The sequence below is a fragment of the Athene noctua genome, chromosome 2 (genome assembly GCF_965140245.1).
Source record: "Athene noctua chromosome 2, bAthNoc1.hap1.1, whole genome shotgun sequence".
Classification (NCBI taxonomy): Eukaryota; Metazoa; Chordata; class Aves; order Strigiformes; family Strigidae; genus Athene; species Athene noctua.
In genome coordinates this window covers 76133225-76421582 of record NC_134038.1, presented here as the reverse complement: position 1 = coordinate 76421582, position 288358 = coordinate 76133225, and the positions used below count along the sequence as shown (strand labels likewise).

Here is a 288358-nt window from a genome sequence, read left to right as displayed (position 1 = left end):
GCGGGAATACACTTTACTTTTAAAAAAAGGTGGTTTGCTTCATAGAATTTAATTAATGCATCAATTTGAATATATTTCATTGCTGACACTCATACCCTGACAGGGTACTCTTCAAGAAAGCAGGCTGTATTATATACAAGGATGCAGTTCTGGTCCCAGTGAGGTCAAAGTGCAAGTTCAAATCAGACTTGATTTATTTATTTCTAAACTCTGCAACACACATTGTACAGTTAAAAGTCACTTTCTAATTTAATTACCTACATACTAGTATTTTAATTGTTCTTTATTTCCACAAAACTGAAGTGAAATAGGTTGAGGTCTATATTTTTTGTCTAATTAAAACCTTCCCACATATTGAGGTAGTGAGGCAGGGCACCTTTCTATTGCCATGTGTAGACTGACCAAATGTTCAAAACCAGCAAGAAATAGAAGCATTTCTTCGGAACAGTAAAACACTACCTGATTGTGACTTTGCAGAAAACAAGCAGTAACTGACCCTAAAATTCTAGTACTGAACCTTGTGGTCAGATAGGCCTGATATTTGCAATCGAAGGATCCTTTCATTCAGAAGCAGAGAGCACTGGCTGGGGGACATGGCCCTCATCACACGTAAGTGTAGGCATCCAGTATCACATGATAATCATACATGGCTATATAATTTCAACATCATGTCATATGCACTCCTGCTGCTTAACCAAGCATGGATATCTCTGGGAAACACCAGCACCTGTATCATATGATAGGACAGAGACCAAAGGGCATGCAGGAAAGGGGAACAAGAAGGGAGCAGGCTGTGTCCTGGTTATACTGGTAAAAGCACCTGATGTGGTCAGCGTGGTACGGGATTTGCATCCTTGCTCTAGGGACTGACTAAAAGCACAACATTTTTGAGTCACACCGTGTCACAACAAAGTGAGGATCGCATTTAAAGATGGGGCTCCTTGCACAGAACAGAGCTGATGTGGAACTGGAAGGCACAGTGAAACACGTGCTTTGACAGACAAGGGACTGTTCATTTAAAAGCCTATATTATTTGCTACATCAGCATATTCAGTGTTACTTACACAAAGGAAGTAAAGTGTTTTCTATGACCGACAAAAAGTTTGAGTTTCCCTTTCTTCTTGAAAAATACAGAAGCCAGTAAAGAGTAGCCCAGCATCCTAAGTCCCATTATTTGTATTACGACAGCTCCCAGGAACTCTGATTGCACGACAAAAAGTCATTGTGCTGGTCAAACAGTGGAAAACACTTCATTAGCTGATTTCCATCTTATTAGGTGCACCCCATCACTGAATACCCCATAATTGAACTTGACCTCAAATGTAATCATAAGAAGTCAAGCTGTTCCCACTTTCTCTAACAGGAGAGTTTTGCAACATAGCAGCACTGCTGCAAACTCACAATGCAAACACTAGGTTCTGTATTTAATAGAGCCTTGAATATATGATGACGCTGGCATAGACGACATCTGTGCAATCTGCCCCTGCTCTACGTGAGTCCTAAGGACCACTGATAACACCAGAACTGGCTGGTACAACTTGGGTAATCAGGCCACTAACCCTCTAATTGCAGGTAGTTGTGGCAGACAGAAACTGAATACTTGAGGACTCCTATCATCCAGTTCAGTCTTAAGAAATTCTCCTACTTAGCATACAATCCCTTTCATGAGCTTATCAAGCTAAATGATAAAGCAATTTAAGTTACTTCTCTCCCCTTAATTCCTTCCAATTAGAAAACCGTATCAGAATTTCACTCCTCAGGTAGTCTGCAGCCATATTCTAATTTCCAGCCTAAATATATTCTCAGCCAATCTTATTTCCTTCCTGCCACCATTTGTCTGTCTGGTCTATTTGTGACTCAGTCCTTATTTATGACTCACCAGTGTGAAAGATAAGATTTGTGGCTTAGCGAGTGGCCTAATTGCCCAAGCGATGATTATATTAGAAACGCTCAAAAGGAAACATGTGAGTGCCCTTCTTAAAGTCCAATTAAGGAAATATGTTTACATCTAAACAACTCTAAATAAAAATTTTAAAATCCATTTGACCTGGAGTTTCCTTGATAAATATTTATGTTATGTTTGCTAATTACCGCAGCAATTTTCTTCCTGATCCTCTTGTTCAACACGTGTATGATGAAAAAGGCAAGGCAGCATCAATTATATGATTATGCTACCTTTCTCTGTTTCATTAGCCTCCAGTGGTGGGAGTGGCCAGCTTTCATGATGGCTGAACTAGACTGCGGTTCAGATGAGCTTGGTGGAGCCAAGGGTATGTGGGCGACTTGGCAGAACAGCTGGAACAAATGGCAAAAGTTATCTTTGCTCGCCTCTCCAAGGGAGCATGTTCTGGCTTTGGTTTGTCAGCTCTGCCCCATAAAGGTCTGGCTGGAATTTCAGCTGCTTCAGGATGTTGGGGTAACAGCAGTGGACAACAGCATTTTTTCAAAATGTGCTTAGATCTCAGTCCTGCGACACACTAATCATGCTGGAATTGAAGGCTTTGCAAGAGCAAAATTGAAAGGTCATCGCCTGTCTGGAGAAGGACATTTTAGTAATAATTATTAATTTTATTATTCTTGCAGGACTAGCTAGAGGCTTTAGCAACAGATGAGATCTCCGTTATCCTTAGCACCATGAAAGTCAGAACAAATGGCCGGTTCTTGCCCCAGAGAGGCTTACATTTGGTGGAGAAATAAAAAAAACATTTTCTTGGAAGATGCTATCTTGTTTCGTGGCAGTCTATCAAATCCCAGTTTCAGCTTTGCTATCCACCATCTATTTAATGAGTGTTATTTCGGGCTCGATCCTCAGCTGGCACAAATCAAACATCGTGATACATAAGTCAGCTGAGCTGTGCTGATTTATGCTCACTGCGTCACTTCAGTGAAGACAATGAAGTTACGCCAAGTGACATCAGCGCGGGATCTGGCCCTCAGATGCTGTCAATGCCATTTAGTGCCACTCTTCTGTTTCTGCTTCTTCCTTAGTGCAGAGGGATTATTCTGGCTGACTGCAACCAGGAGCCAAGTGCAACTCGGCTCCCCTTCCTGCACCCAGCCTCCTCCCCAGCTCATTAACTCCCGGAGGAACGAGGGGTGTGGGAGGGGAGAAGATCCGGCCCTTTAGAGGTGGTTCCATTTATAAATATTGACTTTAATGTTAATTTCATGTAGTTGCTTGTAAAAGTCTTTTAGGCTGAAGCAGAAGGCACACTGCAGATGGCAAGGATATTTTTCACAGTTTTTATGGTGGATAACAATATACTTGACATTTTGCTCATTAAATGTGAGCCTTGGTATGTGAGTAAACATGCTAGGCATCTGCGCTCTAAAATTACCAGTGTGAAAAGCAACAACTCAAATGTTTCAGTCAATAAATGTACAGCACAGAAGCAACATTCAGCAACTTTCTGAATGCTGTGTGCAACGCGAGGACTGAGTTTGCAGTATTACATGGAACACTCTAGAACCAACAAGGAAGAAATAACATATTGCTTTACAGTCCATACTTTGCAGGGAGAGGATTACATCCAAAATCTCTAAAGTCAATGTAAACACGTGGTAGACCATACCCATCAATTTGTGTTTCTAGAGGAAATAACATGCACAGTCAAGCTGCAAAACAACACTGGGAAGAAAGGAAGGTAACCAGAATGAGCTGAAAAGGTGGAAGAGATGCTCTGTGGAGGGAAAGACAGTTTGCCGTTGGGAAGAACAGTAGACCAGGACAAGAATGGGCAGTAGAACAGATATGTGGTGCGGTGTGAGCGGTTGTGATGAGTGATCAACCTGCAGGAGATCAAAGAGAACAGGTCTCACAGACCTGGTTCTTCTTTCTATCAGAAGTTTTCTGCTCCGCATCTTTGGGTTTCATACATTCTTGAAGAAATGAAAAAGAGAAAGGGTGAAAACTCAGATGGAAATAAAAGCTGCAAGGGTAAGGTAGCTATAGGATCTTAAGTTAGTACATGCTTTTTACTTGTCTTTTAAACATTCTGGAAATACTGCATTGAAATGACTGCAATTCTGAGCAGTCGGAAATAAAATGTAACCAGAGCAAAACCAAAATTTATCCTAGACATCTTGTGATATTCACAAATCCAAGGTCTTCCAGAAACCAATACCATGCAGTCAAAGATGGCAAGTTCAGATTTTAAAAAATAGAGGATATCTAGACTGAAGTAAGAGGAAAACTTGTGTCTCATAGTTTTATTCATGGATTTAGTATGTATTTTGGCACATTTCTTCCTGAGAAGACAACCAATTTGTTATTTAATTCTGTGTGATGGAAATGGGTGTGAAGAAAGTGAGACTCACCATATGAATGGTGATTTATTTACAAAAGACCAGGGGGATTAAGGTAATGCTAACTTCTTCATTATCTTCCATCTCTCACAGCAGTAATGGCCTGTACGACATGATTTTTTTATTTCCCAATACACATAGATGTCCTCTCCCTTTTCTTATTCCTTCATCTTCCCTCATGTCTTTCAGTTGAGTCTGCCTTCATCCCAGTGTAAAATTCCCATTTTCTTTGACAATTACTCTTCAAACATTGTATCTGTTCTCCATCTCCCACCAAAAAAAACTCCTTGAAATATTTTATTATCTGCAGGGAGTCAGCTCTTTGATATGCCACATCATGATTTTAGAGACACTTATAAAATGGAAAGAATTGAAAATCAAACTGAAATGGGAACTCTGGTATAAACTTCACTATACTACTCTTGATCACAGTAGAGGTTTCTGCCAACTGAAGCAGTGGATAAACTCCTGTTAATAGAAGTGGAGATGAGATCAGATCCATAATCAACCAGACTAAAAGAGATTGGATGGATTTTACTCAAAAAAAGGTAAGTGTTCAAATTCTTCACACCTTTAGACCCATCTAGCCATCCAGTCTAATAATCCTCATGCTCAAACCACATTAATGCATTTTTTTTTCCTATACTTACAGAGAAATCAGAACTTTAATGAAAACAAAACCAAATAACCAAATCCTGGATTTGTTACAGAATAATTTAAGCAACTCGCACACACCACACTTATCAAGATCCAAAGAATTACCGAAATTCCAGAATGGGTAAGTTAATCTACATAATAAACTGTACCTCAGGACATCTTCCTGATATTTGAGTTTGTCCCTAAAACATCTTCATCTCTCTTCATAATTACTTCTTTCACAGAGGTAGACCCAACTCTTTTATATACAATATCAAAGCTAACAGGGATAAGTAGTACACTGAGTTGTGAAGTATCCAGAAATTACTGTGACAGCTAGGTATATAATTTATACCAAAGAAACCAAACACATAGCAAGATCAGTCTGATCAGATTATTTCTGAAGGTTTAATATCAGATCTGATGGAGCAATGGTCACCGCATCAGGTTAGCCAGTTCTTTAGATGTCTATGTCAGGTGTACAAAGTCCTAGAAGCTGACGTCACCTCCTAAAAGGGGTGTGTGACAAACAGTAACAAACAGAAAAAAGAATGAAGTAGCAAACATGTAGTTAAATTAAACAGACCTCAACACTGAACTGAGACCCACTAAATAAATATATTAATTAGGCCATGCATTTTTCCTATGAGTCTGATGTTTCTTTATGCAGTAGTGTGAATTTGTAAGCAGTGTGAATTGAATCTCAGAAGATCCCATTGAAATCAATCACATAAAAACCATTGAAAGAAAATAATTTTGCTTCTTTGTCTCCATCAGCTTCAGGAGCCATCACGTAGGTCCCCCAAAAAGCTAAAGCAACATGTCGTAGCTCAGGTATCACACAAACTTTGTCAATTCAAACATGCTGAATTGGGATCAATATGGCTTCTGTTTTGTGTTACGTATTCAGAACCAGCGACCTGAAGCAAGAGAATTTGGGGAGTGAAAGAAAGAAATCATTGGTCCTCTGTAAATACACTACTGCTGCTCCACTGAGCAATCCCTGAGCCTGGAGCAACTCTAGAAGGCAGGAGGTGTTACAGCCACTCGCCAACGGAGGGGTTGATGTGAGAAAGGGTGACAGGATCTAGAATTTGTGTATGCTGTCCCATTTTCCTATAAATGCTCATAATCAGTTTGTTGTGATGAATGATCTGTTCACTATCAGGCCATAAATACTCATTCAGCAGGGAATTAATAAGTTCACATGTTCAGTATTAATATATTCCTTAGCTGACACCAGGGCATTCAGAGCACGAGACGTTTATTCCAGACAAATAGCAGTGAGATATTTCCAATTATTCCTAACAAGCAGACTTGACATTATGACATAGATTCTATAATTTAGAAGAAACCATGAGTACTAAGCTGTGATGTCTGCTCTGCATTTGTTAAAAAGAAGTCCCAGATACTTGTAAGGTAGAACTGCAGATGTTTTGCTGATTATCAAAAAACCAGACATGCTACTAGCATGGCCTTTAAATAGTAAATATTACTCACATCCCTAAGATCCTGGGGAGCCTGAACGGCACCATGTCAATATCACGGTGTGGTGTGCTGTAACATAACAGCTAACCCAAATAAGCAACTCCTTTGATGATAAAGCAGTTCTAACTGAGAGCCCAGAGTCTTTCTCAAGGTGCCACATTTAACATATCGCCAAATATCAGTTGATATGGGATTACCATTTACCAGCCTGCAACAAACCCAAGGTACTGCAGCAGCTTCAAATGCCTCCACAAAACAATAGACACATGTTCTGGGTTGGGATTTCTGGGGTTTGTTGTAATAATGTTGGAAGAGAGATAATACGTGGCATCAGAAGTAAACAGTGTGGTCATTCAGGGATCCATCCATTCCTGAACACAGCGAGCATGTGTCCTATGTCCATACCAACACCACCCTTCTGAATTGCTAGTGGGAAAATGTTGTCTTTGGAGTTTTGACACACAAAGTGCTTCTCTGGGTAAAAAACTGTCTGGATGGCCGGGCCCAAAGAATTGTGGTGAACAGATTTCAATCCAGTTGGAGGCTGCTCATGAGTGGTGTCCCCCAGGGCTCAGTTTTGGGGCCACTCCTGTTTAACATCTTTATTGATGATCTAGACGAGGGGATTGAGGGCACCCTCAGTCAGTTTGCAGATGACACCAGGTTGGGTGGGAGTGTTGATCTGCTCGAGGGTAGGGAGGCTCTGCAGAGAGACCTGGACAGGCTGGAGCCATGGGCTGAGGCCAACTGGAGGAGTTTCAATAAGGCCAAATGCCGGGGGCTGCCCTTGGGCCACAACAACCCCCAGCAGCGCTACAGGCTTGGGGAGGAGTGGCTGGAGAGCTGCCAGTCAGAGAGGGACCCGGGGGTGTTGATTGACAGCTGGCTGAACAGGAGCCAGCAGTGTGCCCAGGGGGCCAAGAAGGCCAATGGCATCCTGGCTTGTGTCAGCAATAGCGTGGCCAGCAGGAACAGGGGAGGGATCTGACCCCTGTACTCGGCACTGGTGAGGCCACACCTCGATTCCTGTGTTCAGTTTTGGGCCCCTCACTACAAAAAGGACATTGAATGACTCGAGCGTGTCCAGAGAAGGGCAACGAAGCTGGTGCAGGGTCTGGAGCACAGGTCGTAGGAGGAGCGGCTGAGGGAACTGGGGGTGTTTAGTCTGGAGAAGAGGAGGCTGAGGGGAGACCTCATCACCCTCTACAGCTACCTGAGAGGAGGTTGCAGAGAGCTGGGGATGAGCCTCTTTAACCAAGTAGTAAGTGATAGGACAAGAGGGAATGGCCTCAAGTTGCGCCAGGAAAGGTTTAGACTAGATATTAGGAAGCATTTCTTTACAGAACGGGTTGTTAGGCGTTAGAATGGGCTGCCCAGGGAGGAGGTGGAGTCCCCATCCCTGGAGGTGTTTAAGAGTTGGGTTGACATAGCGCTGAGGGATATGGTGTAGTTGGGAACTGTTAATGTTAGGTTAATGGTTGGACTGGATGATCTTCATGGTCTTTTCCAACCTTGATGATTCTGTGATTCTGTGATTCAGTGCTGGTTTTCAAAATTCCTTCTTTTTCTCACTTGTGATGCTTTTCCATGGCTACTGTCAGGTGAGGAATATCAGCACACCATGAGCCCAAGGAATGACTAGCCTATCTCTCTAGGACCAACAGTGTCTTACCACTGACTCAAGTATGTATAAGTACTCTCTTGTACTAAATATGCATCAACTAGATGCATTTTTGTAGATAACTACAGTCAGTATTCATCACATGCATTCAATTCCCTGTACCTGGAAGGAAAATGCCTTCAGAGTTTCTGCACAGAGTATCTGGAGTTGCCAATTCCATGGCAGTATTTGGTCTTGTTAGAAAGTTGATCTAGCCTGTTATTTTCAGAGTTCATGAAGAAAATAGTGCTGCAGGTCTGGTGGCACTTAGCACCTGGCCGACTGGGCCTTTGAATATAGCAATGGTGGTACTGGATCAGACCAAGGCCCACCAGCCCTGTGTCCTACCTGTGAAGATGGCCAGTACGTAGATACTTATGGGAGAGCCTAACATCAGGGAAAAAACAAAGTGGTATTTCCTTCAGTAGTTCCCTGTTCTCCAGGTTTTGTGCCTCAGGGATTCCCTGCATCAGTTATTTTCTTTTAAATTAATGTATTTGCCAACCACTTTTTGAACTCATACAATTCTTGGTCTTCATAAAATTCTGTGATTAAATTGGGGAACTACTTATTATGAGTTCCATAAGGTAGTATCTCTGTCTATTTTAAACCTCTTTTCTACTGTTCTTTTTTTGATATCCTCTGGTTATTATATCAGAAGAGAAATCAGGCACCATTCCCTGTCCACCTGTCCTCTGCCTTGTTGGACATCTCTTTGAATGAAGGTGGCCTTTATGACATGGATTCGGAGATGTTAACTCTGCTGCATCCCTCCCTTGTTCAGGCCTTCTTGCAATGCTTGAAACTTTTTGCATCAGGCTGCTCATGGTGAGAAAAGCCTCTTGTCTACCTCCACTTTTTCCTTACAGCTGTGTCTTAATTTCACATGCTGGGAGAATATAGTCTGTCTAACAAGACAGAGCCAGAGCAGGTATCATGGGAAAAAAAGAAGAGGACAGGAGGGAAGAAGAGAACAAATTTCAGAAAGCGTGCCAGAAATGAGAAAACCTTAGCACGGACTTCCTCTTAGGAGCTTTCGCTGTGGCACAGGGAAGATGAAGGAAATGCAGCAGCTCCTTTTCCCTAACCCAGACCCACAGCTGTGGAAGGAAGCATTGCAAACACATCAGAGTTTATCAACTCCTGACGATAATAACTCTGATGATGGGTGCCTAAAGAGGGAGTATGGAATGGGGATCCGGGGAAAATGCTGTGAGATCTGTACCCAGCAGGGAAACACAGGACATCCAGGGATGCAAACAGGGACAAGAGTATCGACATGGATTCGCCTTGAGGTCTGAACTATACAAGGATCTATGAAAGAAGGATGTGGGTTAAGCCATATCTCCGAATGAATTTGCTCTCTTTATGGAAGTTACCATCACTCAGAGCAGAAAGGAGCCTTTCACTGCAGAACCTGCTAGGTCTACACTAACCTACTTCCATGCCAAAGCAAACATTATTCCCACAGGCCCCTCTGCAGTATGTGAGGAGTACAGTTTCAAACCTCCCCTGCTCCAACCACTTTGGGCACCGAATGTGGGACTGCAGGCCAACTTCTCGGCTGGCTCAAATCCTGCAATATCAGTGGAGCTCCACTGCTGCCATCTAATTGGGGTGTTGGCCCAATATCCAGCCTTCAGCTCTTCTAAGAAAGCAAGTTGTGGCTGTGTTTACTCGTGGCTGACATCCCTTTTTTTCCCCCTTCTGTTCTCCCCCCTTTCTCTCTCCCCACTACAGCCATCTCCTGCTTGTCCCCTCAGCTAGCAGAGCTCACATAGAGGGCATTGTTAGTTACACTTTACGGGGGGTGGAAAGCACTAAATCATGGGTTAGGAAAATAGAGCTCTTATCCTGCAGCAGTCAGAAGCAAGCAGTACTTCACCACCGAAACACAGCATGTGCAATGGTGCATTTTAACTGGATTCCAGGGCACAGAAATATTTGCAGCTCTCAATCCTAAATTATATTCACATCCAATATCTTGGATTTTCATATTATTCAAACATTAAACTGTCACCATGTACATTTGGGGCTTAAATTACGTAGAGATGATATTTTATTGCATAGAATTTGTTTGCATTTCTGTGGAAACCTGGCAGCCGCCCCACTGCCAAAGTCCAAAGAAACAGTGACAATTTAGGAAAAAGCTGAGAAACAATCTAAGAAAACAAGCTACATCTTCTTTGTTATCTTTTTTTTTTTTTTTTTTTTAAATATTGGAAGGAAAAAATTGTGGCAGGAAGCATGATTAAATAAAAACTGACCTTGAGTAATTTGAATGATAAACCAAGCAGCAACATAGGATATTTTCACAGGAATTGACCTTCACCCTGATTAGGTTCCTGTTTGGGGTAGAGCTAATTTATGTATGGGATTGCATAAGCCACCTGTAAGCGGTAGCACTTCAGCCCAGAGTAAAACAACTAGTTGTTGCTCCTGTGCAGCTATGGAGTGGGTAAAGACAGGCAGGTGAACAGGGAAAGGGCTGCAGAACCTTAGGACTTGACCATGCCTTCTTCTCCTCAAACACCTCTCCCTTGACATAAGGACAGGTAGGGAATGAATTGCGACTCCCAAATGTGATCCCACGTCAGCTCCATGAGCAGCACAGCTCTTCTACTGCACATGGCAGAACCTGATCAGTGAAGATATTCCCAAGCCATCCAGGGGGCAAGCTTGCTGTCTGTGCTGGGGACCCATGTGTCAAACCAAGTGTGAGGTGTTCCAGAGCAAGTGGCGTTGACAGTCAACTCTCTCCTCTTCAATCACCCATCATCCTCGCTGAAATGCAGCCCCTAAACCATGGGGAACAAAATCCCAGGGTGAGAGTGTGTTGCTCTATGTTAAGTGCCCCAGAGGGACTCCAGAATGGGTGCAGGGAACATGCTGAAGCCTGGATAACCAAAGGACAGCAACCATGCACAGGAGCAAGGTGGTTGTAGTATGGGCTCAGCACGCAGCCTCATAACCCAGGTTGATTTCACTTCTATATTTTATCTGAGCTGGCATATCATGCTTAGTGTGAAATTGGATGGGAAATGGCTCTGCATGAAGGGTCTTGTGTTTTGTTTGTTGGGGTAAGTCTGTGTCTTAGACTCTGGGATGGGGGAAAGAATTAATGCCTTAAAAAAAAACCCCAAAACAAACAGGAATCTAATCATGACTGGACTTTGATAAAGTAAAAAAAAAAAAAGGCAAATGAGACAAATAATGTATAGACACCTCAACAACATTTCCTCCAGAGCAATAGAAAATTTTGTTAGCTGATGTTAATTTTCATGCTTCTGTGGGAGAAGTGAAAAAGGCATGCTGAAAGTGATATTTTTGAGATGCCACTAATAAAAATGCAGCATAAAAGTAGCACCTTAATTCTGTGTTCCTGCTGAAGGACACACATTTTTGGCTCAGGTTTTTCCTGTCTCTGCACTCTGTGCACACAGCTATCACCAAATATGCACTCCAATTTTCTGAGGCTAGAATAGTTAGCCTTTATCAAGACCAATTAGTTTTCCAAACTACACTTCATACAACCAAATCGAGCTAGCAGGGATCTGGTTTCCTTTTTGCACCTTCACTTTTAGTTTTGGATGGACCCTACCACAGATAAGCAACTGTCTTGACAGCATCCTCATGGGTCACAAAGGGATCCAGGAGTCCAGATTCTACAACTTGCTTGGAAACTCTGTATGTGCTGGTCTGGGGCACCCTTTGACTGGGGCACCCATTAGTCTTCACTGGAAGAGGTTGTGTGAAATAGAAGCCCATCCCAGGCAACTCTCCTCTATTCCCTCTCCTGCGCATTTGGGAGAAGCCATTTCAACAGGGCACTGACTGCCAACAATTGTCCATGTCTTGTGTGGTGCTTATCTCAGTCAGTTCCAATTTTTGCATCTGTTATGTTTGAAAAAGTATAGACAGGAAAGCATGCCCTGGGCAGTTAGGGTCAAGCACAAGGAAAGTAACTGGTGGTAATGAAATGAATGCCTCCAAAATGCAGGTGGAGTATTGTGAGCATGCGCTTACCAAGTCTGCTTCCTTCATATGCTCTGTATAACTAGTTTTCTCTGAGGGAGACTGCAGGCATTTCTCCTATTATTTGCCACCTGTACTTCTGCGTTCAGCCTTAGCCTCCTCAAATGCCCTTTCTGAAGAACTTATCTTCCTCTTCCCACTAACATCCCACCTTCCCAAGCATTCCTGCTTACTGTGTCCTTGCTCCCCACAATTTCTATTTTGAGGGTGGAAGGCTCCCTGCTCAATCCTCCCCTCTCCCATCTTGAAGTTGGGGTTTTGAGGGGACAGGAGGGTACCTGAGCTTCCCTCCATCTCTGCTGCACTCTGCAGAACCAGCCCTGGGAACGGCAGATCTGCCTGCCCCCTGGTACTAACCTGCACCTTCTCCCTGGCGGAAAACCCTATTCTCATTGCAGAACAAGAGCGTTTCCACGTCTGCTGCTCTGTGCTTCCCTTGCTTCTCCCCAGAACGAGTGTAACTGTGGAGGAGGGAGGCACAGAAAAAGCACTCCCTTCCACACAGAGGATTTGCAGACACTTTGTGCTTTTGTTATATAAAATTTTAAGAGTGGATTTGCAAATATTCAGCACCGATGTCACATCTACAAAGGCAGAAAAGCTCTGAAAGAAGAGCCCCGCACCAAACATGTATCAGGGTTAAGAGAAGAAGAGGGAAGGAACACGTGCAGATCTATCAAGCATCCTGTGTTATCTTCCACTGATCTTTGTATGTAGAGCACGTATATTTGTAAAGTGTAAAACCCAGTAAAGGAATGGACTCAGAAAGATGTCTCTAGATGCATATTTATTTTTTTAAAGAGAGTACATAAAACTCTCCAGCCAATTTTTTATTATTATTTTGTTAGACTGCCTGTGCATTTCTTTGCAAAATGAGCTAATAAAGCTAAGAAAACTGATGGCACTGGTGCTTGGACAGCTATCAGAGGAAAAGAATAAAGTATTAGTGTAGGGAGAGAACTGAAACATTTCCAGAACTCCATTAACAGAATGAGAAGTGGTTTCAGAGAAGATGAGCTTCTATATTAGGAAAGCTTTACTTATTTCCTCTGAGATTCTGCCAGTCCCATGGGAGAAAGAAAAGGCAGTGGTGGGGGTAGGAAAAGAAGAGCAGAAGAGAGGCAGGAATTGAGAGGATGATGTGGAGAAAAATACTTTGCCACTGTTTATGCAGGATAAAAAGGGGATCCTGTCTGAGCATGAGAAGAGCTTTTTCTTTAAGTAGCACCTGCCACACAGTTCTCCCTGTAGCCTCCCAGGATTGGGACCAGATGGGAGACAACAGTTTTCGTCCCTCAAGTCAACGGTGCAGCCTGAGAACGGAGGGATTACACCACCCACCTACACACACCCACGCTGCGGTACAAGCACGGCAGCAGGGATGTGAAGCTGCAAAGAAAGCACACACACACACACCCCCTGAGAGGGGGGGCAGGATAGAGAGCAGTAAGAAGTTAGTGGAGAAGTGTCCTTTTAATGACTGAGCCATAGCAGCAGGAACTGCTAGAAACTGAAGTGACAGCAGTAATTAAAGACAAGAACAGCCAACAGCTGTTGATAAGATGTGCTGTTGCAAGTGAGATGTGTTTACAATAGCTGAAGGAGATTAGAAGAAAATTTCTTCTCCTCCCCACTTACTCACTACGTTTGACAGCTCTCTTGATATTTTAAGTTTTAGTGTCTCTACTCTTTAGTTAGTCAGTTCTCCTTGTTTGTGCAAATCCTATTCATGACAGTGTTTAAAAGAAAACAAAATTTAGAAAAGCAGGCAAATATGACTGTAACCCTCTCCCCCACCCCCCACCCCCGCCCCCCAAAAAAAGGTGGGTTTGCAGGTGGTCATATTTCTAGTTCTCTCTTTGAAGAAAAAAGGGAATTTAATTTCTAGTTGATAACTTTTATGTAGGAAAGAGGATCCATGGCAAAGAAAAACATATTACAAAAATGCAAGAACCATGGTGGGGAGAGGTGGAAGCAGTTTAGTAATAGAAATGGAGATCATAATTTACTGGACAATCAAAGCATGACACCATAATTAATACCTTTACAACACTGGCCCGTGTAAGCTCTCTCCAGTCTTATTCACTGCTTTCCTCTGTCTTGGTTACCCATGCTCATCAATGTGTTCATGAGACATGGGCAAATTTATGGCAACCTGGTTTGCTGGGATTTTATGCCTCATTTACATGGATGTAAGACACAAGGCAAGGTACAATGGTAGCTTTGCAGTCAACACATCAGTTCATGGGGCAGGGGCAGGAAAGAAGTGAGATACAATCAAAATACGATATGAATTGTAGCAGCTCAGCATACAAAAAAAGCCTTCCCTTATGCTGCAAAACAACATGGGCTCCCACAAACCCAGAACAGAGAATCCCTCTGTGGTCACCATGGGGGACCAAACATCCAACAGGGAACTCCTACAGTGCTCGGAACAGCAGGACCCAAGGACGAAATCATTGTTGCCTGAAACCTGTGAGGTCCCAGGCTTCTGATGAAGCATTTCCCACCCAGTCCCTACGATACCTCACCTGAATACTTGTAATGACCCTGCTTTTCAGCTACATGTTTCTACCTTCCAGTGATAAGAATATTAATTAATTAGCTCTCCCACCTGCCTAGGAAAGAGAACAAAGACAAATGAGGGAGGATGCTGAGGAAAAATGCAAATACAATAATAAAAGAATAAGTGCAAGGAAGGTGGGATTTAATATGTGGACTTAAGTCTGTCCTTGTTATAAAGACAACTAGGAGAAATGTAGTGTTATAGATGTGTAAAGGAGCCCATCAGAGTAAAGTCAGAACTACACATCAGACAGCTCTAAAAGGGAAATTCTTGAATGGCTGCTTGAACACTGCACATTTTTCAGTTCTGCTTCATACAGATGGACTGGATTTGACATCTTCTGGAAAGGATCCATGTATCTTCCTCAGTTATGCAACTCCTGGGTGACCATGAAGCTCTGGTCTGATGTGGCCTCTGTGTTGCTCATCACAATTTCTGAAATTCTTTACAGATGTCAACAACTCTAATGTCTTCCAGGCATCAGTGAGTTGCCCCAGAATGAGAGGCTTCATCCTCCACCCAAATCTGGAGCTGGACAGCATGATTTTATACACAGGAGATGGAAGACTCCCAGCTTTCCCAGGCTCATTCACAGTTCAGTGGCAGACTACCCAAAAAAGCTAAACAGGGGAAATGGAAAACAGTTTATTCCTTGTATGACGATTAGTTCTGAGACCCTGCAGACTTTGCATATTTGTGTTGTGTTGTGGTTAAGTCCTCAAACAACCTCGGTGGATAGTCATCTAGATTCTGTTGCAATTTTTAGGAACTTCCCACTAAAGGCCTTCAGTTGGATGGGCATTCCCTCAAAAGCGTCTTCCATTTGTATCTGCTGGAGAATTTAACCTAATCTCCCCTATTAAATTTTATGTAGAAGAACAGACTTTTCCTTCTTATCTTTATAGGAGTTAGAAGGGGGAGCCAGTTGCAGGTTTTTTTTGCACATTGCATAGGAGAGAGCAAGTCTGCGATAATCTGGTTTGGGTCTGAGATATTCTGGTTCCAAACAGAAATAATTGTAGAGGCTTGCTTTCAACAGCTATTTATTTTTATCCCCAGCTCACAATTAGCTAAAAGGAGTTCATGTATAAAACCAATGGTCCAGCAGAGACACTAGCCATAGCTAGGAGGATTTCCTCCCCTGTGTCACTCAATGGCAGTTCAAATCTACCTAAGCAGAAGAGAAAATGTCCAGAATAGGAGATTCAAGATCACACTAAAACTCTGAGAATAAAACATTGCCAGTTCCTCTAGACAACTAATGGAAAACCCTTTTTCTTTATTCCTGACAGCGTACGTTTCTATCAGATAACATCTCTCCACTGGATCATAGGATTTTGGCAGTACAGTAATCAAGGGTAAGTGCAAGGCAGTGGAAAGATAATTCAGGCAAAACCAAACACATGAGTTTTTCCACTCTTCATTTACCATTACACAGGTGAACGCTACATACCCTTAAGAGAAACTTTCGTATTCAGCTCAAATAGCAAGTCCCTATGCTTCTTGTATCCTTATGCTTTTTAAAGCTACTGACCCTACTTTAATGAAAGTTCATAAGGAATTTTCCTTCACTTTCGGTGGAAGCCAGGCCAAACTCCCTGTAAATTACAGAAACAAATCTAGGCTCCCTCATGTTCAAGCACAATTTCTGAGCAGATAGCTGACCTCATTTCCCTAGGCAGTTTTCTGACAGATAGGGAGCAATGTACCCGTATGTTTCTCAAGCTTCTTTTCATTAGTGTGTCTAGCAGTTTAATATTACATGGTGCAGTGAGGTCATTGGGAACGAAAGTGTAACTAACATATAGGTGAGCTCTGTTCTATCACGTAAGCCAGGTTATGATGAATCACACATTTACGACCTAGTAAAACCCTCACACTATTGACTTTATTTTAAAGGTTGGTTTTGAGGCATATATGCTTTGCATTGTCCTTCAGAAGGCGTAAAAATCGATTGCTCTTTTTATTAGCCTTGCAAAGCTGCTCTGACACCAGGTTCCTGGACAGGGACAGGCTGAGCAGCACTCATCATGGCTGGGAGGCAGTGGTACAGAAATAACTTCAAAGTCTATTTTCCTGCCATCTCGGGGCCATTTCACAGAGGTTTCACAATAATACTATAGTGACCTACACTGGCAATGAACAACTCCGTTGGATGGTGGATTTCAGGTTTGTGGATATTGTCAGGACACAGGCAAACTTTGTGGTGTCCCAGACATACAGTGCCCAGACATAAATCATCACCATGCATAGTTGTCTCACTGCTGTCCAGCTTTCTTTAAGAAATCAATTAGGCCCAACTTTTGTTCGAGGTGCACTACATGCATCTGTTGCAACACATCCAAAAGTGCATGTGAAGTTTCCTGAAAGGACTAACAAGACAAAATATCCTACTGATTTGCAATGGAAGTATTTTTACACTGCTTTGCACACAGATGAATAGAGATGTGGGGGAGAAGAGGTGCAATGATGAAGAGGCAAGCCAAAAGAAAAGTAGATCAGCTTGTGACCTGTGATCTGAAAGACTGAAATTTATTTTTATTTCAGGAACATAATATGGTTACAATTAGACTTCTCTGGTTACTCAAACCACAAGGCAATGTATTAAATATACTTAGGGCTTCTTCAGTATAATTTCTTAGTTGTTTTTCTTGAAGATTGTTTTGAATTTCAGGAGAGAAACCATTTTTTAAAACATGGATGGTAAAAAATACAGGAAAAATGAGGAGGTTTTGAAATAAGTCACCTAAGAAGGAGTATTTAAATACTTTTTCTTTCTGAATACATTACTTACAACAGGCATACAGCTCATGGAGGTGAGGTGATTATAAGTACCAAATCATCTCCACTGAATTCAACTGAATTAGACATCCTGCTGGCTGTATTCCTGTGCTTAGACATTTACAGGGTTGGGCTGTTGCCTAGGGAATTGGCCTCATTAGGAAACTATATAATATATAACTGTGACTATGAAGTAATTTATACAAACCATGACTGGCTATTCTACATTGCAGAACAGGAGAAATCCCACTTGCACCGATTCTTATTTCTTTGGTGTTAGAACATTGGATGGGCAACAGAGAAAGATGTGTCACATCAGTTACAACCATATCAATGATAAGGAATTGTTAACATTCTGTATTTCATGGAGGAAAGCACTTTAGTCTAGAAAGGCTAGGATTATATGAGGGAGTGTCTCAGATAACTCATTATTTCATTTTATTCAGTGAAAGTGCCTCTAAGGAGATCAGGACATCTAAATAAAAGCATTAGTTATGCCAACAGAAGATGTGTGTGTGTATATATATATATGTGTGTGTGTAAGTATATTATACATGGTTTTATATACACACACACATATATATATCTCAATCACATTTTTTTAATTTAGCATTAATTTAAAATGCCTAGAGACATTTTCATTTCTTTTAAAAAAACCAAAACAAAGCACAAGCCTTCATCTGAGTCCAAGACTGGAAATTGTACAACCCAATTTCTATCCAAGTCAGAACCTGGATGGTGTTGGTTTCTGCAGAGCTTTTATACTTGCATACTTGCAATGTTTTATATAAACACATATTTTTCAAAAGTATCTATTTAAACTAGGTTGAACTAAATCACTCATAAACCAAATGACATTTTTTAAAATCAATGTAAGAACAACTTTGCTGTGTAGGCAAGCCCTTAAGAAGTGTCAAATGTGGGAAGCAGAGATTGTAGATGTATTTATCTGATAGTGTTAGCAGAGAGGTCTTCAACACTGCTATTAGTTTAGAGCAGTAATTTGTCAGCATGTCTAACTTTTGGAAGGGGTAAGCCTCTACTCAAAGTTAGTGATCCTCTGACTTGCCATCAGACAGGAAAATAAGGCTTTATACATTTTTAAACTTGTTAAGAGTCCCTTATCCTATTATGTAGGCGTAGATAAATAAGCATAACTACCACATACTTACCTTACTGCCTGGCCTTTACATCCACTGAAAACATATGTACCTGTTGCCTCAAAGAGCACAACAGTTCCATTTAAACCTACAATTACTGGCTGCTGCCCTCATTGCCAATTGCCGGATAGGAAAGCTGGTTAATGGAAACAGTACTAATACAGAAATATTATGTAAATGCATCTGTAATATAAATACCACAATACTGACAGCAGACCTGCAAGTGAACACGGAGAGATTTCCCTGTCAACATTATAAAATAAGGTCGCTGAATGAAAGCCTGCTGTATATATACTTTGTTTTGCCAGCTGTGCTACAGCACATGCATCTGGGGTCATACATCTCATGTGCAATATTCTGGGGCTTTTGGGAAGCATCTCACGTGTAGTCTGCTATGTGCACAGGGCATGGGCAGACATAACTGTTAGGGAAATGTACACTTTTATATAATCATGATTCTTCCTGTGGGCATTCAGTGTGAAGCTGTCAGAGGAGTTTTTGACACAGCAGGTGCAGAGATAAAGGACTTTCTCGTGTAGGATTACCGGTTGGTGGCTTTCTCTCCTCCATGCACAGTCATATTGTGGCCAGCCGAGGGATGGACCTCTCCTGCATTTACTCTCTGCTGTGTCCAAAATCCTGCAGCTTTACAGTTTTTGACCTGCCTTCCTCTGGATGCCTGCCATATGTGGTAGAAGTGCTTTTCCCCTCCCCAGATAGGAACTTCCAGATTACACTTTTATTTCCTATATTGTTTCATCAATCATCTTCTGCTCGGGAAAAGCCAGGCATGACACCAAGGCCTTTGCTTTGGGGCAAAGAAATCTTAAGGGAGCAGCACTTGGAAAGCCTCCACAGCAGGAGCAAGCTGCAATGTGGATTTTGTGCCCGATCCATAATTCTGCCCATAAAATCCTGAGATAATCTAATCTTTCCAGAGAAAGATAGGCTGTCAGTGAGAATATTTGAATGTTGCCTATGAAAAAAGGAGAAAGTCCATGTGCTGAACAGATTAAAGGTGTGGAGACCTTTGCAGGGGAGATAAACTGATGAGCAGTAGCTTTATAAAGGATGAAGGAAGCTAGAAGCAGGAAAAGATCTAAATGGAGTGGCAATAATAAAAAATAAAGATTTGTTTTAAGGGTTGAATGGGCTGCAGAAAGCTGACCTTAAAAATGACCTTATTTTGGGACTTAGGCATAATTCACAGCTTTAACAAATATTAAGCTAAAAAAATAACAAATTATACAGCTGTTTATCATTAATAGGATTATACTAGTTAATTTGCATTATGATGTGAATAATACTAATGTCACTAATAACAATGTCAGCACTTCCACCATCTAATTTCATCTTGTTTAACATGAAGAGGAACAAGAAGGCTCTGAGCCTCTGGTTAGTTTCTCATGCATGTCCTAACCACCTTCTAGATGCATCTTCTACATACAGGGACTGAGTGCCCTGCTCTTCTTTACTTATTTCCATGTAACTGTCACCTGTAACAGAACCACTTGGAAGAAAAAAAAAGGAAAAAAAAAAAAAAAACAAACAACAAAACCAGAAGCACAGTACTTGGACTGCCCTCTTGCTTTTTTTCCACCCTTCCAGTCAGGCATGATTTTAACAGGTTCTATCTTGAGACATACTAAATCCAGAAACCAGTATTTTATGCCATCTGGAAGCTTGATATCCTTGTTTTGCAAATGGCTTACAAAAATATATCTAATTCTAAATACTCACAAATTATGGGCTGCTAAAATCCAGTTTGGAGCAGAATAAAACAATTGAACAAGGTAAATAGAAAAGCTAATCTATTACAGTGCACTGAGTGACTGGGGGAACCAACACAAAAGAGATATCTGAGACCTGCTGATGAGCTGGAAGAAAGAAGATGTTTTCCAGACAGAAACACAACATGACAATGTAGAAATGCTTGTGTAGCACGTGGAAAGAGTAAGGAGAGCAGGGCAGGGTGTAAGACTCGGGGCAGACAGTGAGTGTATTTTGCAGCAGCACTTGGGAGCAGGCACTAGCATCTACCAGAGTGGGGGAGCCAGCAAAGAGGCTCAGGGGTGGAGATGGTAGCATTTTTATTGCGAAATGCCAAGCAGATTTAAGTAGGAGAAGAGGTGAGAGCCGTGGAGACTGGAAAGGTTCTGTAATAGTACCAGAGGAAGAGAAGTAGACAGATGAAGCAGGCTTGTGGCCAACCTCCCCTCCACCCAGGAGAGCAGCAAGTGCAGGGGATGCAAGGATGACCTGCTGCTGCTCTGCAGTCAAAGGTAGACAAAGGTCCTTTGCCTTGGGTGCTAGGAAAGACTCCACTACAAAAATCAGCTTCTTAAGGTTGGCACTGGTTTTAAAGCTTCAGTGAATATTTATCTTTAGTGTTTGTGTATATAAACTTGTGGATATATACACATACACACACTTTGTGTTCTCTTTCTTTTAAGAGTTTCAGTAAAAATAATCAATGGCAATGCCAGCTATTTTTAAGCTTACTGCCTTCTCAAAGACATGCACTGGTGGTTCCACAGCACATCCACAAGAAGTATGGAGAGCGAAAGAAAGACCAAAAAAAAAAGCACAGTAGAAATAAATAAAACCAAGTTACAAATAAAGGAAAAGCTCATCTTCTCTACCCTGTAATTCTTGGGTGTAATATAAAATCAAACTTCTGTTCCTGTATATATTTGCAATACAACTTCTGAAAAATAAATGAAAATGAAGACTATTAATGGTTACATAATGAACAAGAGAAAAAATTATTCTGGCTGCAGTTGTGAGTTTTCAAAAACTTGGCAAGGGAAGGGAATTTTCCACTGTCTGATGTCTTAGGGAGTCATTGTGAAAGTGCCGGAGATTTGGGTTGAGAACGTCTCTTGGTATCGCAACCAATTACAACTTCTAGTTAACTTAATCCAGAGAGCTGTATGCAGCCCTTTTGCAAAGTTTGAATCTGCTATACTAATTAAGTATTTTCAAAGAAATACGTTAGACACACGCAGATTGAGGGAAAGGACCCTAACTTCTATGAATGGGCTAATCTTGCTCCCTGCGAAGGAGAGGGATTTTTCCCACTGCTTCGTCTGGAAGGAGAAATCTCCACCCTTACAGCTGCAGCAGACTTTCCAGACCTGACCAAATATTATTTTAGAAAATGAATCATTGATTCGTAAATGCATCCCCAGATGTTCATATTGAATTTGCAGTATTCAGCATGCTGAGCTTAATTGTCCATTCAAATCACCCTAACTGAGGAGTGCTCTGCTTAAGCGAGTTACCATATGCCAATATAAAACCTGTGTTAAGTGACTGGAGAATCAAGCCTACGCTGTTTTACTTTACATCGCTATGCATTGCTCTAATCTGAAGGAGAAATAATTGCAAACGTTTTAACTGAAAGAATAAGGAGTCATAAAACCTTCAATCATATTTTAATATGCAGTCACACTCTACTTTCATAAATAGGAATTGGAATAATTATAAAGACATCATTTTTAATTGTCACTCATCATTCAGTTGACTCCTTAAGTAGAACACACATTTAATTAATGCCTTAGATTTTAGCGTCAATTACCACATTAGATGTTCTCCCATATTCATTCCATCTGCTGCAAGTAAATACATTACCACTGCACAGTTATACACCCATATAGGAACCTGATCACAAATTTTCATGCCTCCTCCTTGTACAGCGAGTGGAAAAAATTGCAAAACATAGGCACAAAAAATAAGTTTTGGCTTGAAATTAGAGATATTTTCTTATAAGCATATGGAATTTGCTCAACTCACAGGTATTGGTTTAGCTAAGAACTATACGTTGCGCTTAACAAAGATGCAGAGCATGTTTAGGCTCAGAGATGCCAATATAAATATCTCTGGATTTCCCAGCACACAGGGTATAGGACATTGTTTTCTTATTTCATCATTTCAAGTTCTTTTTGAGCTCTTACATTTTTGGTAGCCAGTTTGATTTAAAGACATCAAGATGTTTAGATTTGACCCTGTTCTTCGGTAAATTGCACCAAACATTAATTACATTCATTGTTAAACAGTTAGACAAATCAGCAACCTTATGTTATTTGCTAGAAAACAAAGTCTTCCTGGCCATTCTTGTTGCCCTTTCTGACCTTTTCCAACTTTTCAGTGCCCTTTTTCTACTGTAAATCCTCAGTCTTTCAGCCGCAGACTTTGTATTGCTTCAGGCAGCCACAGGAACCTTTCATCACTGCTCCAGCTCAGTGTTCCCCAGTTTGCTCATTCACCTAAGGACACTCATGTGCTTTCTTAACCGCAACACCACACTTGGACACCTGGTCCTGTTAGTTGCGTGCCAGTTTGTTCAGGTTGCTGGGCTCCCGAATGCTGCTTCCACGCCATCTGCCTGCTTTATTCCTGTGATATATGGGAGCAATCCCTTGTCAGTGGGAGCAGGCACAACTAACCAGTTCGCATACCTGGTGAGGAGCCTGATGCAGGGTCAAGGCTAAGGCAGCCCCCAGCATGCACACACATGCATCAACCCCACAGGTAATGGTCATTACATTGGTACCAGGAAATGCTTACGGCATCTCAAATGGGAAGAAAAAAATAAGGCAAAGGAAGGAGAACACACAGATGACCTGAATTTGGTCTGGTCCAAGAAAGAGGCAAGGGGAAGAGAGAAATATCTTAGGTGGAGGAGGATGCTCTGAACATGTATCATATCACTCAACAAAACTTGCTACCTGAGGAGCGTTTCAATACAGATGCTGACCATTGACCTCTCTTGCACTGGGGCCCTACATCGTGAAAAAGATCAGTTTTGCCAACTGGTCTCCTGTGGCAGGACTTGGAGGCCTTTCACTTCCAATTCCTACTTTCTCACACCCCACCAAGAGCACTGTGCTGACCTCTGAGAATTGCCAGCACAGACCAGGGGGTACCCAAAGTGTTCAGCTCCCCGGGAACCTGCCTGAAGCTAGCCTGACAGACTGCTTGTAGACATTTTCTGGGCCATTTACTGCTGCTCTGAAGTTTTTCAAGTACCCATAGGCTTTAGGTACAATGGTGCCGAAGTCCTGGGAACACCTCTGTAGGGAGCAGGTAATGATGGGCTTTACCCCAGTGATTACAGGGTGTCAGGAGGGAAAGGAATGTGAGCCCAGATGGCTTCACTAAGGTGCCAGAGGCACACTGGCAATTACCTCCCCAAACACAACACCAAATACTTGTGTTCATCGTTGTTACCTTCTCCTCTCAAATGTAGTTATTTTCTCTAGCAAAGAGTCCAGATAAGTAAAAATCCCACACTTACATGTGGTCATCTGTTGAAGTGACATTCCCAAACTGATAATCTCTATTATGACTTTCCCAGTATCTGCCCATTGGGTGAAATGACCTGAAAATCAGGAAGAACAATGTGCCCCAGGATCCCAATCAACACTGGCACTCCTAATTGCTGCCCTGCACAATGGAGTGCTGTGTTACCCCTGCTAGGGATTACCCTGGGAACACTGTTGTCTTCTGAGTAGACATCTCCGTCTTTTAAAGTCACCTTAAATAACTAAATAGTATGACTTAAGCATTTGCTCAATCACCTGACAATTTCCTACATTAAGACAGACTGCACATGTTGCAGAGATAATGTCTAGTTCTTTAAAACAGGGCTGTAACTTACTTCATTGGTCATATAAATTTAATATAATAGGACAGCTTTGGACACTCATTTAAAAAATGGATGTCCAAAACAGTTCAAATAAATTCCTACCAAGGTGATATTTTATAGTAATGATGCATTTAGAAATTTTTAATAGGGTTAAAAGAATGTTATATGCTTGACATGGTGGTCCTGTAAATGAACGTACTGTATAGAGTAAGTAAGGAGAGAGTGCTGAAAATGGGCATGAACTGTGGGTATTAGCAACATACTGACTTGATGAACTTTGTAACAATTGATTAAATATTAATTGAAATAATAAAGCTTTATAAATAACAAGTTCAGCCTTCTTTGAAAATGCAATTTACTTTAGAAGAGTTCTGTGAACAACTGAATACCACAGACCACAATTTAAGATGAACAGCTATGAAAATGAATGTCTCTTGAGGAAATCTGAAAGAGTGGTCCTCCTGAATATTTAGTTTCACCATTTTATGTTGACTTGTTCAAGTGCCAAAACCCATTCATTGAGGTTCAAGACACTGTCTCCCAAACCACTGGATATTAACAGGCACAGACCTCAGATTTTGGAGGCAATTTGATCACATTTCACATCCAATCCAAGCAAGGCCATTGAACTGACCTGACTCCACTGTGTTTAGCTTTTTTTTATTAAGTACCAGTGAAAAATATTCATTTATTTCAGATTTTCCGTATCATTTGTCAAAAATTAAAGCAACACCCTTGGCCCCAAAACACAAGAATTTACAATAGAGCTCAATTGAAGAGGTGGCAGTTCTTGTCATTCATCACTTAGCAGCTGAAGTGATATTTTTGTTGTTCCTATGTAATCAGTTCTTTCAGTTATTGAATGAACCAGTCTTATGTTCTTAGTATGTACAAATAAAAAACATACAGGTCTTGTAGGAAATAGGGGAGAAGAGCAGTAAATAGGAAGCATCCAGTGAGTATTATGTCAAGCTAGTGTCTGCTCTTGGACAGAGGAAAGGAGCTACTGAAGGAGGACAGCTGATCTTTAGGGCTAATGCTCCATTTTAGTATGCAGTCACTGCCAACATCCACTGAAAGTTCCATATTGGGACACATCGGCATCTAATGTGTCTTCATTTAAATGTTTCTAATCTGATAAAAGAAGAACAAACCCCCCAAACAGTAAGTCTGAAGTACATGGAGAGACAAAGGTGATGTTTCCCTATTGTCCTCATGTGAATTTGGAAGAGGACTTGTTCTGGTGTTCATTTTTCTCTTTTCCACATCCATCATTTCCTTTTCCTCCCAAATTATGCCTGCATTGTGATCAATCTCTGTGTGCTCATCTAACTCCTTCTTCTAGCAATTCCTGTAGCAGGCTGAGCAGAAATGGCACAGGAACAAAAGATAGAGTCGAAAAGCAGGAGATGATATCCAAAAGTCAGTAGCTGGGCATTTCTCCCCTGTTTCTTAGACTCATTATTCTTTCTGTCCACTACATTTATTGCCATGGTGTTTAGGAATTTCAGCCCTGGGTTCCCATAATGAGCTATTTCTGTGAAGTGCTGTATAAAGGCAGAACAAAGAGATGGTCCTTCCTTTAAGATCTTACCATGGACAACAGCAGATGGTGATGAACAGACAGAGGGGGAGTACAGGAAAACAACAAGACAACTGTGAAACTAATTAGGATTGTAAAACTCTGGACAAGCCTGGTCACAATAGCAATATTAGTGTTTTTGGAGGGTACATTATTTCAGCTTCAGAATCAATGAAGCAGCAATCAGAATAAATCTACAGGCAATGTTTTATATGGCTTATTTCTGAGAAGGGAAAATCTAGCAGAAAATACCTCAAATCATGATGGATGCAAAGAAAATATGGAAACTGTATAAAATCAACATTTTCACTCTTTTTGTTAGCCTTGCATTATTGCAGACAAGCCAAAATACAACTCTGTTTTATTCTATACTTAATATACTGTTTTATTCTATACTTAAGAACAGTTAACTATGCTTTTCATGTGTTCAGATGTCCTGCAAGGGCCAGATGAATGCTCTGATCTTTCCTTTTTTCCTATGTGACAGTTGTGCTTTTTTGTAGGAATGCTGCTCATACATGAAACCAATTTTTGCCACTCCTAGGAGAGTAGTTGTTTCTGAAAATCAGCAATGTCCCTGTGTTAATGATGCTTAATTAAAAAAAAAAAAAAAAAAAAAAAAAAAGACACTGCTGTCTTTCAGTTTAGATATTACAAACTCTGCTTCTCCCCCCAACACCATTTTCTTTCTGCCTGAGACTTCTGCATGCTGTCATTGTCTCCGCATTAGTCACGTCTCAGAGATGGCAGAATCAGCTGAGGATTTATAAATTACCTTTATATCTTTGATTGCTTGGGCTTCAGATTCCTCCCTGGTTCTCCTGTGTTCCGTCTTCTGCTTGTGCCATCCGTCAGTTGTGCTCCTTGCTGTTATCTTTGACAGAGAGCTGTTCATTAGAATTATCCCTTCCTACGGCTTTCTTTGCATTCCTAACTTGCTTCCAGTCATTAGTCTATATAAAGCAATGTGGCACTTCTCTCTGATTTATCTCAGTAGGCCTTGGAACTATGCTAATCGCCAAGTTATGACTGCTTGTGTATCGGGTGAAGGAATGTGTGGGTAGCATTTGTCTCTGTGAGAAGGGAGTCCAAGAGCCAGCCATAAGGATATTATTAATGTTGTGTCTTAGGTTAAAATATTAGCATGTGTCTTCAGTGCACTGAAAAACGTGCCTGAAAATTTTACCTAATATTCTAGGCTTCAACAACAAAAAAACCCACAACCCAAGCTCCAGCTTGATTCTACAGTCTCCAAGGCAGTCACTGACAAGCCAAAACAGCCATGAAATAAAAGTGCATTTCTAATGTAAAATATTCACAGAGCACATCATGACAAGTGTGTTTCCTTCCAGAAGCTCCTTCCATTCAAGCTGGGGTCCCGGCCATGGTGAGCAGAAGTTCAGGTAACACAGATGCGAAAGCAAAAGCACCATCCTGCCTGGGAAAAGTCACCTCCGCTGCACTGAGGAGAGGGAGACAGTAACCTTCCTGCCTGTGTAGCTTAGGGCTTACGTCTTTCTAGCCCTTTGAAAATCAGCATTAGTTAACATTTCATTTTATTTTATTTTATTTTATTTTATTTTATTTTATTTTATTTTATTTTATTTTATTTTATTTTATTTTATTTTGCTTTCCTTTGCTTTGCTTTGTTTATTTTTGTCTTTTAGTTCTAAGTACCTGGTAACTTCCTGTAAATCAAAAGAAGAATCAGAAAAAAAAGTGGAACACCATTAAATATGTGTTATAAGTTTTGCCAGTATTATCCATGTTTGCAGTAGTATACTACATGAGAAATAGCTCGTTATAAGGATTTCAGTATATGTAAGATATGTATAACATAAATATAATAACATAAGATACTTATATTTTCAGGTCAGCTTCACTGATCAATATTGCACTGGGAGCATCCTCACCAAAATTAGTGAAACTGTAAATGGAGTAGGGTGCTGCCTGCCATTCGGTCCACAGCATTCACACAGCGCAAGGCTCCATACTGAAGTTTTGAATACATGCTGCCACCTACATAATATATATTGTGATCCTGGCATCCCCCAGTTCTGCTGAATACCTTTGTGCACAAGCAGGTTACTCGTCAGCATGAGAAAGTCTGGCAGAACAGTCTTCAGGTGTCACGTTTACAGCAAAGAGAGAAACAGCTTTCTTAAGTAAAGGCACATCTGAGAAATGCTTTGCGTTATGGTCTATCATTGCTGTAAAAAGCTAAGGTGCTCAGGGTAGTGAGCCAGAGGCCTTTCATTGGACCTGAATATTATCTCTTCAGTGGAGTGAATCAGAGAGCTGCTCATGAATCCTCAATTTTACTACCTTTGGGTTCTTCAGAAGCCACCTTGGATTTCTATCAGGAAAGATTAAATTAGACTATGGTTCAAAGGTGTGCCAGAGGAGGTTTGGAAAGAACATTAGGAAGCATTTCTTTACCACGAGGGTGGTTAAACACTGGAACAGGCTTCCTGGAGAGGTGGTCCATGCCCCAAGCCTGTCAGTGTTTGAGGCATTTGGACAATGCCCTTAACAACACACTTTGAATGTTCACTGACTGAATTGGTCAGGCAGTCGGACTAGGTTATCATTGTAGTTCCCTTCCAACTGAAATAGTCTGTTCTATTCTATTCTAGACAGTGAAACTTAGCTTGTGAGGGTACCATTTGTCCTGCCATTTTGTCCAGCACTCTCAGTTTCCTGATGAATGATTCACTGTGAGCTAGCATTGGGTTAGCCTGTTCTGGATTTCTGAAAGGCTGCCTCCTGCTCTTGCCTTGGTTGGCTTCAATGGGAGCCAAGTAGATATTTGTCATGAATGAGCATATACCAATAGCTTTTCGCCCACCAGCCTGTAGAAATGTATTATTTTATGGTCAAAGAAGAGCTGAACAAAAGTTGTCCACAACAAAACTTACAGGAAACTACTGGGAGCATCAGCTGGAAGCATCTTCTGAACTACCTTGGACACACAAGGAGGGGTAGTAAATACAGCATTGTGTGCAATTGCCTTCCTTTTACATGGACATTTTTCATCTATATTTGCAACAGTCAGTTGCAAATTTTCATTACACTGTAGTGAATGTTGCTGTGGATTACTTCCCAAATATTTTTGGTAAATTATTTTCTGGCCTTGAAGGACCTGTAGGGGGAATGTTTTTAGTGATGACTAAAAGGAAGTACTGCACTCCTAGTTTTTTCTTCAAGGGAGGTGGATTTTCCCCTCCCTTTTTACAAGATAACTATTTTTATGGGCAATTACTTGCCTTAGTGCTGCATATAACGCTATCGTACACAAAGCATTACTGTCTGACCTCCTCATTAATTATGCTAAGCAGTACAGCTGCTTTCCACCAACTGATGAAATAAAACATAATAGCTTGCTTGCCTGAGGACGTTGTCTCTCTGAGTCAAAAAAAGGCAGGAAAAAAGTTTGACCTTTAATCTAGTCTAAAGTTTAGATACATGCCACGGGTTGTTGGAGATAGGAGTCCCACATTGCTCCGACACTGCTGACTCCAGCGTCTGCATGGCTGCGCAGCACATCAGTAACTAGGGCTGGAGATGAAGTCCTTCTTTCTCCTTCACCAAACTGTAAAGTAAGTGCATGTGATGTAAGGAAGTAAAAATATGGTTCAAGTGTTAATGACAGCTCCTGTTAAGGTTGATGAGCTGCTCTATTCTGAAAACTGCTTACCAGGCACTTTAGGAATCCTTGAAGGGGGCATACATTTACAGGTAATACCCCATGGAAGAGTATTTCACCACAGACTGAAATAAGCACTTTTGGAAGAACAGATAAGTAAAACTAAAAAAGGCACCACCTCTGTTGATGCCATCTGGTGCTGCCCATTAATCAGAAAACTCTTCTCTTTTAATTAGGGACTAGGCCTGGTACTCCTTGTTATATCAGTAGGGCCACAGACGTAGATACATGTTTGTAATTCCCACTTTTGCCTCTGCTACCCAATAATTTTAAAGAGAGTTAGTTTTCCACAGGGGTGTTGATTTCAAACCTTTGTGGCCCTTATCCTTACTCTTCAGGTAGACTTCAGTAAAATAAAATAATTCTCCACAGCAGTAAGCTCAGCACTGGACATTGCAGCTACAAAGACACATTACAAACCAGTGGGAGGATTTGCTTTCCACGTTTACATGTAATGGATCTGAGACACAGAGGAACTGCATTACCCAAATCCATAGTGATTGGAAATTGAGTGCCATGAGTTCTGCTTTTTGGCCTCTGAAAATGTGTTGCTTGAAGAACATTATTCTGGGGGGTTTACTTTGTCATTGTGGTGTCAGAGGTCTTTCAGCAGAGTGAGGGAAAGACCCCTCCTGGGTCCCGTTTTCCAGATGCCTCTCAGACGAAGAGGACAATTCTCCTTCTTGGCCCTCTGCCACTCTGTTAGCTGGGCTGCAGTGAGCCGTGTTTATAGTTCACATGGCTGAAGATAATCCTGACAATACACACAGTATGAGGAGAGTACAGCTGGACTGCTGGGAAAATAAAACATCGGAGGATGAAAAAGAAGAGGAGGTGGGGGTTTGGGAGCTCCAAGCTTTTCCCCCTTCAGCCAGGGTAATCAACACAGTCATAAATTAAAAATGTATTCTGAGACAACACATAAGTTACTCAGAAGTCATCATCGTCACAAGGCTCTTTTTCATAGAGTCCGCACATAGTTGGAGGGGAAAAAGCGAGTCTGCGAAGGGAATTGTTATTTTTATCAGTAGTTAGTCATTATTTGTGGTCTTTCCAGATAAGACGACAGAAAATATTACAGTACTTATCACCAACATTATTTGCCATTAGACACAACTGAACTGGATTATTGCTTCTATTTTTTTATTTGTTTACATTTTCAGCCTCAGAGCAGTTACATAAAACTCAGCTCCATAGTCTCCCTTGTTTGTCTTTCTAACTATGTATGAAATACTTATTAAGTAACAGCTTTTTCAGAAATTAAAGAAGTTAATTTTTGACAGTGTATGAGGTCTTTGTAGCATTAAACATGACAACGGTGTGCAGAAAGATCTTTGTAAATTTGTCTATTCAAGTATAACATTGATACATACTCCTCATTAATCCAGAATTAAACTTTATGATCTGAAACACTGTTGTATCCATTAATACTGTTTTTTATTGACAGAATATAAATTCTGTAAGGTACAGAATGTACTTGATGGGTTCTTGTTCTACTTTAAGGACAGTTTCAATAAATAATTTAATAAATAACGTATTGGAAGAAAAGTTACTAAGATCATTGAAGCCACCATTGCATAAATTTCTGTGACATTCTGTCTGTTCTCTGGACTGTATACCAGTCATGAAGTCTTTCCTACTTTTGCCTGTAAGTGTCATTTGTTGCAAAAATTTGCTAGCTGGTTTGGGTGAGTGGTATACAGTCTATAGTTACTTTGCAAACTGTTTGCTCTGGTTATTTACTGGCTTTATCATGCTGGGTTATACTGCATAACTGTAGCACCTGGACTAGATGACTGAAAAAGTTTAACAGGCTAACGTTCAAGAGCAATTAGCAAAAAAAAAAAAAAAAAAAAGCCTGTAAACCAACCACCTCTTACAATTTAATTTCAGATCACATAAATATTTTAAAGGCACAAATATTGTGACCCTACAAACGGCTCAAGTAACAAGCAGCTGTAAGGTTATTTATTCACACATACATTTGTAAATCTTCTCCTCATCATTCAGCCAGCTCCTGGGATAGTCCCAAACAGCATTTGTCAGAGCCCTATAACTGTAAAAATCTCTGAGCGTCTGTCCTGGAACTGAGTCTGACAAGCCCCTCCCTGGTCAACTTCAAACACTGAGTGCTGTTAACCTCCCCTGCCCAAAATTTCTACAAAACATGTCCTTTCTTAATGGTGGAATTCCCTCTTTCCCTCCAAATCCCACACGCTGTTTAGTGGGGGACTATACCCAGGTATAAACTCTAGCAAGGGAAGAAATAGCGACTAGTCGGTTACGTATTCCTTCTCATATTCCTTCCCTTTAAGGATTGTTATGATGTATGGAAAACCTACTACAGGCAGCGTTTTTCTTTCCAGAATTTACTCACCATAATTTTTCTTTTCCCCCTCAAGGTCTTATGGTAGATGCATAGTATGACAAAAGTCTGACTTTATTACAGAACAAGTCACATGAAAAATAGCACTACTATTAAATAAAGACTTCTCTAAATTAATTCTAAAAGTGATGCTTTTCTTGGTTTAGGAAATAACATACAGAGAATGTGTGAAGGTACTGTACAGGTAAGACTTTATTGCCAATTATTTGGGGTAATTTGTAATTTATTGACTAGGTTATGAATTTATAAATTTCAATGGAAGTCACTGTTACCCAGCTCAATTTTCACCATATTCTAGACGGCACCATTTGGATACCAATGGAGTGAGCAGAGCACATTAAGGATGGTTTAATCTGTCCCAGGATATCTATCTCTCCCTACTCCAGTCTGAAAGCTTTGCTTTCTGGATTTGTTTGAGAAACATGGAGAAACACCAAAACTTCAGTGGTTTTCTGTCTTTCATGTCTATGGCATTAATTACTAATTTGGGTCCACAAAATTAACATAAAGCATCTATTTGCTTGGGTGTTTTAAATAAATTACTGCACTAAGGACTAGAACTGGGTGAAAAGACAATGGCTGGGTTTTGAGCATAAAGTGGCTGCACCTAGGTAAGGATCCATGAGCTGGAAATTCGCAGGAGTTGTGCCAGGAACCAAATCTGACCTTTTTATATGTTCCAGGAAAATCTTATTCATCTACAACACCAAAAATGGTGCCTGTGCCTCTTTTGTTTCAGAAAGGCTGGGAAACAGGAATAAAGCAGCAGTAGGACAAAAGCTATTCTTGCAGATTTCCCAGCTCAGCTAAACCCGGGACCAACTGGAAAGCCCCCAAGTAAGCCTGGACAGTCCCAGGTTGACCTGGAGGCTTCTGGAGCCTTATCCGCTAGGAACAGGGATGTGAGGGTCAGGCTTGGAAAGCAGCAGGAATAGCCTTTGGAGTGGTATTTCTGTAGTGCCACTTCCTGCCCGGGCTGAAGTGAGGAAGTGTAAAGTATGTGGCTTTTTTTATGCAGGGTTCTCAGAGCCCCAGTTTGGTGTACCCTGCTGACAAAGGTCAGGAGCCAGGCAGCAGAGCTAATGAGATTGCATGGGATATAAATCGCTGGTAGACATGTCGTGCTGTCCCTTATATAGCAAGCACCGTTAAGTGGATAAAAGAGGGTTCCAGGGAGCAAGGCATCAGGGTGCAGGGCCTATTTCTGCCGTGCTTTTCTTGCCAGCTCCAGGCGTTGTCTGTACCTTGGTTTCCTCTGCTACAGAAGCAGTCTGTGAAGGCTTTTTGCAGTCCCAGACAAATCCTTTGATATCTACTGATAAAAAAGATACTTCAGAAATGATAAGCATTATCATTTCTATAGTGCAGCACTGAAGGAAGAAAGAGCACTCAATACCGCTACCTGTGCCAGAGAGATACAGTGGAGTCCAAATCACATCAGTCTGCAATTTTTGTATAAAATTCATGTTTTCATACTTTCTTTCTGTTTGTTGACATCCACGCTACACTGTAATAAGATTTACCCAGAACATTACTATAATAAAACCATTGCAGTTGATTTCTATGGTGCTGCTGTTAATATTTAAAGGACAATGAGACAGGTGGCCCATTTTATGAGGCAATAATATGTTTCATGACTGAATAAACTATGAATGCCAAAGGGCTGAATAGTTTTGCCCCTACATGGAAACGTGATTATTGCTAAGGGAAATAGGATGTCTATTGTATTCTCCAGTGTTATCCCAGTTTAGGAAAGGACAGAATCTCCCAAGCTGCCTGCCAATCCAGTTTGCTGTGTTCAGCTCCCAGCTTCTGTGTCTCAGAAACCATCCCATGAGACTTCAGCTGCTTAGCACAGAAGGCAAGAGTGGCAACCAGATCTAGAGCAAGAATGAAATGGTGCTATTTACTCTCGTCCACTTCAAAATTTATCTTTCCTAAAACTACAGCAGGGACAACAAGAAAAGTGCCATGCTTACTTTTGTTCAGCTCAAAGGAGGCTGCCGGACTGCAGGGTCAGCACATCATCTATGTCTGCAACAAGTCAGCAGAGCTCCAGTGCTGGTCTGTGACGGGTAAGAGTTTGCCTAATTACATGGTACACTCAGAGCCTCCTGAAATGAAGCCAAGATGAGCATCTGTGTTAGAAATCCAACCCCATGATCAGGGTCTTTTTTGTTCTGCCGCTTTCAGAATCTGAGCTTTTATTTTAGGTTTTAACTAAAAGGCTTTTGCGCTTGTTCTAGGATGTTGCAGATGGTCTAAGAGGAAATGGATAATCTTTGGACATTTTGGAGCTGAACATCTATGACGTACAAACACAAAGAAACTCAGTGACCTGTGTTGTACTGTGTACTCATATATATATATATCTGTCAAAACTATAAAAATATAATTTATGGTGATACAATCATATGTCACGTGAACATAAGACTCACAGTACGTCCTTCTGCTTTGTGCAGTCTTACAGTTTAGCCCAGACAGTATGTCATGCATGGGCAATGTTACCTTCTTGTTTCTGTCTCTCCATGTCAGATGGAGGTCATCAGCCTGACTTGATATCCTCAGGTGCTAAAGTGTTTCAGTAAATGAGTCCCTCATGGAGGAGATTCATTACAAGCCTTGCTTGTGAAATCAGTAGAAGCCACAAGAAGCTGTGCATCCTCCAAGCAAATCCAGAAGTCCAAGAGGCCAGCCATTTTTGTGGTCAGTCTTTCTTTCACCAAATTGGTTCCTATCTGCTCGTTACAACGCTGGTCATGATGAGTCCAAGACTGTTAACCTTCCAGAAAAAAAAAAAAAAAAGTGTAGCCAAACCTCAGCAAGCTCACCCGGTTCTATCTAAAATGAGGCCTAAAAAAAGAGATAAGCTAGGTGTGATGGAGACTGACATAGTCACCCTAGGGCGGGCAACGTGGCTGAGCACCAAACGATCCTTTTATTATGGGATAATAAAACGGTAGCATCTCTGCCAGAATTTTTATGTGGCAGGAAAGGAGGTGGCCAGGTCTCAGCACCTCAAGGGGTGGCAGCTCTGCATGCCAAGGATTGGCTGACTCTGCACACCCAGATCCCGTCTGGGGCTGGCAGGGGAGAAGTGTTGTGCACTAGTGGGGATGTAGGAAGGGTATGAGACTGTCAGATGAGACAGAAAATGTAGTGAGTAAATGAAAACAGGGATGAAATAAAATCCTCTGCTGAGTGCTAGCATGGCTGGACCCTGAGGTTTTTGCTTGATGCCTTTCCCTAAATATTATTATCACAGTTCTACCATTGCTTGAATGTATGCAGTGACTTAATTATTTCATATTTTCTAGCAGGCAAATTGAGGTACAGAAAGGGTAAACTCAAAGTTATTTACAATACCAAACGTAAGACAAGGTACCATAGTTTTTGAGCAGCAGTGAACTGAACAATTCCTTTACATAGTCACTTATATCCAGGAAAAATAGGCAGATGCTGCTGTTAATTTGAATGGCTCCATTTTTTCCTAATCTGCACTTGATTTCCAAATGTATAAATAACTCTACACATCACATCTCAAATGATAGAGCCCTTTGGTACATATAATACTAGGATGTGGGGCTTCCCTCTTAAAAGTATTTTAAAGTTTACTTTTGCAGTTAAAAGTAATGTTTTAATCAGACTATGTATTTAAGCATATGCAGTGAAATTAGATTCTCTCAGAATCCTCGGTTATGCTTAATGGTTCTTATGCAATTTGGAAATGGAGATTTGGTTTATTTTCTCAGGAAGTTTTTACTGGCTGCCAATTATACAGTCTAGGCAGGGGGTGTGGGTGGAAAAAGCTGTACTTTATGTTAGACAATGGGTCCAGGAGAAGTCAAGCAGAGCACACGTGAAAGGGAGCACATCATTGAATATGGCCTTTAGATTTCAGGCAGTTCATAAACTGACTAATCGTCCCTTCGATGTTCTCTGTCTATCTATCACATTTTGACCATGTCTTTTTTTCCTCAGCAGCAAGTTACTGCCTGTGTTAAGCGTTTTGCAACCTGTCCTGTCATTTTCTTTACTTTACAGGGAGACAGAGTTTCCTGTGGTCTTGTCTCTGATGCTCTCATACCCAGCTCTGAAAAGTGAATGTCTAGTGTAGTGGAGCTATTACTTTATTTATTTCACGACTGGGAGGAGGAGGGAAGCTGCTTTGTGATGTCTTACCGTAAATTCCCTGACCTCGGGTTTTTTTCGGTTTTCTCTCCAAACAAAGTTATCTTCCACCCAAAATGAAAATTAAAAACAATAACCACAAACCCTCAGCTCCAAGAATCATAGTAGTAAAGATAGGAGAAGGTACTCTGAGCAGCATCAGTTTATAATTAAACCATTTGTCTTTTACAAAAGGTGTCTAGGCTATTCTTGTAGGGTGTATTATTTTTTTATAGGCTGTATTTTATGAAGATTTCCTTTCTGTTGGAGAACCGAGTATTTAAACAGAGTCAGTCCCAGCAAATCATCTTCTTTTAGTCCATTTTTATCTGATGCATTTGGGACTATGGCAGACTGCAATGTTCTTCCAGCTAGTAGTTAAGATCATCACTACATGCAAATGTTCCTCATAAATAGCTGCAGGATCTGCCTCTGTGAGGTGCTGAGCAGCTTCAGCCCTTACTCATATGAAATGAGAGTCTGGCAATCATCCCACCTCTTGGGATCAAGGGACAGAAAGGGTTTAATACTGAGCTGTAGGCTTGATTTCTTTTTCCTGCAACTGAAATGTTCTTTGAGATACAAGGCAGTTCTTACCACATTCATAGTTCTAGCCGTGTCCATTTGAAATCACTATTCACCACTCTTTCATTTTTCCTGAGTTCCAATGACTTGGCAATCAAAGTCACTAGACCGTCCACCACATTAGAGGTGATGGGACATGCCAGTGGGCATTTTACATTATTTGGCAGTTTGTCTGGTTGCAGCAGGGTTCCACTCTCCCATTCTTCTCTCAGTTCTTGTAAGGACTAAGAGATTATCACACAAAACTTCTCAGCCAACCTGACACCATGGGTCAGAACCTCTGGGTGATGTAATTCAGTGTAGCCCCATCAAAACCACCCAGAGAAGACACGGGCCTCGGTTTGGAGATAGCTTAATGCATCAGTTCTTTTTGCACTCCAAAAGTAGTTTATTCTGTCCACCACAGCTCTTGCCATGTCTTAACTTGCATCTATTGTCTTCCTGGCTTCTCAACTCACAAGTTATGAAAAACATTTTGCCGTGTTCTCTTCCCTTCTATAGCCAGCATTTCCTAATCATCTAAGTGCCTCACATTCTCCACAGCTGGCCTCTAAGACAGTTGCAGCCCCGGGTGCAGGGCTGGGTATATCGGCTATGATCACGATTTATTTTTGGGATGCAGGAGTATGCCCACATCTCAGCAGCTGTGAATGCTGGCATGTGCTGGGGACAGGAAAGGTTTACATTGCCTGGATTCCAGGAGACTGATTTAGAGCAACTCGTTTTGAGGCAGTTGGCCATATAAAACCCATGCTGACTCCCTCTGGAAAGCTACCATCTAGAAACAATATGGTCTCATCTTCAACTTTCGGACAGTGCCCTCAAGAAAACTAGCCTTTACTCTGGGTCCTATTTCTGTGTTACCCCTAGTCCCTGGTGGGCAGAGGACCAGGGGGACACATTGGGGTCATGTGTTTATCATTTTTGACAAGCTGAAAGACTCCCCTAGTAATGTCAGTGGTTTCAGGCCCATTTCTCCTACCAACACATGGGGAATCAGAGCCATACAGCTCAGCAGCCTTGTATGTTGATGGGGAGGTGATTTGTGGTTTGTTTTCCCTAGGGTCAGCATCCCCAGACCACAGTGAGACATCAGATGATTAATATCTGACAGTTTTTGGCACAGCGACCAGCCCATAAAGCATTTTGTCCTAACACAAACAAGATATGATGCAATGATTAGGGGAACAATTAAAACTCTGACCATTTTAACGACTGTAAAAATGACAGCAACAGCAGGAGAATTTGCCCTCTTCGAGCATGCATTTCTTAGTGACATAATACATTTCAGACTTTAAAGCACCCTTGTGATTGTGATAAATTAAACAATTCAATAAAATAAACAGTGTTCGGAGAGAAAGATAGCTGTTGAGTGTTGGCTGATGCTTGTTTCATGCAAGAATAAAGCAGCAGTGATCCTGAAGCTTTGCTTCATGCAAAGCTCTGCTTTTGATTAGGCTTCGTGGTGTAGCATGAGGCACCATAACCTGTTTAAGTTCCTTGCAGAAATTGTCTCTGTCTCATCTGCTTCTGATTCACCACATGACAAATGCTACCATGTCCCCTGCACAGCTGGTAATAGAGACATGTCCCAAGATCACAGCTCAAGAAAAATCTGGGTGGGACAGCATATATTTTAGAAATGGCTGATGCAAGTAAATTGCTGAAGCAACCCCTTTTTGCATAATGGCTTAATTAATGACCACCATGTTACTGTGTTTTATATGATTCACCATGCTTACTGGAAGACTCTTTTTCCGAGGCAGGAACTGTCCCTTCCCCTCATGATTTACACAGGGTTTTTCATCACTGGTGTAAGGAGCAGAGAAAGACCCTTGCCTTGCTCCTGAGCAGGCAAACTTCTGCACCCCAGCATGCAAGAATCAGACATGAAGTTGATTACAACAAAAATCACCTTTGTCCAGTTCTGGAGTCCATTAGCAAGAGACCGAGAGTGCCTGAAGATGTCAGATAGAGTGGAAGGTAACCCCATGTAATGCTGCTGTCCACAAGAGAGACTTTGGGGAAAAGGTGCACAGTCAGCTTGCTAGCATTGAGTGAAACTTCTGTAAATCAGTGTAATCCTTAACACTTTAAAAGGCTGTTTGTGTCTTGAGCTTTTAAGCTGTGAGGGAATTGTACCATGCCTCTATCTAGACTCTAAATAATTTGCGTCGAGAGCTGTTTTTATCACTGTGCTTCAAACAACACTCAGCATATTGCTGGAACCAATTATATAAATAAATTATATAATGTGACTTTGGGTAAGTTAAATACCATGCTGAGCAGTCAGTAGTTGAAAGTTGAAAGATGCCAAAGCCAAAATTGAAAATAGCAGGAGATAAAACATTAGATAATTCAGTCATATTTATTATAGATTTTCATCTTCTGTAGCAGGCTGTTAATATAGAAAGATATTTGTGTTAAAATATCATTGTTCTACAGAACAGATGTTTTTATATTACTTTCTCTATTGTGTTTAATAACATATTATATGACATACCGTAGTCATAACACATTGTTAAAAAACTTCTGCAGATACAACATTTACTTTTGATTAAACAAGTGTGCTGGGAGTTCAGTGTATCCCAGTGTAATTAAATGTTACTATTCTGCTATTTTTGAGCAGTTAATTGAATTGCACAATGGGCTACTTTAAGAAAATGTGAAGAACATCCTTCTTTGTTTCTAAAAATTAAGGTAAACAAATTAACAGTTTAGTGCTGGATATCTCATACTGTTGAAATTCAAAATAAATCTTATTTCCCTATTTAAGCATAGTTTCTTGATAGTGTCAAAGTGCTAGTTCTCAAAATAAAGATTAGAAAGCGAGGACTGAGATGAGCAAAGTCTTTGAACACATAGCAGCTATGTTGTGCTGGAGACCCCACTAGCATAAACAGATTTAAATCCATGGAGCTAGAGAAAAAGAAGGTGAGGCTTTTTAATCCTTTGTTATTCAAGGATTCTCTCCTGAGCATAAAAGAAAAGTAAGGTGCTCTGTACTATAAGGCTGCATATACAAGAGAGGAAAAAAAAAAGAAAAGAGAGTAACAGCGAGATCAACTGATTTCAAAGGAAATTATGCCAGTGGGGGAGAGTGGGACAGAAGTGAACATGAAATTATCATGGGTAAAGAACGGAAGGCACTAGGTCTCTTGATAAAAGGTCATCAGTGCCCGGTAAAGGCACCACTTCTTTCTTACCATTGATTTTCAAACACATTGATGAAGATATCTCTCTATAGAAAAGACTACAGAAGTCAGTCTCTGCTACATTTTGGCAGGATACTGATTTTTGATGCACATGCTGTATACTTTGAATCTTGATATCCAGAAGGCATTTGACTAAGTAGTGTGGTGGGTAATGACCAAGATTGTGCCTGGGGGAGATGGAGCAAAAATAGTGATCTCTGGGTAAAGCACTGCTTTAAGATTGTTAGGAACTGGTACATGAGCACAGCTCTCTGCATCGTGTCAATGGTAAAAGGGAAGGTGTCTCTATTAAGGTTACCAGGTCAAGGTGTCCTTGACGTGGATAACTCGATCATTAGCTTCTTAGCACAAAGTTTGAACGTTAATGTGTATTACTTAGCTGCATATCATATAACCTCAGTGTAGCTGTGTGTCAGATTATCCTTATCTGAATGATTAACATTAGATCATGAGTGGTGCTAAAAAAAGGGTGCACGAAAGGTCAGAACAGTGCCCTAATTAAACAGCATCCCCTCAAAAAGATTTACAGCTTCAAGGTGACTCTTCAGTCCGTGGTCCTCAGCCCAGCGGCATGATTGTTTGCCAAAGCTTAGAGAACAATTGAAAGACAGTGATCTGCTAAGGGCCTGACTCCAGGAAGAAAGGAAATATTGTCACTTGCAAAAGCTGGCATGCAGAGAGCCTGAACCCAAAGTGTAACCAGGCTCTTCGGAGAAGGGGCTGTTTGAGTTATGCCTACCTAAAGCATGAGCTGAATTCCAGATGGAGGTCCCGTGACATGTAAAGGGCAAGCATCATGCTCAGCTGATGTGAAGTTATAGCCTGAAAATGGAAGTAAGGAGATCATTAGCTCATAACTGAGAAGGAAGTGAAGGGACTGGCCTACTTCTTGGAAAGGGTGCCCTTAGGGAGCTGGGAGAGGTCTCAGGGAGGTGAGATGGGTGACAGATGGGGCCAGGGAAATGTGAACTGCGTCTACAGCTCATTCGAGGAACATAAGGTCACATTTATAGTATTTGCTGATGAATGGCAAGATTTTACTGCACATCCCAGGCAGTCTACCCTGTGCTGTTAGAAACTGTAAAGTAATTCAATATGCGATAAGGGTGTAACTTGATCCTCATCAAGTCTGAAATCTCCGTTTCTGCAAAGAGTCACACCCTTCTGCTTAGACGAACTGTTGAATAATAAAAGCCTTTGGACTTGGCATTCCATGAAATGTGAAATCAAGGTTAAATGTCATTTCTTCAGTCCAAACAGTTGGGGCTGGTTGAGGTGAGGCAGTCAGTCACTGTGAGGGGGCAGGGCATGCCTCACAGAGCCAACTGTTTCTTCCCTGTTTGTTGAACCAACTTCAAGGGTTTTCAGGCAGACCGAAAGCTAAAAACTCCTACTTCGGTAGAAACTCCTTCTGTCCTTTTGTTTACCTCGCTCAAAAACCTTGAATTGCCCTTTAAAATAGTTGACAATGTGTAACCTTAGGAAACCACATTCCTAGTGTTCAAACATATTTTGGGGCTTTGCTAATATGATATTAAAGTATATGAGACACACTGGCTACCATTTGGTCTGAAGGAAACAACAGATGCCAGGTAAAATAAGAATCCAGTGCTGCCAGTTGCAGGGCCTGGAGGAAATACCAGAGATGTCGATGGAGTAGAGGACGGTGATAATTCTAGGCTATGTCTACACAGCTTGTCAAGCACAAATAGGGAAAGTCTGGTGCACCCCCTGAGCCCACGCTCTGCATTTGTGCCACTGACTCTACAATATTTCTTAGTCAGCCTGTTGGTATGAACATTGCATAAGAAACTCTGAGCTATAAATTGTGTTTGCTTCTAGGTGAAGCAACATCAGGAGCCATGTAAGAAGGATTGCTTAGACGTGATTTGTGGCCACAGGGGCAGATGGGATAGATGGTAGTTGCCAAGGCAGTAAAATTTCATCTGCCCTGTCTGCACGATAGTCACAAAACATCTTCCTCACACCTTCCTTCACCCAACTGCCTGCACGCCCCTCCATTCTCCCTTAGAGTTTCATCTGAGCACAAGTGTCAGAGGGTTGTTGTGAATGTGGACTGCAGTGTGCACCTGCACCACTCTAGATAGACAGTATTAGTCCCCTGATATTCAGAGAACATCTCCAGAGCATTCTTTCAGATGAGGTTTCACGTGGAGAAATTGAACATCACGTCAGCTTTCTCCCCTGGTCCTGGTAGAGAGCAAGTTCCAGTGATGTCCTTCACCAGTGGGAGAGCACACACAAGAAAGTTGTACACATTGTCGCCCATCTCTAGGACTTCCTAGTGGATGGCACCTTACAGGTAGTTGTCTGACTGCTGAGCTTTTACACCTCTGCTGCATTTTAGTTTTTGGACTTTCCTCTTTACTTTTCCACTAGTTATTTCTTGCAGAGGAGGGCTTTCACTGCTCCTTCTCCAGGGTTTCCTCACTGTCCCTTCTGTGAATTTCTAATTTCAAAGGTGTTCTTCAAACACCTTTTGTCCTCTCCTGTAACTTAGTGAAGTTTAAATGTCCTCAGATGAAGGTCCTCACCATTTCTCAAGAGATGAATGAAACACAAACTTCTGAAGTCTTAAATGCAAGATACACGTGAATAAAAAAAATGATAGGCGAACTGTTTCAGATGCTGGAACAGGAAGGCTGTTCAGAACTCCTGCTTTACAGAAAAAAATAGCCAGAACCGGGGTAGCTATAGCAACGTGCGTATTGCCACGTTTGAGGGAAATCTAGTCCTCATAATGGGTAATCCAATGAATCAAACAAAGCAGATACCTAAGTAAATCTAATAAAGTTATTAAAATTCATTTAAGATTAATATAAACATATACAAATCCTTTGTACAACATGTGACAATTTAAACTCATCAGCCTCATCAAACAGTCAGGCTTATCACATTGCCAAACTGTGTTAGAAACAAACTGTTTCTTAGAAACCAACTTCAATTGTCAGTCTGATGCTTTAAACACACGCGTGCGCACACACATGCACCCACATTCCACAGGCACACTGTATCTGCTACCTACACATGGGGTGCTTGTGCCTAAGTAAGTATTCTGTAACACTTTTTAAAAGTCACTCTTCTCCTTAGTCTCCATCATAAAAGCAGCAGTGGAATCCTCGAAGGCCACATGTCCCTCTTCTCAAGAAGCAAAGGCTCTTGGGCTCCACTGGCACCTTTCCTTGGCCTGCCAGCAGCATGGGGCTTCAGGTGCAGCCCTGTGCAGCCCAAATCTAGGGGTGAGGAGGTGTCATATGCTCGTGTTGGAGCTCCCCCTTTACAGTATTGATCATCTTCCCATCAAACTCACAACCTCCCCTTCTCCCAGAGCTGGGGACATGCTTCCCAGCCAGTGGAGGATAAGCGGTTCCTTTTGTCTGAAAAGTAGTGAACTATTCCTAAAAGCACAAATTTATATTTTATGATTTTGGCCCTTTTTCCACACTGTTTCTCATTCTTGGAACTCCTTCCCTCTTTTATGATCCAAGCAGCCGCCCATTTTTATTTAAATCATTCCTTGAAACACACTTTCCCTGCAAAGCCTCCGGCTACAGATGACTGGATATGGCAGAAACAGTGTTTGAATTCAGAACAAGGGTTTTGTTTGAGCAAATTGTTTGGGGAATAGCCACTTTTTATACTGCACCTGATATTCAACAGAGTATTAGCATGCAAACAAGGATTTATTATTCACTAGTCATTATTTCATTATTCTTCTGTTTAAAAGAGGTCCAGTCATCTAATCACAGCACCAAGGGAATAGAAACATATCATGTCATTTAGTGTATCAATTACAGGCCTTAAATGAGGATGAGCAAATAGTCGTTGTGAGCAGTTTGCCAGTTTACCTATTCTCTAGGGGGGGAACAAGGGTCTGCCTGCAAACAAACAAACAAGCAAGCATTTTTGGCTAGTCTGTTTGCAATCAATAGCTGAAGTGAGTCTTTTTCCAACAAAACTCTGCCATGGAGAAAATCTCCTTTAAAAAACAGCTAGGAAAATAAAAAGTATTCAATGGTATCATTTTAAACCAACCCCTTTAGATGATTTGTGAATGGTGTTTTGTTTCTATATGTTCTCTAAGTTAGTTTGCAGTGCCATATGGGGAGGGTTTCTTTTCACAGTAATTGTCAGCGCTACAGTATTCCTCCTAACTTTCTGCCAATGGTGAAAAAGCAGATTTTCTTGAACTGCAGTGAAAAGCAGTGTCAGAGGAGGGAAGAGATTCCAGGATGTGTTTGGGACAGAACCTCTGTACCCTCCATGCATGCCTTCTCCCATGTACCCATGCATGCTCACACACGTAAGCACACGTGCACACCACGGCTCTGCACGCTGCACCAGCACCACCGAAAGCTGAGGATCTCAGAAGAGGAGGGGTGGCCCAGGGAAATGACTGCCACAAGCCTTTTTGGCCCCACGTGGGATTCCTTGCACAGAAAACCATCAGTGGATTTATGTGCCACACACAACAGGCCAGACAATACAGTTGTGGGAGGAATGCCCAGTTGTCTGTGTGGGCACAGAGTCTTATCCCCAAGTACCATAAATTCCTCCTGTGATCCTCTGAAATTGTGTCAATTCAATACAAGACATCATTAACCTCGGTAATCGCCTTGTCCCTTTGGTCTCAAGGCTCTATTATTTTTCATCTACTTTCTCACTATCTGGAAGCCCAGAAAAAAGGCTGGATCATGCTGACTTAACTGCTCCGTCAAGGACTCAGTGGATGGGAACAGCCGTCCTTCCCTGAGAAGAACCCAGCTGAATAAAGTTAGCAGAACTATCTGACACTGAATAATCAGGTAAATGCTGATTAAGTGCCCTGTGGTGAGACAGAAACATTACTGAAAACAAACCAAAGCCTCTTGCTAAACATGTGAGTTCACAGGTAAATATTATGTGGCCACATGCTGTCCATTCATGCGGTGTCACCGGGAGGTCACTGTGCTGAGTGCAGCCACCCCCCTTTGCGTCCCCTTCCCACTGAGACCTCAGGAGCCAGCTGCTGACTTTGGCCAGGGCTGCGCTGGGAGGCTACTGCGCTGCATTGGCCTGAACTACAGAAAGTCATGAAAGGATCGTGACTCTCCCACCTTTCCAAACAGTAAATATGTGTGTGCTTGTCTGTTTGTGTATGAAAAATAGGGCAGGTATGAACATTGCTATGGAAAAAACTGAAAATCATGGCCTCAGTACAGAGCTAAGATGCAGGCTGCTTTTAGTGTAAGTACATCTTTGCTACTTTCTTTGCTAACTGAATCTAAACCCAACAGGTTGTTCACTTTTTTTCACTCTGAGAAGACAAATGTTGCCACCAGTTTTGCTTGTACAGTACGAGTGATATATGGGTTCTATTGAGCATTGCCTTATTAGCACATCCTGCAAAATGATAACCAGTGGTGTAAAGTCCTTGCTTAACATTTATAAACACTTCCTCAGAAGAAACGCCAGGCACTCCAATGCATTTAATTTTAGGAAAGCAGCTGGTCCAAAACAGTGGAGACTGTATTTTAGTCTCTCTCCCCGGGGCAGGACTGATCATGCTTTCCCATGGAGGGAATGGTCAGATGCAGTTTAGGAACAGCTTTGGTGTCATGCAAGAGTCTGGTTTTCACTGTACCAACAGTTTGGCTGTCCAGTGAAGGGAAGATGACCAAGCTTGGTTTCAGCTGGCCATGCCCTGCTCTGGTGGCAAGCTGAGCTTGAGGAAAGGGTTAGAGATACTCAGAAGGGTGAAGTGTTCCGTTTCAGGGGGTGCTGGGGTAAGAGGAAATAGAAAAATAATGCAATTGCCCTTTCTTCAAAATAAGATGAAGAGAGTAATGAAATGTGACAGAAAAAAATGTTAATTCAAAGGATTTTGGTCTATGAATGCTGAAAAGCCAAAAACCCCCTAGAGATATCCTGCAGAGCTGAGCAGTACCAGAATAGTCACTGGTCTGTACAGCTAGACCCAAGCTACAAAACCTCTGACCCAAGCACACGTTCCTCATCCCAAGGGCACCAAAGTGGTGCCATCTGAGCCCCCCTTAATTACTGAGTATGGAGAAAGCATATGGAAAGCCTCAAGCCAAGGAAGCAGCACAAAATGTCTTTGTAGAGCGCCTGTGCCAGTAACATTGCCCTGCATCCTTCTAGGAAGCAAGCCAGGGAGCAACGCTTCAGTGAGAGGAGCTCTGAAAGCCTTGATTCAATTTGTACCCAGCTCAGCTCCACGACTGTCTCTTAGCTGCTTCAAATTACTTTCTTTTTGGCAGCCCAGAAATTAAATGTTAACGCAGGGAACTGTATTAATCTCTATTAGCAGGGAGCTGGAATCTGAATAGCTCAAACCTAGGCTTTCTGGTGTGTCAAATGAAGCAACATGCATTTATCCAATCTGTAAATCAGTTTGTCTGACAGAGCAGCTAAAAGTAGGTGCCACGAAAATACAATAGTCTAAGCACAGTGCTTATCGTGAAATTGGTTTATGACTTACTTAAAAAATCCTAAAACAAATAAGCAAACAAAATTATGACAAAAGCTAAGAACTAACCAGGGAAGGCTAAAAATACTAACATAATTCAAAATTTATTTATTTTAAGCTTTTTCCCAACATTATAGGTTACAATAGCATACTGTAGGTTTTCAGCTGCTATTGTAGTGTTTCTGTAAGGGAAACTCCCTCTTAAATAGTTCTTGTCTAAGAGAAGAAGCTGAATTTCTTCACTACAATACATCATGCACAGAAAATACCTGCTTGCCATCTATTTCTCTTGTTGAGGCAGTGGCCAGCACCACATGCTCAGAGAAGAAAAAGGGCAAGAAGTGCTAAAATTAGCAATTACTAAGGAACCTGCCCCTAGCAAAAGTTGCTTTCTAATCCCTGGGCAATTTATTGCTATTTATGATCTAAAGCATGGTGATTTATATCCCTTGTAATTTGTTATTCTACCTAGTGCAATGCTTGGTGTTTTTTATTATTCATGGGCCTTTTTAAAGCTTATTTCTTTGCTGACCTCAATAATAGCAGCTGGGACAGTAAGTTCCGTAAGTTAATTATTGGTTGTGCATAAAGCACCTTCCTTAAAAGAATTGTATTTTACTTACATTTCCCTCCTAATTTGCTTGAGTCTCTCCCATTCCTGCACTCTGAGTATGGCTACTTCCTCTATAGCGTTCATTATTCTGCTTTAAATACATCTTCAGAAATCATTGTTCATTTGACTCCTTTGTCAGAGTCAAGCCTGTGCATCCCTTTGTGTGCGAACAGAGCCTTTGTGTGACCATTCAGACCGCGAATACTTTCTCCATCAGCCTTCCTCTGGCAGGTTTTTACCAGAGGTCTCCAGGTTGCAGAATTGCTTTGCCCTAGCAAGGTGAATGCCAGGGTGTTGGTAAACAACAACAAAACCTCAGAAACTCTTCCTAAATTCTCTTCCTAATTAGGAAGCAAGCCCCTGAGCAGGGCTTTGGATCAGCCATGCTTGCACTGTCTGCCAGAGCTGTCATGATGGGGAAATGTATTGTCCCTGAACAAATCCTGCCTGACAGTATGGACTGAAAATAGTGCTTCAATGGGGCTTGCCTCCCTCCTACGGTCCTTGCTGGAGACTCTGGCCTCCCACTGCTTCCCCCTGGCTCTCCTGCTGCCCTCTCAGGTCAGGGGTCCTGTCTGCCTCCTCCCAAGGCAGAACTGCCAGGCACAGAGAACCGCTGCACAGATCCAGTGCCAAAATTGCCTATCCCTTCCCTGTCCCCTCCCTGCATTTCCCCAGGGCACAAAGAGAGGCTTGCTCAGGACTGGGGTTAAGCCAGTGACTTCCCAGTCCTGTCCCAGCCAAGCATCACTTCAATCTTCCTCAGCTCACATGGGATTTTAATTTCTCACTTAACTGTCTTGGGAGGTAGAAAACCTTTTCCCTACTTAATTTAGCACCTGTGCCTGACCCTACGCCCTGTCCCATACTACATGCCTAGCCCCTACATGTGTTTCCAACCTCCTTCTGATGCAGAAACACTTCACCTATCCGAGAGCATCTCCCTGCTCTTTGTAGACTTGAAGAAGGGGCAGTAGTAGAGCAGAGCTGGCATTAAAACCAAGCAGATACAAATGCCACAGAGCACTATGTTTCTTGTGTGATGACTTTTTCCATTGCTGCTTGCAAACTGTGTAGTCCTGCCACGAGGAGTAAGTCTGGGCAGATGCTTCATGCAAGGGAACTCCAACGAAACCACCATTCCTTGTCCCTACATACAGGATACACGCAGCACCAAGGCACACTCAAAATGCTTTAGCACGGGAGTGCTGCAAAAATCTGGGCCAAGTGGTTATCTTGTCACCAAAGATTCAAGAAGTGCCAGTGAAAGATGACTGGAACAAGATTCCCTGACTTTTGACCCATTGTGTTCCCAGTGGCTTCTCTGTTGAAAGTCAACAAAGAGAAAAGGTTACCCATCCCCATCCCCACCACACAGTATGGCTGCTTGCACTTACTACTGTCTCTACCTTGCTTCACAAGTGGTGATTAAACAACCCATGAGTATATATTTATGATGGTATGCCATAAATCAAACACCCATTTGGGCTAGACATGTCCAGTCTTCTAAGTAGCTTGAAGTATTTGATGTTGACAGCTTAGGATCTCATCACGAGTTTTGCATTATGGGTTGTTGGTTGGTTTTTTTTTTTTTTTTCTTTTTCTGTTCTCAGCTCATCGCCTGGATGTAGTGATAGCATTTGAAGCCCAACATTCATTTTTGAAACAGTAGTTCTGAGTCTTCCTGGTTACGCTGAAAGGAATCCAAAACTAGAAAAGAAACAGTGAACCTAAAATACATACTTTTAAAATAACAGAGGTTTAAATTAAGCTAATTAATGTACTCCCAACATACTTTTTATTTACTTGGGCTGATGAAATGAAGTATACCTCTCAATCTTGTTTCAGAAGCTCAAGTGTGATTTAATTGTACAAGAAATACCAGTATTCATCCAGAGTCAGTGGAAACCCCATTCCAGCAATCCTGGGGAAAGTGGGACAGTAGGATTCAGGGCACACTGGAGAGATGAGAAGTGGCCCAGCCACCAGGGCCACCGTGGGCAGGAGCAGTGACATGGGTGGACTTGAGGGCAGAGCCCTGTGGCAGGCCTTGAGGTGCATATGGAGAGGGAGAGCCGTGAGCTGAGCGTGGCTGTGCAGGGGCATGACACGCGTGTTTGCATGTGCCTGTGCATGTGTGTGTGGCAGGAGTGGATTAGCAAGGGAGTGCTGAAGGTCACACAGGGGGGAAGTGTTTTTCCTTCAGTATTGGGGAAAGAAAGTGACAAAAGCCGCTTTCATTGCAGCTGAGTGCCAGACACTCCAGAAAAAAAACCAGGAGGTTTTGTTGTGCTTCTTTAAATAGGGAGGTTTTATTGATGCATGGGGTAGGCATCCCTGATGGCTTGGCTGGCAGGGGTGGACCAGTGCAAAGTGTTACAGAAGAAGCAGACACAGGCTTCTAAGGTGGGAAGGGTAGGAGGGTGGGGGACACTGTCTGAAGGAGGTGGAAGAAAAAGTCAGTATACCCGAGACCAAACAGTGGCACGACTGTAAGAAGTGATGTGGTATCTGGAGACAGGATGGAGGGATAGGAGAAGAGGGACACATTTATCCAGCTCTTCCCCACAGGGTCACATCTCCTAGGATCAACCAATGCTGAAAATTCGTGTCAGGTTGGACAAAACCCCTTCTGGACAATGTGATCTCTCCAGAGCCATGAGACTGACAGGGCATCCTGCCGTGCTGATCCAGGCTGGAAAGTGCACAGCAAGTCATGGCAATCCTGGCAGCACTGCCCAGCTAGCTGGCCCTGTCAACAGCACCTGCTGGCCTTCAGCCACCTTACAGCTTGCTTGAACAGACACCTGACAGTCATTTGGAGTACATCTGAGCTACTATGGAGGTGAGCACAAGGGCACCTGGGAGTGGGGTAGCAACCTGCACTGATTAGTGGGACTGGGGTAAAACAGCATGGTTATTGCCAGACATGGGAAGGTGCTGGTAGGAGACCTGTGTTGTATCCCTGGCCTGCATGCAGCTGGGCACACTGGGCCTCCCAGCTGTAGTGCTGGCATCTGGGATGTCACAGACAGTGACCACCCAAGGGTGGCTTAGAACACGTAAGGCCACATTGATGATTATGTCCAGAACAGTTTGGTTGATGCCACGGCTTGGTATCACAGACGCAAAGTGATCTGGTGGGGTCAAAGTGCTCATCCACTTCTGGCCCAGAATGGGCTTCCTCTCCCAGACTTGAGTATAAGCTCCTGACCAAGGTCCTTATGAGAATATGTATGGAGCAGTCATTCATGTTTCTGCCTCTTCCTCAAGCTCTCCTGAGAAATAACCCTGCTCTCTCCACCTTTCTAAACTACAGCTAGCTGTGGAGCTAACAGCTTATCCCCGTGAGGGGAGACAGCAAGGCAGCTATGGAGTCTGGGTCTTCACAGGAGGCAGTCAGTGCTCCTCGTGCAGAGCTGCTTCACAGGGTGATGGGCTGCTGCACTGCGTGGACAAGTTGTCTGAGAAAGCAATCTGTCACGGCTTTGCGGGGTGACGCAAGAGCTTGTGGAAAAAACCCCACCGTGCTCCAAGAAGTCCTGTGCTGTAACCAGCATGGCCATGGACGGGTCATGCTGAAGATATGTTAAAAAGACTGCCTTGCAAGTATGAGTTATAAAGAAGTGTAAAGGATAGCTAGAAAAAAGCCAGGAAAATTCTGGTACTACAGTGCTGCAGGGAAACAGCGAGTTTGGGGGTACCACAGTTTTCTTTCTGATACAATTCCTTGTTTAGTGTTAAAAGGAGAGAACCCAAGCTATCACACTGCTCCTTCCACCTAGAAAGAGCTCCTGCTTTAGTATAGCAAATAACATATGTATAATTGATCAAGTATATTAGAGAGAGAAGTTCAGGCCATTGTGTTCAGGCCAGGCCAGGCTACGAATGCTGACTCAGCACAGGATGCCTTTACTCTAAAAGAAGAGGATTTGTCTGCAACCAGCAATTAAGATGCTATCTCTATTTGATACAGCAATCACCTCTGCAAACGCTCTACAGAGCAATTTTCCTCTGCAAATGGACTTCAATCCTATTAATGCAACTATGAGAAGTTTTTCCAATATTCAGTGCAAAACAGAACCTGTACAACATGGAGGGTGACAGCAGCCAGCCTTTTCCCATCTAAGAAAATACCCAGAAACCTTAAAGAAATGCTGTACAATGTAAGCAAGCCTGACCTTTTTCCAGACAGCAGCAACATATTATCAAGCTGAAAAAAAAAAAAAAAAAAAGAGCAGCAGTCCTTCTAAGAAGGAAAGTGAGCTCTAGAAACTGAGTAATTTAACGCCCTTTAATGTCTGCAGCCAAGCTTCATATCACTTGGAGCAATAAGGAAAAAAAAAAAAAAAGAAAAAAAAAATCAAACCACCTTTAATTCCCATGAGGAGGTCACAGAGTTTATCATGTCCAAAGGCTTACAGTCTGGTGCGGGGTCTACAAAAACCAGCAGGGAGCATTCCCTAAGAAAAAGATATATCTTTTTCCCTTCTGTCAGGATTTTGCTTCTTTAATCGGATAATACCAGTTATTATATTCAGTATACTTAGAAAAGAAAGAAAGATATGAGATTGTGCCTTTTATTCAACTCCTTTAAGGCCTTAAAGAGAACCATGACAAAAAATTCAGTCTACCTGCCTGACCACTTCTCTCATCTCATAGAAGATAGGAAAGCTGTTTATGTATTTTCTTTAAACTTTGGCTCAGAAATTCAGGTTTTCTCTCTTTTTTCTTCTTCCAGCTCAATTTTTCAGGCATGCTTCTTGCTGTCTGACTTGATGTGAGCACTGAGGACTTGGGGAAAGCCAACCACCTGTGTCCTGTAGCAGGAAAGCCTGTGGAGTACCATGACCACTAGGAAAGCAATCATGCAGGTGAACCGAAATGTGCCCAGCTTTTTGCTTATGCACACTAAACTCGTAGCATAAAAGAGTAGCATAAACTAAACTGAAGCTTTCTTAAAAAATGTATGGCCTCCTTGCTTCTTCGGCAAATGCTAGAAAAATCTCCCAATCCACTTCATTAGTCCTCTCAGCAGGCATGAATGAGGCTATCATAAAACTACCTTACAGGTCAGAAAAATTAAGCAAACCTTTTAGGACTTCATGCACCTTTAGAATAATAACAGAGGTAAAAAACCTGTCTTGAGCAGAAGTTTCTATCAAAGAGACATCAAAGCTTTTAAGCCTGGACTATTGTAATACAAGATGATCCTAAAAATTGCTCTAAAACAACAGCTTGTTAAGCAGGCAGGTATTTACCTGTAAGGCTGAGCAGAGCCCATTTCTACCACAATAGCTACCAGCTATTCTGCTGCACAAATACACTGTTCAGCTACACGGCTGCAAGCGAGCTCAGATCTCAGCGTAAGGGAGAAAACACCCCTTCAGTCCTGCTGCAGCAGCTGCCTGCCATAGGGATAAGGTTTGAACTTGCAGAGGAGAGGCAGGGCCACACCTGGGGGCTCACTATGGTTGAAGTTGAAGTCAACGAATGTCAATGTTTAGCTCTTTTTTCCAACTCGCAAGTTTTGCAGCGTTTCTCCAACATTTCCAAAGGCTAGAAGAGATATAAACCGCCCATGAACACATGTTGACTAGGCTTAAACGAGGGAAGGAAGGACCAAACCAGCCTTTCAGCTTGCTATTAAGGCTCCAAACCTTAGCGCATGAAAAGTAATGATCTGTGAATGGATTAACAGGAAGTGTAACTTGCAGCAACAGAGCAAAAAGACCCTTTCTAACTCTACATCCCCATGGCAAATTCTGCTTTAAGAAGCTCACAAGATGATGACAAACACACAGGCAAGACCTGGCAAAAGGGAATGACACCTCATAAACCATCCGTATACAGCTGGAGCAAAATACTAGCTGTGTCACTGACAATCTCATGTCTATGATCTGAGGGCAAGATTTACACTCTCAGGGAGCTGATTTGCGAGGCAAACCAGTGGAGGTGGGGTTTTAACTAATCAGCCTGTGGTAGGTTGGAGAAGGGAGCCCCCAGGTCATAGAGAGCACTTGTGGTCGTTCTTTCACTAACCCCCAGCTACTGGGAGTCCACTTATATGAGACCAAGTATGAGCAGATCCCTGCTGTGTCCCTTTGACTTTCTGCTGCTGTCAAATGACCCCTTAGGACAATAATTACTCCAGAAACTAGCCCAGCTGGCTCTAGGACTGTGTGTGTAAAACGGGCTTAAGGCCATCACCAATGAATCCACTCACAGAGGGACAGCGAGAGCAGCTTCAAGACCATCCCAAAAGGCTCTGCCACACTCCAGGAGGCACACTGCACAGGGCTGCTCTTGAAAGGTGGCTCCCTGACCTTGCTCTGTTTGTGGCTCCTCCTTCCCTCCATAAGATTTGCTTGAGCACCAGAAAAATCCCTCTAGGAAGCCTGAGCCATCCAGGCAGCTGGGAAGACCAGCCGCCTTTGGGAGGAAGAAAGCCAGGCTCAGTCGGTTGTTTTCCAGGAGGAGCCAGGGTTATCCTGGCAGCGGGGCTGGTTGCTTGCCAGGAAGAGCAGGGGAAGCTAGGGAGGGAGTTTCTCAGGAAAACCTCAGACTTTGGCCTAAAATGTGTGGTGCAAGACTCAGGGATGAAGTTGGGCTAGAAGTCAAGATCTGAAGACAAGAAAATACTGATGCTAGAGCAGTATTCACAGATAAGAGAGGGGGAGCCATGGACTCTCAGCACTTATGGAGGGGGAGCCTGAAAGGGGTGAGGCGTAGAGAAGCAACACGCCAAGCTTTTTTAGACATTGCTAATGCTTCTGCATGAGCTTGGGGGCTCTGGGGACAGCTGACATGGGGCTGGGTGCATGTTCTGGAGATTTACAAATGAGGCTTTAATAGGTCTGTCTTGCTTATCAACACCTCCAAGAGCTCCAAGTTCAGATAAGCACTGCAGAGGATGCATATTTAAATAAATGTGATGAGGACTCTTATTTTTTCATCCATCACTTTACAGGTTTCTTTTTTAACATCTTCAAGAGGTACGACTCCTGCTTGTGTGCGTGCGTGAGTGTGTAACATCTTCCCCATTCCATCTGCGTTGTGATTAATTTAGATACAAGACAGTCAATATAACTCATTCTACGTATTTATTTAAATTTCTAGATACGTCATGTACAAAGGATTGTTCAGGAACATGTCTGTCAGCCTTCTTTCAGCAGCTTAGAGAAGAGAGAAAAAGCAGTAGAAAAGAATATGTGGTGTTTTGAATAATCATAATTCTTCACTTTGTCCTCTATGGAGCCTGCTACTTTATCTTGAACCCATGGACTTGAAAAAACATGCAATTAAAGGATTTTTGTTTCTTTTTTGCTTTCAGCAATAAAAAGATAATTGGAGAGGGAAACAACCTATTCCTCTCATGAATAATCTTCAGCGTGGGCCAGTGACTGCTCTGTGGTCACCGGTCTGTTGACCACTGTGGTCTGGCTGTGAGGAACCATGAAATTCTGAAAATCTCTGACCTCTTCCTCAGGCAGTGACGCCATGAGCTCCATCCAAGCTGCCAAGGTTTGCTCTTGCCTCCAGCATCACAGCTGGGAAATGGGGCTGCCTGCAAGATAGTGGGAGCGAAGCACATCATGCCACAGCTCAGCACTGTGCCAGTGGGTGCCCAGAGTAGCTTGACATGGTGGAAGGGACAGGCAACTTGCCCAGAAGACCACAACTAGCCCAAACTGGGCTACTGAACGAGCTTACATGAGTTGAAGCTGTCTTGCAGTTGCAGTTGGTAGTCCTCCACCACAGCCTAGTTAGCTCCCCTTAAAGGTCCTCTATTTGTGATCTCCTCCTTCCTGAAAGGTCCTGTAAAGGGGCATCACAGGAGAGGGAGAGCAGGTTTGGGCATCATAAAAGACTTAACTAGTTGGGAAAAATTTACCGGGGGTAAAACCAGGGGGTATAATCAGGTATAACCAGGTACCATCTGGGTATAAACAGGGGGCAAGACATGACATTTCTGCTAGTGTTCTACATGCTTTAATCATGCACATCTGCAGCTATTCTGTGCCTAAGCTGTCACTGATGGGGGTGACCTTGGTATTGCTGTACTGATTGCCCAGGTTACTGTGGTCCAAGGTAATATTTTTATCCATTTTTAATCTCATACAAGACCATGTGGGCTTTGGAAACCTTTTCTGTAAGCTAGCTTTAGAGTTCAGCTGTCTGGACCTATCTGGATTTATAGATGACCTTCTTTTTTGGTTAAATGGTTATATAAAGATGACATGAGAATATATTTTACTTTGCCTGCCAAATTTTTGTCTCACATTTTTCTGGATTGTGATTGAGGTCCTGCTCCTGGTTGTGTTAAGGGTAATAAGAGTTGCAGATTTACCTAGATACTCCTGTGCCCAATGCATTTATATGAGCACTTGCTGAGATCTTCTGGCAGTAGAGAAAACTTGGCACCTTTAAGCAACGAAGTGCCTCACAAACACTACCCACAACACCTTTATGAGTCAGGAACCCACCATAAATATCTGCAGTTTCACATCCAGGGAAGCTAGCACAGATGGGTTAAATTAATTGCCTTTATATTATAATAGCGGTATGTTAGGAGCATCACAACTGCAGCCCAAGACTTGGACCTCCCCAGTGCTTAATAAATGCACAGCAGTTCAGATACCTCCTCATTCTCTGCCAGGTTTCTTTTGAAACAGGCGGAACAGGGGAGGCCAGGAGAGGGGATATCCTGTACAAACAAAGGACTGGAAACCAGTGTATGCAAAAGTAAAATGACTTGCCCAGGGTCACAGAGGAAGTCTGTGAGGAGGCAAAAATGTAACCCAGGCTTGCTCAGTCTCAGGACCATCCTCTGTTCCAAAGAGGCAATCACAGCCAGAAACTGCTCAGAAACCAGGAGGTTTTAGCTCCTAGCCACTTACTGAGATTGTGACATTTTGTTTCCTTTGGGTGATTGTTCCAATTTCCCAAAAATTGCCCCATGCATTTTGGAAGTTGGACTGCTACCCTTCCAGCAAAACACATCAAAACCCAGGAAAGGGCCAACGGAGTAGCTGAGGACTCATTACTGCGGGACAGTGTACCACAGGGGAAGTGCACCTCACTGTGGTCTGAAACCACTGATTTACAGCTCCCTCGCAAATCTCTGGCAAGTCTTTACCCTCTCTGGGTCACCTATTTCCTCTTCAACATGAACCAGTTGCATTTGTTTTGCTGATAAAGTCTTTATCTTTCTTTCTTTCTTTGACCACGTTGGCCACCTCGACCTTGCAAAAAAGATGAAATACCACACAGGGATCTAATGATTTAAATATGAGACTGCACATTTCATCTTGAAATTCAGATGATCTTATTAAAGTGTGGAGGGGAAAGCAGACAGAAGTACAGCCTTTTGTGTTTGGTTGGGTACATGTATTATTTATGATGTAGAATGAATGACTGATTGCCTTGAATTTTGATATGCGAGGCAAATGAAGAAACGTTACCTCTTTATATGCAGTGCTACAGGAAAGTGGTTTCTTCAAGCCTCTGATGTGGGAAAAGCTAGATTATGCCGCATTTCATATGCCTAAACTGCAGCTGAAAGGTAAATAGGCAGAGCTGATTTAACAACGAGGACCTACAGTCATCTGTGGGGCAAATTCCATTATATTTAACAGTACGGTACCAGAGCTGTGTTTGCCCAGTATTTGCTGATTAAAACTTCATGTAACAGCAACATGGTTACTGGCAGAGCAGTGACCTTCACCCCTGCAACTCGGCTTCAAGGGCCACAGAGCTCTGCAGCTGAATAATAGACCCATGTCTGCAGAAGACTTCAGTCATAAAAATCAAGCCACTGCTCTGACTTTGTGATTTTCTCATAATGGCTATCAGGACAGCAGGTGAATTAATACCATTTTCACACTGCCAAAATGACCTCTAAATTATTAAAGGCAAAGGGAGCAAAACTGTGAATTTGTATATAGTGGGAAAGGACTTGGGTCACCAACTTGCATACTCTATCAATAACACTGTAAGTAATCACACTGGCAGCAGGTATTTAAAAACATTTCCACCCCATTCTTCAAGTTACCTTTCTTAGCACACAAATGGAGAGGCTGATTACATTTTTCAGTGCAACTAGAGGCTGTGAGACAATGTCCTTCCCTTCCTTCCCCTCCCACAGGAGTCCTGACTGCAGGAGCTCGCCTGTTTTCCAACCACTGCTATGCACTGTTAACTCATTTTCCTGTTACATATACTGACCTGCTGAGTGTTGTCTATCTTCCTTGTATGTTTATGTAGAGCATATAAAAAAGGACAGAGCACCCACACAGATAGACTCGCACATACGTACTCTAGTGATATGAGTTTAAATATAACTAGAGTTTGCAAGGCATTTTAAGGTGAAAAGCTTCACATAACTGCTGACTACCCTTAAAAGTTGTATTTCTCCTTTTTTTTTTTTTTTTTGCTTAGTATATACTGTCTGTAAGTGACAACAACTGAATAGGCTATTCTCTCAGAGGATAATGGATTTCTGCTTCTACATTGTACTGAGGCAAATTTGAGATACCCATGTGTGAACAAGGGAAGGATGCTCATTTCCAAAGCAGAGACGCTCAGTGACACCCTTCTGCTACCGAAGCTTTATTCTTCTTCTATAAAATGAATTTAGGCAGACATTGTAAGAGTAACTCTTCCTGTTGTAAATGTCGTACAAAATACTGACTCATTTTATCTGCCTGCTGCCTCTAGATACCAGCAAAACCATTGCCAGTCAATGTCCCATATACATGGACTATTTTGCCAGCCAACAAACGGAAATGAACGCACCCTTCCTCCTCCACCAGATTTTCATAGCTTGATCTAGTGGAATAACTAATACCTGAATAATCTCATTGACTTTCTGCAGCTTTTTGGCACAGTGAGACACTGGTCACCATGAGGGCTTTTCTACACAGAAGGTGTACCACTGTGAAGGGCTGGCTGCACACAAAATTGTAACTATACTGGTATAGTAAAAACGGTATAATTTCCCTAGGGTAAGAACAGTTATACCAGAATAAAGATGCTTATTTATGCTTAAATATCTATTTCCATACAAGCAGGCGAACAAGCTGTACTGGTATAAAGCACCTCTGTGCCAGTACAACAGTGTCCCCAGCTAGTGGTTATATTGGTTTATCTATTTCAGTAAAAAATATCACACCTCTAATGGAAATAGTTGTACTAGTACGAAACCTGAGTCGACCAGGCTTGAGCAAGAACTTTAAAGACAGGCTCCTTCTTACTGTGGCTCTTTTCTCTTTTAAGCAGCAATAAGAACCCTGCGTGGACATACTAGCATGAACCGGGACCGAGCGAGGACCCATGCTCGCTGTGGTTGGCTGAGCGCTGTGCTGACACAACATCCCTTCTCCTGGACCTGCTGCCTTTGGGACTGGTTTGGGTTTCCCTGCCTGACCCTGCAGCACAGCTGGAGGATGAGGCGGGAGAGGACGGCACTGACAGTCACACCCACACCCCATGGACAGACAAAGGAGCTTCAGAAATCAGGCAGACCAAACCACATGGCAGAAGCTGTTCCCTTAAAAACAGAAAAATGCAACCCTCATCATACTGGAGACCGGTCTCATGATTTTGTGGGTCTGACTCATGATTCTTCATCTCCGATAATTCTGCCTCACACACTTAAAAATAAATTCTGCTCCTAGGCACAGGTCAGGTAGAGTTGGGATGTATTTCTTATAAAACCAGGTTTACACCTTCCGTTTGATATTTTACTGGTAGACTCCAGTGCTGGACTGGTTTGCTGTTGTGGAGAATAATGTTACTTGCTCTTGGGAGAAACCTCCCCTGGAAAGTCAACCTATTTTTTCTAATGCCACCTTCGATTATCAGTGACAATTTACTGTCCTGGGCACATGACGCAAAGGCACCTTTTTCCCATTTTTGGTAACAGTGGAAAACTTTCTTCTGGTTAAAGGAAACGGTAACGTGAAGGGACCTGGCTGAAATTAGTTTTGAAATCTCATTCACATTGCATCCTCAGTAATGTGACATGAGATCAGCATCCCAAGGAAAACAAGAAATCCTCACCTTTTGTTCCCGCTTTTGGGAACATGCGGCACGTTATTACCCTGGGCTGGGCTCTGTGCGGTTTTTTAGCGCCAGGAAAAACACTCTGGAGGTGAGGTACTGCATCTTGCCGGAGACCACACAAACCTAAGAACAGCTCTTCTGATTCAATGAAAAAAAGAAAAGGGGGCGGGGGGGGGGGAAGTACAGGCTGTCCCCAAGCTCTTTCTTTGCTTGTGCAATTACTGTGCTCACCAAGTTTTGACTTGTTTTAGAATCGGGATTAAAATCCCCAGTCTTTCCACTGTGAAAAGAAGGGCAAGTTGTGAGCCTCTGCTGATGTAAGGCTTTTCCTTGAGAACAGGACTTCTCCTGTGCCGGGTCACTTGTTGGGAATTTTATTAGCCTGAAAGAGTCTCCATTGCCTCCCAAGCACAGTATGTTACACAAGATCTACTCTTCACAGATCATACCCAATGATTTAGAACGTGCAAATGATTTAAAACTATCTGCACTCCCTCCACCCGGAGCTGCCTGCCTGGGCTGCTGTCCTGTGTTTATACAGGGGCTAATAGAAAGATCCTTGTTAAAGCACTCAGGCGCTGTTCAAGCAGCAATATCAGGAACTTTTCCTCTCAGGTCTTCCCTTGGGAGTACCGAGCAGTATAGCTACAGGTGGGCAGGAAGCCCTAATGGAGATACAGGCTATTTAACAATCAGGGAACATCTACCATGCAGAAAATCTGTTTTAAATTTAGCAGCTGGATTCCAGTTCCTTCTTGTATCATGTGTTTGTTGGAGATGTGACTAGTTCTAGATACAAATACCTATGAATATTCTCTAATATTTCATAATTCATGCATTTGGTAGAACAAATAAAAACACGGGGTACATTAAGGTGTCTGGTATGAAAGCCAGCGGAACAGCTGCTTTCCCTGCCTCTCTGAAGCTTGAACTCTATCATGAGAAATTGAGTTTGTTTCTTACTTGATAGGTACTTACTGCATTTAGTATATTGGCCAGGAAGCTGCATGACTTGGAGAACAGGGCCAAAGCATGACACCGGAGTCCAGAGCTCCAGCTTTGCCTCTGCCATTAACATCTTGGGTGACCGGGAAGTCACCCGACTACTTTGCTCCCATCCTCCTTCTGACTTTTCTACTTTATAAAGGTCTTTGGGGCAGGACAGTCACTCACATTGTGTTTGCACAGTGCCAAACACAGCAGGGCTCAGGAGCTCAATTAAGGCTTGTATTTACAAATATAAGTAAATAGTAATATAAATAGAAGACATTCTGCCTGCTCAGCATACTTCTGCTGCAAAGGATTAACCCATTCCAGAAGTCCAATGTCTTCTTGACCACTTTGATGGCAGGACAAGATGAATAAAACATGCTACTCATTACTTTTAAAAAGCATTTGCATAAAATATATTGCTATATTTTACTACATTTTCCTGTTATGCAAGCCCACCTTTATGTGGTAAGATTTATTGCAAGCTAAGATTTATTGACTTATTTCAGCATGGAAATGACTATTAAGATTGACCTGTCAGCAGTTTTTAATTTAATTGCTTTTTGATCCTTCAGCCCTGAACATATTTGCATTTTCAACTAAGCATCTTTTGGCAATACTTGTAGAATATGGCAGAAGCAGTAGCTGAGATGCAGAGTCCTAAGGAAACCTGTGAGTTTCTCCATTTCTGCACATGTCCTGATGTTGAATTCCCAGTTTTTCGATCTTACTTTATCCTTACAAGCATGCTTTTGGGTGACAGTAGTACTGCTCTTTGTTTTAATTCCCTGGCCTTACAATCCTGCTGTGAACAGAGAAGATGTAGAATCTCAAAGGAACAATTTCCAACCTGAAACCAAACCAAGATGTATCTAAATCTGTCCCTGTTCTGCGCTCCCTGTCCATGTTAGTGTACAGGCTTCTACCCCAGGGTAAGGGGATGAAACCTGTGGCCACTCTGCATGGAAATGCATCTTAGGTTGCTCCCTAATAGAAAGAAAAGGTCTATGAGGATGACTTCCATGGCATCTACATGGAAAAACATAACACAGCATCCTTCTCTGTGGAGAAAACAAGCACTAATATGCAACCTAGTGCAAAACTGACTATTTGGAAAATAGGTAGGATGATCAGGAGTATAGATGAGAATGAGGAAGGGGAACAGCCCTCTCTTGGAATGTAAGACCTGCTCTGATTTCCAGTTTGAACCTGGAAAAATTCTCATGACAGATGCATAGGATAAAACTAGCAAGCTTTAACTTGTGAAACTGGGCTTAGAAGAACACTTTGTACAAACACTGGCTCCAGCAGCAGTAAAGCAGTGATTTTACTAACAGAGAATTGTTGCTAAATTATTCAACAACACTTAAAAATATAACTCTTTGCACTTCTGCAGCACTGGCTATCTGCAAATTGCCTCTGACAGTTCCTTCCATGAGCTGGAAAGTTTGGAACATTAGCAGTGAGGCTAATGAATGAGGGGACATGCACTGTGCAGGCAGCCAAACCACTGTTCTGTGTCCAGTGCCAGCTGGTTAGGGAACGCGCTGGGTTCACCCACCACCATGGCTGACTGAAGGACCAAGGGCTGGATTTTACCAGCAAAGGGCCTACAGTGGGGACAGCCAAGTCTGGTCTTGAGCACATCAACCGACCATGTAGCTCTATTAGCAGAGATACTTGCAGAGTTGGGATCAATTTTGTGACTTCCAAAATCCAGATGCATCAGGAGTTTTGTTGGAACTACAGCTTAGCGAGGTGCCTCCTGTACATCATCTGCACTGTTAGGTGTTGCTGTGGAAGGGAGGACTGCAGCCCTTTGGGTTACCTGTGTCTCACTCCTAGTTTTTGTCAGAGGGCAGACACAATCCATTTCCCTCTCCCTTTACCATTACTTCTGGTTTAAGGAGGAGATGAAACTGCATGAGCTACCTTCTACTGGGATCCAGGTGCTGAAGCTGCGCAAAAGTTGAATCACAAATCACTCTCCACCTCAACTGCCATTCACCTGCAGAGACTTTGCTCATCACTGTAACGGAAGCATTCAGTTGCCATCATGAGAACTGGCTACAACAAACCACATTTTCGTTTATTGCAAGGAAAAAAAAAAAAAATAAAAAAAAAAATTACAGAACCAAGCAGTAGTGCGACCCAAACCAGAACAGTCAAGTTGTGACCCGCTGCCCCCGTGCCAAGCACTACAAGGGACAGGTCCCAGTGCTTCTGACAGAAACTCCTCTGTTGAATGCATGAAATGAGACAAAGGAAACCCATGCATACTTGCACTGTGCTTGCTTTGTTCCTATTGCAGTAAACACAGGTTATGATGTGAAAGACAATGATGTTCCACAGTCTTGTTCTTTCATTAAGGTTTCCTTTTTCAACTCCTGAATTGCAAACTGGACAGTGGTGTTTGTGTATGAATAATGCCCTCTTTCAGTCTGGTGTTCAACTGCAACACCACTATGCTTTGTTCAGGGGGAAACCTTTGGGGCTTCGAGCACAATAATGACCTCAGAAAACAGACATGGCATGTACATGTTTTTATCACTCTACAGACAAAAATGTAACAAAGAAAAAAGCAAAAGGAATTGGCTGAAGACAGCATTATCTGGAGCTGGATTTGACATTGCCTCCAGCAGTGACTGTGTATAGCTGTTGTGACTGCATCAAAACTTAGTCTCTGACTTTCTCAAAGTTCCTATTTTACAGGACAAAAAAAGCTACTGTTAAAAATGGAAAAGGATCCTGTGGTAAAGATGCTTTTTTAACTATCCCTGACTTCCTGAAACAATGAAGGAGATTGTGTGTGTGCACTCCCATACATACGGAATGAATGATGAGAGGGAACAGGCAATGGAAGCGAGTTTGTTCTTAAACTCCTAAAGTGTGAAAAACACAATACCACTGTTAAGTAGTTCTATTTTATCTCTCTTTTTAAAGAGTCTTCAGTGTTGCAACAAATCAGAAAACTGTTTAAACAAGAACAAAAAACCCCCTCAAATTGGTAGACAAACACAGGAGCATGTGACATATCTGGTGCAGCATCATGTAGCCTGTTAGTACTTAACCAAATTATATTTGTTTAACAAATACTTAATAATATTTAGTAACAATAACAAAAAGAGAGTACCTTTTTGCTCTGAGAAAAGTTCATCCATCTTAGCATACTTTGATGAACAACCCTGGGAATTCAACTATATGGAAACTTTCTCCAGCCAAATGAAGACATCAGCAATGAATTAAACTCCACACCCTACTATGTAAGGAAAAGAAAAACAGATTGGAACAACGTTGCACCAAATCCAGGTGAACGTTACTGAAAAAGTAGGAATTTCTTTGTTTAATTTTATTTTTAAGAAAGGAACTCTGTTATTGCAAAGGTAATTTTCTGCAAGCAGGGAAATGCAACCATTATGGCAGCTATAGCCATAGCAAGGGTATAGCATATTTTATCGTTTGTGCTCAACAGCAACAAACAGAGTAAGAACAGGACTAGTCTCATAAATCTTAACAGAAGTCTCAGAGGCAAAGCATGTTGGTACACATAATGCACGTGTAACTCAACAGAGGATTAGAGATGAGAAACAGTACACACAGTTAAATACGTAAAAGTTGCTAATTGGTGTAGAAAACAACTATTTCTCATATTGCACCAGTGCAGAACAATTTCATGAACATTTAATTCAAATCAAGTTTTTTTGCAGATCTTTGCATTCACATTAAACCATGTGCTTAATGCTAAGCAGCACCAAACAACAGAACTGCTTCTTTCTTTTCTGGAAAGGTTAGAGGGAAAACATCGCAAACTATCTTGGAGTGGCATTTTTCACTATTTCATAAATGCATCTCTTGTTCTCTTCCTTTTTCCTACACACTGATGAAGTGCCAATTTTTGGCTGTGGTAAATGTAGCATAAATTGTACAAATCACTTGTATGAGCTGGGGAAGTTGAATCCTGCCATTTTCGAAACTCTGTAGATTGATGAACATGTCAAAAGGTCTTTCGGTCCAATACTCTGCACAACCAACGTTAGCAGGCTGTCTGTACAAGGAAGAAGAATCTGTAATGAAGTCCCAGAAGTCAAATAGCTCATGCAGACAGCCAATATTATTTAAAATTAAATATCTAATCAGAGCGATTTAATGCTGGCTTTATGGTTGAGTAATACTCTGAGGTCAGTAAAATAAGAAAAAGTTAATAAAAACATGTAAAAAAGTGAAGGGGAGACCTACAAATTTTATCTGAGACATGAGAAAAGATTTCTCAAAGACCTGAACATTGATTTACACCTGTACAAGGAATAAAGATACCAAATCCAAATTATCCATTCAATTTCCACGGTGATGCCTTTTTCCACCTCATTTCAATACCTTACTCAAAAAGACAATATAAAGGACCAGATGATTCGGGCATATATCAGACTCTTTCCTCTGTTTGAACTGAGGCAAGAGTATATGGGGAAAATCGAGGCTGAGAGATACACTGGGGAAAAGGGGAGCTCACTGTCCTTTCAGTCCTTCAAAAAAGAAACCAGCCTGTAGATTGTCCAGCTACAAGTGCCATGAAAGGACATGTCAGGGGCTAACCTAGGTGGCATGTATACCTGCAGACACAGGCTGTGTCTGCACTAGCAAACGGCGTGCACCAGTAAGAACAGCTATATAGATGAAAATACTTGGTGCTGAGGACACAGTATCTTTACCAGACAAATTTCAGGGTTTTTCTTTTAACTTAGGACAAGCTCCAGCATGGTTCCATGGACTGAATGCCCATTTGTGCTGGAGCACATCTCCTGAACTAATGTTATTCAGTAGGAACCCAGTTTCTGAGCCCTGAAGCAGGGTAAAAGAAGGGATGAGTGGGTGAAGAGCTTCAAAGTGCTTGTCTGATATGCACTAGAACACTGACTACTTCCCAAATAAAGACTGCTAAAAGCATTAATAGAAAGCTATTTCATGGAAGGGTCATACCTATAACTAGACTTCATTATAGTGAAATGTCCGCTCACTTAGGGTTAAATTAAGCTGCTACCAGGAATTCAACAGCACCGGGATGACAATGTAAGAGCATCCCATCAACAAGGGAAGGGAACGAACACCCAGTCTAGCTTCCTACTGTAAGCAGCTAAACTCCCCCTCCATTTTTAGCTTGAGCTGTGACTGAGCCAGCAGGATTTTTTGTAATTTTTTTGCTGTCACAGTGAAGGTAACATCTCATCTGCAGCTGTTTATAGTTTTTGACCCATGGGAATTCAATACTCAGGAGTTTATTCATGAATAACTCTTTTATAAACTTTAGTTCTATACCGTGCCAGCAACCAGAATCAGGACGTTTGCCTTGAAAAGCCTGGTGTTATCTCAAAATCCAGTTCTGGATCCCTTACATTGAAAAGTAAATACTCATACAACTTACTACACCAAAGGAGTGTTAGTAAGGAGGGGCTACAGACCCAGGCCCTTCAGGCAACACTAAGCACAAGGAGACCTGCACTGAATTTTGGTTTATGGTACCTAACCAAGGAAGCTATATTTGCTGCTGGTGGGACTACAGCATTTAACTGAATACTTCCCTGTGATAGCATTTTTAATATGTTAATATTTCTGATCTAAAGCATACTGAGAAGACTTTTAAGGCAAAAGAAGGCTAACCAGTCAACAAAGGTGATCTTATTTATCCTAGGGTGTGACAGAGCACCTTAATTCTGAATCATTAGCTCCCCTAATGAGGAAATAGATTATTATCAGTGCTGCATTACTATCAAAGTGTATATAACTCTGAAATCTTGATTCTAATTGGTGATTTCCACTGTGTTCCTAGATTATTACTTGTGAGCCCTTTCCTGGCTTGAGACATTTTATATTAGACATGAGATATCAAACACAGCATACTGGTTTGCCTAAGTCCATCTCTAATTCTAATTTCTTTCTGTAAATGGAAAACATTTGGCAAAAAGAGTCTTTCAAGCCATGTCAGGTTTTGATTTTGTTTTTATTTGTGGCACTAACAGACATCAATATTTTACAATATATAATATGCAGTCACTTTAAATGCAGATGGCTAAATATTCTCATGCTTTCAACATTACATAGCTATACATTTTAAATTTCAACTCAAAAAAAAAAAAAGAATCTGCCATCACTCCTGTCTGTGATTATAAAAATGTAAATGTACAAACCTTCTCTTCTTCAGTTTCATTATAATATAGGAAATGTGAAAAAGCATTTTCATTTGTCCTTTTAATCAATTTAACGAAACATTTTCAAAATATGTACAACAACAACTACCAAAGTAGTTAGCATTTGAAAAAGATGCTGCTATAAATACTTGTGAGACAACATACAACAGCCATACAAATTGGAAACAAAGGACCAACTTATGCATGACCTGAACAAGACACAACGAAAGTTCTGGTTGCTGATACAAACCAGCTTCACTTCATTTTGCAGTGCAGGAATGAATTCTAAATCTTGGACCTCTGTGCAGTACTCTGAATTTTATTTATAACCTTCACAGTCTGTTGCAAATAAGAGACTCTTTAAGGTGTCTCAATATTTTTAAAGTGCCATGAATGTTACTAGGATTCAGTATATCTTTGCATATTAGCATTGTATACATCATATCCCATAAGTAACTTTTCAACAGACATCGTCTCACATTCATTATTGATTGCCTGATTTTCAGAGCTCCACCAGAGATATCAAGTGCATCTAATTTTAAAAAACAGTGACTCCAGCATATGACAATTTAGGTCCTTCATAATGCACCATAACTTTTTTCTTGTGATTGTTTTTTCATAGATCTTTATTCTGTTTTTCATCCTAATTGCTTACAGCCCTTTTCCAAATCAAATAAGAAGCAAGTAAATAGTTGGAAATAGTTACATATTTTTAACAACTTGAAATAAGTATTACTTTCCAGATAGTGAGCAAAGTCTTTTAATTTTGCCCATAAACACAATTAAGTATTAACACAGGACTGCACAGTGTTTATATTCTTATTAACCTGCCAACAAGAATAGTTTATTGGCAACCTTAAATATTCAGAGGCAAAACACAATTCCTTGGCACAGAAGCTTTACAGCAGAGCAACATATTTTCCCCTCAGAACCATTATGCAGGAACACACTGAAAATTAACTACAACTTATTTTGGCTTGTAGACAAGAGAATAAACTAAACTTCTTGATGTTTTTTGCCACTTCAGACCTTGAATGATGATTATGGGTGCATACGGGGTTAGATTTTCCAATTACCTGTTCTTTATACATGATTCAAACGAGCAGAGGGACCTATAACAAAGAAAAGCACATGACCATTCAAGATATTTTTAAACTGCCAGCTGTTGACATTGTTAACCAAACATTCTCCTGTGGGGCTGTTTCCAAGCTTGGTCTCTTCATCGACTCATTGAGGCTACTTAAAGCTTATCTGCTTTTTTCTAGCTGTACCAGTTGGTCTAATGAAAGGTGTTATCCTTCCCTAAAAAACCCACACCTCACACATCCTTAGATATTATGGTTGCAATTACAGGATTCGTGGAACATAGATGATGTATTTTTGTGTGAACTTCCTTTATTTTGTGGAATGAACAGAAACCCAGGCTGGGAATATGCAATATCTGACAGTCAAAATCTGTTCAGTATCGGTTAGCTGCCACTGGTCATAAACATCAATTGATGAGTAGTTTGCTTCTTGATTGAATGAAGGAAACTCCCAAAGGCTTTGACTCAGAAAGATACTTAAACAAATGCTTATGTTCCTTCCTAGTCCTCAGGTCATCTAAGCATAAGCTTCATTTTAAATACATGTGCTAGGGTGCTCTTCCAAAATCAAAGTTACTTTGAGCTTTGATTCTATCAGAGAGATACACATTAAGGCCACCACAAAAGCTAAACAGGAATAATGTATTTGATCAAGTCTAAATCTTCCATTTTGGCCTTAGTATCCATGGCAGAAGCTTTATTCTTGAGGAAAAAAGTAGGTCACAGTATAAATTATTAGGAAGGTGAAGAGTTCAAATTAAATTTTATCTTTCAATTCAAACGGAGTAACAGCATGCAAACAACTGCCTCTTACTGTGCATGGGAACTAGAATCACTTTATAGGCTCATTTGACTACCTGTTTATCAAGCTCGGCCAACCTTTCAGTGGGGCCTCCTGCCCCACTTGAAGCATACCAAAACCAACATCAACTGTGGCTTTGAGCCTGTAATCTCTGTCATTGCACCCACAGACATTGATGATAAGAAACAGTATTTCCTCATTCACGATTATATATCTCTGATTATGTGAGAAGAATAGTCCACTGCTTGACATAAAGGTATGGAACTAGGCCATGCTTCCTCGAAGACACTCAGCATGCCATAATTCAGATCGATGCATTACTTGTTGGCAACCAGCTTCAAATTATCCCAGTGTATACCAGGGTCTCATTGTAATGGGTGCAGTAATTACCTTACCTGGCTCCTTTGATTGCCAACAGAATGATACACTGCACGTATCAAGAGTTCGTGTGAGTAAATGTCGATACCAAACACTGGCATGAATGCTTGTGGATACTGTGATGGAGCCAAATTAATTTTTAAAATCACAGTGAGCAAACAGAAAAGGCTGCTTAGGTGCAGCTCCAATCTTTATTGGAAAAGATGCGAAAACTCTCTTGCATGTACCATTAAAAAGTGGTCTCCAGCAATCATTTTACCATGAGCAAAAGCCTGTTCTTCAGACATACAACTTGCCTTCCCCACCTTGTGCAGGCGCATTCCCCTGAAATGTTTCTATCAAATCCCTCTAAATCAACTCTACCTAAAATGAGTAGATGGCATATAAGCTAAGGAAACTTTTATAGCTTCTCTTTGTTGGGTAAGATTTCTAATCCTGCATGGGCTTGTGCTGCAACTATACCTACAGCTAGACATCTAACAGGTTATTTGCATGCGTAGTTATGGTTTTTTCCACAGACAATCACGGTAAATCCCAAGGCAAGTTACACAGACACAAAAGTACACATGCAATGATATACAGAATTTCAGAAATCTAGCTAGGCTATTTTGCATTTTCTGAGATAGAAATAGAAAGTTAAAAACTAGACATAAATATCTTAAGTGTGTGAAATTGTGACAGAAGCTTCTTGACACAATTTAAAGAAAACACTAGTTCACTTTTAACACCAGAAGCTCAAATGGTACAGCTCTATGACCTGAGTTTTGCTCACCAGAATTAGCCAAAATTTGGTCTCAGATCAGCTGTTTATTTCCTAGATCAACTGATTCTCCTTTGTACTGGAGGCAGACTACACAGCTTGGAAGCAGGCTCCTTGCTAGTGAGACACGTTCACTTCTCAAGACAATTAACCCCCAAAGGTACTAGGTCAACCATCCTGGTTGGTGGCTTTACTTGATGCCATCTCCCTGACTTGCTGTTATACTTTGGATGTGTTAAACACCTGCCAGGTTCCTCCACAGACCATTCTGAAAACTGAAGAAAAAGGTTACTTCCTACACATTGTCAGGTCTTTTCCAGTTTGGTAAGTTCATTCCTTTCCAGTAACATGTCTGTTTCTCCATTCCCTTTGGGTAGGATCTATAGTCTAACCACTTTCTGCCAGGTCTCTGAACTGCACTGCACTGGGGATGAACCATTTTACTGAGCAGGCCCAAATGGGCTTGGCACCCGCAAGAATTTTCCTTCGGGAGTCTGTGGACAGCAACAGTGTATGCAATAAAACAGAAGCCATTTCTTCAAAACAAAGTATGATTTATTTGCCAAAGCAGGCACAGTACTCCAAGAGATGGATTAAAGAACAGCCAGGAGACCTATGAGCGTACTGTCTTACCTATACTTGGCATTTCCCTCAAGTACCTATTTTTGCTCTGGTTTGTTTTGGCTGACCCAATTACAGCCTATGTGGTGCAGACCCTGACTCTCAGCAAGGCAAGGTCAGCCTGCATCAATTTCTCTCCTCCCTTCCTGCACAGTGGATCTTTTAACCTTAAAGTTCATGACTTTAGCAAACAGCTGTGTAATCAGGGGTGGAGTGGAGGAGTTGCCTTTTCACAGATATTAATAGAGCTCAAATGTTTGTTGGGATGCTCCTTATCTAGGCAATTGGTTGCTTTTTACGTTTGGTTCCCCTGACAGCTTTGTTTGATCTACTTCCATTGCAAATAACCCCTCATAAATAAGCACAAACTGAGTCATACATAACTAAGCAATACAGATTCTTCCCAGTTCCCCACTATTAGCTAAATAAATGACTTCACCATCAGAAGGCTTGTCCCAGAAAACCTTGAGAAGACAATGGAAGAGAAACAGATGCAATTACTGAACTGAACTACCAACTCTGTTGTCTAGTTTCCGCAATGAAAATCTTCTAGAAAGCAAAGCCAAAAATGGCTCTGTGCTCACATCTCCAAATCATGACATAGATCTTTGACAGAGGAGGCAAGACAAAGAAAAAGGTTTGCTTCATCCCTGTCTCAAAACTACCTGCCAGTCACTGTCACAAACCACTCAGTGTTCCTTGGAGATATGTTCTTCAGCTCTAAAGGAAGAGAACCCTGATGTGCAGCTATCCTGCATTCTCTCTCTATGGATTCAACTTTTGCTGTCATAAGTTGTCCAACTGCAGGGCAGGATCAGAATGCAGCTCTCATTGAACGCAGAAAGCTAGAAGAGATATTAATACATACTGGATAGAAAGTTTTTGAGAAATCTGATAACATTTTTACTTCTATCAGTTATTAAGGGCAGGAGATCTCAGATGACAAAGTGAAACAATGTCTCTGGCATATACAAGACTTAGCTTGCATATCCAATATCTTAAAGGACAGCACAGTAATAAGAAAATCATACTCTGCCTTGGACAAAACACTGCTCTCTTCTGTTTTCATAAAAGACCCATGTAATAAGAGATGTACTCTTCTGTCATTTCAATGTCAAAACTACCAAAAACTACTCTGTCTTGAAAATGAAAGAAGACAAGCACAGTATTTAGCAGAATGCATCTGTATATCCAGCTTACGTTCATGGTCTACACCGGCTATCCAACTGTTTTGAAACTAATCCCCAAGGATATGATGAAGACATGTTTTAATGAGTAAAACTATAGGTCCCCTCAGAGACTTCTAGATCTAGAAAACAACTGTATGAAGTATTCTTGAATGTCCAAATCAATTTTTCTTTTTCTGTAAATTTGTGAAGTGGAGAAGTAAAGGCCTAATCTGGAGTATTATTTCTTCGTAATTTGTAGTCTTAGAATCATAGAATATCTCAAGTTGGAAGGGACCCATAAGAATCATCAAGTCCAACTCCCTGCTCCTTTCAGCACTACCGAAAACTAAACCACATGACTAAAAGCATTGTCCAAATGCTCCTTGAACTCTGTCAGGCTTGATGCCATGGTCACTTCCCTGGGCAGCCTGTTGCAGTGACTGACCATCCTCTCAGTGAAGAACCTTTTCCTGATGCCCCATCTGAACTTCCCCTGACACAATTTCATGCCATTTCCTCATGTCCTGTTGCTGGTTACCAGAGAGAGGGGATCAGCACCTCCCCCTCCACTGCCCCCCTTGAGGAAGGAAGGACTGCAATGAGGTCAGCCCTCAATCTTCTCTTCTAGCTGAACAAAGTGACCTCAGTCACTCCTCATAATCGTATGCATAATGTAGATGTAATTTTTCACCTGTAAAATAACTGCACATTCAGATCAGTGTTTGCATGCTGATGTAAAGTTCCCTTAAACACCAATTTGTTTGTGCCATTTGTATGATTCTGTGGAATTTCTGGTTTATCAGAAACAAGATTTTTTTTGGTTACTTACTTTTTAATGTTAAAATTTGTTCATATTTTCTGAATTACTTTAAAGAGGACAAGTAAGCAAGGTTAAAGCCTATTTACACTTTTATGGTTGGTATCAGCTAAATCATGTGTTGGGAAAACTACATCTGCTTTTGTACATTCCCTAAAGTCCTTGGATCAAAGTCTATTCTTGGATACTGCAGTGTAATATTGGGATGACTCCACTAAGGCCAACTGATTTGCTTCTCTTTACCAAGAAATACAGTGTAACTTGAGTTTAGGAAGAACAAATTTTGATAAAAGAGATAAGTGAAGTTACTCCAAAAACCCATAGCTGACCCATAGCTGACCACAGAAGTGAAACACACATCATCCCATCAATAATGTTCAGGTAGACATTAAAATGACCCCACAGTTTTACTGACAGCTCTCAACACATGTGATCAAGGTGTAAGTGTTGGGAATCAAAGTCTAGGACACACTATTGAAATCAGGAGAGAATACTTATTTCTAAATTTGCTTCAGGGTCTCATATCCGATCTTTCTTAGGTTCACCTTGTCTAAAGGACATCCAGTATTATCTCAGACTCACAAGAATGAAAAGGGCATGAAAATGCTTTCTAAAATTATATTCATGCTCTTCATGTTCTCTTTATAAAAAAAAGTATTTTGACTATTGACATGGTTGCATATATGCACAGACTGGTTTAGTCTTAATAGTATGTTTTAATAGCTGTTGAGAGATTTGAAATACACTCCTGATCTTTCATTCAGATAGAGAAAACAGTGCATATACCTTCTTCTGATGGAAGAAATATGTGGCTAGAACAGCATATAAATGGCTCTCAAAGCACAGCAAGCATAATTGTTTCAAACACAATAAAATATAAAGGTACATCTACCTTTTTCAACTTCGCTGCTCCAGCACCAGAGCGAATGGCCTCCATCAGGGCTTGTCTTGCCTCCCCAGGGTTACCTGTAGCCGTGGCAGAGGATCTAGGAGCTGCTGCTGACAGCTGAATGGGAGGAGGTGGTGGCGGCTGGGCAGGGGCAGGTGGCATACAAAGCTTCTCTTCCTGAGGGTCTTCTGCCTTCCGCAAGGATAGTTCTGCATTCCTAAAGCTCTGCAGCTCTTTGGAGGCCAATGAGGAGATCTGCTCATGGTGCAGTTGAAAGGAGGCGATTAATATCAGGCATGACTAAACTGTAATTATTTGACATTTGATGCACTTTCAGCACCCCAGTTTCACTTTGCTTGAATGATGTAAAACACAGAGCTTTTGTTTGCTTATGGGATTGAACATCTGTTACTACTCACTCACATCACTCAGCTGGGCTGATTACCAGCATCAAGGATTTGGCATTGACTCTGTCTCAGAAACTCAATCTTTATTTACTGTAAGCTCCAGCATCCTGTAACTCTTCTTGGCATGTAAGGTAAGAGAGAGAGTTGAACTTGGTATTCATTTGGGAACAACCACAAGGGTTTTGGAATCAGGAAGATGTATTAAAGCTGCAGTAGCCACCCAGGAATCTCATTACTTTTTGCACTCTGGGCTGCACAGAAATAATCTCAAATGACAGGGAGGCTCTTCTAGATCTGAGCTCTCAGACATGGCTTCACTGAAAAAAATGCTGTTAAGCTTAAAGGTTCCAGCCATGCACAAAAAAAAAAAAGGACCAGGAAGAAATATGTGTAAACACTGAGAAGAAAATTAATTGATTGCTCTTCCAAGTGTGTTCCTGTGGAATTTCTGAAACTAAAATTTCTGCACGTATTACCATCTTGGAAACTCATCCTACTTTAAATGAATGCAGGGAGAGGATGCAATCTTTCAGACTAAGCCAGCTTTTCTGTCAACTGTCTCAACAAATATTTTTGCTGTTAACAACATTACTAGTAATAACCATGATAAATTGTTAGTAATTACAATGCTTTGGCAATTATTAGGAAATTCAATATCATGTGCCAAAGGGGAGGTTTTCAAGCAGATGCATTAGCTTTCCTTTCTCAAAGAAACTGAGGCACAAAACTTCTCTAGTGAAATATGAAAGGATTCTTCTCCCATCATTCAGAGAGATCCTATATTCTATTCCTTCACAGTATGTACACACACACGTAATATATGGGAATAATGTAATGCCAGATAAAACATGAACATTTGAGATAACATGAAAGGGACAGCCCCTGTCATCATAGCACATCTATGTCTTGCCTTGTACACATACAAACATGGTACTTTAACTAGCACAGGTGAGATGGTATGAAAAAGCAGCGTACGGTTTCCAGGCAACTTCCTTTAAAATGATGGCAAAAGCTTCACTGCTGGAGGAAAGTATTCCAAAAAGTCTCATGATAATACACCACCACTTCATTGTCAGAGCCTCTTTTACACAAATTTACATTTATTCCCAATGAATGCAGAATGCAGTTAAGTACGTGTGAAGATGGCTGCTGCCTACCACATTCTGTTCTCAGGCTCAGAGGAAGCTGTACCCCTACCTGCAGCAAGGGTAGTAAGATATGTGAGGGATGAAGTAATTCCCTAACACAGGCAGGAGATTCTTTCTATCTAATGCCAGCTATCTAGATATGTGCTAATGGCCTGAGTCATTGCACAAGGGAAACGGGAACCTCCTTGCCAAATACACATCGTTGGCTGGATTAGGGAACTGAGTGAAAATTAAGGCTAGAACAATGCAGGTTTTTGGCTATTAGAAATAAGAGATGCTTTAATGATTAGGTAAATCTTTCAGACAGAAGGAATCATCCTGCTGTGGCGAAAGCTGATGTTCCATCAACATCAATTACTTGCATGCAACTTGCATGCACCAGCTCATCTTAACAGATAAACAGCGTGCATGAAAAACCTCTAGTGAGTTTTCAGGTAACTGGGATTGGATGCATGTGGTAGGTAAGGCAAAGATATTAACCTAACTGCATGCTCCTGAAGTACAAAAAACCCCCACCTAAATGTGAAAATTATGAACATTTGATGTCTTCTTACACTCCCTGTAATTCACTTGGATCTCTACATGCTTCTTTCTCAGCTAAGAACACACCATTTGAAAGATATTAAGTTTTATGGCAGAGGATAGGATTGGACCTGCTATGCTATCTGTGTAAGTCAGATCTGGGCTTGTATCATATGATTTTGTTCTTAACTTTTCTCTTTGCAGCACACCGTTTAGTTTGTGGCATATCTGGGTTTATTCAAAACACCCAGTAGGAACAGACTGCACTTAAAGGATCACTTACCATCTTGATTTCTTACCTTTTTCAGCTTTGAGGTGCCACTGTGGCCTCGAATTGCTGCTAGTAGGGCTGAGCGCTCATTCTCTGGCTCCGCATATGAGGGCTTCCTGTGACTGCCATTTAGTGCACTGTCTGAAACCTAGAATATGAAAAGAATAAACCTCACATTGTTATTAGATATTTACTTAGAGATAGCTTGGAAACGGTATTAAAAATATTTTTGGCACTTGTACCAGAATGCAAGCTATGGAGACTAATAAGTCTGTTTTCTTTTGAGTCTGCTTTTACAACCCTTACTCACACTGAACGGTGAGGATATGTGTAGACAGTAATGCTGTACTTGCAGATGCAGTCTCATATACCCTGAGCATACCCTGAGCACAGTCAGTGTCAAACTAGTATCACCCAGTAATACACATGCAGTATTCTTTCCTTGGAGGTATTTACAAGTTTTGTTCATGCTGTGTGTTCCTGTTTTTACATAGCACACTGAAATGTGGGTTCAGCTCCTGGGCTAACCTCAGTTACCTCTCCTTTATGCTGTATCTCTGCACCCTCTGCCTCTTCTAGATAGTGCAGCAGCAATGGTGTTGCATAATATACAGGATGTGCAGAATAAGCAGTGGCTTGGTGTGTATTTTACCATTATAAATTTTTCAGATGCCTTGTGTACTCCTGGTCACCAGCAGCTGTATCAGTTATAAAACCTTTGGTGTCTGACAGGGTGAATACAGGGCTCTGGAGTCTGAACAGGTTAAAAAAAGTCTCCATCTTACCTTTCTGAGTTTTTCCTTTCCCCCTCCTGTTTGAATGGCTTCCATTAGGGCACTGTGCAGTGATGTGTCTTTTGGAACTGGTTTTTGGACGACAGGTTTGAACTTCTTTTTTGGTCCAAAGATATTGGTCTGCACATTAATATCCAGTTCACTGATGGCATCAATATCTGAATTATCAGGTTTCTCCTCCTGTTCTGACTCTGCGTTTGCTGCGGCACCATTTAGTTCGGGTGAAGCTTTAAGCGAACTAACTTGTACACCGTTAGCAGGAGGCCATTTAGGGACTCGTGAAGACGAGTTGAAAGAGGATGGGACTCCTTGGAGATCAGGCGACTTGAGAGATGAGGCTGAATTAATATGGGTCAAAGTCTCACATTTCGGGTCAAACAAAAGATGCACCTTTTTCTCCGCTATACTTTGTTTGCTGTTTAAACCATGATCATCTTCTGCACTGTAGTTATCCTTTGAAGAGGATTTAGTAAGTGGGACGCTGGCATTCTTTTTATAGAAACTCAGAGGAGTTGCTTGATTTGGTGCCCTGATGTTAACTACTTTGTTTTCCACGCCAGAATTATCACCAGGTATAAACCTGTGGGATGCTTTCTGGCTGGAAGTAAAAATACCTGAAAATGTTTCTCTTGTTTCTGCTGGTTCTGTTTCCACAGGGCTACATTTGGCCATAATAATACATCTTTTTGGTGAAACTTCAGCTTCAGTTTTAACCTCTTCTGTCCCTTGCTTATTTTCATCTTTCTGAAGATGTTCCGTAGAGTCAGGCTTAAAGGTAGTTATGCTGATGTGTCTTGCAATGGCAGAGGCAACATATTGACTTGAAGTTCTCCTATGTGGCTTTACAAATGGAAGCTCCAGCTTGTCCTTAATGGTTGAGGCCACTAATGGTGTTACTTGAGACTGTGTAACTGGAAGAGGTGGTTTGGTCCTTTCATTCTCAGACTGTCTTTCAGCTACCTGGGTAGTAGCAATTTGTGGTGCTACAGGTTTTGGAGCTGCAAGACAGACAGGTTTGTGTTCATGTTTTATAGTAAAGGGTTTAGAGTTTGCGGTGACTGCTGACTTTTTAGGAAGATGCTCAGCAGAGTCATCACTTTGTTTTTCCATAGAACTTGACCTCCAGAATGCCTTCACTTTCCCAAGATGAATTTCCTCACTTTCATCAGTAGAGGTACTTGGTATGGGCTTACTGACACCAGTGTTTGGGCCTATAAGGTTGCCTAGTTCATCTATCTTAATGGCACCAGTGGAGAGTGAAACTCCTCTATCAAAATGTTTTACTTCGGGTTTGGGAGGGACAACTTTGAAGGTTGTCAAACCCATTTTAGGTTCATAGTTTGTTCCTGAATTCTGGGCACGATGACACCATGTGGGTGTTGATGGGACTTCTGCATCAATTTTTTTTGCTGGTGGCCATTTGATTTCTAATTCCGATTTACTTTTTTTCAGAGATCTTTCTCTGTTACTACAGTCATTAAGTGGATTAATCTTCTCCTTTGCTGTACCGATTTCAGCTGTGGCCTTGGAGTGAGATGGAGTCATCTTAGATTTACACTCCTCAGACTTCACAGCTTGTTTGGGGGGAGGGTCCAGTCTTAAGTTCTTTTCACTTCTTTTTTCGAAGGAGGATGTGAGATATTCAAACATATCTCTCCTCTGTTCCACAGGCAACTGACTGAATTCATTTTCAGATGGTTGCTGATATATTAGGTCCTTGGATATGCATACAGCTCCACCATCTGTGTGTCCCTTACCAAAGGAACCTGCATTGTTGTTTTTATTTGTAAAGTTTCCTGTATTAACAGAGTCAGCTGAGATATTTTGTGAAACCCTTGTCTCTGTCTCTTGATTTCCAGCTGAGTTAGAGGTGTTAAATTCTGGAATATCATCTATGACTGTTACTGGAACAGAAATGGTAACATCTTGGGCAGCCTCAACTTTTCTTATATGAGGGCTCAACACTTCATTGATGTACTTGGAGTCAGAGTTACTTATACTATCCACTGCTGCAAAATACACATACAACATTATATACAGACAGTATTTAGGCAATATGACTTCAAATTACACGAACAGCCAGTACAAACTTAAGCAGATCAGATATTTTAGTTACACGAAAACTATCAGGAATATATTTATGTCTGTATTACAAAAAAGGAGAGATCTGGGTCCTTTTTATTGTCTGGTTGCTGATTAAGATCAGCCAAATATTCCTGCAGTCCTCCTGCTTCAGCCAGTGGGAAACATACAAATGCAGCTGAAAGCAGAATTTAATCTATTGTTCATACTTTATCTTTGACTAACTTCTCTCAGTGATAAACATTTCACCACATGACTCCAAAGGAGAAACATTTCTGAGAAACAGAGAACAACTCCAAATTATGTTTCCCAGACCTGGTAAGTAATAACAGCCCAGCTGAAGGATTTCCTTGAGCAAGCAAACAAAGAAACAGTGCTTATATCTTTTCTCTATTCTTCTCACCCTTCATTACCAGTGACTCCAGAAGCCTCACTGTGCAAGAAACTTAACTCTTCTCTCAACTTTGCTGGTATAAATCAAGGGTTACAACACAGAAGCTAAGAACTTGCAGTGTTAGAGAACTCAGAAATTAAATCAGAATCAAATCCACTGCAGAAGTACTGAAATAAAGATGGGAAGTTTTAAAAAACTATTCAACATCATTTGGTGACAAACTATTAATAGAGAAATATTTTATTCACAGTAGGAAAAAGAGGAGCACAAAATGACATTTTATCTCTTCCCACTGTTTCTTTTCATGTTTTTAAATTTTTAACTTTAAAATACATCTGCTAACACAGAGAAGGCATTGGATACAAAACTGTCCCCCCCTTCTCCACTTCATTATGATAAAATATAAAACAGAGGCACTGTTCATTAAGCACAGAGCTAAATTCAAAACTGATTTAGCTTCACTGAAGTCAATGAAATTATACCAAATTTGGCCCATAAACTGCTGTTCATCTCTTTTTGGTAGCAGACACCAAAATACAAGAACAATCTGATAAGCAGCTTGAAAAATATTCAGTGTGAGACTATAAAGAGAGGCTGTCCTATGAGCAAAGGGAGAACAGCTGCTTTGGATGGACCATATTCTTCCTCAGACCTGTGAGTTGTTCCCAGAGATCTTAGTGAGAAATATGCACGTTTAAGTACAGTTTGACTCTGCGTCTCCTGCTATTCCTCTCTCTTTTGTACTTCAGAGGTAACACACTTCCCTACCTTCTAAATCTTCATCCAGGCCAGCCGAAGTCTTCTGCAGTCGTGCAGCAAGGAATATATCCTCATTCTCATGCTTAGCCGAAGCCATTTCTTCATCTCTCCCGCTACATAAAAGAGGAGAAAAAGGTTGGGTCTCCCCATTTTTTTGCTTTGCACTGTTGCTCTGAAATACACTATCATTTCAGGCCCTTTGGTTCCACTGGGGTTATGAAACTCATTCCCCAAAATATGAAAAATATGCCACCTTAGAGAGACACACCGCCATAACGACACATCCACATCTAGAAAGGATCTCTGTGGTGCCTGAGCATACTCAGTTGTAGTCATGATCAAAAGATTAGGATTAATAAAGCCTGTTGCAAAGAAACGGGCTGGCTTCACTGTGAAGTACACATTTCAGCTGGGCTGCAGAAAAGCAGCATATGCCAAAGCAAAGGTTTTGCATATCCATACAATTTTAAAGCAGACCACTAGCCATCCTATGCACTCACTGTGCCAATATATCTTCACCTTAATTAAATAAAAATTGCATGGTAATGAAAAATAAATACAGTGAAGTGCTGTTAGACAATCACTCTGTATCCTGAGGGGAGGGAGGGGAGGAGGAAAGAGAAACTAATCCCTTGAGAGCTGTTCCGAATGAAACATATCAAGGGGCCTGATTTTGCCAGAAAATAATTCTATGGGTTTTGATGAAGTCGTACAATGATCTAAACCAAGTCTGAAATCAGAATGAGTGCCAAGTATTGTCTTGGCTTATTAAAAGAAAAAAAGAAAAAAAAAAAAGAAAAAAATGTAGCTAAGAAAAATCCTAACAAAAAATAACTAAAATAAAAAAACACCACATGGCAACCTGTTACACAACAGACCTTCTGTTTCCTAGGAAGAAAAATCTTGACCAGCAGAGCTCTTCTGTCTAACTCATTGAAGTTAAGATTTCATATTGAGCAGTTCATTTTTTCCAGCTACCTGTTCCTCACCCGAATTTAAAACATTGTCGTCTGTGACACTGTATCTAAGTTTTGCCCTTGTGATTAGCCTATTGAAAAATAATTTTCCATTCTAGGCACACTTAAACTAACTCTGGTCAGGTGAAGCAAATTTGCCCTTTTCAAGATCAAACCCTTAATGGCACAAATACAGTAACAGATGACTTTTTTTTTTTTTTGGTAGTTTTCCAAATACTACCTGAAAAATGCTATTCTTCTGCTGCCATTTAAGATAGTAATCTGAATAAAAATTCAGGCATTTTCCTGACATCGATTTCATTTATGTCTAATAATGTAGCTTCCTTTTTTGCTATTTTATTGTTTGATTTTTTCCCTTGCTCATACCAGGAGCAACTGAAAGCACATGTTGAAGCACCAGGTGTTATTTTATTTTATTTTATTTTATTTTATTTTTAATTATTTATTTAGCATTCACCTCTCCTTTCTTTATATCTTCTGTAACAGTCCTGGAGCCTGATTCATATACTTGCACCTAAACTGCCTTGAACTTACAAAGCTGAGTTCACGTAGGTGGGATCGATGAAAACAGCAAAATACATCTGCAGAGAAGGCTTCCAAAACTTTCCTCACATACACATCCTTGTTGATCTGAACATACAGATGGGATAGATTCAAGATGGCAAGGCTATATATGTGCCTAAGCGATTTCCTAAAGTGAAATCTAAGACAGAAATCTGTATTGGTTGGTTAAATACAGAAAAAGAGACACAGTGCTCTGTGACTGGAATACCATTTTTTCCAACATTTGCCATTGACCTGAGCTTTGACAGACCCTGAACATCCCCAGAAGTCAGTGTGAACTGATGATGCTCAGGCTCAGCCCCCACACTGCAAGACTCATGGTAAACTGAGTTTTTTCCCTGATGGATTAAGAGAAAGGTGGCACAAATCAGTCAAAGTCTCCAGCAGAGGCAACTGGTGTTGTAAGACTGCAGTCCTACTGTACCCTGAAGCATGCGTGCACACGCACGCACACACAGACACACACATCAGTGGGATTACTCGTTTGAGCAATCTGACAGAAGAATTCAATTTACTGCAGCATTCAGACTGGAAGAGAAGACTGGCAAACAAAACTCTCAACTTGAAGGTGGCAGAAAGAATGAACTGTCTGAATCTCACAATTTTTTTGTGGTGGAAAGTTTTATAAAATTAATAAAAACCACTTGCTCTTCTTTGAGTGCATTTTAAAACAATTTATTTGCAAACTCAAAGAGAGCATTTTCAATGGGAGAATCAAACTGTGCACCAGCTAAGCAACAGGTCTATCCAGCATGGAAGGCAAATATTGCTTTCTTCTTTACAAAGCTGGTTTTGTGGGATAGTTGTACACAGCTGGAAACAAATTAGTGACACAAGTTGAGAGACTCTTCAAGCTGCTGTGTTTTGGTTTTGTTGTTTTTCAAAGCCTTGGAAGAAAAATGTGTAAACCCCTATCTATCAGAGAATGAAGGCCATGCCAGCTCACCACCTTTTTGGTACCTGATCATATCTTTCTGTCTATTGCCTGACTATTCTATAATATAGCCAAAACCTGTATTACTAAGGTTGTCTGTGCTGGGCTTTCTCCAGGAAATAATAGGAACTATTGGCTTGAAAATTTTATGGGCATTTTATCTAGGGAAACATATTTGGGACTGGAACAGGGATTTTGGGGCTCCGAACATGCAGTGTAGGTCCACTGCACTGTCCAGCTCTTCTCTCATGTCAATCATTGGGAATCTTTCAATGCCTCCTTATAGCAAAATGATCTTCTCCTTGATGGGCGCAACAGTCAGCAGAGGTCTCTTTCATTATCCTCTGTGCACTTATGCAGTGACTATACATAATTTGCCTCTCAATCTCTGCTTCAATCTCCTTATCTAGACAACTGGGATAATAATATCCAATTCACATAATTTTTCTGAAGGAAAGGGAACAATGCAGTAAAAATGAAAGAATTCTTATTTGCTCTTACAGAGGGAGCTTCAGAAAAAGCAGTTCTTTTCTTTTGCATTTCCAAATTCCTGAAAGAGCTATTGTTCAATTCATCTCCAAACTCACCTACAAAGCAAGCCAGAAGGTATAGATTAATCACAGAGCTTTTCTTAAAATTCTTAGCATTGGGAATTTAAAGTGTGATACGTGTTTTGTGAGGTGAAGGTCTGGTAGTTTCCAGTAGCTCACATGATTTATAAATATGCCTAAGAAGACTCTTTCTCACAACAGTATATGGGAAAGGAAAACAAAAGAACCTCTAATTTTTTTTTTCATAGCCTTCTTCCCTTCTATCCCTATACACTTTTCTTTTGTTGACAGCTCTGTTTTGGCCATACTCCAAGAAAAATATGACTTATTCCGATACCATGTTTTACATTCTGGATAAACATTACCAATGGTATTTTCTCACACACACTTTTTTTGACTTAGGGAAGAACTTGATAACCTTATGTTGCCTTTTTGGTGAACGTAAGGCACTAAAAATGCAGCACTGGTGCCCATTTAGTCCAAGCTCAAAATGGCAAATGTGCACGATTCCTGGAAGCCTGCACACTTATTACTTATGTAGATTACGAGAGATTTGTGCAAGAACACAGAACGGAGAAAAGTGACTACTAAACTACAGCCTTCAGTGTTCCACTGAGCTCAGGCTACAATGCATAATTACTCCTCAGCAGTCATTTGCACAGTTGGAGACAAAATGAAACTTAGAGCAGCATTTCATCAAATAAGTGCCATGGGAGACAGACATTTATGAGCAAGTTTACATTCTAAGAAAGAGAGAAAATTCTCCAATAAACCTAGCTAGAAATGCTGCATTAAAAAGAAACACAAACCCGTGATAAGACAATGCGTTTGCACTGACAAAAGCTGCCATTTTGTTATAGTTAGAGCCTCTTTACATGGCAGTCTGCACGTGATAAAACTGACCCAAGTCTCCTTAAGCACTTTGCAGAAGTTCTGGCGAGCCTCAGGTATGGTACGAGAGGTAAAGACCACAAGTCCCACCGTAACTGTTTATTTACAACACAAACCTATGTAAACTGCAGAGAAGAGACTGAGGAAGAGATTCAGTTATTTAAACTTGGGCACTTGGTGCCATTTGCAATACTGTAGGATATTCAAAACATCTATCTGGGGCTGGTAGACAATACGGAAGACAGAGAGACCCATGTCCTGCTGGAATGGCAGCAGGCAAGACGACTCAGCCATAGACATCTCTCAGGTTATTTAATATGACCTGAAAGTCTCACTCATTTTGCATTATGTTTGCTGTATCAAAAGACTTGAGAACATGTCTCCTGTGAATTCGTTACTAGCTGCGGAGGGAAGACAGAGCCATTGTGAATAACAGTCAAATCCAGACGGGCACACCATGCAGTAGCACACACAGGGATGTAGTGACTGCTACGAGGCAGCTCAATGGACAAGAGCATTCAACTTCTCACATGTGTCTTAGGCAGTTAACAGGGACTGACTGACATGGAAAGGTGATAGGTTACTCCAGACTGGGATTTGGAGCATATGGGCTCCTTTCCCAGCTGTAACAGCCTTCTCAGTCTGATACAGGGGAATTACATTAATCAGTGTGTATGTATCCAAATTTGTCCTCTTCAAAATGAATTCACAATATTATCCTCTTACACATATGCTGGCAAGAGAAGTGCTTCTACCTTAGATATATATCAAAGTGCGTGTTAAAGATGAAATTATTTTAGTTTGTAGAAAGTATGGCTGAAACTTTTTGAATACAACTTTCTATTCAACCATGCCAGAAAGATGGCATTAAACTGTGTTTATATATTTGTTTTTGTGCATGATGCAGCAACGTACTCTTCAAAAGTGGATGTTAACTATTTTCCAGATTAACTGAAAGTTTACAAAATCTTAGGGACCATTCTTCCATTCTTTGCATTTCTTAGACTAGATGACTTTTTTCTATTTCCTTCCAAGGAATTATTATAACAGCAGCAGGAAAGCAGCTAGTGTATGTGGTAGACTTTATGGTCACCTAAGATATGACCTGATCAGCAATATTTTCCATTTCTGCTGCCTCCTGTGAATCTGAGCATAAAGTTTTAATGTTCAAACGACCAAAGCCTGTTAAAACGGAAAATTTGTAGACTGAGCAACCAACTTAGGACTGATTAGACAGCAAAGTCATCACTTGTCTTTGATGCAAGATTTCTGCAAGTGGCAACTAGGAAAAGGAAAAAGCACATGGCCATATTCTGTTGAATGTCAGATAACTTTGCCTTTTATGTTCTTCAATAAACGATAGAAAATTACAGCACATACTTTTTGAGAGCAAGGTACAGGTATAATTTCCGTTCCATGTTTTTTAGTTTGTGTTCTGTTTCTAGTTCTGTGACTGCATCAAACTTACAAAGGTCTTTAAACTGCATTTACATCTGTGTTGAATAAAATTCAGCAGAGATTGAATTAAACTGTTTTCCAATTCTAGAACACACAGGTCCAGTAGTGCCTTCAGCTATAACACCACCCAATTAAAAAAAAAAAACTTGCAAGTATAGATGAAGAGGAAAATATGGTAATTCTTCAGCATCAGCTGAGTTTATGGTCCTTCTGCAGTCCTCCTCCATGTTACTGGTCAAAAATTGAAACAGAAAGCAAATGAAAATGCTTTTGTTTAGTATCATTTTGTGTTTTAATGCTAGAAATCTCTAAGCTTGTTACATACCAGAGTGATTTAAGTTTCAGAGTCCCCTGACATATATTGGTTCCAGGGTCCTGTACATAAGCAGCAGCTTGTAGTTGCTATACAGCTGGAAGCATGCCCCCGCTCCCCCTCCTCACACGGGCCTCTGGCAACAGCTTCTCAACAGGAAAGCCCACAGGCGGACAGAATTGCCAGAAATAGTCAGGAAAGTGGACTAGCATGATTTAAATCTTAATACAAGCCACATCACCTGTGCAATACAATATTGCAAGTTAAAAGATGGCACAGTGAGGTTAAATAACCTCTTGGTTTACACAGAAAAATAAGAAACAGAGAAAGGACTAGAGCTTTTCCCTCCTGGAAGCCAGCACTACACCTTTAGCAACCAAAGCAACATGTAAAACATTCTACAGCTCCAAAGTATACGGCATTTTTCCAGTGGATGAGAAAGGCTAATCTGGATTCTTGCTCTATAATGACTGTGAGTATCTATTACTTAACCATAATATCATTACTATCTTCCCTCCATGGAGATATGCCAGCAAAAAAGTGCATGAGAGTATCCAAATTTAAAGCGTCTTCTGGAACAAGGGGAAAGGGAAAGCCAGAGATAAGGAAGGAAATTAGCAAAACTATGTAAGAAGCAGAGGCTTGCAAATCTGTCAGACATCTGGGTCTTAATTAAGTAATTTTTCATCCCTGAAGTTCTCCCTGTCACTTTAACCCTTTCTCTACATTCCTGCCACTTAAAACTACATTTCTGTTTTCCAAAAAGTAAAACATGTGCCTACCCAGCTAAAATAAAACCTATCCTATAGAGAAATAACAGAATAAAACTTCCCCATATTTCTCAGAGGTAGTTACAAATGACAAGTAATTATATAGAATGTGTTTGTGCACAGAGGGTATACACTACACACATACACTGCAATTTTTCATTACAGATTTTTTCTTTCCTTCCTGCCTGTCTTCTGCCACTCACTATTATAATTTTTCATCCTCTGACCAGCTTTATTGCTGAATTGTCTCCAGCTACTAACTTCTCTTTCCCTCCTGTTCTTCTCAAGTGGAATACAAAACCTTGTAACATTTGAATTTGAATGAGCTGAAAATTAAGCAGAACAAGTTCACCCATCCCTATTCTTTCCAGCTTTTGTTTTAAAACAACTCATCAAAACCCTAACAGTTTTGTAGAAAACAGCGAGTATTTCTCAGGTTGGTAATGAAGAAGACTCTTCTCCTCACCGTAGCTCCAACTGCCCCAACCACAGTCAAAGGTAACAAATTCTTCCAAGAGAAAGAGAGGAAATGGGATTATCCCTGTCCAGACCCACAGCATGAACTGATCTCAGGAGGGTTCCCCCACCCCCACCCTATGCCCTCCACTAGCTGTACGTGAAAAAATATTCCTCTCTCATGGCTACTGAAACGAAAAATCACAGGAGGGAAAAATTCCTTTTAGACCTTTGAAAGGTATTTTATCTTTTTGTTACAGACAAGTCTGTATTTATTTAGCTTTGTAACTGCCAAGTTCCCTTTACATTTTAAAATGCTTTTATTTTATAAATATTTTAATACATTTAAAACTTTATCAAAATTATAAAAAACTTCTGTTTTTTAAAGTGTTTTTCCTGCTCTGAGAGAGGCTGGTGGAACCACTCACTCTTAAGACCCCTTTAAAAAAACCCTGATTTCAATTGCTGATAACTTTGAGAAATTATACATCTTTGTTAGGTGGCAGTCCAAACGCAACAATTTATATCATGCCCATGATCATTCTATTATTTTATTTCAGCCAAAATAGCTAAATGTCTCCCAAGAACAGAGTTTGGAGGAAAACAAAAGCTGCATTCTGATACGTGAAATGCTATTTAATGCTCAGTCCTTTGAAAAAGGAGGTCCTGTCTGGTCTAACTGGTCACTAGTCTGCCTTGACCCTGCAAATCAGGTCTCCTTCTCTAAAATAGGATAGTGCCACCTTTTCATCTCATGTGAGTGCTGTGCAGAGAAATGAATTAAAGTCTGCATGGCACATGGATACTAGTGTGATGAGTAAGATGAGAAAATGGAAATTAAATAGTCCTATCTCCAGAAGACAACTTGAACTGAGAGTGAATGGTGGTATACCTGCTTTATTAATTGAGCTCTGAAACTTAGGAAGAAAATAAAAAAAACCCACAGTATGATGACTTTAACTAGAGACTTTATCATACTGCACAAAAGGTGGAGAATTAAGGTTAAAGGGGGGAATCTAAGGTTAAACAGTCAGCCTTAGTATTAATGTTACCTGACTTTGAGCGCGTGACCTAGCATCCCTAATAATATTATTTTAACATAATTTTTAATGTATAATTATTTATAAAGCTCCAGACAGTAGGTGTGCATGATGCTTTATAGGCATATAAAATTGTCTGATCCCTGCCCCTAGGAGCTTGCGTGATGACACCACACAAGGGATGGGAAAGGAGGGGGTATGGGAGGACAGAGTTGCAACACTGTGAGATCATGAGATGTACTTACTGCTACATAAGCAACATTTCAGCTTCTCTGTGGTTTTCTTGTTACTCATTTAACACTATATATTAAAATTTGGTGAACAGATACATAGCACAAAGAAATCAACTGTAAGGAAGGATATGAAGAAAGAGAACTATGTAGTACAGTGTTGAGAGTCAGCAGTTAATATTAAAACATTCACAGCCAAACGTAGTATGTAGTCAATTATTTATATGGGGTTAGCCCTTGGCACCTCCAGCTGAGGTCTGGATTCTGCTCCACCAGGCACTGTGCAAACATATCATGAGATATGATAGCTCCGTTATGGTTTTTACCGTAAAAAAACAGTCAGTAGCTGAAGGGAGTATCAGAGGTGGAGAGACAAAGATGGTTAGAGGCAGAGCCAAGGGTAGAATCAGAGTGTTCTGACATTTGATTTGATATTCTACATGCTAATTAATATCTGTATTTGGATAAGATTGCTTGAACTAGAATCCCAAAACAAAACAAAAAACAAAACAGCGTGCACTTGCAAGTTTCTCCCATGTACTAGAAAACAAAACCATGGAGGAACAGACTGCAGCTTGGAAACCCTGGAATCCAGGGACCTTCTTTTAGAAATTTCTGTTTCTGTGCTCTGGGAGCTGAATGAGATTTGAGCTCTGCTGCGGTTGTCATTTCTGTGCATGCAAACCCATGGTACATGCCATTTCTGACCCGCAATACTATTATGCTGCTATATGCAGACAAACCTACTGCATGTTGAAGAGTGTACCCTTAAATGCTCATAACTTTCCTTGAATTCAGCAGCAGATGAGGTTCAGATCCTGCTGAGATATTCTAATGTTATCAGGCATTTCAGCTACACAGAGACCACCCAGGCCACTCAGTAAACAATTCCAGAAACTCTAAGAAAAATGAGTTTAAAACTAAACATACAATTAACCAAAGTAAGCAACATGGCAAAATACTCTTGATCTCTTAGAGCACAGGCTAAGCCTCTGGACCAAACCTCAGTAAGAACTATAGACTTGATTCTACTCTTCACTGCAGTTCTTCAGAGTGCTTATGCAAAATACCACTTGGATTTTCTTTATAGTCCTTCACACTCTAAATATAATTTGCTTCCACTTTAAGGGTACTTTTCACAGCCCACAGAGTACAAAATGATTTTAGTATACAGCATCATAAATTTTTAGGAATTAGTTATTTCACTGGGTGAAAAGCCTAAATTTTAGTCAGCTTTGCAATTTAAAATGACAAGCTAAATATTTCCATTGTTCTCATTAACCTTTTTTTCCCAAGCCTCAGCCAAATTAGTCACTAAATAAAATTTCTGGCTTCAGTGGAGCTCAGACTCAAGAAGGACTCCACTGCTGCTAACCACTGTTACTTTACAGTAGCGACATGTTCTCCCAATTTCTTTGTTCCAATCTTCCTTTTAGAATTGAGTTAGATCTTTGGACACTACTAGAAGAAGATAGAAAGGAATGAATAAACTCCATGTAAAATTTTTCTTTAAGTTTTGTAGCTTATGAAAGATATTTAAAACTCTGTATAGCTTGGTATCAATTATTCACATGAACTGCACTCTGACTTGTCTGGGAATTTAGGAGGCTGGTTTGGTCCTGAAAGTAGCCCATTCATCACAAGAACTACACACAATCTCAGAGCTCCCAACAGATTTTATTAGTGGGGTGGCAGCTGTTCTGACAGTGGAAGTTGAAACTGATGTCATCCAAATTTGGCTGTACTCAAAATTGTACTCAGAATTGATTTACATCCCACTAAAACAAGAATTTCACACAAACACGTTTTAAAAACCTCCTTAATTTTTTCCTTCCCTCTACACTTAGGAAGTGGCTTCTGAAAACTTAGCAAGTTGACCTCAAAAGGATTTAGATGAGCACAATTTTCAAAGCTGGGTTGTTTACAAACATAGGTTAGGAGGGGAATTGCATTTACCTTCAAATATTACTGGCACATTCAGGGTATAAAAGTTTAAGAGACATTACTATCAGTATGGCTGCTGTGGCAATATAAGTGGTTGCTGACATAAGATTAAAATAAATTCCAAATGTTAAGTTTTTGCTATACCCTAGAGTTGATCTGTAGCAATTTTCCTGTCCCAGACCCCTAAAAGTAAATAGAATTTATGAAAAATAATTGCACTCCCCAAACAACAATGACCATCTCCTATTTCAGTCCAAACCCACTCCATTAAAATTATGGAAATATTAGATAAATACAGAATATTTAGCATGATAAAATCACAGAAAAGATTAAGTTGGAAGTCTAGCCCAACCTCCTGCTCCAAATAGGGCTAATTTCAAAGCCTGACCAGCTGCCCAAGGATTTGCCTGGGTGACTTCTGAGAACCACCAGGCATGTAGATTCTTTCACCTTTCTGAGAAACTTCTTCCACTGCTTAACTGCTCCTGTTTAGAGGATTTTACTCCTTACATTCTATTTTTATTTCCTTTACAGCAGCTGGTGATGGTTGTCTCTTGTCCCCTTTTGTTTAAGGAAAGACTGCAATCAGGCTCCTCCTTACCCACTTTGCTTTTGCAGGGTGAACCCAGTTGCTTCCACTCCCCCTCATACCTTGTGTGCTTCAGTACCCCAGCCCTCACAGTGGCTTTGCTCTGGACTCTCTCCAGTTTGCCAATCTCTCTCTTGAATTGGGGGCCCAAGACTGGGCACAGTACTACAGCACTGGCCTCACAGCAGCTGAACAGGGGGGAGTAATCACCTCCCTGATTGCGATGGGCAGTACACCACACTATCCTTCCAGCTTCCACTCTTTTGGCTCATCAGAAAGACCCCCTGAGCAGCAGTCTTGCCAGCCAGTATGTGAAATGTCCCTGCTGTCTCTTCTACATGCATTCTTTCCAACTATGAAAAATTTTTGTGTGTTTGTGTGGCAAAGGTAAATCTCAGTGCAACATATAGAATAAATGTCTTTCTCTGAAATGAAAGATGGAAAGAATACTGACTTCCAAGAGGGAGCGTATCACTTAATAATCTTTTTGTACAACTAAAAAAGCCAGAAAAAGTCTAAAATATTTTTTTGCTTACTAGTATTGTTCTTACAGGGCTTTGCTTTGATGTCTTTGCTCAGCATTATGGTAGCTTCTTCCCCCCTGACTCAATATGCATAGGTGTTTTCCTAACCAGTTTACTTCCTGCATTTTGAGAAAAGTTGGGATTGCTTAGTTATCTTACAAGGCCAAATCTGAGTCTACTGAAATTAATGAGTTGCTCTTTTGGATCAGGTCTGGAATGTTAATCGCAGTTGCTATACTAGTCTGTCTAATCCTTCAAATAGAAACTGTATCAGGACCTAAGAAACGGTAAAAGGACAAATCACGAGAAAAATGTATTGTTGAGCAAGTATCTAAGTGAGGTTTGATCTTGTCCCCATTGATACTGATGGATAAAGAAAAGCCCTGAGATCATTCCAATAGGTTAAATACTGACTTTGGCCTAATTTATCCATAATTTATCGCTCACTGCATGATCCAAAATGAAGTTCTCCCTCAGAAATGTGTGGAAGGAAATAACTAGGTCATGATACATGCTCTTATGAAGGGACTACAGATTAGCAGCTGAATGGAGAGAGACCAGAAAGCACAGACTTTGTGTCAACTGAGAATTCAGAGGAATTTCTGGCTCCTGTCCCATGACTCTGTAGCATCACACAGAGCGGATCCCCGTCAGTATTACCAGGCCACCCTCCTTGCTGGAGGCACAGCTTCCTATTTGGCCAGTTTGTATTTGCAAAGTCCTATAAATTTTGTGTTCCCTTTGCGTGCCTACCACCAACTATGTGAGTTTTGGCAAACAAACAGTGTCAGAGTCACTTGTGCTTGAAGGCAGTTTCTAGTTAAATTCCAGGTTCTCGGATTTTCTTGCAAAAACGGCAGGAAAATGTTTGTTTATAAAAAAAAAAAAAAAAAGAAAAAAAAGGAAATATGCTGGAAAAAAAAACCCCAAGGTGTAACACCAGTGAAGGTTAGCATTAGGTGAACATATATATGCATGCACACACCCACAAACCAATCCCCAGAGTTTACTGAATACAATCCTTTTCCACCTTGCTTCCAGTGGCTTGATTTTTTCCATTTTATGGCCTGCACATCATTTTTCTAGATCAATGCATAGTCACATTTTAAGCACTTCATATGCTACCAGAACTACAAAATAAACCAAACTGTAACAAAATTATTTCAGACTTGGAGAAATCAACTCTGAAGGGCAGCGGTCTTCTGCAAGAAATGCAACTACAAGTTCAAACAGAAAAGTGACCTTTGCCTGTTGCTACAAGTATGTCACTGGAGGGGATTTGGCAGTGAGCTTTCCACTGGGAGGAGTCACTTGGCATTGGTACTGGTTTATGAAAGAGCAGAAGAAAGTAGAAGTTGGTTTTCTTAAATGATTCCCTACAAGGAGGACAAGCAAGATATTTTCCAAGAGCTGGTTGCAAATAAATTTTTACCTCTGTGGAACATTGTCAGATCCCACGCTATCGCAGTAGATGTTCTTTATGGGGCACATCTCTGTGCCATACATCGCATCCGCCTCAGCTGAGTCCATGCAGCCATTGACAAGCTTGGTGTCTCTCAACCTCATACTGTCATTTTGTGAATCCAAAGATACAATGTCAGATGGAGAGCTCACAACACCTGAGTCTTCTGTGGTGTCCTCAGATGCAAAACAGCTGCTTTCTGATGCTGTTTCTTCCACCTCTAATAGCTCCAGAACTGCATCATCCACTACATAAACGTTATCATTTGCAGGCAGCAGGCTCTCTAAATGAAATATAGCAAGGAAAGTTAGCTGAAAGTCACCAGCACATAAACGCAGACAGCTATTCCTCTGTAACTGGAAAAAACCACATGTAATACATTAGAAATAGTAGGATGAAGTTCAGTATTTGTATATAGGATGAAGATGATTTGAAAAGTGACAAAACTTTTGCCCCTCTTTGCTTTTAGAAACGTGGTTTGCTATGTCTGTCCTGCAGAGTTTGGGTTTAATAACTTTCATAGCAAATCTTTTTCCTTACTTCTAAGAAGAAACAACTTTCCAGTGACAGTTTCTTGGGGAATTAGACTTAAGTTTAAATGATGTGGTGCAAGAAATCATTCCTGTTATTGCTTCTGACAACATAATCTCATTACTCTGCTTCCATGCTGCCAAACAGTTCATGACATTTCCAAGTAAGAAGTCTAGACACAGGTAAAAATAGGCAGCATTTCCCAGTCAGGACACTGAACTGGTAAACTGGATCTACTGCTGGTCCACTGGGTGTCACTTTATTTTACCACCTTTCACCTTCCTAGGTGTTAAGTAGAATATCAATTGCCTCTTTTTCAAAGAGTACAAAATCTACTAAAAAGTGTTCAGAAAAGTAGACATTACCATGCATAAAAGCAGAACCTTTTCCAACGTTTAGACATTTACAAAGGAGATCAAGGGATATGCCCTCTGCATGTTTAATTCTACTAAAAGTTGCAAATTTTGAGATATTAGACACAGTACAATTTTTCATACTCTGTTTTAGTTTGGTTCCTATGAGATATTTGGGTTTTCTTCTTTTTTTTTTTTTTTTTTTTTTTGTGAAAAATACAGTTTTGTTATTTCCCTTAAGAAATGTGCAACTCTAGGATCCATCCTGCAATTATGCCATTAGAGAGGAACTCCCAACAAGGTCAATAATTTCAACAACTGAAATTATTGAGTGCCTAAAGACAGAATCAAGCCCAAACATACTCCTTTTGATCAAAAGGAATCAATAAAGACTAATCTAAATGTTTAATTTGGAGTTATAAGTGTGCTCCATTCTCTTCTTCAACGTCAGTAAGCAAAAGGAAGATTAAACAACAGTTTATGGTTTGCTCCTGCAGACACTTGTGGTACATGTTAATTATATGAGAAGTCGCAGGTCTCCAAGCATGACTAAGATTAAACATACACTTCACTGTTTTTAAGGGTCAGAATCTACAACTTTTTGAAGCATAGATGAAGCTACAGCTCAATAGAGCGATCAACAGAAAGAAATGCTTTTGTCTTATGTGGCATACACAGAAGTATTTAAGTCATAGAACTGAAAAAAAGTTTGTCAAAAAATTTCATAGAAATAACTTTGTAAGGGTGTATCTTAACACTGAAGCTCTAGTAAAACTCAAATAATAATCAAACCAACATTCTCCTTGACTGAGGTTACAAGATGCCATTAAGTACTGAAATTGATTTCTGACAGCAGAAGCAATAAAATTCAGAGGGTTACAAATCATGATTAAAGTTGTAAGTGCTGTCAAGCATCTATATTAATGATGGAAGATGATCCGAAGACTCTATTGAGACTTTGGAAGTAATGTTACTTGATTTCTTTGACCTTATTTTCTATAACATTAGCTCTAGGTTCCAGATTTAAACCAAGAGAGCGTTCAGTCTAAAAATGGCAATTACAGGAACTAATTATGTGTCATTGAATGGGTTAGAGTATGCTCATGACAGAACTACAGTCAGGAAAACACCAATGTCAGGGAGAAATATGAATAATTTGACATTAAATACCAAATAATAAAACCCCACAAAAACAGACAGTAAATGAATAGCTAAGAGTATATGGCCTGCTTGGCTTTCAAACAAACAAAAAACCCCAGTAACAACCCACCACCAAAGCATTAGTAAAAGCTACAGTATGTTAAAATCAGAACAAAGTAGGATGGCAAAGCAATCAATTTGAAGAGTGGAAGTTGAAGAGTGAAAGCACGAGGGAAGATTTTGCAGTAATGCACAATGCAGTATACCTTGGTGCAAAGAGACCTCTATATAACACAGGCCACACTTGTTGTCACCAAGATGCCATAAACGACCTCCACCCTATAGCTGGCACAGCAATTTATAACAAAGTACCTACTTCTAGTTTCTGACACGAGGATGGCAGGCTTTTCCTCCCTAGCTGTCTTTCTCATTTCCTCATCCTCTTCTCGCCTGCCTGCAACTATTTCCTGCATTTTACCGCTCAGGGATTTAGATCTTTTTGGTCACACAGTCCTACTTGCCTACTGTAGTAGTAAGACTCGAGTCCTTCCCTGACGTGATTCAGCAAGCTGCTCCATGGCAGGATCTCCATCCCCCAGCCCATTCTTCCCACATACTGACAAACAAAATGAAAACCAATTCTCTTATTATCAGGGTCCACATGCAAATTGATTCCTATCTGTTACGTCTGGATCTTGGCAGCTGAATCATCCAGTCCAGTGTAAGAACCCCCTCATTCAACAGCAGTTTTATTCAGAAACACAGAACTAAAGAAAGACATCTTTCTATTCAACGATTAAATTCCCTGTGCTCAAGCAAAACAAGTGTCCCTCTTTCCTCAAGACTATCAGTTTGTCAAAGAGCTTCTCTAATCTTCTATCTTCACCGAGAAGATCCATTAATTTTTAACACAGTTAATATCTGGCACTGCACAGAGTTGCTGGCTAAGGCAAACTGTTTTGATTGCCACTATTACTTGTCTGAACATGAAAGCACACACATAAAACATGACTGCTATGGTTCTGTGTCATGTTAACAACCTTATTTCAGCTAAGAGCACCACTGAAACACCCCTGTTTTAAAGCTGAGCCATCCTTGGATGAATTAAGTAGGAATCTATTCTTCCTTCTACATGCTTGATTAAGTCTCCACTGATGCAAACTGAAGATGGATGGGCATTACTGGATAATGATAGATGACATGAAAAAAGCCAACTTCAACTTTACTGACTGGTCTTGTATCCAGGAGCCAGAAACTACATTTTAAAACTTTCTAGTTCTACACAGAGTAGAGGGTAACACACAGTAGTAGATGTGATTCTGTTTTGTGATTTTTGCATATATTTTCTCAGAGGGAGTGCAGATGAAAAACACCACACACTAAGCACAGTGTGATCACAATGATGGCAGCTGCTGAGGTTATGTTTTGGTCGAATAAAGAAAAATCTCAACATTTGTTTCTCTCTTCTCTGTCATGACACTAAGAAAATTTCAATATGGACTCTGATCTTCAAGACCTCATGTAGACACATTCAGGTTAAGACTGAATATTCATCAAATACTTCAGGATCAGACACACAATAACTATTGCCACAGATAATACATTACTGACACACTGCTGTACCTCAGAAGACCGTGCATTTCCAAATATATAACAATGCTTAGATCTTTTTTAGCAATGTGTGACCCTGTTCAGTGGCTTCAGGTGGAGGTGGGGTGTGATATTGAAAGGGGTGTAGAACTTGGTCCGCGGTCTCCAAGTAATACTGTGAAATCTCCGTGGGACATCTCACCCACATGTGAAATTGGAGAGTGTCCCTCAATGCCCTGCATTGCCACTTACTTAGGTCCTGCTCCAGGTTGCAGACTGTGCAATACCCAACTAAGTGCCATACCAGGGATCTCCCCTGCTTAGCAGCAGCAGTGCTGTCGCTGAACAATTAGGTCAGCCACAAGTTACAAAGGCTTTCTTGCAGGGGGGACTTGGATGTCTATTTGCAAGAATGTTTCTCGTGATCACCAAGAGGGAAAGAGGAGAGTAGCTCATCAGTAAAGAATGTGAGCTTCTTGTTTAACACAAAAGAGATCTTGTCGCTTTAATCTCAATAGGCTGCAAGTAATTAGGAAAACACTGAACTCTGAGTTTAGAGGAGTCATATCTGCACTCGTGCAGTTTGATATCGCGTATATGTACACATTACTCATACAGAATGCCAATGATGGGGAGACAGATAAACCTCACCTGATTTAAATGCTAATCAGCACTTTCAGAAATGAAGATTTAATTCACTAGGTGAAGGCTACCATGGCTAAAATACTCACTTTGATTACTACTACGAAAATAGCCACCACTGACTTTGAATGACATTAGAATCTAAACCTAAAAAATGCATATCCTACCCAGACTTAGAAAATCCGTCACCAAATACCAAGCCATCACTTCCTCTGAGTCCAGCAGGCACAGGGCATAAGTCTTGTCAGACTATAACTGTTCACTAAGTGCTGTGACCTTCTGGTTTTACAGCATTGCCGGTGGCTTACTGTCACATCCAATAATGACAGAAACAGTATATTCAAAAGCATTTTAAAAGAGGTAAGAGTTGATTTAACCCCTACATGCTGAATAATCTGAACTTTATAATTGTTTTAGAGATGCAGAGTTCCTCTAATTCCTCTGAGTTCTTGCTAAGAGGTTGGTAATTGTTTTCCAATTTCTTTCATCACTTGTTCCACTGCCAAAAAACATTCTTTTCATGGACTAAAATTCCTTTGCTGTAGTTCAAAGGGTCTATTACAATGAAGTTGTAAAAAATATTACAAACTTCATGATGTTAAAGAATATTTTTTCTTATAACGATCCCCAAATTACAACATAATTATTTCAATGAGAGAACTTAAAACTTCTAGTGAGAGAAAGAAACACTGCTCTGATTATTTGTATTGGTGGTAAAAAGTTAGGTCATCACAAAAGACCCGTATTAAAAAAGTGTATTTTTTCATACACTGGGTAGAAGGCTTGTGGAAGAAACGGGAAAAGAGAGCATTTATTATTGCAATGTTTAACAGAGATTATGAAAATGGACCACACAGGATTGGCTTAAGAGTTTTGACACAGGTACAATGTGTTCTGGTTACATTTTACTCATTTTGCTCATCAATCAAAAACCTGTATGTAGAGATAGGTGTTAAAACCATTCAGTGAGGAGTTAAAGCACAAGACAGTATGGGCAGACTTCTCTCTATCACAATTAAGACTGTTTAATCCAATACCTATATGCTTCTTAGCATATTTAAGCCTACAGGCATATTTTCATTTTTATGAAATTAAAAGAAACAAGGAGAAAATAAATGGCCACTGTTCTACACTAACAATAGGGGGGATCTGGGTAACAGATCAAGTTCTGAGGTACTTCTCTCCCAGCTCCCGTAACTGCCTTGCAGAAACTGAAGGTGAGGCCAGGAAATGCTGAGGTGAGGAACCATGCTCTGCAGCTCCAATCCTCCTCCACAATGAGGATGTAGAGCAGCTTAATGTTGGCTCAGCTCATTTAGGTCATAGACTTACTGAACAATGTAATTTGGAAAGAACCCCTGGAAGTCACCTAATTCAATGTCCTCCTCAAAGCAACTAACTTCCAGTTTAAACAAGGTTACTCAGGACCTTGAGCAGCTGAATTTTGAAAATCTCCAAGCATGGAGACTCCACAGTCTCTCTGGGAAATCACAAATCATCCCCTGGGCAATGTTTAATGCTTCTCATAAAGAACTTTTTTTTTTTATGTCAAACTGAAAATTTTCTAGCTGCAGCTTGTCAACTGTTGCAGTCTTATCCTTTTGCAGTGAAACCCAGAGAAGAGTCTGGCTCGCCCTTCCTTTTCCTTCAGATGCAAGACAGCATTAAAATTCTCCTTACCCTTCCCTTCTGCAGGCTGGACAAGCCCTGTTGCTCCAGCATCTTCATGTATGTTTTTGATGCCTTCTACCAGACCCTGCTGCCTCTGCTCTGGTTTGTCAGTATCTTGTTCCACAGAACTCAAAACTGAACCCACTTTTGGACAATGGACACAGATGTGGATTCATTGCAGCCAAGTAAAGGGGAATAACCATTTCCCCTGATCTGCTGGCTATGTTCTTGCGAGTGCAACCTAGTCTGTGGTTAGTGCTTCATCACCATAAGGGCACACTGCTGACTCACGCTGTCCTGCATGTGACTCCCAGTTCTCACATAATGAGATATTCTCAGTCTCCTTCCTAGTCTTACGCCCCATGCTCATGTTTTCCAACAGGTTCTTTAATTGCAGTCATTCTTACTGCACAAAATCTGCAAACAGAACTAAATCCATTCCTTTACATCCTAGCCAATAAGAAAAATGAAAAGACTCACAAAGGACATGTCTCACCAGACATATAATCAGAAAGGTACATATGGAAAAATATTAGATATACCCTGTGAACCTTCAGCATTTTCACAGTCAATCCCAAGCTATTCACAGTTAACTTAGTTACCTAGATCTACTCTCCTATGGTTGAAAATAAATGCAATGTGGACTCATTTAACCTGCCTTACAAACTTGAGGTTGTTAAGCTCTTCCCCTGAGGTTAAACCTGTCTGCTGTTAGTTGATATAGCAACACAAAAGTATTGTAACTTTTACAAAAGCTTTTTTGGCAATGGTGTTTTATACACCAAAGGCAATACAAGATAGGATCAAGCCAGGGAACAGGAACTGAAGAATATTCCAGTCCTTCCATTGTTTGCCTGCCATCTACAAGCAACTGTGAGGATCTGTGCACTAATGTTTGATTTTCCTTTCAAACCTATGCTGAAAATTATTGTCAAGTCTCTCTCTCCAAACAACAGCAGGTAAGACTGTCTGCTGGCTCTTCAAAGAGTCACAGGAAACTACCACTTCAAGTAAAAGCTACCCTCTCCCATTTCAGACCTTTATTTTTAATCACCTGCCAAACAAGCAAAGAAAAATTTCTGAATTAATGCAACACAGATTTTCAGACAGGGGAAAATTAACATATTGGGACTTTATTATCCCCATTTCTTTCCCACAATTCTTTCTTCAATGACTGAAAAAGCCTCTCTGACCTCTGCAGAGCCCATCTGACCTAGAGTACTGCTGCTATGGCTAAACTGCTTTTCATCCTCTCCTTTTTGGCACTCTCTTGAACCTACCAGTCTCTCACTTTTATAAAAGCCTTGTTTGGACGCTCTGACAACTCTACACCATAGCCAGTAACCAGATTGCCTTATTTGAAGGGATCAGATGTCACAAAAGCAACATGAAGAGCAAAATGCTCTTTGACAGGAAAAGGATCATGTGTCAAAGTAGATCTTTCCTTGATTAACTGGAGAACATTGCCACTTGGCTTAAAGAAGGATAGATTTTAAAAAAACAAGTCAGTAGGGTGAGTTGTTCATTTACTTTTATACACAATGAAGTATGATGGGGAGACTTTTACAACAGTTCCTGGTGTTCACTTTCTGAGATTAACAGCAAGCTAGAATGACTCACAAGGTGCTTTTCTGGGTCTAGTTGCTTCTTAGGTGTGAGGAGAGGGGAAGTGTGCCTAATCCGCGCAGTTCAAAAAACTATGAGGAGCAGGAAAACATGGAAATATATTTAAGAGCATATAATAGATACCTTCAGATTTGCACTTTATAAATCACTATGTGTAACACTGGTAACATGCCGTGATCAATAATGGGGCTCTTTGGAGTCCTTTGTGGGAAAGAAGAATCTAAATCTAAAACCAGAGACTGCCCAATACAATGAGACTGGTGAAGAAATAAACCACTCTCCACATTTTTCTGGGAATTATCAGGTTTAAGTGATAGATTTTGGCAATCCACAGCCTTTACAGCGGTGGTCAGCTTCCATTCAAGCACACTGCAGAATCTAAACATATGGACTGTGAAGGTGATTTTCACGAGCCACCTTAGAGAACACACTATAAAATTGCCTGAAAAGTGTAAGCAGTGTGATGATTAAAACCAGAAATGATTAGTGCACCTATGCAATAAACCAGTGTTTTATTAGGTGATTTTTAAGACCACAAAAAAAAAAGGCTGTTTGCTCAACTTTTCTTTTTAAACTTCACCATCTTTCCCCCCATGCACTCTATCAACTCATTCTCTTTCTTAGTTTGTCTGTTAACAATTCCATAAAATCTCTACTAGTTTCATATTTCTAGCATAATCTAGAGGAGAAAAACATAAAACACTTCTCCATTATAATTATACTCTCCTTCCCCAGAGACTAGCTGCCAGCAAACTCAGCAAAGAGGAGACAAAAAAATCCAACCCTAAACCAAACACACATACACATACATACACACACACACACGCTCATGGGATTTAAGAGTTCTTTCCATCGTACAGAGACACCATTCCACTCACAGTTGTGTATATATTTCTGATTAAAAGTGATTTAGAAGTTGGGAAATGTGGAAGAAAACCAGGTCAATCTGTAATAAGCTATCAGTGAAACCATTAGGTATTACACACATTAAAAAAAAAAAATTTGAACAGTTGCTTTCTACTTATGGGGACAAAGGATACTTGCCTTGGTCATGTAAGCACTTCTATTGAGAACTGCTGCACAAATCAGAAAAAATATTGTTAGTATGTTCCTAGTAATGCAGACTTACTATGCAGTAATGGCCACAAATACTGGTTTTGCTTAATACCAAAAGCTAAGAGTCACCTCCAGGCTGGAGTGGTGGTTAACAAAATAGGATTTCATCACTTGCAGATTTTTTTCTTATCCATCATTACAGCACCTCAGTCCATTCAGATCTGTGATGTTGCCCTTCAGTTCCCCCATCAGTGCATCCATCATTTTCCCTTACATCACCTTCTGTCTTTGTACAGGATAGTATCTATAGTATCATCTGAAGTCAGACAGAGCCCTGAGAAAATTAAATGTTTCATGCACAAACCACCTGTCTAACTTACAATTAGGATGGCACAAAATAACTCCATTTAATTGGCCAAAACATGCTTCAGCCAAACCACCAATAACATAAATACCTTCACAGAAGATTTTCAACAGCTAGCTCCAAATTTAGACATGAAAAACATTTTCACACACTTCTATGCTATGAGGACACAAAGCTCTACTCTGACCTCTTTTGATGTACATTAACTGACTTCTCTTGGGCCTGCTGATCAATGGAATACCTGCTACCCCCTCCAAAGTTCAAGCAACAGGCTTTTCAATATACTTTGGCTGGTGGTTTATTATAACCTAGAAGAGCATGCTCCTTTTCTGAGTTTAGTTATTATACATTTTACTGCACATTCACACTCGATTACTATCATATTCTCATAGCTGTAAGATGTCCAATGATGTCATCAATAAAAGTATGTATCTGGAGAGGCACTGCATAGAGTACCTGAACACTTCTCATCCCTAAGACATTTTGCCTTCTGAAACTGCCCAGCGAAGAATGAATTATTCTTGAAGAGAACAAAACTGAGGACCAGAGAATGCTAAGTACTCCCTGAAGATCATTCCGTTTTCAAAGGACATTTCCTGGGCGCTCTGAAGACCAGACTCCCATGCTGGGAGGAGGGCAAACTGAGGGCAGTGAGCCCAGGACAGTGCATGCCAAGCACGCTCACCACCTAAACCATTGCCAGGCACCCTGGAGCTACGCTAGCAGCAAAGAGCCACAGACTTGCTGCAGAAGCCCATAAAGGCAATTGGTTTTATGGAAAGATGGTAAGAGACAGACTTCTTTTTCAGTAACATAAACATAACCAAGAAATCACTGCATGGGGCAACAATCAAATGCAGGGTATCATAAACTCCACTTCAGGCTCCGGTCATGAGATAATCTTTTTCAGCAGTGCACACTGAAGCTCTCCCTGGGAGCCTAGTAAGGAGAGGAATACTGGACAGGTAGAGAACAAAGTGCTCACAGAGGAGCTCTGCTGTCTTGCCACCACTCCTCCTTGACAGCAGATGGACTAGATCAGATTATTTCAGGCATAAGCAGAGATGGGAATACTTAAATCAGAGCTGAATTTGGCCTGCTCTTTCATAGTCCTCTTGTGAAGTCAATTATCTCATCAATCGTGCTCTGCCCTGGGGCTCTCTTTCCCTATTAACTTGAAATACCAGGAGGAAGAAATGCAAACATGCAAGAGTGGTAACTGGATGTTATGCTCTGTACTGATTTGTGGATAGTAAAATGATAATGGCAGTGTCATCTCTGGTGCTATGGTGAACAGCCTTATGCAAGAAATGGGTCATCATCTGAACACCCACCTGGAATAAATTTTCCCCTTTCATATTTTGCGCTGTAAGTATCAGATCTTACTTCCACCTCAGCAGTTGGGTTTTGCCACTGACTTCAATGGGAGTGGGATCAGACCACTCTGATTAAAATGCAAAGCTGCAGGTATCTCCTGCATGGGATGAATCCCCACAGGGAAAATTTGTCTGCATTTTTATTCATGTGAAGCATTTTAAGGCTTTCATTTACACAGTTCATTCAATAATAATGTGCATGTTGTATAATGGGGTACCTGATTAAGCATGCTTAAGTGCTTTGCTGGACCGGGGCCATTTCTAGAATTTGAAGGTTCACTATGATCATACCCTCAAAACAGTCAAGCTAGTTTGGGGAATTTTTCACCTGAGTTAATGGGCTTAATTAGGATCAGCATAAAAGGTCATTTTTCCTACGGGAAATTTGGAAATGTCTTTGAGTTTCTTTCTTTTTAGGCTTAGTTCCTACAGAAAGTAGGTTGAGAAGGTCACACTGTTGTAGGTTTATAAGTCTGTCTATGAAAGCCTCCAGTAACTTTCAAACTGGCTGCCAACTTCTCCCTGAATTAGTCAGGAAGGATAACAGTCTAAAGTTCAGTTCCAAAAGTTTCGTAAAGAGGCAGAAAGACAGTGCAAGGAGACTTTCTTCCTCTATGTGCTGACATAAAAGCTCATTCTCTATTATCTACCAGGGACACCTGAGGGAAAGATGTTATGACAATAGCAAAGCTTCAACCCAGAGTGTGGTGGGGTTTAGATGCCAGAGAGCTAAGTCATTAATGCAGAACTCCCAAAGAAATGCTTAAGGAATTACTGGATGGGGGCTGGTGGAGGAGAAGAAAACAGAAGGTAAAAAAAAAGAAAAATTCCAAAACCTAATATCCATTTTGGTTTTGAAAAGCAGGAAGTTGAACCTTCTGACATTTTCTCCTGCATCTGTTTTTTCCCTTTTTTTACCCATTATTATCCCTTTGTTATTCTCTTCCCTGCCCTCCTTCTTATCCCTAACTAAAAAAATAGTTAAAAATAATTTAAAAAAGCACCTCCTCTTCTAAACTCCAAAGAACCAGTTAATTTTTTTTTTTTTTTTTTTTTTTCCCCCTAAGAACACTACAGAAGGATAGTGTTTGGCAAATTTTTAGCAGGTGTGACTGGCCACTGTTCCACTTCATACAGTTCAGTTTGTACAGTAATGCTCAAACATTATCTTTATTCTCCTGATTGCTCACAGTTTCAGCACAAGATTATAAAACTCTCCTCTCACCTTAGTGGCCCCTATCAGACCAGACCAGAATCAAGCTGGAGGTTTGTTATTACTCTTCACATTACAGCATGTAAGTTTAAAGACTTCTGTCTCCATTGCTTTCAGTCTGCTAATTTTCTCACAGGCACTCATTTAACTCCGTGGAAAAACCGCAAGGAGTTTCCCTGTGCAATGATTTTTTGTGTAAAAAAATACAATCGATACATTGCCAAAGCCTTGTATTATGAACAGTGGCATGTATTTAATGTACCCTGAAAGTGAAGACAAATCTTTTTGGTACAATCTGTGTCCCTTGTAAGAGCAGACTGAAGACAATTATTTTATTTGAGGAACATCTGAATCCCATTGATTAGCTTGATGAATACAGAACAGGAAAGCTGCCAGGTACAGAGGAAGCTGGGCATGTTCACAAGGGAGTGGAGCAAACAAGCAAATTACAGTATATGCACGCTTTTTTTTTTTTTTTTTTACCAAATGTTTTCATTTGGAAAACTTGGACACTTAAATGTCTAAGTTTCTTTAACTGACTGGTCAGTTAATCCGCATATTGTTCTCATTTTCTGAAGGCAAGTAGAGAAGGGTTTTAAAAGTAAAAAAAATATTTAAAAATTATAAATAATCAACAAAATGCTCACATGTGTTTAAACGAAATAAGATTTCTTCTGAAAAAAATAAAATCTTTCCTCTTTTTTGGGGACAAAGCTGGATAAATTTTACCTGGTAATAAAGTATTATGTCACTTCTAAGCACTGATTTAACTTGTCTGAGAGACTGGTAGTACCCAAAAAGGCTTTCAGAATAAAACAAAAATACCAATGCATTTGTGTAATAGTCCCCAAAGTATACCACCTACTGCCAGCAACACCAGGAAGTGATACAGGCTGGCACTTTTACAGCCCTTTGCAGTCCATGGTGAGGTTTTCAGTAGAGCAAGTCAAGTATAAGAGTCGGCTTAGCCTTCAAAATGCTCCATTTCTTATGAGTAAAAGTCAAGTGAAGAAAGTTTTTATCTTGAACTTAAAGCCAATAGATTAGTTTTTCTTACAGTCTTTATAATTCTTATATAATTCTTATAAATCAAGAAGTATAAGAATTCTTACATTCAAGTCTTGACTGTTAAAACTACAGACATGCCTTATTAATAGAGTTGTTGCATGTTTTTACTTAGTTAAGAAAAGAATGTTGAAAATACTTTTTCATTAATTTTCGTGTTTGTATAAAATGAAGAAATATTTTCCTCTTTAGTTTTTAACTTCTTGTCAAGTGAAAAAATTGAGGAAAGAAACAATCATGGGAGAGAAAAGAAGAAAAATGCTAACCTACATGTTTGAAAAATCAGGTATTAGTAATAATATTCATTAGATGTTTGAAGTGAAAAAATTAGTTGTTTGTTTGCTCTAACAAGTAAGTATGTACTCCCCTACCAGTCAGTCCTTCACCTAACCTTTTAAGAAGTTACCATATATTTAACAATGTTACCTTCACCTTTTAATCACAATAGTCTTAAAACCCCCAACTTGTCTGTCATAGTCGCCCTTTCTCATTCTTTCCTTGGTCTTTTGTTTTAGGTCTTTGTCCTCCATTACACCCCACCTTTGCTTATGGTACAGTAGGTTGGAAAGTAATTCTTTTATCCATGCCAGGAACCAATTATGGAATCCACAAAAGGAGCTGACAAAAGAGACTCTGTCTCTACTCTCAGCCTTTTGCTCCCTCAGGCCCTAAAACCCAGAAGTGAATGTGCATGGCCAGAATTCTCAATTTCTTAGAAGAAAGAAGGCAGGCATTTTAGTCAGTGTTTACTGACTTAGAAGTGGTAATAGGAAAAGCTGAGTATGAGCATCTCTAAGGATGGACAAGCACTTTGGTATGGGTTTTATCACCTACCTGGAACACAGAATACAAAAATTTTCAAGTTTGCTTTCTGTAGCTTCCTATGCATTGCCTGCATTTGAATCAGTAGGATCTTACACTACAAATTTCAATGCCATTTCAAATACCAACCTTCCAGTTTGATTAGGCTCGTTTGATTTGGCCCATACACAATGTGTAAATCAAGCCTAACATCAAATTCATACCCAGGATTAAAGTTCTCTCTCTCACACACACACACACTCACACCATGTGCACATTTTGGCTGGACACAGATGTTTAGTCCCGCTTGTTACTGATAAAGTGTACGTCTCTCTATTTGTATGCGTGTGATTTCTTCATATTCCACTGTTCAAGTACAACAGAATATATTTAAGATGCCACTCACTCAAAGGTACAGCTCACACAGTTAAACTGCTCTTATTTTGACTAAGGAAGAAGAAACCAGGGAATTTGGTTTCACTTAGAATAAACATTCACAGTTTATCCACAGACCACTTGGATTGCAGAGCTGAGCTGCAAGGGAATTAGAAGAAAAATATCTTTACATTTAGTCAGGATGGGAAATGTGAAGCTAAGGTTTATTCCACAATCTGTGAGATAGGTAAATAACCAGTTAAAAACTTAAATATCAGAAAATGAGGCTAGAAAGACTATTTGATTCACTGGAGTCCCGTCCCATTTCTGTAACCAGAAAATATTTTGTTATATTCAAAGAAAATGTGCTCCCTTACATTAGGACTGATTTCTGGCTCAAAGTCTGCAAAATCACAATTATTATTTCCAATAGATGCAGGAAAAAGAGTGAACATGTAAGGGAATACAAAATTTCCCCTTTCCAACTGGTGGTACCTTTACCCAGGACTGAGTCTCCTTCTTCAGAACTCTCTTAAGGCATGAGAAAATGAAGCAGATCTGGTGACCCAAATTTACAATTTTTTAGAACTGAACAAGGAAAAAAAAATATCTTTCATGTTCAAGGAATATAAAAGACTCAGTAGTTGATACCTACTGCAGAAGTAGTTAATTCTTCCTACTGGGCTTGATTGTTTCAACAGTCATTTACCACTTGAAGTCAGAGTATCACAGAATAATATGCAATAAACAAGAAATAAAGCAGCTGATTCTTGCATAGAAAAATACAAGACCACCTTCCCCCTTCTCCACCTCCGTAAAAAACAGCAGAGTTTATTACATATAAGCTCTTCTGGATAAACAAAGAATTAATTATGTTATTTTTTGTTCTGTCAGCTTCTTATGAATTTTAACAGTGGACTTCTCAAGCCATAGAGGGGCTATACGGAAGCTTATCTGCATACTGCACATGAAATACCTGAATAAGAAGTGTATAAACAGTGGCAGCAAGTTTGTCTCACTGTCCTTGAGGGGGGAGTTCATAGTTTTGCAATGACATTAGAAAACAACATGGCTGTAATTTTCAAGGGATGGAATAAGTTACATTCTGTCTTCTAAAATAACATGTATTTTAGTATGGAAAGTTAAATGGTGCCTACTGCATGTACTAAATATATATTGAGAGTCATGGTAGTGACTGGAAGCCAAGTTTGGGAGACAGAACTGCTGTCTTGTATACTCAAACATGGCCCAACTCTCACAAAGAGGCACTTTTACATTGGGATGGAACAATAAAGAGGGCTTGAAGTGGCTGTAAACATAAATGACGAGTGTATGAGAATCATGACCACAGAGTTTATTTTACAAATGCAGAATACAGGGACAGATGATGCGCATATGATAGATTGCATGGCCATATGTTTAACAAATAAATGCATCATAGGCCTTTGGAATTCATCATACAATTTGGACTGGATGATTTCTCTACGAATCAGTCTCCCTTGGCACTCTAGATGTCATGATTTGAGCACTCTAGATGCCACAGACAGCTTTAAATAGTTGCAGTTAAAAATTAACAAAAGAAGAAATATTTCCTTTTTCCTTTTATATATTTAGAATATTTTCTCCATATTTTACCTGCCCAGAATAAGTTTCAGTTCTGGACCAGCAGGACATTTTCTGAAGATAAAAATGGAATGAGTTCAAAGTTTAGTATTCTACAGCCCTGTCACTGGAAAAGAAAAAAAATTCAGTTGCTCGGTGAGAAAGACAACATTCATTTCAGTTCTTAAAGATTTCAATCTTAAGGAAAAAAAGAAAGCATTACATGTAGAAAAGACATTTAAGGACATTTGGAGAGTCCCTGAATCCTAGATTTTAGTCTGAATGACTGAATTTCTGGTAACAAAGTCATCTGCCTGTGAAAGAGGATGGATATTAAAACAATCTGCTGGTGCTTTTAAAATGCTAAAACTCAGACTGATAAACCTTTCTAGCAGAACACATCTTTCTATAATGGCACTAAACCTGACCTACTGCTATGCACTTGTTCTTAAGCACATACACCAGCCATATGCACTAATTTCCACACCTTGGACATATCTGCCGTAAATATACAGGCAATACCTCTGCAAGGTAACAGTCAACCCAACATTCTGTGGCCCTTTGCAAGGTAAAGAGGAGTAAAAATTTGAGCATACATCTGGAAGATGCCATCACAGTGGCATCACCTACAAATATGATTTTATCTTAATTTTCCTATGTGTGATGAAAATGATTTTAAAAAATCTAGAAAAATATATTTATTACCTTTTTATACAAAACAACTCAGTAAACTAAGTTTAATTTTATGGCGTTCTTAAAGAACTGAAAATCTTTGTGTAAGTGTGGTATCCATTAGCTTAACATTAACCCTTACCATTATTCTTAACTGGTACCTACTGCAGATATGTGACAACATCGTCTCCCTCTGGTGGTCAATATAAAAAAAGTTTCATATGGCCATTCAGTAAAATATGTGCACCAGGCAGCTTAATCTGTTTCTAATTCACTGGATTTCATAGGGGTTAAGCACATTCATCAGGTATCAGAACGGGTTTAATCATATATTATACATTTGTCCTTAATTCCTAAGAGCACTGAATGTCACTGAAATCGGAGTTGTAATACTGGAATTTGTTTTGATTTATAAACTATCTATGCATTTGCTTGTCCTGAAATAGCTCAATAATATTATCCAATTTTGTTTTTTGCTTCATTTTGTTTTTTTTAAATTTGTTTTTCACCCCAGATATCTTACCATGAAAGACAGTATTTGGGAAATTTTGTTAGGTAGTGAAGAAGAACTCTGAATATATTACATGTGTTTCATATTAACTCTGATAAAAGCATTTTGGTGAAAAACTGTAGTATGGTAGCCAGCTTGTTATCAACTTCTCCATGTCATTCTCATTATGCTTCTAATGTCTCCATGGCTAAAATAAAAGGAGTAAAACCAAGACAATGTCCTTTCATATCACTGCTAACCTAGGGACTCCATCAAACTGACATAAAGTGACATTTCTTCCTCTCATTGAAAATGAGAGAAAAACTCTCATTCTCTTCTAGAAGCTGAATTGAGGCAACATTAAAAATCCTGGGTCAAAGCCTGGAACAAACAGGGATTCCCCAACTGTACCTCAGTGCTGAGCTGGTGCTCATGGACAAAACTTCCAGTGAGTTCACATTCCCATAATCACACTTAAAGTGCTTAAACACTTTAGCCCCTTGCACACACACTATTAACAGTTGTGAAACAGAGTATCTATGCAATTCCACTGAATAGATCTGGATTTAATGAATGTCACTGAAAGTTCTTTCCCACACTGTGTATAGTAATAGGAGGTTTTAAACATGCTAATATTATAGTATAATTTCTTATAATTAAGATGATTTCTTGTAAAGATGCAGCAATTCTTTTTTTTGTGTGTGTGTTTGTCTTGTTTTGTTTAATACTATATATGTACCTGGCACTTACGAAATGGTAAGAAACAAAGAATAGGAGCTAGTATAAGAAAGAAATTTTTCTTAAAATTCTGAAAGGCAGAACTGGCTTACTTAAACTGGTCATTAAAATGTTTTACATAGAAATTTCACAGAAAATGTTAATTCTCACAAACATATTTTAGAGGCAAATTCTGCATTTTAATAAAAAAAAGTAAATTAAGGACAAGTAATGAACTTTTTGAGTTTACACCTAGAGCTTTAGAGCTTGAGATGATCACCTGAAAAGAGACAGACCTTGTCAGGTATGTGGAGAGAGGTCATAGCCATACTCCTTCAAAGCAAGAAAACTTTTTCATCAAAATGTGATTTTGTTGAAAACTTGAGCCTCCTTTAAGCTAAACTGATATCAGTGCAAAGAACTGCTTTTACAATACACTGTACTTCTTCACTGTACTCAATATAAAAAAATACGCTTCACCACTTCATTATTCCATTTTTATACTAGTCTGAACTCCACAGGGCATGTAACTCTATGGAGTTACAAATAGGATGTAAATAGAGTAATGAGAATGGGTAAATCAGGTTCTTAATCTTCACATTGTGAACACCTACTAACTTTTTTTTTTAAAGAGAAGACCTACAATTAAACCATTGTCCTGTCTTAAGAAGCTATTACAAAGCACCTGGCAGTGCAGAGAGTTCAATTCTACTCCACTTTTATTAGAAGACCTTTAGGGTATTAAGTATACTTTCTGAAGCATCACTTAAAACTTATTAACTACATGTCATATTTGTATTAAAAACCGTGAAAACTCTTTTTAGTCATGTTTTACATTATCTGTAGGAATGCTTTCTTTCTTATTCTCCATTTTGCCTACCTGGAAAGGAATCAAGATGAACATGATTATTTGCTTAAGGGTAAAACAATAATTTTTCATTATTTAAATTAGAGTTATGCATTGTAACTCACTCATTTAAATAACATAAATGTCTTAAATCACAGTACATGTGAGGTCAGAACAGTTCTGGGTGTGTGCACCATTGCAACTCATAAAGCCTATGTTTATAGTTCAGAATGATTAAAAATACACGTCTTACGGATTCACACTGAGAACTTTCTTCAGAGCAAAGAAGTTTTTGGTAAGTACAATCCCATAGCTGATATTTTAATTATAACTCACTGACTATTCCTAGTACAACTGTAAAAAGGAGACTTATGGTAGTACAACTGTAAAAAGGAGACTTATGGAACAAGATTTATCTTGAGCAAACAGTGTTTGCATCTTTTGTTACAGAAATAGAACACACACCTTGATTTCCATAGGATGTCACCAGCATCAAGATAAAATTACTCATACTAAGCATCAGGATGAAAGGAGAAATAAAGCCTATGAATCAGTGCATTTGGTACTGGTTCTCAGTATTTGGTTTAGGCCCCTTATAGATCCAACAGATCTTTCTGTTTTTCTCAGCAACTTGATTGATAGCCAAGATATAGAAAGAATCTTGCCCTTCAACTTGACTAGGCCATGCCCAGTTCTAGTTTTGTTCCAGAAGAACAAAACACATGCAATGAGGGAAAAATAGAATATATTAGAGAATGTAAAAGGTTATATGCAGGCTAACAAAAAAAAAAGGAAAAATAATTTTTGGAAGTTTTCATTAAATCTTTAGACAGTATTGAAAGTAAGATACCCTGTCCCCAAAACACACTCTTTGAAACACCAAATCAAATTAAACCATGGCTCAAAATAAAGAAAATCTTTTGAAAAAGAACAGACAAATGTATGGATAATCTTTCTGAGGCTGATATATAGATTTATGTAACACAGCATTCAGTTGTGGAGCGTACATCTCACAAATGAGTAAGAACCACAGCCAAAAATAATCAATAGTTATTAAAAGAGAATGTGCAAGTTCAAAAAGAAAGGAAGCCAAAATCTCAGTCAGAAAAAAAGGTTCTTTTCCAGCAGGGGAGGAAGGAAGGCAACAGAAGAATCAGGGTAGCAGAGGCAACAGGAGTTTCAGAGGTATGAAGGTCATAGGAAGAGGCAAGGTCTGTCAGACGCGCTTGGTATATGAAGGGAATGATGCACAACAGTAAACTGTTGGGGGAAAAGAGTAAAAAGATAAAATTATAAACACTGTGCAGGTCAGACAGCAGAACGGCTAGCATGCTCAGTAACGTTAAAGAATCAGATGCCCAAAGGAGGTGTAGGTGCATGGGCACATGTATTAAAATTTGGAATCCCACAGATGGTCTAACTCCCTGGGTTCATGTATAAGCTAACTCAATCCCAGCAGCACAACACCTACTGATATGCAGCATGTCTATGAATTCTGCTTTATTTGGCCTGAATGTTAATTCTCCAGAAGGTATAAGGTAGATGATGTTAAAGATTCAAGTTAATCCTCAAGCCTTGTATCAGGCTGGATGAGTAAGAGCAGTGATGGCAGTATAAGCCTCTAAAGTCACATTTGCAAGTTTTCTTGCTTTAAAGACCATCTCTAAGAAAGAAAAGGCTGGGTCACTTGACGGGTGCTTTCTGAGGCAGTGCACTATGACAGATCAGCAAAATTACTTACTCAGTATTTCTCAATTAATTTAGAACCACATGTAAGAAAACGTAGTTTCTTCTCTGTGAGTTTCTCTACATGTTTTTGCTTCAAATTAACAAAGTCCAACTCTTAGAGACTATACTCACGACTGTGAAAGACTAGATATGTATCTAAGGTGACTGAAGAAACATTGACTGAATTGCTTGTGAAACTGTCACAGCTTTTGTCAAGTGGCTTGTATCACCTGTTAATATATCAATGATATAATGAAAAACAGTAAAAAGTAGATATGGGGATAAGGTTCTTTTCTGTTCTCTTTGTTCCTTAAAATTAACCTGGTATTATCCATCAAGTAACAGTATATGTGTCATCTATACAAAATAACTCTTTCATCCCTTTCAAACTTTCTGGTTAAGTGATGATTGATTATTTTGATCTACAGTTAAAAGCAAAGACATGTTCAAGTAATGATTTCACTTCTTTAAAGACAGAACTCTTTCTGAAATGTAAAAATCAGTCAGTTGTCAAGCCCTTACCCATTGTGAACCCTGAGTTCACTAGTATTTTGTCCAGGGTCAGAGTAAAGAATTTAACTTCAGACTCTCACTTTTTGAGAATTGTGTATTCTTTTTCAAACAGCTTTTAATTTCTCACTGTATTTCTTAATGATGGTTCATAGCAAGCCAAATAAAGGGCTAATCATGGAGGTTCACAGGAATATTGCATTTATTGTAATGAGCTAGTTGAAAACATTTAAAGGCAGCATGTTTTAGTTGCTTGTCTAGGTGCACCAGCCTTTCAACATGTGTGTTCTTTACGTCAGGTAAGTAGCACAGAGCTTACTCTTGATTCATTTACTGTGAACTTCATAAGCTATGTGACATAACCAAACACCATGCAACAGAGGTGACAATCTCCATTTCTGCATTCCCAGTCAATCACAGAATCACAGGCCATGAACAATCTGATTAGTAAGATAAGGAAGGAGAAAGGATCCCCAAAACATATCATTTTAGACATGCACACAACATGCAGCTAAGGGTCTGCCAGACCAAAAGTTAAGAAGAAAGGTCATGCAATGAGAATAAAAAGATTAAAGAGCAAAAACTGTGAGGAACAATTGTGCTCTTGTTTGTGAAAGAGATTCTTACCCTTAGAGTCAGAAAAGCCCAAGTATCTTACTAAAGGCCCTATTCATGAATGACTTACACTCCACATAGGTTTGGAAAACTCCATGAAGAGGATGCCACCATCAAGAAAGGAAAATTTCTCAACATGGGTTTCCCAGAGCACAACGGGACACCGTGTGTTTGCGGGGAAGGAATGAAGTGTGAGTCATGGTGCCCCACAGTCTGTGGCAGAACATAATGAACAAGAATTTGAACTCCACACAATCACAGAATTTTAATTTCTGAATGGGCATCTCATCTTGAGAAAGACAAACTGCTGCTGACAGTCACCCACTCAGCAAAGGAAGATCATAGTCCTCAACAGAGAAAGCTGTTTTGAGAGTGATTTCAGACAAACAGGTCTTTCATCAATAGCTGATATCAGTAGCTTCTCCTCCTTCCCACCTAGTTCTATGAGAAAACACATTTACTGAGGTTAGAGTTAGAATGATTGAAAATTTTGTGCTTTGAATCTACCGCCAAAGCCCTATTTGCACTGCTTGAGGCATTCTCAGGCAATAAAAACCATCATTGCAAAACTCTGTTCTTATACTGCTCAATCGCTACAGTATCTAAGCACTTTTCAGAATGGCATTAGGCAATATAATTAGCATCTATCATACATGCTGCTTTCTCTCATGGGTATATCTATACACATTTCTCCTGTGTAAATCTATACACATATCTTTAAGTAGAGCACAGCACAATTATAAAGCTAAACTTGTCCCTCTCACTGATGCTTTAAGTCTAAAGTAAGTACCCACTAAGCACTATTCTTTTGCTCTCAGTAAACTGAGGATAATAAAAGCTCATGTTATGTTTCCATGTACAAGCTTAATCAAACCCTTTTGGCTAGGATATTGTGTTTGTTTAAGAGCAAATGATCAGGCTGATAAAATCAGAACTGCATTGATTAAAGGGTATTTGATCACCAAGGTAGATCAGGAAAGCATTGCAAAATAACAGTGGTAGAAACTCAAATGAAGCAGAAATATTAATGCAAAGAAGGCCACAATGGATTTTTAATAACGAAAACATTGTAGGCAAGTTGATGGTATCTAGCAAAAAAAAAAAAAAAAAAATAATAATTAAATTATGATGTGATTTCTGTGCATATGCTGGTAAAAACAAGTTAGGGTTAATTCTCAGTAAGATTCAGATTTTCTGTTAGAATGTATTTCCTTATTTTCCTTCTCTGCCCCCAATAAAACATCAATCTGTATTTCCTCAGCAAGATATGAAAAATAATGCTTTACATTTAGCTGGTATCCAACAGCAAACACAGCGACATTAAAGTATCAGAGTAACTGCTACCTGCAGAATAATTTTGGTAAAGAAAACATCGTGTGAAAGACATTTTGTCAAGTTAGCAGCTAAGGGAAACATTTCTCTATCCCATGGTTAGGAGACACCCTCCTAACCTTCAAAGGAACTGTGCCCATGAGATGCCATAACGTGCAGATCTTTGTTGCCTTTACAGGATCTACATGGGTGTTCAGGGCAAGCCCACAGGGAACATAATACATGATCAAAGACTTGGATTGTGTACAAAGATTTAAAGACAGTCAGTCAATGGATAAGAATTAAAAAGTAGCATAAAACCACGCTTTTCACAAATACAAAAGTATGTGGAAAATATCATATTTCTTTGTCTGATAACTGTTTATGCCCTAGGGAGAAGGGCATACAAAGGACTACCCAGAGGTGGCAAGGAAGATGTACCCATTAGGACAGGAGGGCCTTTAACAATACGCAGCTCTTGTAAATGGCTCAGTTTTCCTAAGGGAGACACCCTGTAGTTTTCGACCTAGACTGATAGACCTGTTGACTCTCAAAGGAACTCATCTCTGGAGAGACAGAGAAAATGTTAGCACAGAAAAACAAACATGAAGAATTAATACAAGACAACAGATTTTTGCTTCCAGCTGCACAAAGTCACAAGGTCTGATGGTTGTTTTTAAATGCTTCCATACAATGGTCAGGTATCATCCACAAAACTGTCTCCAAACAAGTGTTTTGTTTACTTTATATTAATTAGTTACACTGCATTGGGCATTTTAAAAGACAACAGGCTGGAAAAAATGGAAAAAACAGACATGTATGTCTAGAGAGCAGAGAGGAAAGTCTGGAAAAGCTACCCCTGAGAGTAACCATCAAAGGACTGGAAATGCAAATACATGTATTTTCAAACATACGTTTAGGTACCAGCTCTGTTGGTCCTGTAACATCTGCTTCTTTGTAACAGACTGTTGGATCCACAATGTCTCTGTCAGGAGGAGGGTAAGGTGGGGGTGGGGGGATGACTAACTGGGGTGGACCACGAGGGGTGCCTCTAGGAGGCTTTTGTGGCACCTGACGTCCATCACCTACAGGGGGATCAATTGACTAGTTATTTCATTGCAAGATAATGATTGCTCTGTTTATTGTTATTTTTTAAACACACATTGATTTTCCCTTACCCACATCCAAAGTCTCTCTGGATCTAATTCTGCTCTTATTTACCCCCAAATAATTAAGGGAGAAGGAAAAGCTAGGTCTTTCTTAAACCAACAGCAGTGGGACCAGAATTGAGCCCAGCACATATATATACATAATGACTAACAGTTAAAATAATCAGTTTTGGTAGATACAAGGAGAAAAAAAGTTTAATAAAAAAACAAATTGGAAAAAGCTATGTAAGGAAATGTGAAAAATGTGTTTTATCTCCTTAAGTGCCAAACTGCCTGAATCTGTTGACTGCCAGGATACTTTACGTGACTATTTTCCCGAGTCTTTGAGAGAAAGAGGAAGATGCCTCAGGTCAGTATTTTGAAGTAGGTATCTTGACAGGTTTTCCTTTTCTTGTTCTGAGTAGTTTTTTTATTATTTTGACATTGTGGAAAAGCAGATGATTAAGTTGGTTTTTGCAAAACAATATTTTATACTATCAAAGGAAATGCTCATAACTTTGGCTGGGGGCTTATTTCAATTCTATGTGCAATAACTTAATAAGTACATGCATCTTTGCACTATACTTTGTTAACCATTTGCAATGTTAAAAAGCTGCTGCCAGTTCGTCGTATACAGACCTAGAATTATTGCAGCTTGGAAAGTTCTCTGAGGCTGCGAGTGCGCTGCGGAACCATGACTACCTGCTCGTTCACACCCTGCCTTAAGCATCTGCTGTGGTCATTGCTGAAGAGGGATGCTGGCAGAGACAGACCTCTGGTCTGATCCATTCTGATCGTTCCTATAGTCTTAAGCTTATGCTCTGGTGCTGCTGAGAAGAGAAGAAGCACCAAGATGTAGGAAAAAAGGTTAAACTATTATGATTTTCTGCTTAGGAGTCACCAGCTTCCAGAGATCCAAGACACAATTTAATGCTGGCAAATGTGCAGACCCTTTTTTACTGCTCTGAGAAAACTGGGCACAATACTTTGGGGTCACAATAAGTGATTCAGTATTGAATACCGAAGTGTATTTGCCAGCTTGAGAATATTTTCGACAGGACCTTTTGTGTTGATTCATGTGGTTAACGTAGGAGATGCATAGGTAGCTTTAATCCTTTTTTCCCATCATGTGGCTGCCTGTTTCTTGCAGCACGTTTTTCCCCTCACTACAGTCTTGCTTTTTTCACAGCTTTTCTCTCTTGCTTTCAGAGCCATCTGTGCTTTCTCATCGTTTTCTTGCAAGGGCCCCAAAGAGAGGCTGTTTCACCAACCTTCCCTCGATGTAACATTTTTTCTTGTTAATGAATGCATTCATTCAAGAAAGTAGCAGAAAATGAAAAACACTGAAGATTGGGCTACTGTGGGACAAGTTCTTTGAAGGTGTAAAATCATAAGGCTCCATTAAAGTAAATGATACTACAGAATCCCACCCCAGCAGTCTGGCCAGTGAGCACTTATATACACAGTACTGAACAGACTAGAAGTGGCTCTGCTCTGCTTTATTTCATCTGTAACATTCTGAGCACTGATACAAAATAAAACGAACACTTACAAAAAGTTAAAGCACCAAATGCCACATCAATAAGTGACCAACAGTAGGGCAAAGCATGAGGAATGACAGACTGTGACATCTACAATGGTTAGAAGTAAGCCAATTTGCTGAAAACTCCTGTGTTATTATGGTACAATGATAACGTTCCCCTTAGAGGGTTTAAATAAGAGATGTCAATGGAGTCATACGTGTCACAAGATAATGGACTCCTGCTGCTATATAAATGCTGAGGCATTAGATGTGAAGCATTTACTGAAAATAAATGTTGGAACAAAGCCAAGAGGTTTCTTTCTAAACTGTGAGGCATTTGTAATGTAAGCAATTATGTATGACAGGATGTCATATCTGTATGTCTTAGGCACTTTATGAAACATGAGGTCAAAGGCATGAACTGAAGTGCACAGAGTGCACTATGGCACTTGAAGAACGATTCTCTTAATGTACTGAAAAATGAGTTCCAATATGTGGGGTTATTACCTCATATCTTTACCCATCATAAAATCACTTTGTTTGCTAAAGCATAATCTCGGGGTCCTCACTCGGGCAAAGCTCCCACTGATCTGAATAAGCTAGCAGCCAGGTAACGACAGAGGTCTGGGAGAACGTTTTTCAGTCTTCCTGCAGGAGAGCAAATCACATACAGCTGAAGGCTAGAGTTTCTTTAGTTGTCTCCAGCTATGTATGGCACCCCTTTAAGAGCACCAGTTAATGTTCTACTGATTAGCTAAAGACTCAATAGAGATTGATGTACAATAAATCTGAGGACTAAATTCAAAAGAAAAACTTCACTGAATATGGTCAGTTGATGTCAAACTGTTGGAGGACTACAGGAAGAGAAAATGTCTTAAGACTTTAGGAACATGAGGAGATACTGAACCAGCTTGACTGTACTTCAGTTCCAGCAGAACCCCATGGCTTCAGATTCATTCAGTATTGTCTGGACTACCTCCATTTACTAGCATTTCCATTTACTGTTTCCATATTTCCATTTACTAGCAAAACCACTATGACCTTAAAGGCACAGAATAGGCCCAGGGCTAGTGTTTTTGGATATCCAGCTTGTACCAAACATTCAAATCACTTGATGAGTGTCATCTACCTTTTGCTACCCTATGATACTCTGAACGTTGCCATTAAAAACAAAAAGGTAATATGCCAATATTTATTTCCAGACTTTCATTCTGCAGACAAGTACTTTTTTTCCCCCAAGTTACAAAAGTTTCTGAACTCACAGCGTAGCAGAATTAAGGAAACTTTGAATAGTGAGCACTGGAAGCACATGCATAGGATTACACAGGAGGAAAGAACGCCTCTCACCCATTGTGCTCTTCCTCTTGTCTTCCCTCTCTTCTGTCCTGTTCGGCATGGCAGGAGTGGGTGGAGCAGATGCAGCTGGTGGAAGAGGGGCACGCCTCTTCTTTTTCTGTAAATCATTCAGGGATGCTCCTTGTGAAATCTAGCAAAGTTGAAAAACAGGCACAGAAAAGGATATGTTTTGTTGATGTTGTAAATTGTGAATAATAAAAAAAAAGTGATTGTCATATGACCTAATTTCTCAGCACAGTATTTTTATAATAAACATTTATAGTGACAAAAGGAGATTAAAAAGACAGATCAGAAGACATATAGTAATACTGCATTCAGAGAAGGAAAAGGACAAGAACTGCAGATGAATGTCACAGCAGAAATACCAGTCTGGTAGACCTTTGATGTTTTTGGTAAAAGGGAACTAGGGAGCCCAAGACTCAGCAATGCACAGTGTGACACTACATGTTGTTAAGCTTAAGCCATAGCATGATCTTGTTTTTCCATTGATTTCTTCAGACCTTTAATTATGGTTAAATAGTCCAATTGGTATGTGTAGGGAATAAACTGTCTCTCATTTCTTTTATTTTCCTCTCAAATTCTTCTTTAAGGACTTCTGAGAGAAGAATCAGAATTGAAAGTTTGCTTGCATGGTATGAGATCATACTGTACTCTATTTCTGTCTACTGGACTTCACAGACATACTTTTGCAGATCTGTAACACCTCAGCTTCCAATAATTGCAACATGCTGGTTGGCAAGCCAGACTTCATTACTGTTCACTCAGCTTTTAAAAATACAAAAAAATTCATTACAAGTGACTTGGGTTTCACTGGGCTGCATAATATTTTCTGTAGCTTGTTGGAACTTAGCTCTATTTCCTTTTTCTGGAAAAAAAATAATAATAAAACCAAAACCAGGTAGGAAAATCTGTTGAAGTTTTATATTTTGAAGGTACTGACAACACTAGACAGAACCAGTCTTAGCTGAGGCAGAGGGTAACGGGAGCTGCCCACACACAGCATGCTGTTGGCATTCCTCAGTCTTTACTTGCATGACTTCACTGCTCTGTCTGTCCTGATACTTCCCATAGCTGAAGATACCTAATATACAGAACTGCCTTGTGGTTTTCTAATATTTCAAAGGCCCAAACAATAATAATAATAATAATAATAATAATCATCATCTTTTATTTAATCCAGATGATTAATGAACCCTCAAAATACATTTGTTGTGGGAGATTTCACTGAACAAATAGTAGCTTCACACTGCTCAAAGCTATTATCAGATTTCAGGGGAAAGGCACTAATTTATATGCATCCTTTCTTAAACTGAGTGAAAACTCTGAGAATAAATGAATTGTACAAAGAGTAGGACATGAATAGAGCCTCCTTCACTTAGCCTTCCTTTTTAAAAGCACTTGGGAGGGTCTTAGGTTATAAACCACAAACATTCAGTTTTCACCTTTCAGGATTGTGCTTTAACCACTGTGCCACAAGACAACTGGACACTCTCCACCCCTTCTTGGTGAACCTGCATCCTGCATATGGAGAAACTTGGCAGTAACTGTTCTGGACATAAAAGCACATTAACCAGGACAAGCTGCAGCTTCATAGCAGTTTCTAAAAGGTGGGGGAGATGGAGGGTGGGAAAGAAATATGTCCTGGTCTTACTTATTACCGTGTATTATTTCTGCATTTTACATTAAATGTCCACTGGATACAGTGCACAATTGAAGCCAATGAGGCCAATCTAGGTAAAGTTAGGCATAGTAAATTGGCAAGAAAGTTAATAGCAACTAGTGATTTTGTAGTCTTCAATTTTGGTCACCAAACTTCATGGAATTTGAAAAAATAGACTTACACCCAGAAAAGAGCACCAGGTCAAATGTTCAGAAAGGGATACAGCAAAATTTTAGAGCTCCTCTGAAAAACTTTTGCCGGAAGTTATGGTGTTGCTCCATATTAAGATGGGGCACCTCTCCTGATGATGAAACTGCCTGGAACGGACTGAAGTTGAATCCTCCTCCCCATTCTTATAGAATCAGAATGTCCAATATTGAGCTGAACATTGGAAACTCTGTTTAGTGTAACAGACTCATCAGGCTTTGGTTTACAGAGGAGGAATTACATGGAGCACAGCTACCTAATGCTGCATTCTTCTCCATGTCTGTTTGGGGCAACTGGCAAACAGGCACTTGGAAAAAAAAATCACATTCTTCTGCACTGCATTTTAAATGACTAAAGACATGCAAGCATTTAATATATTGTATTTTGATCCTTCAGGATACTACCTAGAGAAAATTATCTAAACTAACGTGACTACAAAGTCTCCAAAATTCAGTAGCTATGGAGAACTTGAATCATCTGGGAGACAGGCAGCATCTGAACTTCCCCAGGCAGAAGCATCTGAACTTAAGCACAAGCCAAAACTTTTACAGTTATTTAATGGGATTTTTCAGCTTCCACATTCACTCCTGTTTCTCCTGACAGAAAGGTCATTTTATTTGAGGACAAAAAATGGATGGACTGGTGACTTAAAAGATAAGTCTAGGCAATCTTGAGAATCAAGGCAGAAAGTAAGGGAATGCGTGATTTCCACTTGAAATGATAGAGATCACTTATCACCCTTCCCCAAGGACCAGATGAGTGAAGGATGTTAGCCTGGCGTAGTCAAATTCCTCAAAGATACATTACTGTTTTACTAAGAAAGGATCCTTGCTAGAAGCCAGCTTATCTTTTTCAGCTCTATGCATTCTTATTTAGTTGAATCTTCTGAGGAAATTAGACAGATGTATGGATGAACACACTGCTACAGCTAAAGGAAAAGCTAGAAAATAGTTAGTGCACAACTGCAATAATGCAAGTTTGGTCAAATACAAAAATAAAATTGCTTTTATTATACTGTCAACTAAGTGCAGTATACTTCACAAACACCATAAAGAAGATGAAAAGCTTGTTTTAAAGCCAGCCACACCACAATGTATATAAGAAGTGTCTAGTTCAAGAACAGGTCATAAAAATTGTTAAAAGTAGTTCTTTAATGCCAATTTTGGTAAACCTATGAGGCTAAACATAAAAGAAAAAAACACAAAGAACATTCTGTTTCTTTCTTGCAATTGTATATACCAAAACAATAGAACTTGAAAATAATTTGTTATGTCTGGCTGCTTCTTTTATAGAGAAATCAAGCCCTAACAGCATTATCTGAAACAATTTTCCATCCAAACTTTGTTACAGGAGTCCCTCTTTGAATGTAACAGAATATTTCCTAGTCTTAGCACTTATGCTTCACCTGTGTAGCATTTTTAACTATAAGAAATTATTAGGTCAGCTTCTGTTATGCAACGAATACATAATTTTTAAAGATGTTAATAGTGTTCTCTAATTAATACCATCAACTGAGCTAGAAACTAATAAAGAGGGTCAAAAGGACCTAAGTCTGACTAACAGTGTCACTTCTGTTCCCATATTGATAAGATCACATATGATGGAAAAAACAATTTTTCATTAAATTCATGTCATGGCTCACATGCTGTTTGAAAAATACTTCCAATATTGCAGACAAAATATCTGAGGAACCTGCTGAATGTATTTTCCTTCCTTGAAAACTCAACATATTTATGCAAATTTGAGGGCCTTAGATTTTAGAATGTATCTATAGCATAACAATGTCATGGGGAGTGTCACAGTGTCAAAACTGTTTGGAAAAGAATCCTACAAGGCTAATGCTTGAAATTCTCTATCAGTAGCATTTGACACTCACCTTACTTGCAAAATGTCTGTGGATACTGTAAGAGTGGATGCATAAATTGAGTTTCCTCATGCGTAAGAGTCCAATATTTTCTCTGGGCTAGGTTGCACTGAATATGAATTCATGAAAAATATTAATGGAGGCCCAAGGAAACAAAAGCCAGCACCACCAAAATTTCATCAAGCATTCAAAGACAAGGAGGTTCTCAGATAAATTTGCAACGTGAGCTCTGCTCCTTTCCCTCGCCTGTTCTCTACTTACAGGTCAGACACTGCTTTTGTATTTATCAGCCTTTTCCTATTAATCTTTCTAATAGAAATGTTTATCTATGTAAGTACTTGCTAAGTCATCTGGAAAATGCCACATTTCTTTTATTCACAGATCAAACTAGGCCTAAATTTACTGTAGGTTTACTGCTCCTGAAACTGAGAATCCTTCTGTAAGCCAGTAACCATAACACTAATTTGTGCTCCTCTGTCCCTTCAGTGTCTACTAACATTCACAGCACATTTGATGACAATGACTATGTATCTCAGTTGTCTGAATCACTACTTTGACCAAGAAGGAAATCTCACTCTACTGTCTTCAAAGACTGATTAAAGACTCTGCAATAGCATACTTGGAGAGCCATACATACACAAGTCTGTTCTGTTAAGGACAGTCAACACACTCTTGCTGTAGGGTAGAGAAAAAGGGACTGGATGCAACCTCAGAAAGTGTGCATAGTGCATCCTTTTTAACTAACAAAAGTGATGTAATGTTCTCAATACTGCAGTTATATCTTGACTAGTAAAGAACCTAGCAACTATCAAGGTGTTCCAAAATGGTGATATGGCCAGGTAAAAATCCTTAAGCTAACACTAGAAGCCCAGCTGGGTTTTGTGGGCTTGAGGGAAAAATATCATGTGACTTCTAAACTGGATGTTGAAGGCTACTTTGGTGCTACTTTGGGAAGTACTGCCTTTCAAGCAACACGTTTTGCCCATTATTGAATAGCTGAGGCGGACTTGATATTCTTCAAGGACTACAGTGTTGGGACACAGAGACCACAAGCCATATCTTCTTTCTTCTCCCAAGACTGATGTCTGGGGAAAAGAGTGGACATACAAGAGACACATACTTTCTGCAGGACTGAGAAAGAACTTGGAAAAAAGCTGGGTAATCTCAGCTCAGAAGCACAACTAAGAACACAAGTGAGGAAGAACAACTGAAAAATTGACATGGAAAGTTTTTCCTGAACCTGCAAACTAAAAGCAAACAGCATCTTCTTGCTTTACCTGAAATGGGTTTTCCCCGAACAACTCCAGGTATCTGTGTTGTAGCTGGCATCCACTCTTACTGGAGAAACTCTGGATGATTGATAGACAGATCTAAACAGTTCTGTGTCTTAACAGAAAACCCCTCAGTGGATCTAGTCAATACGTGATTGAGATCACGTATCTCAAAATAAAAGTGCATAGGTTGTGTTTCAAATTCCAAACCACTCTTTCCAATATTTTCATAAGTATTACAAGAAACAGTTGTCTTACAGCAGCAGATTTTTCCTTTAACTCTCACTGCTATCATTTTGCAATATAAGAGGAAAAATGGAAACTTGGAAAACCCAACAATTTTCCAGGTTTTCTATTTAACAAAATTTTCCTTAAAGCAATTTTCTTACTGCTCAAATGCTGTAGCTACAGGTGATACTCTATCAGCAATAGCATTATATCTGGAATAAGGATTTTTTTTTAAGGGATGTCCCATGGTGGTTTAGCATGTACAAATAAAAAATTGTATGGCATATGATATAAACTGTGTAAAGAAGGTTCATATACTCTCTTGCTTCTTTCTCTTTTTTAATGCAACATTACATGCCAGGATCTTTTATTGTTTCATAGAATGCTTGTACTGTTGTGACTTCTATCTAATTTGTATACAAAATGTCTTGTTTGGGGAAACCATGAGTGATTGTTTGTAGAAATTATTTTTAGAAGGAAATAAAAAGGATTGGAAAAAGAACACATGGATTCAATCACTGGCATGCCCTGACTACAAACTGGTTTCCATCATCAAACACTGACTAGACACAGACTCTTGATTTAAGCAAGCCAGATTCTGATACACCTGCTGGTGATGATATCGTGTGGGGTCAGAATGCCTATCAAATTCCAAGAGTGTTTAAATATGATCCACAGAAAAATTCAGACCTAACTTGTAACTAAACAAACAACAGTATCACCCCAAACTATGTGTGGGACCATCCAAACTCTCTTCCCTTCACAAAGAATTTTAAGACATCTGGAAATAATTGTCATTTTACAAGAAGCTCTAGAAGTAAAAAGAAAACACACTTGTTTTATTAACCAGTTTTAAACTCTTGATACAACCATAACTGCACTGATCCCTTATAGCATTGTATGAAAGACAAATGGTTAAGTTGGTATGAGAGTTTTTAAATATAACTTGCTATGATTTTGTATATAATTTAAAGTAGTTGAGAATAAAATATTTTGATCCAAGAGGAGCCATTCTAGGAAAATCAGAGAGATAAATCTTTCAGTTGCAGAATGGAGACATAAATCTGTCCACTAAACTTGATGATATAAAAGCTATTCTATCCAGCTGATTCTGCATTTTCACAGGGCAACAGATGCTTCAAAATGCCTAGCACTAGAAACCACAAGAAGTCTCAATTGAACATTAATGTGTCTTAAGCAACACTTACTCATATGCCTAATATTCCCTGGACAGGTCATACATTATTAGACTTTTCATGGCCATACACTGACAAAGGAAAATTCAGGGAGCTCTCAAAGAAACTGGGCACAGGAGCAATTCCTGAGGCTGACCACTGTAAGTCATGTTGTATTAAACTGACTATTCAGCACTGAACTTCTCTATCTTGTTTCCTTATTGAGTAGTACCCCATTACATTTGATTAAAAACTGAATGTTTAATCCACAAGTATGTTACAAATGGCAGTCAAAGACAGCAGTCTGATGTTTCCAAAAACATGTCCTTATGTTGCAGAATGCATTTGTGTGGGTTATTTAAAATGCTTACTAGGATCCCATTCAATGCAACAACATATTGCAAAAACAGCACACACAGAGATACTAAAAAATCTGTCACATGGAAACAGGATGTTATTTGGATAACAAGGGTATTATTTGAAAAAATGTGTCATTTTGATAAAATGCATAGAAATAACTACACTTTAGAAATTAGCAAGCAGTTTCTCTGGATTGGTCATTTTAGTTCTGTATATCTTGATCTTTCAGTGTTGAATTTCACAAATCTGACAATAAAATGAATAATAATACATGCAAAGGGAGATTTTAAAATAAGCCATACAAATAAGCGTGTTGTGATAGCAAGACTGACATTTGAACAGACTAATAGCTCGTGTTACTCCGGACCGACTAGACCCAATAGTTTGCATCACTCTGGACACACCACCATCACATGGAACAAGTTTAGACGGGAGATTCCCAAGCTACTGCCAACATGAATTCAAGTCCACAATGTAACACCAACTAACTCTTCAAGCAGGACAACCATGTTTGTGTTTCCTCCTGACTTTAAAGCTCTGCACCATACTTCCTTGTACTGTGTTTGGGCCATGTGATGGCTGCACCCCAGCCATACCCATGGCCTCAGCGTCTGAGCTGCTTTGTTTCTGAAAGTGTCCAGGCACTGTGTTAAGTGGGTAGTCTGACTTGTAACTAGAGTGCAAATGCATTGCTCTTCTGAAAATATCCTTAATATTTTAATCAGGTGCCACAAAATACTGTATCACTTTGCCTACTTTTATGCTGCTTAATTTCAAATTAATTTTTCTCATTATATAATTCCAGCATTAAACAGGGTTTTGTAATGAAATTTAGTATTCGTCATGACAAATCAAGCCATGACTGCAAAAACATCTGAGTCTTAAAACCAGACAAAAAACTTAGTATTACTGGATTTTACAAAAATCGCTATACTCTTGTGTTATGTTATTTTATTCATAAAATGAAAAAGACAAAAGTCAAGGATGTTCTTGAATACTCAGCTGATTGGTGACAGAAAGCTAAATCAGTTGACACAAGAAAGCCACTACAAGGTGAAGGGGCAAGCTCATTTTTCCATCTGTTTTTATTGAACACACCCCTTTGTGAAATGTCATGGTCAAGGGCAGTTAAGAATTAATGTCATTCTAATCTTCTTTAAACACTTTAACTTGTTCAGTTAAATGTGTCAGACAGGAAACTATCCATAAACAAATTTGAGATGTTAAATTACTAAGATAGCTGTGATTTCCTTCTTTTGCAAAATCTCATTACTAGCTGCAATATTATTTCCACTCAAGGAAGTCACTCTACAACACCAAATATTTTCACATGCATTGAAACATGTAGACTACACAAGTCTGCGGATGTTTGCTTTGGCAAAGAATTGAACTTCCTCTGTTCCTCTGAATACAATGTAATTCTCCTCATTTATGTCTTCATTTGGGGGGGAACAACAAAAAACCCTCACCACTTAAAAATCACTTTTTAAAACCACCACAAACTGTTTTGCTACCAAGATTCATTTCTCCTCTACAGAAGTTAAAAAAAAGCCAAAATCACCTCCAAATTTTCATTTAGTATTTGTGCTTTATCTTGTCGTGTAATCTTTTTAGTTACAGCAATACAATTAATAGAACAAATAAGCATTAATAAGATTTTAAAACACATGGTAGGAACGCAGCTCATATTCCTTCTGACAACTTTGTCAATAAGTTTGACATGATCGATGTCATCTCCTTGAGTCGTTGTCTCTGGGAAAGGCTGGCTGATTGGTTGGGTCTGCTTGTCTGTCCTTAAAAATCTGAGAGGTGTTATAAGCCAACTAAAGATCTGCAAAACTTATGTTGCATCTTTGTCCAATTTTCTGCCAAAAGGATGGGCTGTAGCCTAAAGTCTGTTAGGGCTAGAAAGTGAAAGACAATCACACAAATGTGTGACCAGTAACAAGAACCATACCCTTTCTTACTGCCTCTAAGCAACAGCAACTCCTTGGAGTTTAAGTTTTCCTCTTGCACTTAAAATTTTCTTCTCTCGAGATAGCCAAGTTGAATTTCTCTTGCTTAGTGCTAAGTCCTAGGCAATGACCTCAGAAGTCTTCTCAATTTAGAGAAAAACATACCTGACTTACTTCCAGTGTTCAACCCACTTTTATCAGCCCTCTCCACCTGCAGGCACGCAGAATGCCTGGGAAACCTGGTTTGGGTGATAAATCAAGTAGTAGTTGCCAATTCCTTTCCAATTTCATAGAACCACAGAACTGTTTGGGTTCGAAGAGACCTTTAAAGATCATCTAGTCCATACCATCCCTTCTCACTGCCCCCTGCAAATTTACACTCAAGTCCAGTTCCTTCCAGCACTTATGAAGGGCAGTTAGAAGTCCCTACTTCCACAATCTTCAGAAACCAAGAAGAGGGGGGGAATAGCAAAGTGGTACCACAGTGTCATTTAGATGTACTACTAGGGACTGTAGTGTAACATGGCTCTACATCAAGCCATCCCCCCACAGGTATATGATTTTTATCATCCAAAATTACAAATAGATTCTGCCGCAAAGATTTGTTAGAGAAACCCACCATGGCACTCTGCTTGCTATCCACGCCTGGCTGTGTCAGGGACATACTGCTGAGCAGGACTCAGGGGTTGACTGTTGAACTATGATATTTTGATTAAGATGAGAACACTGCAAACAAAATGAGGTGCCTATTTCTTCCAGTGATCTGCATCATCCATCCTCTAAAGAGGTGAAAAACTGAAGTGATACGCAGTCAGAGAGACTGGAATTGCATTCCCCCCTCCCCACTTCTATCACTTTTGGGATATGACTGTGAATGTAACTCAAACAAAAATTAGCTTGAAGTAGCAGAGAATAGTTTTTACTAAACTATACTTGTGATGTTTTTCCTTGCTTTCTTATTTGGCTAAACAATGACTAGAATGCAATGCTATTAAGCCATTAAATTAAACCTGATTTACAGAGCGCACATGTACTTAAGTTAATTTTTCTATTCTATAATTTTTTAGCTTTTTAATTTAGGATCTAAGAAAGGTGGAGTTGCACGCAAAATCTGAAAAGGGACACAAACCCAGTTTCTAAATTAAGCACAGCGTTAGGGTCATTTTTCATTGCTTACTGAATGCCAGTTCTTCAGAAGTGTTGTTGCTTAAAATGATCTTTGTCTATTAACTTCCCCTAAATACCTTGCCCAACAAAGTCTAATAATTACTTGACACATACTTTATTGAGAGTTAAAGCTTACGATGACATCAGCCTGTCCTATTTGTCTGTGACTTGCAAGCCAGATGAAGTTTATTTACTAAATGTTGCAACCCTGCCAAAATTCAGTGCTGCATAGAACAGTATGTTCAGGCCCTGATGTCTTGCCAGTTTTCAATGAAGTGCTTGACAGAGACCACATGTGGAGGTCAAGTGATACTATCATGATCTCACCAGATGGTAAGTTGTGGTATTATTCCCAAGGCAGGTAGTATAGTCTGTTCAGAAACAGTTGGCAGGTGATCCATGAACTCACAGCCAGAAGCAACTGGATTATTGCAAAAGATCAAGAACGCTATTGATGTTTGCGAAAAGATTATTTCAATAATTTTTCTTGCATGTAATTCAAGGACTCAACTCTCCAGACATATCTTTTCTTGCAAAAAAATAAAAGGATCTATTTTATAAATGCTATCTTAAATCAGAAGACCTTGTGTTACACAAGTATTGTTTTCTTGCATAATTGCTATGTGATGTACGTTAAATGGCAAAATAAAGGCACTGCAAGCTCATCTTGGTTGGGTTCTTGTACACATAGTAAGGGTCATGAGGTCACTCTGATGTCAATTCTACACAGGTCACTCTGATGTCAATGTCTACACAGATTAGAGTACAGGATTAGACTACTTTGCAGAGAACAACAGGAAAGCAGACCGTGAAGGAATCTTACGAAATTTTTTGTAATTACATTCTCCCACTCCTCTCTAGTAACAGTCTATACAAGTCAGTGTGAAACGCTCAGTACTTCAGTTAAAGTAGGCAAGCAATTCAAATCAATACTGAACAGACATTGCTGCTATTTCCTGGACAAAGTTGCAAAAAAACTATTTCTAAAAATGCAACAAAGCCACACAGTGGACTCGTACAAAGCAGTAGCTTTTTTCCGCAAGCTAAAGAAGCAGTGTTTTTCTTTCAGAAAAGACATAATTTTAAAGCAGACTTTAAAATTTTAAGTTCTTCTCATGCAAAATCTATTAATTGAACGTGAAATTATCTGAGTAAAGATATATTCTCAAAGGGCCATTTGAAAAGCAGTCTTACTTCCCCTTGTACTACGGAGAGGCACCTTCTGTCTAACATCAAAACCTCTGCTGAAATTCTGAACTAACATCCTCATTCATACTGGCCAAACTTCAGAAAAAAATACAATGAACTGCACTTAATCACTTCATGACTGAGAAAGCCAAGATTCCTTTTAATTAATTCATCACACTGGGACACCTTACTCTATTTAAAATTATGGAACAAAAGAGTCAGAAAATAAGCATATTAATTAAAAATGAAAAAAAAAAAACCAAACAAAACCAACAAAGGACGACACAAAAACTCCTGGAAAATAAGTTGGCTGCCTAAAAAAAGGAGTATCCTAAAGTTATTAAAATGCTTTCTGGAATTTTTTTTTAAAATGGGACACATGCTGCTTGTAAATAAATGTTCAGCAACACAAAGTTGAGCATTAAGAGCTCTAAAGAGGATAGGTGGCAATTTGGACTGAAACTATGGAATCTATTTAGATGTATTGAGAAGAAAATTCTGTAATACATTAAAGTGTAACATACTCTTAACCGATACTCTTTGAAGATACTGAGAATGTCGTTACTACATTGCATGTAGTATCTAGATATAGCCTGTGATAACTACTTTAAAATAATTAACGTGTTTGATTAAGTGTGCATATACCAGGATTAATTTTTAGAGGTGTTTTTCTCATAAAAAGAAGTATAAATTACTTCCTTTCACTAGCAGCTTTATTTGAGCCTTCCTAAATTTGATGCTTTACATGACAGCGAGATAAGCCTTCAGCCATCATTACACTTTTCTCTCTTCTAATTTGGGCCTGCATCATTTATCCAAACTAGAGCGTACTAGTTCAGCTAAATTAAGCACCCAGACGGCACAGCAAACATTATCTGATGTTCTGTTGGCTGGTTTCATGTTTGCCATCTGAGCATTGTTTTGTCAGACATGAAAAGAACAAGTCTGGATACTTACTCAGTTAACTGAATGTCATGTTTAAAGCTCTTTAGAGAAAAATGAACAAATCACCTTCAAATTGGAAATTAATTGTTCTGTGTTCTAATTTCTTAGCAATTTACTGTGGTGTAGGGTTTTTTAAGGACCACAGACGACTTCTACTGCTTCCTCTTGTTTCTATCATACTAATTGGTTCTGGTACATCTTGGTAATGGACTCTGCAATAGGATAGCACTACCCAGGTTCAGATCCAGTGGGAATACTAAATAGATAAAACTTTTCAGATTTATGACCGGTTACAAAGGTGACTGTTTTATGTATAAAACTTAATGTACGTCATCACAGAATTTCATGACTGTGCGGGCAACAGTTTGTACATGGCTTTTTCAACACAAGGCAATCAACTGAAAGTCATTAAGTCTTACACACTCTTATATTGCCTGATCCTTTGGGCAAAATTGGATAGATCCAGGAAAGCAGCACACCGTAAAAGATCAGTTTGACTTGCTATCTCCTGAAAGGTAGAAATATCATAATTTGCTAAGCAAAACAGTAGGCCCATCACTGCACAAGACAGAATTGTCCCAACAGTTCCTTCCTCAGAGGACTTGCACTCTAGAGAATATCTGGCATGCATGTGGACCTGATAATTGATTTCAAATGAAAAGGGATCAAGCCTTTCATGCTGCTTTTTATTTTGTCAGTGAAAGGCACATGTCCAGTAGAGTGCACTGGACAATCACCCATACAGCTCCCAGCCACGTATAATTTGAGCTGCATACCTGCATCTCAATATTTTGAGATGCAGCCCAGGGGGCTGCAACTATGACCCTCAGAGTCCTGTAGGGCTCTTTGCAGTTACAGTATTAAGTTGTAATATGCATACCAGGCAAATTGCTTTAAGGGTCATGCTAGAAAATTCTTATTGCTCATATGATTTTCTAGCAAAACTCATGGCCGCATTCTGCAAGTGCAAAGTTTTGCATTTCTGAGCACAAAACAAGTAGAGCGATGATTTGGAATAGCAATCAAAGACAGCTGTTTCTGTTTTTAACAAGAGACATGTTGTCTGGTTATCAAATTACCAGTGATAAGACAGACCTAGTGAAGTCACTGAGAATGCTGCCAGTGACTTTCCTGGAGTGGTATCAGATCATATGAGACAAATATTTAGGTATGAATCTCTTCAGTATTCTCCAGAAATAGCTGTACTGGGTTAGATCAAGGGTTCTGCTCTGGCTTCTGTATCAGACTGCTGCAAGTACCTAGAGGACAGCAGAAGAAAGGGGAACATATGTTTGATACTACCTTCTCCCTAATACTTTTGCAGCCACCAACAATCTTCATGTCAGGGACTTCCTGGTGTAGTTTAGATTTTAAAATTTGCAATAGATTTGTCATCCTTGTAGCATTTGTCTAGTTTCCTCCTGAGCCCATGAAACCTTTTAGCGCCCATATCAACCCTTGTCAAGGAGTTCCACAGATCTACTGCTTGCATAAAGAACCAGAGTATTTGGTTTTGTGTGGTTTGCCTGTTTTCTATTAGCTTCAAATGTCCTAGTAATGGCTGGTTCAACAAATCCCTATCCATAGTCTTCATGCCACTTTTTCAAGATGAAGGATCACAGTTTACTTAACTTGTAAGTTGCCCCGGTATTAAGCTACTCCATACCTTTGATCACCCTTGATGTCCTTCCATGAGTCTCTTCCCATTCTGTAATACCCTTCTGGAACAAGGGTAACACCACTGTAGTATTTAAGATGGGATAATAAAGCTCATAAGTATTTTACAAGGTATTAGGGAAAATCCAGAGTGGTCTTTTCTCATGTATATCACTTCACACTTTCCCACACAGAATTTTACATGGTTTCACCTGCAAGTGCTGTCAGCACTCAATCTCATAAGGTCTTTCAACAGTTGTTCTTCATATTTAGCCTTTGTCATTACTATCTGGGTAACTCAAGTACAAGTACCAGCAACAAACTTCGTTACTTTTTTCCAGGCCACTTCTTAATATGATGAACATGGATCCTCAAATACTCCAAAGCTGTTGCAACATTCCACCACTAGATGAGCAGATCATTTACTCCTAACCTGTGATTCTTCTTTTATTTTCTTTACTCTCAGTTATTTAAGAGTAAGATGACCTTCCTCCTTATGAAATGGAGACTTGGTTTCCTTAAGAAATTCCTGGTGAGGGAACTTAGTGGTAGCTTTGTGGAAACCCAGACAGACTGTATCAACCAGATCACACATATCCATCTGTTTGCTGAATGCATCAAGAGCACTCCAAGAGAGGGGTAAAGCAGGGTTTCTGTTTTACTAAAGCTACATTTACCCGATTCATTATCTTCACAAAGATGCCAACCAGTTATATTCTCTATTATATTTCTAACAAATTTTCCAGTAAATAAGCCACATTAGGAGGCTTACAGTTTTCTTGATTACCCTCATACTTTGCAAACACCAACTCTTCTTCCACCTTTTTTCTCTGAATTTTTAAATGAAAACGCAAAATGTGGCATCAGCAATACTATTCAGTAATATTTTCTCTATTTCTTTGCTCCACACGGTAGAATGAGACTTAATACAGATACAGTTATTTTATACCATCTTCTTAATTTCAGATATCACTGCAGTCTCCAGTGCATGATCTTTAGAATCCTTTGCACAGCTGCTGCTCAGACAAAGGAACTAGAGTGCACTCCTTAGACAAAGAAACTGAAGTACGTTCCTTATCTATGTTATTGGACAAGTTTGATGCTCATTATCTACCTATGTAGGAAACCTTAACCTGTGAAAAATGTAAAGCAAAGTTTAACTGTTTTTCCATCCTAGGGGAATAGTAGGCAATTCTCTGGCCAAAGAGTAAGGCAGTGTTTGTGTCAGTGTGGCAAAATAAATGATTTTTATATGTCTTTATAAGCCAAGGAAAAAGATCACATCATACCTGTAAACTCTCAACATCTACAGAAATGCACAGATAAAGTAAGCAAGCTTCTAAATAAAATTTCAGACAAAATGACTGGAATAAAAGCCCCAAAGACAGATGGATACTAAAAGACTAATGGAAAGTTTCATAATTATCATGCAGTATTTACAGCCTAGTACATCCAAAATAAGTGATTGGTACATGAATTTGATGCAAAATACAGAGAAATAGATGCAATCTCCATTTTTAATGGGTTTATCTATTAATCATCTATCTGTATTAACAGAGATAGACTCAGCTGCTCATTGACCTTATTGAAATACTGCTTCACGCCAACTGTATAAGAAGTCCCCAGCCTCTTAATCTGGCATCACACAGCAGCACAGTGTGCAATCCAGCACCTAATATCCAAACTCTAATACAAAAACCAGGAAGAGAGCATGATTAACAAGTTTTCTTAGCAGCTGTACTATCCCTCTATCATCTCAAGAACTCCAAGAATTAAGTGTTAGGTTTATTCTTAAACCATGAAAGGACATCTCATACATTCTTGACTACCTGCTGGCTTCTTAAAAAATAGAAAGTTTTCTTCTTTTAGGCTTACATAACGTGGGCAGCTGAACAGAATTCTGGAGAAAGAGCTTCTTTAATAAAGATTCAATATCTGTGCCCTCATCACAAAAATGCTGTTGAGAGATATCACACATTGCCTGAGAATTCTAACAAGTCTGCCACCAAAACTGGAGATCATACTTAACACTCATGATAACCTCAATTAATGAACAAAGGAACTTTTAAAAATAACATGCACCATTCACATTTCAGGCCTTCTTTGTGCACAAAAAAGAAAACCAAACCACAGCAAACTAAAAAGGTGTACAAAGCCGGTCATTAAATTCCTTTTAATCAACATTAAAAAAAAAATACAAGTCACTCAAGTGTTCCCCCTCCTCCTTCAGAACAAATCCTGCTCTCATATCCTCAGGGAACTTATAAAAACCTGACAAATGACCTAGAAGATGGAGAAGTAAAAGATACGTTTTGAAAAACAGCTTTTTCCTACAGCAGAAACTGATTCATTGCATCCTTCTTCAGAATGTGAAAAAAGTATCTGTTATTCTCAAAGGAGACTTCTGGATACTCTACAGAAAAAAAACCAAAGCAAAACAAAAATACATTCACAGAACACTTAAGGGAGAAAGGAAATGTGTCATAAGAGAAAGGTTGAGAAGACCTCACCCAGAAGACCTCTGAGTCAAAAGAAACCTCCCTTCCTCTCTGAAAGATGATAAAAAAATCCATGCACTCATATCTTGTTGACTTCTAGTAGATATTTCTGGTTTAGGTGTAACCTATGAAAGGAAGATAACTAATCTGTGTCCATCTGCACTTTTGCTGAATTCTGGGCTCCTTATTAAAACAGAATACAATTGTCAGATTGTCTCCACCATGAACTGCTCATTACCTTTCACCTTATACAGAAGTACAGAAAAAAGTGTAAGGTAAAAGGGAAGAAAATACCTATAGCATAAGGCTATTCTGCTGCAGTATGAAAAACTAACAACCCCTCTTCCAAGTATGACTACCAGAATTTCTATAAAGCTGGATCAACCAACTAGGTAAATCTGAGGTAATTTGAAACTTTTCTTCTCAGGTCACAGGACTCTGATCAGAGGGGAGTTTTCACGATAATGAATTACAGCAGGTGCACAAAGGAAGAAGTAGGAGACAGTAAGCTGGTAAGAATACGGTGCTTATACAGGTGATCACAGCAAATGTTAATCAAGTAGGTTTTAGACACCTGCCTACAATAGATCTCAGTTCTGTAGGTAACCGTGGTAGACGTTCTCATCCAGTTGTGATTCTTCTGTTTCTGAACTTCCTTACAATTGCAGTGCCTGTTGGTATCATGCCTTGCCCATAAAACGATGCTTCTGATAATTCAAGATTTATGAGGAAAAAAGACTCTCATCCACACAAACACAGTTTCTTTCTAAGCACTCAGCTGTTTCTCAGGAGGAAAGCCAACTGCAGGAGTATTATTACTTAAAATACCAGATTTATCCAAAATACCCAGGGACAAAGCAGATTGAAGAAACTTTAACTCACAGGGCACACAGATGGAGAGTTCTACTGATGGCATCCTTACAGACACAGCTGTACATACTAGGAACGTACCTTACTCTACACTGTTCTACAGGATCTGTATTCATTGTTTTAGGGCTTAATTTACATCCATAGGGAAATATGTCATTTTGAAAACCTGAGGAGAAGAACAGAAATAGTGTGATTTCATATCAATCAAGATTATCCTTACAGTCATGGTATTAGATTATGAAGAAGAAAGGTGGAAGAGTGGTAATCACTTTATGCAAACACAGGAGAGATATCTGTGAAAAAAAAATCCACTGTGCGGGGGGGGGAACATCGGTGAAAGAAATACTCGCTTTGCTCAGATTTTTATATTAAAAATCTCAATTTAAACTCCTTTTGCAACAGAAGGTGGCATAGTGAAAAATAATATGATATTAAAATTGCAGTGGCCAGATACTGAGTTGCTGAGCAACCAGATATAGCTTCTGACATCTTAAAAGTTCAGAAAACATCAAGCTACAAACTCAGCTTCCTAATTACAGACAGCTGAGCTAACCATTTCTAAAAATCTTGGCCAATGTTTTAAAATACATTTTAATTTTAAGGAAGATAATGAGTCACATTTCCAAGTGGCTTCAAAGTCCATGCTTGTAGCATACACACATACACATGGGAAATTTGAGAACTGCAAATTCAGGGTCTGATTCTGAAAATTTGGGTGATTCCATGGTTTAATAACATTTTGAACAAATGTAACATGTTAATTGTGATTTCAATATAATTTTATCCATAAATTTCCTTCACTGCCTGTCCTTTATTTTTACTGCTTGAACATTATTCTGTGGTTCTTGCTGGCAGAATGAATTCCAGGTATGCTTTCACTTATACACTGTGCTCATTTGCAATGTCATTTGACATATTTCAGAGTTGCCTGCAGATGGGCATGAATTCAATGGCTTTCAGCAGGACATTTCACTAGAGTATTTCCTCCTTTTGAAATACTCAATCAACCAGAGCGAACCTACATTTTCAATTACTGGTGTATTTTATTTATATTGGTTTATGTACAAAAGGACAGTGAATAGTACTGTAACACAAATTCTGCTATAAGAAAGGCATCCCTACCAAAGGCATGATAATGCTACTAAATGGCTAGGATGCCTAATCCAGTATCTTGCCAGCTCCATGGCACTCCTATCAATGACTGTTCACAGAATCATAACTCTTTCAAGTGCAATATGTATGGGAAAAGCTCTCCAACAGGAGTACAGAAACACTTGAAAAGATTAAAAAAAAAAAAGAACTAAGAAGAAAATCCCTGTGTGGTGGTCAATAATTGATATCATCAACTAAGATGGCAAAAATAACATTTCCTCTGCATTTCCACATTTTTAGTTCTTTTTATTTAATAATACATACAGCAAATACTGAAAGTATCTTCTCTATATAAACAAATGTGGCAAATTTTTAGTGTGAGTACCTTATTTTCTCCAGGAAAGAGATGAAAGTCTCATTTATATTCATTCCTGCTAAAATGATACTCTTAAAGCTGAACTTCTCATTTAGGCATAACATTGGTCACAAATAAACTGGGGGTAGGGAGAAAGAAACCTGCTAGCAGTGATCTGAGTAAGCCTGTGACTCTTTGGCTGCAATATTCCTTTTTATTCATGTGAGCAAGCCTCTTCAATGAATAAGGTTTTCCTGGTGAGAAAACACCAGCCTTGATAAAATACTGGGGGCAAGTAGTCTGCTCTGAAGGTATGGCTTTGAACAAGAATGGGGAGTTAAACAACTGACCTCAGCAACCCAAGTTTGAGATCTAAATGGAGAGAAGAGGAATAGTAAGAAGCAGGGAAAAACCCACAGTATGTCATATACATTACTTTGTCTACAGCAACCTCCAGGAAACTATATAAACATGGAAATAAACCTGAAAATCATGTTGGTTTATAATTGAACCTTCTCAAAGTATGAAGCCAGTTCCTCACCTGCACTAAAAGCAACAACACAACTTTTATTTAAACCCACTGTCTTGCCATATGACAACTTACACTAAAATCTATGAAACAACTGCTAGAATATTGTTATCTGTTATACTGCCCAATTCTTCTATTAGTACAGGAATTTGACTGGCTAGTAACAAATCCCGGATGCCTCCTGTTACATCTACATGTTATATGAAAGTGTTTCTGTTCCGAAAATTGCAGCAGCTGAAAGAGCACACGGCTCCTTTATCACAGTCTACAAGTTGCATTTCTGCCTTCTGGAGTTGACATCAGAGCTATTATACAGATGAAGGCACTGAAAAGCCCTCTTTTAATTCTGATGTTGTCTCCAAAAAGCCTCATGATTTTATTCTGAATAAACCACTCCATTTCATAGAAAAGGCTCTTACAGGAAGTCCCTGAGTCCTTCTTTATCATCCCCCCTCACTCCAATTTCTTTATTTCCCCATACATGTAAAAAAAAAAGTAATTATTCCTGCAAATTAATTTGCCAGTGCACAATACTCTTCACCTCCAAAAGACTCAAATACTCAATTCGACAGTTCTTCCAAGAAATGACCCAAGCACACTTCTTTTTCTTTTAAGGAGAGGTCACTGAATATGCCTCTGAGGAGATGCGTTTATTTCTGTCAGACTTGATGTGTGGCTCTTCTGTGTGTGCTCTACCTAGAGTGGCACTCATGCAGGCTTTCTCATATATTTTGTCTATGTGGTGAGTGCTTTATGGGGTAGGAACTTCATTTACACTATGTCTACTGTAAAGTGGCCCCAAATTCTGCTGGCACATCATCTAAAGTGCTGTGACAAAGAATAGAGATTCTTTGCAAAGGGGGGGTTCAGTTTTTTGCTCGCTCCCTATACTGTTCTGCTCTCCTCTGTGAATGATGTGGGCTCCATGTTGCAACTTAAGAAAGGAAGGGACCTCCTTACTTCTAAAGCATCTAACCTTCTGGATTTCGTACTGGAAATGTTACCATACGCTGGCTGTTTGCAGAATATTTTTTTAAGTGACATTTCATTATTCTAAACAGCATCACTTGGAAGATGTTTAAAAAAAAGGGGGGAAAGTCTCTAGGGAAGAAATCTGTAGACTCCTTTCCTTGACTCTGCATTCCTTTGCAAACTACTTAGTGCATGTTCAGCACACTCTGAAACATTGCTCAGTTGTGCTCTGAACACAAACTAATATTTTCGAGAGAAGATTTAAAACAGTTACAGAGGGAACGCTACCTTTAAATAGACGTGGAAAACTAATGATGCTGCACTAAAAATAATTAAAGTTACTGCAGGGGCCTTACCCTTGAAGAGGTAAATTACTTTAAGCTCCACAGAAACAAAAGCTGCAATATGGTGAAATTATATTGCAGTAATCCACCTATCCAGAAAAACAAGTGGAGAAAATGTAAATCTAAAGCATAAATTAAAACACCCCAGTCTTTATACACAGGGAAATTTCTGATTGCAACCACTAGGCAGGGAGATGAGATACACATTCCTAAAGTATCATCCATGCTGTAATGAAAATGTAATGCCCTGGAGTTTAACAACAGGTTAAAAATAATGGGTTTATTGGGTTGCAAAGTCAAATTACAGCTATTCGTAACAGCTACAGTATTTGCTTTTCTACACAACTTTATGCAACCCAATAGTTAAAAAAGAAAAAACCTGAAAGTTCAGAATTCCACCTTTTTCATTTTCTATTAATGTGCTAGCTTCACTGGAAATAAACATGTTCCCCTTTTGCAGGATCTTCCTGTTAGTAACAGTTGCACATAAATAAAGTTTTCTAAACAAACATCTTATCTTTTCATGGAAGGAAGTCCATTAATAAGGAATTGACGTCCTTCCCTGAAAAAAAAAGATCACTGCTAATTCTTTCCCATAAACTAAAGAAATAAACTTACACCCTGAGATTTTTTTACTCTTTTCACAGAAAACTGGATAGTCTGCACATAGATAAAATAGAACTGCTTGAGTTCTCTTATAAACAGTATCTCTGTTGCTACCTTGCAACATAGTACTGAATAATTAATCTCTTCCCTCAGTTTTTGATTGCTTTATGGATCTTGTGCTTCACTTCAACTGTACTTCACACATTCTTGTTCAAACTACAGGGCAGCCTGTGAGCACCTTTCAGCCTGGGAGCTTCAGAAGCACACCATAACTGTTTAATATTTTGCCCTATACAGTCATTTTCAGAAAGATGTCCTTCACCCGTCAAATGCAGCCAAACAGACTCTAGCAACTGTGCCCATAATTCTACCGTGCTCTTCATTGGCTTTGACAGCTACACAAGACATGTCTATTGCTCAAAATTATCTTCGTCGTGGAAAACCCTCTGATGTGACCTTAATCTGTTTCCCTTCTTCAAAATAGCTTTTTCTTTAGGCTAAGAGAATGTGAAGTTGACACCGTACTGTATGCTACTTGCAATAAATAAAATACTTTTCTCCCAATGGCTTCAGAAAGCCAGCACTTTAATCTATTTGCAACAAGGCTGAAAATAGAAATGTTAACATGTTTAAATAGAGTTTAGATTTTCAGTGTTTCTGTGCAACGCAAATTAAAATCTCAGTGCCACACTGCAGTGAGATAAGCCTAAGAGTAATACAGTCTGTGATTACCACAGTTGTATAAACTTAAGAATTATAATGCCGCAGTATTTTTGTACAAAAAGATCTATTTATCTTAAACACATTAAATGTTTAACTCTGGGGGACACAAGAAACCATATAAAAATATTTACAGTACAAATTTCAAAAGGAAATTTTAAAAACTAAAGTGCACCAAATATTGCAAGAAAATGTTTCTCATCAGCTGTATCTATAAATGAGTGCTATTTCAAAGGTACTTATTCCAATTTTGAAAGATGGAACACCCTTATGTTCCAGCAGTCACACTTTTAGATATCAATAAGAATGGGAAAATAAGATTCCACACGTCTTTACCAAAAGCATGCATCAACTTTGCTTACACAATGCCTCACTGGAGAAGGCATTTAACGTATATCTTAACACAGATAAACAAGAGTGACAGGGAGTGAGATTGAGCACTAGACTCCTCCTCCACTACACTGAACTCATAGATTCCTTCCTGACTTCGTTTTGCACTAATACAGTTCTCTTTCCCAAGATCAGTCTGCTGTAGAGGTGACAAACCCTAAGCAGATAGAGTCAATCCACAATACACAACTTTGACAGTATCTGTTCCCTGCATTCTTCTTTGGCACCAATATAAAGCTCTACACACTGGCTTTTACAGTTTACATTTAGAATCACAGAATCATTCAGGTGACCCTTGGCATCATCGAGTCCCACCATCAGCCCTACTCCACAAAGTTCTCCCCTACACCACATCCCCCAACATCTCACCTGCATGACCCTTAAACACATCCAGGGCTGGTGACTCCATCACCTCCCTGGGCAGCCTATTCCACTGTCTGACCACTCTTTCTGGGAAAAAGTTTTTCCTAATGTCCAGTCTAAACCTCCCCTGTTGCAATTTAAAGCTGTTCCCCCTTGTTCTGTCACTAATCACCTGTGAGAAGAGACCAGCATCAACCTCTATACAATGTCCTTTCAGGTAGTTGTAGAGTGATGAGGTCTCCCCTCAGCCTTCTCCTCCTCAAACTGAACAGTCCCAGCTCCCTCAATCTCTCCTCATAGGATTTGTTCTCCAGGCCCTTCACCAGCTTTGTTTCCCTCCTCTGCACCCGCTCCAGCACCTCGCTATCTCTCTCGTATTGAGGTGCCCAAAACTGGACACAATACTCCCGGTGTGGCCTCACCAGTGCAGAGCACAGGGGGACTGTCACCTCCCTACTTTTGCTGGTCACACTATTTCTAATACAAGCCAGGATGCTGTTGGCTTTCTTGGCCACCTGGGCACGCTGCCAGCTCATGTTCAGCTGCTTGTCAGTTAGAACCCCCACATCCTTCTCTTCCACACAGAAGGATGTAACATTTTTTGTTGATGGTGGAATCAGAAGTCTTAATGTGCTTATGCATATTTAGTAACATACATGCCTGAATGTCACTATGAAAACATGAACAATTTCCTTTTCCCTAAACTCTATTCTTTTCAAAGGGTTAGGTCCTCAGAAAGGTTTCCCCCCATTTCTGTTTAATTCTCAATAACTGTACTGCGGAACAGTGACCTTTCTTAAAAGCAAAAACAGAGCACTGCTTTAAAATGTCACATGGCACAACTCAGAAAGCAGAGCAGACCTTCTGGTATCCCACGGCAGCACTGGAGATAGGGATGTGGGTGACAGCCTGATAAGTATCTGGGCAAAACAGCACGCTGAAGATTTTTGTCAGTCATTAGAACTGTCACTCATCTTCCAGGACTGCCCTGGCCAATAAGGATATACAATTTCCAGCTTTCCTGCCTTTTTTTCTTCACCCTCCTTCTTTTAGCATAATGCCTCACAAAACTTTCCTGATTTAGAAAGATTCTTGGGAATCTTGGGAAAAAGCCTGGGGCAGTCTCAAGAAAGCTCAGTAAATATGTAAAAAACTCCAAGACTTTTGATAATTTTATTTTGTAAGATTAAGAGTTTTGGCGAGCTGCAGTTAATGGCTAGCCAAAATATCTGTGAATGACTTGAATAATGACTTGAATAAATGAAATGATGATAGCTAACATATCAAGCAAAGAAGCCCACTCTGTGGTGTCACTGTTACCTGTGCTGCTCTCTTTTCTTGTCCACTCATCTCCATGTTCTGCAATGCAGGTGTCACAACTGGTGGAGGAGGTGCTCTGCGCTTTTTCACTTCTGGGTTTGCTGTCATTCCTGAGATGTTACCAAGGGACAGTGATGGACCCAGGCTACTGGAACGAGAATTCACCGAAGGGGAATTTGGTGCTGTGGAAAAACCCTGTAAATGGATTAACATCTTGGATTAACATCACTTTTTAAAAACAATGGAAAAGAAAGAAGAAAAACAAGACACATCTGGTTACCGTTAAAACAATGATATGAATAAGCACGTGTGTTTCTCTGCCAAACTTGCTGAATTGCAAACTGTAACTTTTGGAAACTTCTAAAGGTCAACTGGAACAAATCTTACAGACAGTATTAGTAAGTCAGGAGGCATGATGAGCATCTACTGCAGTTTAACAGTAGTATTGATGGGAATACTACTGCTGCTTGCTATTTAAAACAGAAGCTTCATCAAGACACATAATTACAGTTATCCAAATGCATCTGCAGTTGTATTTAATTTACAAGCAATACACATTTCTGAAAGCAAGATTTAGTCTTAAAAGAGAACACATGCTGTCTGCGTCCCAGGCTTGTTTGTTTCATTATCAATTTACCTGATTTACCTGAGTCTTCTCTGCAGATTTATGCAAAAGAAACTCTGCTACCATCAAACTATTTCCAATTTGCATGCACAACCAACCATAATAATTTACAATCTACTGAAAACAACTACTTAACCTGGTCAAAAGAAGTCCCACTTACAGGCACCACCCAATTTTAACAGGCCCGGATGAAAGGAGAAGCAAAGACTCTTTCAGTAATTCCATAATGTCAAAAGTTACTTTAGTTCTCATTAAAAACATGGGAAAAGGCCTGATTTCAGATCAAGGCCTTAATATATTTTCATATTAATATAGAAACAGAAATATATGCAGTTATATAGTAGTAAATCTACAAGCAGGAAAGACTAGGAAATATGATTGCTTGAAAATGTGCGTTTTTAATTTGGTTTTGACACTTAAATTCAACATAATTAATTTTTTTAATCTGCTAAAAAAGATCTTGCAAAAATGTTTCCCTCAAAACCTGTGAGTCACCTTTTGCTATTTTTAATAAAGAGCAGCTTCCATCTTAAATTGAAGATTCTGCTTTTTAATTAAGTTATGAGACGGTCACTTCTTCTCAGAAATGGCTGCTGTGAAAACACCACTGATACCAATCAACCATGAGCTGGAGCAGGATACCTATTCTGGAAGCACAGGCTCATGACTGTGGTGGATAATGCTGTTCTTATCACAACAGAACATGCTACTGCACTTGCAAAACTCACCCATTGAGGACATAAAGCTCTTGGGCGGAATTTTGTCCAAAACCACAGAATACATACTGGCGGGCAACTAAAGGTCACCACAAATCTCATCACTCCCCAAATAAAAGAAGTAGTTCTTTTAACTTAAGTTCTCCAATCTGGAAAGTGCTGGAAAATGCTTTGTCTCAATTGTATGCCTCATTGTTGTGGTGGATATCTGGATTTCCACAGGAGTATAACTTGCAGTGAATCTGACTTGTGACATGGCATGGTAATTCCCTTCCATAAGCACAATCTTAGATAAAAATAAAAAACATGGGGCAGCAAGCTCAAAAAGACAACTCATTTAATTTTAGAATTGTTGAGCAAACAGTAATGAAGCATAAATAGCTAAAAAATATAGTAATACAAAAGGATGTATGCAATACAGCCTCGTGACTGCCTAGTAAAGTTCGATGTTCTATAGATACCTATGAAAGCAACTGAAAATGCTAAATGCAGATAGCAAACTGATTTGTGTTTTGTCTTGTATTTACCATGCATGTGGTAACCAGCACTGCACAGCAGACTTCACCTTGGAATAATGAGCACTAACAGGGCATGTTACCGGTCTTCTCTGATTGACTAGAATTTGATTGAAGGTTTAAAGCAGTATTTACCATTACTTTTTCATCTCTGAACTGAATAGTTTCAGTAGCTTCTTCACCTTTCTAGCAAATGAAGACAAAAGCTTGAAGTGGAAGGTGGGGCTGAAAAGATTAGGTCTAATCTTATAGAGAAACATAGTCTTTTCTTGGCCCTATATCTTGAGCAGTGGAAAAAATAATCTCATCTGTAACCTACAAGATTTAAGTCATTCTCAGTGCATATTGTACCTGGTTCTATCAAATAAAGTTTGTTTACCTCTAAAGTAACTACAGGGTTCACAGGGTGGAATACAGAGTAGTCTCTTTTCACACTTATTTTATAACTGAACAAAATAATTTTAAAGTGTATTCTACATGTATGCTTTTGTGAATCTCTTAATTCTTTGATTTTTCTTGCTGGATAAAAAGGTTGAGAAATTTTGTTGAGACTTAAAGATGTACACAAATAACTGAAAAAACCCCTAAAACTTCCCTCCCAGCATTACAAATACAGGGTACCAGTGAGAAGATAGCATGTATCCAGTTTTAAATTAATATCCCATTCAATTCTACCTCAAGGTCTTGTGGCTGAAGAGCTGTAAGAATCCTTTTTCAAGGAACAGATCACTGTGAAGGAAAACAGTGATCAACAACTAAACATTTGAAAGCATTTTTTTAATAAAGCTTGGATTTCCTAACAGGAGATACAGAGAAAAAAAATGTAATACTTACATGACACTATAAATAGTTTATAATAAAACGACTTTAATGAAAGGAAAAAGAAAAACCTTGGAAAATCATGTAAGTTTTCTTTTCCAAGTCCAACCTGTATATTAAGCCCACTATTTACCGAGTGAGCATTTCAAGAATGCTCATGTTAAGACTCTTCCTCTAAAATAAAAACTTGCTACGGCTTCCAGAGAAATGGAATCAGGACAACTTCAAATACATTTTGAAAGCCCCATCATTCAGCAATGAGGGCTTTGTCTAACTGAAGGTAGACCTTCAAGCTGTCCCATGTGTGTAGTCCTTTTCAGTACCTTTAAGAGCAAAAAAATCATGTTGGACACAAACCACTGACACAAGGGGTTTTGGCATGACCCGTCTTTTGTTGTAAACCTAATCTAGCAAGACAATGCTTTACCCAACTTTTATATTTTATGTTGTGTTAGATGCACTGCAGCTTCTTTCCAAATCACTGGATTTTGGAGGTTTGGTTTTCAGGCAGGTTAGCAAGGCAACTATTAAGAGCATACAACATTAATTAAGCAAACTTGCAGGGACCTGGTATGTATGCGCTACTTACCCAAACCATCTCTCATTTCTTGTTGTTTTAATTTGTTATCAATGGATTGATTTCAGTGGAATTACTCAAATTACAGCAGCGTAAGTGAGAGGAAAGCCAAGCTCAAGTATTGCAGCCAATGTAGCTGGCTAAAAAAGTCAGCCCTTATCGTGTTTCATTAGACAAACAGGTTAGCATGAATGCTCTGCTTAGAATCAAAATCAGTTCCTACAATCCATGTGTTTTGTAACTGCATTGCAAAAAAAAAAGAAAAAAAGGAAAAAAAAAAATCATTTCAGAAAAAGGGAATTCATGACACTGAATTATATAAAGAGCTTTTAAAAACGTCTCCCAACTTGTAAAATCAGTGGTTTTGAACTTGTAAAATCAGTGGTTTTGGTAGACCACTATTGTTACAGCACTATGCTAGCAGTGCAAACAATTAACTAATGAAAACTAGTAAGAAAAAAGAAATACTTCCCCCCCTGCCCTGAATTAAGCTAAACCAAACCCAGCATGAACACAGATACACCAGCATAGGTCAGCAGTGAAGTTAGATTCTAGTCGAGCAAGGGTCTTGAACATGTACTGAACCACAACCATGGACTAAAGTCCCTTTCAACTTCATGAAGTAGATGTTGGAAGGAGGCAAGAAACAGTGGCAGTACCTACATATGGTGCCATCAGGTTTCATGGACCCATTATTTCATGTTATACTTGCCAGTTAGTTTTTTCCCCTCTCATTAGACTTCTGAAATCTAAGGAACCTTCTTTTTTCTAATGTAAAAGATGCTTTCTTTAGGGTTAAGCAGTTTAATTTTAGGATTTTTTTCCTACTAGCTCTTCTAGTGGCAGGGGTGGTTAAAAACATGGAAGTATGAAGGCTTGGAGTAACCTGGTGACTGAGGCATACCAGTCCCATTTTCAAAAGACACTGAGAAGTCAACTTTCTACAGGACTACCAAAGTCCATAGCCTGCTGAATATAAGCTAGATTAAGAACCAAAAGCAGAGGCCAGTCTGTGTTCCACAGGCATCGACCTAGAATGCAATTATAAAATGCCATTTGCAAACTACTACTCCCTTTTCAAGAATGAACAGAAGCTCCAATAGCTTATGGATACTTCTGAAAATTTTAATGTTAATATTAATAAAATAATGTAAGATTAAGCTGTTGAAAATATAATTGTACTCCTGTGACAACTCAATTTTACAAAAATAGATGTGTATAAAAATGGAAGTCATCTTATGTTTGTTTTCAAAAGATATCCCTCATCTATAACTCTCTTACCCAAAGCCCTGCTATTAGCATTTCCTTGATTTTCTGATGACACTAAGTGGCATTTAAAGGTCAGCAAGGAAGAGACTGCAGCTTGCCTGTGAGAGTGATTTGACTTCCCGTTCCCTGTCTACACCGGTCAATAAAAATTTTTCAAAATGTCAAGTTCTTTTCTTGTGAGGTTGCTACAGCCAGGCCTTTCTTCCGCAGCTCTTTGCCAAAACTCACATATTTGAGCTCCCAGTCTTGTTATGCAATTTCCTTCTGAGAAGTTTTTAAATCAAAAGTAATCAATTGAGCTGTTTTTAAGACCTCAGAGTACCAGATGTATCAGCAAAAAGTAAGGATTTTTATTTTTTCCAAAACAGGCAAAAAATAACAATGAAGTATCATAAAGGAAATAATTTTTTTTGTAAGTGTACCGTGGGTAAATATGAAAGGTAAGATTTAGGGCAGGCAGACAAATCTATCTACTCAGTGACAGCAAGAACATTTATTCCTGTTGGACATTTAAACTCCATTGAAGCAAACTTTTATTGATTTGCTGAACGACACCAAAACTGATTACAATTGCCCATTTAAAATGCCAGACAGGTTATGTCAGATCTACTGCACAAATTGAAGTCAGAGGTTGCTTTCCTTGACATGACACTGAAATTCCTTATAGTAGCACTAAATTTGACAACACCAAAACAGAATTAATCCAAGCTTCTGCTTCAAAACCAAAGCATAATATTGTGGTTGTGAGATTGCTTGGAGACATAGTTTTAAAGAAAACCCAAAATTGTGACTACTCAGATTTTCCTTTCTAACCAGTCATACTGAATATAGTTTGCTTTTTGTACTCCCAGAAGCACTTGTGATTCTGGTATTTGCATACAGTCTGCAGTCAGAAAAGAAAAAAAAAAGTTAATCTTTTCCTTCTCTGAAATAAAAAAAAAAATACTAATTTTTATGCAATTTACTTTATGTTGCTTTATTATCTCATTGCATTTTGGTACTGGTAGGAAATGACCTGGTTACCCAACATGATATTAGAGGAGAAGCAACTATTTCATTTCCACAACAGTAACTTGTACAGGCAGTACCATGTTGATAGTCAAAGCTTTCCAGTTTTACTGTAAAAGTTTTGACTTAAACTTTGAACTCTGTACAACTACAGTGCTATCTTATGCTTGTATAAGTCTATTATAGTATCTAGCTGGTAATTCCAGATCTTGTGGTCAGGGCCCATTTGGTGGGCACCAGAATTTACATGGCCAGAACTAGAAATACCTGAGAATGTTCTCTCTCTCGTGTCCCTGCCAGTTCTCCCTCAGTGTGGCTGACCATATTCCTCTCATTTTAGTACAAAGTTTGTGGATGAGAAATCCTAGCAGTACCAGGTGCAAGAAGGTCACCTCCTTTACAAAGTCATCTACTTTATCTCCCAGCACTGAATTAGCATGACCAATCTGTCACTGCAGAGTTTACTAAAAGCTTCCTATGACACATTGCTATATGCAATTATGCTGGTTTATTACTTAACTATCCTTATCATTACAATTTTTTTCCTTGTACCTTAACTACAAATTTCCATTCCTAGAAGTTTATTTGATTACTTCCTGTCATCACTTAGGTAAGGTCATGCAATGTAAAGTGTCTCTACAGCTAGGAGCACACTGTGAATTTCTAAGTAGGGAATAAATGTGGGTATTAACCGAAGTCCCATGCACTACACTGAGGAAAAAGAGGATGCCCCACCAGAGATTGCTTCTAAGAACCTTTAAGTTTTTGTTACACTTCTTGTGTGTGAAGCAAGATGCAAAACTCCTTTTCCATTTGAAAATCAGATGGATACTGAATGAATGTAGCAAAAATGGCAAATATTGATTGCTTCTTTTATGAACAGTCAAATATTTTACATTGATGTTCAGAAGTATAAACTTTTTACCCCTATCATTAGTAGGTTAGAAAACATGGACTGGGAATACATGCATTCCAGCTAAACATGAACATGTCTGTAAATTCTTGCAAACATAATCAGATGCAGCAAACCCTAGACTAACTGCTAATATTGATATCATCTACTACTACCACCTCCCTCAGTATTCAGCTAGTATGAGGTCACAAATTTAATTGGAGTTGTCCAAAAGTGATTAAACTACCATGGCACATATAAAGCAGTGGAATAGAGATCTATGAATTCAACAATGTATGTATAATATTCAAGCAACTTAGAGATTGTCAAATCATTTATACTTTTTCAAGATTTTATGATAGATGTGATTCCTCAGTGCTTTGAGAACAGAAGCTTTTAAATGACCTCTGGTGATTTAAAATTCAATTTATTTCCTCCAAATAATTTCTTTTGTTTCCATGTTTCACTCTTCAGTTTTTCCCAAGTCACACTACTCTTCATGCTTAACAAAGCCTTTGCATTACTGCTACCCCAAATCACTCATGACAATCTGAAGAATTCTCCCTAGCAGAATGAAGAAGACAGTCATAGAATCAAGGGAAACGGATGCAATGATTTTTTTCCATCACAGCAATACATGCAGAAAAGGGCAGATATGTGTCTACTACAGGTACTATTTGTGTACTTGAATCATCTCTTCTGTTTAAGTGACAGACTGTTTCAAATAAATCCATAGTTTTTTTAAAAAGTAGCATCCCAACAGAATTAGCAAAAGCAACCTTTTTGACAGGAGAGACACTACCCCTTCTGAATGTTGGGAGAGAGGGAAAGCAGGCCGAGCCATATGTCAACAACTCAGAAGGTGGGAGCAGGCAGCATGCTGCCTGGTGCTAATGAGAAGACCAAAGTGTATAAATCAGTGTTTGGAAGGTACACATAAATCATTTGTGTCCTCTCCTATCAATCTGGACACTGAAGTCATTACAGTAACCAGCAAGTACATATCCTGTAGACCTCATGAAACAGAGCTGAGGAACTTGTTAAAAAGAAGAGAAACATATCTTCTTTGACTGAGAGCTGTTAGTATTAACAAGTCAGCCTCAACTCAATGCAGTGAAAATAACCTTGCTACGAATCTTTCCAATGCATAATTTCTTTAATTTCTCTGTGTGTCTGATGAAGGATGAAAAATTGTTTTGCTGAAATCTGAAGCTATTTAGCCACAAAGAAAAGAAACTTAGGTTGCTAAACATTCTTTTCTGAACAAATGTGATCAGCAAAGCAAACAGGTATGTGTTCAAAAAAGCAAACTTCAGTTCATAACCACACGAGCTGATTTTCCACTTAATATTCTGCTTTCTACCAGACTTTCAATTTCCAGAAATACAGCTAAGAAGCTATGAAACACAGAATTACTGGAAGATATTTCAACTTTGGTATAAATCCAGTGACAACGTGAAATAGCCACAAGGCTCAGCAAGTGTGCATTACAGGTATCTTTGCAACTGGATATACTAAACCACCATGTTTTTTTAAAAACACATGCAAGTCCAGTCCCTTAAAATATCATGTTAAGGTGACAGACACATCACAGAGAAATCGTAGGTATACATGCACAAGCTTTCCAAACATGCCAACTTTCTTCATGCCCTTCTCGTGCTATTCACCTGATACCATCAGGTGAAACGATAGCACAAAAGGCATGTTTTTGTTTTACTTCCTGGATGACAGATGCATTTTGAATACCCCTAAAATGTAAATATTTTTGCTTTTGTTTTGGACATGTAAACCCTCGGGAGACAAACCCATCATTAACATAGTATAGAAAACATTTCTGCATAGGATATTTTCTATGATACTTGGTAGTTTAATGGAAATGTTGCTGTTTGTCACTCGGGTGGGAGGTATGAGTGCAGGCTGCAGACACAATCTGAATTCCAAAGCCAAGCTGAACCACAGGTGACAGTCTGGGATGCCTGCAGATGCTTAGGATAAGGTTTGCTTGCATTTCATACAAGTGTAACTTTCAGAAATGTGCTATGTGTTTCATTTGCTAGAATGCTGTCTTTTTTTTCTTCTTCTTTTTTTAATATCGTTTTGGGAAAATACCAGAATCAATTTATATATAAAATGCACCCTCTAAGGGCTGATTTGCATCTTTCTGGTTAGACTGCTAAAAACTTATCTTCCACAAGTCCAACTCTTTTTGTCACAGTGCACTGTCACAATATGTCAGCTCATAAAAAAAGACTGTATTTTGAAAATAGATTTTTCATAACTGTCAAAAATACAAAAATGTAAAGGCAATATGGGGAGAAAGATTAAATTTAAAATATTCCTAAAAGAGAATGGCTAACAAAAAATAGGCAGTCACCAAATTCAGCTACTCACATCACTTATCATTTTTTTGATAGCTATGTGCATATATGCTAAGCAAGTGTATCATTAACTGATAGTGACATAGATGACAAAGAAACATTTTTGTCATATACTATGCCAGATCAGAAAGAACAGAAGAGCTAATCTATGAAGACAAAGAAATGGTTATCTATTCAAGATGAAATGTTTCATCAAATGGGGCCAGAAGATGGGCTTGTTAGAGAGATGTGCATGGAGTTTGGTGAATTTTAAGAGGAAATGGGAAAAAAAGTGGAGAACGCTACGTGTATCTTGGTTATTCGTTCAACTGGTACAAAAGCAGACACAAAGAAGTAGGAGAGAGCACAGGAAGAAGTGAAGAGAGAAACAAAACCACAGTCATGGTAAAAAATGAAGTGAATATGTTCACCAGATTGGAACAGAGAGGAAGTCCCTGCAGAAATCCAAAGATAAAAATCTGGAAAAGGAGAGAAGCAAAGCAAAAAGCAGAAGACTTCAGAGCACGTGATGATAGAGTACTGCCTCATATCCTGGGGAAGGAACAAAGAACTAAGGAGACTGTGCAGGACAGAAACCATATTCTGCAAGAAAACTCAATGATTGCTCATACATTAGCCCAGAAAGATGGTGATGTTATTGCTCACTTGTTGACATGAAGACAAGAAGTGGGGGAAAAGTCACATGAACAGAACTCAAACTGGTAAAGATTCAGAATGGAAAGGGGATTTATATATAGATTTGTGAATGTGTAACAAATATTTATGTGGCAAGGATTTAAAAACATACCAAGACCTGGAACGAGGCACAATGGATGAAAAGAAACATTTTAAAACCTACCAAGGGAGGTCTAAAAGCCACTGACAGATCCTAACGGAAAAACAAATTTTAAAGAAACTTGAAGAAGAATTACAGAAGAAAATTCACATGGACTCCAAAATTGAATTCAATGCTAGTATAGAAAGAAGACAGAAAAATATCAAGTGAGAAGGAAAACAAGGAAAGAACATTTGAAAAGAGGCTATTTACACTTGGCCTTGGAAGGCTATTTGCAATTTTAGTGAGAGCCATCTTGGAAGAGTGAGTATGGAAAAAGACAAATTTTTCTAAGTCTGAAAAGCCTGGTTTCTCCTTTCACAAACACATTTGCACTATGTGAAAATAGATTAGCTCAATCAAATAGTGTTGAATAACCAGGCTGAAAATCAAAATATGTCTATTAATGGTCTGTCAACAGACTTCAGGAAACAGGGAGTTCAAAAGGTCAAACACCAACAACAGCAAAGAAGACAGTTTTGTAATTTCCACTGGTGTTAAACATTCAGCAATCATAAATAACCACAAACAGGATCAGAGGGCTTGAGAAAAATGAATTAATCATGCAATAAGAGTTTATTTTCTCTAGTCTTATTAATTCTTTTAAAATCAGTCAGCCAATGTGTTTGGTACATGGAAGATAGGAGTTGTTATATTTGTGATATATGCTCTTCTGAAATTCAGAACATTTTGAAAACCTACTGAGAAGAACTCTAATGTCTGCATAGCCAATTTTTATGGGGACCAGAATTATGAATGAAATAATTCCTGGCATGTGTTTTTTGGGTGTATATTTGTTTGGTTTTGAAAAAATATTTTCTGTTTTTTATTTAAAGTACTTTTATTCCAGTCAAATTAATGCATTTTCCCCCATTTTAATGATAGTGGTGTCCTTACGCAAAATTTCCAGAGACAAGAAACATCAATGGTCAACTCTAATAATCTTTCAGTGTCTGCTGAAATTCTGACACATATGACTTCTGCCTTCTGAAAATCTCTACTTATTATAGCTGTTGATGAACGGAGAAAATCTGTACTGAAATGCAAAGGCAAATTTTCAGCAAGATTTGCAGAACTTCTCTACAGTCAAAGAAGTTGCTCTGATTTACTCAGGGAACTGACTTCCAGCTCTAGTCTCTATAATCCAATTCCAACACAAATACTTTCTTAATTTGGAATGAAGTTGTGCAACTACTTTTCCCTTTGAAGTCTATGGTAACTGTAGGTGTTTAGCTAGAGGGAGACAAATAAAATCATCCAACTGTCAAAGCAAATTTTCAAAAAGGAAGCTTTACACTTTTTAATGATAAAGTACTGCCAAAAATATTACTGAAAAACAATGTAACATCTGAAGACTTTAAAACTTAAATTAGAAGAACAAATCAGCTTTTGAACTCTGAAATTAGTGCAAATCCTAACACAAATACTAATTACAGAGTCACTAAGAGGATTCTAGCAACATGAATCAGAAGTCAACAGCCAGGAATTTTACTGCTTTGGTTAGCTCTTTCAGATGCCTGGATGCGCACGTGTGTGTGTGTGTGTGTGTTACAGGACCTGTGTATCTACATGTATCTACATCCAGACACAGGTATGTATACACACATAAAATTTATTACTTCAGTTAGCTCTTTCAGACGTCTGTATGCACATTTGTGCGTGTGTGTACCCATATTTACGCATACTTAGTACAATGGGTTGAGTCTGAAACCCTAAGGAGCAGCCTAGGCAAGCCCCCAAACTGTATATGCAGCTTTCAGGATGAGAATTTCTGGCTGAGAATAACAGCACTGAAGCAGATTAACCCTTTAAGGAGATATGACAGCTTGCTGCAGAAGACAAAAACAAAAGACAAACACACACACTGTGTTCATAGCTTGATGCTCAGGTATTGATGCCAACGAACCATTTTAAATTATAACAGCTGAATATTTAGTCCCAGATCAGTATCAGTGGTCAGGAGGACAGGGGTGAAGAAAAGGGGTCATGAGGACAGGGTATAAAAGTACAGGGGTGAAAAGAAGGTTTAAAGACAACACTCTCCTGCTGGACAGTGCATAGGGCACATCCAGGTGTTGTATACATCCATCTTCTGTTTCATATTACCTACAGATCAATACCTACAGAAATTAAGCTTGTCTCATTAGAGAGGAACAATTTGGATAGAAAATACATATGGTTATACTTCAAAGAAGTCACAAACAAATTCATTTCAGGATCTGAATCTTGCAAAAGCATGAAATTCAGATCTAAGCTTCCTCTCCATCCTGGAGGATTCTCCAAAGGCTATCCTCTTTGGAAAAAAATCAGTATCCTGAACATGCTGGCAAACATCACGGAAGTTCAATAATTGAGCACAGAACATGTTAAGAATAAAGAAGCAGACTCCCCTTTGAATTTTCTTGGAATTATAATCAAACATTACTTCAAACATCCTTGGCTTTTTTTTTTTTTTTTCCTGTTGTGAGAACTCATTATTCTTTTAACTCGGACTTTGTCTAGGCCACCCCACCTTCTAAATAAAAGTGAAGTGAGAATATAGGATACTGCAAAGTTACTGGAAGTACAGTTGTGCTGAAGCCCAAGCTACTTCAGCCTTTTTCCACTTCATTCATATATATCCTTAGGACACCAGAGCTTGACTTGTGAATGTTTGTTATTCCTAAGAAACTAATTTTCCCACTGTGTATAGCCTAGTTTCCTTTGTGAATTTAGTGTGGAATACTAAGAAATCACAGCTCTCCAATCTATTTATTCCCGCTGACTGCAGTGTTCCAACCCACTGAAGTGCAGTCCCCACTGAGGAGCTCTGGCAGAAACTTTTCAAGCACAGTCCCAAATTTAAATGACACAGAAGTTAAAAACTGTGGAAATAGATACAACATATACCTACATTTGGACTTTTATTTGTACAATTAAATCAAACAGGACAAGCCAGTGCTGAGAATTCTGCTTACTTCTCTGGGTATGCACTGCTTCAGATAACAAAGAAAAACCTGCTTTTGCAACAAATTATTGGTTGGTGAAAGCCACTCCCTTCCTTTGCCACTGTTTGCAATTCATCTTCTACAAGACTTAACATGTTTACTTTTGGGTTTTCTCCTTCCCCAATGAGTAAATGTTCTATAAACTAAGCAACTTCAAGAGGTTTATCTGTGTCAACTGTCCATCAGAAAAGAATGAAGGTCTTACGTTTTCAAAGATGACAGTGAAAGTGTCAGAAGATCTTGTCTATGCAAAAGAGAACCTGAAGTAGCCTAAGAAAGAAAGATTCTCAAATGGCCTAGTGTAGATAATGGCTAACAACTCATAAAGGACATGGTCCAAAGCCATTTGAAACCAGCAAGAATGTTTCCATTGGCTCTAGTGAGTTCTGCATCAAGTCTCTGATGGTCACTCTAACTTTATGAGGCCAAAATGCTCAAAACTAGGCTCTGCTGTCATTTTTCCAGGAAATATTTTTCTTCGGTATACTTTCAAACTCAATGAAAATCATAACAACGCCAGCACAGAAAGCATAGCTCTGATTGTTTAAACATAAAATTTGGCCCCAAATACTCACACTTTAGTCTCTACTGCTAAAGAAATGAAGAAAGTAAAGCACTTTCAACAAAACATGCATGAATCGGATCACAACCAATAGGCAAGATGTTGTTTTAAAAGGGTGCTCAAAACACAAGTTAAAAAAGAAAATCCAAAACCCCCAATGCATGATCAGATACCCTGATGTATAGCCTAGCTGTATAACTATTTGGCAAGGCTTTAAAAAACCAAAACATAACCCCCTACCCAGATGATATTAAACAGCATATGAACACATGTCTAGAAAGCTAACAGACCCTATGCTACTTTCACCCTCAGCATGATGCTTTCTTTTGATATAATATTCAGCCACAGGAAATTAAAAGTAGAACAATATATTAAGACAGTTCACAATCCAATGCAAAAACACTAAGAAGTCTTAAAGTGCTGCCTTTCCATAAATAGAGGATAATTCTTTTTTTTTTCTTAATTCAAACAGGTTGCATAGATTATTTTCTCCCAAACCCCTTTTTTTCTTTTTCTTTTTTTTTTTTTTTGGTGGGGGGGTGGGGAAGGTGTCATAACTTTGGAGAGTCAAGTTGCTTTTAAGTCAATACTAGTTAATGGCTTTGACTTGTACAATTGCCAGTATTTTTAGTTGACATTGTCTTTCTGACCTGTAACCCTTAAACTAGAACAAGGACCTTGTTTAACGTTTGTTAAATTTAGACAGCACCACTATCCACTATTACCCCCCCCCCACTCCCACCATTGCTCTACTAATCTCCCATGCCAGCTGCTCAAATGTTTACATTTGAAGGGCTTTCTCTGTTTGTGCAGAAACTGTCTCTGCACAGTATCTCTCATCCGTACATTTGCCAGAATCAAGGCAAGAAAAGCCTCACTGCTGGAATTCTTGATTAATAAATAGTCTTAAATGTTTCTTCTTGCCTTCCTCCTTCTGTCAAACCCATTGCCATTAGGTTTTTACAAGGCAAACCTCCACAGTCCAGGCCTGACTCTTGTCCTATGCAAACAACTGTAAATCAGAAAAAGCTCCATTTAGAGTCAACGAAATCACAGTATCTCTGTTGAAACTGGGAGAGATCAGAATCAAGATGTGTATTTGAGCATTTGCTGGGATGGAAAGAAGAAAATGTTCTAATCGGAGGAGGGGGATGTGGGGGAACTATACACTAACAATCATAAATCTACTGGTAATCTCCCCATTTTGCTCTGTCAGTATACTTCATATACTGTCATAGACATTGGTCACACCTGGCTCTCTCACCAGGTCACTGAGGTACTGAACCAGCAAAGCACTTGAAAAGGTGCTTGGAATGACCCTGAAAAAGTCAGTGGGTCCAATGCCTACAGCTACTCATCCACTTAAGAACTCTGCAGGGCTATGTCTTATTCGCCTTGACCTGCTTTCTCTTCTGGCTTTCAAGCTGACTACTTATAAAACCAGAAGTATTTTTCTTAGTTTCCCCAAGTATTCCGAGATCTGCTTAAAAGTGTAAATGTTATTAAAAAAAAATAATTCAAGAAAATGGATCTGACTGAACGTATTACTAGTTCATGCTGTTCTAAAAGTCTTTAAAAAGACTGACCACTATTTGTCACACTCTTTCCCCACTTCAGGATGCATCCCGAAACGCTGCTGAGAATTCAAATGAAGAACACTGGAGAGAAAGAGGAAAAGCAATGTCTGAAATTATTTGTAACCATTCTGCTAAGCTCAAAGGGGAAGATCAGTACTGGAGCTGCACATAAAAGACCAATAAAAGCTAATTTAGCAGTTGTGTATTAAAAAAGAAGAAAGCATGTGAAACAGCTACACAGACTACAAGTATTAGAAAGTCTCTTTCCGTAGTGATGAACAGTTGAGCAGCACACACAGTACTTGGTGCTATACAGTCTTTGCTTCATATACACAACCACTCTTTGAGTTAAAGGGAGACATGTAAGGCCCGCTAAGCCTCACATAGGTTTGACTTTGCATGAGAGAACTAAGCCATAAAGTTCACGTAGGAAAACTTCCCCATCAAAGTAAAATACATTGTGTCCTGTCAGCAAATGTTGTTTTGCAAATCCTCCCTCACCTGCCATAAGATGTTATTGAGACATATGGTTTCACACGCTACCAAGCAGCTCAGTTTTGCCAACGAACAATAATGCACAGAACAAATATGTGTGGAAATCATGAGATCATCTAATTAAAAGAAATGTTATTGTTTGCCACTACTTTTAATGAAATCGAGTCTTCACTGTCCACAGAAGAGGCTGGAAAAGAACCAAATCCTATTAGCACTCATGCCTCAGAAATTGTTTGCAAAAGAAAATAAATTATACTTCAAGCAGTGTTGAAAAATCTTCACTGTATCTAAAATTTATCTACATATGCTAATAGGATATTTTAGACATATAATAAATCTATGGTTGCACATGATTCTGATTATGCTACTACAAAAATAGGTGTTGCTGCCTGAAAAAAAAATCCATTGTATATTAGAAATACGGAGTCAATGACATACAATTAGCTGTTTCTGATTTCACCTGGTAAAGGGCATTGGCATAAATACACACTAATCCTTTTACTACAGTAGTTACATTTGGAAAGCTTTACAAGAAATATTTTGGATATCCATCGTTAAATCAAACAGAAATGTACGCTTCAGTGGAATTCATAACTCCAACTCATTCCCAGACCATCCAAAACTTATGTACACAGAAATACGTGAAAGACTTTTTTAAGAAACTACACCGTTGCTTATCCAATTGAAGAAAAGCCTGATCCTGGGATAAACTTTTCTTTAAAGGTGGCATTTTCCACACCACGGCATGCTTGCCAGTTTCACCAAGAACAATATGCTGAATGAATTATGACCGAATATGAATTACAAGGCTATTATACACTATTAAGGGGCTCTGGTAATATTAAATATCAAGGAAGTAAAGCCTGAGCGGTTGAGATGTCACTAGAAAAATCTCAAACTGAATTTAAGTTTGTCTTTGTTTTTTTTTTTTTAATGTCCTTTTATTAATGCAAATTAAAAGCCATTGGTCTTATTAGCTGCTGCTTTATTCTATTTTTTCCAGTGAGTTAACTTCAGAACTTTTCAGTGAAATCAGTAACAAAAGATGAATCAGACATGAAAGGATTTGGGTGGTTAAGGGTGTGTCACTAGGTCTTAATTAAACATCCGAGGGAGATATCTGAGCCAACTTACGCCAGACCGACTGGGTACATCCACAGTATAGAAAATGATGCCATGCAGCGCAGGTCTTGAAGTTGAATTGCCTCACACTAGCCTAACTTACAGTGCTCCTGTCAGGTTGGGCCTCCCTAACTCACACCACTTTGTGTGCTCCCTTCAATAAGCCTGACGCATACGCTTCTGATTTGCTTACTCCCATTTGGGTGCCTGAATTCTGCTTCTGAGCATGCTGAGTGGGAAAACTGCAGAGAAACCCATGAAATTGGTAAATCTCTCCATCTTCATCAGTCAAGGGGCTTGATCTCATAGGTGTGCTTAAAGCACAAGTAAGAAACCTGGCTCCACAAAAACCATAACTGCTAGAGGAGGAAGCTATGGCATTTCTCTCCTGTCTTGTCCTTCCCCCTGCCCCAAATTCAATGATTCAGTAAGAATATGGTAAACCCAGGTGCAAAACCTTCTTCTAGTCAAGAAAAAACAAACTTCCCCCTCCCGTAAGCAGAGTGAGATTATTCTCTGTTCAAGGACATGAATATGAGTTTAGCTAGAAAGAGACTGAGATCAGGGCACTCATCCAGGCAGGGAGCAACAGCCACTTGGCTTGTCCAGTTCTAGCTTCAGTGGTTACTTATTTGCTGGATTTAACATTTGTGTAGCACAAAACATAGAAAAACATCTCTGGTGCCGGCACTGGAACCCTGAGCTGCCACCGCACTTAAGTTATTTCGTTACTGGTCTGAATAGTTAAGCTTGCTCTGGCTCTCTTTCTGAGTCACTGAATATTTTTACAAAAGGGTGCTTCCCACATCAAGAATACCTTACAGCTTTGTTCCAGGCAGTCTCTAGCCCAGCAAGTATTTTGGTTTTCTTTGCAAAGAAGGAAATAATACTCTCAATAATGGTCCTGAGAGAGATAGAAGATTGGCTGGTATCTCTAAAGGCAGAAAAGAGAACCGAACTTAGTTCTCACATTTTGTCTAACAGTGGTAGTGTTAAGCTTTTAGAGTATAAAAGCCTTAAATACCTAAATCTAGCAGCTGGCTCAAGCTTTCAATCTTGAGCAGAGGCAGGTAGCAGACACAGAGGATGGGCAGAGTTCAACATACAACTCCTGCTGTGCAGATCTCAGTGGCTTCAAAACTTGGGAAATCTAGCTCTGGAATGCTTAGATTTAGCGTCCAACAGAAGCCCACTCTGTTGAGTATTTAAAAAGGTACTTCCAGGCATAGTTGTGCACAGTTGCTTTTGTAGATATGGCCCTACTCAAATCCTTTCAATTCAACTTGATCCATTTCTCTCTGTTCATCCCAGGATGTTTCTTGAGACTATTTCTTTCAAAAGAAGTGTCCAAGCTGCCTTTTTAAAATCAACAACTCAAATGCACTGCGTCGTGATGATTTTACTCTGAATTATGCAGTTTTATGTAAAGGTGCAGGTTCTGGCAACCAACGACTACCTAATCTTTTGTTTTTAATAAAACCTTCATGGTCGCAAAAAAATGTTCAGAAATGTGACCTCTACAAACCTAACGCCCAGAAGCCAAATGGAGGGAAGTTCACCCTAAATTATTTGTTTTCAAATCTCATGATATTAAGCCACTTGTGTGGTGAGAACAAGAGCTGATGAGCAATTTCTGAATGCATGAAGTTGGCAATCCTGTGGTAGTACAAGCTAAGCAGCACAGGCAGAACAGGGGTCAACTCACTTGCTTTTCACCAGATGCTGTTTTTAATAGCTTGTAACTTTGCCATGCTTTAACCATAGCTGCTGAGACTTTCACTTCCAGGTGTCTGTCTCAGGCTATTTTTTTTCTGAGCCAGAGTAGTTCAGCAGGTTCTGAGGTGATTTTTTTTTTCCCCCACTAGCTCCAAGGACCTTTTTTTTGAAGAGGTCTAGCAAATACCATGCTTTGCAGCAAGAGCTTGAAGTCTGGTGGCAGGCAGACACTGTTTCAAGCTCTTGCCTTCTGCTATCAAATACTGTAAGAAAAAATCTAAAGATATTATATTATGTAAAAGTATCTATGATTCACATGAACAAAGGCAGCTAATATCCACACCACAGACGGAGGTGGATACAGCTGCATCTCTTCAGCAGCCATAATCTGGCCAAAAGGCACCTCCACAATCCACCTAATCTATCCCTCTGTTTCAAGACAGAATCAAGTATGTGTAGCTCATCCTCTAGACATTTTTGGAGGTTTTACAGATTAGGTGATGATACAGATTTCACATTCTCTTTAATAATCTGGTCCCTTGTGAAACCTCCATGGAGTCATATTTTTTTCCCCTCTAATATCCAAGTTAAATTTTCATTGCTCCATATAAAACGCATCACTTCTTGTCCTACCCTCAGTAGACAAGGAGAAAGAAAGTTGATCGCCGTCATCTTTGCTACCTATTGGAATTCTCTGAATGTCAGTCACAAGCCTGATATCTCTGGCAAACCTCTTTTCTTACTAAGGAAAGTTAACAATAAAATGATTTTTTTTTTTAGAGAGTATCACAAGATATCAAAATAAATCTAACTCTACCGTGATATTGAACCTTAACCTGAGATACCTGGTGCTTAATAAATGTTTTTCTTCTAATCATCTAAACAGTTGCACAAATGAAATCATAACTATAGTGTATCTTCCCTAGTGTTATCCTCTGGCATCTAACTATTGACTTACAGGCACCCTGTAACAAAAGACTGAGGGGGAACAGACCAGTCTGCTGCAGCATTTACACAACTCTCCATACTCAGTTTGTTGAGTTCTATGTTTTGCAAACCAAACCACATTAAGCAAAATTGTTTCAAGGACAGATCACAACCTACACCTTTGACAGTGTACATAGATTGCTCTAACTGTATAAAATGCCACAGAACTATCCCAGGATTTGACCCTTAACCAACATCATCCTAAGCACTGCCAGGAGACCAAGAAGCAAGAATATGAAAACAGGAATTTAAAGTGAATGTGACTGTCAGACACAAGGAAGTATTAAAAGTAGACGGCTGTTAACTTCCATTTGGATGACATGGGCAGTATTCTCATTCCTACCGCCCTAAATAGTACCTGACCACGTGAGGTGAAATCCTTGACAGTAGATGGTATTAACTGATCACCTGGGACCTGCCATAACTGAAGAGAAATCACATTTCTAGTTGCTTTTGCATAACTGTACTTGATCCTTCTTTCTAACCATTTCTGAACTGGGAAAGCATATCACGAATGATATAACTCCTGCCATCAATGAGGGCATAAAAGTTAGAGTACATTAAGAGCAAACAAGGCCCTGAAAAGGTAAATAATATATTTTTTTAAAGCTTTTATAGGGAAAATAGCTGTTCCCATAATTTAAGAAATTACTGCCAAGTTTACTAATGCACCAAAAGTCATGCTGACTTTTTTCAAACATTAGCACAGTATTTTTTTTCTGTAACATGATCTTGCAATTATACAGGTACTATGAAATAAAAAACCCCCATACACAGCCCCTAAACGTATCTACGTTTGGAATTTGAAATGACTTTTTTTTATTCCCTGATAGTTTTGTTCATGAACTATATGATAATAGCCATGACAGATTTATTAAGTAGGGAACTACTGGAGTATCTGCTTCATTTAGGTTCATTGATTCTGTTATGAGTAACACCCATATTCAGACACACGCTGAAGAGTAGATTTTTTTAAAAATGGTCCCGATGAAAATCCTGTAACATTGCTCTGCTGAAGCGCTGTTTGAACTAGAGAAACCTTGTGTGATAAGACTTTGTGCTGAAGTTTCAAGTCCTCTGATAAGTGTCCCTGGCTGTACTTCTAAATATTTTCTTCCCAAGCTGATTTATTACATAAACAAAGTCCACATCAGAGCTACATGTCGTTCAGCACTTGAGACGTGTTTTTTTGCTGTTGATTTATGAAAACACGAAGGCCCCAAAAATAAAACCAGCTAATTTTAGTCCTTAACATTCCAAGTATCGGGTTTCATCTTGATCAACTGTTTATTTGAGGACAGTGACACCAAGCGGCAGAGATGACTTAGATTCTCTTTTTTTCCCCACTGTTCTGAATTCCAGCTCTGACTGTCTGCCTTCGGCACACAAAAAGTGGAATATGGTTAACTGTGCTGCAACTTCCAGCTGCTTTATTTGTATGTTGTATTTATACACATCTTGAAAATGCATTTCAATGGCATTTAATTTGTGAAAAGTTAACCCGGATATAAAGCTCATCTGCTTAGCACAAAACTGGAACAGATTAAGGGAAAAGATTTCTGTTTCATTTGCAATTCACCATTAGATTTCTGATCCATTATTGACGTGTGGTATAATGAACTGCTGCACTCTGAAGACTGTCATGGAGAATTCTTTTCTTGCGTTTTTACACTCTCTAAGGTGTTAACAAATTCTTCTTTTTCACTTTTATTTTTGCTGATACTGTGAACAAATGTCCTTTCACCTCAAGCATAATGTGTTACTTTCCCATCTTGACTTTGAAAATCTCTTCCTCGTCAACAATCCAGAGTATTTTTAGAGGCATTAATAATTCCAATAATAATTAGATAAATATAGCACTGAGAATGGTTTGGTGGTTAAAAATCATATATAACTTGTGCTTGAATAAATACTAAGGATCTCTTATTTCTTACACCTTTATTCCATTCTTTCACATTGCTCAATTTTCAAAAAAACCCCAATCAATACTCAGAATAAAATAATTACTTTTTCTACAATCCAGTGCAAATCACCAATACATAATAGTGAGAAAAGGATTTAAACTAAGCATACTGAAGTTTATGCACCTACCTCAGTAATACTTCATGAGTTGCCTATTTCCTTATAGGCAAGAAAAACTTTCCTGATCCAGCCAGTGTATCTCCTGGCACTGTGCTGAAGGCAATGGAAAACTATTTTCCTTTCAGAAATAAATCTGAAACTTTGGCTTTGATTCCTGCACAGCAAATGCAGAATTCTTTCAGATGACCCAAAACAGTAACAGAAAGTAGGCCTGAGGGTATTGCAAAAGAGGAAGGCTCTACTGGATGACATTTTGCCAAATATCCTATCTTAGATCAGTTAAACTTCTATATAATTCTCTCTAAATGTCTATTTCACATATATGGCTATGTGAGATACCACTTGTTTTGAATAAGGATACTCAGTTCCACTGAAGTAAATACGTGAGGATATCTTTTGAGCGGAATAAAAAATTACCCAAAATGATCAAGGGTCTGAAAGTCTAGTCCATAAGGAACTGCTAAGCGGAATTTTTAAGATTACAAAGTGCTTTCATTGGCATGTCCACTTAAATTTTATCTTAAGTTAATACAGGTTATCTATGCCAACTGTCTATGCTAAGTTCATAGTAGTTTAGAATTTTGAAGACGTCACAATTGTTGACCTTCTTCTTGAAGTCCATCTAGCCTGTTCAAAGGATTGACCTTCTGTGCTGCTGCATGTATCTGTTATACTTATTTTTTTACATCTGCAAGCTTTAACAGAAGAGTACCAAATTAAATGGAACTACATCAATACTGTCACTTAAATATATACTAATGTCTTAGCAGGATTGGTGCTCATAGAAATGCAGGTGTCAAGCAAGAAGTGAAAAATGTAAACAGTGAACACTGGCTACACTGTTCTCGAAGATTAATTGGTCTTAAGAGGAAAGGGAAAAAAAATTATATCCCTAACATGTTCATGTAACTGAATAAAAAGAAAACACTTTTTACCTCTCCAAGATCCCTTTGCTCCCTATCACCTGTGTCTTTAGAAGACAGTTACATGTTCAAGATAAGTTTTGAAAACTTTTTTTATCAATGTCAAAGGAAAAAAAACCCAATCTTCATTCATGATTTGCCCTGTAAGATTCCCTACAAAAATAAATCAAGAGATGTCTCTCTTCAGAGGAAAGCACCACACACTAGTGTAAAAGACAGTTCAGAGCATCTGAACAACCTTTATATACTCACTTGGAATCCCTCCTCTTCCTTCCCCTTCTCTTCTAGTACTTGGGTATCAAGATATTGAGATTAATTTATAATGGCAGTGAATACGAACCACATGATTATTTTATTTTGGCAGTTTGTGATGGTTTTTCTACACTTTTACCTAGTGTATTTCAATTGCCTACATCATCCTCTACTAGGACTTTATATTAAATACAGCGCTCTCACTAAAACATTCATCTTTAAACGTTACCCGTATTTTTAGTGTCATAAGCAGCATTCCTATTTCAGTATTCTTTCATTGTGAAGTCTTCACAGATTTGCAGAGACAGTTTTTTTTTAACTTCACAGTCAATCACTTCTCCATCTATTTCTCCCTTCTGAGTTCTTTTATTTTATCCTTTTTATATGGGATTTGTTTTCTCCTTTTTTTCCACAATTTTCTGTCATCCTTCTCTGTGGCTAGTGAGCTGTACATTTTGTGGATTAGTACTCTTTTTCCAAATACCTGTTTCTGAAAGGGAGATTCAGAGCTGAACCTCCAGTTTCAGGTTTCTATTCTGTCATGAACAAAGTCTTCTCCAGGTTTTGATAATATGGTAACAAAAAGACATGCCATTTATTATGATTACTAATCCACCAGAACAGCCTTACAAAAATATTTAGGATTCACACTTCCTAAATAGATACCTAAATCCTCATAATTTAGTATTCTGTCAGGTATTTAAAAACCTTTCTAAATGTAGTTCACAGGATTTTAGTACCCCAAAACCTACAGAAGTACTTCACAAAAATCCTTTCTCTTATTTCCAGTGTTTAAAATAAAAGTAGCCTCCATCCTCAAGCTACTTATGAAACAAATGGAATGCTGCCATGCTGCAGAAGTCATGTAAAGGGATAAAAATGTGAGGTGTGGTTTCATTAAGAAAAAAACTCCCTCTAAATGTCACTGATAAGGCAAACATACTCTTGTATCATGTGGTACTATCACTGTCTTACAATCACAACAACTATGTCATTGGTTAAAACACTTTCTACTCACAACTGCTTAGAATTTAACTTGGAAACAAACTTTATTTATAGTGAAGCTAGCAAGTTTTATTTGAAGACAGCGCGTTGCATTTTAACTTCATCAAGATACACAAACTATGCACTCACATATCTAAGTCTGCTAAGAAGTAAGCTATTTCTACTTCTACTTGGCTAAGCATCAGGAATAGCAGTGGTTTCTGGTTATTCAAATTGCAGGATCTAATAGGAAGGCAATAGCATCTGCAAGCCATGTTAGTACTTACATCCAAGCTTCCTTCACTTGTAGATGTAGAACTAAAAACATCCTCCTCACAACAATCTCTGTTCATCCTCAAGTGTTCTTCTGTCTGTAACACAAACAAGTATCCTACACAGCAGCAGCAAATGAAACAAAACAGCAAAAACATAGCAGAGCAAAGCATCAAACCTCATCACAGAACAAAGACAAACTGTCTCAGTAGTGCTGGACCCGATTGCTGAGAAACTTTGTAGTAGTCTGCAAAATTTCTCTTAGGCAAGGTCCTAAGAAATCTATTAGCAGAAAGATTTAAGAACAAGAATACAAAGACACAGAACAATTCTTGGGCAAGGAGGAAAACAGGTAGTAGGCAACTCTGTTTCAAGTCTGCTTAACCCACAGACACAGAGGAACAAGCAGAGAACTTCTTCCCTGTGACTTGTCAACAACAGGAGTGCTTCTGTGCACTAGCATATACCCTACTTAAACCTAGATCCCATGACTGTCTGCACAGGACCTCTGCTCTACTGGATTGCTTAGCAGTGCCAATTTGATCTGGATTTAGCCCCAGGCACATGACTACATTTCATATCAAAAAGATACGGAGTTCATGCCACCTTTATGTTTTTATGTCAGCTGCAGGAGAACAGAGGGTAACTGATCCAGCATAAAATTAGAATGGAGAGAACAAGATGATACCTGATCTGGCATTAAGCCTGCCAGTACAAAGTTAACCAAAGAAATACTTTCAACAAATTTGTATCAGCCATGAGAATAAGAATCTGCTTTCATTCTACGTCACAGTGTTTTTAATACAGGAGAAAGTGGTTTTTTTCAAAAAAAATAGATCTAGTGTATTGTCATACCACTATTACGGCTTTCAGTGAGCTAGCTGAGAAAGAATGTGTGTGGGCATGGAAATCTGAGCGTAGGCCTGTAGCGTGCAGTGACACCTGATCCAGGACAGTCTGCAACACAGGCTAATACTCTTCTTTCCTTGCAAAAGAAATTTCCTTCCCCTTGTAAATGCCTACAACTCTGCAGTGCTACTACTGTGCAAGACTTTGGGCAGTACTTGCTAACAAATAGTTCTAAAACACAGACTATGCATAACTACATACACACATTCACACACAGCATCACTGCAAATCATAATGCAAACAAACAAAAAATTAAAACAAATAAGCAGAACCAAGTTTAGTCTTGCAGAGGAGTACAAATGTGAGAATAACTGTAAAGAGCAGAGTTTAGGAACTCTGGGCCTTTAATACCAGTACCTGAAATCACAGGACATCCCATCATATAATCCCTTCATAAACCTACAAAATCCTTTCTTAAAATAACAATTTGCCCACATTCTGCTAACGCTGTTCAGCAGTTTCACCGCTGTTTTGGCTAGAAATCTTCCACAATACCAAGCCAGATGTATTATGGCTAGTTAACACCTGTTTGCTCCTGTCTGCTCTGCTGTTCTTCAGTTTTCAGTAATTCTTCCATCTACTTGGGTTCAAACTCCTAGAGGTTTTTATTGAAAAGGCAGCAATGACTTCCTTGCTGAATTAAAAGTGATCGATTGAGCTGCTTTTCCTACAGAGTATTTGTCATTTGAAAGTAGGAATCCAATAAAGAAATTACAAAGTCAATTAATTTGTCAGAACTAGCAGAAAGAAAGACTTACACTGTTACCTCAGATTTAGAAGCTGTTTCTCATACTTGTTTGTACAGCTCCTATTTTTTCTCAGGTCAAATACTACTTGTCACTTATAACTAATTCTCAATATCCTTCGCATCTATTAAAATTTGCATTTTGAAAATCCTCAGAGTATCTTTGATTAGCATGAATGAGGAAGAGAATAGAAAAAAGACAGGAGTTTGCAATCTTGGGACACTCATCCCAAACTCAGCTGTGAGAAACCCACTGCAGTAACCACAGAATTGCTATGCTTCATAGAAACTTTTTCTAAGGTTGCAAGCATAAATATTTTACAAGTTAAATCTGAGCTGCTTCAGGAGTTAGAATTCTAAGAGCACACACACTTCATACCAATGTTCAGGAAAATGGAATCAGAGGACAAACTATAACGCAGAAACTGCGTGCTGTAATATATGTGGTTCTCCCAGAAGAGCTACAGCCCCACAGCGCGCTCTAGAGGCTGAAGCTGAGCTTCCTTGTTTAATCGATTCTTCCAGGCAGATACAGCATTACTGCTCTAGTTATGTTTTTGTTCCCTTCTAAATGGGAAATATTTTCTTATGGAGGATAAATACTCTGAAAGTGACTGACCTTCTATCTTCTAAAATGCACTTTTCATGCGTCCTTTATAAGATGTTAAGAATAGTTCAGCATCCATGACAGATCATATTTTTCAACACGGTAATTCCCAGTGTCCATAAAGGAAGCTATTCCCTGGCAAAAGCACTCCAAATTTGATCATAATCAAAAGGGAAGAGAACTAATAAAGATTTTGGAAAGCCTTCACAGTTTTAAATACATGACTGAGAAGACTGGAAGGGTAAGTGAAACACTGATCCATTAACAAGCCTATGTTTCTTAGAACCAGTTAATCAGACACACATTTTAGGATTTCACTGCAAAAGCCTTGGAGGGCTTTTTAAACTAGATGAAAGAAAGTTTCCTTTTTATTCTGACATCCTAGAGTATTAAATACTTTACAAACAAAACCAGTTGACGCTGATATTTATAGTGAAGGATACAAAAAGTATGAAGCTAAAAGCCGAATATTTTATTATGTTCCCAAATTAGAAAGTTTTTCTGTATTTTATTTCTGTGATGAGAAACAGATTTTTCATAAAGGCATCTCAATGGAAGAAAATTATTTTATAGAAAATTTATTTTTTAAATTTTTCAACCCAAGATTAAAGACAAAGTTAAAAATGCCTAATATGCACCCCAGAAGATATTGATCCTTCAGTTTAATAATGCAAGCTATTTCTTCTACACCTGATTCATTGGTTTTACAGACTTGGAAATGGCAATAGCATGACTGCACAGAACTTCCTAAAGATATAAATACTTTAAACCAGATTATCACCCATGTACAGAAGAGTTAATAAGAAACTTCTGCTTGATATCTTAATTGTTTTATATTACATGAGTTCTTTCATAAATGCATTTTCTAATCTGAGCACTACTAATAAGTGGACATAAATTGCTTGAGACTACTGCCCTTTGTCAACATCTACTGAACCCACAGCATTTTAGAAAAATAAATAAGTAAATGGTCAATATGCCTGACCCTTTCAATAAGCAGCTGATATCTCCATCAGGCTGCACTTACTAAACACAGTTTACGCACCTGCTAACGGATTACTCCTGGAAGGAAAAGAAGGAAAAGAAGGAAAAGACAAAAATCTTCAAATGCACACCACCACTCACAGACATAATACACCTGGAAATAAAACAATTCTTTTTAGTGAGGTAGTACACTGTTAAACACTTACCTTGCTGCTTCTTCTATCAGCTTTAAACAATCCCAGAAGTCTTGTCTTTTCTTTTTCTATTGCATCATTGCTTACTGAAGCCTTTCGACTTGGTTCTGAAACAATTATAATGGAATATTTTTTACATTTTTACAATTCAGAAGATCGCTATTTTTAAGCATTCTGGATTAATGCTGTATTTTTATGAGCTGGAGATGTTACAAACTTAATTATCTAAGTAACTGCCAGATACTGCACTTTATTTTTTTATCAAACTTTTATTTGTTCTGAGTTTGTTCCAAAATCTGATGGAGGCAAATGGAATAATTCAATAAACTGCAGTAAGTTTTCAATCACAATTTAGTTATCTTTATTAAAAGACAAAACATGAGCAAGTTTCTTAGCCTTCAGAAATACTTGCTGAATGTCTCAGTTAAAACTCATGGAGTACCACAATACTAAAAAAATAAAATAAAATAAAGACTTTAAAAAAAAATGATGGGGAGTATCTTTAACAATTCACAGGCCTAACTTAACACAGTGAAGTTAATGGAGAGACTCGATGTCAATTTAGATAAAGCTCCATGAAGAGGAAAAAGACTTTTCACTCGGAAAAAGAGCTCTCCTTAGAACTTAAAACAGCTGGTTGTGCTCATCTTTTCTCATCTTGGTGTTTTTACTTCAGGTGGGCAAAGAGGGGAGTCTATATGCATTTCAGGCTGTAAGAGCTCAAACATTCAAGTTCTCCTCGAACCAGCTAAGAAACTGTATGAATTCTCAGACCATTTAGTCTCTCTTCAATCTCCCCCACACCAGCCAAGCTGGATGAGCAAAGCAATAAGGTCATGCATTACAACTATTGGTTTGACATTCAGTATACAGACTGTAAAGCTCTCCCACTTTTTTAATGGTATATAATGCTATAAAGATTTCTTCCTGGTTCCAAGCACGTCAGAGTATCCCACTAGCACACAGAAATTTTAATGTACAGAGAAAAATTGCTTTCTCTTGTAAATAACCACTTTATTTGTTTAATGACAATTAAGAAGCAAATGCAAAATGACTTGTTTGTTGAAACAAAATAAAGGTTTACTTCACAAAAAGAACCCTTATCCTAGAATTCCTGTAAACTAACTTGCATTTCACACAAAGCACATGATTTTCACACAGGTCACACATATCAACAATATGTCATTTGTTAGAAGGTGTTAATTGCATACAGTAGTTCAAAGCACAACAGAAAAGATGATGAACCCATAGAAAAACAGGGAGAAACTATCCTTAAGAAAGGTTGCAACTCTACTGCAAAAAAATACAGTAATAAATTAATACTTTTCTCAAATACTAAGTGCTGCCTATGCTCATTCACCAGAAACTGCTGGTTTTCTGCTTGGAGCTGGGCTGCAGCTGTATGTGGATCATGCTTCCCTTACTCACATAGTCTTCAACTATGAACAATAATGATAAAAGTCTAGCATAAACTAGGTCAGTAACAGTTCATCATCAACATTACCATTAAACGTTGTATAATAATAACAAATTAGTATTTTAAACACAGCTTATCATCTCAAACCAGCAAGGAATCTTTATAAATCTGTATCAATTTTTCTTAAATATATACAGTAGATACTCTCTAATATTATGCTCTATATAAGAGGAAGCCACAGCAAGTAATAAAAGAATAATAAATAATAAAAATATTTTAATTTTTTATTAATTATTAAATAAAATATAAAAATAAAAATAATAATAAAATAATAATAAAATTAGGGGGAAAAGTACTGGCATAGTGAAGTCAAGAGACAATAGGCCATGAGCTAAGATTTGCTCGATGGCTATCAGCTACTGGAGGTAGACTTCCTTCCTTCCTGAAAATTGAAAGTTCTCCACAGCTTTATTTTGGTTATGTTGTGTTTACTAGTAATGGAAAGTCAGTTAGAAATCAACTGTACCTTTCTTGAGGATAATTAATTTAAGCAATGTATTATAACAGACTCAGTGGGGGAAAAAGATATGCTAAATACACATGTTTTCTGTTTAACTGGGTGCAGAACCACCAATGTAACTAATCAAACCCCATCCCCCGTAGCAATTCAGAAGTCAGAATCTATTCAGAGTTATCCAACGTGTATACATAGGTTTGATATTAAAAAGTTTCATTGCATGTAAATTGAAATCAGTGGAAGATGTCACAGATCTCAAAATATTCTGTCTTTGCTACTAAATAAATTCTGAATGCAAGAGAACTCTGAAATGTTAGTATTTCTGAAATTCAGCTAATCATGCTTTAGGAAACCTGAAAATGCTTGGAATCTGTACAAAAACATATCATACCACAGAACACTTAAATGACAGGATTTGTTAGTTGCTGGCATTTTTATGGCAATTACTGAAGAAGCAATATGCCCACAAGTGTGTTTGTTCTGACCAAAAGCACAGACATGTGAACAACACTTGCAAAAGACAAGACAGATTGTTTCTCTACAGCATTTTATGAGACGTTCTTAAAGATCCATCTACCAAACCCACATTAAACATAGTGTGAAGGGAAAGATGGTTTTCCCTCAGCAGCATTGTACAGTACCTCTATAGTTCAGAGAAGGTTCAGACTGAGTTTTTGATGGAGGAACTGGAAAAGGCAGGCAATGAAAGGACAAGAGAAGACATATTAAAGTTCTAATATTGCCTCGTAAACCACAATATTCATTAATTATTCCTAGTACTTGTTGTCGTAAGCATTTCAGAAAAAAAATGTTGACCAACAACAGACATGCAGAGCTGCTACTAGAAGCAGTTTAGCTGTGTTTTTATTAATTCCCAATTCACTCGTGAAGCTGCTTCGACTGCTACATCGAATTAAGTAAGCAGGTGGCAGCAGAGCTTGTCTTTTAATAATCCTTTAGCACTTGGTATTTCTGTTTCAGGGAAGGAGTGATGAGCACAGAGGTTTTCTAGAACCTGTTCTTACAAGCACAGTCTGTGCTTTCAGCACCTCTGATGCCTTACTTGTTAGTGGGAATGTGTTTTCAAAATCTGTTGGTTCTGATAACAAAACAGACTGGACATCTGCTGAATGCACAATTCATAGACCAACTGCTACTGAAACCAATGGGATTATTCCTCCTGGAGATTACAAACGAGAACACAGAAGAAGGAATTTGCTGGAACAAAGGAAACCTTTTGTAAATTTTATGTGTATTTACCGGTTTCCTCATCAGACACCATGGTGCAGAGCAAGAGGGAGGTAATAAAGGCTGAAATAGACACAGAATCAGGGGGATTTTATCATAATGAAAGTTATCCTGAAACGTTAAAAAGTAATAAAATATTTTAAAAATGCTGACGTAGAGCACAGCATACTATAAAGTGTTACATAACTTGCTGCTATAAACCTAGCCCTGAAGTAAAGTCCTGGTTTTGACTGTAAAGGCTACAACTGGATTTGAGGACCAATATTACACCAGTACATACACCATCACTTTCATTTTGAAGGAAAAAGAGTTTAAGGAAAGCTTAGGCTAATTGCTCTATAAATTGTCCCTGAAGTACGCTGAATAAATCCTGTTGAATACTCTGCATGTTCAATATGTTGCTCAAAAATGGTTAGCTTAATTACAGTAAACATGTCTTAAAAAACCACACAAACACGCAATTGAGTTATGACGTGTTGTCAGCCACTTTTTTGAGCATCCTAACAATTCAAAGGAAAAAGAGATATTTAGTGTACTTAAAAGTCTAAACTCATTGAAATTTGACTCACACAGAGGTAGAACTGTCACTTACCAAAGGAGTTTGAAAGAAGAGACAGAATGTCAACATAAATAAATAACTATATAAATAAAAAATAAGCCTGCTGCTCAGCACTTAAAAGACTGACGTTATCTAAACAATAAATAAGGACATTTATTGTGCTGGAAGTGATACTGATTGAGACAATCTGCAGGAGACAATTTTAATGAATATCCCCTCCCGGCCTCAAAGGAAGTAGTGCTTTTATTTTTAAAGCAGGTATATTTTAAAGCACATTGCATAATTACGCTATTTGAATACACAATCAGGCTGATAAAAACGCAAGCCTAAGAAGCTGCCGCTACAGTATCATCTATAAGAACAGAAAGTGAGGGTGAATAAACAAGAGAACAAAATTTTAAATACAAATACCTCTTAGCTCCTCTTCACTAAACCATCAATAGCTTCGCTCTTTGGAGAAACTGTCTGTGAACCTCTCCACAGTCTCTTTCTCATAAGCCCTGGTCTGTCGCCTCTGCCTCTCAGCTTTCACAGCTGCCATGACTATGGCATGTCTCTTCTTTCTTTCTCTCCAACCCACAGCACAGGTTGGTGACAGGCTCTGCCTGGATGAGGCCCCTGTGTTGCACGCACCTGTACTAACAGCAGCTCCAGGAGGTAGGAAAGCTCCTCCTTTTGCCCTGCCCCAGGCCAACCTGCACTCTGCCAGGGGCCAGCCCAGCCTGGCACAGGGCCCGAGAGCAGCCAAGGATGGCTGGGCACGCTGCTGTACTGGCTGCCGCTCTGGGCACGGCCCACTGAACAAACCCACGCTGATCTCTGGACTGAGATGTCACTCTGCTGTTTCAGCCAGGCCCCGAAGGAACAAGAGCACAAATGTTAAGTTGCCCATAATATTGTTGGCACATCATCTAACCCTGCAGCGACTGCTTTCAGTTTTAGCTCACCTCTTTTTCTGTCCCAGGCATACAGCTCCTTTATCCCCAGCTCCTCCAAGGACTTGGTAAGCTCCAGCTCCTCTCCAGTGATGCCATCTCGCAGAAGAACAACATGCTCTTGACTGACTTCACACTTCTCACAAATAGCTGGGATGATACTGTGGAGAGGCACCTCTGGACTAACACGAACCACAGCCTTCTGTGTCTTCAGGTAGTTCACTACCAGCCTCACAGACTTCTGCAGAAAGAAACACAAACTCTCAGCCCTCCCTCTGTGATGGCTAGGCTCTCTTACAATGAGAAACACTGTGGACTTCCATTTTATCTTGACGACTCCTCCTAGGCAAACTTATCGCACACGCATTCTATTCCAAAATTATTAAAAGTGATTTAAAAAAAAATCTCCGAACTGCCCTGTTTGTAAGAAAACATTCACAAGAACAGACAAATAAGGAAAAGGAATTGGAGGCAGACATAATTTGTGAATGTTTACAAGTACCACTCTGAAATTCATGACTGTAATTAGCTATACTGATTCAGGGTAATAAAAATTTCAGCAAACCTATTTGGAAAATGGTTACTTCTGAATCTTCAGTATACTGTGAAATACATTTATTAACGATCAGTCTTCTCCCATATCTGCAATAAAGATGGCAAACAAAATACCACCAAAACGCTACCTACTTCCACATAACCCCACAGCCCTCATTTCAGCCACTACTGCAAATTTCAACCACCTCGGTCTTCAATCAAGGATCTTTATAAGAACAGATTTTCATCTATCCAACCACATACAACATAAAATGTTGTCTAAATGCTGGAGTCCAGATTGGCACCTGCCAGTCTGCAAGCAAATCAGTTAAGCTAGAAAGCAGGTTATAGTCAATCTCAAGCCTTTCCCATCTGGTTTGAAGATGCAAAGATTGGAAGAACTGCTTGAAACCACAGGAATAAAATGAATGTTCGTGGCAACACTTTAGCCCTACAGTGTACCGACCTCAGGGACCCTTGGCAGAGGTCTCTTTGTCTTCTCCTCAGGAACCTTCTCTTTCAGAAGTACTGTCTGTACATCCAGTGCTCCTATCAAAGTGTTTGGCTTGTAACTCAGAGGTTGATGAGTTCCCAAAGACTTCAGTTCAAGACTATGTTGGGATGGATTTAAGCGATACTGGCTGCACAAATCAACCAACAGATCCATCACAGCTTTACTGCAGGGAAGAAGACATTTGCCATTAGCATGAGAAAAAACAGTTGCTACAAAATTTACCTCAGTTTTAATATGGAAGAAAAAAAGACAATACAAGCTGTGAATTTGTCACTAGTTAACAACCTTTGAGAGGGAAAGTGCTAATGTTTTGAAACACTAAACAGGTCAGATAAAATGCTAGGAATTAAATTTATTTGCACTTCACTGTGTGAGCTGGCAATTAACTATTTCCTCTGAAGCAGACAACAGTGCCAATAATAGCACTAACAAACATAAGACAAGAGCGGACAAAGTGCATCTTATCTGCTAAATCCATGTGTTAAATTCACCAATTCAAACCCTGTTCTTTAACATGAAGACAAGATATAAAAAAATGATGCACTCACGGTATGATAAACTCTACCTAGATTTGAACCATCACAAAACACAACACAAAATGGAGCATTTAAATCTGGAACATAAGGTAGGCAGGATTCTTTTTTCCAGGTTACAATTTTGAGTCCCCCTCTCCAAATCCATTTGACACCAGCAACATTTCCAAGCACAAGAGATCTCTTCCATATTTATTTTGGTGACGATATTAACCCTGCATAAAAACATCTCGTTTCGAGTATTTGCATTATCGAGAACTCTTAGCACAGGTGTGATTCTAAAACTCTGAGGTTAAAAGAGTCAGTCACTACCCCTGTCTTATTCCATGCCTCTGCAAGGAGGTACTACATTTTGTGTCAATAACTCAACATTCACTGGAGCTTGATACTGCCTGACACAGCAGATTGGAACTATGTTCCTCCACACCCCAGAAATTCTCTTCTCCCAAGGTAATGGAGGGTTCTTTTTTTAAAACCTTCCTCCCTAAAATCTGAGAAAACAGGTTTATTAAAACCAGTTATGTTTCTGAAAATTTTTGGTTTCATAAACCAGTACCTGTCATCAACAAAACAATGTAAATTGAAAAAAATTACCAGACATAACCACAGTCTATCATATATATGATATTTTTATTCTAGCAGAAGTGAAAATAAGTGAAAATAGCATATTTGCCAAAAGGATTGGCATCTTTTCTAATCTGTAAACTGAAAAAACTGAGTACAGATTCAAAATGCAAGCAAATTCAAATAAAATAAAATCCTTCGCAGGTTATTAGCTACCACTATTATGTCTGTAGCTCAAGAACCACCCCTCAATTGCAAGTTGTTGGCATCTGGGAAACTACTCTGTGGTGGCCACCCATCTTCTTTTTATGCATATGTTGTTGGCCAACAACTGCTCAAGACAGTGAAGAAGCCTGGAAAGCTAATGGCAAAAACAATGACAATGGAAAAGGAGAATGTTGGAGAACGGCTTGCAGAGAGCAAGGCCATGGGTCCCTGCAGAAGCTGATTGCAGCCATCTGAGGTAAACAAAGGAAAAAACCCAGGGTACAGTTATGCCAAACAAAAGACAGTTATGTTAACAAAGAGAGAAACTGAGGTACACAATGGCCTTGATGGTAAAAACAACCTTGGGAAAGAAGGCAGGCCAGAAGAGGGAAGATGTTGTGACATGTCTGAGATGCCACAGGGGGCTGGGATATTATAATGTAGCTTTTTACATGTATCCAATAGATTTGTGAGTAGTATGCATGATTATTGTAGAGTGCTTATATAAGGTGTGATTTCTTTCAATAAAGTTGAAGCTTTATAAGGTGTGATTTTTTTCAATAAAGTTGAAGTTTACTCTATTATTCACATTGAATCGGCTGCTTGCTTCCTCCACCCGCCGCAGGAGAACCATCCCTTATTAACAGGTGAAAGCCTAAAACATATGTAGGTGACAGTTCTTCCCACTCAAGAGATAAGAAAGGACCTTTTTTACAGTAACCTATTTCAAGTTTCACTGAGTTATGCAGTGTGAGCTGAAAAAATAGCAAGCATGGAAAATATGAAATAGGCGATTGCATTGAAAAGAGAAAAACACAGTGAGAAGATGATGACTGAAGATCAAACAAGGCAAATACGTCAATATGTTTAGGAGGCTTCAGAAAAATAGAGCACTGTGGTAACTGGTCACATAGAGAGAGCATCGAAACAGAAACATGTAGTATCTAAATTGAAACAGGTCATTTCATGATGACTTATTCTGGCACTGTCCCCAAGTTGTAAATGTCTGTATTTCACAACCATGTTTAATTCACATATAACACACCAGAAACCAACAGAAACATTTACACCTAAGTGCAAACTATAGAACCACACCCACACCAATATTTATATGAATATTCATTAAGCTGTGCAGCAGTAAGCATTAAAAAAAGTGTCAGTCCGCCTGATACAGATCTCAGCTTGCCTGTTTACAGACATATTTCTTTTAAACTGAAATTTGCATGTGTTTTTTTTCCCCTCAGACTTACTACTGTTGTTTCAGAGAAAGGCAAATAATGTGGCAGAACCGCAATACATGGTGTTCTGTGCTAGACTCTTCAGATTAAAGTGGAACACTAACATATTTCTGTAGTGCGTAATATTGTGATAATTCATTCAAATCTGGACAGTTATCTTATGTAAACTATTCCATTAAAACCACTTTTTTTTAAAAAAAGAACAGCACTTGTGAAAGAATTATTTTCAAAAAAGATATAGTTAATTGTATTGGGTTTGTGTGTTGTGGGGTTTTGGTAGTGGGGGAGGGGCTATAGGGGTGATGGCTCCTGTGAGAAGCTTCTCAAAGCTCCCCCAGGTCCAACTTGGACCTGCCTCTGGCCAAGGCTGAGCCAATGAGTGACAGTGGCTGCACCTGTGATAACGTATTTAAGAAGGTGATTTTGGGAGGAGGAGTGGAAGTTGTGAGAAGGAGTTGTAAGGGAGACACCAATGCAAACACGGAGGTCAGTGGAAGAAAGGAGGATGAGGGGGGAGGTGCCAGAGCGGAGACCCTCCTGCATCCCATGGTGAGAGGTCAGGCTGTGCCCCTGCAGCCCATGGAGGTCCACGGTGGAGCAGATGCCCACCTGCAGCCTGTGGAGGACCCCACGCCAGAGCAGGTGGTTGTGCCCAAAGAAGGCCGGGACTCTAAGGGAAGCCCACGCTGTTGTAGTTTGGCACTGGGAGGACTGCAACATGCAAGAGGGACCCATGCTGGAGCAGTTCATGAAGAGCTGCAGTCTGTGGGAAGGATTTATGTTGGAGAAATTCATGGAGGTCTGTCTCCTAGGAGGAACCCTACACTGGAGCAGGGGAAGAGTGTGAGGAATCCTTCCTCTGAGGAGGAAGAAGTAGCAGAAACAACAGGTGAGGAACTGACCATAACCCCCATCCTCTTCATCCTGCAGCACTGGGTGGAGGAGGCAGAGAAACCGGGATCAAAGCTGAGCCCAGGAAGAAGGGAGGGGTGGGGGGAAGGTGTTTTTAAGATGTGGTTGTATTCTTACTCTCCTACCCTGATTTGATTGGTAAATTAGTGGTGGTGGCAGTGGTGTTCAAATTAAATTGATGTTCTTTCTTCCCCAATCGAGTCTGTCTTTTGCCTGTGACCATATGGGTGAATCATCCCCCTCTGTCCTTGTCCTCACTCCTGAGCCTTTTGTTTTATTTCCTCATCCCCATCCCACCACGGGGGAAGAAGGAGCTGAATGGTACTCAGTTGCCCTCTCGGCTTAAACCACGACATTTGTCAGAAGAACAGTTTGTGCTTCTGTGCACCTTCCACCAAAATTATAAAATATGTGCAGCAGCAGCAGTACCACAATTGCAACAAAATTAGAATCCACACCAGCCATTTGAGAAAATACATTTTAGACAATCATGCAAGTTGAACAAATTTGTCTGGACAATGAACAATTTAAAAAAAGTCAAATTTGAGGTTTCATCTTACTGTTGATTACAGAGCAGGTGTGTGTTAAATATAACATGTCTGAAGCTTCTGAAACAACTTCAAAGTGAATAGCATGTGGGAAAACAATTTCAAAAAAACTTCAAAAGGAGAAAAAATAAAAGAAAAAAAAGTAAGGAAGAGAAGGAAAGAGGGGGAGAGTGGACCCAAAGGAATTCTAAAATTCATGTGTTTCCAGAGAAGTAGGAGAGCTGGGAAGTCCTTGCCATTAATTCTTACACCAGATTAATTTCACCAACTTGAAAAATTTTCTTTCTAAACTATAATACAGTTCAGCTTGATTTTAAATGGGAGTTTTATTTCAAGGAACTCCATGTGTATGCCACACAGAAAAGAGACTTTAAACACAGCAAGACAAAGGTACTGATCTTTCACCAAATTTTCTTTCTATCCTTGGGCTGCATATGATTCTTGGAAGATGCCAAGAGTCAACCCTTCCTTTGGTTCTATCTTGTTCCAGATATATCTGCACTTTACTTTAACCTGCTTCTGAGACCTAGTAGAGAGAATACTCTGTTCTGAAATTCAGGTAGGTCTGATCATAACGGATTACATCTAAAGCTGAAATAAAGAAAATAAGAAGTTGCCTTGCCAACTACTCAGCTACGAAACAGATTACTTTCTTATTTTAATAAGATGTTGCTGAAATTTTGGGTGGAGAGACTAAACACTATGTGACAGACACCAAACATTAATGATTGATAAACAAATACTAGAGCACAGAAATAAAATTGGAGGATTAACCTAATTTAAGATTGAGACAAAATGGTCCAGACACCTATTCTTGAGCAAAGGAGAGTACTTTGGCTCTGTCCTGATATTCTACTACTAAGCTGTTTGACATCCTTCCGGTACTTAGAGGGGACCCACAGGAAAGATGGGAGGGACTCTATTAGAAAGTGTAGTGATAGGACACAGGGTAATGTTTTTAAACTGAAAGGGGGTAAATTTAGATTAGATACTAGGAAGAAATTCTTTCCTGTGAGGGTGGTGAGACACTGGAACAGGTTGCCCAGGGAAGTTGTGGCTGCCCCTCCCTGGAAGTGTTCAAGGCCAGGTTGGACGGGGCTTTGAGCAACCTGATCCAGTGGAAGGTGTCCCTGCCCATGGCAGGGGGGTTGGAACTAGATGATCTTTAAGGTCCCTTCCAACCCAAACCATTCTATGATTCTATGACTGAACACCAATTCTGGACAGTAATGAATAACTATTTTGTCAGCAATATTTAACAGGCTGAAGACATGACCAAGTTTGAGCATGTCAGACCACTGTGTCCTGTTGTTCATCTGTAAAATGCAGCAAGGACGTCTCTAGTTTAATAGGCAGAAAACAACTGAGTTGTTTTGGGTGTGGCTTGGCCTAATCTCCTTGGATCACACAGAGAAATTAATTTTTAAATCACCCTTGTACACCTAGGAAATAAATGTGTAGGATAAAGTTGTATTCATCAAGTGACAGTGACTTTCCTTTTACCTTCTACTTTCATGCTACAAATGCCCATAAAAAAAAAATCTCAAACTGGAGGAAAGGATCTTCATTGTTTAGGTCAATGCCAAACACACATTAGGAATCTGAAGTGACAACTGATTGGAAAAGAAAAACACTAGTGTAAAAGGGGTGACCTGAAGTCTCTGATGCTTTCACTATCTGCATTTAAAACCAGAAAATAGCATTAGTCATTATGATTTTCTCATGCTCCAAAGCTCAGCAGATATTTCATTAGAAGATTACAAGTTTTCCTATACAACCAGAAATGAATACACTAAATAGCAAGCTGTATCAAAAGAAATACAGAAAACATGATAAACAGATATTCACCAATGCTTTCTATTTATTTTCTTATTTTGCTCCTGCATATTTGGCTCTTATTTTCCATAATTGAGCAAGTCCACAGAAGGAACATCAAGATGACACACAAGAAGAAGCAGAGGACTCGGTTTGTTGAGCCTTAAGACGGGGTGAAGGGAGATCTTGTTGCTGCCTGTAAGTACCAACTGGTAGGGTTACAGAGCCAGTCTCTTCTCAGTGGTGAACAGCAAGAAGACAAGAGGCAAAAGTGCCAGCACATGAAACTTCATTTAGGTACAAGGAAACAATTTTTCACCAGAAGAATGGGCAAGCTCTGAAACAAGGATACAGAGAGATTTGGAAATCTCCTTGCTGGAGGTCTTGAAACTTGCTGGAGATAGCCCTGAGCAACCTGCTCTTGTGAGACCTGCACTGAGCAGAAAGTTAGAGCAGGTGAATTCCAGTGGCCCCTTCCAACATAAATTATTCTAATAAGATATTTTTAAGCCTACAGTGAACTACTGTAGCTTTGACCTGACCCCTGCTTAGTATTTAGTTAAGCTCATCTTTAACCCTTTTGATGTATGTCCCCTCTTCATCTTCTAAGACTTCCTCTTTCATGTTTTACCAGTCTGGGCTTCTTTCACACCTTCAGCCTGTTTTGAGACACTGTTCTGTATGTTGAGCTGTAAGTCCACAATTAATATCACTTAAGAGTCTTTCACTGAGAATTATGTGAAGATATTATTAGTTCTAGTATCCTGCTCTCTGCTCATCACGTGTATGAGAGAATTTGCATAACATATAAAGTAACAGCAGGAGCAACAACTGTCCAGTCTACTCTTCTGCATATTGGTCATCCATGTGCTGACAACTCCAAACATTTAGCTCTAAACGTTCCCATTCTTCTGCAATGTATTTCAAACACTACTGACTTCTCAAGCTACTGACACTACGTGTCTTTATCAGGAAGCCCTCCTCAGTGTCAGTGTGAACGGAGACGCATTTTATTTATAGGTTACTCACTGAAAGTATTACCTGTGAGAATCACAAACAGAAGTTTCAGGTAACTCTTGTGAGCTTTTCCACTTACTGTCTTTCTAAATGTCTAGCCATCACCTCTGTCAGACCTGCTAATAGTATGTGTGGATCTACTACAGATCTATATGCACGAAGTGTGTAAGGGGCCTATGCTCTGCCTATCCTTTCAGCACATGAGGTAGTGCTCATAGAACAGTGCAAATATAGATTAGTTGTAGGGATATTTTATAATACTTTTCAGGGGGGAGAAGGCTAACAGTTTTTCATGAATACTTTTACATGTTTTACAGTAGAGTTCACAGGGACTATTTATTTCAAAAAAGAAATTTAAAAAAAATAATATTCTATTGCTGCATGCACTCCTAAAGGACTCAATTTGGTGCTGAAATCTTCAATACATATTTCCAAAATCTGGAATAAATTGGATGTCACAAAATGGCAATAAATTGAGACTGTCAGCTTGAGTTAACTTTTATAAATAAATCTACTTAAAACTTCCAGATTCCAATAAAATATCTTTAAATAGCATATACTTTATTTTTTCTTGAACTATCTTTCAAGAAAATTTAATGAGAATTTTTTGCCCTCTTACTGATATTTATAGGAACTTTCTATATACAGAACAAAGTAAAATTAACACGCTGCTTTGCTTACAAACAATGAACAAATTGAAAGAGTTAATTTTGACTTTTAACTTGATTCACTTATAATAACCTTAAGTGATACTAATTAACTACAGTAGTTATATTTTCAAACATTCTCTAGTGTACTTCATTGCTCTGTGAACTGCTTTCCTGAAATTACAGAATCATTTTCCATTATGTTGATGCCCAGGGCAAGGTTTTGCAAATTTTTCTGTAACAGAAGAGCTATTTCCCCAGGGAATCCAAAAGCACATTTTGCAGAATGCAGTTTTAATGATGACAATGAAAATACTTAAGATTTATAGCAATATAAATGACAGCAAAATTTGTCTGAAACATCCTTTCATGATATCACCATGTGATAAAAAGAGTGAACAGGGAAAAGAATTTATTACCCACACTGGCTCCCATATTTGCTTCAAACTAAACAAAACACATTCTTTGTCCAGTTAGCTGTCCAGTTTGCAATGTCAAAATAATGCAAAAGGATGAAAAAGCCTGGGCTTTCACCCGAACCTGGAGACTTAAGACAGTTCATCCCCTAAAAATTTCAGATGCTCTTGACATCTCTAAAAAATTAGCCAGTGTTAATGTACAGAAAATTTCATCTTTTAGTGGTTAGAAAGAACAGCAACACACACAAGGTCTGTTTACAGACTAATGCCACTGTAACACAGGGCTCATTATAGCGTATTCTTTTCTTGTTTTATAACTTGTTAGGATGATTTACTCCCCTCCTCAGTTTCCATAAGCTTCTCCTTCCCACAGCTGGCTATCAGTGCCTGACATTTGTCACTACCTCTCCACTCCAAGTGCTCAAGACACTGAGGGAGAACCCTACTTACCTAGGTTAGACACTGATGATACTCAGACTAGCAGATTAGCACAAGCAGGAATTTAACTGCTGCTTAAATCAGGGGCCTAGACTTGTCATGCAGACAATGGGGAGAAGTGGGTACCTTCACAGAACAATGAAGAGAAGAATGCTTTGTTTGCTCAGAGTGTTTAATGTAGATGATATAATTAATCCCACAGAACCAACTAAGGTTTAATTTTTGACATTTCTTTCAAGTTTTAGTCCACAAAACTAAAAACTCAAACTAAAGACTCAAATAATTCAAATACTCAGTCTCAATGTATGTGATAGTAATGGCAGTGATAATAGACACCTGTGTGAGAGGCAGAATGTGTATTGTACAGGGATTTTCCATTTATTCTCTGCTCCTGTAGCTTGTACGTTCTTCAAAAGGTCACATTAAAACAACACACTTTGAGTGCTCTTGGAGTGTTTGTTTTGGGGTGGGTTTGGGTTTTTTTTTGAGGGAAAAGAAAATATTTTCTAAGCATATGACAATTATGTATCTCTCTATACAAATGCTGAATGAAGATTAGCCTCTTGTTAGTTCCCAGGTGGCTTGCATTTACCCATGAATTATCACCTTTCTCTGGGATCTAATGGCCAGTGAATTTCATGTCCTGTTCTACTTGCCAGGCCTGTTCTTTCTTTCATTAGGTCCAAATCTCCTCCTAAGAACTCAATCACTAAATGTATAATTTGAGAGCTCTGCTTTCCTTTAAAATCTTTAACATCACTCTGGCTTTGGGGCTGACCTATACAAGTTGCACTAGTTTCCTGAGAGTGGCTAAGTGATCACTGATTTCTACAAGAAAAGTAAGGGAAAGAATTAAGTACCAGAGACTACATGCTGCTATACACATCTTCCTCAGCCAGCAAAATACACTAATAGAGAAACAATCAAAATAAACTAATATATCAGACTAAGAAGAGTAGTTTTACAGGAATGCCGACTACTGCAAATCTCAAATGCAAAATAAGCACAGAACCTGATTTATCAACAGGCATCTACATACCCTCCTAATCTGGTATTACCTCTTTCTACAGGTTCTCAACTACTGCTGACTACACTATTGCTTGCTATAGCTTCATCATAGTATTGAATATATTTTTAAAACTCTTGCAAATTCTTTCTTAAATCAGTCTCCCTCTTTCAATACAGTTCTCACAGAGAAGGTGAGGAGAAGAGCAAGCTTCCATGGTGAAGAAAATTAACTCAAAACTGCCTTTCCAATACAGTTTGCCCTTGATTGTACCCAGTGACAAGGAGAACCTCTCTCTTTTCTTATGAAAAAACCCCACACTTTTATATAGAAAAGGCTTCCTAAATATCAGCAGATGCTTTGCTGTCTATACAATTGCAATGTATTTGTGAAGGCAGGATCTCTGAATGTGATGAATCGTTCATCTTCTGAGCTTGCTTCTTGGCATGACTCCAGACAGGCATACTGTCAGGATTGCTGTTTGCCAGCAGCACCTACTTCCACTGCACCAAACCCCCTTGGTATTTTGAGACGTGATACAACCTAAGACTAGCCCAGTGTCACTACATGGAAGAGACAGATCCATACACATGCTGAGAGTGATCCATGGGGAAAACAGTGACACAACAGCTGCTAAATCCTTCCTGCCCCAGCAGAGAGGGTCCTTTATACATGGCTCTCAGGACTCTCTGGTACAACAGCTGCCTAAAACACAGAGGGAAGCATGACAGAGAAACCCCATCAGCTCAGAAAGGGAGATATTAATATCATCAAGTATCCCACTGGGAACAGAGGGCTCCAGAAAGTGGGAGCTAATCAAAGCCTTACCTTCCTTGTACTGTGCTCTTCTGCTCTACCCCGCTGGGTAAAATGACTGTGAAGTCCACTGATCTGTTTATCATGTTCTCCTTCATGCTCACAAGGTTCTGATCAGAAATAACAGCTGTCTCTGCAGGTGACTTGTGCTCACTGTGAATTCTACTTGCTGCAGAAGGTTGATTTGGTGGAGGAGGAGCGCGAGCTTTCATTCTTCTTCTTGAGAAATAAAGGCAAGAAAAAAATTAATCATTTCTCCTGAGAAAAGTATAAACATGTTAATGTTTTTTAGCCATAAGATAGATTCATCAGATTGTTTTAAAAAGTTCCTCTAATGCAAGGCATTTTTCTTTATCATGAAACTTTTCAATGGTGTTGCATTTTATTTTTACCTCCTCTCTAAAAATACACTAATTTTTTAATGATGCACTCACTCCTGCTTGCTTTCCATGCCCCGGGGAATGAATCAGTTCCATAATCAGGATATGGAATAATCATTATTCTGTTGAGTATGAAGTATGCTCCTATGAAGAGAGAAACTGAAATGCTGGGTTCAGTCCAGATCTGACTCGAGAAACATTTGTATTTACGTAAATGAATGTTTCCTCCAAGTCAGAATGGCAGGAGTGGAGGCAGGGTGAGGTTTCATTCAGCTATATTTGGGTTCCACAGTATTACTCTACTTGAAATATTGTCTCTTCCTCTGCTCCAAGTAAGTAGCATTAAATTTGGCTCATCATACTTCATCGGGAAGCACCATGAAAAGGTCAACCATGAATGATATCACTTCTTACCATGCAACTCTACGAGACTGTAGCTCTTTGAAAGCACCCTGACTGAACTCATTCTTCAGTAGCAGGCTATGCACCATGTGCAACATACAGAAAAGCTGCAACAACTTGCACCAAACAAGCAGTGTATTTTAGAGAGATATAAACCCACCACAAACTCAAAGTTTACTTCATTGGCAAGCTGCCAGAGAGATAAGCAACATATGTGTGCTGTTAAACTTCTGAATAGATGGCCTCATACCAAGCACATGTCTAAGAGGATTAATTCTGATTGTTATTATCCCAGTGACCTCTTCTGACTAGATTTATGCCTAGTTTAAGACAGATTTTAGTGTAACAGATGGAAAAAGCAGTAAAATATTTACTGAGAAATTATTACCCAGGCTTACTGCCTGCATTTTTTAATCTGCCTGTTTTTAGGGTGCAGGAAGGAAGAGATTATGATTCAGCACATCATTTTTACCCTGTGAACAACATAAACAGAGGTCCAGAAGAGTACAGAAAAAGCACTCTAACCCGTAAAAGCCTGCAAAGCATAGCAGATGAATCAGCCAAGGGCAAAAGTTTTCAGGGAAAAAAAAAATAATTAAAAACTGAACCGGATTAATACCAAACCAAGCTCTTCTTTAATTAGAGACAACCTGTATTCTCACAGATAAAAAGGCTAAACATACAGTTTGGATTACCAATGTAAGCTCCTGGCAGAGAAAAAAGTAAGAGCTGCATCACATCACCAATAAATGTGTTCAGAAACAATCCAAATCCTCTACACTTTTTAATCAATATTAGCATTTGATGAACAATTTCTATGACATATCTCAACTTGCAAAAAATCACTACACTGCCCTGAAAATGCATATTTCAATGAGAACTCAGCAGGCCACTGTAAAATTATCAGTGATGCAGACACTTCCTTTCAGTTCCCTGTGTTCATGACAAAAAGCATTCTCTACAAATATGTAGGGAGAGCTAGTGACATATTTACTAGCATAGAGCAATTTCTGGTGAATGGGAAATTCTCCCTGAACATTAACTTTTTATCATATATACACCCAAGGAGTCATGCAGTCATCAGTCACTAACTTGAAGCTCCTATACTCCTCCCCATGAAGGTGATGATAAAGTCCATGGCTTTATTGTTTGTCAAACTACCTTGACTTTCTATATGTCCGTGAACCAAACTCCTAGTTTATTTACTTGTCTATAAAAGAAAAACAAGAAACTGAGATTCATCTTCTGCTCAAATCCCTGTACATTTGGCTACAGTTGTTATCTGTAAACAGGTGGTGAGAGACAGGGAAGTTTTGCATAAATCAATGTAGCTTTACAATCATGCAGTATCACTTTTAAGGACTTCAGATCAATTTACAAATCATATAATTCTTGCTCTCCATAACATCAACTACATCAACATGAGCAGCTACAGAGATTCTGATCAACTTGTTTCTTAAAACAAACTTTTCTTAATTTTTAAAGCTTGTCCTATAGTGTGGAGGGCAATTTAATACAGTGCTCCTGACAAAGTATCAAAAGGGGTGGGGAAGAAAAGCAGCAGGCAAGTGTCCTGAATCTGACAGAACTAGGTTTTTTTAATTATGATTAACCTGGACTTGTAAATTCCAGATCTCACAGTGAACAGAGATAGAGGAAATAAAGTAATGGTAATAAAATAAACATTAAAGTGAAAAAAGTTGAAACCAGAGACTTGAAACTTTTTCATTCAGATAAATGAAGAACGACTGAGTTTTGAAGCTGATGAAGGAGCTCAAAGTAAATTGGGAGTGTGCTACACACGTGTTTGTTCACTAGCAATAACACAAACCGGCATCTCGTTTTCTGAAGGAACAATCGAGGTCAGACACCTTAATACCAATTTTTAGCTCTGGAATGGGAGTGCGATTTTTATTTGGCCCCTTTTTAAGTAATCTTTCCAGCCAGTTCTGTAGTTACAGACCTAGTACAACACTGTTTAGGGCGGAGGGGGGGTGTGTGTCAGGAAATCAGGGATCATGCCATCAAAAGCATCAGCTATACATTGACCAATGATGTTTGCTTTGCCTCCACAAAATATGTAACAATATGTATTCTTTTTGGCATTACACGGTCAGGGCCTTTTAGATACTACAATCCTCCTTTTCTTTTGTGCAGAAAGGACAGTGCAGGTCTGTTTCCTCCAGAGACATCAGAGAAAAGAACAGGGAAAACAGTCTCACTGCAGTCTCTCTAACCTAGCAACAGTTTAGGTGACCTCATACGAACTTTTCCACAATAGTGACTACATATTCTCTTGAAACACTGTGACTGCTTTAAATGCCTGGTTTTCAACATTTTCCAAATGACAGATCTCAAACTATTTCAGTGGAAGCCGATCCCTTTAAAGTTCACATTTGTAGAGTGATACGTGGCACAGATTTGCATTTCCTAGCCAACTTTCTGAAACGTCTCAGTAGTAGAAAGTAGATCCATGAACTGCAGACCTAAATCTACAGCTCTAGTTCTACCGTGGGTCTGCACGAGCAGCTGCTTTCTGATGGGCTCCAGCAACTGCAGTCAGAAGGTGCTGAGAAGCCTGTTAATGCTATTGAATGTGAGTCAGAAAAAGAATTCAGCTTTCTTTGTCACAGCTACGATGGTTATAAAGGGCAGTACAAAAGCCCTCCATAATAAAAGCCTTTTTGTTCCCCCCCTAAAATACTGCACAGAGAAAGTGTGTGATTTAAAAGCCTGTTTTAAGCATGGGTACTTTCCACACTATAAACACAACATACTATAAAAAAGTTGCATACCATTCTTCAGTGTGAGCTAAATTCAAACTAAATTTAGCTCAAAAGCAATTTTTTTCCTCCAAAAACATCTTTCTCTGTGCTCAGAACTGAGATACTTGTTAAGCCCCCCTCCCTGTTATTAGTCTGCAGATGAAGTTACAAGCAGGAACACGTCAAACCTATGATTCACTCACCATTACACGAATGCTTCAATCCAGCCCTTGATAAGGAGAGAGAAAGAGCAAGCAGCTGATTCTAATACACAGATGTACAGTGCCTTTTACCAAGGCTTGAAATAGTTCATCTCGCTTTACTATAAACTGAAAAAAATACGCATAGTCATGAAATAAGAAGGCAGAATACATAAATAACCTACCAGCACTGTTCTCAGCAACAACATCAGGCTTCTCAAAATGGAAAAAGAAAAACAAGAAGCAAACTGACCAACAAGACCAGTGTTTCTGTAGTACAGCACACAGAAGAAATGCAACAGAAACAAAGAAAAGTTTCACCTAAAAACTTCAAGACAAGGTAACACAAGCCCTTTGGACCTAAACTTTATTAATATATAACTACCAAGCAATGGGATGCAACCTGGACTTTACAATCCCATGCTCAAAAAACATGATCTCTACTTCAAAACGGAAGTGGTGCTGGGACTTCCACACTCATGGTAATGCTATGCAGAGATTGTCTTTCTTCAGATAAGGCCTAACACACACACACACACAAAAAAAAAAAAAAAAAAAAAATCCTACACATTTCCACCATGCTCAAAAAAGATCTGTAATCCTCTCTGCCCTGTAAGGCAAAGGCAGCTTAACAGGTATAGAGCAGACTTCATCCCACGGATGTCAGCAGGAGTTTGGCAAGAGCTCCATATTAAACCAGTTTGTAGAATTTGGTCCTTTCTATGACAGTTCTCTCTCTAACCATTCATTTTAAACAAAAAAAACTCAAACCAAACCAGAAAGCCAATACACTCTCAACATAACAGAATTATGGACAACATTCATTTTTGATATAATAAACAACCATCACAGGACTTCCAACCAAGTCGCATCAATTTCAATCTTGTCAATGCACAGGGCTGGAACAGTTGCAGAGGGTTTCTCCATGACATTCGTGTACACCCCATCTCGTAATTAGGAGGAATAAACCAACATGAGAGTGCTCAGTGATGAGCGTAGTACACAAACACAGTGTCCCTTGGGTGGAAAACAAGAAACACTGAAGTAAATGTTCCCGACTTTCAGGTGATTGCACTACTACAGTCTTTTAAGGGGAAATCTATACACATCGCTGTTTGAGAAAAGAAAGCAGGTGAGTACCCTCACTCTGTCAACTTGCATAGCAAAGCTAGAAACCCAGTCCTGAGGCACACCTTGTACTGAAAACCATCAAGACACAGACAGCATGGTAGAAGTTGCTTCTGCCTAGTGATCTAGACTACAAATCAGATATCCTTCAGAAAATACTTCTTTTTCTCTTTTTGTTGCTCATGGCAAAGCAGAGAAAACCCAGATCACAGGCCGGGAAAAAGGCACCCACTACATTAGAATTAATAGTATGCCAAGTTCCCTCTTAGTAAGTAAAATTCTTTCAGCTTCGAGATACAGCAGCTTAGAAAAATTGTAACACAACACAAATGTAATGGAAATACAAACAGATTAGCACCAATGTAAAGCTACCTCATGAATTTTGAAAATGGAAAACGAATGTTAAACAAATCCCACAGAGATGGAGAACAGAAACCAGGAGCGCATGATAATGTCCATAACTACTAAAGAGGCAGGAGTTCATTCAGACAGCCCTACATCATAAATTAGAGCTCCATTACACTTTGCCATCTGTAACACTTAAAATAAGCAATTTGTGAGAGACGAGAAACCAGGCCTGTGAGAAACTAAGACAAACAACCTGGGAAAGCAAAAGTTGAGGCTGATTGAAGAAATGCCTCAAACACTCGCAAGACAAAACTCTGAGTCACAGGGTGCATGCTGTGGAGGTCGAAGCTGATAACGCTGCCTGATGTAGCTGGGGGAGAGAGCCCTGTGGAGACAGGATGGCTCTGCCCTGGGGCACCTGGGCAAATTTCAAGGGCCATGTGTCCAGTGAATGAACTTTGCTTCATTATCCACAAAATGCATATTAAAGTTGACACCCCTCAATATGCTAATGAGGGCTGTCATGATCATGCTAATGACATCATCCCATGAAACACCTTACCCCTCCCTGTACATGGGATACGTAGCTATGTGGGTCGACCTAGGGGACGGACCCAAGGAAAATGGGTATAAATCAAAGGGGGGAAGAAAGGGCTCTCTCTCTCTCTCTCTCTGCCCCTCTTCCTTCCCCCCCCCCCGACCGTCTGGAGAAAGCAGTGACGTGAAGAAGACGAATTGCAGCGAAGAAGACGGCCGCCTCCTGGAACCTTCGCCGGCGGGATCAGCGCAGGAACCCAGACCGGTGATCTGTATTCCCCCATTCCCTCTATCTCCCTCTTTTCCTTTTTCTATTAAGAAATGCAAAGCATATTATATTGCTCACCACAACTTGCTCTGTACTTAGCCAATTATCATGTGTTCAATTAGTACATTGTAGGTAGTTAATAAATGCTTGAACTTGGAGACTTGTTGTCCGCTCCAATTGGGGATTTGCGAATCTGAGTCACTTGTCCCCCTCGTCGGAGCGGGACGTGACACAATTAAACTGAGTTTGCTCTTTATTTGGGGAAGAATTAAAAAAATCAGAACATTCTCAAGTTTACTTAGTCTATCACAGGCAAAATATACCGATTCGTTACAAGTATCTGCAACACAGGTAACTTTCACCTTTAAATGTCTCATACATAGCCAGTATATTACAGGTCAAAAATATATTACTCTTATAGTAACTTGTTTCCAGTATTATTTTACAACATTCTATAACATTTATAACATTACAAAAATATTACACTTTTTAAAGAGCTGAAATCTTCAGCAGACACTAAGGTCTAATGAACTGTATTATTCTCATGTTGATACGGTTCAGGGAACAATTAGAGTTCCCTAGGTTACTTTATTTTTTTAAATAAGATTATTTTATTCTTTTTAAACAGTCTTTACTCTGAATTCCCTGGCTATTATGGTATCTAATTATTTTATGCTTTTCTCTTTTCATTTATTTCCATTTCATATTACTTTTAAAAGACCATTCCATTCCTAAGGCAGGATCACCCTGACAGACATGATGAAAATTATTCCCTTGCAGGTGTGATAAAGTCACCCAAAATAGACAGGAAAAAATAATTTGTTTTTGGCAAGGAAATGAAAGTTTTTTAATTATATTTTTGATCTTCCATTTGATTCTACTGATGAGAAACCCTACAGCTTTACGTATTTAAAAATAAAAGTTTTAATGCCAGGAGTAAAAAAAAAAAAAAAAAAAAAAAGACCAGAAGCAAACTGAGCAACACGATTACAGCATTTGTAGAAGAGGAAGGAGAGATGGAAGTACATGACTGTGCTTGCCCAAGGGTGAAATTAAAGAAAAATAAACAAAAGTCAAGGTGAGATGATACAGTCTAATGGAAATAGTTCTTAACATTTTCTCTCTAATTTCAAACCTGTCCCAAACTTAACCAATCAATCATTAAAAAGCACTGTGCTGCAGTTTCCCGGTCCCAAATGCACAAGAGAATAAACTCATTGTTACAAAGTTTGCTACCAGGAACATCTCCCCAGATCTGACCCTTTTCATGAGAGGCTGTGTCCCAACACATGGTAGAGACCTGGCCGCTCCGCTGCTTGTCAAGCATTGCACAGCTGCCAAACAAGAGAAAATGGGCTTCCATCTGGCTGGGACTCAGACTCCAGCCCTGACACTATGTAGCTGAACTAACAACAGCTCATCCTCTGGAAGGAAAGTCAAATGATTTGTTAGCCTATGGCTAGTATCCTCAAATGCATTTTTTTTAGACATCACCCACACTTTCGATTAAGAGTGCATTATCTCCCGATAAAAGCCTAACCCTCCTTCCAGTCACTGATGCATTCCCTCAAGATCCCGTACAAAGCAGTTCACATACCAGTTTTATGATACAGTTATTTTTTAGGGCCAGAAGACGACATAAGCACAATAACCTGATTTCCTGTAGTACATGGGCCATGCAATTCACCCCACTGCTACTTTAGAGAGCCCTTACTTAGAGGGAAAGCCAAGGATGGAGCTGTATGTGCAGTGGGCTTTAACAGATCAAGGACTAACATTGCAGCCTACAAATACTTTTACACCTATTAACCACAGACACACTAGGGAGCCTAACAGATCTACCTGTATCAGTTCCCAAAACAAAATAAAATACAAGCCTTAGAGAAAATCTTTTACAAAGCAGCCAAATCCCAGGATTTGGGTAGATGCCTGCTACAGTTAACGAAAACACTGCCTGAATAAGCACTGCAAGGTCTGGCCTAATAGCTGTATTACAGGACTTTTGAGATACCACCCACATGTTCAGCATGTGGCACAGACCACACTACGAGCTGGTGTCATCATGCACAACTCCATCAAGTTGCACATAGTAAAGAGGAATGAAATGGGGGAGAGACTAACATAATGTAATTATTTGCCTCATCTGCTGAAACACATGCTAAAGAAAAACAGAAGTCCTTTGTGGTTAAAGGCAAGAAAGCATAGATGACTTACTCTATTTTGGAATGTTAAATTCCTGAGACCTAAACTGTGGTATTATCGCATCTGTGAGCCAGAGATACACCAATAGTTTTAACTCTTTAGCTTGGCAGATGTCATCAAAGCAAAAACCCACTAACAATTCATACTGGAGGCTGAGTTAACAAAGCCTCACCTTCAAAAAAAATTGGTCCAGAAAAGCAAAAGTGGAAAATTAGCACACTAGGTATACTCTTTTCACAGTGACATCTGACTTTTTGTCTCAGATGAACAAAAATGCTGATAAAAGCAATACACATCTAGGCTTTAGGACATAAATGCTTAGCTACCTGCATCTGAGCTAGAACTACCTTCCAGTTTCACAGTGACCAGAATCAAAAGATTGCCAAGCAATGGCTGCTGAAGTGACTTGCAGCAGAACCAGCAATGCATTAGTGCAAAGTATTCAGCGGCTAGCCATGCAGTCCTATTCCCAACAGCATTTTTGACTTCGGACTCTGTTATCCACACACTCACATTGGTTTTTTTCCACTTATCAAGTACTGAGCTGTAAGTCTCATTCCATCCTAAGCAAACATAGTAATAATAATAAAGAAAACATTGAGGGAAACATCATGTTGCTTATGCTTGTCTGAAATGTTATCCAGTTCCTTCACATGTGACTAAATCAGGCTGCTTTGCATGGTATGCCTAAATGATGCTACTTTTATATTAATGATGCTTAAGCACAATGGCACTGGTAAAAAAGTGTCCACACTAAGATCCCAAACGTACTTGGAAAGACATCCAGAATACTGCCGCTTATAATGTAATATGCCCAAGCCCTGCTGCCAGGACACTCTGTTCTCGGTGCTCTCAAATCTTCACTGAGCTGTTTTAAGGATGCTCAGTTTAGCAGACAGGAGGCCACAACCATGCAGACAACCAGTGCACACTGAGTTCCCTGCAGATGGCAAATCCTGTGGCTGAACTATGAAAACTACAAGGTTAAAATATCATTAACTGGTGAGACAAGGGAGATTTCTCAGCATTATTAATGAAGTTATAGTCAGGTTCATGTTGGCTAACTGGATTCTTACTAACCATGGTCACCTGTGGGAAAATAGTGGCTTGAAAGTGTGCTGATTTTGACTGGGCTAGAGTTAATTTTCTTCACAGTAGCTAGTATGGGGCTATGCTTTAGATTTGTGCTGGAAACAATGCTGATAATGCAGGGAGGTTCTGGTTACTGCTGAGCAGAGCTTACACAGAGTCAAGGCCTTTTCTGCTTCTCACCCCACCCCACCAGTGAGTAGGCTGGGGGTGCGCAAGAAGCTGGGAGGGGATACAGTTGGGACAGCTGACCTGTCCAAAGGGATATCCCAGACCACATGACATCATGCTCAGCATAGAAAGCTGAGAGAAGGCGGCAGGGGGGGACATTTGCAGTGATGGCAAGTCACTGTTATGTGTGATGGAGCCCTGCTGTCCTGGAGATGGCTGAGCACCTGCCTGCCCATGGGAACTGGTGAATGAATTCCTTGGTTTGCTTTGCTTGCATGTGTGGTTTTTGCTTTACCTATTGAACTGTCTTTATCTCAACCCACAAGTTTTCTCACTTTTACTCTTCAATTCGCTCCCCCATCCCACCAGGGCAGAGGAGTGAGCAACTGGCTGTGTGGTGCTTAGTGCTGGCTGGGGTTAAACCACGACAGGAAACAAAGCAGAGTATTTCCAAGCAGGGTGGAATCACTCCTAGCATTGCATCCTCTGCATGTTGTGGGCAAACACACACACTTCAGATGCACACACCCTACTATCCATCAGCTGTGTTACTGTGAGGATGCTACAGCTCTCACCTCACAGACTGTACCGAGTGCCACAACTCCATACTGAGCTCTCTAGTAACACTCATGTCTGGAAAGATAACTTATTAGTTGGAATAGGTTTTATTAACACCCAATAATTACATTAGTCTTCATTATGTTTATTAATAGCAAACCAATGAAAGCAATGAGAAGATAACTGGTTTCTAGAGGGGTCAATGCCTAAAGATACAATTATGCAAGCCTGAGGCTAGCTCAGAAATATTCCCATGGTATGGTATGTCCCCTGAAGTAATAGGGGCTGTACAGATTTCAATGTGGTTGTCCTTCCTTAATCTCTTATCAACAAGCACTTTCAATAAATTTATTTAAATAAACAAATATAAAAGTTTATTGCTTAGCAACACTGATTTATAAACTCTCCTGTGGTGACTGGTACTGTCAATTAAGATGCAACTTCAAGGTGCATTTCCACTGTATTACTGAGAAAATGTATCCCAGACTGTGCTCTATTTTTGTGCCCACAGACTTTTTAACCCCACTACCACCTACTGAGAATCACTCTCCTGGAGGCTTGAAGAGTTTGTAGCTGAGGGCCCTACTGCAGTGAAGTGCTTTCTCTACTGTCTGTTTACAAGGGACACAGAAGATGGAATAGTTTTGAAAGAATCTTTGATAAACAACATACACAGCTAGTGAAACTCTGATGTGATTTACTGTGCTGGCTAATTCCTAGTTTTATAATATGCTTACAAGCTAGTGGGCACTTCGGTGGAAAATCGCTGACATTACTATACCATAATATTCCTACCTGTTTCAACTAGAAATAGCATTATTCAAATAGCATCCATCTGATGTGCGGATGGGGAAGAATTATGTTTCGAATGACTACCTGCTTAAATAAAGTACACCTATGCTAAACATTAACACAGGTTAACTGTGAACTTACAGATCACTGTTTCTCCTTTAATGAGAAAGCACTAGGAGTATGCTACCCAAGTTTATTTCACCTATTCACCCGTTTATAAACAGATTATTCAAAACCAGGCAGGCAACTGTAGTTGAGGGAGTTTAGCTCTTTGTAGAATTAAACCTGTGTTATTCCATCTACCTCCATAACAAAGGTTTTAATTCACCTGTCTAAAAACGGTGGCAAGATCACAGTTACTTCAGAAAACCTACACGCCCTAACGTAGCAAAGAAGAGGGCGCAGGCAAAAAGTTAAAAGCTGAAGACCAGAATAAAGAGGCATCTTGGCCCACTTCCAGAAAACCTCTTAGATCCAAAAGGGCTTCCCAGAACATTAGAAATACATATTTCTAGGCAGAAATGAAATTAATCAGTAGCAACTAAATCTGTGTCTACAGGCTGCAGGCGAAACGTATCTGTGCTTTTTCTGAAACATGGAGTTAACCTCTTAAGCTAGATGGTCCCAGGAAGGAAAGACACAAAGCATGGCAGTCATTTATTTTCCAGCAGCCCTGAGCTCTCCCCTAAAAGGGGGAAGGCCTCTCTGCTTCCTCTCAAGTTCACTTGCCCGTGAAGAAGCACCTGTGGTCTTGTCACAGATGACCTTACATCAAATTTCTTGGGGCAGGAAGGGGAAGGCTGCATCCAAGTCCAACTGCTCCTATGTATTCAAAATTCCAGAGCTGCTGACACACTGGAGGATAAACAAGGAGACAGTTTACTTACTTTGGATTGCCCAATCAAGAACACCGAAGACAGGAATCAACTCTCTTTTTTCATCTATGGTTATTCTGTAAATCCTAACTCTATAGAAAACTACATGTCACAGAAGAAGCCAGAACCAGAACTACAGCTGACAAGCTTCTCTTTAGAGCCAGAAAAAAATCCCCTAAAAGATCTATCAATGTGTTTTTGTGAGGTACAGTTTATATTCACTTGCAGAGAAAAATAATCAAAGATACCAGAACATTCCTTACTCCTTTAATCATCTTCTCAATTAGCATTTATAATTCAATCTTAATTCATACTCCATCACACAGTAAGAAATCGGGTACCTCAGTATATTAAAAAAGGTTAATGAAGCTAATATGCAGTGCCAATGAGATAAAGAAATATCCAACTTCAACACAAGAGTCTTAACTGTTGTCATAAATACAACCCTGTCTTTCTGGGATGCCACAGGTGTTTTTATCAGGAAATCCCACTGCTTCAGGTGATTTCCTGTGTGTTTTCCTGGTGCTGATTTGCTTAACAAAATTTCTTGAGACTCACATATCCTTTGCTTTTGCTTTTAAGATACTCTGTTCTTTCTAAAAGACACAGGCATTAAGTACTTCTTAGTTTAAATTGAAATTTGAGTATTTGGATTTAAAAGCAAATCATAAACTTAACTGGAAAGCAATAAACCCGACTCCAACTCTACAATGGAGTTAAGACATTAATGTAAAACCAGAAAGTCTGATGAAAAATAAAACTGCAAATGTTAACACAGAGAAATACACTTACACCACCAAACAGCTGATTAGTAGGACTCTGAAGTTTGATCTTGATTTGTCAAGTACGAACAGAAATGTTTTTATGATTTTTAAATGCCAGCAAAACCCATTTGTTTAGTTAGCTTTCATTTAAAATTCTGTTTAATATATCCTGTAGGCACATGTGGTACTTAACGGATTTTAAATCTTGCAAAACAAGAAAGGATATGGTATAAACTAAGCACTTAATAGCCTCATGCAGTGCAAACTAGAGCACAGTATGAAGAAAATCTTGATAAATCAGGCATGTCAACACACCCAGACAGTATCAAACAAGAGAGGAAGCAGCCAAATACTTTCCCTCTTTATCACACACAATCAACTCAGGGCGATTATTCTGTGCATTTTACTGATGTGTAGCACTGGCTCAGGACACAGGAGACAATCTGGGCCATTATGGACTTTATAGAGTAAACCCAAGACCTTGTCTCACTCCCCATCAACAGACTGGAAGCCATAGGAATGGCATTACACGTTATAAATGAGAAACATTACCAAGAGAACGATGGTACCTACTCCTTAGATACATTCTTAGGAAGTAGGTACTCTACCCAGGAGCTTTAAATGCTACTCGGAGACAACCCAATCCAAACATGCTTGAGGCTGCTCTGTAAATACTGATGGGGCATCACAGCAGTGACAGCAAGATTGTGCAAACATGCCTGAGCTAGCTGCAAACCCAGCAGAGCCTACAAAACCCACACAAGAAGCAGGGTATATTAGACGACCTTGTAACATGAACTGCCATAGTTATACTAGAAATGGCAAGAGGCACACATACCTCAAATGCAAGCACCAAAAAACATGATAATTTAGACCTGGTCTTTTAACCAAGAGAAAATATTTCTGTCACCTTGTCACAAACAAATAAACAGAAATATTAATTATGCCTGATTTCCTTCAGTTTCCTTGTCTTGTCAGGACTGATTTTGATATATAAAAAAAGTCTCACTGAAGCTTTTCTCAATACTGGAGCACTTACTGGAGTGTCCAACTCTGAACCTTATCCCGCAGCTATCCTTGAGTGGTGTGGTTATGAATCCCTCTATCAGCCACCAACTTTCAAGAGGCTTATAAAAAGCTATTATATTAGGCTTATCTTTCCCTCTGTCAGTTAAATTGAAATTAAACCAATGGTGAAATGACAAAAAATTTTCAAGAAATTACAGGCAAAGAACATCACCAAATAAACTTCATCTTACATGAAAATCACATTGCATGGCTACACAAGCTGTTGGCAGAATATGCTGAAACAACGATGTCTGTCCCATCTGAAAGCTGTCACCTGGGAACACTGAATGAAAACAGAAGAGGGAAGGGATTAACTACAGTTTCCTCCTCACAACTGATAAAAAACAAAACAAAGAAATCCTGGAGTCAGTAAAGTCAATGGGAGTTTTGCCACTGACCTTTGCAGAAAGCCAAGTTTTCAGCCTGGCAGAATCTCAGCAGAGCTTGGTTTCATCTCTGTGTTGACAGCCCTGCTTGCTGAGCCCCCCAGCTTGAGCACAATTTTTAAGCACCAGGACAAAGCCGAGTACAGGCAGCATCACACCTAGAGAAGCTGTGGGATGCTGAGAGCAACTGCCTAGTGCTGCCCTGGACATCCAACCAGCTGCATTTAGATCTGCAAAGGCACAGTTCTCTTATGATCTAACTACATCTTATCGAAAACTGAAAGTATCAAGTATAACTAATGCATCCAAAAAAAAGAAAAAAACGGAGATGAAAAAACCAGTTAAAAAAAGCAAGCAAGCCTATCTTCATACATTACCACCCTGACTTTGTATCATTTCCGATTCTAAAAGCAGTCAGAGAGGTCAAGGAAATCTGAGGACGCAAGATAAAGTCGGCGCTGCCACACCACAACCTCTCTGGTCACCTCCTCTGAAATAGGAAGGTCACTGGCATAGTGATAATTGGTGAAATTACCAGCATACAGAGAGCACTCCCTGAGCCAGGGCCTAACAGTTGCTCACTTGAGACATACTGACACTGTTCCTCCCAAAGAGAGATGAGGACACTCAACCACTAGCAGGTCTAGCATCCTCTCCCATGTTTATCGGACTTTCCCTTCCAGGAAAATCCTGGATGCAGCTTGCAGAAGAAGGTTCCTCCAAACACTTCTTCTGTGCTGAGTCCAACACAAACTGCACCCAAGCAAAGCCCTAAGGCAGGAGAAACAAGAGCGAAATCTACAAAAACCAAAACTGAAAGTGAGTCCCTTTATTAACTGAGACATGGGTTTTCCACATTGAATACAGAAGCACAGATGGTGAAAAACAAGATGAAAGACTTAAAGGCAGCATTTCAAGTTTCCGAAAGTCAGAACTGACCCCTCAGCAAATAATACAGAGTCACAGTATTTCTGAAAGATCCTTCAGAAAAAATGCTGCCTTTTATTACAGAACTAAACCAGAAAACCATGCATATTTTTCCCCACTTCCTGAAGCAAAAGTAATAACCTCCATATAAAATCTTGTTTATAATGTTGTTTCATTGCAATACTTGAAATACAGGCCATAGCAAAGACTTGCGTAAAAGCTTTTTCCCTTCTTGCACCCCCTTTTATAATACAAATTGCAGAAAAAAAAGAATTACTGGTTTATATAGATAAAACATACTTTTCCCTACAAAGTTCTACCTTCAACAGGTAGACTACTCAAGAGATCAGGAGAGTTAAAAGCCATGTCATTACAAGAGTTCTATTTCAAGATTTTGGCAGCCCTCTTTATCTTACTACAACAGACCATGTAAAATCCTAGACACAATGAGCTATCACTGGCTCATGACATATCCCCAAACAATACTGCTGTGTGGCTCATACCTTGATAGAATTAAACAAAAGAATTGGTAGCTTTCACTACTCAAACCTAAATTTTGGCTTTTGTTTCTTACTGGCACTGAAACCCAAAACTTCCCCCTCTGTGGGATACCCAGTTAAATCAGGTTAATGCCAAAGTACCTGTGCCCAAGCCCACCCTCATCTGCCTACGATGAATCACTAACCCAGTTCCAGAACAGGAAGGTAAGCAGCAACCAGCCTCAGCCCCATGGACCATTCATCAGCCTGAGCTGCTGAATGAATGCTGAACTCAGTGGAAAAGCAGAGAGTAACCAAAACCAGAGCAGGGCGGAGGAGTCAGGAGGAATTCTGACTAGCACTAGGACCACCAGGCTTCTTCCCACAAGGCACCACCCCCTGATGAACCTTGTGTGCTAAGTAAAATTCTAGCACTGAAGGAATGACAGCGATGCTGTCTGAGTTACTCTTGCAAGCTCACCCAGCCCCTGCCCTTCAGGGTAAATGATGCTGGATGAGCATGAGCTACTCACACCAGTGTGGGAAGGGTGGAATGTTTTGTTGCACTCTCAGGTAAACAAAAGCATCCCACACCAGTGGCTGCTGGACACTGTAACCGAGAAGAGCCCAGGCATGCTTCTCACCGTCACAGGACTTGCAGCATGTAAATGCTGCTTTCCCCTTACCCAAATGATACCACGCATATGTATGTGATGTAGTAAGAATGTTACCAGGCAATATGCCATTATTTCTGCTTCTGAGTCAGGGGTAATATGCGAGAAGTAACATTAAATACTATATAAATTGCAGTCATTATTTAGATTCAGCTACTTCTGCACAGCTTTATTTTCTCGGAAAATTCTGATACAATATGCCTCTACAGTACTTTGAATATAATGAGAGACATCTGCTGACACAGGCACAAACAAAGTGGGCTGATCACTCCTTCTTGCTCTACAGAACAACATCACTGAATGCTGCTGGCAAAGCAAGGATGCTTCCAACCCAGACTGCACCCACCCCAGGCCTCCTAGCAGGCTAAATTCAATCTCATAGCATCCGGGAATGTGGTCAGCCAGTGGAGGATGAATGTGTTCAGGAAACTATTAGACAAAACTTATTTTCTCCCACCCCGATTGAGTAGGCTATTATATGCTAAAAATATTACCATGCAATAACGGAAGATACAAGAGATCCGCAAGCATCTGTGTGTCATCACTGCCCACGTTCACAGCTAGGGAAAGAGACACTGCAGGCACTGATGCACCATAGAGTCATTTATTGGCTATACTGTCAACATCAAATCCTCACAAGAGGATGCGCTGGTTTTGACAGAGCAGTTGGTCTGCTAGGTCCATAAGCACAGTAAGAGAGCACACTGAAGATTTTACCTGGCATGTGGGTGTCAAACCTGTGTTCCCGGCTATCAAATATCACATATTTTTTGTGCTTTGTATGAGGCAGCAAATGAATTCCTGGACTCGGAAGTAGATGCCTTCTAACATAAGCCTGACATAAGCAGCAACACAAGAACTCCCCTCTGAGTGAATCAAACACATATATGCTCCCATGTGCATGTATACAGAGACTAGCCAAAATGCTATTTGCAAGAAGTCTCGTCTCCCTGTCAATATCCAAAGACCTATTAATGCATCAACCTTATTCCACTTATCCTGACCACGCTGCTGTTAAAAACAAGCTATGCTTTATCACAGATGTCCTTGACCACAGGATTAGGTCCAGAGGGATGGGGTACAAACAGTGAGAATTTAATTTCCCCAGTGCTGATTCTCTCAAAGTAAATATTAAATTAAAAGTTTAATCTTTCACTGAATACCTGCCATGTTCATAGTCTTGGCAAATGACAACTAAATTAAACATATATAAACGGTGTCACGTAACAAGTCTAACCACTTATTTTTAAACTTGGAAGAGTCTGAACAATTGAAAATATCTGGGCTGGGCTTACAAATTCCACACACCCTTTTCACGCACTCAGTCTTCTTAGTTGGTAATAGATGGCACGGAAATGAGAGAAGAAATCTGAAACAGAAAGACAAAAAAGGAAAAACTTCCTAAAATCATATTTATGAGAAAATAATATGTAGCATGATAATTGGTTTTAATTTCTGCTGCAGAAAAGGATGGCATAGGCTCAGCATGAGAAAAAACCTCTGTGTAAGAATCAGTGCTAGCATGAATTAAAAAAAACACTTCATAAAAATAAAATAGCCTAAACTTAACTTCACTTAGAAGTCTCTCCCTTGAATGAGCAAACTTACTCCCATGGGGAACTAGTGTCAAGTAGACCAGCGGTGTACTTTTGCATTTTAATTATGGATATACACACAAAAAGGCAATTTCTGTCAATCCTTAAACATCTTCACTGTTGAAAGAAACAACAACAAATGTTAACAGAAATCTTATTCTGGCTTCTTTTGATATTATTTAACAAGTAACTTCTACAGCTAATTAATTCAACCATTTTGCAGGTTCTACTTCAGCCAGTCTGAAGAAAGGCCACAGACATACGCAGCCCAAACACACCTATGTATTTCCAGGTATTTTCCTAGATATTTTCTTGATATAAATTGGGAGGGGCAGAAGGGAAGACTGTTTATCAGACATGTATACAGGTCCGCACATCTAACTAGAAAGACGAATCTTCCTCCCAGTGTCCAACCGACAGCAGCCAGCTGGGTTCATGGCGGTCCCGCAGGTGAGGCGTGGGCAGTGTAGGAGCCGGGCGCAGCCATTTCTTCCCACCGCCCCTTCCTCCTCACTTCTGCCTTCCTTCTCACCCCTCCTCTCCAGGGGCTGCAGCTCTTCCAGTGTGCACCAGCTCAGCCATGGTGCCTCCTGTGGCGCTGGCCCCATTGCGCCCTCGTCTCAACTTCTTCTGCCCTTCCTTACCCAGGTGTTCCCCGAGGCGCCTGCCCGGGGCTGAGGGGCTCAGCTGTGCCCCGCAGTGGGGCTGCTGGAGCCATCTGGAACTGGCTGCTCCGCACAGGGGCCACCCCTGAAGGCCCCACCCACCACCTTGCCAGTTAGGCACAGTACAGTTAATAATTAGCACCACTGGATAAAATGAATTAGCAGAGAAGAAGCTTCATTTTCCATTTGGCTTCTCCGGTCAAGGAAAGTTGTCCGAGAATCCGCAGCTGAGGCACAAGTAGAGGCTGTGGGACAGTAAGGTCCCATACATTTCTCTGCTGTGGGCAGACCCCTCCATAATCCTGGCAGATCCCTCCACCTCTTCCAGCTCATTCAGCTTCTCCTTCTCTGGCAACACACAAGTGCTCAGACACTGTGGAAGAGGAGAGCTGGCAGAGATGAAGAGAGAAACAAGGTTTCCTGATGATGTGCCCAGTGATCTATCAACAGGCCAATGTGCGACACCTGGGCTGCCCAAGACCTACAAGTGGTTTAAAGTGTCAGGCTGTGCGCAACAAGCCTCGTGCAAGACAATTCAGTCTCTGGCTATAGAACACAAATCAATGGGGTCAGCTGAAGCCAGTATCAGCAGATCTTACTAAAACCCAGGTTCATGTTGAACCCAAGAAGGCTACGCAGTAAAACCAATGCAAAACTCTTAAGAACCAGTTCATCTCTCCCACGGAGCCACCCAGTTCACCTTCACTCCATGCTGAATACGGTATGTGCTTCATGAAACTACATAAGAAAACTATGAAGGCCAACAAGCAGCTTCACCTGAGGCACAGAGATGGCAGAATTCCTTGTTCTAAGGCCACCACTGTGGGATCATACACTGCCTCGGGATTTTGGCAAGAGGACTTAAGTTTTACCTGTGTCCTGCAGCTTTGGCTGGCAGTACACCAATAGAAGTAGTGTCAACACAGAATCTCCAATTACGTAAAGAAAAATTAAGTTACATTTAATTTTTGCTCTCATTTTGTCCCCCACTTACTCAGCTCTAGCACTCTAGTGATACAGAAACGTGTTACTCTTAAGTGATCAGTTATTGATACTTTTAGATGAACTTTTATCAAACTTTGAAAGTCTACCATTCAAACAAGCTAGACTCCTTCTTTAATTAAAATGAGCTTACAAAACTTCCATAAATACAGAGATAAAATAAACCACCCGAGCAAACAATAAAATCAAGTATGTAAAGAAGCAAGCGTATAAATGATAGTTTCTTAAAGCCAACTCAAGGAATGCTACTTCAATGCCAAATGCTGAAGCAAGGCAACTGCACCTTCCTCTTATAATAACACAACACCGAGATGCAGCAACACATCTGGATGGTGGCAGACAAGCTCTGTATATTGTCCAAACTACAAAACCCTATCCCTGCCTTTTTACTTCAGGTTTTCAATTACCTTGTTACTGAATACATGCCAGTAAACCAAGGATTACAAGCATTAAAATACTAATTTCTCACACACTTCAAGCCGGCAGCAATGGTCTTAAAAACAGAGTCAAATTCTGATATTCCTACTAAACTCAGGATCTTTAAAAACATGACACTGTTTAAAGAAAGCAACTCATGACAGAGAGGTATTTGTCACTGTTAGTAAGGTACCTTTACTCCTGCAGACTTCCTTCTGCTCACACCCTTCTTCTGAGTCAAGAGAGAGCAACCGTGGCTCTAACACAGCTTTCTAAGTTGAAGAGCGTTTCCTGATTATTTGCTGTGGCTACGTGTTGGAAAAATGGGTGTGGAAAACATCCTCAAGGAGTATGTATCTATTTAAGTGACACACTTACAGCATTGCTTCTGTTTTCAGGGCTTTAAAATGTTTCTCTTGGAAGGGAAGGAGAGGGAAAACAGAAAAAAAGTTTTTATTCATATTGTCACTGAACACTTGTCTCTCAATGCTGGTCAGTATTTTCAAGAAACCAGCCAGCTGGCCAGGTTGAATCACGCACACCTATGTGAGCAGCCAAAGGACCAGTGAGGTGGAAGGCACTGCCCCAGGGAGCTCTGCCCTGACACCTGTGAGCACCAAGGCCTCCTTCCACCCCAATTTAAACCCCAGCTGCAACAGGCTGGCCGCAGCTGCTCATACCCCACGCTATTCCAGCATTTAGGAGGGGTCACTCAAACTCCTGTTCTTTTAAACACTACTTTTAGCTACTGTGTTTTTATTGTTTGTGACGAAAAACAAATACATAAGCCAAAAGAGAAATTCCCTTTCCTTTGGCAAATCGGTGCTAATTATTTAATATATCATCATTACAGAATGAACTTACTCAAATCACAAAAGGCAAACGGGCATCTCAGCTAACTATATTGGCTGGAGGGGCTAACAACAGCCGTCTGGATGATTTTGTAACAGTCCTCACAGAAATAAAATCGATAAGTGTTTATTCCCTTGGTATGTGAAACAGCATAGTCCACTACATAAACGAAATAACCCTAACAACCAACGAAATAATGTCCTCCTGCAATCTCTAACATACACATCCTAAGCAAAATATCTGTGTGTCAAACTAACAATGAAATTGAAAGCTTTAATAGTTTTTTAATGTTCAAAAAAAAAAAACAACATACGAAATTTATTAAAGTACACACAAAGTATGGAGATTTTAAACTGTTTCCGGTTGTCATCACACCAAGAGAACTAAAAATGTATACGAATTAAAAATGTGAATATGTATAAAATGTATTTAATAGCATTTTATTACTACTTCAATGAGGAACCAGTGGCTGATTTTTTACGATCATTTCCTGATTGTACAGCAAACCCAACATACAATAACAGCAATGTTACACTTCTAAAAATCTAGTAGCCTGGGACAGAATAGTAGCATATGAATGATGTCTTTGGGATAGAAGGCATCAGAAGAAAAAGAAAGAATATGAAAGCTGTATTTGTACAAACTGGAAAAAGAAGAAAAATTAACTTGCAAGAACAAAGACAATAAAAATTAAAGAATGATATAGATAGGAAGAGACAGACATACAGCCTGCCAGACTGATCCTCTGTTGTCAACCACTGGTAAGAAGTTATGGTTAAGAAAGGTGGAGTACTACAAAGCTGAAAAATTGATAAAAGGATGAAAAAGCCTAAATCCAGCTGGGAAACAAGGAAGAGGAAATACATCCCTTCTTCTGAAAATGTTAATTATATGACATTATATGTGACTACTGAACCACTCTTATCACACTTTACGTCTATTAAATTACCTGTGTCCAAATTAGAAGTAACATTTTAAGCAAAATTTGTAGCCATTAATACTAACAGGTATGCAAGCTATCCCTTTTTTGCAAGATGGCAGTTGGGAAAAGAGTGAGGAGCAAGTGCCCCCCTCCCCCCCCAAATCAACAGGGCAGCAGGGCTGCCAGAAGAATTAGATGTATGAACTACTAGATTTTGCTGCTTTGCCTACACAGAGGGATTAAGATCTGGGGTTTTCTGAACCTAACCTCCCACAAACATTTTCATTAACTGATACTAAGAAATCTGTCATTTTGCAACTTGGCCTTTGGTTTAAAACAACTCATTTTTATGTTTTTAATTATTTTTTGATAATGGAAGTGACACTCTGTACAGACTTAACCAAAAGTTGTTTAAAGTGCCATGCTTTCCAGCTGAGTCTGCAGAGAAACCTAGTACTGCCAGATACCCAGTGTGTCTGTTCTTTTTTTCAGTAATCTACTGAAAGCTAATCTTCAGTATCACAAGTAAGCCATTGTGTGGCAAAAAAAAAAAAACAACAAACCCCAAACCACTGTCTCTACTCTTGTTGCATATACAGTAACTATTCTACAGTGCCCGTTTTGGAGCAAGAAAGAGGAAGCAGTTTTTTACAGTCAGTGTAATGAAATTATGCATCATGGAGCACATCCATTTCATGTTGCTGAGAATAAGAAATCGATTAATTAAAAGAGACTCGTTAAGCCTATTCAACTTCCTGACTGTTTATTAGTATTTCCGTGGAAAGTGCTCACCCACAGAAAAATGCTTAATATTGCATCAGTCATACTTATTCTACAGTTAGATCCAGATCCTAAAGCAGTGGTTGTTCTTTTTCCCTCAAATAAATTTACTCATCTCTGGTTTAATTCTTGACTAGATATTCTGAACTCATTTTCTGTTCTGTTCTAGACAGCAGGACATCCTGGTAGCACCAGTGGCTGAACTGAAGTCAATCAGCACTGTAATTCATGATTTCTCATGATCTCTCCATCTGATGCCAACTACTGTCACTGAAAACTAGCACAATACTCAAGTTTGAACAGGAGCTTCAAAGGAGAGGAAAAAGCCATGCACATTAATACTTTCTGCACTTACAGATACCCTAAAACAAACTGCTCTTTTATATTTTACCGTTATATATGTACGAAGACTAGCAGAGGAGGTGAAAGATGGACTAATAGAAGGAAAAAGATCTGACACCTGTCCAAAATCAGAAATAATTTCTCACCAGCTACTCAAATGCAAAATTAATTTGGTCTGAGTCAGATCCACAGCTCGAAAACTGAAGATCCCTGCTGGCATGTTGCAGTATTAGCTAAAAAAGGCAGTAATTGTTTTTTAATAGTAACAGCCAGACTTCTTTTAGCTATCAGATTGCAAGTTCACCAAGAAAGCACATACCAGGGGAAAAACATGCAAGTCCCCAAGAACAACATATGCTAAAACAAGGATTCTCAGATCACAATGAGGTAATGGTGAGCTATTACTGAGAGCCAACAAGGAATCTTACTGACATATGTTTTTAATATATTTCATATCATTATAAATTTATTCCAGAAAAGCCACTGATATTCTGCTATAGGCAGAACAACCTTGGTCCTGTTAGTCTGATTTAATTCCTGGTAGTGAGCTCAACATTCCCTCCCATTACCAGTCTGGTCTCAGACTAAATACAGAACACTACCACTTTAGAAATGCCCCTGAAGTTTGTGTTTCAGTATTAAATTTATAGTCCTCAACTGTCATAATCTCCAAAATAATCTGTTCTTCTTCTGTATTTTATGACAAAAACTTGGCATTAAGAAAGGACAGTCAACTCAATGTCATACATTACTAAACAGCTGTCACACAAAACAAAACACGTCTGTTTTGTTTTCTCAAACTGAAAAAAAAATACCTAAAAAAATTAATGGAACAGTATTTGTTTATGTTGTCTCAGAAGAAGATTCAACATTAAAAAAAAAAAATCCCTAACTTTTCATAGGAGTGTCACCAAGAGACACTGGACAAGAACGATTACCTTCTGTTTCATGGTAGCAGATGGTCTCCTGTGCTAACTATCCATGTGCTTTCACCTCTGGTCAAATCAAGAATGGCAAACGACACCTTCCTTAAAGTCTCTGCTTTCAACTACCCTTTCCAGTCCAACTGAAATTCCACATATTTTAAGGACCTAAGACATACAAAGCCTATGAGTTATTATTTTAAGCAGCAGCCTGCTTTTGAACACCTCCCTTTGTGCCCTCACCACTGTATTTCAGTATAAACCTACAAGCTAGCATCTGTACCTACCTGCCTGCTAGCAGAACTTGTACAAAAAGTGGTATGAATCTGAAAGCTGAAAATCACAACTGACTGGTGGGTGAAAAAGTAGAAGGGTAAATTTTCTTCTCTTGTTATCTCAGGCCTATCACTGTACATGCTTCTTCAGACACAAAGTCCAGACAGTTATAACACATTTCTTTTCTAAAAGGACTCATATGAGGTTGTATTTTTATGCCACTTTCTTTATAATGGTATTTTTACTTTCAGGTAGATACAGTATAGTAGACACCACGTGATCTACCTGTGGAGAGTTTTGCCTGAAATCACTCCAAACAGCAGCTTAATTTCAACTGCTAAAGTACTATGCCTCCTCCATTCATTCTGACAGGGCAATGAAAGAGAAACTATTTCCGTAGTAGGATCAGAGCCCCACTTTGTTGTTCTTGATCTTGGATTTATATCCGTAGCTGATCATCAATGAGTCTTTGGTAGCTAAATGACAACAGCTCCTCTGTCTGCAGTCAGCATGGATATGAAAGGCAAATGACTGCCCCCCCAAAAAAAAAGAAAAAAGGAAGAAAAAGAAAGAAAAAAGGAATCCTCTCCCAGAGCCAAACCTCAGTTTACACAGCATGAAGCAATCTCTCCACAGGCTGGCTTCTCTTCTGGGCAGGTTTCATGGGGTCGCTGTGCCACAGAAATGCACAGGATCTGCCTTCTTATGACCTATTCCTTTCAACAACTGCTCACACCCCCTTCTCTAGTGGGTTTATAACTGGCAACACCTGTGTTATCTTAGAAACACTTTGGCCAAGAATAATCCTGCACAAAGGAGCAGACTCTTTCCACACCTGCATGCTGAGCACAGAGGGGCGTGTAACCTGGCCGAGTGGTTTGGAGTCAGCATCAGTAAGCTTTGCTATAAAGCAATGGAGTCAAAGCAATAACTTGGCGGGGTGTGATGTGCCAGAAACTCAGCTCAGCGACAAAGCGTGATGGAGGCTTGAGAGGTAGGTGTAGCCAGCAGGAGAAACACCATGGACAAGGTGGACTTGAAAGGGTATGACGTGTTAGTGGGAGCAGGGGAGGAGAAGAAATGCTACATCATACTGGACTTGTGTTAAAACACACAGTGAAACGGGTACACCACTGAAATGCCTTTAAGTAGGGAACATCTGGAGTGTCTCTCATACTAATTGGAAGCTTATGACACCTTTTAACAAGCATTTCTTAATACTCTTCCTTCTCACCAAGAATACAGACAACTTAGAGGTGGCATAAAACCTCATTTTTTTTACTCCAGTCTTCAACATCTCCATTCACATGAGTTAAAAAACCACAAGGATTTTGTCTGAATTCTTTAACTGTATCTCCCAACAGCTGGATCTGTTGGAACAATCCACTGTGATTTCCAATGGCAAAAACTTCATCTTTGCTCATCTGTTACAGATGCCTACTGCATGGCCAGGGTCTAGGACAATACTGTTAAATAAAACAAAAGACACACATTGTGAGCGACTGTTCCTCCTTTCTTGATGGCAGTGGCAGGCTGGAGTGAATTTTGCTCATTATTGTTGTATTTTAATTTAGCCTTGCAGTCCCAGAACTGTGTAATAAAACTGCATCAAAGTTTTTCAAGGGGCTGCTCTAACTTGTACCTGAGGTATTTTAGCTTCTGCAGCAGCTGAAGAACTAGAATAAGGATAAAGGAGACATCAAACCACCTATTTGCTATGATTTCTGTGCTGCTTCTCTCCCAGAAGATGCAGAACTGAAGCAGCCTCCGGGTCTTTATATAAAACTCCACAGAGAGCCTTTATTTCAATCAGCCACTTCCAAGGAGAAGTTTGTTTTAACCACAGTTTCAAAGGATAAAAAAAATTGACAGAAGAGGGATGCATACACCTGGGTAAACAGTTGAATCCCAAATGCTGTTTTAAACGCATGCCTACATGATCTTAAAATGTCTGTTCTGCAGACTCCTTAACTGACCTCACTGGCTCTTGTACACAACCCAAACTCAGGGTTGAAGACCAAAGCCTCAGAATGAAGAGCCAGACCTTCCAGGCTAGCTCCTACAATCCCCAGAGAAGTTTAATTATGATAAATTATAAACACCTTCTCTGCATTAATAGTGCTTTTTAAAATGACTACATAATTTATATTAAAATTCTGTATTAAGGTTCACATCACTAAAAAGCCACTGACTACTGCCTCTCAAATCACCAATTTAGACTGAAATACTTCTGATTTACACTTACTGAAGTTAGCAGAGTGAAGGTTATGGTTGGTTTCTTCCCTATATATGCAGTGGACAGCACTCTGCTGCAAAATTACATGGGGGTCATCTAGAGATTTACTGATCATTCATGACATTATCACACATCACCAATGAAATTAGGAAGCACTAGAAAATGGTGCACACTGGTACAAAAATGTTGAGGAGAATTTGACCCGATAGGTCCTGAATATCTAAGTCCTGTTTATGAAGAAAACATAACTGTTCGAGAAGTGTTACACCTTAACACATCGGAGATGTGCTGCCTTCAGGAAAACAAGCTGAATCAAATGAAACTCTGTAATATGAAGAGTCTCACATGCTGAGACCATACAATGCATTCTCATATTTAGACTTGACATTAAACACTGGAAATGAAAAAACTAGACACTACCCAAAGTTTCAAAACTATCATGTCAAGTACATGACAGCAGATACAAATCAATGCAGCAATGAGCATTTGAATATACATGATTTTACAGACAGTAACACAAAGGCTAATTTTTGTTTTGGCTTAAAGCATGGAAGTGTATATAGCAGAAAACTGCATGGAACTGTCATTTAGAAAAATACTGAATGATGAAAGTATACAAAGTGAACTGGCTGACCTGTACAACTGTACACTGAAACAGCCTGACTGCTCTCCAAGTATTAGTGTCACCCTGAAGAATCTTCTTTGATAGTGACAAAAGCTCACAGTAAACTGCTGTATGAGAGTGTTACGTCCTCATGTCCTGCTCAAATGAGGAAGACACTAATTTATTTCTTAAACTGCTGTATGAGTGTTACGTCCTCATGTCCTGCTCAAACGAGGAAGACACTAATTTATTTCTTAAAAGTATTACATTACATAAAAAAACCCCAAACAACAACAAAAAATACCCCAAAGAAAAAAAAAAAAACAAATCCCAAACACTAAACTTGTAGCTGCTCTTGGCCTGGTGAACACAAAGAACTGTCTAACTCTCTCCATTCTCCATCCCACCTGCTTCACAGCAGACAATAGTCTCATCCAGCATATCAGGTATGCAGCAGAACATTTTGAATCCCCACTAGAATGGGGTGTATTGTCTGGAGGATTTACACCAAGCTACTATGTTTTTCCATTAATGGTAAATTACAGTCATGTGCACAAAGATGGAAAAGCAATTTCTTGCCAAAAGGCAAATAAAGAATCAGCCTCCTTATTTTCCCTGTAAAAAAAAAAAAAAAAAAAAAGCTACCAGAGAGTAACTTTTTTTTTTACCCTCCCAAAGTAAAATCACCCCCATGCATGTACTTGGAACATAACATGCATGTGTAACACTATATGGTCTTCATACATATGCACTATTCTACCATAGACATTAACACGTTAATTAAAATTTGATAACATTATGTGCATATACATGTACACACACAAAAAACCAAACAATATCTCCATCTTTTTCTGACAAGTTCTATGAGCATTTTTCTATATTTAGGCTAATATAAATAGTCACTACACAATCCAAAACTAGTTATGCTTTTTTTTTTTTTTTTTTTTGGGGGGGGGGCACTTCTGTAGTCCCACAGAAACCCACTGACTTAAACTCGTTCCCTCTCTTTCACGCAGATGCTTAGTTCTTCTAGTCTAGCTGCTGGGTTGTTTACCAGAAAAGGATTCTCAAATGAAAACTGTTGTTTGAAATTTTCTTCTTCATCCTCTCCAGAATAGGAAAGTCTTGAACTGGAGATCCAGCTTGTGCATCCCTCTCTGAAAGACCCAAAAGACTTGTGTTTAGAAGGGGTCTCCTGTCAGAATCACCTTTATGACCTGCAGAGCCATTCCTGACATATTAACCAAAAACCTTGCTGCCAGCTCCAAAGCCTTAACTTTCACCTGACCTTCAGTCAGCTCCTGGCAGTGGAGTGGAAATACCAGAGGAGGTACAGAACAGGATACAGAACAGGATACAGCACCATCATACGTTAGATTACTGTTGTGGAGGTCTCATGAGTTTGGAGATGGTTCATCTGGGGTTTTTTTGTTTTGGAAGGTTTTAAATCACAGTCACTTTCTCAGAACACCACACACTCTGTTAAGTATAATCCTGCTGACAACAAGGCTGTCACTAGTAGAGTCACACTAGTCATCTGGAAGGTTTTTTTCCCCTCCACAACAAGGCTTTTTTCCCTGATTAACAAAGAAATCACAAAATGTTTTACTGAACACTAGGGCCATGGTATGCATGCACCATTTTTCTATCTGTCTGCATCATATTTGTACTTGTCTATACTAGAAAATTGAATTATTTTCACCAAATTGGTAAGCTTAAAAAAATCCCCCAAACATGTTCTTCAACACAGGGAAATGGTGAGTTGTAGATGCAAACATTTACATAATCATTGGCTCAAGGAATAAAGAAATACATCAGTTTTCAATGTAAAGCAAAGTCTAACAGATACTCCTCGTCAGAGCTGAGTTCACAATATTGCAGTAGGAAAGGTGTGCTGGGGTTGGAGCATGAAAGAGCAGACTGCTGGCAAACTACACTAAATAAATGGATAGATTTCAAAGCGTTTATTAGCAAGAGACTTACACAAATTAAAGTTTTGTCTCCCAAATAAATGACAACCTTCTTACCTATTGTTTTCCTCACAATCTTTGTTCGGATTCTCCTGCTTGGCTACCACTTAACACACATCACTTAGTAGTCATCATTATTCAGTCATGATTTAGGGTCTCATCCAGTCATGATCTCATCTATTTCTGACTGCAGTCAATGGTTGATACCTATTTATGTTAAAGGTGGAAACAGAACATAACCCTGGCATTATTAATCATGTCCTTATAATGTTATTTGTTTTTACACAGGTCTTTTAGTGCTGTTTTTTTTTTACTTAACTCTGTAACTAAAACACTACCAGCAATCTCCTTGCGCTTCCAGTCATTTTCCAATTTCGTCATGCCTTAATAAAAAATGCCACACAATAACAATTTATAAATGCAGCCTGTACTTTCAATGAAAACAAGTTGCCAGTCACTCCACAAATACAAATCCATGTGGCTCCACGACTTTCCTTTGAGTCATGAGGAAAAAGCAACTAGATGCTATAAAGTCTGAATAACCCACACACCCACGCTACATGCGTCCCATGAAGATCATTTCCCAGCAGACATTTGTGGACTCATTACTAACGATCCAGCTGCTAATTTAGCATCTGCTCTTGTTCTCGGGTTACCAGCAGGTCCTTCCCTACCCCACAACCCCGCTCTGAATGGGTCGTACTCACGCACAGCTTTGCTTCTTTAAAATACATGGGTATATTTAGCAACAGTAAGCGACTTTACATGATAAGAAGGCACGGTTCAGATTAAGTTGGTAAATAAAACTCAACCAAATTAATCAAAAGCAGGCTTCACCAAACAAAAGTCTTTTTGATTTGGTCATTTCAGGAAAGATTTGAAAGGGGAAAAAAAGCTTTGTATATTAAAACTTAATCTAAAAGAAAAAAAAATTCCCCCTGCCCTTTCTCTAAAAGGCAACTTGCTGCAGTTTATTTAAACCAGAATTTCTTCACTACAAAACCAAAACGTGCAAGATATGCCATATATTTTTGCTGTATAAAGTGAAAAATGTATTTCCACAAGTGTTTTTAAAAGTTAAAAGTTTTTTTAAAAAAATGGATTCAGATTAAAACATTACTTTCAGCTTTGCTGAAAAATGAAACTGCCACCAGTAAAGTTCTGAACTTTCACTCAAGACTGTCAGTTTTGTAGATGAAAAGGCCCCCACTTCTTGTATATTACATGTAATTTCATTACTAAAACTGAGCTTCATTACTTATGTAACAGTATTGTAAAATTACACAACATTCACTTGTTTTGTTTATTAAGAAGTTTTGAGATGGAGTGAAAAAAATAATGTACTGAAGTACTAAACCAAGATAACTCCACCTAATGCATATGTACATACAAACTGAGACATTTTGTGACAAAAATAATTTAATGCAATGAAGTATTAAATACTATTTTAAAAGAAAAACATAAAAAATAAGTGCATTATCACCTACTCAGCTCTCTCATTTAAGTGTTCATCGAAATGCAGTTCTATTAGAATATGTTTCTTTATGCAAACTGTAATAAAGACAGCGCATTATGAATTACAGACTGATTTAAGCACAGAGAAAAACTCAGACATAATAAATGAACTGATGCCAATATGTAGAACTATACCTAGAGGTCATATGGCTTGTTATCAATTTTATGTAATTACCAAGGTGTGTTATCAGAATACACTCATATTGTCTAAGCATGAAAAGAGCTGTAATCAGACTAAGCGAGAAAAATGTAGTTCTATTTTTACTTAAATCCTACCTCTAAGCCTAAATCTAAGGTTTTTAAGTGCTTCTTGTAATATGCTGGTTGTAAATTTTACATCTAGTAATGTACAACTTCATGATTATTACTATAACTACACAGTTTAACTTGTTATTTCGTGAACACATTTTTCCCCTCTTGTTTCTGCAGCACAGCAACCCTTGGCGATTAAAGGAGAGGACTGAAAGGTGTCAGGGGGAAAAAAAGACGAGCAGCTTGAGGAAAGCTTGACATAGCTGTACACTTCTCTAGCTGTAAACCTCTCTATCGCACACCCAGCTGTGTCTTTACACGCAGTCCCTGAATCTTTGCTGGTTTGGGACCGTCTGGGCCAATGTCAGCAGTAAGGACACCACTGTTCGAGGCATCAAAGCACTGCAGAAGCCCACCTGGGGAGTCACAGCTCAGCCAAGAGCTGCCGGCTAGCAGACAAGACCTGGAAGGACCAAAGGGCACGAGACTGAGCAGACTGTGGCTGTCAGGCGGCAAGCCATGGCGGAGGGAGCTCCTTCCAATGCAGCCCCTGAGCAGCAATAACTTTATTCCAGAGACATTCAAGTACGTGATTCTCCTCTTCTATCATGCCATGGAATTATAAACTTGCAAGAGACAATAAAAAAAAAGAGCCCAGAAGGAATAGACTTCAGTATCAAGGGTCAGCTTCATTGCCAAACCACAGAAACACACTGACTGTGTCTTGTAAGCACTGAGCTATACAAGCCAATACAGAATTTCAGGCAATTTTGAGTCTGCATCAGATGTCAACATGGCTGCATCCTACTGTGCAGCATAAAACCAGTATCCCTTGGTCCTCATCTTCCACATGCATTTTGAGGAATGCAAGCCACCTCCCAAATTTTGTTTCAACTCACAGTACCAAGCCCCTAAATAAGGAGTGTTTAATCAGGGAACACTTAGTTTCCCTGTGTGCAGCAAATTTTATAATCTATAAGCTTGCATGGTCTGTCAGATCATTATCCTCATAAATCCATCCACGACTGCAACATTTGCTTGATGTAAATAGATTGCACAACAATTCTGGAAGGAATGGCACAGCTGTACAACACAGTGGACACACTGGCTCCAGAAGCAAGGTCCCATACAGTAGCATTTATTTCCAGTATTACTCAAGACATTACCAAAGCACAGCTTTTTATCTTCCATCTGCAACTCTGTATGAACACATTGATTCAGAAATAGGCTTCAATTTTCCAAAAATCATAAAATAGCCACACATTTGCTTTTAAATGCCAAGAGAGGCTACCAAACCAATAGGATGAAAGCAGAATCTATTTCTTTCTATGACCAGTAAAACAGATCAGTGCCATGTGCTCATTCTCTCTTGCCGCTACCCATTGGTACAAAGGCTTGCTACTGAGACCACCCGTACTGCAAGGACGAGAGCCACGCATCTACACCCTAATCATTCCTCACACCACTCCCATGCAATTGCTCGTGTACTACTCACCAACATCACGCAAAGCAGCCTCCAAAACAGCTCCTCTGTGGACCTCTCTATGCCTATATAATTTAATTCTGAAGAATTGAGGTCTTTTCTGTGATAAGCACTATGGAACAACTCACAGGCACCTCAGAAAGCACAAAAGGAACATAAAGTCTCCAATTCACTTAGTTCTCCAAATTTCATCAGAAGATTTATCTGGTTGCTGGAAGATAAGACAATATTATTTTTCGTTTCTTAACTGCATCACTATAGTACAATTGAACACCACTGAACTTACTGTTTTTCTTTCTATACACGGTGATATTATCCTTGGTAGAAGGAAAAAGTGGAATAGAAAATTAAGAAAAGTCTCTCTAGGGAGTTTTAAGGTTTTAACCTTAAATAATGCTTGGTGAAAGCAATTTAATGCAGGAAAACCCCTGTTGCTGATTTGGGGTTTTGTCTTCAAGTAAACAATGCTTATGAAAGATTTATAAATATTTGAATAATGTTGCACAGGTACAGCCAGGTGCAAAACGGGCCATGAGGGGTTTCCTGCGATCTGAGCTTCAGAATTATGTTTTCCCAAGTAACTCTGCCTACCCCATTCCTGGCCAAGATGGGACAGAAAATTCAGTCTCCATGCTAGTGACATGTTCATTACCACCTGCTCAGGAAAAAATGAAACAGCATAGCCCAGATTATTTTTCCAAGATTAATAAAAAGGCTGAAGTACAAAAGACAACCTATAGGAGACAGTAAGAGGATATAATTCCCCTTTTCAACTGTTTTGATCATTCACTTGAAGGATTGATCTGTATCAGAGCCTGACATGCATCTCCTCTCAAAACGATGGCAGAACAGAGCTCTGCCCACAGTCACTGTACGAGGCCTTCTATTCAAATTTGGCCCCTAAGTTTTGCACACAGAGACTACCTAGGTGAAGACAGCATAGTAATTTATATACAGCACAGAGTTGTTTGTCCTGTAACAACACAGGCAAGATGGAATTTACATTAAAAAGTAATGACTGAAAACTGTTCATACATACACCTCTTTTATTACTCCCCCCCCCCCAATAATTCAGTGTTACCAGTTTCTTCACAGCTAAACTGTAAAATATGAAGTAGTTTAAGACCTTCCCCCCCCCCCGATCACTTAATACTAAATTGAATTCAAAAATCTGAAATCATTCTCAGGCAGCAAATTAGTATATAAATAATTGGCAATGCACCGCAAGCAATATTTCTTTCCAACTTATGAAAATGAAGCAGCATGGGGAATTTACGGTGCTTTTCATGGCAAGAAACCCACAGTATCTGTATAAACAGGTTTTATACTTCAGGCAGTTTTATATTTGTAAAATATTTTCCAGTAGACCTAGATCTCATTTTTAATAGGAGAAAGTATGGTATTTAACCACTTGAATGCAAAGAAATTTCATTCCAAAATAACTATGGCTAATTTGAGAAGACACAATAATAAACAATAAACAATTATATAGATGAGCAGTGTTCTTAAATAAGGCTGGCGTAAATGGATAAGTTGTGGGCTTTTCAAAACAGTATTAGCACTATCTGGTCTTGCAAAAAGAACAACTGAGCACAGAAATAAGTCACCTCCTTGTCCTTGACCAGCATGAACAATATATTGTTAGTGTCCAAGAAGTCTTAGCTGTAAAATACTAGTGGAAAGATGGCACTTTGAAGTTTACCATTACATAAATAAAGAAAAGCAACCACAGGTGGAGAATATAGGGGAATACAGGCACTGAACTCACCTATCTTTACCTAAACATACAAACCCACTCCCTCTATTTTAATGAGATACCCGATTTTTGTTACTTCAACATGAAATATAAACCAGAAGCCCAGTAAAGAGGCAAAAGCAGTGTGCACACACAACTATTTTAACAGATCTGCCCAAGTCAAGCCCCTGTCAGTCCCTCTCCCACCTGTTTGACGCAGGAGCAGACCCAGAGATTTCAGGCGAGCCGCTTGGTATTTGCACACCTCAGCCCCACAATTGAAGCAGAGCAAAACCAAACTCCACAGGCCCTTTGTCTCGAAAGCCAAATATTAAGGCAGTGGGAGCACAGCCATGCCTGCTCTCCTCTATGCTAAACGGGTCATATAAATTCAGGCTGGCTAAACGGGTTGTATAAATTCAAGCTGCTTCAGAGCAGCTGACCAAAGCCCCATTTCCAAAATTGCATTAAACAATTAAGCAGGGCTTTTGCTGCTCTTCATTCTCTGGCAAGTACAAGCAGACTCTCTGTCCCAAAAGAGTCCAATAAACCATGGGAACCGACAGACTCCGAGTCTGCCCAGCCCCTAATAGTAATTTTGCACAATACTACACTAATAGTGAAGCGAAAAAGAAGCGAAAAAGAAGAGAAAAACCCAGGACGGTTCTATGAATAAAAGAAATCCCTGGTTTACCTTATATGAGGCTGGAGGAAAATAAACCTTAAAAAAGAAAAAAAAAAAAAAAAAAAGACGGGGAAGAAACACCACAGCTGAGCCAGGAGAGGGAATGCCCTGTATTTTGATCCTGGCATCAAATGCTAAAACCTACTGAGACACTGTTTATTAATTGCAAAATAGAACTACTAAAAGCAAAGAAATAGAATAACACTGCATCCACTGATATTTGATTATTTCCAAAAAGTCACAACTTGTCTTCTTCAGAAAGAAGAATTCTTCACCAAAACTATAATCTCTGTTCTTCAGAAGAGTAACATTTCCTGATACCTGTGAGGTTGAAAACTGGTAAATACTAGTTGTAGAATAACTAATTGCTCTTTCAGGAAGGTATCCTCCTGTTTCTTACAAATCTACACAAGAGTTGTAAGGGGAATTTAATTAGAAGTTAGGAAGAAAAGCAACTGTCGCCATTAAATGGGTTAATCATCAAGATAAAGTTCTAGGACTCTGCTTAGGTAGTCTCTTTCTAGATAGTTTTATGAAGTTGGTACAATCTACAAGACTTGAAATGAAGGGACAAAATAAGTCAATCAAATTTATTGCTTAAAACTGCAGTATAACTTTGTATCCTCCTCCTAAATAGCAATTCAGAAAATCCACAGGTCTGTGAATTTAAGATAAAATACTGTTCTGTAATTACCTCTGTAAAAGGTGAGACATAGCTGTTGTCTGTTTTTCTTTCCTCTTTATTTTTAAGTTTGATCCTGGACTCTCTATACATCACACACAGATACATCTGTGTTCATCTCACAGTGGAAAAGCTAGGTTTGATATGAAGCAACTAATTCTGCATTAACACATCATATTCAGGAATAACAGACTTGATATGAAGATAGCAATCCTTGACTTACTAACGTAAGCTTGGGAGTAAAAATATCTTCTGATTTATAAAAGCCCTGAAGGAGCTCGAGGATGATGTCCTGGCACACTCTGGTTTCTCTCCAGCACCCCCACGCCAGGCTGAGCTCAGGCAAGTCCACTACAACACACGGCCCAGTGCTGGAGGATCCGCAGCTTCCCTGGGTACAGAAAAGCTTTGAGACTCAATGAGGACAGACACCGGTCCCAGTTTGTCCCCCTCTGGACAAGGCACCACCCAAGGACTGAAGCTGCACAACAGACCTTAAGGAGCCATAAAACAAGACAGTAAAAAGACTGCATGTCTCAAAAAGCACAAGGTTAGGCAAATCTGATGTCGTAACATTATTTCAGCACGTGATGCTACTCTGTGGTTGCTATGAGATGACCAAGTGACTCTCCAGTTCAGCACAGGCAAAGAAACAGAGGTAATTAAAAGCAACCAAAATAAATTATTGCGGTAATCACACCACTAGCAGTTTAGCAACATGATCTACCTATTTGTAGCTGTATTTAATGAACTGGCAGAGTCAGTCTTAGAAGCACCTGAAGGTGTCACAGTACCAAGATTTTAATCACGGCAGAAGCCAAAGGCTGGTCTCTTTCCCAAGTAGAAAGCCCTGTCCTAGCAGGGGCTGATCAGAGCATTGGTCCAAGTAACTGTGAGCAACACCATGAGCCCCAATAGAGCAGAGAAAACTGTGCTGACGCTGAAACATGAGCTGTACCCCCAGGGAACCCAGGAGTAATTTATTTGGTATCCATGAACGTGCAGGCTTGGTACCAAGTACTGTGAGAAGTTAAAAAAAAAAAAAAAAAAAAAAAAAAAGACAAGAAAACAAAAAAGGAATCTGGATTTGCACCAAGATATTCCTTCATCAACACCCAAAACGACTGCTGTGCCATTCGGAAATAAAGCATTGCCACAGGAGGAGAGATCGAAGAAAAGCACAGAAAACATTTTTTTCATCCAATTTGGCTGAAACTATTCATTGATTTTGGAGACTCCCCTTGTGGCGCACAGACAAAAATAGAAGGGAAAATACATGTCCTGTGCACAGTAAGACCAGACATGCCATGCTTGATATATTTACCTAGGTGGTATTGCTGCATATGCAAGACACCAACCTCAAACAAAAAACAAAGACACAAAAATAAAAGCCATTTAAGCACAGAGGTATGAACAAACATGAAATAATATGTTTTATTACAAAATAACTTGGAGTTTTTATTTATCTTTTTCAAACCTGCTAAAGCAAGGGAAAAAATAGTTTATTATATATATCAAAATAACTCTGCACAACAGAAATAAAAGAAAGACTAGTATTTTAAAGGGTCCTAAACAGAATTCCCTACTTTATTTTCTCTTACATTAGAAAGTCACTGCCATAGCTCCCAATAGACCTCCAGGGCAAGCACAGGGGAATGCCCACTGTGAGCTGGGTGGGAAAAGAAAGACGAAACAAGCCTTTAAACCAAAAGACATCTAGATAATCCAGACAGAGCTCTTTGCAGCTTTCCTCATGTGTCCCTGGAGAAGTCTGCTTTGACCAAGCTGATTCTGCATCTGGTGGACCTTAAGTACACTGCAGCACAAAGACCTTCACACAGCCTTAGAGGACAAACTCCTGTTCACGTCACCATCACACCATCCCCTGACACCACATAATACAAGTAGTCTCACCCCAAAAAAAACAAACTGCCTTTTCAGAGGAAAGGGCACCAACAGACTAACAGGAACAACTGCCAGACCCATGAGATGGTAACAACTGATCATCGATGGAGCATTCGTACTCTGGCCCTTGAATTTTGTTGTTCTCTAGTCTAACTAAACCATCGAAAAAATATGAATGAAACCCAGTAATATAAAGAGGTTTTATATCGTCTCACTATGAATGGTAGCATATATGTTTATTAAAACAATGTTTGAAAATCTCATCAACCATTTTACCTATTTTAAATCTCTACGTATTTGTGTGGTCTTCAGAAAAAAGAAAAAAGTCATTAACCCTTGATTACTGAAAAACAACAGAATTCCAACCTTTTGGCTCAACTTCACAATAAAATGTCAGTAACAGTCGATCTGATCAGCATGCATTTATATAAATAAATCCCGACACAGCAAAGAAAAACAGGTATGGCAAACAGAGAATCATACTACTTGTTAGTCACTCTTGGTGAAAACATAAAGTAACATCAGATTAAGTACTTCTGGATTGGTACTTGCTGTTGAACCTTACGGTATGGCTATATTTAGAACACTGATAATATAAAATGTAATTTTCTTGCTCAAGCTCCATGCCAGTTGTATGACTTTACATCTTATCTGTTTATTTTGTTGAGCAAATCAAGTTTTCACTGTTAGCACCACAAAAACAGCAGATCTCAGAAAGACCGTATTTTCTTCCAGCCTTTGGGTGGCTGCTAGAGCTTGCTATGGAAACATCTATTGCAACACAACAGCTTCAGGAATACTGAGGCTTATGTCTCTCTGGCTTCTTGCTCAAAGGAAGAAGGAGGACTCCAGGCTGCTGGGTGGTCCTGGCAATTTGGTGTAGTAAAAGTTACTGCAGGTTTAATCCTCAGCCCTTTCTGTGCCAAGCAGGTCCTTGAATGTGGGTTTTCTGTAAGCGAGCTCCCTAATTACCTGGCTGCTGATGAGGGACTCTCCATCCCACCTTACTGAGCCGTTCCACTTTGCATACACCACATATGATGTTTGCATACACAAAGAGATGCAGAGCAACTCACAGACCAACCTTAAAACTTACACACTGATCAATCACCTCTAATAAAAATAAGACACGGAAGAGAGTGCAGAACTAAATCCAAAAACACAGTCTGCCTACTGCACCTCGGCAAGTACCTTGGGCCCTGCCTACACCATGGTCTCACTGCATTTGCACCTTTACTGCCTGCTTTAATGGTGCTCACTGCATTAGGAAAAAGAAAACAAACAAGTATACCAGGGTTGTATCATTTTTCTGACTACCAGAGAAAGCATTGTAACTTACATTTAATCACTGAAACTCAGAGGAGACTGCCAACTCTCTTCCATACAACACATCCCAAAGAGCACACAAAACACAGCTTAACATGCAATTATCAGGTTGAATTTACAGGGTCAGCAGTAAGAAATTAGATTTTTGTCCCATGGACACTCTCAATTTGGAAGCTATAGTAAGAACAAAGGAACATAAACAGAAAAACCATTCTCGATACATTTTCTCTCTCATTTCTCTGATTACAATGACTAGTCTGCACAAATGCACAGCATCTTAGGCAGCTCATTAGCTGGGGGATTAATGGAACCGAAAAGACGTTTCTGGTACAAGGGGACTAAAGCGGGTGCGAGATGTTGTGTGTCTGTGCCATCACAGCACAGCCCTGCCACACAATCTTTGTGACTCACTCCTTGGCATGGGTTAAGTCCCTGGCTCATCGCTGACACTCTCATGCTGAAACTATGACAACAATACACTATTCCCAGCATTACTTATTTAATGATAAGCAGCCTGGTTCACTGGGCCACTAACAGCTCTGGAAACACTTTATATATTAAGAGGATGAATATGTTAATAAGGGTTGTAATTTCCATTAGCTGGAAATGCAGCTACTTTTAAAAGATCCTTAAATCACAAGTTTAGCTGGAAACATAGATTTTAAATCTTTTCCCATTCTCAGCTTCTAATGCAAGAGGTGACTTAACCCACTACAGAAAAAAAAAAAATAATTCTAAAGACTCCTCAATCTCTTAGAAGCAGCATTAAAGTGTGAAAGCTGTCAATTTTCATGGAAATAACAATGCCAAGGCAACACAAAAAGCTGCAGTATACAGAATGCAGTCCTTGCCAGAAAATCAAGTGTTTGCTGATGCTAACGGAGTAGCTAAAGGCCAGACACAGGGGAGTACTTGTTAAGGCACTGAATTGTGATTCAGGAGAAGTAAGATACTTCCCTAACTCTGCCACAGGCCTCCTGGCTACTCTTGCAGCAGGTCATGTAAATGTGTTCACACTTTCGCCTATATAAATAAAATGGAGTCTCCCAGTGATGAAATGTGAGTTACAATGCTTTCTCTCTCTTTAATCCAAAAGAATATTGTTAGGAAGCCTTCATAAATGCTTGTAAGATAATTGAAGTCTGTGACAACAGGAGTCTTAAATATTTACAACACTACAGATGTTTAAGAATAAATACACATATTCAAGAAACTCTTGTTCCTTTGAAGGAAAAAAAAAAATCTCTTCATTCTGGCCATAATCATGCACTGAATTACTCAGCAAAAGGCAATATATCACTTCTCTAGCAAGATCAACTACACACAAAGCAGCCATGTATTTACTGAACTGACTTCAAAATAAATATTTAAGAAGCTGTTTTTTCTTAATGGTCAGCATCAACTAAAAGCGCACCCATGAGAGTGCTCTAAATTGTAACTAATCCCTCCTCTCCCCACCTTTATCTAGTGCAGCATCCTGAAGTTCACTGTAATTGGTGCTGCTTGCCCAGATGGGGTGATAAGTAAAATCTGTCCCATTGAAACTCCTGCCACGCAGTAAAGTGCTTTCATAAAGACAAGCAATTTGACTAAGATGTAAACTTACAGGAGAAAAACGTGCAGAAAAATGAATCTGGAATTACAAGGGAAAGACATGAAGAACAAATGAGACAGGCAACAGTAGGAAAGAGAAGGTTCAATTTCATCTAACAGCAGCAGACGTGGCATAAAAGAGCAAGATGAAAAAAATGCAACAGGTATCTGTGAGAAATAAAATAGAGATGACTGGGAGACTCGGAGAGTGAAAACAAGTCCTGAATATTCTAGACAGCCCAGAAGTGAAAGAGACTTTAAGAAGACATCTATTTAATTCTCTACTCTAGTATGAGACTAACAGATTTCTGAAAGAAAGTAAAAAGAAAAAAAGGGAAAAAGTAAGGTAGGAGAAATGGGAAACTGGAATTCAGAAATAACAGCTGTCAGGACTGGGTTGCATTGCATTTATCTCACTATTTAGCTTATTCCTACAATTAGCTTGCTTATCTTCAGCAATTCTGAGAAATTAGTCATAACTGAAAATACAAATGTCTTCCAATTTATTAGCTCAACAGTTACATTCATATAGAGGTGCAAAACACAGTGAAAATTGCCTTGTTTCATTTTACGTAATAGCAGGCACAATTCTGTCAGTGTTACCATAGTTTTATTTAATGTGACATATCCCCACTGACACAGAAAGGAATATGTTGGACCCAAACTACTTGCAAGAGGAAGACTGGGCTAATGTTGCCTGCAGTGCCAGAAGAAAGTATTACAGAGAAAGTCCTTGTCTCAGGTGTACACATAGGAAGCACCGTCTGAATTCTCCGGGAGTGGTGCATGTACAAACAAGGACAGAACATGAAGGATAATGCCAAAAGCACAAGTGTCAGCCTTGCAACTGGCCAAGTCCCCAATCTTCAAAGCTGATACCACACTGCTGCTCCACATTTCTAATCGCAGTCATTGCCCTTTGCCATACGGTACTCTGCACATTACATAGAAAGCTCTTACAAATACAAAACAGGAAACGTATGCAAATTGCTCAGTTTTCCAATTCTGATTTAAAAGTTAATTACGTTTGTTTCTTTATACCCTAAATCTTGTAACATCTGAAAGTGAGAGAATACAGTGTAATCAGTGTTACACAGACATTCACATTGAGGTTTTGTGCCCTCTAGGCTTTTCCAGACAAGGTTTACAAATAATACCCTAATCACAAGCATAATAAAAAGTCTTCTTTTTTTTTTTTTTTTTTTTAACTCTGGATGTGTGATTTCACAAAGTAACCTGCTTAACTATGCGGAGTAGGCATAAAATAATAGGAAAAGGTTTCAGCAGGTCGAGATGCACAACTTGCTCTGTACCTGTGGGTTTGCTTTCCTGGGTTCTGCATGTAAACATTAGTGACATTTCACAGCCTTTATCTGACTTCCCAAGTCACTTCAATGCAGCAGGTAAGTCCCTCCAAAGTAGCTGTGCTATGTGTGCTTGTACTTGTTAGCACTGTAAGGCCCTGTGAGATAGGGAAGGAAGCTGAAGCATGGAAAATAAAGGTCCTACTTAAAGAAAGCGCTCATACATCTTGTTTAACATAGACGCTTTCCCCTCAGAGGAAGCTTTTCTGTGCTCAGATGTAAAGGCATGGAGAAGGACCCACAAACTGCTGGCTTCCATGGGAAATGGAGATGCTTTCAGATGCTCTGCACTTTGCGAGGCTCCTAATGGAGCAAAACAGAACTGATCCTGTAAGTCCTCGTTTTAGGCTTGAGCCTGCCGTCCATTTATGATCAATGTATGTCTGTTATGCCCCATGATGGTCAAAAAAGTCACCAATCAAGACACCCGGAGAGGCTTAGCTCTGCTCTCCCTAATAAAATAAGGGCAGATGCAGACACCAAGGTAGTAAACTTTAAACAAGTGTATTTCTCTCTTCTAGCACCTGTTGCATGACCACAGAATAGATCCTAATTTCTGCTGCTGCTACTGACTGTCTTAAATTCACTTTCATAAGCTAAAATAAATGTTAATTACATAAAACATTATGGACTTGGTAAAGGTTTACGGAACTTGTGCCTAGCAATTAGTAATAATAAAATTCTTGGTGTTGAAGTCTACAGTTATTTCTGAAATTGAAAAATGGGAAAAACCCGGCAACACCAGCACAGACTACAGCTTTCCCTTCCCATTTAAAACAAAAAAACCCACAACAGTATCCTACTTTTAAACGTGAAATTCTCAAGCTGCGGTGCCATGAAACACACATAGTCAATTTATCTCTTTAAAGCACACAGCAGAGCAGCTCTACCCTGTACCAAATGACACATTAAATTTGTCCACTGTTTAACAGGGGAAACTCGTAATGTTGCTGTTAATGATTTACACAGAGACAAAACAGCTTCGCCTAAATTTTGTTTAAAATTGCGTAGTTGGGGCAATTTTAACCTCCCTTTCATAACTGCAAGCTAACCCAATCAATAAACTGGAAGAGTGTCCAGCATTTCTTCTGCCATGAAAGGAAGGTATTTCTGCCACAGTGGCCTTAAAAGCCAGTGTTTCCTGGGCAGACTCCACAGTTGCAGCTCACGTCTGGATTCATAGGGGAATCAACAAGGACAGACGAAGCTGTCCTCCTGCTGCTCTTTCCTGGCCCTACTGGATTTCCTCACTGAGTGACTAAAATCTGATTAGAGACCAAACATCCATCGATTTCCAGTACAGATGTTAGCAACTCAGGGAATTATGAACCGTTCTGTGAAGCCCACTGCTAACAGCACGGACACAACCAGGCTCGGAACCTCTGACTTGCAAGTAAAGGCAACAAGCAGTATTTCAAGGCTGAAATCAGCTCAGATAAAACAGACGGGCAGTCCCCGTCAGTGCACAGGACAGAGTTGTCACCAGCTTCCGCTGGAGCAGATTAGCACCCACACGCTTTGCTATACAATATTGTAAGCGCATCTTCACCTTCCAACTGGATCCCCCTCCTTGAGCGATGGCAGGAGCGATCCGACTGAAGTTAATGCAGCGACTGTAATTTCTGCTCATATATGTGAAATCTGGGTCTGGCCAAGGACAGGTTTACACAGATGAAACTGGCTATGTAGGATTCAGGAATGCCCTCAGACTCCAGCACTCATCTCCGAGATGCACTAATGACACGCTTTCCCATTGCAAATTCAAACTCTTTGATGAATCTTTGAATACGTGGCAATCGAGACAAATTTTTAATCAGCACTGCATCTGAGAAATGCTAGTTACTCTTCAAAGCATACGTGTAAATTGGCATCGTGGATCTCCTCTTCGTTAGGATTTTAGAAAGCAGCTATACTGTTACATCAACCAAATACGGCGAGGGGAGGCACATTCTATGTCCTGCTTTTCATAGGAGGTTAGCTTAAAAGGTCACGATCAAACAGGCTCGTTTTTAACTGGAATGAAGCATTTTATTTACAAAAACAGCATCAAGCAATGTCAAGCTCTGCAGGTCAAGGAAACATTTCACCCTTACGGTTTCATTACACAGCACTAGCAACAGTGTCTCGTCTGCACCTATTGCTTCCCTGTTCTACTTTTCCTGAGTTAAACACTGCAAAACTCCCTATCAAATGGAGAAACTAAGGAAATTAAACCTAACATAACTACTGTAGCCCGCTAGCATGTACTTTAAAGCTGTTTTCTACTTAGTTGAAATGAATTTATGACGTAAACATTAGAAGTAGAAATAAAAAACCTGCTGAAGCGATCAGTCTTTTTCAGTCTAGGCAGACAGTGTTAAGTAGAGCAGTAAATTGCAGCGAGCAGACAGCACAGCTCTTAAAACTTGCCCAGCTTCTGCTCTGACAAAAGAGATCGCTTAGGACTTCATCTTGCTGCTGCTCTCGTCGTTTAATTAACGGACTAATAAATTCACCGCTGGCATGTTCTGTGTTTGTCTCTTCTCTTGAAAAACCCCAAATCCACCCGTGGTTTAGGCTAGGGGTGGCTGCTCTTGAGCGTTACCACTGCGCGGGCCGTGCCTGTCACGGGAGGCAGGAGGAACGGGGCGCAGGGGCCGGCACCGCGCTCGCCGACCAACCTCTGACAACTTTCTGGCGTTTTTAATTCGAGGTTGGCAGCGGTTTTCCTTCCTCTGCCGCGGCCGGGCGGCGAGGCCGAGACACCCGCGGCTGGGACGGCTGAAGGAACCTTTCAAAGGCTCTTGGCAGCAGCTGCCCGCCGGCACACGGGCGGGCGGGCACACGGGCGAGCACCGACGCCTGCGGCCGCTGCCGGCCCCCCGGCACCCTCCCGCCGGCCGGGGCCGCCCCGACAGCGCACCCGCAGCGGCCCCGGCTCCCCCCCGCCCAGTGCCCCGGGACGGGAGCTGCCAGCGACGGGCGCTTGCCGCCCCGCAGGGCGCCGCTCAGCACCAAGAACCCCTCTGCTAGAAATAACCCCCCAAACCAAACCCGCTCTCCCACCTCTCCGGTGTCGCAGCCGCAGCGGCGGCAGCGGGGTCGGGGCGCCCCTTCCGAAGAGGAAGGGCGAAGCAGACACCTTCGCCCCCTCCTGCCCTTTCCCATCCCAGCTCAGCCTGCCGCCCCCCGCCCCGCCAGCGCCCCCGGGGCGGGCCGCGCTCCCCCCGCACGGCCGGGCGCCGGCTCCCCCCCGGCAGCTCGCCGTCCCGCCAGAGGGGAGGAGGGAGGGAGGGAGCGAGGGAAGGCACCGAGGCCCGCCGGCCGGCGCGGCTACTGCCGCTGCCCGGAGCCGCGGCGTGCCGGGTCGCGGCGGGGGGCTTACCCGCTGGGAGGCTTGCTGGCCCCGGGCCGTACGAGGGTCTCCATGGCCGGGCCTCCCCCGCCGCTTCTTGAGGGACGGGCCGGTCCGTGCGCGGTCCCGCAGCGGGGCGGCGGCGAAGGTCGGCGGCGGGGGGAATCCAGAGGGAGGGAAGGGAGGAGAGAGGAGAGCGAGCAGTGAGAGCCGGCCTCGGCCTCGCCCCCGCCCGGCCCCGCTCCCGCTCCCCGCCCCGCGGCACTGCCCGCGCCGCCGCCGCCCGCTCGCCAGCCCGGCCGCGGGCGAGGATGCCCCGCCGAGGCGGCACACGGCGGCCCCTCGCCGCCCCCCGCCCGCCTTACCGGGCAGGCAGGGAACCAACGCTGCGGGCACGGAGAGCTCGGCTGAGCCCGCCGAGGAAGGGGCTGCCCGGCCCGGCCCGGCGGGGAGGGGAGTGGCGGGGCGGGCTGCGCTCCCGGCTAGGCTCGGCTCGGCTCAGCTGGGCTGGGCTGGGCTGGCCGCTGCCCGCTCAGCGGCCCGGGAGGGCGGGCAGGGGCGGGGGAGCTGCAAGCCCGGCTCCGTGTGAGTGGCCGGGCCAGACAGGGCGGGCAGGGGAGCGGAGGGGATGGGGTGGGATGGGGGAAACCCGCGGGAGAAAGAAGCGACAAACGCCACCGGCAGCACCGGCTCAGAAAACCCGCCTACACCGCTTTTGCCATAAGCCTGGCAAAGCCGAGGCTTGCCGGGCGGCTGTCCCCGAGGCTGAGCCCCGCGGGCGACGGAGGCTTTTCGTGAGCCTCACCCCTGCCCTGCCCAGACCCTGGCGTTGCTCCCTACCGCTTGTTTCTCCTTACCTTTATTTTTATAGGTGGGTGGTGTTTTTTTTTTTTCTTTCCTTGTAGGCGGCGCAAATAACTTTTTAAAAATTAGTAGCGGCTTTGGCCAGGAGAGGGGCTGATGGGCGGCGATGGGGCAGGCACGGCACAGCAGGCTTCTCCTGGGGCGTTTGAACCCAGGGGTGAGAGAGCCCAGCAGTGAGGGCCCCCAGCACCTTCAGCCTCGCACCCCGGGAAAGGCTGACACCCCCCACGAGGGGTGCGCAGGGCCCCCGCACAGCCTTCACGTCAGTACGGGCGGCACAGTAAAATCTTAGTGTGCCGTTTCAGAAATAGTCCCACGCCGTTTCCCCAGGAGAGCAACTGTTAGGCCTGTGGGTTGAAAGGAGAACCAAGCTGGAGGCGGGGGAACCTGGCTGATGTTACGGCTGTATGTGCCTGCTCTTGGCTGTGCCCGGTGCGAGGCACCCTGGCCTCTCTCAGGTATTTCAGGAGTTTCTTTGCGGGATCCCCTCCGACCCTCTCCGTTTGCTTCACCTTGCTTTCCCTGCCATGGTGGGAGGATGGCAGAGACGGCACATGGGTCAGGCCCCCAGCCAACATAGAGACCGGGAGACGGAGCAAGTAGGCTGAGTAAAGTGACAGTGAGAAACTCAGGTGAGGGACTGCGAGGGGAAGGGGAGATGCTGCCTGACCTGCCTTTTCACCTGGCTGCCTTGGTGACAGTCCCACAGGTTATGGTTAATGGTCACCCCTTTCCTCAAACCTTTTATTCCCCCTCAGGCTTAAGCTCGTACCTCTGCATAGTCCGCCCATCGGAAAGTACCTTGCCCAGCTCACTGACCACAGTAAATGCAGGCAGCTTCTCTGGCCCCAAAAGTGAGAGTTTCTTCTTCTTCAGCAATCAAGACTTGGTCGATCTGGGTCACAGAAGCTGCATGAGAGTAATGGCGTTGCTATCTGCAAGAAACCCCCTTCCCAGGCAGATTGCAAATATTTTGAAACATTCGGTCGTTGGATTAATTTGCCAGTAACAGTAAGGAATAGGACGTGTTCATCTTTTCTGTAGTACATGAATAGAAGATTACCATAAGTGCCCACCTTTTCTTGTACCAAGGCTTTTGCATTATGATCAAAATAATGTTTCTCTACATTCACCCCAATGTATAACAGAACACTTACTGTAGTGTACTCATCCTCAATTTTGTCTTCTTTTGCTTTGACATCCTGAGGTCCCCCCTTAATTTCCATCTCCTCAGCAAAGTTAAGAATGCTGCTTTCTGTTCCCTCCTCTCCCATCCCTCCATCCCTGACATACACAGACAGCCTTAGAACAAGACAGCTGGCTGTCTGAACTGTAGGTAGAGAAACAAAAAATACAAGTTTGCAGAAGCAAAACACTGATCACTGATTTACCTGTTAGCATGGGTAGAAGTTGACTGAGTCTCCACAGTTCTATAATTACCCAGGTCATCTGGGCCACATGCCATGATAATGAGCCACATGCATATTCCTAATTTGTGGCCTTATGAAAATAAATAGGTTGGCTTGCATACTTTATTTTGCAAGTGGATTGGTTCAAAGTCAGCATGCTGTCAGTTACCATAGCTCCAGGAATGAATGGTGAACTATTAAATCACAGCAACTTGATTTCATATCGCTATTCATCATCTATTCAGTCATTTTCCATCTCCCCTTTTTACTCCTAAATCTAAATGAACTCTTCCTTATCCTAGAACAGATGCTAAAGCTGCACAGGCACAAAACCTCTACAGAAATCCCCAAACCTTCCCCTGTCTGCATCATTAGCAAACTACACTGCTCCAGTTATTTCAAGAACCTGAAAGAACTTCCCTTGTCTCAACTGTAACTTCTGCTCTACCATGATACACCTGAGTGGAGGTGTCAAGCACAAAACAACAAAGTAGTATTTGCTTATTATGTTCACTTCTTTTTATATAGCACAGCAAAAGAGCAAAAGCCTATTAATCACTGAAATCATGATCTTAATACATCTCCAGAGCATCAGCAGCAGTGACTGCCCATGTTCTTCAGTCCCGTTTAGCTGATGGAAAAACTGGGTGAAATGTGGGGAGCACACTCTGTGATACAGCACAGGAATCTGCCTTTCTCCAGGCTCCTTGGCACTGGGCCCGGCTCACAAAAAAAGGGCAAAGGGGGCATTTCTAGTGTGCATTGTAATCCCCACAATTGGGATGCTATGCTCGTTTTTTAGGCAAAGGGCATTAGTTTGGAGAGGGGCTGCATGAACTTTTGCAAATGTCATGTCTGTGACACTGAGCATGTTCAGCTCCTCCCCAGCCCCCCCCCTCCAGGACTGCTTTCAACACTTTCCTGTCTGTATAGTTTCATCTCTGTTTATATGGGCCTTTTCAATATATTTCATAACAAAATTAAGTCATTTAGATGACTAAATCCTTGCTGTGAAATAGTTCAGGCCTTTAAAAATGAAAAATTAATCACCAATGCAATTTCACATTTTTGCTTTTTTGTAGCCTTCAAAACATTATTCCTAGTTTTCCTCACCTTCACTGCTAGTAGTATTACTGAATCAAACCTTTAAGGCTACATTTTTCTTCTGCTAAAACTGGCCTGCAATGTTTCAGGAATTTGAGTTTATAGTATAAACTTAACTGAACACATAAGGAATCTAGTAAAACAAGTCTAAGTAAATAATATGTTTCTAATGTAACAAAAAGAGGTTAAAATTAGCTCAGCATTTTCTCTTTCTATGATTTAGCTATTTGAGGACCATCCTAGAATTGGAAATCAGATCTGAGCTTAAAAACCAAGGAAAAAATAACAAACCTGAATTTACAGCAGGAAAAGATTGTGAATAGAGGTTAGTTTATGTGGTTAGGTTTAGTTAATAGCAAACACACATTTTTAAACCACATAAATCCTTTTCCCATTCTAAACAACCTAGAAATTGCAAACTAAGCATTAGACTGTAAGAGAGTTAACTTACTGTACAATTGTGAAATTCCTGCCTATGTAATTACAGCAATTGGAACTGTGTAGCCTCAAGCTCACAAAATTCTTTTGTTTTGCTATCCACAGAAAACAAAAACAAAAATATTTTATTTTTTTTTTTAAAAAAAGGGAAATGAGATTTTCAGGTCTTGCTAGACCATTTCTTTTCTTTGAGTCCCAGAGCACTGCTTCAGAAAGTTGTTTTGGGATTTAGCCCTACAGGTCCTATTGTTTTTATTAGGAACCTGAAATTACTGTGAGCAAATTATATCAGTTTTAGAGAAACATGTCAAAATAACAAACAAAAATGGTGAATAGTTTAGTTTTGAACAAACATCACGTCATTGCTAGTCCATACAAGACTAACACAACATTATCAAATACTACTGAAGAGGCTGAATTTGCTTCAGAAAGGCTTGGTGATCTGATGAGTGGGTTAATCAAGGGGGAATGAGGATATTGTGCTTGGATCTGCCCATAGTCACATAGCAAATTACTGACAAGTTTTTGGTTCATCTTTTGTTTCTCTTACTTATCTTGTGTCATGCTGAGGAGCCTCCTTTGTGACTCAGTGCCAAACTGTACTTGTACAGCATCCAGAAGAGAGCAAAGGCAGTTCCTGCCATGCACAACTTGGGGGTTTTGGAGCAGCAATTTTAGTTTTCTTCACGGTTTTAGATACTTATGTGTAAGAAGTCTGTGATGTCAACTGAAGCCCCCAAGGAAAGAACCAGAAAAGATACTTACCATACAAAAACGTGACAAAGAAGCCCTCTGAAAGAGCACATGGATACAGATACAGGTTTATGTAGCTTTAGCTGAGATGGTTCATATTATTTCTGAGTTATCAGGTAATTACCTCCCGTGTATGTCGAAAAACTGAAGCTTGCCCTTTGTCTTGTCCTCTCTCAACCTGCTCCATTTGAAAGATAGATTCTTTCAGAGATTTTTTATCTCCCAGAATTTACTGAAGTCAGCAAATAGTTTGGAGGTATTTGGCCTTAACACACCTAGAGAAAGGGATTAGAAGTGTGATGGAGAAAGCCAGAGACTTTCCCAGCCTCTGCATGGAAAAGGTTGTTGAGGAAACCCTTGCTTGACCGTTCACTCCTGTCTCTAAACCATGGTGTGGTCTGGAAGGTGGTGAGGTGGTGTGAGGGATGTCCCAGCACAGCAGATGAGCAGGCGTGGTTTGCAGTGCCAGCCCAGCGCTGACGCTTGGGAGTTGCAGGGAAGATCAAGCACTGCCATGCCAGGCAAAAATATTCTGGAAAGGGAAGGCCCTTTTTCCTTTGACGGTATTTCAGAGCACACATGCAGGGAAGGGAACATGATGTACATGAACAGAGATGGGCAAATAGTTTAAAACTATGATGTAAATAGAATAAGAGGAATTTCTGTGAATGACACAGCCATCTGGAAATTAAAAACAGGCTATTTTAAATGTGGCTAAAAGTGGACAAGACAGATATCAGCATAACTCAGACTGAAGCTGATACCTCTCTATAATAGGCTGATACAGTCCTGAATGTAAGAACCTTAGAACTTTGGCGATATTATTTTTAAAGGTTGGTTATTGATTACACATTTATTCTTCCATTCTTCCTCTTTTTTTTTTTTTTTTTATCCCAACAGTTTTATATTCTGTTGCTTTTCCCTAACATTTCATTCTATATATTTTGGACAAGTAGCCTTCTCTTTCCGCTTTTTTCTACCGTTCCTCTTACATGAACTTCTTTCAGGATTTGAAACCCCAGGCCTAGTCTGCAATTAAACCAACATTAACAAAAGGATATTTACCTGGACAGACCCAGTGGGCCAGAGCTTATGTTTTTGGGCCCAGCTGTGGCAAGAACCTTCCTAGGCAAGATGCTAATATAAAATGCTTCCCAAAATCAAAGACGACTTATGATTTATACTCATCTGACAACAGTGTCAGAGAAGACAGTACAATACTATTATCCAGGGAAAACAGAAAAATAGTCTTTAAGATCATGTCATATTATATGACTGAAAAAAGCTTTTGTGCAGTCTTGACCAGCTCACAAACCAAATCTGAACCAAAGCATTAGCTAATTTATGTAAATGTATCTTCATTGTACTGGGTTGGGTAATCCCACTCAGCTTGCTGGTCAGGGTGACCCAGCTACAGCCATTTCTCACTGCGAGGTTTTTGAGGTTTTTGCTTTTTGTCTGCCATGCCAAGGAGAGTCTGAGGTTGTCCAAGCAGCATTTCAGAGAAGCGACTCACTGCCTTCCAGATGCTGGTGCCACTAAATATCCCTTCAGACTTACTTCTTTCTCTAATGAAAATAAGTTGTGCTATGCTTAGAATTACCCTCTCTTTCAATATTTTTGTGAAAGAGAAGTAAAGCTCTTGGGCCACTTGACCCAGCAGAAGTAGCAGAAAGGGAAACTTAATGAGCCTTCTGCGTAAATAACTTTCCACGGATCTGAAAACAGTTCATCTAGAAGTGGTGTGAAGTCATAGCTGAGCACTTGACTTTGACATGACGCTTTTCCAGTCAGTGGGGTACAAACAGGGCAGGCTTTTGTAAAGCCGGGCAGGACTGACAAGGGGAAGGCAGAAGGGACGCTCCGTGCATGGTCCAGTGCAGCAGTGAAGAAAACAGAAAGTTCTCTCTCTGTAAGCTATGGACGTGGCATGCTCCCAATTTTCCCTATGCAGCACACTGCGTACACAACACCACGTGGCTCCACTGTTGCAATCAGTACGTGCCTCTCCCATGTGCTGTACCCAACCCTCCTCCCAGCACGCATGGCTGGCACTGAGAATGATGGCAGCAAGGAGTGCCTGCTGCCTCTGAAACACTGGCTTTTGTGAGGGCCTGCAGCTACTAATGGCTGAAACTGCTCTTGAAGTAAATTAGTCCCTGCAATGACCAAATGCCCTTAGAAAACAATTCTCAAGTGAGCTATGTCTGTACTGAATACTCAATACCATGGTTTCTATTTCAAGGCTATTTCTATTTTCATGTATATAATATAGCCAAGCTATAATCAGAAGAATTATCTCCACTCACAGTTCTCTCTAAATATTTAGCACTGTATGAGATAATCTTTATTAACAATGTCCACAACTATCTTTTATCTCATAGACTGGGTTAACTTTTAAATAGATTTTTTCAGTACAGTCTTTCAAGGAAATTTGGAAAGTTTCCATAGTTAGGAGGTAGTGGTATCTCAAGGTTTCATTTTCAAGTTTGGGGATGGATAAATAACAACATATATTTTGTAGAATTTCAAAGTTACTTATATAAGTCTCATTTCACATTTGCATCGCCTGATGCACCTTTCAGTTAATTGTGACTGATAGCAACATAAATGAAAACAGGATTTGGTTCTGTATTTAAATCAAAACTAATACACTACAGATAAAGACAAATACATATGTACTTATGCAAAAATAGAAAAGTAGCAGGCTTGGTGCTGCTGCTATTTCTATTGAGTTACATAATTCATGATTGCCTTAGTTGAACAACACTTCAAAGCACACAAAGATTTACATGCATGTGAAAGCTCATCCATATTACATTAACTATATTCCTTAATTCTTTAGAAAAAATAAGACCCTTTGACATACCATATCATCTCTAGAATTCTCTGTAAACTAAACAGGGACTTGAATAGCTGCATGCTGTTAAACTACTACATGTGCCTCCAAACACCTACCTTTTATTCATTCCCACCCCAAATGTAGGCCTCATGAACCTGCTGAAATCACTGAATTACATTAATATGAGACTCACACCTCTGAAGGATAGAGCTTTAATGGCTGCTATTGTCAGGAAAGCATCTGAAAAAGGCAGATGAAGTCTGAAGACTGACATACATAAAGCCTTATATATAATTCAAACCTAGTTAAAAGTGTGAGGAGGTAAATAATGAAATAACTTACCTTGAGGAATTCTCTCTGGGCATATTTGGATTGACATCACATACAACAAATTTCTTCTAGCCACCACCATGTCATGACACAATCAGTGGTGTGGAGAGTGGCTTCCCCATCACCCACCCCTCTGAGGCCAGCAAAGAATTCTTAACTCTCCCTTCATACATTTCAAAAGATTTACACCTCGATATCAATAAGTGACAAGACAGTAATTCTTTTATCTCTTTTTGCTAATATACCTTGAGACCAATCCTGCTGCTTATATCTCTTTCCAGAAGATATGGGTTAGCTGGGTGCGGCAAAGGAAGAGGAAGGGAGGTCTTCCAAAGGCTGTACTAATCCAGGAGAATGTGGGCTGAGACAAAATATACGGTTCACCACAGTGTCATTGGACAGACGCAGTCTCACAGGGACAAGACAGGGTAACACTTCTGTCTTTAGAAAGGGTGGCATTCACCCTGCTCCTGCAAGCAACACATAATTAGAAACAAGGAAAACTCTTCTTGAATTAACAAGGAAGGGATTGGATAAACTGGGCAGCAAGGAGGGGTGCAAGAGATATAGATTATCTGGAGACATCACTGGCCTGATCCAAAGCCTGCTGATATTAATGAGAGGTTTTCTACCGGCCCTGACTGGTTTTTCCAAATCTTTCACATCACTTGCAAACGTGGGCAGTACTGCCTGGGTGTTCTACACAACCTTTCTTCTCTCATTTCCTCCCCCTTTCCTCTTGAATGTGAGGTTAACCACGTTTTATTCCTATCTCAAGTCACTTGTACTGGTACTACATGAATCTTCACAGGAACCTGCTGTTTACAGGACCCTAAAGGACAACATGAAGGTAAAAAGTCTGTCATGTGCTTTAAATGCCCTGTAATTGACACGAGGTGGCTGATGAACCTCTGGAACCTTTTCACGTCTCTGTCTTCTGGCTTGCCAGCTCTCCTCACCCTGCAATCTCAGTCTAGGGGAGGGATATAAATTATGACATAATTAAAATGGAACAACACTCCCTTTCTTCCGGCGAGTCATTTGCAGGTATCCATAAAATGTACAGCGTGAAAATTACCTCCGGTTCAGGGCATTAAGAATATAAAGTAACTACTTAGAGTTCCTTTGGATAAATAAATATGGAGCACCTCTAACATAAATAAACTAATTTCCTACTGTTTGCAGTCACAGACTAGAATAACCAGATTACAAAGCTTCCTGTGAATTTGCTACATGGGGTGGAGCACTGGTGTGTTGCTTCAGGGACAGCCCAGAAAGCAAACTGTGATGCAAAGGGCTACGCTTGGTTCCTCCTCTGCCCCCATGGCAAGAGCTATCCTCACAGCAGCTGGTGTCTGGCCTAGCGCTCATTGCCCAGCCAGTTGGCACAACTCTGTGCTCCAGCAAAGCAGGTGGTGAGCCAGAGCCCCACCTATTCTCCACCTTCTTCTCTCTCAACACAGACGGATGACAAGGGAGGAAAACAATAGTCCTGCAGAGACCCGTCTTTTCTCACAATGCAAGTATCTATCACAGAAAGACCTTACTGGCCACAAAGGGTCTGGGATATAGACCACAATCTCTTAGTAAATAGGCAGGTGTCTGTAGAGATTTAAAGGAATTACATTAGTTTGTTTAACTTTTGTACTTATTAATAATCTGATTAAATACTAAAGGAACTGACAGTTTTACATACAATTTTTTCTTTAACTAGAAGATGACAAACAAAAATGTAAATCTTCCTAAAATGCATTAGGTTAATGCCTGCAATAACTATAGAGGTGCTTTCACAGCACTGGTGGGTGTTTCAAATCTAAGTGTCACAAAAGCCACATGACCTTTAGGGATCACTACTGAATGAGAACACACATGGAAATCTTTGCAAACTTTCAATCAAAATTTATTTTGAAACCTATCTACAGCTTCTGAGGGAAAATGAGAAGTCAGGGAGTGACATTTCAATTGTTCACGTGTAGTGTGCATTTGATGTGCCATACCACCCCAATATCTGTGAAGCAAAGGCCTGCTTGAGTCGGATCCTGTAGGTCCGCTCAAGCATAACTGGCTGCAGGTCTTGCAGCAACCTCTGTGGCCTAAATCATTGCTCTTTGAAGGTTTTTCAGGGTGCTTGGTGCGAGCAGCTCTCTGCTTGTCCTTGTTCCTGCATGTGTAGCAGACAGCCTTGGGTCCTGCTCTGATGCGGGTGTGTGGTGGGCTCCCACCTGCAGACATCTGTGCATGCTTCAAACTGAAGGTTTCCATGGCCTGCCCCACCTCAGCCTCAGCTCACTGCTACCGAAACCCGTTCTATCAGGTTGCCCAACCCCAGCTGAACTGTTGCCAAGCCCACAGCAAATCTTCCCCATCACCCCAGCACAGGTATAACCTTCCCCTTCTGTGAGATTTTAATGTCACAGCATAGGAGAATATTTGTGCAACTTGAGGTATGACATTTTTAACCCTTTGAAAAAGAATGGTATTTGCAAGTGTGTCACTGCAACTCCACAATACCTTGCTATGATGTTTTCAATTTTTAGGTGATTCCTTAGAAAATTATAAAATACGGTTCACTTATACATTAAAATTGAATTTCAAAACTGCTGTCTAATACAGAACTTGAAAATGATCTTACTGCTTTATGAATACCTATTCCTTTGAATGTTTGTTTTGGCTGGGGTAGAGTTAATTTTCTTCACAGTAGCTAGTATGGGGCTATGTTCTGGATTTGTGCTGGAAACAGTGCTGATAACACAGGGATGTTCTGGTTACTGCTGAGCAGAGCTTACACAGCGTCAAGGCCTTTTCTGCTTCTCACCCCACCCCACCAGTGAGTAGGCTGGGGGTGCACAAGAAGTTGGGAGGGGACACAGCCGGGACAGCTGAGCCCAACTGACCAAAGGGATATCCCATAACATAGGACGTCATGCTCAGCACATAGTGCTGGGGGAAGAAGAAGGAAGGGGGGGACATTCGGAGTGAAGGGGTTTGTCTTCCCAAGTCACCATTACATGTGACGGAGCCCTGCTGTCCTGGAGATGGCTGAGCACCTGCCTGACCATGGGAAGTGGTGAATGAATTCCTTGCTTTGCTTTGCTTGAGTGCACGGCTTTTGCTTCACCTATGAAGTTGTCTTTATCTCAACCCACAAGTTTTGTCACTTTTACTCTTCTGATTCCCTTCCCCATCCCACTGGGGTTGGGGGGGAGGGGAGTGAGCAAGCAGCTGTGTGGTGCTTTTAGTTGCCAGCTGGGATTAAACCACAATACCTGATGAATAAAGACTAAGTATGGCTAAAGCTGGAATTTTCAGATGGATGCAACACAGACTATAAAATACATATATTTATGCATATATATGTAATTTTATTATTCTAGAGCTTTGTTTTCTTTGGGGTGGGTTTTTTTTTTGCATACTGACTTGGAAGCTTCAGATGCCTGTGGCTTCTCCTGAGACCCAACCTGAAGTACAGCATCCAGCTCTGGGGCCCTCAGCACAAGACAGCCATGAACCTATTGGAACAGATCCAGAGGAGGGCCCCGAAAATGGTAAGAGGGATGCAAAACCTCTCCTATGAAGAAAGTCTGAGAGAATTTGAGTTGTTTAGCCTGGAAAAGAGAAGGCTCTGGGGAGACCTTATGGCCGCCTTTCAATACTTAAAGATGTTCGCAGACTTTTTACCAGGGCCTGTAGTGATAACACAAGGGGTAGCAGTTTTAAACTACAAGGGAATATATTTAGATTGTACATAAGGAAGACATTTTTTACAGTGAGGGTGGTGAGACACTGGAGCAGGTTGCCCAGAGAAATTGTGGATGCACCATCACTGGAAGTGTTCAAGGTCAGATTGGATGGGGCTTCTTGCAACCTTGTAAGATGTCCCTGCTCATTCCAGTGGGGTTGGACTAGATGATCTTTAAAGGCCCCTACCAACTCAAACCACTCTATGATTCTTGAGTCCTTGAGTGAGAATTTGGGTATCTGTGTTAGTGCACTCAAGTCAGAATATCGGATTCATTGTTGGCAAATTGAGGATATTTGAGGTCAACTTACAACTGAACCCTAGGATTCAGAACCCTTATTCCTAAATGGAGGTTTTTCAACGGAAACAGAAGAGAGTCCAGCAACTGAGACATCAAAATAGACTGTTTAAATTTTATCACAGAAGCTCAAAATGAAATTAGTGGTTCTGCAGTGATCTGGTAAGCAACAGTATGATCAGAAAACAGGCTGTGGAAAACTCAGGGAAGGAAATTTTGATGAGCATGATTTCTTCAACAGTGTTGTAACAATCTGTAACATGAAAATGAAAGTCTTAATAACACTTAAATTATTGGATTAAGGCTTGGAAAAGACTAATGATTGAGAAAGGGAAGGGAGGAATCCGCAGGAAAACAAACCCAAAACAAAGCAACAAAAATTCCCCAAGGCCTTATTGCAAAATTAGGCTTTAAAACATTTGTATCATGCACCCCTCCACTGAGAGGCCTCTGTCACCGCTCTCTGGGGACATGGGGCTGATAGTCCCAATATGCAGGTCTGGGAGGAGGGGTAAACTCCTTTCCCAAGATGGCTAAGTGAGTAGGGGGTCACTACGTCTTAAGAGAACAGGCTGACTTTATTTTAATCATAATATCTTTGTTTGTAATCCCCAGCTATGCTCTAAGCAAAGCTGAACAGCTTTTACTTTTTACTTCAAATAGGAATGAAATGTGTGGGCATGAAGAGGACGCTCCGGGTAGGCGGATGATGAAAGATCCTGCTAACACCGTCATAAAAGTGAAGCTGCAGCAGGAAGCTGAAAGGACGCCCTGGGTAGATTTGTTATCGGAGCTTCCAGTTTTGATGAGACAGAGGTGCAAAAATAAGTAAAGGATTTTGAAATCCTGAGCTTGTGGCTGCTTTGATGAGGTGAAGTTGTCAGGCTGAACTCACAGGCAATCCGAGATTTCACCTGTCACACAGTGGAGCAAGGATTTCAGCCACTTGTGAAGGACTTGTATTTTTGTCTCTTATATGCCTAGGTACTCTGCATTTAAAAAAGAATAAAGGAAAAAAAACACCTAGACAGCAGAATGATCCTTAATTCAGTTCCTTTGAGGTCTGAACATGATGGCTGGGCCCAAAAATCAAAGAACCACCTGCCCCACTAGACACTTCTGAACTGGGGGAGGGAAGCCCCACCAGAGAAGGGCTCTTTTGCCATCCTGTGGGGCAACGGGGAGGCAAACAGAAAGCCCCAATAGACATGCTCTAAAGATTTTTTTTGTACATTGTGTTACTGTGCCTGAGAGACATTGCTGAGAGACAGAGTTTACAAACTGGGGAAAAGTTTGCAGCTGTAACAATTGTATTTATAGTTTTGTAATTTATTTGTGGCTTTGTGAAATGTATCTGGGTAAATGGCTGTCCCAGCCTAAGGCAATAGCTAATATCCACCTGCAAGGGAAAGGTTAGTGGTTATGCTTAGCTAGCTTGGGGAGTGGGTGTCACGAGATTTCATCCCGCAGACTGGATAAGCATGGGAGGCAGAAAGCACCGGTTTCCCTGCCTTCTTGAAGATCCATGTCCAGCTCCCTATTTAGTTCATTTCAGCTGATGGCCATGGGTAGTTCTCAGCATTAAAGCCCTGTAGAAGTCCTGCAGCCACAGGAGTTGCACGGGTGGCTGTGCCAGAGCAGGAGCAGCTGGCTGAGAGTGGAGGGGATCTTGGCAGAGCTGGAGGGCCCATGGAGATGGAGCAGCCAAAGGCAAAGCCGGCAGGGAGCTGAGCAGTTAACAGAGCATCGCTTTACACAGCAGTTTATCACCCAACAAATCCTAGTTTTCACTTATTGCAGATGTTGGGAAAAGGTCTAGCCTAGAAACTACTTCCTTAGAGGAAAAGACTATGAACTGTTGTAGTTAAAGAATAACTATAACAGTTACTATCACTCTGTTTATCTACCTGGTCAGATTTTTGTTCTCTCTTAAAAAAACAAAACCAAAACAAAAAAACTTGGTTAACTGTTTGATTCATGTTTGCCCACAGGAAAATTAGCTAGTTCAGTATAATTTCCCAGTTGTCCAGGTGTGGCCTCAAGTCACCACTTTCGGAGCAACTCCCTTCAATTTGAACCCAGACCTTGTTACTGCCATCACATCCTGGCAGGAGGGTTACCTCTGAACAACAGGAGCAGTGTTTCAATGAAATGACTGCACTCTTCTTTCTCCAGAGAATCCCTGCTACCACTGGTATGTAGGATGGAGGACATGTAGTCTGAAGATACACTAAAGCAGTGTAGTCTATCTCATTAGTTAGAAAAGGAAGCAAACAAGGAGATTATAGGAAGAAAAAAGGGCAACGTATTAAAATAACTAAACACTATCCCAGACTCCAACAGACTCCTTGGCTCTGAGCAATTATGAATAATGCTGGGTACATGGGATGAAACTTAATTTAGACTGCAGTTTCATAGTCACTTCAAGCTAATCTAAACTGGCACAGTTTATGAAAGAAGCGGTCTCGCCTGCCTGTCTGTCCCCAGCAAAGCTATTCCTTCTTTTTTTTCCCTCCCCCTTCACACACAGAGGAGCTTTATCTGTTGCTGCATGACATGCAGTGGGGCAGGCGGTTCTACCCAGAGGGACAACCCTGCTGCTCCCAAGTACACTTGAAGCCTCTCCTTGCCCCCTTCTAGGTTACAGCCATCCTGAAAACAACAGGGAAAAAACCCATAAACTACAGAGAAGGGTTTTGATAACCCAAACAGGTTTCCTGGTTTGGTTTGGGGTGCGGTTGAAGTGGGGTGCAGTGACATCTTCAAGCAGTGATGACAATACAGCAACATACCCTGAGTACTGTGAAACATGGGAGCAGTTAATACACTTGGAACTGAAAAGCCCTGAAGTCGGCGCCAATTCCAGCACTTCCTAGCTTAATGCTATTTTATGTTATTGCTGTGTAACATATTAACTTCTAGAGGTCACAGCCCACCAGTCCTGATTCCCTGGTGACTTGTTCAAATACAGGCAAGAAAAATGCTATCTTTTGTAGCCATGGAGGGGAAAAAAAGTGCTTTTTTTTTTTTTGTTTGTTTAATTGTTTGGTCCATTAAGATAGTGACACCCTTCCAGCCCTGTGTTTATCTTTGGATACTATAATGGGACATTGGACTCAGTGTTTTGAGTTGTTAATCTCATGTCAGGGAGCTCAAGCTGAACTCAGCAAACACAGGCAAAGTATGTGCCCATGTGTGTACACCTCATTCTACTTTTCTTGAAGTTTATATTTATTTTCATGAGTGCAACCTCAGTCTCACAGCTGAACATCTATGCTTGTTTTAAAGGTAATTGCGCAAGGCAAAATACAACTGAAATGCAGCAGCTTTATTTAGGATACTTAAAACCTAATTCCAAATAAAGGAGTGGTGAACAAAATGTCCCCTGGCATAATTTCTGAGATCACACGCTCATTTTGCAGGAAGCTGTCTTTCTCCTGAATTAGAAGAGTTAAACAACTGTAAGTATAACTTGGGTGTAAATTTTATTAAGATCTCCTCTTCGCTGTTAGAGATGTGCAAAGGGTAGTCATATAAACAAGCACTGTTTATACGTATCTTCTCAGTAGTGGCACTCTATTGTTAAACATTAATTCTTAGGAATGTGTATGTTGTGCAACCTTTTTACGTGCTATTTGGATCTGTTAGCAATTTGTAAGAACAATTTTGGTAATTTAGGATCAAAGCATGGGTTTGGGAGAAAGATTCATACACAAAATATAGGAATACACACATTAAAGAGTAAACATTTTTTTCTAAATTTTTTTTTTTTTTTTTAGTAAAGGTGCCCTGAAGTTTGTGTTACAACCACTAAATTAGAAGGAGAGCAAAAAAGACCTTCACGGTTGGTCCCACCTGGTATATTTGCATTCTGACAGTGGAGAACAGACACACAAGCAATAAAAGCAATTTGGCAAAAAAGGCTATGGAAATAACGTAAAGATTTGAGATCACTTCTGAGGAAACAAACAAGCAAGTATTTTTAATGCAAGGTTCCTGTCAAGAGCAGCATAGGTGAGAGGTCTCTGCTCCACCTGTTGGTGGAGAGGAAGAGGGAAAACTCTACCTAGAGAACTAAAGAGAGTGAATATCCACGTTTGCTGGTGTCTCCTGGGGAGTGTGCAGCAATAGTTACATAGACACCGAGTCGTCTTTGTGTCTTTGGAGATGTGGAAGTGAATCAGAAACTCCCCAAGAGACTCAAGGAGGAAAAAAAAGAGGAGTTACCTTCTTGCCAGCAAGCAATCCTACCAGGCCTACAGTTAGAACTTGAGAGGGACACTCGGACAAATGCACCTCACTGTCCAAACCACACACAGAGTTTGGGTGGGAATTTTTTTGGGGTGGGGGTGATTTTGTGGTTTAGTTGAGGTCTTTACTTTGGAGTGCCTTCATAGAATCATAGCATGGTTTGTGTTGGAAGGGACTTTTAATGATTATCGAGTTCAACTCCTCTGCAATGAGCAGAGACATCTTCAACTAGATCAGGTTGTTCAGAGCCCCATTCAACCCGGCCTTGAATGTTTCCAGGGATGGGGCATCTACCACCTCTCTGGGCAACCTGTGCTAGTGTTTCACCCCCCTCATCAGAAAAGTCATTGGCTGTGAAGCAAGCCCAGCATACTCTCAGCAGGGTATCATACCCTCTTGCTACTGCAAGGACTTACTGCTTGCTGCTTGTTATATTACAGTATGTTCTACTTTTTTTTTTTTCTTTTTTTTTTTTTTACCCCAGATTGGTACCCACTAAGAAAAGCTTCCGATGTGAAGAGTTTTTGGCTGTTTGGGTTATTCCAGGTTGACCTGCTCAGTATCTAGAGGCTTCCAGGAAAAGAAGCCTATAGAGTTATTTTTCAAGAAGTATTACATCTTGTATCATTATGTCTTGGTGAAAGGTTTAGTTTGATGTTTTGCTGTGATAGTGGGGATACAGTTAGATCTTGTCTGTGGGAAAGCAAATCAGTGACCATGAGAAAACACACATACACAGTGCATAAATGACAATAGCTGTTAAAATACTCATGTAAGGAGATTCAGACTGACCCTAGCAGGCAGAGATATCTAGAATATGCACTTAGAGTATCTCATTCAGTGAAGCACAATACACACAGCAGAAAGTTCAACATGGTGGCCCGGAGTCAGAGTTGGCCTGTATTTTTAGACTCTATAACCAGAGTGTATCTGAACAACGGTGCCAGTTCAGTATCTCTTTGAGTGCTCGCTGGGCACATTTTTCAAAATGCCTGTAGTAGAGAGAAATTGCCCACCTACATCTGAAGTCAGGAAAAATTCCTCCGGGAGTCACGGTGATTCAGGAACAGCTGAGCTCTGCCAAACTGGAACAGGTTCAGAGGGAGCACTGCCTATAATCAATTCATTACATAAACCTCATATAAGGGAGTGGCAAGAAATTTTCCTGCCACCAACCATGAAAAACATTTAAGGGGAAACAAAGCAGCCACTGCATGGTGCTTTTAACAATCTACTCAATCTCGGTAGAATAAAGGCCCCAAAGGGCCTGGTGGTAAATACAGAGGAAATTGAAACCAGAGATTAAGCTGCTGTGTTGAGCCATAATGTCATTTCTTCTAATATCTCCAGGCACTGACAGCAGCTGCAGTTAAGTAGATAGCCTTAGGAAATAACTTCGTTGTACAAGAAAGCAGGAGAAAAGTTATTTTCTTTCCTCACATTTTGCAGGATTTGTTGCTCAAGTTACAAAACTGCTATGAAACGTAATAACAGAAGACAACTCTGTGTAGCAAGGACCAACAGAAGTTACTCCCCCCCACACAACAAGCAAGTCCCACGTCTCAAGCAAGTGCCACATAGGTTTCCATGAACTGGTGAGTTTCTTTGGGTGTCAAACCACCGGTCACATGTTGAATTGTACTGCCTCAGGGCTGGTAAAGCCTCTGAGCACAGGTCTCAGTAGAAACCAAATGCAAAACAAAATCTGAAGTTGTGTTTCATACCAAATCTGTCATAATTCAGTACTTGATCTTGTGTACATGGTGATGCAAATGTCTAGGACCCCTGCAACAGTTATTCTACATGCTGTGCAAGAAAATACTGTCCAAATCCAGGGTGAAGAAGAAAACAGCTTATGGACATGGTTTAAGCACAGCTCTTGCAGCATTTCAGCATGTCCTGGAGAGTGCTTGCTTGGAGGAATTAGCCAGAAGCATTGATTTGTTCAAATTAGTTCACATTTGGGAAAACTATAGCCTATAGACTACATACCAAAAGGCTCCTAAAATTTTACAGCAGACAGGAACAGGAGAAAGAGGTAACAATGTAACACCTGTCCTGATGAATGCAGGAAGGGCAGGCAAAGAAATTAAAAAAAAAAAGAAAAAAAAAAATCACAAAAAAGCCTAAGCAGATGCCTTCATAAAACGCTTACTTATGCCTCTGCTTTTGAAATACTAGTGTCCCAAACTTCCTGAGGATTTAGTGGAAACTTCTGGGATTCATCCAGAATTAAGCTACAGCTGTAAAGCTAATGAAAGGCAATTTGAGAACATCCCCAAAGTCTTAAACCTTCTGAGGAGAAACTTTAGCCTCTTTTTAAAAGTACTAGAAGAGGTTGGACAGGAGCCATTTCTCCCTCTGAGACAGTCATTTTTCATGCCCAGAACAATCAAGTATGTTTTGCTCCATTCTCTCTAGGGGCTGTGTTGCACAGAGCAGTACACCCAGCTCTGGGCAGGAGAGGTTTCTAGGAAGGCTGTGTCCAACAGCTTCCCAAGAGGCCAGAGCAGCACCACATGAAATTCAGGGCTATCCTGTTTAGCAACTCAGTAAAAGGAGAATGAACCCTTTTATAACTATTTGAGTAACACTTAAACTTTATGGGTACCTCTTTGGTATCAAAATGCCTTTTATTACTTGAATGCAAGTCTTTTTCTCACATGTCTTGTGAGATGCACATTTTGCTAAGGTACATAAGAAACCCCACCCTAAGCCAGACCCGCTTACACAGTGGAACTGCATGTTCAGTCAGTGGCTGCACCAAGATAAATATATTGATCTCACTGCCCTAGCTCATCCTGAGGGAAAAGAAAGTTTATGTGCAAACAGAACCTAAAGAGGATCTTCCTAAAGAGGCTGGGTGAGAGATCTGAATAACCAGTGAAACATTTCTTCATGGACAAAACGTATTATGTGCATAAGAAATTAACCCCAAAATATTTCCTATATTGTCATGGTACTTTTCCTTTATGTATGACAACATATCTTTACAATTCTTTATCACTGTCATGTTAGGAGTCAAACATGGAACTTAAAAATTACAAAACATATTAAAGCCTCCTCTTAAGTCTCAGTTAGGTACAAAATACCTTAAAAAACAAATTCCTTAACCACAGTTCCTCTCTGCAGTTTAAGTTAGAGTAGAAGAGTATAAGACTCTCACATGCCCTAGAAATAATTAATCTGGCAATGTCTTTATTCTGTCTTTGCATTTCCCTCATATCCAGGTTCAGGCCAGGACAACAGACAAGGCTTAGCCTGACACACAGGAATTCTCCAGCTAAGTGCCTAAGATCTGAACGCAAAAAAACCCAAACCCAAACCAAAAAACCCCAATCATCTAAAGATCCAAGCAAACAAAGAAACCCAAACATACTGAAAAAGAGAAAAAAATATCCCCAAACCCCACAACTTTGTAAGAACATTCAGATTAGTTCAGACTAAAAATCCACCTAGCATACTGTCCTCCCTCTGAAATAGGCCACCAACAGCGAGCATCTGGGGAAGAGAGTAAGATCAGGACAAAAGTAAAATGATAATTTCAGGTGCCTTAATAAGCGTTCAGCTAGATAATGTTTCATTTATTTTTAATTGAAGTCTACAGTCTTTATAGTTGCATGATTTTTCTTAAAGTGAAGGAATAAGGAGAGAGGAAGAAATTTAGCAACACCATAATTAACTACTTAGGGTAAATCCTCCCATCAGATTCATGAGACAGATTTCAGATAAGCAGCTCAAATGAAGGATTATCTTGCTAGCAATGCGGAAATGTTGATCAGCTTGATATTTCCATTCTGCAGACAAGAGTTCACACTGGCTGCTCACTATTTTCTGCAAGGAGGTAAATCTCCACAAAGGCAGCAGGTCTGATCCAGAGGGGATTTTGGTTTTAAAACCCCCTCACATGACCATCTTGTTTTTCAGGCAGAAATGAGATCTGAATATAAATGCTGCTCAGATTTGAGAAGGGTTATTAGGCAGGTGGATGCCCTGATGGTATGATGGATGGGATGGAACACATTGCATATGTACTAATATGGTGTCTTAACACAAACATTATCACTTCAGAGCATCACAGAGTACTCAAGCATTCTGGAAATATTAAGTTCAATTAAAAATATAATCTCCTATGACTGATAACACTCTCAGCATATGTTTCATAGCATTTAAAGACAAATGGAATCCATCTAGCCAGTACATATAAATTTCAAGGAAAAAAAAGCCCTGTCCATCATCAGGGATACACTGAAAAAAGGATACAAAATCTAAACTGGAGCCTTTTCATATGCATAATCGTCTTGCATACACCAGTCCCATCTGGTGTCTGGGCAACCAATGTGACCGAACAAGTGATATACTTCCACTCCTAATGGAAAGGAGGAATAATGTTTTGGGCATCTCATGCCTATCTCTTTTTGCCATGCTTTTTTCAGTCCTTTTGCCTCATTCAGAAGTGTCAGAGATGGCTTCAACAAATCCTAATTTCAATTTCAGGATATAAAACAGTTGGCTGGATGGGGCTTAAAGGCCTCTATGTCTTCATTCTCTACACAGCAGAAAACCCCATACACACACTTTAGTTATTTATGTTTTTAAAGAAAAAACAAAGGATCCAGAAGCATGTGGGGGAAAAAAAAAAGGTAATACAAAAGAGTTGCTATTACTGCACTCACAGAAGTAGTACCACTCTCTCCAAATTTTGTTACTTGGATATGGACTGCACATGTGACCAGAGTAGATACAAGATATTCTATATCTCCAGGGAATATGTGTGCATTTCCACTGTTTGACTTATGCAAACAGGTTACACATTTTGCCCACAGGTAAAATAAAACATTGTCCATTATGAGAAAAGTTGCTGTATCCATGCTACACAATTTCCCCAGGTATTAGGTGTCCATAAGCTAAGTAGCAATGTTTTCTAACTGGAGTCAGAATTCTTCAGAGAGGCAGCTGTTAATTTAAAGTACATTTTATTAACAGCATTTCTTTATATTTTATAATAAGTAAAATGAATCTGTTACAACATAAAAAAACCTGTTTGAAACTTGGAACCTACCCCACTCCCATCCTTAGTCAGATAAAATCCCCCCCAAAAAAACCCCAAACAAAAATAAGTTTTGCTGAATGCATGCCTAAGCAGATAGGCCTCACAGTAAGATTTCCAGCAAATAGTCAGGAGACTTAGGTATCAAATTCCCATCAACTGAAAAAAATCCCCCTTTCTCTCCAAGACCATTGAGATAAGATCGCGTGTAGACATCACATCACACTTGGCTCATGTCTGCGTGTTTAGGTCTGTAGTGCTCTTATCATTTCTGAAATTATTCATTCTTGGGCTCTCAGGCATATTAGTTGAATCTGAGAATCATGCTCTTCTGGCAATTGCCATTTCTCCCTCGATTTTTCTCTACACAGGCAAGTACTTAAGGTACCATGACTGATCTCAAGAACATCAGTAGGGCACCTCACTAATAAGTGGGGAAGATGCCCATACTGCCTGGACAAAATCACTTCAAGGTCTACAAAGCAAACCCAGCACTATCATCTCCATGCAGGCAGCTGCTGCTTGTCAGGAAGAACCAGCTCCATGTGTTCACAGAGAACAAGGCAGCTATTTTTTTTTAAATTTATTTTTCATTTCACTAGCTTTGTTTTCAGAGCTGATAAAGGGTAGCCCCATTTCAAATATATCTGAAAACACTTTTGCGTGGCAGTAAGGAAACTCATACTGGGGAAAACGGTCAAACAACATGAAAAATAAATCCAGTAAGCTCTCTGTAACATGCATACAGAAACAATGATCACTTGTATGCTTCCAGGCATACAATCATTTACTGAATGTGGAAGCCAAATGAACAGGAAAACTATTGATCAACCCTCAGACAGTAATCATTAGATGGGATCGTTTGCATTATTATCCTTAACCTCTTTATAAGTAATTAATCCATGCACCTTCTTGGTAATGCATGCACTTAGGGGTAATCAACTTTCTTTACTTCATAATAAGAAACACAGCAACACCTCAAACATACTTCCATCTTTCTTCCTGCAGTCTTTCCAGCATGCATAGTTGCTGAAAAGCAGGAGGAGCTGTGCACAAAGGCCTGGGTGCGTAAATCTCAAAGGCACCCTGTGGATTGCCCAAGCAATGCCATCAGGAATGGCCCTGACATGACTCAAAAGACAATAGCTGAAAAGGATTTTTGGTAAGCATCCAAAGGTAGAATGAAGCCCAGCTTATCACTTTTAGACAAGAGTTATTCCTTAAAGAAAACGCTTGCTCACAGGAGTAATTCTCATTTAAGGTTCACTACAGCTATAAAATACTGGTTTTGTTTTCCTATAGTCTGTGCTACTTTTTCAGGCAGCCTGCAAGGCTCAGCTTTATAGCAGCAACAGCATTGCTTATAATCCCATTTTACCCCTGTTTCTCCTACAAGCAGCTCTTAAACTGTAAGAAAAAACCCCACAACCTTTAAATGCTTATGTGCAAGGAGAAATTTATGGTTGACATTCAGAACCTTTTTAAACACAGTAATATGTAGTTCATTTAAAATTCACTAGACTGTATAAGATCCTTACAGAAAGTCTTTCCACAGTTACTGCATAAGAGAGAGAAGGGAGACGCAGAGGAAAGTGATGCCCTCAATGCCCTTGCCCTGTAACAGTGCTTGTGGCTTGACAGTGACTGCAGACCTGATATCTGGTTGCATCAGTCTTTGCAGTAAATCTAGCTCGGGTTGTTGTTGTGAAATAAGTTGTACTTCCTGCAGGAAAAAGAAAATGCCTGTAAAGTGCAAATGCTCTTAAAGTAAGTGTTGTTTCTGTAGGGTAGTTGCTGGTTATCTTGGTTATTAAATAGCAGATGGAGCTCTCAAAGACCTGAGTACTTCTTAGGCACTGATTTGTACTCTCAACTCTTACTGAAGCCACTGGATTGTTAACATTCAGGCATTTAACTTTGTTACCTAAAGTCATCCTCAATTACTTTAGACATTGCCTCCAGGAGATGGAATTGAGTTCAGAGCACTCCAGTTTCTTGATTTCTAGAGAAAGACAAACCCCTCTTTCTTTCTCCATTAAGTACAAAGAGAGATATCATTCTGATAACTGAGAAAGTATATGTTAGATGGGGTGGAAACCAACAACAAGACCTCTTTGTAGCTGATAAATTTAGGCCAGATAATACTGGTGTAGAGTGAGAACAGCAGAGAAAAGTTTTTGTCAAGTGACTTGCCTAAAAACCAGCAAAGTCTTCTCTAATGTGCTTGGAATTTTAGTCATATCAAATGGCAATGAAGATAGTCCAAATAAGATGCAAAATAAATGAAGGCCAAAAGATTTTTTTAGGGCATAAGAAAGGGAGGAAAGTTCATCCAAGTCTACAACTTGAATGTTGCAGTCCTCTACTTCAGCTTCTCATCTTTCAACTCATTCCATTCCTTGCTGTTACATTGTGGTTTTCCTTGGCAAAAGGCAATCTTCGTCAGATTACCTGATTTGCAAATAAATCACATTCCTAAACTTGAAAACCATATTTTAAAAAACTTGAAAAACATTGGAGACATTTATTAATCTGTTGTTTAGCAAACATTAGTCCCCTAATGAATTCAACAAGTGCTAATTCAAGGATGTCTATCGGAAGTGATGGTATAAAAAAGAAGCATTCCATAATATACCATGGCATAACATACTTTGTACCTCTCCGCAAAACGATTAGATTCCTGCTGGATGTTAGGATCCACAAAACATCAGACCTGTCCCACTGAGTACTTATTCAAATAATATGGAAGAGGAAACCTCTGTACAGCAACTACTGAGAACATAAGCAAACAGAAAAAAAAAAAAAAAAAAAAAGATAAAAATTAAACTTGACGAGAAGAGCTTCCTAATGCAAACTTACTCAGGTAGAGCTTCCAGCCAAAAGATACTCACTAACAATATCCCAGGTACACATTTCAGGAAATGGGTCAAAACCCCAAACCTTCTGCTACTTTCAAGCCAATTATTACAAAATTTAAGTATTAAATATGTACATAGGGCTTATTGTTATTCACAAAATGGAAGTGGATTAATTTCCAGCCAGCTGTCAGAACACAATATCTAGGGGATGGACACCTGTACTACAGTTCTGGGACCCTCAGTTCTAAGGAACAACGGACATATAATGTACATGCTACGCATTAATGCTCTTCAAATTTAACCTATTGAGTGTAAGAGTTGAGCTGGATGCTTCCAGTTGCATATCTTTCTGATAAATTGTGACACTTCCAATCAAAAGCTAAAGAGCATTAAAAAACTGATGCTATTTGAACAGACTTGTCACTCTAGTCCTTCTGCTCAGAATTAAGGCAGACTTAATTTCAATGCACTAACTGCAGATTGTTTGGACATTTGCAAGCGTATAAGAAATAATTCTTTGGCCATCAGCACAGAGTTAGAGATTACATCTATCTTATTCAGATTCATACCTCGAAGGTGTTCATGTTCTACATTAGTTAGAACCTTAAGCCTTTTCAACATTGTAGGGAGAACCTCACAAAGGACATATTTCACTACACACTATTAAGTAGCCCTTTGCTTAGGACTCGAGTGGTGATGTAGGAAACCTCAATTGCAAGCCCCATTCAGCCTCAATCAAGAGTATTTATTCATTCCCAAATCACTGGAGGATTTGTTTTTTTGACATTCTGACACTTTTTTTGACAGTCTTTCATGGCAGGTTTTGTTCATATAATTCATTCTATGATCAAGATTCTGTTTCATTTTTATTTATCAAAACTAGCACCTCTCCACAAAATTTCTTTCCCAGTTAGCATTTTCCCACAGCAGCTGATTTCCAAACAGCTCATGTTGTGGATAATATTGCTCTTCTCTGTAATACAGTTAACAGATTCCATAGCTAATGTAATTTATGTCATAGATGAAGTCAGCATGGTGCATCTTGCTTATTTTCCACTAAACATTGCGTGAACAAAACCATTTGAATTCCAACTCAGGGAAGAATCCACTAATAGTTCTATGATATTCAGATTTTCCTGAAACTTCATAATCTTTCCATTGCTTCCTTAGCACTCTTAAAGCATACCACTCTTCATATTAACATTTTTAATTCACTTACTGTAATAAATTCCTTTGTAGAATTTCCATAAATGTTAGAGATGCTTACATGCATCTTATTTGTGAAGACTTTATGTATTATTACTGTCAAGTGACAAGGAGTTTACAGATGCCTTAGGAAATTTCTTCTCATCCATATCACTTTTGTTGATACTTCAGGCTTCATATATATCTTTAGTTGCTGAATTAGTCCAGTGTTTGTTTGTAGGGGGTTTTGTGGGTTTGTTTTGTTTTCACAACAAAGACCCTGTTTCCATCAGCCCTAATTGTATTGAGCAGGATCTCAATGATTAAGGATGTTTGTGGGCCAGATGACAATACCTCTTAACCCACACTTGATAAGATGGGGTTGCACATTCAAAGTTTCACCCTACTCAGTGAATAACCACAATGTCCTCAAGGACCTCACTGAGCAGGTTTCAATTCAGAGTAAATGCAATTTATGTCTTGCATATTTTTTTCCTTCAGGAAAATATTTAAACCAAAGTCCTGTTAGTCATCAGTATGAAGAGAAAGTAGGTTCTAGCCAAAAACCAGCAAACCCTAATTTCCTGACTATCCTCAGAGTCAGAATAAAAGTTTGATACTAGCTTCTGTCAAATGCAAATAACCCCCTTGGATTCGAATATGTCTGTTAAAGCTAAAGGTATTTAAATTCTGGTATAGGATGTAATAATGAAGCTGTTGATCAGCCACAATGCAGAGATATCACTGTCCAGTGCATTCAGGTTCATCTTTTAAAATGTCAAGCACATCACTGTCTCTAAAAGATTTGCTTATTGTAGTCTGTAGGAGCTTTGGTACTCCCATTAGTTTCATGCCAAAGAACGAAGACGAAGAAATTCACTATATAGAGTAAGTTACACTGCCTGTTTACTACCTACAACATGAACACACCCTCCTCTCACAAGAGAACAATTCACAAACAACATGCAGGAAAGAATTGTTGTTCCCACTTCCATAGCAAATCAATTCAACAGCAAGGAAGGCTTCATCAGATCATGTTTTTATTTTCCACCAGTGTGTTTTTTAAAAGCAAGCCACACAAGTTATTCCCTATTACTATCAGTAAAGCATACTGGTGTGAGGCATTCATATAAGTAACCTCAGATGCAGATGTGTACAAAATTATTTATTTTCTCAAGTTTCTCAAGAACAGAAATAAAGGAGATTTGCAAAAGCCAGGTTCTTTACATTGAATTTGCACTTTCCTCCTTCTCCTTGATAAGAATGCAAATTCAAATATACATAGCCAGACAAGCCATCCTATTACGTGGCAAGATTTCAGTTTCCAATACAGGAATGGTATTTGCAAGTCAAAGCTTTTCAGGACAGGCTGCAGCAGTTTGAGATTTCAAAGAGAAAAGGTCTGATACCACCATAGGTGAAAGTGAGATCACTTCTCCATCAATTTAGGATTCAGTGTGAATTCTATGCAGGACACTAGAGAACCTGAGAAAGCAAACATCAGAAATTCAGCAACACTAAGGCAGTGCAATGTTTCCATACAGTTCAGAGAAGTCTATTCAAGGCTCAAGGTCTATTAAAATTAGTCTGAAGTTAAACGAAGAGTGAAACCAAGAGGAGAAGAAACACCCCTGCTGCTTGATGCTACCTGAAATAACTCCCAGTTCTGAGTCTGCTTGACCAGCTACTTGTAGTACATGGACTATCCTGCTAAAATGGATTCATCTTAGTCAAAAAAACAAGGTGCATTGCTTGACACCATTTAAGGAAAAAACGCCCACCAAACCAAACAGCAGCACTTACAAAGCAGTCTCTAAAGTTATCCCCTTCCATAAACATACTTGGCAGCACAGCATACTTAACAGTGGCTTTAGACAGTCTGTTATAATAATCATAATTAAAAATGACATTTGATGATAACTATTTTTTATGGAATAAATAGTGAGAGTGTCTGGAAAAAATACTTCACTTTTAAAAGGAAGTGATTGAGTTGTTTGTGTGAAACAAGGACAGCATGCCTATAAACCCCCAAAATTATACTAATCCAAGGTCAGCTCTGCAATAGTATAAGACATCATATTGCCACAAATGTCTCTGTTTATTTCTCACACAGTTTGGCACTGTTAAATCTTCTTTTCATGCTTCTGTAACATGTTTTGATTTAGCCAGGGTTTATTCCTAGGAATGGTTTCATGTCAATTCACGAAATCAAGCTATCACATGTATGAAACACACAGCATAAGTGCAAAAAATTTTTTTGCAATTATCAAGGCAAATATTTAAGATGAGGCTTTGCTTTGCTCATGCTGATGCAGAAATCACAGCTTCACATTCAGGCTAAGTGGCAGGCCAGAAGTATGGGACTACGTAGGGAGGGCTATGCAGGCCATATTTGACCTGACCTTTCAGTAGACAAATCATTAGCTGGTTACATGTCCTCCTCTGCTGCTTCCATTCGGCATCAAAGATTAAATAATTAGGTGGCATTAATTGGGGACTGAAGCACATGGGGCTGTACTTCCACTGACAGGAGGAGAAGGAAGATGCAGGCCAGTATCAAAAGGCCAGATAGAAAAGAGAAACTTCCCCATTGCCCTCAGTAGCTGCTGCACTGGACTGTCAAATGTAACAAGATCATGTTTTACCTTATTTAGGACATTCATTTTTGCACCCCTAGAAGAAAAAGATCTTGCTGCTGTTAACAGCTGAAATACTAATCTGGATAACATCTTGCTCTTCTTTTAATTCACTTTGAGTCTGTCCCCAAGTGGCATGTTGGGACAAAGAAGGGGAAAATGAACGTAGTGCACAGCTGCATATGTACCTCACAGGCTGCCAGCCAGCTCACAAAAAGCCTTTTGTCTACATGGGCTGTTTGAAGACAACAAATGCTGGTGGCCCAAAAGATTGCTACAGCGATGCCACTTGCAGCCCAGAATCAGGTTCTGGCTGTTAACACCAGATCAGATTGAGGTTGTACCAGCCATCATGTTCTTGTGCCAAGTCCTCAGTTGCACAGCAAATTTACCAAGGTTAGCAAAGTCTTATGGACCTTCCCCAGCTGAAGATGTGGGTTTTATTTAACTATACAGAATGTGTGCGTAATATTAGACAGTGAGCAAGATGCCACAGCCATTAAAAAGCTGTCTGGTGTGTTGAATGCCTAAGGGCATGCAGATGACTCACTGAGTTAAACTCTCTCTGTTAAAACACAAGACATCTGCTTGAATATGTTTCCTGTCAGTCCTTTTACACGTCTGGAAATAATGGGCTAGAGATTCTCTCCTACTCCACCAGCCCTGGCACCAAAGGACTGGAAAACTGCTGTAAACCACGGTCTGGGATTCCCCTTTGAATCATGGGTGTTGTGGCTTGGCTATGGGCGGTGAAGGTGAAGGGAGCCCTCTCTCTCTCACAGTCCTGAAGGAGAGGGCACAGCTGAGGTAATGGCTCTGCGGCCCCCCAGCAGCCCCGGCTTCTTCAGCAGCTTGTTTCCCCAGTGCTCCAGCCATGCCAAGGCCCACGCCGACTCCCCAGGGACTATAAACTGCTGCAAAGCCATTTTTATTGCCTCTCAGGAGCTCAGTGTTCATCTTATGTTATCATACCTATGACTGTGACATCACAGTTTTATGCACAGCAATAGTAGCGATGATTCCAATGACATTGTGATGTCACACTAAAATTATGAAGGAGATAATTCCCTATTAATGGCACTGAATTTTCTTCAAGAAGGAGACTGTAAACTACAATGAGAAATACTTTCATAAAAAAAAAAAAAACCAGAAAACAGTTTGCCAAATCTTTTGTTAAGACATGGTTTTGAAGATGCAGCTCTCATGACACAATCTGACTTCAAAGAAAGTGTTAGATACATAGATACACACTAATGTACAAACATGTGATGAATAACAAAGCAAAGTCACTGGCTTGCCTCTAACTGCTCTACCTTAAAACCACATGTATTTATACTTTTTTCCCCTCTTGTTAAAGGGTCAGACCTAATTGCGTTACTTTGAGAAGACAGCATTTCATCTACAAATGAACACTCATAAAAAATAAAGCGAAGCACCAGATGCTGCCATGGAACATTCCTCAGAGCTTTCATGCGATGCTTGCATCTGTTCAGCTGGAAGAGTGACTGTTTCAAACAAACTAATGGCTTTTAAGTGGTGAGAAAAAAGCGCAAAAAGGCAAAATACACTAAGGCACTGGGAAAAAAGTTAACAAGAATGTCTGTATTGGAATGATGGCACTCAGATAAAGTTTTGGATTGAAACTTGGGTTAGTAACAGAAACAATTTAAAGCTGCCAGAGATGTAAACAATTATTCCCTGGTAAAGCAGCAAGAAGGGAACTATTATTCATATGCATAAAAATGTGAAATTTTAGAGGCAAAGATCTGTCTCATGGTATGGAAACTTACTTCCTCCTGCAAGTTTTGGGAACATTACAATTTTGCTGAAAAGTTAGCCTAACAGAAGCTCTAAGTAGATGTTGATATCTAGTGAAACACTAGGGAATGAGAAATTTTGGTTTAAGTGCTTTCTTTAGTTCTATTCCTTATTACTGATTTATAGACAACTTCATGTCAACAATATTTCTGTTCCTATTTTTTAATCTTCAATTCACCGGCCTGTCAACTTAATAAGCACAGGTAGTCTCAAAAAGTTAATTTGACTAGAGTGAATATAACACATCCCACCAGTAAATCTTTATATGCTTTACAAGTCATCTCAATTAACACTCTACCCTTTTAGAACATCCTCATGGAATTGTACTTTTTTGAGGATTATGCCCACTTTACAGAAGAGGAAAGTGAGCCAACTTAGGTTAATCAGCCCAGGCCACAAGAAATACCAGTAAAAATGGGATCAAGCAACATGAATTTCTGTTTTTCAGACCAACACTGCATTTAGGATGTTTACCTGTTTAGTCACTGATGCATAAGATACACAGAATATCTACCACATGTGCCCATCATGAGTTTCTCCCGTAAAGCAAAAAACAGCCCTGTATATCATCTATATACAGATTACAATGTTGTGTATTATTTCACATCTTACTGGCTCCAGTGGGTGATAAACACCTTCTACCCATCCCCCCAAGGAAGCTCTTTTTGCCTCCTAAAACAATCCAAAGGCTCACACTTGCCAACAGAACAGCCCTAGCACACAGCTGAAGAAGGCAATTAGTGCATTTGCCAAACAGAAGTGACAGAGAAATGGAAAATGTTGGTGATTTTAAAAGTGTTGTACTGGGAGTAAGATACCTTATTTCCTGCAATGGAAGTAGAACTGCAGAAGTAGCATATGAACTTTTAGCAAGATAGAGATGGAAAGAAAAAAGCCCAAACATGCTGCTGTGCCGCCCTTTTCATAATCAGTCCTGCAATTTTACTTACACTTCTCTTATGCATTGGCCAGATGTGGTTTGCACTGAACCAATTTTGACTGCCTAAACATCCATAGTTCACTACCTCTGAAAAGCAGTCACCAGTTTGGATTTTCTGAGCCAGCAGCTCTCAATGAAGGTAAATGATCTTAAACTAGGGTTTAATTTGATCTAGCATCTAAAACAATGGGAGGTTTGTAAGCTTGCCAAATATTGATCCTAAAGACTTGTTCCTGGCAAAATCTGATTGAGTGTTCTGTGGTCTTCCCTCAACCTCAGCATCCAAAAACAAATGAGGAAGAATTTACTTTTTTATGTTGCTTTAATTGTTATGGTTACACTGCCAGCAAAGGGGAAGTCAGGATCTCAAACCAGAAGGAAAAGATGTTCAGAGGGGTTTTTTTGCAGTGGGTGGTGTGGTGGTTTTGGGTGTTTTTTTGGTGGTTGTTTTGGTTTGGTTTTAAGTACACACATACTAAATATTTTTTTTCTTCAGTTATGAAGAAAACATCACCTAGCAAAGGCAATGGCTTTTACAAACCTTGTTATCATAAGGGCTACTGTTAGCTACTCTACAAGCAATGAGAAAAATGCTAGAAGCATTTGGTATTGTCTTCTGCCTCCACTAGTAAAAAAAGCTGCACCCTCTCAAACACTTCACCCTTCCTATTTCACCCTTAAAAATAAAATCTTTTCACCTCAGCTGCAAATAAGAAATGTCTAAAAGAGACTAACACACCTCTGGGTCTCAGGGAACTTTTTATGGTGTATTTGTAACCAGTTACAAGTGCCAAGAAAAAAACCCTCTTGTTTCCTCAGTATGCTCTTATATAATTTGGCACAGGGCATAAGTAAATCAGCTGGTGAGCAGTGCCTGAACGAGACCCTGAAACAGTAGCTTCAGTCTTTATATAATATCTTCCAGCCTTCTCTTTATAATTTAATACCTAGTCACAACAAGAGATAAATCTTTAATGGCGCTATACAATTTGGGTAGGGTAGAGGAGGAGTTTATTTCATCAGAAGGCTGTCATGCCTGGAGTTTGAGGACAGCTTTTCATGCTGAGTTTTTATTGCCCTTATTCTGTTATTCATTGGCAGAATTTATTAAATAAGTGTTCTATTAACCCAACACATACTTTGATCAAAATCTTACTGCAGTAGTTGCTCAGATGTCCTCTCTACTCTCTCTTCAGGGTTAGATTTGTTATAAAAGTTAGACTAAAAACATAGAGGGTCAAATGCATGTTTCTGAGCCTTTTGCCTCAAGGTGACTGATGAATCAGGAATGAAGAGGTAACACCCATGCTTCTCAAAACAACTGTGGCATACTTCAACTGTGCTTCCTTTCCCTTGTTTTACCAACTTTTTTTCTTTTTGAACCAAATTTCTTGCCATCAGTAATTGGCAAGAAATTTTGGCCAACACTAGGAAATATGTTATTCTTTGCTCTTCTGTTCATATTAGAATTTATTTTTGTGACAAAAGGAGAGAATTCAGTCTTTTCCATTGGCACAATTTTCACCCGAAGCCTTTCTTACAGCTTTGATAATATGAGATCTCCTTTTTAATAATAGGTACTGCCTAGAAACAGGCTGGTTACTGGACAATTTGTTCAGAATTTATGCACAGAGTCTACCCATTAGATGACCAGAAAATTGGCTTTCAATAGATGCTTTCATATGCTGGCAGCTCTATGTACTAGAAGACTATTTCATCTCAAGGTAGGGATGAAATCATGTGCTGTTTTAAGGTGTCTGGTTCAGTCGGAAAGTTCTGATTTTCTCACTCTCTCTATGGAGGTAACAAGCAGAATACTTTTTTTAAAAAAGTCTGCAGAGAGATAAATGTACATATTCCTATTTTTTCCAGTGCAACAGCTCTTCTGACAGACGTTCTTTCATTTCTCTACTTGTAATCTAAGTGCTCTTAAAAAGACACCCGTTGAGGTAAAAAGAGTTTGTCCTTTTATCAAGAAGTGTTCTCCACCTGAGCAGTGGCAGAAGTTTTTCAGTCATTTGTTACTGCACTTTTCTATTCACTCTAAGTTAGAATACCTAACAGGAGCTATATCAAGATTCCTAACACACAACCTATTTTTTCCACCACACTTTTACCACCAGATTTAAATACTTATCAACTAATAGCAACCAGCTTGTTTTGAGATAGGAATATAATTTGGAGATTTTTTTTTTTTCCATTCAGCACCATTGTGGTAATTAATGTACAATACTAGTTGTTTTCACTGTGTAAACATCGGGAGACATTTAGTGAACATACAGCTGGAGTAATTGTGAAACCTTCACTTAAGCTTAAAAAAATATTCTCCCCAGGCTTTTTGTTTTTGGGGTTCCCCCCCGCCCCCCCCCCCCCAAAGCATACCTGATTAAGTGTTAGTCAGGTAGGTACTAAAATATGGTGTTTAGTGAGAGACAACTCCTCCACCCTTTTGGAAAAAGCTGGGAACTATACTGAAAAGCTAAGGCTGGAGGTGGATCACCTAGATCTCAGTCCTCAAGGCTCTGAGCTTTTCTCAAAGGTGTTTTTATCAGGATGTTCACCACTGCTTTTTCACTTTGTTTATTCGGTGGACAATGACTCACTGTCTAGGTTTAAGAGCAACTGACAATTCGGAGGGATTTCCTGTTGAAAGGAAGGGCATCTCTACATTTAACCTGCCCAACTGGTTTAAACAAACTCTATTTGGCTCTTGTAAATACCACAAAGAGTCTTTGTTTCCCACAGATTTTTAGTGGGGTTTTTTCCCCATTTTACTTCTTTCAGGTTGCAATTCTTTTGCTGCATGTAAATCGTTCAATTGCTAGGAAATGTAAATTGGTACAATTTTACACATCTCAAAATTTGTTACACACACCCCTCATACCATGTTTACAAAGGTGATACAAATTCTGATTTTAAAAAACCCCACAAAATTTCTTACCCAAGTCCCTCTTCTTTCCAAGAACTGAAAAGCCATCACTGCTTTTCTGCAGTCTAGAGATAATGATCCCCAACTAACAGGGTTAAGAATTTTTTTTTTTTTTAAAGTCAGCCTTTTATTGCTTACAGACTGATACACATTCAATATCCTCTTTTATAGGAAGTATTCCTTTTGACCCAAGAGGATCCAGTCAAGAGCCACACCACTGCTAGCACGGAGGGAGTTCTGCAGGGGATTGCCCCTAAGGGTCATATATGAGAGCACATGTGGCTTTGGTGTCCTGGCAGCATCGGTGGCACAGCATCTGTGTTGTCCCAGATACAGTGGGGATCCCACTATTCACCAGTAGGAGTGAAGGGAGACAGATAAGGGAACTACGCTTCAGTTGCCCTAGGATATTCAGCTCTGCAAGCTGTTCAACATTTCTCAGAATAAACTTTTCAGATAAATATTGGTTTTGCTGAAAACCGTTGATTTCCAAAGGAGCATAATGGAACCATCAGGAGATATCTGTAGGAGGTCAGAGGAAAGTCATTAAAATAACACCTTCAGTCCAGGAAAAGAATCAAACTTGTGGGCATTTTTGAACACAACGAAAAGAATTTAAACACACAGTAAATAACCCAGTTTTAACTGTTACTTTTTGAAAGACCTTATGACTAGATTAAGCAAAATCAAAAACAACCCCAAAAAACAACCAACATGTTTTCATTAAGAGAAAGTTTTGTTAGATTCCTTCTGAAGAACTGGAGCCAGATTCCTCATCTACAGATGTATAGAAAAAGGAAAAAATTCTGAAAACATGTACAAATATGGAAAAAAAATCAAGAATTGTTTTGAGATCTAAGGCTATTTTTTGTTAGCTTTTTTCAGAATAATTCAACCAAATGACCTGCAGATAATGAATAAGACTAACTTCTAAAATCTTTGAAGAGTACATAATTTCAGGAAATTCAGTGATTTGGAATTAAAATATTTTTTCGTTAAAAAACCATAAGAGGTCTAAAGCAGTGTTTAAAGCAGAAAATTAACTGAAATCTGGACCAATCTGGACTGCAAAACCATCTTTAATTATTTTTTCATTTTTGTGCCAAGATGGTTCCCATGCTGGGAGTGTGTATAGAGTACACTGTTCATTTGGACTGTTTTTACAAAAAAAAACCCCACTTGAATTAAAACATAACTGAGTATTTCTGCAATTAGACATTCATGTCAGCAGCTTCACTGGTTGCTTCTGGGACTGCAGGTGGTTCTGAAGTGTAGGTAGGCAGTCTGTGAAAAAATACTCTTTTTAGAAAGATTAATCTTTTTCAAAAAAATGTTTCACTGCCTTGTAGTTCTTGGAATGGAGACTGAGGGGGGAAGCCATCCAAACCCCAGCTCCCAGTACATGGTGTGCAAAAGTGTTGCCCTCTCGTGGCTCTTGTTGCACTGATGTCTATGAATCATATTAAAACTATATATACCCACTACTAACATCTAAGAACAGATCTTCAGCTTCAGTAGAAGTAGCTTTGCTCACATGGGGAAAACAGCACTGGTGTTTCAAGATATCCATTTATTGAACAGTGGATTTCAGAACTATGTGGGTAATTTATAGTAAGTATGCAAAGCAAGAACAATAATCTCTTGTGAATTTCTTCTTAGTAGATGTTCTACATGAATGTATAATAATTATCCAGTAGACAATTCAGGAGCTATACTTAAAGTATAAGGTATTTTGAAAATGCACATAAACATGTTGATTTTCCTATTCAGATGATTCAGATGATTAACCAACCTTTTTTTTTTTTTTTTTTTTTTTTTTACTCTGTGAATGCTGCATTTCTGAAATCAAGGATTGCTTAAAAATGAAAAGTTTCCAAGCATATTCCTGCAAGTAATACTGCTTGCTTAGGTGTTTGTCGAAAGGAAACACAAACAGGACTCAAGTAAAACAAAGCACGTGTAAGTATTCAGATAAGTACTTATGGAAAGATGTATTTGCCAGGCTATGGTTCCCACCATCAATAAATGTTCAAGTCACATCATAAGGCTTAAAGAAGATGCATTTCTGCACCAACATATCCTAGTTCAGGTGTCCAAAGGCAGCACCTTTCTCATGTCTGGATACTCAGAACAGTTTTTCTGTCTTCAAATGTTAAACTGCATTAAGTATGGGGCAGCTCTTCCCCCCACCAAAACCCCACAAAATACTCCCCACCCCCAGCCCCCAAATCAGAGAACTTATTTTCTTGATCCTTGGAGAGGAAGTCCATTGGGGATAGGGAAGACAGAGGCAGAGGCAAGGGATGGAGGAGTCACCACTTCCCCTGCCTGTAGGCAACACACTAGCTTGCTCAGGCCACTGAGCAGCAGCTGCCACTTAGGACTCCTGAGTAATTTTGAGACCCTATCTCACAACTGTGAAACGTGCTAGGCAGTGTAGCTTTTTGCTTTAATTGGAACACTACTAATTTGACTGATAGCATAAATCTTGGAGGGCTGTCAAATGTAGTCTGTGTTTTCTATCCAGGAGGCATGCTTGTTATTGTTAGTGCCTCACCTACATACATTGCTATATTTCTTCTGAAGACTTCTTGCTAAGGAAAAACAAACAAACATAAAGTGAGATAGTATAATCCACCCATAAGTATGATGTTTTCCCATTTCCCTGACTCTATATGTATGAATGCCGGTTTATACAAAAACACTGAATAGACCAGATTTATTAAAAAAAAAAAATAAAAATCAAGGCACACTGAAATATTTGAGTTTGTAAAATACATATTCCAACTATGCTGTACCACTTCTTATGTCCCGTCAGAAGTGCTGACTAGTGAACATTGCAATGCACTGTGATTTTCTCATGTCCTGTGAGGACAAGGCATGAGAACCCCCCGCAGGTACACAAGTAACACCGAACATGGGATATGTGGTGGTAATCCTGCATAAATGAGTCTGTTCTAGCCCAGCTAATTCACCATTTACATAACTCTGAGCTATAAGTAAACAAGATTTTTTGTTTAATTTCAGTGATATTTCAGTCTCATCATGTCCCTACAATTTCATTCTTGTTCTTAGTTCTGCTTTTTATTCTGATCTGGATCACATCTTTCCTACTGCTATGCAAACACCCACCTCTCCAGGTTATTCCAAATCCTCTTCATCCTTTACATGCATAGACATTTCAAGAGCAACTAGTGATTTGGTGAATTTCCATATCTACTGAAACATCCAGATGTAGACAGTTTAACATTCCTAGGGTATTTTTCCCATAGTATAATGTGGGATCAAAATCAAGGCACCTCAAATAGAAAATTATCCTTTAAAATTTTGACTGCTTTTTCAATGTAATTTGTTAGCTTCTCCTTCCTAGAAGACACGTTCCTAAGAGTTACCCTCATATCTCTATGACTTGTAAAATCTAAAAGTCAGATTTTATTGTTTTTATTTTAAATCTGAAAGTTTTAATATTTCCTTGTTATTTCAGTGGATACTTACCTTAAGGCTCTAAAGTTGGTCTAAATAACAAAGACTTACGAAATGATAGTCTAGTTACAATTTAATAGTCGGTTATTTAAGCATTGTCAGATTAAAGTTGGTTAAATAATGGGGAAAAAATAAGAAATGTCAGAGTTCAAGGTGAAAGTCCCTTTAGGCTGCAAACTGGGAGTCTGCCCAGATTCTTAACTCTAGGTGTTATTGCTTAATGGCTATGGAGCTGTCAACATGAAGCTTTTGTACAGCTCATACAGGTACATGCTGGTCTTCCCTAAATTTTAACAGTGATATTATCCAATTTGTTGACAAAAACTGTCCATTCACCTTTCCAGTGCCTCTCTTTGTAGACGTACGAGGCTGCCAACGGCACCGCTCAGCACTGCAGGCGTTTGGCAGGAGCAGGCAGGAAGGGCAGGGTGTGGTACAGAAGGCAGGGACCCAAGGCGCCCCCATCTGCAGCGGGGATCTCCAGTGCACTCAGCCCCTGACCAATAAAATCTAGAGTCCAATCTTATCACAGCTCTGAGGTTCTCCTCAAACATATGTTAAGGTAACTAGACCACAGAGATACTTCAAAGTAGCATTTTTTGGTTTGTTTTCTTGTTTTTAAAAGATATTTTCCTTGATGCATATTACAGGTCATTTTCTGTCTTTAATACATTTTTTCACAACTTGCTTCTGAATCTCTTCTCTGTTCCCTCTTACACTTTGCAGCCAACATGAAGTCGAGTACAAGTGTGTACAAGTTCACACGGTCTTTTGTCAGCTTCCATGTTTATAACCAAAATATCTCAAGGTTTTAACAGGGCCAGCATGGTTTGACAAAGATATTGAAAACAAATCTCTGGTCTCTTCTGAAGCTACAAGATAATTAAAGCCTTACTTTCAAAGGAGATAAAGTATATAGCACAAATGCTCAATAGGTAATGAACTTCTTTAAACATCTGTGAGTAAGGGTGATCGAGAGCATTCTCAAGACCTTCACATGTTTTATCCCCTGTATTTTTCGTATCTGTTGGTAGGAAAGTAACAATGAAGAACCTGCCGTTCTCTTCCTCTTTCCTCCCCAAGGACTCTCTGACTGTATGTTTGATATCACCTGACCAGGACCTGTACTTCAAGCCAAGATTGATTAAACACCATAAGGTAATCCAATGGCAGACATCAGCAAGGACATAAAGCAGTATTTGTCCTACACACAATACCTTGCCCCAAGGCTTATAAAAGTACAATAGCAGCAAATTACAGCATACAGCAACTTATGACTGGAGTTTGGAAACTCATGACTGCTAATAAAGTTTGTTGACAAACACCTGCCCAATGGATTATCTACCCATCTGCCTGGACAGCACTCTTGTAAGCTTACAATATGTTTTTCTGGGCTAAGGAGGAACACTCTACTTGCTTTTCCATAGTATATTTAATTCATTAGGTAAAAAACCCCACATCTAGAAAACATTAAAAACTAATAAATTCAGAACAAGGTTCATTTGACAGCCTGAAAGACTATGTACATAAAAGAGTAATTTCATAGAAAAGGAGTAATAGAAACCACAGACAGTCCCAGGATGTCTTTCATACTGTGTCTTTTGTACACTTCTGTGTAGAGAAGTGGTGGAATAACCACTTCATGATTAGCATAGGTATCTGGGTACCTGAAACTGTGAAACTGTTCTCACAGTGTAGGACAACTAGAAAAGGAGCAGATCTAGTTAGCCAAGATGAAACACCAGGCTGTTGTCAGGCTACAAGCTGGCTGGCTTGTTGACTGTGCTGTCTACACAGCACAGGCATATGATGCCAAGTATGCCCCAACACAGCTAGCCTGAGAAGCTTAAAAAAAAAATCATAAGCCCTTCCACCCTAAAACTCGCACAAAGACTACTTTGCCTTTCCATAAGACTCAGTGTAAAGTTTTGGTCTCTGTTAATCATTCTCCTAGTCTTCCTATCCGCAAAGACTTTTCAAACAGTTATGCTTATAAAAAACACTCCCTACCAAAAGGTCCCCAAAACAAAGCAAACAAAACTCTATATTTTTTAATCAATATGAATCAATGAGCTTGAAGTTGAAGAGCAGCATAAATGGTGCCTCTCACTGCATTGTGATCATCTTTACTATTATTTATAAGTGCTAACAAAAAGTCCTTGGCTCACTGTTGCCCTGAATGAGTCTCTGCTATTTGGACACTCCAGAAAATGCACGGAATGCCTTTTGGTCTCAGTGCCTTGTACTTTCTTGCTCCGCAGTAACGGGGCTCACTAAGAGAAAGTGAAACCATGAACGATGTTAAAGATACAGTTTTCAGAAAGCCAGAAAGCCTTGAGACTCCAGCACATCAGCATTTGGTTCAGGTGTGGATGACAGTAGCATCTGGACTTGCTGAATAATGAACTTTCAGACAGATTCAATTCAGCTGAAAATTTCACAATTAGATGTCTGGGAGTGCTATGAGAGCTGAGACATATAAATATATATTTATATATAAAAGCATGTGGGTTTTTATGGACACACGCACATTTTCTTTAAAAGGGGCAAGCCCCAACAACAAATACTGTTTCACAGTTTCAGCAGTGGGCAGCTGCTTCAATGTAGGTATGCTGCCTGTAAGATACAACTTCACAAGGGAAAGGAAAATGTCATTATATAAATACATTACCTATTCTGAACTGTCATTTTAATTACAATTCATTATTGAATTCCAGCTCTAGGCTTAAAACAAAGGGGCTGCATTAATATCTAATGGAGTACTATAGCACTCTATTTGTTAATTTAGTACTCTGAATCTCACCATAACCACTCACTCTGGCTCTGAAAATCAGATCTTGGATAAGAATGCAGAGTCCTACATAAGCTAATACACCATTTTCAGAAAATGCTATATAAAAAGATCAGAGCAGCAGTGAGTGGATGCAATTGTCAACTGTCCTTTTTCCAGGATGGTGAAAAGCCTTTCCATAAATGCATTTTGATCATTCTAGAAGAGCTTTTATTTTGATTTCATGACAGTTTGTTTGCCAGAAAGCCATATGGGCAGAAAATCAGAGTGCCTTCATTACAGAGCTACCCCAAAGACGACTGCTAGAAATAATACACTAAAATGGTTTCAGAGGATGGGACAGATTTATTATTTCAGTCCAAGCCTGATACTCCACAACAATACAAATAAATAAATAGATGAAGTTAGTGCAAAAAAAATTACTAATAAATACTAAGATGCAAAGTTTCATATCCAAATATCACTTGCTATTACCTGAAAAAAAGATTGGCCTTGAAGAGACACACATCACAGACAGCTTATATGAATTCAAACATTACCTTAGTTCTAAATTTAAAACTTAGACTTTTTAATTATCTGCACATATTTACCTAGACATGCATACAATCTTTTCTAGGAAGGCTGAGTGTGACAGTCAAGCCCAATGATAGCAGAAAGGCTGGAATCAAGTGATGGTGACTGACCTCCCATGTAGTCTTCCTTTCAGTGAAAAGAGAAGCAGCCATTTATAACGTATTTAAGTGGCATAGATGCCATTCCAGTTGGGAAAACAACAACAACAACAACAACAAAAAATTTCAAAGACCCAGGGCTTTTCTGTGAAGGTCTAGAGTAGCGCTGGAGGGGAGACATTGTACTCTGGGCACACTTGCAAGGAAGTGGGATAACATTCAGTGAGATTGAACAATTTTTACCCATTACTTGGCATTACATAAAAAAAGGAATCCTAAATGAACAAGTATGTGCCTTGATTATATGTCAGAATGAAATAGATGTTAAAAAGAATCTTTCTCCATCATTTCTTCTATCAATTGCTTATCTCATGGCTTTTCTCACATGTTCATGTTGAGCTCATAGTTTTGCGCAAAGGCTTCTAACACAAAGCCTGGGTCTGGTTGATTTTTTGGGGTGAGATTCAGCCTGAGAAAAAGCATAGGAAGAATTCAGACTTTAACCTTTGGCTTCCAGATTGCTATGAAGAACAAAGACATCTTTTCACAAGACGCCAAAGTGATCAACACTGCACCATCATGCTTTGGATTTCTGAAGGAGATGAAATTACAAGTTTCATTTTATGGAAGAAGCTCATTTTCACAGCTTCTTGCTTGATATTATGTGCCATCAGGAATGAATGTGTGTGTAAACTGGGGGGGGGGGCAATAACCTTGCCAGGAGAACAGCAGATTTTTGATCCTTCTCTTTAAGAGAAGTCACACAGAACTAAAGCAGCCAAAGCAAGTCCTTCCCTAGTACAAAGTCCCTGGTTGAGACATTCCCACACTTTTTCCTCTTCAGTTTTTGTCACCCTCTACCTAGGGGTCAGTTTGGACCAAAGCCTATCACACTGGAAAAACCAGAACACACATGGGTAGAAGGAAACAGTCTAATCTGACTCAGTCCCCTCCTACTAGGCAATCTTACCCTGAAGAAAAAAATACAAAATATCTTAAAAGTTTAGAGATGCAGCAGATGTCTCAGAGGAGATACTGTAGTCTTTTTGTTCTGAAGTAAATTGCTCCAAGGTGATTCTTTCCCTTTGTTATTTTTGGTCTACTGATGCAAAATTGCCATATCATCAACCTGAGCAACTTTTTTCTTTACTTGCATAGCATCAAGCCTATAGAGGTGACAGCAGAGTGAATCATGGCCAGTCATATCCTCTTCAGATGTGCTAATGAGGACATTGATCTTGAGGCTTTCTGATGATGTGATTTGGTGATGCTCCAAAACCTCCCAGCTATGCCATTCTTGTAAATATTGCAATTTAAAAAAAGAAACAAATACCACTACCACCACCCCCTGCCCCAACCCAAAACCCCAAGAAAGCAGCAGTTGCCGTTAAAATAAATACAAAAAAAAAAAAAAAAAAAAAAAAGCAGCACTTTTCACTGAGGTGTCCAAATGTCTTCTCTAAAAGAAATTAATGAAGTTTGGTCAAACCGAGCCTGATTTCATACATAATGAAAACCTAAAGTGACAAACTTGAATGACAGAAAAGTATTAACTGTGTTTTTTTTTTCTGGAGACTGGTAAAACTTATGTCTCACTTTTGGTTAGGTTAGAAGAAATTAAAGCACCTACACAGTGGAACAAAAAATATTCATCTGCCTTGTACCTGGTTTTGGAGATTACAGCTTCAAAATGTATCGCTAGCAGATCAGAAGACATTTTCCAAGGCACAGCTAATTTCCATCATTGTAGTTGTGACAAGGAACTGGATTGTTCCCATGTGAACTGACAACCAGGGTTTGGCACTCTTACCTGTCCCAATTTTTTAGAGGGCCACAAGAAGAATAGATAGTAAAACAGACAGCAGGTACAGTCAGGCTACAGTATTTTAAGATTATTACTGTTCACTTCCACTGGCAGTGGGGAACATGCTAGTTGCACTAATGGCATTAAAAAGAGATTAAAAATAATTAAGGAATTGCAGTGTGTTGTGCCAAAATAGGTCAGTAAGGTATCATGACAACGCCAACTACTCAAATTATGTAAGAAACAAAGTAATTCTTGAAACATCTATTACTACTCTGAATTCCTGACACAGACAGCAGTAAATACTTCTCAAATTTTGTTGTTTGTCCAGGTGTCAGAGCAGAAGAAAATGAATAGGGGTTGTTTAATTTTGCTCTAAATTGGATATCTGGGAGGTTCTCATACAGTAATGGAAGAATATCAAAGTGCACTGGAACTCATGGAAGAAAGTTAGTGCCTGAGCTTTTACTGCTCACAAGATCTGGTCAATTAATGTTTTGAAAACTTTTTCCTAGGTGAGATAGTATCAGTTTTATAATGGGGAAAATTTTTTGTAAGGATTTGTAATTCTGACAATGGTAACGACACTGTTTCTTAGGAAGCTCCAATCCAAAGCAAAGCCATCCCCAAAATATCTGTCAGGGCAAATGCAAAAATAGGTTTGACACTTATCTGCGTCAATTGTAGTAGGATTTAAACCCACTGCTTCTGCATCTCTGAGTACCCTAACGACCAGAAGTATTAGCTATTTTTAGGTAAGAGAAATGAAGCTGAAGAGCAGAAGCAGGCATGCTATTGGAGAAAAAACCCCTGACCTGACCTACATTGTAGTAGCTCATGCTTTTAAACATTTGGACACTGCTGTTTCAGTCGTGACATTTTAGCAACTATGATGTGGTTTTGTTATGATTTTTACAGATTAGAGACAATTATAACATTATAGAGGGTACTGAGGAAAGTCACTTTCCTCAATTTTTATTTTCTTAGTAAAAAAAGGACTTATTTCATGGTAAATCAGTTCAAGTCAACTACGGTTGAACAAGACCTGAAGACTAGGACTTAAAAGTTCCTGTTTGAAGAAAATCTTCAGTAGAAAACCAGTATAATGAGGGTAATAAAAAGAAATAATGGATAAAATTTCATTGGCAAGATCACTAAATGTTTGAGGCAAAATTTACGTAATAAAGATCAATAATTGTCAAAGATCGTAGTCCTAAGCAAAGACCTGCTGCCAACAGTTTCAGCTGTACAAATCAGAGATTTGCCTCAACAGTCGTTCCTTAACCTCAGTTTATTTCTCTGTTGCCAAATGTGAATACCATCCCAAACTGTGGAGGCATTTCATACATACTCCTCCATCCTAAATCCAAGCCCAAGGGAAAATTTAATTAGCTACTTCATGCATGCACTCCTGAGGGGAAAAAAAGCATCCAAGCTGGCAGATCGTGAACGTCAGCAAATCTGAGTTCCTGGCACAGGACACTCAAAAGCAAGTACCAAAACCCTGGACACCATAAGCAGCTCCTACTTTTTCTCCTTGATTAAGTTTTGCCCAGGTGTTCAGAGCCTAAACCATTAGATCCTTTATAGATGATAATATCTCCTCAGAATTCAAATTGCAAGAGCAAAACAAGTTGACTGTTTTCTGAAGCGGTTCTTCAAAAGGCGAGTCAACCAAGAACCTGCATCTTTTTCTCCTCCAAGCCATGAGGACGCGGGAGGATTTAGTATGTGGATTCTGTCAAAGCTATTCTTGGCACCAAAAATGGATTCACTTTATCTGCAACCTCTCCATGGTTTAGCGTACTTCTTTGCATCAGATCAGGTTTAAACTGTAGCTTCTTGCAGGCCAGCCTCTAAATGGAAACTACCATAAGAAAACCCAACTTGCTATCTTAGGGCAAACAGTGAGTGTTAAATAGCGCTGGAAACAAATATTTGGGGCCATGATGTCTGTTCTGATTCAAGGTCATTTACCTGACTGCTTTATGTGTCACAGACCTAATGGAAACAGTATACAGCAATTGCTGTAAAGCATCAGCTTCAGACTTGGGGTCAAAGGGGAGAAAGTATGTAAACATCTTCTGGCATTTATTTTTCCTTTTTGTTGAAAGGAAGAGGCCAGACATCTCACAGCATGCGTGTGTGTCCGCAACAGACATACAGAATGTTAGCCCCTGGGTTGGGGAAAGGATCTGTATCCTGTTGAAAAGGATCTCAATTTATTTTGTATTAGAACTAATTAACTGTAAAGTACTTGTCAGTAGAGGAACAGTTTTCTCTTGCGGAACATTCCTGTCAGACCGACCAGGCAGAAGTAATTGGTGAGCAGGGACACAAGCTGCGGGTGAGCAAGAGGAGGTGGGATGATACATTGTGACATGGTTGTGCTTGACCAGTGGGGCAAGCCAGCATGAAGTTCACTGGATAAATGCCCATTTCATTCATATACCAAAGGGAAACATATCTATTCTGACCATACTGGAAGCAGTATTGTCCCAAACATGTCTCTCCCAGCCAACTTGAGTCTTTAGAAAAGAACATATCCAGAAAGAAAGAGTTGAAGAACAATCCAGTATTTTTTCTCTAACACCCAACAGCTATGGCACACTCCAGAGTGGTTCAGTGCGAAGGAGGGACCCAAGCTTTGACTCAGTACAGAGCTTTGGGAATCCCACTGCACCAGTCAGCACAAAGTCACCAGATCTCTCAGCTAGTAATGCAGTGCAGTAGCTTAGGGACAAGATAGCCAGCAAAGCTACATATTCAACCTCACATCTTTGGTAACAGGTTTAATCTGTGAGCTCATCACTGCTAATCTTCTAGGTCACAAGGCCTCACAACAACTCTTTATACTGACATTGAAATAAACTTTCCTGGAAAGCTTTACATATTTGAAAGGAATGGACACAGATTCATCCCTTTGTTTACAGGGACTGGAGGGTAGAAGAAGTGTCCTCTCAAGTGAGCCTTTGGCATGCCAGTCCCTTCTGTCCCTTAGGATAATCTCAGTACAAGAATAAAATCCTTTCCCAACTTCCTGATGAGTCCTGTGATAACAACATAGTCTTATTTCTCAAATGGTGACAAAAACTCCGAGGTAACTGAGTGCCAAAACCTTAACATTCCCAAATGAGACACTTCCCTAAGATCTGAGGAGTTAGCCTAAAAATGAAAAAAGGACTGCAGCTGAGTCAACCTGAGTGCCAACACTTCTATCTTTGCAGTATGACAAGCAGTTTTTTCCTAATATATAATTCACTGCAGCCAAGTGTCAAATCTTAGTAGAGGCCAAGTTCATCCCAGATGTAGGCAACGACATTAGATTTCCCATGGGTGGCTCAACAGGAGCTCCTATAGCTGTTCAGCCCTACCAACCCATTCAGAGTTGGTTTGGGTATTTTGTAACATGGTGCTGCACAGGCCATATTCATACTGCTACTAATGTCTGCTGAAAGAGCAAATACCTGCTTGAAATGGTGGCAGAAAAAGAATAAAAGAATATCAGGTTTTAGGTGTGTTTCTAGCTGCATATTTAATTTGTTTCACAGCACCATACCTCACAGTCTCACTTCTTTCAGATACAATAGCTTTTGCTGTGAAGTGCCAATAGATGTTCATAGAAATTAACAACATTTAGATGTATAGATCACTGTGATAAGGCATGAGCTATTGCTTTGCCCACTCATTGCACAATATCAGAAAACTCAGCTGGGTAAGGTATCTGTAAAAGTTAATGAAAAAGATAGTTGGAAGAAACTATGAACCTATCAAATTAAAAATATCGACCCATTTATGTTTCACTGGCTTAAAATGAACTTAAAAACCTGAAACCATGCATGTCTTTTAAAAAAGACAAGTCAGAAGATGCCACAGGCAGACAAATATTTAAGCAAAGCTCAGCAAGAAAAGAGTTCATCAAAAACACTCCCACACCCATCATCTCCATTCAAACTCTAGGCAGATATATCTCCTAGTCACTTCCCAAAGTTTTATTTTTCTCTTATCAGGGTTATCAGACATATCCAACAACTAATCGGAAAGTTCAGTACCTCAACAGCAGCAAGTTAGACACACCACAACGCGGAGTGCTATCAGTTACTTTGGAGGGGAAAAAAAAGATTCTAAAAATCTACAGCACCCTCTAGTGACAGTCACCTGCCCCCGCACTTGGCCTTATCAAGTGGTGCTACGGTGGGAAAGAGGCCTTAGAGCCTGGAAAAAACTTTTCAAAAATATAAACGTGAAGCAGAAAGAGACAGTGAAACGCCAGTCTTGCACATTAGTTTGAACAAGAGACCAGGGACAGGTGTCAATTTACAGTTGCAAAAGAGTGAAAAAATCCAGCTCATCCACCTACCCATCCAGAGTCTTTCTATAAAGTTTACTGAAAAACTAAACTGGAATTCAGTGCACACACTCTGCTCAAACTTTCTCCTCTTTTCCTGGAACATTAGGTTTAAGAAATCCTTGAAAATAAAGTTCTTACTAATCAGACCACCCAGCTTCTGTGAAGTCAGAGATTTTTAGTCTCAGTTCAGTTTTCCAAAGTTTTACTATATTGTTTCAAACAGCTTAGGAATATATTAACAGTATGTTTAAAATTTATATTATATTTATTTGTCCCTCTAGAAAAAGTTTTCATAGAAATCACTGTGTCTTCATTTCCACGATTTTGACAAAAGGGTTTCCCCTGGGAAAGCTCAGTATCAAGAAATTCTGCTGTCTGTATTTGTAACTCATGTATTTCAAGACTGAGACCCCGACAATAAAAAAAACCCTGAAAAATCAAAAACCCCTTAAATTCATTCCAATTCAACATGGAAAAAAATTAAACATAAAAGATTAATACTAGATTGAAAAAAGTTGAGTACCAAACAGGTCATCATAGGATGTGAACAGATACCTGCATGTTCTTCTAGTACTGTCGGTTCACACACACACATAATTTGCCATGTAGCCTTACCTAAGTCTCATGCATCTTGACAGGACTGTGCAGGGCTGCACGTACATTGGCACACACCTTCAACTAATTGATAAAACCAGGCTTATTCCAAAAGCAGTTTATTTTAATCTCAAATATCTGAATGCATTTCAGCCTGAATAGGTAAATGAAAAACTTCCCTCAAGGCTAGTGCTTTCCTAACTATATATTTCTGACTGTCTCTCTTGGGGAAGATGTTGAGAGGGTTAGGGCAGTCATCATTGCCTCTGTCCGTTTATGATATCCAATCATTATGCCTCTCAGAGCCAAATAGGTCACTAGATCATTTACCAGCAAAGAATAAAATAATCCCATTACATTCCATTCCTATGGTATAGTGCAAGGTATCCCAAAAAAGTTTAAGTAAAATAAGAAAAATGTTTTTCAACTGAGTTGCCCCAAAGCTGGGTACAGAATTTAGGCCTGCTGACTTGTTCACTAGGCTGCACTGCTTTGAAGAAAACTTCAGTGAGATTTCACACTAAGCAATAAGTGATGCACTCACATGAGCACAGAGAATGTTTAAACATTTAGAGAGACTTTTCAGAGACAGTTAAATAAGGCATAAAGAAGTGAATCAAGCACAAGGACTGTGCTTTCATAACCTGCTTTCTCAAAAGTTTTGTTACTTTATTTTTGCTGTTAACCGTAGTGAGAAAGCTTCATGTTCTATCTTACCAGTTTAAATTTCTTGCAGGGGTACCTTTGCCATTGCAGTTTCAAGTTTTAATCATATTATTTAAATGGTAGCTTTGAGAATATTTTTAACTAAATTTTGATGCTTCTCTTGCATCAATATTATAAATATACATCCTTCTGTCTTTAGGAGGCTTTTTCTAGGTTGCCTTTTTTTGGCAGCTGTAAGCTTTTGAAACAAAGCAAGTGCAAAGATACACATAGATGTAGCAATTTAAACCAGCTGATCATTGTATAAACACCATAAACACCTCAAAGATTATCAAGACAGATGACAAATACATATACAGAGTTACTCAAATCTCATGATCCTTTCCATTGCATTTTGAAGCTACCATTAGTTTATGTGACCAAAACCTACAGAAACAAAGATAATTATATTTCCATTCCTCAGATATGAGATACAACACTATCTGTTTTATATAAGTTTTGCTGAAATAGACATATTAATACATTACCATAAATCAATGAACAGATCTTCAGAGCTTAGAAGTACTTTCGCATTTGATTTCTGGTTTGGACTGATCTTCTTTTGTGTTCCCCAACAGCACATGATTTGTGGCCATGCCCTGGTAGGACTAAGTCTTACCAGCTTTCATGTGCTGCTTTGACTTTCTGACCTTCAATTTTAAATGCAAAGTCACCGGCAAGCTATCCCAACGATGCTCACTCCAAAGCTTGTAAGGATTACCTTCAGTGCTGGAGAGCTCTGCAGGAGCGATCAAAGTTTAATCTGTTTCTAATTAAAAGCTGATCTGCTTGACCCTGCGCTCTAAAAATATCAAGTGTTTATATAAACTGTTTTTTCTCTCTTATTTTTTTTTTTTTTAAATCCCTGTGATTTTACGACATAGGCAATAAAAGAATACAAAGCATTAGAAACTTTTTTTTTTTTCCTTTTTAAACTGGTCAGGTAGTTACATTTCAGAATAATTAACAAAAGAAATATCAAGAGCAACTAGAAGTGCTACAAGTGGAAAGAGTGAAGAAGAAAATTAGTAAGTGAACTCACATTGAATATACATGGCCATTTTTCACTAGAAAGAGCAAAGGCAATTACAAAACAGCAATAGAGATTATAAAAAAACACTGTTTGTGTGATGTACTTAATTTGAGAGTTCTTAGGGTTGTAATAAATAAAAGCAGGTAAGGGGAACATCACCCACAGAAGAGGTCATGCAGTTAAATGGCATTGCTGGTTTTATTTTGTAGCATTTTCTAGCGAACATTAGGTAACAGCTACCTGAAATTCAAGCCCATGGAGTATTTGAGAACAAAAACTAAGATGGTTTCTCTGAACTACCCTCTCCCTTATTTTTTTCCCAATTAGATTTTTTTCCCCCTCCTTTCTATTCAGATGAAACAAGCAGGCCTTATAGCTTATTTTATATCATTTCCAACCAAAAGAAAGGCAAAAAAAAATAGAAAGAAGTAAACGGCAGGTTTGTTTTGTTTTGTTTTGTTTTGTTTTTTAAACAGCCTTTTGTTGTACATAACAGATTAAGGAAAAGATTAAGGGTTTTTTACTCTAAATGCTGGCCTTTACAAGCAGCCCATTCTGACAGTAATGTAGACCAGCTTTTTTTTTTTTTTTTTTAAATTAAAGAATTTTCTCCAGAAACTATCTCTGAAAACTTGCTCACACTTTCTCAAATATGCTGCAACTCATGATTTTCCAGGTTACTTGGGGAGCTTTCATGGTGTATTGTGATACATAAGCTACAGAAACCCATATACTGAGATTAAAAGGTCTCACTATCAGGTGCTGAGCATGTATTATTCTCTATTTTCCTTTCGGTTTTAATCTACTTACAGTTGTACTGTCCTTTTCCAAACTTTGTATGTGTTCAGAATCAGAAGCTCCGTGATAACAAAGCTCCTCTTAACCCACCTTCAGTACAGGAGACAACAGAAACTCATTTGAAAGACTTCTTATAACAAAGGCAAGGGCCTTCATTTAGAAGCTCTTTATAGCTAGAGGCAACAGGGTTCTATTTTGTAACGTGTTATTTGACAGAAATTGGATGAAATACAGCCATTAACTGAGTTAATAAGGATGTGCACAATACACAGCTGATAATATTTTAGCAGCACCACTTCTTGTGACAGCCAGGTATACTAGGACAAGATTTAAATGCAGCAATTCCTGCTTAGGCTTCAAGGTGGGTTGACTTGAGTTTTGTCATTGTCCCAGACAACAGTACCATTCACTTGGAGGAAGAAGAAAAGGTTTCATGGCTCATTCCTTTACCCAAATCTTTTCTTTTTCCCTCAGTGTAGATTCTTTCTACTAGAGTTTGAAAAGATAATAGTGGGCATCCTGAATGTCCAGTGGAAGTTTCTCTTCTCAGTTGCAGTATTTGCTTACACTTTGCCATGACTGCATGTTTACAGGTTACGATGCTGCAGTGTACTGAATTTGAAGCTATGACTTATTATGACAATGAAAACCTAATTTAAATGCATGAGCTATTGACTCATTTGTTAAACAATCTACCAACAAACAAACTTGCATCAATGCTTCATAACTGATATTGACTTGTGGTTGCTGCTCAGAAAGAGCTTAGTGTCTTGGTCATCTCATCCAGAGCCAATTGTCTTCATTAATAGCATTCACTTTAGGTGTGTATTTAAGCAAAGATCTATTGCCTCTTGCTCCAACAAGCTGAGAATGTCCACAGATTTGAAGCAATATAATTTTAACTGTCAAAATATTCCTTTCCTCGTGTTGTAGATGTGTCACTCAGTAAACCATGTATTCCTGTCCAGCTTTTCTATTTTGCAGCAGACAAAAACCTTAGTGCTTGAGGAGGAAAAATGAGATTGTATCATAAATTACTTCCCCATTACATTAACAATGGAAAGGAAGTGAAGTTGAAAGGCGATGATGAATTACATGACAATAATGGGGTTTACCTCTTCTCACAACTTGGCCGGTATTCTGTTTTGATACATTTTCTTGCAAATGTACAATAAGGTAAGCGCTGAATGTAGTAGTCAGCTTCTTAGAGAAGTACAGTCTGTATGAATAATATATGCTAACTTGAAAACAGTATTGATACTGCTAGTGATCATCCTAATGATAAAATGATATAGCAATTCTTCCTCAGATATTCATGCTTGAAGCAAGGAGATGCTATACTGCAGAAAATATGGAGAATATTTTATTAATCACGAAGTCTCAGATAAATAGTCTTGAACTGTATCTTTAGCTAGTTGATTCTTTTCAGTGACAGCATTGCATGTCGTAACATCAGGAAAGAAGTCATTTAATGAAATTGGTCTAAATGCAACCTGGGGTTAAGCAGGACAAACTCCAATGATTAGAGCTAGTATTATACTTCACTAATTCCAGGGCTTGGTATCTATTTTCTGTCTTTGTCACAGCAGTAGTTCAAGTAATTTCCAACAGAAAGCTGTGCAGATCAGGATCAGATGTTTGCTGGTCTGTGTTTTATTAAAATAAACAGATGTATCTGCATTTTTACCCTACGTTTATGCCTAGGTGTTATAGAAAAATGTGTACCAGCAATATTGACTTCTGAATGATTAGTGTCCACTATGCTGATATTTCCATGGTTTTATCCCTGGAAATAATACATTATCTCCACTTGAAAACAAACTTGATCGCTGTGAAAATAGGAAAAGTAAGTCACTTGGGAAACTCCTGAAATATCATGACTTGTCTGGTAAGAATAAGTTTGAGAACCAAAACCAAAAATGCTGAACCTGTCTTTCCTAACACAGCTGCACATATATAAATGTTTTGAACTCCCCTAAAGGAGACACAATTAGGAACTTTAGTTTTGGGAGATTTTCACATAAATCTAAATAAGGACCTGGCTCTTGGGATATCTATTTATGGAGTGACCAGACTGAATAGACATTCACAGAGTGTCGGAGGGATGGCCTCCAGGTATTTGGCAGTTGCTGTTGATAATACACATATAGCTATTGTGTAGGGGCCCCAAGCTCTTGCTGTTAGATAACTGAACTCACCATAGAAGCTGTTTGTGTTAGTTATAAATGAGATCGGGGTGGGGGCAGGTTAGAAATGAGAGACAGGATCAATTGCATGTGTGTATGATGCTTTCTCTGAGCTGGTTGTTCATGAAGATGTAGGCGGAGAGGAGGGAACTGATGCAAGGACACAAGTTCTGTCTTATTACTGTGGTGGGAGAGCACCAGTATAGATGGGAAAGAGCTTTCACTTCCTCCAAGCCAAAGTGTTTTTCTCTAAAAGCAGTGTTTGCGCCACAATCCCCACCTTTGTAGAACTAATGTAGGAGAAAATGTAGCTAGTTATGGAAATACTTCCCTTTCTGCTTAATGCTCTGTTTCTACTTCACTCATGGTTCTGCTTTATAGAATGCCATATGGCTTATTCCTCCAAATACCCAGTTACTACAGGTAATGATAACAGCAGTGACCTCTGGCATAAAAACAAGTGTCTATTAAGAAGAGGAAAAACTTCAGTGGGAATAATTACCCACTTGGAACAACTTACCACTGGATAAAAGGCACTCTAATAAGTCTCATAACAGCAGGTTTGGCATTGTTTTTGGAATATAAGGAACAGCTGGCACCTCAGCATAAAACAAGCCATATCAGCATCTGTTGCCCAAAGCAAATACTCCACTACATTTTTAGAGAAGAAAAATAAGAAGAGGGAGTCAGATGTCCCGGGAAAAACCTCAACAATGTCTGTTTTTATTTTCAGGCCTCCAGCTTGGGAGTAGTTATGAATTTCTAAGTAGGTGAATTTCTAAGTAGATGCAACTACTCCCCCTCATCGCTATCAGAGGGCCACCAGAATTGCTAATGGGCTTAGCTTTGGTGGGTGGCAGGTCTGTCCTGGAGCTGGCTGGTACTTACTCTGCCCAACATGGGGACAGCTCCTGGTGTCTTCTCACAGAGGCCACCTTCCACAAGGTTCTGGGTGGCTCCAATTTAGGTAAGGCAGGAAGGCTGATATTCAAAGAACCACACAAGCGCAGAGGTTGCAAGAGACCCTTGGAGGTTTCTGGTCCAAGCTCCTGCTCCGAGCAGCCCCAGTCAGGTCAGATTGCTCAAGGCCTTGCTCAGTCATGTTTGGATACCCCCAAAGACAGAGACTCTGCAGCCTCCCTGGACATCTGTTCCATGTCTGAGCACCCTTCTGGTGACAATCTTTTCCTTTTATCTAACTGGGATTTCTCTATCTGCCAGAGGGGGCCTGGTGCTTCACGTCCTTCTGGCACAGAGCACCTCTGAGAGGGGTCAGGATTCACCTTCTCTGCACCCTCCCAGTAGGCAGCTGTAGTCACCAATCAGGTTCACCCCGAGCCTTCTCTTCCTGATGCTGACCAAAGAATCATAGACTCATAGACTGGTTTGTGTTGGAAGGGACCTTGAAGGATCATCTAGTTCCAAGCCCCCTGCCACGGGCAGGGTCACCTTTCACTAGATCAGGTTGCTCAAAACCCCGTCCAATCTGGCCTTGAAAACTTCCAGGGAGGGGGCACCCACAACTTATCTGGGCAACCTCTTCCAGTGTCTCAACATGCTCAGCCTGCCCTCAAGTGCCATGTGCTCCAGACCCTCACTATCTTGAAGGCCCTGGGCTGGGCCCACACCCCACACATCAGTGTCCTTCCTGGACTGGGAGACCAGGATAGGGCAGACGAGTCAAGATGCAGTTGCCAAAGTACCAAATAAGAGAGAAGGAAAGCATTTTTACTGTTTTTGTTTGTTTGTTTGTTTTCTTGTTTTCTTTGTGTTTGAAATTGTTGGCTAATCTTAAAAAGAAGTCCTAATGAAGCAGCTAGAAGGAACCTTCACACTGAAGGCCATCTTTTCTTCCTAGGAGAACTGCAGTCTTCTGCTCCTCCAAATGAACAGCTGTTTCTCTAACTTCCTTGCTTCATCTGTTGCTAGTCTTCATGCACTGCCACAGAGGGTCTCTGGCTTCATTTCAACCACTCGTTGGGCAGCCTTGTCATCTTCAGACTGAAGGAACCCCACCTCCAGGCCCCAGCGACCTCTGTGGTCTTCTGAGGGATGACTGCTGCAAGCCAGGTTGTCTCGCTCCCTTTTCTTGGGGCTCAGGGCACAGAGATGGCACCCCTTCAGGAGGGGTGGAGGAAGGGGGAGGGGGTCAGGGATGGAAAAGAAGGGCTCACACCACCCAGGGCAATCAACAGAATAGTTGCTGATTGCCAGGAGATGCTTTAGGTGGCCCCCCAGGATGGAGAGACACAGAGTCTGGCCCACCCAGCTAATGCCAGAGGTGAAGGCTGGGCTGATGGTAGGGCACTGGCCAGGCGCTCCTGCAACGCCGCAGCCCTGGCGTCATGGACGGGAGCCCTGGCACAGAGTAGTGATACCAGGTGAGCCATGCTGGAGGTGGATCCACTTCCATCAGTTCTTCTTGACCTTTAGGTGGATCTGATTCTGTGGGCTCCAACACCATCAGCCACATGAGCGATGGCCATCACTACCATGAGGATGATGGTGCCCTCCCTCTGATGCCACCTCCTCTTCCTCCACAGTTCCTGCAGCCACATCTCTGCTCTCCCATGCAAAGCTGGGCAGCTGCTACCCACCTTGCTGTTCTGTGACCTCTTGCTACCAAGCATCCTCAGAATCCAAGGGCCTCAAAGCTCAGCGAATTCTGGGCCAGCTTTTGGGGGCCCTGTATTTGTAGGGCCCCGAACAGAAAGCAGTGAGGTGGCTCATGGCATCAGGAGGACACTATGGTGGTGGATGCATGTGGCCAAATATGGCTGTTCTGGGAGTGGGGGGCTTGTGGTGTGAAAGACGTTCTACTGTGGGAGAAGGGGGGTCGGTGGGGCTGAGGTGCCCTCTCCTGGGGCTCACTCCCCTGTGCCCTTCTGCTGCCCCTTGGGCACAGGGACCTCCCTCCACCTCCTCTCGTGAGCCCTGGGCTCCAGCCCCATCCTTATCCTGTGCTTGGGGTCCCCTCGATGAGACAATGGCAACCATGTTCCGGGAGGGTCAGGGGTCTTCAGTGACATCCCACCAGTTTGGTGCCCTGCAAGTGGCACAGCCCCCCATGCTCAGCAGTGAGGAGGTGAATCATCCAGACATCCCACCAGCAGGAAAGGGCCCAGCCGGCCTGCGCAAGGTCTGCCAGCTCTCCACAAAGAACTATTGATTGCTGAGCATTGCGTGAGCCCTTCTTCCACATCTTCCACCTCTGCCCTGGAGCGTGGAGAGGTGCCATCTCTTCTGTACAGAGCCCTGAGGAAAGGGGAAGAGAGGGCCTGGTGTGCTTTGGGCTGTGGTGCCAGAGGAGGAGTCTGTTGGAGGCCACGGAGAGAGGCCCTGGAGGTGGCAGGGTTTCTTTTCAGACTGAGGTTCACCCTTCTGTTCTCTATTTTTAAGGATAAAGTTTTTCACTGCTGCTATTTTTATTTATTTATTTTTTAATAAGAAGGGGGAGACATCTGTCCTGGGAAAGACCTTAATAGTGTGTTTATTCTTAACATCTTGGCTTAGGAGTTGTTATGAATTTGTAAGTAGAAGTGAGAGTACAGACTATGGGTTATGATTGCTGTTCACAAAATTTCCTCTGAAATAGGCATGCATTGATGTTTTCAGGAATGGCGTGGTTCATGCCTGTCTTGCACCATCTTCTGCAGTTGGCAGTTAATGAAAATCTGAGAGAACACTGAGATGTGTGAGTGCAATGCACATGGACTTCCTTATCTTTCTCCTGAGCTCAGTTAATAAAGCTCACATTAAATCACATAGCCTATATGCTGAAATAGGTATACTGCAGCTCCACACTCTCTTCATTTCCATCTGCTTACACTGAATTGGCAGAGAAGCATCTCTGCAAAACAAAGTAGAAATCTGCTAGGATTCCTCTTCTGCAGCTTCTACAAGCTACAAATGCCTCATAGGATTCCTAGGCAGAGACATACCCTGAGAACAGCTATTGGAACATATCTTAAAAGGCTGGGTGACTCAGTAGTTTGTTCTTATGGTCATCAGTACTATGTGACTAAGATGTTTTGCTTGTTTTGATAAAGCAAGGCTATTGATTTAAAAAAGAAAAATATCATATTTGTTTGTCTCCGAGACACAGCAACTGCAAAATGTGACTTCTTATACTTACTCCTTATGTTAGGCAGACCATTTATCTTCAAGGTACACTTTTGTGGAAATTACAGTTCAGTCAGGTTTGATAGAAAAAACTTGTTTTGGCAGAATTTTGGTTTACTTTCCATTTTAAGTTCCAGATGACTTGGAGTATGTCAAGCTGTCATCCTAACTGCCAGTACTAATATCACCTCTTATTTATTTTTACTGACACCATAAATATTAATAGAATTTTGTATCTACATTGTGTTTTCCATTCATGAATTTCAAAGGCTTTAAAAATTGTTTAAAATTCTCTCTCTCTGACAGGTAAAGGATTTTATGCAGATTTTGTATCCTTAATTGTTCAAAGGCTAACAAATGCTTATTTGCAGAGGGTATTTCCATCTATTTCTTGAGTAACTCCCTGAATGCATAGAACTGGTTACTATCCATATTCGTGGTAGTTGAATCATTTCATCTAGAGTCACCCAGTCAGGCAGAGAAGTCCACATTTACCATGTATAACTACTGGATTCTGACTACCTCTTCAACAGGAAATTATTTGCCCATTTTGAATAACGCTGTATTTGAAATGAAGAGATAAAACCAAGATTTCTCTGTGATAGAAAATGAAGAGAGAATTCTGAAGCCACTGGGTGTCACTGCTTGACTGCCTTTTGGTGTAATAAATACACAAAGCTCTTCAAGAACTAAAAATAATCTACAACATCTCCGAGTATTGCTTCACTGGGAAAATACTTAATTGCTTGTTCAACAAACAGCATTTGTTATTAGTATTACAAGGTACAAAAAAATTTCTACTTTGCTTGCAAAATGGTACCTTTGAAATATCTAATTTATTTAAACTGGCTTATTTTTCTGGAAGCTTTTAAAATACAGAATGTTATTTTATAATAAGCAATCAGGAGAGTTTTTGAATACAGTGACGCTAAGGCAGGAGAGGAAAAAAAAGCATGTTTATATTAACTGAAATACTTTACACTTCCTTGTTTTTAACCATCTTCAGATTATTAGTTTACTAGGGCACAAGGGTTTTGAAAAAAGGACAGAAGTTCTGAATAAAGACAAATTAAAATGTAAGAAGGTCAAAGATATGTGGTATTTACTGTTTCCATTTATGGGCTCTCATTTTTAAGGTAGTGTATGCAAAATTTGAAGACTGTTGCCAGAGAACAGGGGCTGATTCTGCAACCTGAAAGCAAAATCTGCCATTACAGTGGTAGTTTGAGCTAAGCCAGGCTGTAGTTATAGCTTCACTCAAATAGTTAATGGACTGATTATACATAATATACATGATAGAAAAGACATATCAAGAAAAATATTAATCATCAATTTAAACTGCTGCACATCAATGTCATATACAGCATCGCTTCATGATCTTGGAGTATCTGAAGTCCCTGGAAAGATGGTACAGGTATAATTCAGAAAAAAAATCAATAAGCCCTCACCCCACCCCTTCTTAAGTTTCTCTCTGTCCTATATCTTTATTGTTTCCGTTTTGTTGAAAATTTCAGAGTTTAAAATTTCATTGGAGTGAAACTACTTTTAAGAATCTTGAAATCCTGTGCAAAAGAAACTGCTTTCTTCTCGTATTGGTAGTCCTTCTAAAATCCCAGTTAAGACACAAGGCAACAGTCCCTCTTCTTGAGACTTCCAGTTCACACTTTGTTGCAAGGATTTAGGTTCCTTTTTTTTTTTTTTTTTTTTGGGGGGGGGGGGGGGGGAGGGGAGGGATGGTGTGTGTCTGTCTGTTTTCTTCTAGCTCCTGGAAATCTTTCCCCCTGTTTTTTTCCTGAGCCAGGTGTCATTAACAGCTTTGCCTTGGGAAAGAGTCCCAAACCTTGCTTTCCTTGGATAAGAAAAAGGTCAAGGTATATATACCAATGCAACATCTGAAACTTAAGGTCAATCTTCAGCTGGAAAGTGAATTCCTTGCCTGACTTGCAAGATGGTTATAGTCTCCAAGAGCCTGCCTTTTACCTTGTTTGCCCAATGCCCATATTTCTCCCAGAGCTATACCCTTTTGATGCCTCTCATTTTTCTTCAGCATGAACATACCAATGATTACTTTTTATTATTTAAAGTTTGGAGCAGTATTATGAATAGCAGATTCAATTCCTTCCTTGTTGGTCTGTAACAGTGGCAAATGAGCCCATTCCGTTACAGGAGCACCATAACACAGTATTGGCACTCAAGCATTTTTAAAACTGGGGAATGAGTTTTCTGCCCCTTTTTTGTCCCATCCTATGTTGCAAAGTGTCCTGATACACAGCTAAATCCAGTGTGTCAACTCTTCCACTCCATATTCTAACTAGGAAGAAATCTTGTCATTCACTCCAGAAAAGTCAACTGTGGTTTCTCTGGGTCCCCTTTCATTTCAATTTACACTTGTACACATCACTTATTTCAGTCTTCAGCACTGCCATTTTGCAGAAGAAGTTGCAGCCTCTAGCTAACTCAACAATCCCCCAAGATCCTCCATAGCTCTGAGTCCTCAAATCAAAACCCACATAAAACTAAGGGAATATTTCTATCCTGTTCATACAGGGTACAGACCTCCTTTCTTGAAGACTTCTCTACTAACTCATTCATAGATTCACAAAAAGAAAAGGCATATGTTTCTACTTGGATAATAAGCAATTGACAGAGAGCAGCTCTTGTGCCCCAGTTCTAGCCATCTGTTAGATTCTGCCCCAAACAGGTAAAAATGTGGATATTTGTACCTGGCTGACCAGAAAGGGATCATCAAGAAAATCAGTGTAGAACATAACATGACTCAAAATATTACTTGGAATATAAATTGCTTTTACAAATTGAATTAGAAAACCCATGTATAACCAAGATGAACTGTGCAGAACCTGACTTAAAATTTTCTCCAAAAAGATTAAAACCCAAGAGTTCAGCTGAATCTGGGGTGGTATTATTGTGGGTGGGTAGCTTGTAGTTTCAGCGTGGAAGAGAGAAACTATTTCAACATAAGGCAACACAGGTTAGTAAAATGTAGTAGTCATATGGACATCAAATAGGGAGTAGGCACAGAAGCGAGGGAGTAGAAAATGGGCGGAGGTCAGCAGAAAGCATACGATAAG

General features: G+C 39.8%; 1 protein-coding gene across 14 annotated transcripts; it reads right to left on the bottom strand.

Annotated features, from left to right (window-relative positions):
* Positions 1-66064: 66064 nt before the first annotated feature.
* On the bottom strand, positions 66065-277722 carry COBL (cordon-bleu WH2 repeat protein). 14 transcript variants are annotated; one of them, XM_074899450.1, is made up of 17 exons: positions 229653-229774; positions 229318-229380; positions 184829-185035; positions 174609-174819; positions 173621-173849; positions 171508-171552; positions 168945-169039; positions 165508-165591; positions 141921-142115; positions 118177-118315; positions 115074-115244; positions 91835-92147; positions 79171-79274; positions 75918-77935; positions 75161-75280; positions 72788-73039; positions 66065-67375 (listed from the first exon to the last, which is right to left on the bottom strand). In XM_074899450.1, exons 2-17 carry the CDS (start codon positions 229359-229361, stop codon positions 67358-67360), a joined length of 4245 nt encoding a protein of 1414 aa, XP_074755551.1. In that variant the 5' UTR covers positions 229362-229380; positions 229653-229774; the 3' UTR covers positions 66065-67357. The 14 variants fall into 14 exon arrangements, with proteins under 14 accessions (XP_074755551.1, XP_074755549.1, XP_074755552.1 ...); XM_074899448.1 differs by having other exon boundaries at positions 229318-229383; positions 229653-229764; XM_074899451.1 differs by having other exon boundaries at positions 75918-77932; positions 229318-229383; positions 229653-229764.
* Positions 277723-288358: the final 10636 nt, after the last annotated feature.

Excerpts from the sequence above, each read along its gene's own strand:
- COBL (XM_074899450.1), bottom strand. The coding sequence starts at position 229,361 with ATGGAGACCCTCGTACGGCCCGGGGCCAGCAAGCCTCCCAGCGG. Across the intron at positions 174,820-184,828 it reads AAGAGCACAGTACAAGGAAG|TAAAGCTGTGATGGATCTGT; the intron begins GTAAGGCTTTGA and ends TCTTCCCTGCAG. Across the intron at positions 92,148-115,073 it reads AACAGAGCTGGTACCTAAAC|AGAGCCTGCTGCCTGCAAAT; the intron begins GTATGTTTGAAA and ends TATTTCATTTAG.